The sequence below is a fragment of the Larus michahellis genome, chromosome 3 (assembly GCF_964199755.1).
Source record: "Larus michahellis chromosome 3, bLarMic1.1, whole genome shotgun sequence".
Taxonomy (NCBI): domain Eukaryota; kingdom Metazoa; phylum Chordata; class Aves; order Charadriiformes; family Laridae; genus Larus; species Larus michahellis.
In genome coordinates, this window is record NC_133898.1 from 32,165,704 (window position 1) to 32,429,632 (window position 263,929).

Here is a 263,929-nt window from a genome sequence, read left to right on the forward strand (position 1 = left end):
ATGTGCTTGCACCCAGGCTATGCTTGTGCTTGCAAGAGATTTTTGATGGAGTCTGTGGCACCAGATTTGTTACAAAGAGGTTTTCTTTACACAAAACTAATCGTATAGGACTGAATGAATGAAACATTTATCAGGCTGCTTGGGTGTGATTGATTTCTGAATTGTGCTTGATACCAGAAATAAAGCTGATTAAGAAAATGCCTTAATAGAAAAAGCTTATGCCATTGAAAAGCCTCACTAGGGCTGAAGCTTTCTAGAAATACAAACTAGAGCCAGCTTTCTGTCTTCAGTCAGTGAGCACAAGCAAAAAACCATGCAATCAAGGGTAGATTTATTGCCAAATATAGCTGTTCCTGTATCACGGAATCATGGAATTTTCAGAGTTGGAAGGGACCTCTAGAGATCATCTAGTCCAACTCACCTGCTAAAGCAGGATTCCCTATAGCACATTACTCAGGACTGCATCCAGGCGGGTCTTGAAAGTCTCCAGAGAAGGGGACTCCACAACCTCCCTGGGCAGCCTGTTCCAATGCTCTGTCACCCTCATCGTAAAGAAGTTTTTTCTCATATTTGATTGGAACTTCCTATGTTCCAGCTTGTGCTCGTTACCCCTCGTCTTGTTACTGGGAACCACTGAAAAGAGTCTGGCTCCATCCCCCTTAAACCCACCCTTTAGATACTTGTATGCCATAATAAAATCTCCCCTCAGCCCTCTCTTCCCAGGCTAAAGAGTCCCAGCTCTCTCATACTTTCCTCATAAGGGAGATGCTCCAGTCCCTCAATCATCTTTGTTGCCCTACGCTCGACTCTCACCCTGTCTCTCTTGAACTGGGGAGCCCAGAACTGGACACAGTATTCCAGTTGTGGCCTCACCAGTGCAGAGTAGAGGGGGAGAATGACCTCCCTTGACCTGCTGGCCACACTCTTCCCTATGCAGCCCGGAATTATGTTGTCCTTCTTGGCGACAAGGGCACATTGCTTGCTCATGGATAGTTTACTGTCTACCGAGACCCCCAGATCCTTTTCTGCAGAGCTGCTTTCCAGCAGGTCCACCCCTAACCTATATTGGTGTCTGACATTCTTCCTCCCCAGGTGCAGGACCCTACACTTGTCCTTGTTGAACCTCATTAGGTTCTTCTCTGCCCAGCCCTCCAGCCTGCCTAGGTCATGCTGGATGGCAGCACGGCCCGCTGGGGTGTCAGCCACCCACCCGGCTTGGTATTATCAACGAACTTGCTGAGGATACACTCTGTCCCCTCGTCCCGGTCATTGATGAATATGTTAAACAATACTGGTCCAAGCATTGACCCCTGGGGGACACCACTGGTTACAGGCCTCCAACTCGACCCTGCTCCATTAATCACAACCTTCTGAGTCCTGTCACGCAGCCAGCTCTCAATCCACCTCACTGTCCCCACTGTCCCCAGTTTCCTAAGGAGGATGTTACAAGAGACAGTGTCAAAAGCCTTGCTGAAGTCAAGGTAGATGACATCTGCTGCTCTGCCCTCATCCAGCCAACCAGTTATAACGTTGTAGAAGGCTATGAGGTTGGTCAAGCATGATTTACCCTTGGTACATCCATGTTGACCTCTTCCAATGACTGCCTGCTCCTGAACGTGCTTGGATATGACACCGAGAATGAGTTGCTCCATTACCTTCCCAGGGACGGAGGTGAGACTAACCAGGCTGTAGTTCCCTTCTTACTTCCATGTAGTACTTACATCTTTTGTTTTCATTGTATTCATTTAATCATTTCCAGTTTATTCAAAAGAAATTGCAAGAGATTAATGTTTGTTAGCACCTGCCTACGGAGCATCAACACTTCAGGAGAGCAATGTGTCCATGCAGCAGTGCAGGGTAAGACAAACAGATCTTGCTATCTGAGTCAATTACTTGTGTTTGAAATATATGATGTTATTATTGATTGTTAATTCTTGATTATATGTTTGGCTGAGAAAAAGAGCATGTGGATTATAGCACCTCAGGGAGGATACAGCCTGAGCTATCCGGAGCTCTGCAGTGTGTTATTCAGAGGTTCCGATCAGGTACATGCTGACTGGTTAGCACTCCGGCAAATCCCTCTTAGACTTCTCATCTAGAAGTGGTTATTGGAGAGTATCAAACAAATCCAGATCCTATGACCAGCAATTAAACTGTCTATACTATTCCCCAAATTTGTTAGCTTGTGCCTGAAGATACATCTCACACTGTAGTATGATAGTTCTGAAAATCTTACATTTCTTCCTGGAATTGCCCTAATGATCCCTGTAAACAACAAAAGTAAGCCATTTCTTTTAATTTAATGAAAATATCAGTGCAACTGGTGAACAGACCTTTGACCTGATATTATCCCTTTTTCAATGTCAATTTAACTGACAAAGCCGGGAGCATGCCCAGAGATAATTGACCAACTTAATTGCTGTCACTAGGCAGAATTGGCTGAAGGTGACAATCCACCTACCTGTATGGGCACAGAAAGGCAGAAAAAGCAGCTGAAACTGGGTGTCAAATCATGATGAGACCTTCTCTGCAAATTGTCTTTAAATGAGGACTTCAAAAGGTGCATTTCCATAAATATGATTTTGAAATGGCAAACAAATACAAAAGATGCTGGAATAAGAAAACCCTTGAAGAAAAAAAAGAACTATGAATATGGGGGTTTTTAATGTTATAAAAAGTGAACTTCTTGGAAAGGAGTTGGAGTTTGGGGTGTTTTTTTTTAAACCATTAACAATTTCTTCTCCTAAGAGAATTATAAGAGTGTCTGAGGAGGTCAAACATTTTCTGCGAAAATCTTCATTTGGACTAACAGCTTTTTAACTAGAAGAAAAGATTTTTCTCTACAGATCTCTAAGATCTCTAAGCAGAAAAAAAACCCAAAAACACCTTCTTCTGAGAGAAAAGGAAGAAAAATCTGTTTGAAATAAACTTAAAACTCAAACTATGGAATGTGTGTGGGTCATTTGCAGACCTGGCTGCTCATTTGTTTCTAACTTTATATGAAAAATAACCTGCTGATTTTTCTGTGGGTTTTGTTTGTTTTCTCACCTGGAAAAGGTAAAGATCTATTCATGCTCTTGATCAGACATGACAGCATGCTCTTTAACATGGTTCTTTCCTTTTTCATAAAAAAATTTAATAGTTTTCTTTTATAAGGTCACTGAGTGAGCATAAATGATTGTCTCAGCCCTCAAAAGGAACACTAGGTTTACTTAACCTGTCCTTGCAAACACAGGTGTGTTGCATCCCAGGTTGTCTTCCAGACTGCTCTTAAGAACACTGGCAATTCTCATACCCTAAACTGAACTGTGAAGTTCAGATTTTCACAGCTTGTCTGCTGGTGAAGAAAATCAGTCTCTAAAGCAGCCTATGCCTTAAGCCAGCTATTTTTGTTTCCTAATATTCAGGCTTCTGTCTAATCATTATTTTTGTAATATGAATTACAATATAGGAACAAAGCCCTTGTATGCTAAATATTTGCAAATACAGAGCAGATAGAAATTCTTATTCTTCCAGAGTGAAGACTTGAAATGGAAGGATAGAAAATCATACATAAGGTTTAGGTAAAGCAATCACTGGGACTGCAACAGTGGTGAGCTTGTTCTTCTGATGACCACTGATCTTTTCTCTTCTATTGAAAAAGGAGGATTTCACTGGGCTTTCTGAGGTTTTTTTTCCTAATTCTTATGGTAAGACTTTGAGGATTTTCTACCAGAGAGGAAGAAGAGTGGAAGGGCAGGTAGAGTAATACTGGGATGAGAGGATTACACCAGAAGGAGCCAGAGAGCAAGACAATAAATGCCCAATCAGCAGAGGATAGAGAGGATCAGCTGACTATTGTCCTCACTAGTTGCTTGGGAATTGTTTCTACTGCAGTTGCTTGTCTCCTTGCGTGTGCAGAAAATTTTCCCTGGTTTGTTTTCCTTCTGCAAGTCCTTCCTCAGCCCAGAAACAGCAGTGCTGGAGGAGTTCAACTGGTCTAAGAGGTAAGTGAAGACCTTCTGAGTTGAGTTTGGTAGTTTCCATGGGGTGATGGTGGTGACCAGCTACACCTCAGAGCCTGAAAGCACAAAAGGTGCTTTCATATGCCCTCATGTGAACACAACTGGAGTATGGGATCCCAGAACCTGGGCCTGCCAGCACTCACCCATAAAGGAAAGTTTAAATGTAATCCTTTTAAGCTGGGGCGTGATGTGTCTGTAGGATCAGACCTAAACAATTCTGAAAGCATCACGGCAGAAGATATGTTGTTTGTTAGTTGCCTGAAACTGAATTTGGAGAACCGAAAAGTTGAACTTTATCTGTAGACTGAGCATAGGGAGGGATTTTTCAAATGAGCCAAAGTAAAGTTTTTATCTCTATGAATAAAGGTATTAAAATTGCATTAGCCTTAAGATATTCATACTGTGTAATATAGCGCTGCTGGAAAAAAGTTAATTGCTGACAGTTGTTCAGAGTGTGTAAATTAATTAAAATGACAGTAAATTGGGGTGCTTCTTGAATTAGAATTTATTTTCATTAGAAGCAAAAGGCTGTTGAGCTCATTCTGAAAGAAAGTATCGTGATGTATTTTGATATTACCTGTATAAGACCAAAAAGCTTGTGAAAACTCTGGATGCTTAATTTTGATAGGGCAAGAGTCTGGTAATCATGTGTTCTTGAAGTCTGTGGTATTTTCTTTAATAAAACTCATGGTGATGTAGGGCTTCTTTTACTGCAATTAAGGTTAGAGTAACTGTCTCCAAGTAATCTTTACGAGTCTGGACAGAGAGACCACTATGGCGCAGTGGGTTTCTCCCAGCAGAAGATAATTCAGTTTCTTGACGTTATGGAAAGGAAGGGAGGGGAGGAATGAAAATACTCTTCTTTTAAAATCTCAAGGGAATTGTATCCTTCACGTATCCTTGACGTCACACAAGATTCTCTCCTTCATAGTTACTAGATTTAAATTTTCTATAACAGACTCTATATAGTTGTGGATTTATTTTGCTGTACTATTTAAAGGTCAAGAATAAAACTCAATATTCTACTAACAAAATACTTTAGGTCACCCCAAAATATATGAGGTGGATTTCCTGGCTTAGAGGATAAAGGGTGGACACTACTACATAGTTCTTGAATCCTCTTTGTGAAGCAATGGTTCCTGCAGTGTGAAGTTTTGGGGGCGGTTGCTTGCTTGCTTGTTCTTTATTGTGTTCTTGTGGTGGTGATGGGTTTTCTTATTTCTTTATATTATTATTATTATGATTCTGCTGGTTACCTAGAACATGAAGACTTTTTCTTCAGTGCTGCCAACTTACAGAAACATCCCTATCAAGTCTTCTCCTTTTAAACTGTAATTAATCTGGTCGAGGTGCCTCACTGAATAATTACTCATCTTTCCTGGCATTTCATGAAGCTATTTAATGTCTTCTTCCCTCACACAGCAAAACTGCCATAGTTGGCAGGTATCATTTTTAGCTTCTTTCATAGTGCAGAGATAACATTCACTTCGGGGCATGGTAATGCCACCCTGCTCACTCATTAACTTCCCACTTATGTTCTCGCACACTCCTTCAAAGTCTTCATCTGGTTGTTTGTACTGAAGAAATTCATCCACCAAAAAAAGAAGTGGTTAATAATTATTTCAGATATTTCTATGAGCCTTTCAGGCTGTAGCTGTGTTTTGTACCATGCCCTCAGTTGTCAGCTATTTCTCTGGCAGTAGTGTCCTAAGGCTGTAACAGAGACTGTTGTCCTGCACCCTTATATCTGCACATTGAGCAAGGAAGCCCTTCTTCTGAAGAACATGGAATGAGTGTTGGGTGGAATCTGCAGAGGTGGAGGGAAGTTGCTCTTGCCTTCTTATGAGCTCCTCCTGGACAGGTGAACGCTTTGAAATACATGATGCAGCAGAAGCCAGAAGCTTGCAGGATCTCCTTCATTGCCCCACACGTTGTTCATACTTGCAGGGCAGAAACATGTAAGTCTGTGACCTTCTGCTTCTCCTTAGAAGTGGCCCTGAGGAAACACTTGGGTACAAGCAATTGCTATTCCTATGTGGCATTTTCTCATAGGTGTGAAAATGGTGGCGCCTCTGCATTAGTCACAGCTTTTCCTGTTTGACTGGACACAGAAGTAAGTTATTATTTCTAGCTAATTTCTAAGTGACAAATAAAGTGTTATTCTTTGTGCCATTAATGAAGTTTAAAACTAGTTACCAGTGTTGTTTCACTGGCTTGGAACCATGCAAGAGAAATGATCAGTGTGTACTCTGCTGGGGCTGTGAAAACAAGTTTTGGCTTCAACTGAAACAACTAGGAGGAAGAAAAGGAAGGGAGGGAGTTGTTGTTATTGACTTTTTTTTTTTTTTCCTTTTAAACAGAGACTGTAGTGTGTGCGTGCACCATTCAAACCCAGTAATTATGGTAACTCATCATTAAAAACAAAGGAAAGGTGATAGCCCAATCTCTTCCCCTCCACTCTATTATATACCACAGTGAAGCAGTCAAGTATTCACGTAGAAGAGGATGCAGAGCAAATCAGAGGGTGAGAACATGATGCACAATTTGGTAGGGAGAGCACTCACCTGGGAGAAGGTAGATCTCAGTCTCAGCTCCTGCTGTGTGCTCTGTGTAAAGTGAAAGTGCATCAAGAAATTGAAAGCAAGCCGCCAAGTAGCCTATAGCAGATACTTGAAGCATTTCTCTGGAACATGAGAGAATAGGGTGAGTTTGTAGGTAGGGAAAATTTGAACCTCCATTGCTGTATTGTGAGTGTAGCCCTTCACCAGTATGTGGGCACGTTCTCTTATTGAGAAGGGCTTGGTATCACCTGTGGTGAAAGAAAGACTGGGTAGCAAGGCAGGAGAAGGATTCAGGGAAAAAGTTGGACAGAACTGGGCAAGGGGAAGGTTGGAATTAGAGTTCTAGGAAGTTGTCGGTTGGAAGGGACCTCTGGAGATCATGTAGTTTAGCTTTGTTCTCTGAGCAGGTCTCACTTCAATGTTAGATAAAGTTGCTTCACTTACGTGTCCTGTCTGGTATAATCAGACTCCCTCAAATCTGCTCTTGTTTACAAACCAAAAAAAAATCTTAAGAAGTGTTGGAAAATGCGTCTTCTGTATTCAAGTTACATTGATCTAGTTCAATAAAGCATCATACACCAGTTGTAAATGTGGCACTGAAAGAAGGTGTTGCAAGCTATGCCAAGGAGTAATAAAGAACTGTGAAACTAATCTAGGAATTGAAGAAACAAATGATGCATAATGAAGCAACAGAGGGAGCACAGCTAAAAGAAAACATCAAATAGAGCAGAAAAGCTTGACTGCTTAATAATTTTGCAAAGTGACTTACCAACTGCTAACACGGAACAGGAGGCACAGAACAGCTTTGCAAATCTTTCTCTCTCTTTTCTCCCCCTTTTTTTTTTTATTTATTAAAGATCAGGAGATTATGGTGTTAGAAACGGAAGGATTAGGATATCCACAGATTGCTCCTGAAGTGGTTAGTGTGAAGATAAAAGCTATAATACATTACATGGTTTGGAGTAGAAGAGCTGAAAAATCTTAGTATGAAAACCAGAAGAAGCATTTTAAGGCAGTTAAAATAATGATATTTCACTGGAAGCATAAACAAGTGTTCAATTTGAAGTCTATGAAGATTGAAGGAAACAGTATTTAAAATTGTCAGTCTGAAGAGACCTCAGTGTTACAGTGGCTGTTCTCAGTGCTATTTAGCTTTCAGAAAGGAGAATTATACCTTCATAAAGGGGTTTTGGTGCCTTTGAGAATGGCTTATGGACATAGAGTCGTTTCCTGCTTGCTCCCATCATCTTCTAGAAAGGGGAGGTTAAATTATCACAACCTCAAAGGATTTGGTTTGATTTACTCTTGCAAGTGGCTGGATGCTCTAGTGCAGGGGGTAGCTGGGTCAGGAACAGAGCAGGGACCCATGTCTCATGGGGTGACTTTCTGAGAAGACTGCAGATGATGGGGCTTTGCTGAACACTAGAACTGGATACAATATTTGTATCTTAAACTGGGTACGATGGTGAGGAAGATGCTTGGGGCGAGGTAAGGTGAAGCCACGATCTGGTGTTAACTGTAAGAATCACTGGGGTAGCTGTGCAGCTCATGCTGTGGTTCATCACTGCGTTTGGATTTTTGTACACCCTTGCTGTTTACATCGCAAAGGTAATATGGAAACACCACAAGGGAACGATGTGTCTGAAAACAATATAGTTGCTGGACATGAAAGGTCTGGCTATGCCCATGTGGGTCTGCTCGTACGGGGGTATAGGGCTCTGGTGCAGAAACGCAAGACGTGGTGGGGCCAGGAGGGAGGCACAAACTGTTCATGAAGGGGGCGTGCAAGGTGTGTCAAAGTGGTAAGAAAAGTGGGCTAAGTAAGAGGAAGCCTGGGTGCCTGCAGATCTGGATTTTGTCAGTCTCTGATATGAATGTGTTTCTTATGTTTTGGGGTGGAGCTGCTTTAATTTTCACAAATTACAACTCGTTTTCATCACATAGTGAAGAGGTTTGCTACACTGGGGGTGTCTCTCTTTTCAGATTTCAAACCATCTATCATGTTTCATATCAGAATATCTTTGAACTTTGTTTTTCTGTCGTTTCAATATTCTCCTGTTAGAAGAAGGTGTATTTTCTTCCTTTGTCTTTGAGTTCCTGTCTCAACCATCACATTTCTTAAATGCAGCCTCAGATAAAAATTTGTCGTGTTCCAGCTAGAAAAGCGAGGATGAAAAAGTTTAATTATTTTTTCATTGAAAATTGAAATTAGACTGGAAATGTTTCTACAGTCTTCTCTGCAGACGTTCTTACGTAGTGGTACACAACAGTTTTATGAACAGGAATAAGCTTTACAAAAAAATGTGAACATAAATGTGCCTATTTTACTGATATCAAAGACTAGACATACGGGCATTGAGTTGTGTAGCTGAGGTTGGTTGTGTCAATAGTCAGCAACAACCCAGCACTGTGAAGCTGGAATAACACTAAGGAAGAAAATTAATGAGCAGTAATGTAGTCAGATGAGGAAGGATTTAGATCATGCTAGTACCTGGCCTGATTACAGATGGAAAGAGGGCTGCTCAATTTGTAGATAAATTTAGAATAATGAGTCTTGGAGTATAGACTACAGTGAAAGAATAGCTGCTAATTGGAAAGTCGCTGCTGCATGCTGAATAGGAGGATGACTGGCGAGCTAATTTAGAAATATCCCCAGAAGATTTCTGCTTAAGGCTCAATGACAGAAAGGAAGGGACGTGAGGATGAGACTGGCTTTGAGGGCAAGCTAGAACCTTCTTTTTCAGGTGCCTTGCAAACGCAGGATTGGTCTGAATTGCACTGAGACCACCTCCTTGTCCTGGCCCTAGGAACTCCCCTGGTCCCTGTGGACAGCCATCCTCCATTTGCAGGGGAATTCATAATCCTGTAGTTTGTGTTGAGGGATTGACAGTGAACCACAGTCTGTGGGCTCTGTGAATTCAAGCCTCTGAAAGAATATCTGCAAAACCAAAGACATCTCTGCTCAGTGAAGACTTTTGCTACCTCAAGAGGACAAAATGCAAGTTTTAAATGTCAGGAGTGGAGAGGAAGGCTTCATAGTGAGAAATGCTATGGTTTGGGCTGATAAGATTCAGAATGCCTCTATATGCAAACAAATACCATCGGTACCGTTTGGTGAGACTGTATTGGCAAGGAGAGATCTGGCAGTACTGTGATGTGGTATTTCAGCTACTTGATCTATGCCAACAAGTGGGAGTTTGTGCGAATTTACCAGCTTGGCCATACACCAGTCTGCCAGCTATTGTCCCACCTTGTCACTGGAACAGGACTGTACCCAGGGGGCGGGATGGTGAGACTAAGACTCATCACGCGCTCACTGATCTCTCAAGGTTCCCAAATGGGGTGAGTTGAGGTTACCTCCTCTGCCTGCCTGACCTGAGATTTGGAGGCACCCTCATTTGCTTCATGATACTGTTCAGAGTTTCAGGAACAAACCATGGTGCTTCCTTTTGAAGGCTGACAGACTGGACGGGGAGTGACACAAAACCTTCACAGCCTCAGTTCCCATTCCTTCCACATTCACTGAAAAAGAGAAATATTCGGTAGGATTCACTATCCTGCTGTTGGATGGAATGAACTGAGAATTGTGTATACTGTCTACAACTGGAATTAGGAGAAGGTCACATTGCAGACTTGTCTTTCCCTTCATGGTGAGTGTCCAGGCTCTGTTTACTAGCAGTTGTCTTGCATATTAAAGAGAAGTGCTAACTGCATGGCTTCTGAACATTAGCATCCTTGCTGTTAGGAAACCTCCCTTGTCCTGACTTGTTTCATGACCTTTTTGTCTAGAAAGTGATTGAGTGCTCCCTGTTGAGATGTTAGCAGCCCTGTGGTGGGGGAAAGGACATCTAATCAGCATCACGATGGAGAGCAATGCTGCACAAGTAGAACTGTGGCGCTCAACAGCTTGGAAGGAGAAATTTTGGAGAGCCTGTGCGTCTGAATCTGCAACTTAAACGAATGGGGCCGCCTTGCTTCATTTCACGCGGCGTGCAGTAGACTTCTCCACCAAGAGCAGTGCTCTGAGAGCAAGTCTTAAAGGGCAGGAAAGACAATTTCTCAGCAAAACTAGTTCTTCCCAAATCTGAGCCCCTGTAAATTCATTCAGAAGTACTTTGCATAAGAGCAGAAATGGGCTAATAAGGAGGGTGAAGAACAAAACAAGATGAAGCAGAAGTTTCCTCTAGGAGGAGGGACCTGGCTTGTAGCTAACCCAGTAAAACATAGCACAACAATGTTGAAGGTCTTCTCTTACCCTAGTTTACTTACGGAGCAAATAGGTGCAGTCCTCAACTGTGTTTCCAGGGACTGGAGGATTTTATTCTACAGCAATGCTTTTACTTATTTAAATATAATTCATGAACTTATAAAAACTTCCTAGCGTGGGTCCCATGTAGCAAGCACCAGCCCAACAACAAGCGTTTCTGAGAATAAGGCTGAGGCACCACTGTGCTGGGGAAAACGTGGGGCGGAGGGGAAATGCTTCACTGTGTTGGGAGCTCAGAGCCTAGTGGTTAGAGCTAAAACTTAGGCAGTCTGCCTGCCTTCCATCTGCAACTGCACAAAGCCAGTTTCAGCACACAGCCCACTGTAATTGCTTAGACCTTTGTTTTCACAGGCTTTGTTTCTACCTTAGGGTAAAATCCTAGTGTGTACAGCTATTCCTGTTTTTATTCCTTTTTTTTCTTTAACGTAAACCTGAAAGCACTCTGAGAGACTATAGCAAGCTGACTTTGTTTTTTTTAGGGCAATGTGCAACAGGCTTTGTGGATTCTAATCATATACAGAATTAATGTAATGATTTTTAATGAGACAACATATTATGATTAAAACACCAGCTGGTGAATGAAAGCAATAAAAGTATTAGAGGATTTTATCTTCTGAGTATTGTGAGTTCATAGCTCACTAATAACCTTGGGACTTAAGTTGCTAATAATAATGCTTTGTGTTGCTAGGGAATGGTGCTGCATGATACATGGTGAATGCTGTGTGGAGAGGATATGCCTACGGCATGATGGCAACTTGCTAAATCTTTTTATTATTTTATTGAACACAAACACTGTTTGACCCACAAAGTTGGATGCGGTTTACAGTGTTTGTTAATGTCGCTTGTCCTGATTGATTAGTTAAACAGTATTTTACTGCAGCATGGGTATTTTTAATATTGGTTGCTGACAATGGTACTCTAGATGTAGTAGCATGCAGTGAGTAGGGTTCTCCAATGCTCTGGCTGTTGTCTGCCACTAAAATGCTACATGCCTCAGTGAATTGCACCTCCTTGTATCTTTATCTACAAAGATGAGGCAAAAATGCCAGCAAGTATTTTAGGGCAAAGCCCACTTCTTGCTCCCTTTTTGTACTGCTTAGTATCTGGGATTCCCTTATTTACCTGGGGCAAATACTAATTTTCAGGTTTCTGGTTTTTTCTTCCAGATATTTAACTGATGTTGTTATCAGAAATGCACATTTATACTGCGGTATAGAATTGCAGATTGACTACAATACCTCATTTTTAAAATTAAAAAAGTAGACTTTGTGGTACTGCGGTGCCTGGCAGAAGGTACAGCTGAATTACGGTACTCTGACAGATGCGGATAGTGATGCAGTATCTGTGACATAACACAGTCAGAGCACCCTGAAGAGGACAGTCACGCTCACAAACCAGCTTGGCCACATTGTTTGGGCCCTATGGGCCATCACAAGTTACACCAGCTAGCACTCTGGCTCCTACAGAGTATTAGTGTCTTAATGCACTGCCATCTCTCCTCTTTGCTTTGGCCAAAGGGCTCATTTGCAGCTCTGTCTTACTCTGTCAAGCAGTAAGGTTTATCACAAGGTAGCGAGTCTGTTATGCAGTATGTGATTTAATCTATTGTCCATCTGTCAGCCCCACCACCGATAATGATTTAAACCTCTTTGTTGGTCTCCTTCAAATTATAGAAAATTTAATTCCTGGAAATTTCTTAAAATTGATGCCTTGACAGAGTAGAAAGACGAGAGATTTGTGCTCCTAGGGTCAGGAAAAGCAGCACAATTCAGCTGCTGCTTGTGATTTGTTGGGGCTAATTTGCCAGCTGTAATCTTGTCTGTCAGACTGTTGTCAGCTTCAGATTGTCTGTATGTTGTCTATTACCTGATTAAAATATTAAAGGTGACCTAGGATAAGTGTTACCTTGAAGGGAAGGGAGCAAGTTTGAGAGACAGAGCATGGCTACCGTAGAAGAGCAGATGTTAATAATTCTGCTGCACACAGAGCAGCTTGCTTTTAGTCTTACCTGCATCCTTCTACACTGCCCCACGAACGTGGTGTGCACTTTCAGCTTTGGCTGGAAACATACTGTCTGAAGTGGTTAGTTAATAGCGATTTTTTCAAATATGTCACGTGGCTTTGGTTTTGGCAGAAGAAGAACCCTGAGAAAACAAAACACTGGGCACAGTGAGATCATAAAGCAGATTGGCACTACCCATACTACTGTGTTGAAACAAATCAGTTCTTACAGTTTGAAGATTAAAGCCTTGTTGTTCACGAGCCTCCGTCCCCCACAGATAGCCCCTGACTTCTGTGTTGTGCCGGTTCAAAACAAGCATTGAGCTCACTTCCTCTCCCCCCTCGTGTTTTACAAACAAGATGAATTCCCAAGGTCAGTCTCGGGCAGAGTTACCACAATGGCCACCGTGCTGTAATCCCGTCAAGGGCTGAATGCTTACCGTTTCCTTTGCGAAGTTGAACTGCAAGCGTTCAATAATCTAATAGGGGCCATAGTCCTTCACTGGGACAAATGACTCTGAGTTGGTTAGAGACATTGATTGGGCTCACAGTAAAATAAAATATTGCAAATTTTCAGCAAAGATCCTATTACAACAATGAAAATGGTTGAATGCAAGTAAGCCAAGGAGAATATTCCATCTTGACAGCCTTTCGTGTTTCCCTTTCATAGAGCCCTGTATAAAACAGACTTCCATTTGTGTTTATTTTTAGTGCTTCATGTCCCCTTTGGGTGCCCAGAAATGCTTTTCTGAAGCCATGTGTTCCTTTCAAAGTGGCGGTCAGTCTTGGCATAATCTTATGTTGTATAAATACGCGATATTAATCAAATTAAGATATTTTGAAGACATTATTATCTTAAGTTTCCCATATTTTTGGAAAGGAGAATGACAGGTCAACAACAAGGAAAAGAAAAACATATTTACATGAAACATTGCAACATCAAAATTCAATAGCTGCGTAAAACACAGAGGTCAATGAATCAGAAATTATTTTCAAATCCTTCTAGCTAGAAGAAGCAGAATAGCCCCTTTGATTAATAATTAAGTCTTAAGCACCAGACAGAAAACACTGCTTTATGTTGTGTTATTAAACTCTTGAGTGTGCTGTATCATCAAAGTTCCACTAAACAGTAGAAATGCAATCATTTTAAAGTGTTCATCCACAGACCTCTTCATCTCAAGGTCTGTGGTCTCAGCATATGTTCATCTGCGAAACACTTTTAAACAAATAACCCTCTTCACAGAGATGTCTGAATACCCTCGTTGCCTTCTGAGAGAAATAAGCTTCTGCTCATGCAGAACTCTTAATGGTCTCTAATGGAAGGTCTGCCTTCTGCCATCCTTTCCTAAACCAATGTCTCCATTGTAGATGTAATTATTTGTGTTAGCCCTAATAGAACAGTAAGAAGCAAAACTATTTGGACGATGACTTTGCAAAATAGTTTGGATGTTCTAGGGAAACATTGCAGAGAAAATCAGGTTCATAATTTATATAATTTCTGTTCTTTGGATGCCACTTTCAGTTTTGCCTTTATGAAGCCGAGTCTGAGTTTCAGCCCGTGTATACTACTCTAGTGTTATTAAACTCTATAAGAATTCACTGTAAAACCTCACTCACTTTTTCACCATACTTTCTTTCTTCCAGTCTTATGCTAAATTACCTTTAAAATTAGTCTCTGTCCCAATTACCTATTTTTTTTCTGCTTTGTGCACTCTACTCTAGCGTGTGCGCTCTAGTAATTTAGCCTTGTGAAGGGTAAATGCACTTGTTAAACACCATCAAGCCATTTACACTAGAGACAATTCCATGAATAGTTTCATCTGTACAAGGAGGAAAAAACAGTAAGAAATTGTGTACGTGTTTCTGTGTGATGGTTTTATTCCAGAAATTCTAGTGGTTGTGAGGGGGTGTGTGTGGGTGTGTGTGTGTCATGTAAAGCTTCAGAAACAGTATGTAGTTCCTTTTATTTTAAAGTTAACAACTTCTGAAGGTTAGATTACCTGAGATCAGTATGTTTTCTTTCAAATTGAATGGACTGCTTCAAGATCAACTTGAAATAGAAATGCCCCAGGATTTTTCTTACCCCTAGCTGGCTGCTGAATTAAAAAGTTCATTATCCTAAGTTTACTTTGAACAGATATAACAATTGCAACAGATAAAACGAGTGAGAACCAGACCTCTTGGGTTGTTTTTTTTCCCCCCAATTCCTCTTGTGCAAGCCAAGAAATAAATTTCAAGCCTTTTATTACTGTATTGAAATGAATATCCTGCATAGTTTATTTCTAACAAAATTATATTAATGAAGGATTAATAGAGTAATTCATGCTTGATTTGTAACCAAAATGATACAAATAGCTAGAAATAGAGGGCTGTTTTGCATCTGTCTATTCTAAAAATGGAGCTATTGCAATTAATACTAGAGCTTGTCATAAATTCTACAAAAACAAAATTTATAGTTACAAGATGATGCATCACGGCCATTCAGGCTGCCAGATCTGATGGTCTCTTCTGGCTCATAGAACCCAACTGCTCACCACAAACACAACTGTGAAGTTGCTTATAATGGTTAGTGCCATGGCTATTTAAAAATGCTACTGTATCTTGTAAAAGATAACTGACTTTGTATGAGATAAAGGTGGCTTCAGAATAAACCTAAGAAAGTTAATACACTTCGGATTTATTCCAGTGTATCCGATCATAAATTGTTCGTTGTTGTAAAAATTACAGCAAATATGCAGCTACTTCTATATCTGATTCTGCAACTCTTTCATGTATCACTCAGGTAAAACTCCAGCCAAAATTCACATGGCCTGTAGTATTTGGCTTCAGTGATGCAGTTGGGTGTATTGTAATGAGTGCTATCAGTAAATCAAAAGGATTTTGATGAAAATCAAAAAGTGTAAATGGTATTGTAAACAAAATAAAATGCAAAGCTTCAAGGAGCTTTCTATCTATAAAAATACATTACGAAATAACTGTGAGGAACTTCCAGTCTTAACTGTACACATCTAGTTCTTCCTCCTTCTGTACACTTAAGCAATGACAGATTTTTTTGTACCACTCTTGCACTCTTCATTTTTACTCCAATAAATAGGGAAAATCAAGTCTGAAAAATGAAACAAATTAGAACAAAGTGGTAGCACCGGGATCAGCCAAAGCATGTTTGTCCTTGTAGGGGGACTCAAATTAGCATCCTAGCTTTATAAATTATTTGGTACTCAGTGAAAAATCCTGTAACTTTATTTAAGTATTTAAAAAAAGATACTTTTGGTGATTCCTGTAACAGTGTTTAGTAAATGGTAGACTACGAGTCTACCATATGCAAATAGTGCTTTTATTAAATGCTCTGGTCTTATTACAGAAAACAAGGGGGAGATCTAAAACCCATCAATGTCACCCACCTTGCAGCCTCTAGGTTATACTATTTCTGCAGACGGGACAATCAGAACTGTATTTGTTTCACCAGGCAGGTATGACAACACAGATTTATGTGGGATACCTCGGATGGTAAAAGGACCATTTTTAGTATAATTGCTCTATAGTTTGAGCTATACTCAATGTCCCATTAACTTTTCAGTCCCAAAAGAGCATCAAAGTGGGTCACAAAATGCACAGTTAGTGGTTTCATTGACGTCAGCATGAGTCCTGTGTCTGGAGTTGCAGAGATGTGGCCTGTTACGAACCGCTTCATGACAAAGAAAGTGCTCTTTGCTACTTGAACTTTCTGATCGGGAGAGATGAAATTTGAAAGGAATCTTGGGAGGGGAAAAATCTGTAGGGGTTTCCTATCATAATCTGTAAAAAAAAAAATGGACAGAAACTCTGCCAAGCCTTTTGGTTTTGGTTTTTTGGGCTTTTTTTTTTTTTCCTTTGTTTGAAGGCTTTTCACCCTAACCTTGAATGTTTGTGTAATAGAGCATTGAAACAGAAAGGACTTTCTTATTTCACGTGTACTCTTTCCACTTTGGCCTGGATTTTGCCAATAGGAATTAACCTTGAGGAGGTTGCTATGCAAACCTGAACCAATGTAAGGTCTGCTGATAAAATGGTGAATAGTGTGGAAATACAACCTAAAAGGGAGTTTATACCTTGCCAGAAACAAGACTTGTTCTGATTCAGCCCAGGAGAGAGGATCCATCTGATACATGGCAACCTGGGAGGGCCCATCTACTTCTGGCTTAACACTCTGTGTACTAGCAAAGCTGACTATAAAAATGATGGCATACAGGATCCTTGCAATTTTTCACACAAAAGCACATGAATAAAAAAACCCACTTGTTTAAAACCTTTCACAAGTTGGAAACCACTGTGTCTCCAGCATTCAGAGCTCTAGCAGAGCAGTCGTGCACCTCCTCCCAGTATAAAACTGAAACAATTATTTAATGAGGAAAAAGGGGTAGTAGTGCATTTTTGCCTAATGTATGATAAAATCCAAAGGTAGACTGTGCAGTAATACTTAAACTCTAAGCTGTCTAGAGTGGATTTCAACAGGTTAGATAAAAACGTATTCTTTTTTTAAACTTCTCCTTTGCCTTGTGAAGACAGGTTTTGCTGCGTCTTGCGTAGTTTGATTTCTTCAAGCGAGTGGCACAAACCAGGCAAAATGTTTGTTACAGGTACTAGATTGTGTTTGCTTATTTATGGCTGCTCCTGGAAATGTATTTTTCCTGAATGCAACTGAAAAACAGAATTAAACCTGCAGGCCTTGTGTACGCGTATCTGCATGTTAGTCCTAGAAATACAGCACATAATTGCTCATTCAGGCACTGAGTTCAGCAACTTTCAGGCTCAGTTATGGGGAGCAGAACTGTTCATACAGGATAAGGTACTATATGGGTCTGTCCAGCAAACACTTAGTAGAAATACCTAGTAAAAGCAATGGAACTTTAAAGAGCAGTGTGGACTTCATCTAGCATTTCAAGACTCTTATGCAGCCAGTTAAAATTCACAGAGATAAAAAGATAATGATGAAATGTGTGTATCAAATGGTCATTTGAGCTTACAGTATGTAAAAAACTAAAGGGCATATACAATTGTTCACAGAACAGATTGTCATCTAGCTGGTGAAAGTTGTTGCATTTTGAAAACATGCAACCCAAAACATATAGTTGAAATACTGTTCATATATATATATATATGGAATAACCATCTGATACACGGTCACAAGTGGCATTCCTAGCTGACCTGCTGGCATTCCATGGTTCTCTCTGCAGGTGGCCTCTTCATGTAGGCCTGATGGCTTTGTTTCCAGAGACAGCGAGTATCACTTTCCCTTTTCTCTCGCTGCTTGTACCTAAGTTACTCTGGGGCCACCCGGCTCCCTTGTCCTTGAAGCAAGAAAAATCATACTGGGAACAGATGCGCGACTGCTTGTTGTTTCCTGCTCCCAGAAACAGTGGCAGGAAAAGCCCAGGCACTGACATCCATTCCTGGGAATGAGGGGCTGTAAACTGCAGAAAAGGGATGACTCCAGTTGACAGATTTTTCTATTTTTACTCCGTTCAGTTTATCCCATACAATTTAAATAAAGAACACGGGATTTGAGTCTGTAATCCAGGAAATCCGTATTACATAGGTTTTCTCGCAACCCATTGGTCAGTGAAAGTAAAAATATGCTACACAGATGAGAAATTTCTTGAAGGGCATGTGCCTCTCTGAATTACTCAAACATTTTAATATTGTCACACTTGGATATTGTATTATGATTACATTTTCTACATGCAGTAGTACAGAGGGATCAAGTACACAGCATCTCTGTAGGCAGACCTGATAGGCGTTATCCATCAGGCTCTGCGCAGCTGGGAACAGGTCTAAGCAGAAGTTCAGGCCTTTGTCTAGCAAACCATTCTTCAATGGCCATGGAAAGCTGTCACAGAGCTTTAGAAGGGCCTCCAGGTGAACTTTTGGGAAACCAGCAAGTCTCTGAGATTGCCAGAAATCACCCTTTCAGTCTGTTTTTAAAGCATGCCTTTCCGAAAACAAAGTATAAGAAGGGCACAGTGCTACAGGCTGCTTGACTGGTTTCTCCACATCTTGGTGAACCTATGCGGTACTCCAGCCTGTTTATTGCAACGTAGGGTTTTGCTGCTGTTGTTTTATGAAAGCCTGGAGTCTTGACTCCTGTTAATTCTGCAGGGTCATGCTGCTAACAATGAGTATGCTGAAGTGTGTTTTTTGTTATGCATATGAGCAGACTTGGTTAATCAGTTCCAATTAGAAGACTAATACTTAATGCAAGAATAAGCTTTAACAAGTAGCACTTGTATCTGATGCCAGAAAAGCTGCATTTCATTAGTTTTGCTCTCTTGGTACAAGTCAGGATCAAATTGGTGGAACTGACAAGTCCTCTCCACTCCTCCAAACATGCTCTCCTTCCAAAGAAGCGCTGTTACGGTTTTAGTTTAAAGGAAGACACAATTCACACTTGTGCGGTGCTGTGGATTAGACAATACTCCACCTTCTTTTGCGAGTAGGTAGGGGACTAAAGATTACACAGATGATCTTTCTTACATGTAACAAGAACAACTATGCAAAATGTTAAGGATGGCTTTGTGTGGTTGGAAGAACATCTGGGTTACAGACAGGTTGCACTGAACTCTGCTATGGATGCTGTTAGCTGTCTCTGCTTTATGCCTCAAGTGAAAGTTTTGTGATGGACACACATTATAATTAATGCTTAAATTTCCATTTGGGTGCTCAAAATTAGAGCTCAGTGATGAAATTGGAAAGGGAGCTCAGTGATGAAATCAGAAAGGGAATCTAAGATGTCTGAGGTAGCACCACACCATAAGCAATTAATAGCAAGGTTGATGCATGTGACTGAATTGCAAGAAGATATAAAAATGGGTACAATATACATTTGAGGTAACATGGCTCAAAGTGCAAGAATGTTGCAGGGAAGAACTATTTCCCACATTTCTTTGAAATACAGTCGGGTGCTTGGAAGCAGCAAGTCATTTGATGCCCCCATGTTTGCACACCTGGAAAACACCTTCTTCAAAGACCTGCCACTGTAGTAAGGGGTTCACTGGTGTACCTGGAGCAGATGTGAGCTGCTGGGTTGACAGCATCATGTACTTCACAATGGAGACTTCCAGAGCTTGTTCCAGCTTGCAGAGAAAAAATACATGTGACAAATGTATATCTTCTGATATGAATATTTCAGAAGTTCTCTTGAAGCACTTAGAAACAATTTCATTCCTTTTGTGGCATAAAACATTTAAAAAAAAATGCTGTGGAAAAAAAAAGTAGTAAACTAATTCTTAAAGGACATCAAAAGTTTTTTTAAATGTGGGAGTGAGGAAGGAAGGAAAATGATGGTGGTACAGAGCTGTACTGCAGCAGCACTTTCCCCTCCCTTCCACCCCCCTTAGTTTTGCAGCACTGGATCCACTGGGCAAAGGCACTTAGAAAAATGTTTTAGCATAGAGTATGATCTCTCTTTGGAGCCAGAGGATGATGAATGACTTCTTGTAGGCCAGATACAGGCCGCCTGCAATAAACTGGAGGGGGGAAAACAGACCCCTAAATTTAACTTCCTTGTATTTTGAGATAATTAATGTCCAAATAAAATGGTTCCTTCTGCCTAGTGGCATACCCAAAAGCAGTCTGGGATCATATAAGAAGCACCAGGAGATAAGACCTGGTGCTAGTGTGGTGCCATACTGACACTTGATAGTGAATACCCTATTTCCTGATCCCCAGACATGCTTGCACTCCCTTTCACAGCAAATACGCTTCTACTTCTTAGTAATCTCTGCATCACTTGCACTGCAGCTCACTGGAATTGATCCAAATTAATAATCTTTAATAAACTAAGATGCAATTAGTACTGAATATGCAAAATACTTAAAAGGCTGTTTTTCATGCCTATTGCTAAAATTAACGCTTAGATTACAGGAAAGTTCTTCCCACTTTCCATTTTAAACAGAAATCAAACTTCGGGTTCCTGTGAAACTTTGGACTGAGGCTGAGGGCTGGAGAGCGAAGAAAATTAGTATACTATGTCATAAAATGCAGGTAGCTTCTACCTTTTTTCCAAACAGTTTAACATGGTTTTACATGTAATATAGAAGAGCAATACATGCATTTTTTCTCTTTACGTAAAAGCATTTGGATTTTTTAAATTTTAAGATCTGCAGGAGTAATGGCTTATGACAGGAGGGGAAAAAACTGACCTCTGACTGTTCTGAAGCCTCTTGGAAGGCCTGAACTTGGAGGAAGGAGGGTAAAGAGGGAGTAAGTATTATGTATATATGTGAGGAAACAGCTCTTAAACACTCTCTTCAGCTTTTTGATGTCTGTAAGATTATATTCCCATTTTCCTAGTTTCTCTTGCCTTTATTCCTTACGGTGCCTTTTAATTTGGCAAGATTTACTTCAAGGCAAGATCAATCAATTAATGTCTTAGTATTGAAATAATCAGTCTATTGATAACTTAAAATGTTAAGGCAAAAGCCTGTTGAGACAGTATGGTCATACTGTAATATTGTGGAGGAATCCTCTCCTTAACATACTTTTATTTTTAAAGCAGCTGAAAGATATACATGCATACTATCAACGTCTTCTCAAGTGCATTTATTCTACTACTCCCACATAAAAAGTAGGGAGGGAGATCTTATTTTAAAACCATTACAAAGATATAACTATTGAATTTGGGTTGCCAGAGAGATCATTTAAGAAGGAAAACCACTGTCTCTCAACAGCAAGATAATGCCATGGGGGATGATTATCCATGAGATAATTTTATTCCCGAGTATTGTAAATCTCAGCTGCTTTTCCTTCCAAACCCAGCACCTTGAGGTATGATCTTATTATAATATATTCTCTACTGTGCATTCAAACCAAAACACTAGAGTATAAGCTATCACTTCAAACTGCATCTTGTTTTCTCAGTGTTGGTAGGTTGCATAATCTGTAAAACAAAACTGAGAGGCTCTTCCAAAAAAAAAAAAACCAGATGATAACACTCATACATTGAAGTTGTAGTACCCAAGTCAGATTCTTGTTTCTGGGGATGACAACTCAAACACTGAAGTAGCCTTCTTGACTCTGCAATTCACTCCTGCTTCTCCTTACTTAAGACCTTATTTAATGTCAGGACAGGGACAGGCTATTATTTTTAAAAGTAAGGGTATTTTCAAGGATTTAAGATTAGGTCTCTCTGTCACAAACAGTATATCAAAACACTTAAAGCCTTTTGAATCCTCATAACAGCCCAGCATCAGAAATATTTTTAAAAAGTTATTTAACAGACCTTTTTTTTTCTCTAGGAAGAAAAATGATTTGCCATGTTGTAATTTCTTTATGCTGATCTCAAAACTAATTGAGAAAAGGGGCAAGATTATGCTGCCACAGCCTAACCTTCTGGCTACAGCTTGCAAGCTTTCCTGCTGTGGGAATATAGAAATGCGGTGTTCTTTCTCTCACGACTGGAGCCCTCTCCAATGGCCGCAGACAAGCAACGCCTCTTTGCTCTTTAACTTGCAGCTGAACTCGGGATGTGAATCTGACAAGCTGAAGCAGCATTCTAATCCCGCTTTCACTGGGTCAGTTTCTTTAAGAAAGGCAAACTGAATTTTTTTTTTTTAAATCTAAACACTGCAAAAACAAAGAAAACAACGGCTTATCTAGTATCTGGTTATTTGCAAAATTTGATGGTGTTTTCTTCTCCTTTTAGCACACATTTTTAGCTGCTGACAGAGAGCTGGAAAAAGCTAGACCCAGGGCAACAGGAAGCCAATTCTGATATGCGTACCTCCAACCATGACCTCGATAGCAGTACATGAACCCAATCTCCTAGCTGAGTTACCTTTAAGAAAGCTCTACCTGAGTGATAAGTCTCTGTTCTTTCCACAAGTGCTTGGAAGAGTATTTCCACTGATTAATGAGCTATGAGACAACAGTTTGGTTACTTTATCCACACCTGCCTTAGCAACAAGTAGAAAGTTGTTATCCTCTATGTGAACTCTAAAAAAAAAAAAAAAAACAAAAAAACAAAAAAACCCTAGAAATTCTCTGAGCAAAACTCATCCTCATGAAAATCTAACTGTCAAGTTTGTGTGCAAAGTACCCTTTATTAGAAGATCCTTGTAGGCAGTGCTTAATAGATGATATGCAGGGAAGAAAGACAATAACTTACCATGCTGCTTTCTCTTTCTTTCTTTTTTCCTTTTCCCTTCCTTTTTTTTGGGGGGGGGTGTGTGTGTGTGGTGTGGTTGTTGTTTTTTTTTTTTAAATAGGATTTAACAGCCTACAGCACAAGATTTTTAGTGCCATGGAAGCATGGGCTACTAAGGATAAAATATTTTATCAATAGAAGCAATGCAGCTGTGAAGTCCTAGATAACTTACTTAATTATTCTCTGCTATTCTTTGAGTCTTGCTGTCCTTACAAATTTCTTTTTTGGTGACTTAATTGCTCCCATCCTGAATAAGAAACATTGACTGAAACCTGAGATCACAGTACAAGCAGCTATTTTCTTTCCTATGGAACAGTAATAAGGCTTTGATATAACTTGACTGGAAAAAAAATAGAATGTTTTTAGTAAAAGACTGAAAAAATAGGAATTTTAGGTTCCTTTATCAACTGTTTTCTCTATTTACATGAAAGGTGACTTCTGCAGAGTTCTAGGGGAGATGGGCCTTTACAAAGGCCAGTGAAGCCATGCTTATGCAGAGCCTGGGTGACCAAGAGTGAATACTTGATGTTCATAGAGAAGGATCTATCAAATTCGAGGATGCTTTTTGTGAAGACTTGTGTGAAACTTGCAGTTCAAGGCTATGATATTACAAGGGAAAGAGAATGACTAAAGGGGTCTATTGTCTTCTCTCTCTTCCACCCATGCAGCAAAGGAAATATGTGTGTGTATGTGTGTACACAGATAGACATGTGTGTGCACTGAAAATAACATGCAGCTGAGCTATGACAGTGACCTGTTTCACCAAAAATTATAGTTAAACACTCAATGAATTGTAAGAGAGGGTTTTAAGAGGATTACCATCTCAAAAAAAAAAAAAATTACAGTAAGGTAGCTGAATCAATTGTCTGGTTTGAGATCTAGAAGTTGAACAAAGGTGTACCAATATGTTTATTTCATTATCAGGCCAGCTGAAGTAGTCTGAAACTTTCAAGACTTGCCTGTTTTATTATTCATGGAGTTAACTTTATTACACAATAAGATAGTTTGACAAATGAAAGTCCAAAAACTGGTATAATTGATGCTACAATACTGATGCACTCTGCCGCATACAGTGACACTAACATTATGGAATAAATCCACTTTAAATGCTCCAAGGAGATAAGCCCTTTGTCCTACCACCAGAGATACAAATATTTAAAAATATACCAGCATTTGGAAAAGTTCCACTGCCACCTGCTTATGTAAAATGAGCTGTGTATGACAGAAACAGGTTCCTAGTATGTTATAATAATTAAATGATTTGCTTTTACTGTTTTGGAAACCAGCAGCATCCTTCCACTAAGGAACATGGAGCGTAGCTCACTAAGTATTTGTCTTGTCCTATCTCTAACATTGTTTAAGCTAGGGGAGGGAAGGAAGGAAGGAAGGAAAAGCTTAACTTTCTCCAACTGTTCATACGCTCCTGACAAGACAACAAATGCAAAGCTACAACCGTATGTTAAGATGATGTTTTTAAGTCTGTTTATATTGATTTCTAGAACACATAAGGCAACCAATTTAAAAACATTTTCTCCAAGAAATTTGATCTGAATAATGAACCCTACATGATCACAGAATTAAAGCAAGTGCAGAGAGATACATGCAGGCGGTCCTTCGGAGAAGTGTCACGAGTCCCATGAGTTGTGGTTCATTTACTTTTGGTTTCTTGGTTGTGAGGCCATGTACAGTGCTACTAGACAGTAGATAGTCCCGCCTATTGTTAGAGCCATAGTGGTCCGATAAAGCAGCTTATCTGGAACTCCCCGTTTCAGGTGTACTGGCAGTCCATCTGCTTTCTGTGGGAAGAGTTTAAAAAGAAAACAAACAAAAAATGAAATGAACACCCATGCTAAGGCAACAAGGGACAAGCTACCTCAGGTAAATTAAGAGACTTCCATGAGGGAAACATCCTGACAAATAGGCTATCTATAATCAAGTGTATACTGCATTTTTCATTTAGCAAGACAAATACAAAAGCAAGTTAATTTTATTAGCCAAAGCTGTTAAGTGCAGGCAGAAAGAATATATCTTGAAATATTTCTAAAGAGGACCTGGACAGGAAAAGTGTCACTAACAAAAGAACGTGAAAAGATATGCATAAAAGGTTATTCACCAAGTCAGACTGACACATTCCAAATGCATGTGGCATGTAAGAGAGAAAAGGGTACATCATATAAGGCACAACCTTGATGTTTTAAAAAAAAAAAAAAAGTTTAACTGATTTGTTGTATGAAAAGTCCTAGTACACTTAGAAATTCCATAGCTAACAAACTGGCTTTGAGAACTTTACTGTGCTGCTCTTATACTGCATTATAAACAGCTTCAGTAATATTCAATTATATACAAAACAGTAATCATCTGCTTTGCTCCTCCCAATCTGCTTTAAGGGATACGCTTGTATTCCCAGACAGAAAGTGTTTCCAGTAGCCAAATAATACAATAAGCATCTTCTGAAGCCAGCAAAAAGACAGACAATATAATAGACTTTCTACTTTCTATATTTATCTCCTATACAAGGCATATATACCTTGTAGTATAGTAAAAGTATACAGGTTATATACTGTACTCGACACTTGCTTAACTAGACTTTAGAAATTTTGGTACTGTAGAATGATGAAAGTAGTCAGCCACATTAAAATAAGGAAAGGTATGTCCCACTCTCCAGTTTTCTTCATGTTACTCTCAAAGTTGTTGTTACCTGAAAAAGTTTCTGTAGGTCTGGCACCTTGTTTTTACCCAAGAAAGAGTCAGTTGCTGGTAAATCTGAAGAAAGTTTACTTGTTGTCCCAAAAATCAGAGCTGGGGATTCAGTGGAAACTACTGGTTTGAGTCCCTGCATAAATAAAGATTAAAATATCAAGGTATATAACACTTGCAAATGTACCAACTGTCATGTCAGGCAGGCACACTGCCAGTCATTACATGGATACATTACAAAGGATATTTATCTAGTATGAAGACCTGTGACAACAAGCGAAAGACACATTGTTGGCCCACTTACTTCTCAGCTACAACTTTGGGTCAGGGCTTAGCAAGGATAATAGAAGCCTCCTTTCTGATTTCTTCACTACATAAATTGATAGCTATGGTAAGTTTTTCTGTGTTGGTACTTGTTCCAAATTCCTGCTTGTTCTTCACACATAGTGAGACTACCTAGGGCTCTATCTGAGCCGTAGGATTAGAAGCAGGGAATCCCTGACGCTTGGGTCAGAGTGAGGAGACTCCAATGAACTCTTCCTCCTGAACGCTGCAAGCAGTAGCTAACTTTCTCAGCAGCAGTCTCTGAGATCACTTCAACAGTCACTAGACGACTGCAATTCCTGCTGGTTGTGATCGTGTCTACTTTATTTCATGAGCTATCTGTAGCATATAAAAACTGTACATACTGAAAACTGGAGTAAGCTGCAAAGTTCTTCAAACAGTTCCATGATAAAGATACTTCTTCCATCATTCCTAAACTCACAGATAAGGGGCTTAAAAATGTAATTAGCAACCCATAACATTTGTTATTAGCGCTGAAACTGCTGCCTTTACAGTATACTACCTGGATGCAAGACATACTGTATGGATTACTACTAGAATAGGGAAATCAGTTGTGTTAACAACTGCAAGTTATCGCCAACTTTTTCCGGCTTTGGAAATACATTCCTGTTCAGATAGTTACAAGATCCCCTTCTGTTGGAGTAATAGGAGACTTAAACCTGACTCAGGTGACTAACCTCATCATGAAATCAAATGAAACCATTTCAGAAAACTCATGTAATCATCAGTGTACTGTTGTAAATGACTTCCAAAGCAGCATGGCACCAGTTAAGAACATCACATAGCAATTTAAATAAAAATCATTGATATGGTTCATTGGCTTCACAACAGAGTGCAACAAAACGTGCTGCAGAAGAGACAGTTCAGTTTGCCCAACATAGACACTGCACTAATCAGGGTCCCCCACCCCAACATGCAATTCCACTTGAATTCCACCCACGAATTGTGAATCTTGTGGTCAGCTCCAACCAAGCTGGGCTAAATTAGCATAACCGCGTGGCTGTTCCAACTGAGTACTTGGCTGTGTTTACTGAGAGAAAGTGGCAAGCGCTCTATCTTGCACCCAGCTGCTTGCTAAACTTAGTGTGACTGAAGAGAAATCCTCAGTATTACACATAAGAATTTCAGTACAGATCATTTTTTAAGCAAGTGATTAAGACATCTTAAATGACCCTTAATTGTCACTTGTATTTAACTAAAACTGCAGGTTTATTTAATAACATCAGTGTCTCACTATGCTCAAGATAGTAGCGGAATGAATGCCTCTACATGCTTGATGTATGCTTCCTAAGAAAATGTTTCACATTGTTAATTCCTCTTCTAATATTAAGGTGTTAATCTTTTATTTCTAATCACGTTAACAGGAATTTGCTCCAATCCTTGGACAAAGTACAGCAGATGTACTCGTGCAGAAGAGTCAGCATGCTACAGCTCTGACTGAAGTCCTCAATGAAAGGTCAGGACGTGCAGCTAATCCAAACCAAAATCTCTGCCTACCTCTCTGTAAAGTGTGTTTGTTTTCCTGTCAGAGGTCTGAAGGTCTTAGGACCCCATCTATCTGTTGGTTGGCCAACATGCTCAAAGTTAAAACCACCTCATGCCATGCTGGCATGAATTTGCAAGCTAAATTTACAAAACAGTTAAGGATCTGGAGCACAATTTAATGGAGAGAGCACAACACAAGTTTTTAAATGTTCAGGGAATTGCTCAAACAGATCAGAGAATGAGAAAGTAAAGAAAACCGAGGTAAGGACCAAAATGAAAAGGGGGAACAGGAAAGAAAGTTAAGCTGAGAATTATTATTTTAGAACATGCAATGAAGTAACTGTTATGAACTTGCTAAACCTAGACACTTCTAACATAAATACCAGGTCCTTTGTAGTAGAACATACCTCACTGTATGAGGTTAAATATATTTGTTAACACTAACACAAAGATGCTTTTAGGTAGGATCACTTGAAGCTTTATTTGTATTGGGATGATACACTTCAGTAAAAGTCACTTTTTGTACATCGTAAGTATCATCTACAGCATAGAAGGTTAACCATTATAGCTTCTTAACAAACTCCAACCAATTCATAACAGCTAAAATCAAAAGATCTGCGGTTTGTGGGGGTTTCAAATAGCTACACACAAAATAAGTTGTATCAAGTGAAGTACGTAGTATGACTGAATTTCTACTATGATCACAGTCAGCCTTGAACTGGGGAAAAGTTCACATAGTTGTCTTCACCTGATGGCATTTGAAACTGGTGTCGCTATTTGTACTTTAAGTATAAGCCAAGTCTTTGAATTAATAGTTTTTATTGTATTTGAAATGGTTATGGCAGTCATTATCCTCCTAAATATGAGCAGTAATTTTTAACCTATTTGACTCCTCACCTGCACAAGCTGAGAAAGTTCCCGTTTATTCCAACAGGCTAAACTGTTCATACTACTTTACATAACTTTGTTAAATGCAAAATTAAGTTTTCTAAGAATGCTGAGATGGAAAGAACAATACAGGTTTCAAACTATTTTTTTTTTTTTGTTAATATAAGCTGTTAGTTATGTTACCATCAGAAAAAGCATTTCTGAAATACATTTTGACTGATATTTCACAAGCCCACAATAAGTTTAAACCTGTATCAGAACAATACTCCATTGGGAAGCTTCGGAATGTAACAGTACCGAATAGAGCGAATTATTATACTGCATATTCGACCAAGCAGAATTTGAATTGCAGGATGTCTTCATTTTTCCAGAAACATCAAGATAAATAGAAGCATAAAAAGCAAACCATTTTACATGATGAGCTATGGTTTTATTAAATACAGCAATGAAATCAATAGGAAAAAACTTACTTTGTTTTGGACTTAGCATCTACTTACTTATGTGATTCCTTTCATATTTTAATTCCTATTTATTGCAAACAGTTTTATCAGACTGAGGTGTCTGAATGTGTGGCCTGGGAATACAGTCAAATTCTACCAAAAAGGTGGCCTAAGAACACTGTAAAAGGGATTGAAGGTAACTTTTAAAAATGTAGCTATTCTATTGCATAGCACATCTGCGTGCCACAGTTGAGGACTAAGCTGTGTGAATGGCAAGCCAGATATGGAAGACTGTTTCTTTCGTCAATATGAAAAAAACCACATTTATAAATTGAGACAATATTCGTAAGACCTATGTGAAATGCTCCTGCTTGGATACAATCTCATCTTCTCAACTATATTCTCTCAAAAATTAGGTTTTCATATTTCAGTGATGATACTGAAATGAAATACAATGCCTGATGATGACCAAAAAAGAAATCACTACAACGTTCTAGAAAAAAAAAAAAAAGTATTTCTACTCCTTGGACGTTCTCTTTCCTGCCTTGCAGAACACAGAAGTGAGATCTACCTCGACTTTTTTTTTTTTCTATCTGCAATGATAACTGTATGTGAAGCTAGTATTGCACAGACCCTTTACAAACCAATTTTGATATATGACACTACAGCATTTTAACCTAGATGTCAATAATTCAGAATTTATCATGTCTTTCTGTATCTAGTGCAATGATATTCATACATACCTAGTATTCACTAACAGAACAGAATGTGGGATAACAGAGAATTCTGTATTCTCCTCTTATCTTGCTTCTGCCCTTTTAATCCCTAAAGATGTACTTAAAAGGGGATGATTGATACATTGTAATGGAGCCTGCTGAGCAGAAAAATAAGCAATACTCCACAACTTGGGCTCCAGAGGCCAAGAGTGTTGTCTTAAGGACGACTTTACATCAGATGGCTGTAAGAGCTTTCCGTAGTTCTGTGGTGGGGCTTGTCTCTTAGGATACTAAAAAGGATGCATTATTTGCAACAGAATAGCCACAATATACCTAGAGACTAATACATAGTGTTCTAAGCTATACTTTTCCAGAAAGGAGGTACTTTACTGCTTGGGCTTGGAGCCCTTCCCCTCTGCCCCCAGTGGTAACCCTAGCCTTTGCCTTCCTCTACACAAATGAAGTGTCTTTGAATATAACCTTGTGTAGAACAGGTAGGATGTGACCCAAACACTGCAATAGCAACAAGAGTGTTTTCTAGCACAGGTGCCTGTTGAACTTACTCTTAATGAACAGACATACTTTCAGATTAGAACACTTTCTTTATTCCACTGTCTTCCCTGTGCACTGCGTCCCCACCCCCCAACAGCTACCAGGAAGCCTTCCAAAGAGTGATGGGGAAAGAGGAGGATAAAAATCTTCTTGGGGCAGAAGTTGCCATACCAGAAAGTCACTGGTACCTCAATGTTTACTTAAGACCATAGAGTAATTCAGGATGGAAGGGCCCTCTAGTAATTTTTAATCCAAACTGAGGAGACCAGGTCACTGTGGATTTTGTCTGGTCTGGCCTTGAAAGCCTCCAAGGACGGAGACTGCACAACCTCCCTGGGCACCTGCTCCACTGCCTGACTGTTCTCACCATGAAAGTGTCTTTCCTGATAACCAGTTTGAACCTCTCTTTTTGCAGCTTATGCTTGTTGTCTTCTGCCCTCCCGCCATGCACTCTTGTGCTGAGTCTGGCTCCATCGTCTTGATAACCTCCCTGTAGGTGCTGGCTGGCCGGTCTTAGGTCTGCACCTGACGCCTCCCCCCTACACCACCTCTTCTCCCGGCAGAACAAGCCCCATTTTCTCACCCTGTCCTCACAGGGCAAGTGCTCTGGCTCCCCTGACCATCTTGGTGACCTCTGCTGAACTTCCTCCAGTTGATCAAGAACATTACCATACTGGGGGACCCACAACTGGATGCAGTACCTAGATGTCATCCAACGAGCACTGAGTATAGGGGGACATCATCGCTTTCTTTAATCCACTGGTTATGCATGTGGTGATGCAGCCCAGGATGGCGTTGGCCTCCTTTACAGGTAGGACACACTGCTGGCTCACACCCAGCTTGCTGTCTTGGGTCTCTACCACAGAGCTGCTCCCACCAGCCTGTCAGTTCCCAGCTTGTATCCCTGCCAGGGGCTCTTCCTTCCCACATGCACAACTTTGCCTTTTTTCCTCATGGAAATTCATAGTGTTCCTGTCAGTTCATTCCTCTATTCCAGATAGGTCCTTCTGAATGGCAGATCTACCTCAAACATTTTAGATCCACTGCCTTGATGTCTTCTGTAAACTTAAGAGTGCACTCTATAGCCTACTCCAGGTAACTGATAAAGTCCTGCAGGAACCTGCAGTATTCCACTTGTTATGAGCATCCCGGCAAAGTATGACTCATTAACCACCACGCTAAGTCTGATCAGCCAGTTCTCGTCACCTTTCTAATTGCCTATGCATCTAAACTATTAACATCTTAACTTCAAAAAATTTCAAAATTGAAAGCTTTGTAGTTGGTCTGGGCCCCTTGAAACAATTTGAGATTTTAAAGAAGCTTAATACAATATTCTTGCTTGCAGAAGATGACTGGATTTTCCAAGTAAAACCTGCATAGTCAAGGATATCCAGGAATGCAGAACTGTAAAACAGGTTGCTAACAGAATTAGACTAACAAAGAATTAAATAAAAAGAGTTATTTGTGTATCACAATACACATTAGTCTATAAAAATGTAGTGTCTTTGTTACCTTTTATTAATGAGTTTATCAGGAAAAAGACAAACTATAACTTTGATTTCACTTCTGTGTGTACACATGTATCTACTTTTTTTGTTTTAACAACTTCAAGTCATATCAGATACGTTTGTTCTCTGGAGGCAGTTCTTTGGAAGGCTGACTTTTTAAAAATCATTCTTCCGATCCTTAACCTCCAGTTTTGGGGAATTTTTTTTTAATTACTAAACTGTAAGAGCTGAAGCTTTTCAAAGCTTACTCAGGAACTTGAACACGGTATAGCAATCATGCTGCATTTGCCCCATGACAGAATCACATTACAAGTCTTCCTAATATTACTTAGGAATCTGTGTTGATGTACATAAAAGGAAACAAGTTCCGTGATCCTTTTTCTTCATCAACATGCAACTCTTCAATGTCTTGAAATGGCTGATATAATTGGGATCCATTCTCCCCTCTCTCATCTCCCCTCCACTCCTGCAGAATTAACCGTGTACTTTAACTATAAAGTATGGAAAGTATAAGACTACTTAATGCAATCTTTAACCTGTATACACTTGGTAAATATGTCAGCATCATACAGAGAAAAGGCTGTTTTCATTTTGCTTTAAACAAACTTCAGTAGATGTGCTTCCTCTCCAAGAATGGTTTTAATGCTTTCAGTAATTAGTTTTTCTGCATGCACAGACAGAAGAGGGGGACTAGGTGCTGTGCTGTTCCGATTTGCTAGCTGCAATTTTAAAATAACAGCCACGGTTCAGGGGCAGTCCTAGATGATAAAAGTGTGTTAATATCTTGCTATAACACTCAATGCATCCCCAAACTGAACCAAGACGTGCACGGCCGCATGAAGGGCCTCGCCTTGCCCAAGGTCACACGACAGGCCGGGCTCGCTAGCTGCATGGGTGGGGGCGCGAAAGATCCCTCCCCAGCCAAACAAACGCCCGCCGGGCCCGAAGGCCCTGCCAGGGAGGCCTGGGCCGGCCGGCGAGGCCATCGCTACAGCAGCCGCCAAGCGCCCGCCGCCCAGCAGCATGCACTCGCCCGCCACCTCCAACTCCCCGCGACCCCGCTCTGCCGCCACCGGGCGCGGCTGGGTCCCGGCCCTGCCGCCTCCCTTGGCGGACAGAGCCCCGAGGAGTGAGCGGCGCCGCGTAAGGAGGAGGACGGCGAAGGTCACCGCCGTGAGGGCGCCCAGGAGGAGGAAGGCGGTGGCGGCCCCGTTACCTGAGGATTGTAGGCGGCGGAGGCGGCGGCCCCGACCAGCCGCTGCGTGACGCCGCTGAACTTGTAGTACATGGCGGGGGGCCACCGGCACGCGCCCTCCCAACGGCACACCGGCGGCGGCGACTCGCGCGGAAGGACCCCAGCCGGCTCCCTGCGACGCCTCAGCCTGACAGGGCCCGCCGGCTCGCGGGCCCCGGCGACGAACGCCTGCGAGGGGTGAGCCAGGGGAAGCCGCCAAAGGAGCGGGGTAAAAAAAAAAAATCGGTGAAATACACGAGTCGTTACTAAGGCAGTGGGAGCGCCTCTCTGCCTCGAAGGCCTGCCGCTCTCAAAGCGAGGCTGGCGGCAACTTGCAGTCAGGCAGCGGGAGGGGGCCCTAACTGGCCGAGCTGCAGTGCGCGTGCGCACCACTGCCCCGCCGAAGGGCAACGGTGGCGGGGTGCAGGGGGCGGGGAAGGGTGGGGCTGTCGACAGCCAATCAGCGCAAGCAGCAGGTGAGGCCCCGCCCTCACCGAGGAGGGAGGAGCGGGGGCGGTGGCCCTCGCTGGGCTCTGAGGCCGGTGTTGTGGCCTCAGGGGACCGCGGAGAGGGAAGAGGAGGAGGATGCGAGTGCGCACGGGTAAAACGGGGCTCCTGCGTGAGGTGGTCCCCCCACGGCGGCCCAGCCCGCCCTGCCCCTCCTAAGGGCCGGCGGCTCCGGCCCTCCCTCAGGTTGTCGCCTTGCCGCCGCTGAGGCGGTCACGGTTGCCTGCCTTGTGTGCGCCTTCCGCTGCAGAGCTCGGGGTGTTCAGAATTCGAGGCAGCGCCGGCGGCTTGTTCTCAAGTGTTTGTTTTCTGATAAAAATTAAGAAGGGATGGTAGCGGTTTTGTTTTCTGGAACTTAATCTCTGGGTCTCCACTTTGTCAGGTGATTCAGACATCTTCTGAAAACATCTGAAGCCCATAATTTGTTTAATGAAATAAGGCTTTCATTAAATGAAATCAGCATTGTCAACTAGGGGAATGTAATATGATGCTGCTTCTCTTGTGAATTTAATCTTCCTGAGAAGCCCAGCAGCCCCATAGACTGAAGGTACAACATGGCAGGGTGTTGCTATGCTTATGGCTCAAGGGCCTGTGGGCGCTGAGTGGTCATTTGGCTTCTGTGCACGCCTTGGGCCATAGGCGGTTGCCAACTGAGATGTTCTTGTTATTAATCCACAGCATCTTGCTATTATCAGAGTCTGACAGTGCAAAGTCATTAATTTGAGTTGACTCTGCGAATTGCCTACTGTTGGTTAAGATTAAACATACTGAGGCCTTATTAAAAAAGGATCATTTGTTGGTAATGTTTAATCATTAGTAATCTGCAACAATTAGAGTATTGCCTATTAGGAGTCTGACATACAGTTTTGCAGATAGGCTTGCTATAAAAATATCTGTGGTCAGGCACTGAGTGAAAACTATTAAAATATACTTTGCTTGTAAACTGGGGGAAGATCTGTTCAGAGGAGATGTTTTAGAAAGTAAAATACCCATATAAAAATATGTATAATATGATTTCTTTACCTACCTGTGTAACGCCTTCTACTTAGTTTTTAGAATTTGAGTTTGATGGCAGCAAAATGGAGCCTTGAGTCTTCTTGGATCTATCCCCTTCTGAACAGACATGTCCTATACAGGATAACAGCTGCTCAGTAATGAGGAAAGCCCCTGTGAGCCTTATGCATCTATTTACTTGTGAAAGTAGGGCTATGAACCAGAAGCATCGGTCCTTGCTGCACCAGTTCTTACCTGTGCCTGTTGCCCTGGAGGCAGGCTTTCTTCTTGGCGAGATTTCAGTTCCACAAACTCTGTCTCTGCTGTCCTCTCATGGAGAGAACCAGCTGGATGCTCCATACATGATACCCTGAGTTGACGTTCTGACTCTGTGTTAGGAACATTAACTGGAGAGGATATGTTATTTGCTCACTAAGTAGGAAATTTATGGAAATATTTTGTAAATGTTACAGGACGAATTGTGAAATCCCTGTGGCTTTCAAGACTAGGCAGCATTAATGAACTGGAACATGTGCTGCATAATTTATGGTAGAAAAGAATTTGCTGATCAGGATTCTATTTATTTCTGAGAAAACTAAACTAGAAGTTATGTTTGATTACAAATCTGCCTGTAGTGGAGCAGAAGACCCTGAAGATGGGGTATACATATTCTTTACAGTGGAATGCTGTGAACCATGGCTAGGTTTGTGTGGTAACAGTCCTGACCTACTGAAATCCATGGGATTTTGTTTGTATTATAACTACTCTGGAACCTTCCCTGGGCATATCTGTCTGCAGATGCACTTTTAACTCTTCCTGTCCAGCTATTTCAGCATTGGCCAGAAGAAATAGGTGTTCCTAGCAAGCTCACTTACAGAGTTTGTTTTGTATCTTGCTCTTCTACCTTTTTTTCCAATATTAATACATGCTGTACTCCCAGAGGAGCACAGGTTTTGTGGCAGGTCATGCATGGAGATAATGCCATTGTGTAACTAATTCTTGCTCCATTGATGCTCTTGAATCAAGTTCTTGAAAAGTCATTCAATATTGACTGAAAGCTGCAGAAAGGAAAGGTTCGTGCCCCGGAGCTCTGAGGAAGCTGTGAAAAATGTACAAATTTATCCCCTTTTTCAGTTAATCAATTTAAGTCACAATGCCTAAAAGCAAGCTGTGAAACTTTGCTGCTGCAAGCTGTTGAAACAAAACCTAGGTGCTGTCTCTCTCTTGTTTTAGCTCACAAAATTGAAGATGGGGAATTGTTTACCTTGCAAGAGAGATGCATGGGAGGATGACATGAATAAAATTACAGTTACAAATGAAGCTTCTGCTGTTGTTCTTGTAACACAGGAGCATGGGGACGTTCTGTGGAAGGGAAAGTAAAATCAGAATAGCATGAAGGATTTCCTTTAAAGGAAGAAACTTGTTTTTGCCTTAGGTTTTTGGTCCACCTTTTGCTTTAGTCTCTAGACTTTCGCCAAGACTGCTTTGCTTATCAGACTTTCTGACATAATGGGTAATTAGGCTGTAAAACTTACTGCCATAGGAAGAAATTGGGGCAAAATGAGGCCACTCACCTTAGCAGGGTTCAAAGAAAGAATCAGCATCTCTGTGGACCATAAAACTATGTACAGTTAACGTAAACAAAGTGTCCCGGAAGAAGGAGACTTCCTGCATTGAACTTTAAGCTGATGTCTGACTTTTAGATGCTGAGATGGAAAATTCATGGCAGTTCTACATCTGGTCTGTTAGGGATTTTATATCTTCGTCTGTAGTGTGGTATTGGCAGCAGCTAAAGACAATACTACCCTACAGGCTACACTGTAGTTTAATTCATTTTTTCCAAATTTTTTAGGGGACTGATTTCATACATGCAGGTTTGTTTATCATGGCTCAGTCCTGGAATAGTGCTAAGATTATACTTCAAGATGAGTAGCTTTCTGGGAGTGAATGAAAGATGCAGTGTATCTTGAGCTTATTCTGGTTTTTTGTTGTTGTTGTGATTTTTGTGTATTTATTTTCTTTTTGAGGATAAAATAAATAAAAAAACAAGACCTTATTCTGCTGCTTAATGAACAGAATCTTCATATGCTGATCATTATTTCGGCACAGATGTCTGTAACTCAAATTCTATGAATCTGCCCATGCAGCTCTGTTCTTGAATTGCTGAGAACAACTGTGTGGGTGGATTTAGAACATGAAATTGCCATGTGCAGTTATGTTTTGTTTATGCAGACTCTTTTAAGAGTACTAGATTGGATTTGCTTAATATTTGCTTTGTGTGTCTCTGTGTGTATACGTAATATATGCAAACCCCCAAATTAGATGATGATCACCAAGCATAAGCTCTATTAATGCAAGAGGCTGTGACATTGTAAACATGTTCCATTTGGATCATGTTATCAACTGAAAACAGAAATAAAGTCTATGCGCAGAATAAGGTAGTAATTACTTCTGAAACCTGAATCTGAATTTATTGGTTCTTTATTGCCCATATATACTGAATACAGCGCAGATGAGTCTTGGAAATAGACTAGTGTTAACTGAGACATTTCTTTTTGATAGACTCAATACTGAAAATTAATAAAAATAGATTTTAATTTTAAAACTGTTCATACAGTTAATATATTAATATAAATTAAACAAAAGCTTTTACTATCTTTCTTATAACAAAATTCTTGCTTCTTTTTCTGAGGGAGATGGGATTAGAAGCAGCCATTTATATCTACTGTATGAATTTAGAAATAATTCCATATTTCATTTCTGTTTCATGGGCACTTTTTTGTCTTGACGTAAGGCTTCTATATGTGAAATACTTGCTAGCAATAGTTACTTGATAGCAATAGCAATTTTGGCAATAAGGGTGTTGTGTTTAGTGTAGTAGGTGGGGATCAGGAATCTTTTTAAAGGTGTTGAATTTTATTTGGGGGTTTTTTACTTCTTGTTATATACGTATAATATTCTTTCCAGGTTCTCACACAGAACATGTCTGAGAAAGTAAATTAAGTAATTGAAAACTTGATGATATAATTACTGTAAAGCCTAATGATTGCATAATACTTCTGGGGCAATAAGTTATACTTTTTATAGACCATTTCTCTGCAGTTACGTGTTATCTGTATAAAAGCAGAATGGAAATTGTGAAAGCAATGGTTTATTCCAGGTTAGCAATGAAGTGTTCTTTTATCCTCTAACCTCCAGATGTGAAAAGCATTATAGGAACCTACAGTAAATATTGCTTTCACTATCTCAGCTTTGTTGACTTTGCTTTTTTCCCCCTTTATTTTCAGAATTGCAGAAGCAAAGGTAAATTTTTCATCTGATTGAGACATCAATGTTGACTGTCAATAAAATAATAATTACCTAAAAGCCCTCTTTATTCTACTTTTGAGAAAGTAATCTTGAAATACCCAGGCTCTATCTCTATGGCTTGTAACACTTCCCACTTTTGAAATGCTGTACTGGAAGTTTGGATACTTTGCCTCTTGCTGTTGACTTTGATAAGGACAACCATAGCTCGGAAGTGTCTGCGTGCTTTCTGCTGTGACGCATTTTTTGTTTTTACAACCAGAAAGGAAATCTTATGATGGCAGTACATTATTCTTCCTGAAATTTTCCTTTAAGCATTGTACAGGTAGTGAAATAGGTTCCCAAATGAAGCAAGCAGTATCTTTGGACACTGAGAGGTAAAATGCATCTGCAAGGTTTTCTGTTTTCACACTGCTGCCAAAGTCTTCCTTCACCTCTTTCTTCTCCCTCCCTAGGCTGTAAGTGTTGCTCTCTCAAACTGTCAACAGCCCACAGCAGAAGTTTATTTTTCTCAGATATATTGTAGATACTGGGAGGATGATGCATTGTCCTTGTATTTAATTTCTTCTTGTCAGCCTTTTCATATACAAATCCATAGACTGGAGTCCAGAGACAACCACATCCTTAGTGCACTATTGTAACAAACTTCCCTGAATAAGGCAAGATTTATAGACAAAAAAAAAAACCTCCACTGCACATGTGTTAGAGGAAATGTTCTGTACATTTGTATAATATGAAGTCAATAGATAGTAGGGTATTTGTGATGGGCTGAGAAAAGATCCCAGGCACTATTTCTCAGTATTAACAACTAAAATAGAATTGTTTTGTAAATGCATGGGGCAATTTAGGCTAGATGGCTTGACTTGAATACCTAAGTCTTTTGCTTTCTTGGTCCAGCACCCACTTGTTAGTCACTTATACTTAATTTTAGATATTATCAGTCATGTTTCAGAACATTCTATACAGCTATGTTTCGGCTAAATTTACTCTTTCCCAACAATGACGCTGCCCCGTATCTACTCTTTCTCCTTGGAGAAGGCAGTAATCAATGAACATGCAGGATTGCCAGCATGTTCAGCAGTTCGGAACCAGCAGTTCAAAAATCATGAGGTCAGTTTTTTCGTGTTTTAGGATGTGATAATGTTTTATCACGTAATCATGTTTTACCACTTCTCTTTCACGCCTCAGGATATAAGGAACATGAATAGATGAAAGCCTAATTTCACATGATGAGTTTTTATAATGACTATCATAGGTAATAAATTTCACAAGTTGGCAACTTCTGTGTTGTAATTTCCTGAAGAAGGTATAAATTGTTTGTTAGAGCTCCACCCTCAACCTACTGCAAAGTGCCCTGTAGGTACATGCTGAGGCAATCCTGTTTGATACAGTGTGTTAAATCTATGCTGTTCGGGACAGAGAAACAAGAATAACAGCAATTCTTCCCCCAGAGTATCACGGTTTGCTAATAATTCTTAAGGTGACGCCATCAAGTAGCAGTACGTTATATCTCTTTACATTTAAGCATCCTTGTGAGAGCACTAGACATGTCTTGTTAAATCTTTTGGTTGTGTTTTAGCTAAGGATATATCCAGGATGCAGAGCCAAAGAATCATCTCCCACTTTGTTCCTGGACACAGTTTTCCATGAGAAGGAAACTACTGCAGCCTTTAGCTGAGTCTCTAGACTGAGAGAATATGAAACTGGGACCATGCAGTGCACCGTGCCACTCAGCCAATATGTGTGGCCTAAGAAAAGCCTGGACTTGTAACTTCAGTGAAATGTGTGCAGTTCTGTGGATCCACAAAGGTTGAAATCCACAGATCTCCAGTATGTTACAGAGGAAAAACTGAAATATAAGGAGCAAAAAGAAATCTTTCTTCCAGATGTACTCATCCAGAAGGCTTTTAATCAGAAATATGATTTGAAGTGAACCTCCAAGTTATACCTGTGCTTTGGTTTGTATCACTGAGCAGGCCTGGACCCCACAGATGGGATATATTTTTGGATGAAGCTGGACTTCCTGGTCGACTGTAAGATGCACTTAAGGAACACAACCAATGTGCTTCAGTTGGTAATGAGCATTCAGACAATAGGACCAGACTAGGACCGGTCTGAAGTAACCTCCCCGGAAACGTGTATGGTGTGGGTGCCAGGTCCTCAGCAGCAGCTGTTTCATTCTGCACATCGCTCCTCTTGTCTCCACTGCTTCCCACAGTAGGTGCAACTTGGTAAATTGTGGGAAATGGGATGTGACGGATTTTCTAGATGCTAATGTCTGCCTGGAATCCCATTCACAGCTACTACCCGTAAGCCCTTCTTCCAAGTACTGCCATGGGATAAAACCATTCAGAACTGGCTGAACTATCACCATACTCAGGCAGAAGATCCAGCTTTGCCCAGATTATTTGTCAGCAGGCTGTACTCCAAGGGGTTTCTATTTGACTGATTAAAAAAATATATATACTTAAATTTAGTAATACTAATGTCAACTGTCTGGTTACTAGAAAAATCTTTCTTATAGAAAATATTCTTGTTTTATGAATCATTTAGCACGTTAGAGGTAACATAATAAAAAATAGAATGCTGCCATGAGATCAGTGTCTTCTGCATTGAAAATAATGCATAGTGTTGACTACATTTATTTTTGAGGATTGTATTCTCCCAGCAGTAGGAACCATTACCCTGTGATACCTTTACAACTAACAGTCTCCTAATTATCTTTCCTGCAGCATCCTATCATCCCACTTACATTCTATAAGCATGTAACTATTATGATTTAGTCTCTTCATATGGTAGTGTAACTTGTATCTGTTTCAGGAAGTCGTGCAGGTTTTTTGATGCATTTCCCCTTTGTCTTGCCACATTATAAATGATGGGGTTTTTTCCTTTTAAAATATTCTGTCAGCTGTTGTATACCTGTCTGTGCTTTCTTACTGCCATCAGAATAGGGACACTGTAAAACTGGGAGTACAAGCAGATGAAAGAACTATCTACCTGCTTATCACAGCATTTCCCTGCATAGGAGAAAGAAATTCAGAAGATTAGGTAACAGTGTGGGAGAACACTTATAAAGTCCGGAGTGAGGGGAAGAGGGAAGCTTAGTTGCAGCTCTGCAGAGAAGAGGACTGAAGTGTGCTGGAGTGAGTAGAGTAACAGCAGGGAAAGCTAAAAGGAACTGTTCCTGAGCCAAGTCCTTGCACACATTAAAGGGTTGGATAGTTGCAGAAACAGGGAGCCCTCCAAGAAAATGCTGCCTGCAACATCTGCCTCTGCATTGTGCAGGAACTTTTCTTTGGCAGAGCATCGCAGCCTTACGGAGCCTATAGTTACATTAGGGTTCTTCGTACTGCGCTGTGCATCTCTATTTATAGTTTTCTCCCAAGCAAGAGATGATGTGTGTGAGTGCAGGTATGTGTGTGTGGATGGAAGCAGTGTGATTCAGTTGCTGACCACATGTGCCATCTGAGTAAAAAATTTTGTTGAAGACATGTCTCTTGATAACATCCTCTCTCCTAAAGATTTTTCACAGTAAATTTTGCTGAACCATATCTGGCACCCTTGTCTTGCGTAGGTTCTGTGATGCCAATTGCTAACGAAGAGTTTCATTTGGCTCAATATATAGGAGCCTGGGCTTTTATAATGAGAAAATCTGAGTTCTGTTTTCCCAGGGAGTATTGGAGTTTGCAGTACCATTGGTGGTGCAGGCATGTTCATTTAAGAGTGCTATATCCTATTCTGCAGCCTGAGGGAACTGAAAAGGGGTGGTGAGGAGGTGTGGAAATGGAGATTTGGCACTGTGATTTTACTTGCTTTTTACTTTGCATACTCTTGATTGTTTCCCCTCCCCAATATAGTTCTCTCTTCAGATTTTGCAGTGTGGAGCTGATGTGATTATGGTTTCCTGAAGGATTCCCCATCTCCTTTAGACTAGAGTATTTGTTGCTCACTGTTCAAAGGCAGAATGGAAACTTGCTTCTATGCATCCTCAGAGAGGCACCGCTTTGATCCTGTTAAATTGTTTGTCCCAGAACCAGTTGCCACCAAACAGACGGTATCAGATTAATATAATTTGAACCTACAAACTCAACGTTCTTAGCACTGGCTAAACACTTGCTTTATACTGTAGAGATTACACTAAAATAATGGGAACCAAATTACCCCAAATTCTTTCTTCGCTTTCACTATGTTACTGAGTTATAGTGTCATGTTTGTAGTGCTTTAGGGAGAAATGAATTATGAGTGAGATCTACATGCTTGCTTTACAGGAAAGTTTTATGGGTAGAGACAAGGGAAACACTCTCCAAATGCTATTAAAAAGATTTTACTTAAGGTTCCATGTTATTTTTTATGTAATCCATGAGCTGACTTTGATTCACACATAAACCAATTTGAACTTTGGAACAATACCTATGTGTGTTCCATTTTGTTCCTTTTTGGGTGATTGCAACCTTAAACCTTAATCAACTTTTTTAAAGCTGGTTGCAAAAAAAAAAAAAAAAAAGAAATAAAATATGATTTGCACATTTGAAATAAAAGACTTAGTAGAGAGTTTAGGGATTATTTATGACTACTGATAAATAACTGCAGGTTTCTACAGTGGACTTACCCAATTTTCCCTCTGAACTGTAACATTCAAGCTGAACATCTTTTGATTCAGGAGAACTGTGTCTCTTCTTTGAGCAGTGAAAAGGCCTAATCAAGTACTGTAGCGCTTGTCTTCTTGCTCTAGTCTCCAAGACAATTTATGGTGCTTCAGCTGAGCTTTTGTTTCATACTCTTTTTAAAAGCAAAGTAGTAAGTATTGTTTGTACTATATCCTGCTTTAAAATAGTAGGAGAAGACAGATAAAGAAGTGACTTGGGAGCCCAAGTTAATAGAGCTGAACACCGCAGCATTTGCTGCGTATGTTATAGTTAAGCCTTAGAGTGCGAGGAGTTGGCTGACACGGTGCTGACCACAACTATAGCCTGTGTAAGTAGCAAAAGATTGTGTTTTCATGTACCAGCTATCATGATTAAAGATTAGGGTAGGGAACCGCCATGCTGAGATGGCACACTTCCATGGAAGTTCCAGTGGTCATCTCTGAAAGGAAAGGATGTGACTTTTGGGGAGCTTTTGTGCGTATTTTGAGTTGTAGCCTGCAGAATCCAGTTCCTGGATCCCCTTAGCGTGGATGCCTTATGCATTTTGGAAGTCATTAGCGCTCCACAGAAAGGGAAGCAACTGCTGAGTGGCATGAGACGGTGCCAGATTCTCTTTTGTTCTCCTCATCTGAGAGACTGCGTCTGCAAGCAGGCACATTCAGAAAACATTTAGAGGGAAGTAGTAAATGACAAATGTTGGCAATACAAGTTGTTGTCACATTGTGTAACCCAAAGAAACGGGTGAAAGCTTTTCTTTTTAGCAAAGTAGGCACGTATCAGTTGGGTTACACTTACCAGGGATGAGTGGACTGGGGAACTGCTCTTTAGCACAGTTCCTTGAGGGGCAGGATGCTCAGTTTGTATAAGCATGTACCTACAGAAATGACAGTAGGCCAGAAAACAATGGGCAGGGTGGGATGGCAGACGGTGGGCTGGCACTGTTATTTCAGAAATATTTGGTGCCAGCACAGAAGCCTGCCAGTGTGGCTAGTGGCAGAAAAACGGTAAAAACCAAAGAGGAAAGGAGTTGGATGGAAAAAGTCTGGCAAAGGAAGAAAGCAGAGATGCGTTTTCAGGGAGGGTATGGCAGGACAGCAGCAGTGATGGGGAAGAGGGCTGAAAAGCACAGCAAAGTCCTATTGTGTTTAGTGTCCAAGAGTTATCTGCATTGCATGGTCTTAGTTTCTGATGAGTCACTTAGAAAGGACTTCATTACTGTCTCAGAGCCTGTTGGATTGCTGGATTTAGTATTTTTAACCTCTTGCTACCCCTCTACCCCATTTCTTTTTTTTCATTAATTAGTTTTCCACCTGCTCTCTGCCATGTTCTTTCATTTTGCATGACAATCCTGGACTCTAAGTAGGGATAAACCCCCAAAGCAGAGAACATGAAAGTAGTGATTTCTTTTATGGATCTTAAACTGGGATCTTTAATGCTAGAGTAAAAGCCTACCAGTTTCCGAGGCTGTTAATTGCTTCTAGTATGACTCTGTTGTATGCTGATGGAAAGTGTACTGTCCAAGCTTGGCCAATTTGCTTTACAGTTTCTTGGTAGAAACAGCAATTTAGCGTAATTGACCAAAAAGTAAAGAAGTACAAATCTGTAACTCCGCCACCTCATTGGCAATTCAGCTGTCAGGTCCTCTCATGTTGGCGGGAGTAGGTGGCCAAAGGCAGATAGGCGATCTTTACTGCAGAGTTGTGAGTGCATTTGAATGGGCTGCAGGATGTGAGGTGCCAGGATAAGACTGTAGATTAAGGGTGGGATGTGGATGATTTAGGCTATTTTGTATTGCTTTGTAAAAGCTTTGCTTTGCATGACTGTTTCTTCCCATTATATATGACATTTATTGTGGGGGAGGAGAGAGCTTCTTATCCTACACTGAGACAGAGAAATGTAGGGATATTTATTCTCAGCTATCTAATCTCGTGTTGAACTGCATTTCAAATGCGAAAGGGACAGTCTGTATGAAGAGAAGGCAGAGGTAACAGCAGCCTCAGTCCCTGGAAGTTAATGTTTAACCTTAATGCTTCTTGAGTGAGGATCGGGTGAAAGGAGAAAGATCTAAGAAAATGAGGTGCTGAAGATGGAGTCTGCTATAAAGAGGGAAGCAGATGAGCTTCATGGTCCCTGGTCTTGTGTTGAGGGTAACCTGGCATTTACATCCAAGACTTTGTCTTCCATAACCCAGGTGACAAATAGATTTTCTAAAACAAAGCAAAATTCATCTGAGCTAGCTGTTATTCACTGCTGTTTATCTGACTCCCTTGAAGAAGATTTTTCTCTTCAGATATATCTGGGTTTTAAGCCTCTTGAGTCAATGGAGACCAAAACCAAAAGCTGCAGTGACCTATAGGCTTAGTTTGTATCAAAGGACACAACAGGTAGAGCCTGAAGACGCTGCACACAAAGGCAGGGATACTTAAGGAATCCGTATAAATTTGAGGGCTGTAAGCAAAAAATCTCTGGCAGGAATCCGCACTTTTAGATTTTTACTTATTTATTTTTTTATTGAAGTAATTTTGTTACTTTTCTTTTTGTTTCTTTTCAGTGGGCCCCTGCATGACTGTACTTAGTGAATACACTGTTTGGATTGTATTTCTCATTTACTCTTATATGGCATCTATATAACAGCATCCTTACATAGCATCAAGGATTCAAGATGCTATTCTGATAAATGGCCCAAATTTTACTCATTCATAGTATTCCATCAAGTGACATCAAGTTCAAATATTAAACCCTAATAACAAAAGTCATGGTTAGAGGCTGTGCTGTCTTGGCACAGCCAGTACAGCTGACAAGGCCTTTAGCAATGTAGACTGTCTTCTAAGTGCTGCATTCGCCGGAGCCTTTCTAAATTGAAGAGGAAAAGAAAGAAAAATTGTATTTGAACACCTAGTACTTAAAAGTGTATCAATCAGACTTAATATATAAGCTATGCTCATGCTACAGAGAAATGTCATGTTGTTTGCTTGCACTGTTGTCTGCAAACAGCTTTTGATTTGTGTTTCAGTCTTGGATTATATGGGTTTTGGGAGCAGCATTGTAATTTTGATCCATGGCTGTAGAGCACTTAGTACAACAGAAGCCTGGTCCTCGCTGTAGTTCCTGCTTGCTACTTCAATACTGGTAAAAGAGCGGTGAAAAGAAATATAAAGGCTGACGTGGAGGATTTCTGGGGTACAAGGGAAAGAATTCCAATTTTGAACTTCTAGATTTTAATAAATCTCTTTACTGTTTTCTTTTTAAAATTCTTACGGCAAACAAATGTATAAAATGTTCCCCAAGACAGCAAGACTCAATCTTATTTTGGGGGGTTCTATATATTTACAGTTTCATCTCACATTGCTAGGAGATGCAAGTGTTGAGCTTATCATCCGTAAAACAATAACAGAGTTAAAGCATTTAAAAACACTTCTGCCTCCAAAATATTTTAGAAATTCTTTTAGAAAAACACTTCTAAAATATGTGACTATGTGGACATCTGCTTAATTTCTTCACTGATTGATTTGATGTAAAACTTTTAAAACTAATAAATAGAATATGAGAAGTAAAAACGCTAAAGATTTCTACACTAAGTCTGTTCATTTTCATAATAATGCAGTGGGCTGGTGCCAGAATAGTTCATAATTCAGTGATCTCTTAAAATATTCAAACTTTTTTTAAAAGAACATTAGTTGTGATCATTTTTGGAAGTACTTTTGAAATGGCTGCATTTAAAGAATCACCAGAGCATCTCAGATCCATTCACAATAATGCGAGCATTGCACTGGTGAAACTTCAGGTTGTTTTGAAATTCCAGAATGAACACCATATTGACAGTTTGGATTTTATTTTTTTTTAATATAAATACATTTCAGTGAACTTGAAGCCAAATTCAATCCATTTTTCCAGATTTGTTCTTATAAATAATCCCTGTGTTATATATGTATAAAGTATGCGTTACATGGCTGCTTTTTCATTTTGTTTTGACAGCTCTGTTGTCCATAATTGTAATAGATATTCAGTTGCTGAAGAATAACTCTGTGTAGGTTTAAGTTTATTTTTTGGCTCAGACTAACTTCTAGATCAAATATTCAAATTTTCTATTGAGTAAAATTCCTCAGTTCTAAATGGCAGACTACTTAGTGGCCAAAAATTGTCAAAGGAAAACAGTTTTTGCCTAGGTACAATACCAGTATGAATAGCCACAGGATTCACTTATTAAAAAGAACACATTTTATAAACATTTGGTTTTTGACCACTAGTCCATAAAATATAGCAACAAGACCAGCAAATTTTATTATGTGATTTTATGCATCTAATTCTGTATTCACATCAAAAAAACACATTTATTACCTTTTCAAATTATAGTATACATTTTTCTTTACAGATAAGCAAACAATATATAAAATTAACATTCTATAAAATTATAAATCTTTGCGTTTGTAAAGAATAAAGGAGTCTAAAATGTGTAGTTGCAAACATTCACATTTTATTCATTTGAGCAAGGATTTATATTCTTCTTCTGTGGCTCTTAAAATTCCTTGTCAAGCAGATTGTCAGTCTTGGTGGCTCACTGTGCAGCCTTCTTGATGCTTAACCTATTCTGCATTTGCAAAAGATACTCCCTACTTTGTGTTGCTATACATCGTATTCACTTTTCACTATGAAACCAGCTTTGTTCTTTACTCCATATGGGCTGGGGCAGCTTTTCAGCTAGTGTAAACTGTTACAGCTCTCGCAAAGCTGGAAGACCTTTCTCACTAAGTCTATGTATTTTAAACAGGGATCAGTTTCACGTAGCAAGTTTAACTAGCATCAGGTATACAGACCTGCATGTTTGCTTTTACAAACAAGTAACAGAAAATGAGTCAATTTCCTTCTTTAAAATCATAGTGAAAAATTTTTTATATAGCGATAGAATCATTTTTTGCTATGCGTAGCTTACTTAATTTTCCAGTAAATGTCTCCTTACAAGCTCATTTGAAAGGATAATTCTAAAATTTTCAAGGTATTTCAAATGATCAAACTTTAATCAATAGTTTTATCCTGAACCTCTTAAGTGGGAGAAAATTCAGAGCACAGCAGATTTTGTTCGTTGTGCTTGTTCCCAGGAAACTGGCTGGTTTGCCTGCCGAATTTAGCTGGCTGGTGTGTGCATACGACCACTTTCTGGCAGACGTTCAGATCTGGTAAGATTTTTGTAGTTGTTACCCAGAGGGGAAGAGACAAGTGTTTTGAACCCATAAGGACTTCAGTTTTATTTTGGAAACATGAGGGTTGAACGCTACAAAAGCTGAAGACCGATTCCTTTACGGGCACAAATCGCATACACGATATGAAAACCCAGTACCTTTTCCTTTAAATACATGGGTATCAAGATACGAATCTTGCGTTAACAGGATTTTCATCGTTCTCAAACTTGCTGCTATGTACACTAAGATAAGCCATTGTACAGTAAGAAGGAGTATCACATATTTAAATGGCTGATCCCTGTGCTGATAAAACTGTTGAAAATCATCAGTCAATCAAATTAATCTTTGGTTTTTATTTGGTGGGTATTCGTCAAGACAATATCATTTCCAAGTCTTACACCAAGGGAAATGATAATCCTCCAGTCTTGGTGATTTTTGGGAAGGTGCTTCATGTAGAACCATAGCAGGAAGATGTACGCTAGACAGCTTTCCATTACAGTGATTTCATTAATGATAAAATGCTTTTAAGTGGCGTGCAGTACCTTGAAGGACTGCAGCCAATATATAGTTCCCAACGGGTCAGTCCTAAGGATTGAACCTGGTATATAATGTATGATTAACCTTTCTTGTCATCAAAACATCCAGTGGCAGTTCAAAACTCATTGGCACTGCTTTTACTTTTAGATGAACAGAAAGGCTGGCTCACAATTATATAAGCTGTCTTTATTTATCCCCTGTTTTATTATATTTGTATTTTATCTCATTTGTTCCAACTGTGAATGTTTCAGATATTGAAAGAGGTACTGCCCATGAAGTATTTTATTGTATAGAGTGCAATAGGCAATGATTAGAAATGAGCGAGCTTGTCTTCGCTTGGCTTTGAAATGCTGTATTTCATACAGAGCACTGTACCCCACGTCTGCATAAAACACGGTCTCAAGTAAACTTTTAGTAACACAGTTTCATCTCTTTAAAGGTACGCTTATTTTTGACTACACATATAATTCAGGTTTTTTTAAGTCTCACTAAAAAAACACTGGTCCATTAAAAATAAGATGACATATATTACTAGAAGTCAGGAACCCTATTTACTTACTATAAAATTCTGGTTTAAGGCTACCGTTGAGATCACGTTACTTCAACTTGGTTTCTAAGGAAACTAAGTCTACACACTGATAACCATACAACAATAAAAAAGGCAAAAAATAAAACCACCTCAGTATCTCTCCTTAGTAGGCTTATATAGAGAGCAGTCTCAAAATAATATTTTATTGTAACTCAAAAAATACATTAGGTCATTCTGTTCACAGAACATAAACTGTTCAAAACAAAAAGTATGACTTAAGTTAATCTCCACAGACTTATTCCTTTACACGATTATTTTCCTTAGGTAATCTTTTTACACTGGGAAAGGATTCTTTAGCTGAAAATCACTTTATAAGGTATGAAGTTGTATAAAAAACATTTTGTTTGTATACCACATATAGCCTGGATCTTTGAAAATTTCCTGTCCTTAATTGCTTATACGAGATGATTCATGTTGCAAATTGGTATTGGCAAGTTATTACGTGTAGTAATTTATATTTTTTCCTTTGTACGAGCATCTAAAGATTAGATTTATAGGTAGTGCTGAAGTGCATTTCAGTCTTGAAATCAAGACTGCAACATACTTTAAAGTATATTCACATTCTGTATGGATTTCAAACTATTGTCATTGTGATGATGGTTTGGGTGTTTTGTGGGAGGGTTGTATTTCAGAGTATTGGTCTGGTTAAATACAACACATAGACAAAAGACAAAGTAAGTTTTAAGGAGTTTTATAAAAACCAGTATTTTTCCCAAGCATTAAAAACAGCATATGAAAATCCATAGGGCTAAGTTCTCATGTGGGGGTTTTTAACCTATTTTTAATGGAAAAAAAAAATTGGAGCAGAATACAAAAAAAATAGCGATTTTATCCTTGAAAATGGTTTTGATACTGTCAAACTTTTCATTAGGAGATGAAAATGTCATTTTCTTCAACAGCTGTGTTTGGATTGAAGTCTGAAATTCCAATTTTGTCAAAGAGGAAATTTTGTGTGAGGAGAAAAAAAAAAAAAAAAAAAACATTTCGACTGACTATAATATATAATATATGCAGGATATATATAGGTGCACATGCAGGAATACAGAGCCAGCATCTCCGCTGGTGTAAAACATCTTATGTGTCTCTGAAGTCACAACTTGCCTAACTAACATCAGCTGTGAATCTCACCCAAGAAAGAAATTTTTGCTTATCTCATAGTCACCTCTCTGTGGAATGCTGGAGCCGGTTTCTGAACGACATGGTTCTGACATAAAAGGCATAAATATAGTAGTACAGGAACTACAGAGCTAACCTGAACACCAGGAACGCGCCAGTGGCAAGAAACAGAGGTATGGCTGTAACGTTACTTAATAATGTAGTCTTGAAAAACTACTGAAGGAAAAGTCAAGCTTGTCTGTAAAGAAGGCTACTAAAATTCTTTTCAGGTCTTCAGAAAAATTCTTCTTTGCAATGTAATTCTTTAAGACTGCTAAAGACTAAGACCACTTAAAATGATAATGAATTTTTCCGGTCTCAGAGTGGAGCCTTCAATGTACTGGTTACTGACCAATGAGGTACTTTTATTTGAGTGAGCAATTCCAGAGATGTGTTTTCTAGGTGGTAGTCATTTTACTTCTAAAGCTTTTAACAAATACGTATATAAAAGATGCTTCTACAGCACAGTAATAGTAAATGCAGTATTTTCAGGCAAGCGCACCAAATCCACCTATGCTGATGACTCTGAACTTCCATGTCAGCAACAAAGCTCCCTGTTGATGTTTATTGGTACCCAAATTCGTAAAGCTGTACTGTAATGTATTTTAGTATCTAACTGCACATTTCTACAGAGCAGCCTTTCAGAATTATACCGAACTATTCTATTAAGCAGTACTACACAAGAAATGTAGTGAACAATATTTCAGAACCTAACCTGATTCATTTTAATTTGCTAGTTACATTGGAGAATATACCATTTTGCCAAGCGCAACTCACGCTTCTATATTTTACTTCCTTTGGTACACTCTGGGCTTTTTACAGTTGTTTTTAAAACTTCCCTTAAAGTAAAGCGTATCCTTCAGTAAGGATTGCAGAATTTAAAGATGAGGAAAAGGCTCATCTGACAGGGAGCAGCTACTCTTGTTTTTCAGTGCTTTCTCCAGACTGTTTCAAGGGATGGAATCTTATCATTTGTCTTAGAGAACGTTCACTATGATATATATGTTTGATAAAATGGGGGGAAAAGAATCTATGCTTATGAGTATGTAACTTCAGGTGGATGGAACTGAACTCAATGTACATAAAATTTGGATAGCTCTTGCACCATACCAGAAAATATATTTATCAATGCCTGATTTTTTTATACTGATCTTTATGAAGTACAACACTTGCTTCTACTAACTATTTGGTTCCAGAGAAATTACTTGTGGCTAAGGAAGTCCTTGCTCCAACATTCAGAGGTGCACTTCTTGCACTTCTTTGAATTACCAAATTCAGAGTAATGCCACTGAGTTCACTAGTTTTACAGAAGATTTGTGTGCTTCATCAAAGATCAGAATCGGGCCTCAAGATTTTTTGCCCTACAGACCTATATTCTTCATCTTTCCTGAGTTACAGAACAGTTCTACTCTGTTGCGAACCTCAAAAGTAGCAGCAATTCTCCTTCAGTATCTGATTTGGTTATCTCAGTTAAAGGTGGAGATACTTCAGGCTCGAAGTTATCAATGCCTTTATGGAGCATTTAGATATTGAAATCTTTGAAAAACTTCTGCTACACGTTACTTAGAATGGCATAGGATGTAATTATGGGAATGACAGATCTCAGTGTTAAGCCCATGTTCTGGTCTGCTTTTGTGTGGAAAGGCAAAGTGAAGACCAAGCTAGTCTGGTTGAGGACTTCTGAACCCTCTTTTGTTATTTTTGTTCTCTCAAATTTGAAACTCCCTGCAAGGTGCCCAAGGCAAATGGCCATCCTTCCTGTCTGAATGGTGACGGGCTTTCTCCAGGCTGGCGAGAATGTTGTTCCACAGGACCATCCAGTCAAGGAGGACACGCGAAAGGACCTTCCACCATTCTCTTCTAAGACAAAGCTTAGCAAGTAACTACAACAGAATGCAAGTTTGGTCAATTTAAGAATTCAGCAGAGAGGCTTCTACTGTACCTAGCGGATCGGAACTTGAGCTCATGGTAGCATTGCACAAAGCTGTGATAAATGAAAGTGATCGGCAAGGCTAATAAAACGATGCCACTAACCACACAAATTCCTCCAAGAATCCTTCCTGGTACAGTGATGGGACACATGTCACCATAACCAACCGTGGTCATCGAGATGATCACCCACCAACAAGCAGCAGGAATGCTGGCATAATCCTTATTCTTTGTTCCCAAGTCCAGCCCATTTTCAAGAAGCTGGGAAAGTGCACTGAAAATTGCCATAGCAACACAGATAAAGACAAGTAGCATCACCATCTCTCTGTAACAACGCTTCAGAGTCAGACCAAGTGTTTGAAGGCCAATGAAATGACGAGCCAGTTTAATCACCCAAAAAATCCTCATCATTCTTAAGACCCTCAAGGTGACTCCAGCCCTCTGAAGCTGTGAATTCTCCCCTGTGAAAACTGTCATTAGAACAGAGATGTAGTAAGGAGTAATTGCCAGTAAATCAATGATGTTGAGAGGTCTTCTGACAAACTCACACTTGTTTTTGGAGACGATGAACCTCACAATGCACTCTGCAGTGAACCAGCCTATGCAGATAGCTTCAATTATCCTGTTGAAAGAAACAAAGTATAGTATTTATGTTCTGTGCAAAAGCTTTAGAGGATGTTTGGTTTGTTCACAGATATTACCAAACTGACACTCAGAGCTTCACAAACAACAAACAGAAAGCCACGCTATTCTTCTCCTACGCGTGTAGCACCAGATTTCAGCAATTAACCTGAGGATCTAGTGAGGATTTTAAACTGATCATTGCTAAGAACTTACCCACCGATCGTTTTCTTGGAATTATAGATTGCTACTGGTCTTATGCCACCTATGCCACTGTGTAACATTATCTAAAATACCTTTTTTTCCTCAGTTGATTGGGTTTTGGAGGATTTTGCTCTTTTTTTTTTTTTTTTTTTTTTTTTTAAGATCTATGAGGCCTGATCCACTTGGGACTGCAAAGGACTGTGGATCAGTGAACTGGCTAGTTATGAACGGCAATGTATAGAACCAGACTGCTAAACTAAAATGGAAATGTAGCTGGAGTAGGCAGAAATGAGCTTTTGCATTGGATAATTCATGCAAATTGGCTCTTCAGGAACCAATCTAAACCAGTCTGATTTGCATCCCAAACAGTGGCTTACCTAGAACTATATTCAGAACTTTATAGGTACTGCCACTAAATACAGATGGTATTTTATTTTTCATTGGGTACACAAAGTAATAAGCTTGCGTCCTCCCATTTACCACTATGCTCTGAATTACTGGATTTTTTCTTTTGTTTTAAATGTAACTCCACCTAAACTGTGTTGCAGCAAGAATGTCAAGGTAACCAAAGCAATAGTCAAGATTATCTTCTTGCCAAATACAAATAATGGTCTTAAGAAAAGAAATCCTGGAAGGTGATTTCAGTATGTTCTTGAATATTTTCAAGTCCCAGTTCAGTGAATGAGACTTGAGAATATCTCAACTTGAAACCAGTGGAAGGTAGAAATAGAAGATGAAAATGTTGCTATAAGATTATTTAATAACTGCTGTGCATGTAGTCTCAAATCTCCCATCTGAAAAGAACCCTTTTCTTAAGAATTCAGACTGTGCTCGCTTGTTTAATACAGGAGGGAATGGGGGCTAATCTTTCCCTCTTCCCTTTGTTTACCTTTTTTCACCAACAGTTTGAGCAACGAAAAAGCCAATCACCGACGCCTTCTCATACCAACAGCTCTGAAACCAAACTGACGTGAAATTGGGGATTTGAAAATACTGCATACAACCAGAGCTTTTCTTTGCTACTGCAGGAATCCTAACAAGGTAGTGTCTGTAGAAATGTAATGATTTGCAAGTAATAATCCAACTGTCATTTCAAACCTAAAATTTTGCTTTCTAATACATCTGCGTAATTTTTTACCAGTTCTGAAATCTATTGTTATAATAAGACAATGGCCTCTTAGAAAGACGATATTCTTCTGTAACTGCTGTAATTATACTACTAGACGGTATGAATTAACTTTCATAAAAGTTTCATATGCTAAAGTTTTATTTGTTTTTTATTAATTTCATTTTATTCATTCATTCACTTAAGTTTTACACTAAAAAATGGAGCAAACAGTAATGGTCAGTTGAGGTAACGCCATAATTGCAGCCATGGCAAATCTAAATGAACATAGATTAATTACTTAAAGAAACAGTTATTCACATAAAATCAGACCTTGTTTCTCTTGTTTCATGAATAACAGGGAAAGTTCTGTAAGCAAGTGGCCTTTCTTCATAAAGGGCTCATAAAACACTCACTCATGTTAGCAGCTTTTGGTGGAAAGACCTGTGAATTTCAAAAATAGCTTGCTCTTAAGAATTATGTGTTCTCTTAAAAATTAAGCTTTTGAAAATACTAGCGCTTCTTTTAATAATGATAGTGAGTGATAACTACCTCAGATGCAGATTTAATTTCTTTTTAAAAATGCTCAGATCATAATGTCTTCTAAACAAAAGTCATGTACAGAATGTGTGAAAGTTATTGTATGCATGTATCATTCCTTTATGTTGGAAAAAACCAAGAAAAAAATATTAATGAGTAAGTTCTCTTCAATCCTTTTTACACATGATGAGGAAATACCTAAGACTTTCCATAGTAAAATCAGTCAAACAGCAATATCACTGTAATGGACACACTGATAGAAGTCTGAATGTAATTATACGTTGGCTAGTTCAGATCTCATGTAACGATTAAAAGAAAAATTCTATCTGGATAGAAAGCTCCAGCCAGGAATATTCAACAATTCCAACAGACTCTATTTCACATTTTATGAGATTTCTCTGGTTTTGCTGCCTGTATCCTATGACATGAAGCATTTAAATGAAAAAGCAATTTGTAATTATACAATTTAAAGCTTTTTCACTGGGTATTTCCTCCTGATGACCTGATAATGTTGAAAATGCGATTCCTCCATTTTGTCACAAATTAGGCTCTGAGTCAAGCTTTAAGGAAGTTAGATCCTGATTGTTGTGATTCAGTAGAATTCTTTATGAATCAACATTGATTCAGTGGTCCGGTATAACTCTGAGGAGTAACTATACAAGTAAAAATCCACAAAATGTGATCAATCTATTGTTTTACTCTGGCAGTTCCTAGCACGAGAGATACTGTAAATCAGTTACATTTCAGTAGGAAGTACTGAAGAAGCCTTTTATTGTAGAACAAACTTGAAGAGAGCTAAGGAACACCACTGATAAAGCAAGATGAAGACAGTGGGAGATGCATTACTGCCACTCCATTACATATTGCACTTCCATTTCTCCATTCTACATCTCTCCGTCTTTCTCATTAATTATATGCATGTTGGCTAGGGAGAAGATAATGAAGAAGACTGTCCCTCGTTTTCAGTCCTGGAAAATCATGTAAAAGTAAGTGCTTTGGTGAGAAGAACTAGAAACCTCTGGCCTGTTGGGAAAACTGGAGTGCTACATACTACGATTCCACTTCCAGATCAAGTCTCCTTCTCCTTGTAGTGATTTATCTTTATAGCTAACCTTGTTAATGGATAAATAACACCTAATAAGGAACGCAAATTTAACAGTTAGTCCTCAAGAGAACTTAACTAAGTGTGAAGTTAAAGCCAAATAAAATGCGTGCACTTGGAAGACTAAAGTTACTGTATCTTCTGTAATCAATTCTTAAAATATTTGCTGCATATTCACAGGACAGACTGCCTTTTATTGCCTATTCCTGGAATAATGCTATATTAAAATCTATAACTATATAATTTAATCATGAGCTTTATTTGGTAAAATGTAGTACCTATTTTATAAGCTCCATCACAGTTTTTGGTTGTTTTTTTTTTTCCCCCTATCAGTTAAGTTTTAAAATAGCTGGTATTCAAAAAGGAGAGGGGAAATTAAAAACAAACTCAGGAAGTGTCTCCTTGAAGATTCCCCACAAAATTTATACATAATCAGAGAAAGTAAGTCCTAATTTTTATTCAGTTACAGGTTATTTCTGGTCAAACTCACTGTTCATTGTCCCAGACCTAAGCACATGAAAGAGGGTTCTTCTCCTAAAATTTTAAGCCTCTTGGTACGTCTTTCCAGATTGCTTTAATGAGTCTTTTGTCCATAAATGGAAAATCAAGCCTTTGTGAGCCTCATTTCTACTGTAATCCCATCACTGTTCAATTTTCTGTTCCATCTGATAACTTCCTTTCAGAATAAGCTATTTTATGTACAATAAGTTAAACCACTTCAGAAATTATTTTTTCAATCACTAACAAGGCTAGTTTGTTATTACTGAAAAAAAAAATCATACTGTGAGTGTCTTAGACTATTTCAACTTAGCATAATTCTTTTCCCCAGCATGCCAATTTGTATATTTTCAGTATACCCTGGTGAGTTGGTTGAAATCTAGCCCAAATATTCGTTAGTGGCACTATTATCTATTAAGCTTGTAAATAAAACATAGACATCAACGGGACACATGAGGAAAACAGATGATATGATTAAAGACAGTATATGACAGGATTAAAGATTAAAGTCTGTCAGCACTGATTTGTTAATTTGTTGCTAAAGCCTATTTCCATGTAAACCACATTAAACCTGAAAAACGTCCAAGCAGTAGCCAGAATGATCAAATTCCTGCTCAGGAAGACTCCTAGTTGTTTCAGCAAATGTCTTTTTTTTAATCCTTTTGAAATCAACACGGTTTCTGTCTCGCTACAAACTGTAAAGTAAGGTCCACAGAACAGCTACTTTCCCTGCTTTAAAAACCTTGTTGGCTTTTTTCCATTCTGTCGCTGCTTTGGTAGCGATAATACGTCTTGATGCATTAAACTCCGGTGCCTTATATGGGAGGCTGTAACGACCCAGCGCTCCCCAGGGACGGGGCAAATGCCTTTCACAGCTCGCAGGGGATACCTGGATCTGAACATCTTGAGCCCTGGGGTCCTCAGCATCTTTTCCATCTACTGTGAACACGAGTGGCACCTAGCCCTGGTGAGTTACGGTTCTCCCGTGGCCAGGCAGTGATACACGTCTGTTATCTTTTATTTTTCAAAAAGCTCATCAACTTATTAGAAGAAGCATGTGTTTTTAACTCTGGTCTGTAGTTCCATTCTTTACCTTCAGCCTACTGTTTTAACTTAGCAAAAATGTGGTGTTCAGGTTAGATCTTACCCAGGAAAGAAGCTGTTCTCTTTTTTTTTTTTTTTTTTTCCAACAGATGTTGGATGTGAGCATTCGGGTGTTCTGAAATTCCACCACCATAAATGAATAACGATTTTTGCGTGTCTAAAATTCAAAGCCAACTTTTTAAACTGATGTTTTGCAGAGATGAAAGAAAGCCCACTGGCATCTGTTGAGAGATGCTGTTTGGAGAAGTTACTGTGTTTATTTGCTTTTGCTTAAGAACACAGCAATCATATAGGCTTGATAACCGAGTGATCCTTTCAATACGGATTTGATCATGATTAGTAAGTGGAAAAGGGGCAACGGTCTCTCCCTTGTGCTAACACACTACTTGTATTCAGCATTAGAAAAATAGTTTAAAGGCAGGTGGACAGAGCTGTGCTGGCAGTAAGTCAAGCAACTTCAAATGACTTCCTATTACAGGCTTGAGAAGCTCTCCCCAAAAGATTGTGCTTATGATCAGTTTATGGGCAGGTCCCTGACCAGAGGCTCGCAGTATGCGTCTGCTGGCACAGCTCAGAGGAGAGCAAAGATGACTTGAAATTGCCAGAAGCAACAGAAGGGGAGACAGGTGTCCCTGCTGTCTGCTCCTAAACTGTGCAAATCTGATGCAAATCTTTAGCTCTGAGAAGTGAAACGTGCCAAGGCAGGGAAGAGAGCAAAAATCTTAAAATGCAAGAAATTTAATAACTCATCCTTCATCCTGAGAACGCACCTGGGGAAGGCAATCCCTCTGCACATCAGGGAATTACACTGTGTCTGTAAGATCTGTGAAATTCAGAGGTCGGATTCCCCATCCCTCTCTCCTTAAAAAGGCTTACTCATGGAGTTCTCTGTTGCCCTCTAAAGGGTGTTACTCCAAAGGATCTGAAATAGCCATAAGGCTGCTCAGCCTTTGAGAGTGTGGTCGCCATGAGAAGTGATAACAGCGTCATGGTTTCGGAAAAAAGTTTGGTGGGCTCAGTTCCTCTTCTGGTGAAGAGGTGTTCATACAAGAAAAATAAACACAGCTGGTATTAGCTGGCAGCCACATTAACCCTCACTGCAAACCTCATTAAAGGGGCTGATTTTGTAAATTACGGAGTTAGTGACACCCTCACTTGCAGAGATGATGTCCGGGTAAGCTGGAGACACGCTGCCCAAGGCAGGTCTGGGGACGGTTACCACAGTTCAGCCACAGAAATTATCCACGTGGCACCTTTCTGAACTCTAACCTAACATCGAGGGAAGGACAGGGGTTCTTATTAGTAAGCATGTGAGAGACTAAACATATCAAAGTTGCTGAATTTCATGAGGCAGTTCTCTCCTCTTCTAAGCAGTGGCTTATGCTGATCTGAACAGTCGGTTACATTGAAAATCTACAGTTGAAGGGCTTCGAGATAAGCCCATTCGATTTTCATTTCTATTACTTTTCAAAATATGTTTTTAGAATAACATAAAGTCTTCATACTAGTAATTACAGTGTCACGTGAGTCAAAACTCACTCGCATACAGCAGTAATGTCACCATTTCTCTTGACAAAAAAAAAATTATTGTATTATCATGTTAGATAGAATTTCTTTATTTCAATGAGGAAGCTTGGTTAATAAAGAAAAAAATTGGCTTCAAACTTTTAAATGTATCAGTGGCCAGATTTTTAAAAGCCTTGTCACCTAAGATGGACAGTGTTGCCAGAGTACACAATCCCAGACACTCCTGTGCGATTTCTGTGGTCAGACTCTCAAATAAGCCGCTTACCTACTTAGGTTTTGAAAACCTAACTCATTTTAAATGAAATAACTGCAAACGAAAGAAAATAAATAAAGGGAAATAAAGTTCAATGGCAACTGGGCGTGTTAGGTCAAATCCTATGGCATGTGGAAGTAGTTGTAACTAAACTGATCACTCACTCGAAAGCAATTGTAGCTCACACCTTTTTTTCCAGGTATAACAGGCTTTTTTAGTCATGCTGCAGCGTATGCAAGAAAAGAAAGGAGTGGCTCCTGTAAGTGAACAAGGCCACCTCAGCAGATGACCAGCTGTGGACATAAAGGAATGCATTTCTATCTGTTTTCCATGTGTTCACCGTTAAATTGCTATCAGCTCCTGCGCAGTGAGAGCACATAGGTTAAGTCGCACGTGAAATGAATGTGTTGATGTGCGACAGACTTTTGCACGAAGATGGTTAGAAACTGTTCAGCCCCAACTTTTAGGGTTCTCTCTCTGTTTTTTTGTTGTGATTCCACAAAGTACTACAACCATTACTGAAGAAACTCACCCTACCATTGATAGTGGTCCTTCCAGTTTTAAAAGCAGCCTTCGCTGCCCTGTGCAGCGCTTGGCTATGCTGTACCTTACCAATATTTAGGACCTTATCCTTCAAACACTTGGTATACAATATGCAATCCTTCTGAGAAGTAAAATTACGTGTGTATATAATACACACATGTTCTTGAAGACAAAGGCACTATGAAATAAAAATTACACGTCATATGCCTTGTTCCTCTGCAAGTTGAACTCTTTCAGTAAGAGAAAAATCGTTGTTGACTCCCACACCATGAAGATGTGAACAAAGGTATGACGGATGTCATTAATGGTAGTGTTGCATCTATTTTCCCCTGTCTATTGGAGGTATCTAAGCAATTTGCTGCCTTACAAAGAGCATCCACCCTTTGAAATACCCTTGCAAAGCTTAAGTAAGGCTTTTTAACTGGAAGAACCTGTAAGAACAACTTTTGAGATATCTGAATCTAAGCAGAAATCAACAGCTTCTCAATCTGTATCTGCTTTCTTTTTGTTCATACAATTAATACTTTGGCTCAGCTACAATGAGAAATACAGGTGCAGTTTTCCATTAAGCTAATGGAAACTATGAAAATACTTTCCAAGGAATTAATTTGGCTACTAAGATATAATATATCACATTCCAATTAACTCTATGGTAAAAGATGATGATTTCATAACAACAAGGCTGCGATTTCACTGTAGGGCCCCTTTAGCAGAGAAGAAGCTGAAAACTTTTTGTTGAATATTCTGTTTTAAAAGAAGAGAGAAATTAGCAAATACAAGAAATGTTTCCTGCTTTCTTTATACATCAGTCTTATTGATGGGAGAAATGCTACCGGAGTGGTCTTGATTCTGTTCTCTAGGGAACAGCAAAGAGAGAGCGAGCGTGCCATGATACTGAAGTCAGCAGAGTTGCATCGATGTAACCCTAAGCTGAGGTCACAAAGAAGATGAAAAAGGGTTTGTTCTTACTAGTACGGTTTGGGGTTGAGCCATGCCCTGTTTTCTGCAAATGTTTTGCAATGTTTAGTGTGCTTACACACGCTTTATGGAAAGGAAATGTAAACATGTGTTACATTCAAACACTGGGGTGTTTGTATGATGCATTTGCAAGATCTTAATGTACAGTCTGATCATCTCCTGGGTTCCCCACACAGAGGATCCGAGATGGAAAGAAGAACGGGAGGTAAAACTGTTCCCACATACAAGATTTTACAAGAGCAGAACCATAACAGGCGCTGGATCTGCTCCGGCAGAAGGACCTGTATGAACACATGCAGAGTACATACGGGATTGTGCTCTTCCCAAAGGAAAAGAGAAGGGAATTGCATTCTCTTCTTTTAGGGTTTTATTTCCCTTTCATCCCAGAATCGTAACACCTAATACGATTTTCCGAGTGTTTGAACTTCTCTGTGTGGGTAAGGAGTCCCGTGGCTCCTGCAAGTGTGTGTGGGGGGGAGAATGACAGCTCCGAGATGCTGCACCCTGATAGAGAAGAGAAGCCGTATTCCCACGGCACCTGCTCCGATGCCAGCCTGCCCGCGACCCGAGCCGCCCCCGGGCTGCTCCCTGCGCCCCCGGGAGACAGCGGGCGCCCGGCAGAGCCCGGTGGGAGCCGGGGCTGCAGAGCAGCGCCCGCTCCCCCGAGACACCCCCCACATCCACCCCCACATCCACCGCCGGCTCCCCAGTTCAGGGCCGGGGTTTGAAGGCGGGCAGGCGATCTCCGCCGGCGGCGGCTACAGCCAGGGACCGTCAGGACGAGGGTCAGGACACACTGGACGGGACACACGGGGAGCGGACAGCGGGAAAATAAAGGATCCTCCTACCCTGAGGGCTCCCTCACTGACTCTGCTGTGTACCTGCTCTGCTCCTCCACGCTGCGGTTCTCCGCCGCCCGCCACTCGGGCAGGGTGCTGGCGCACAGCACCACCATGGACACGATGACGAAGAGGATGGAGACGGTGGCCAGGACCTGGGCGGCCACGGAAGACGTGGGCTCCTCGAAAGTCCTCCTCATCCTCTCCAGCCACTTCCCGCCCTCGGCGGCCGCCGGCCGCCGGCCCTTGCCCTCGGGGCCGCCCGCCGCCTCCCCCGGCGGCTCCTCCGCCGCGTAGTAGGTGCACGTCTCGGACATGCGGTCGTCGAGGCGGCGCTGGCAGCAGTAGTCGAGGTGGGAGCCCTCCAGCCCCCAGTAGATCATCTCGTTGTAGAAGGAGAGCTCGCACATGTGCGGCACGAAGCGCAGGTGGCCGTGCCGCACGTAGAGCATGATGAAGCCGAAGGCCTCCGAGTGCCGGTCGAAGAAGTACTCGTTCCGCTCCCGGTCGTAGTCGTCGCACACCTCCAGCACGTCCTGCTCCGAGAGGCAGCCGTGCAGGCGGCTCACCCGCCGCAGCGGGAAATCCTTCAGCACCTCCCGGGAGAAGGAGTACCGGGTGCCCCCGACGTTCAACACCACCGGGGGGCCGCGGCCAAAGTTCATGGCTTGGGCGGGACGGAAGGAGGGGAAGGGCGGGCAGGGCGAGGCAGGGCGGCGACGCGGGGGGCAGCGCGGCCGGCGGAGGCTGCCCCGGCTCCGGCTCCGCTCGCACGGCTGGCGGCTCCCGCTCGGCGACGGGGCGGGCGGGGAGAAAGCGGGAGAGGCGCCGCCGCGGGCGCCCGAGCGGCCGCGCAGGAGACGGGGCGCGGCGGAGGTTGCGCGCCCCCCGCTCCCCGCCGGGGATGCCGCTGGCAGGTGCGGCCGCGGCCTCAGCGCCGGCGGGCGGGCGGCTCCGCGGGGCCCCCCCGGGGCGGGGTGGCGGCCGCGGGCATGGCGGGGCCGGGGAGCTCCGCGCCCGGCGCCGCGCCGCTCCGCCGGTGCCGGTGGCGGCTGGCAGGAGAGCGGGAGGCGGCGCGGCGGCGGCGGGGTGGGGACACGCCTCCTCCCCCGCCCGCGCACATGGCGGAGCGGAGCGGGGCGCGGATGGATGCTGCGGGGCGCCCGCCACCCCCGCCCCGTCCCTTCGGCGACCCTTTGGGGGAGAGCCCGGCCTCGCCGCCCGCCCCGCGAAACGGCACTTGGGCGAAGTTGCCCGCCAAACCCAAGCAACACACTTTGGGGGCTTTTTTTCCCCAAAAAAAACCAAGCTGAAAGTGAAGCGTTCGAGCACGGCACCACTCGCTCCTCGTTCAAGGCTGCCCGTCGCTCCCGACTCGCTGCTTCGCCACGGCTCCCGGCCCGCGGGCGGGGGGCGGCAGGGGCCGGGCCCGCCGGCAAAACGCGGGTTTCTTTTCAGAGCCTGTCCCCCACATCCCGCCCCCTCCCCGGGCACATCTGGATGAGGAGACGCTTGTCTGTCTTCTTCCTCACGCAGTCGGAGGGTGCCTTAGGCAGAGCCTTCTTCCCTGCTTCTACCCACCTCCCTCTGGCGTCTGGGCGCCCGCAGCTTCCCGCGTCCCTGTGCCCCACACCTGTCTACAACGTTAAAACACACACCAGCGGGTACGACCCTGGCTGTTTTCTAAAGCTCTGATGTCATTTGGCTGCCTTACATACAGGGAGTTCTTCTTTTCCACTACTGATTGTTTTAATTTTTTCTTAACCCGAATATGACAGTTCTCCAGGCTGAGGTCTTTTCTAGGCTTTTTAACATCTGGAGCATCCTGGGGTCAAATCACCCAAGATATGGATCTCCCTTTCAGTGAGGTGCTTCCAGTTGCAAATGTGCTTCCAGTTGTCAAGAGAGAAGGCAGGTGAGTATATCCTTTCAAAACCAGTGCTCAAGTGCTCTGTCTGTAAAAGGTTAAACCAGCGTTTTACCGTCCCCGTTCTTTGTTGCTCTAGATATACGCACTTGTCCTTATGGGTTGGTGTTGGGGTGGGGGTTTGTGTTCTTGTTGCTGCCATGTTACTTTCTCAGATGAGATTTGTAAGGTACGTTTAGGTGTACTAAAATAAATCGATAGTCATCTAGTTGTGTAGTAAAAATTGTTGTTGCAAAGGAGAATGCGATTAAAACTGTTATTTTTAACCCTGTTTGTCGTCTTCTAAAAAATACTTCCAGAGAGATTCGAATAAATGTCCACGTTACGGCGAAGAGAACTCTGCGAGCTCTGCTATGGTTGTTATACAGGATATCCACTAGAGGTCACGGTTAGTCATTTTTCTCTGTTCATTTACCGAGAAGACGAAAAACCCACCCAAACTCCAGTTACAAGATGTAGTAAAGTATACACGCCAGCCTGTTGTTCCCCAGTAACGTCATGTTTGACCTCTCTTTAGTCATTCTGGTGCCTGTTTTCACATCGCTGGAAAGGTTTTCCCTCCCAGCAGCTGTGTTCAGTTATAATTTTCTAAGCGACAAACCTTTTTTTTTTTTTTTTTATACCTCTCCACCTTTCTTTGATGCGTATGCTGCTGTAATTCATTCTTTCAGGAGCAATTACTAGAATACCTGTTAAAAAAAAACCTAAATAGCAAAACCTGACTGGAGCTGTGACAGCGATAATGAGTTATCCAGGTGCTCCTGGCTTTGCAATTTGTTCTGCTTCCTGTTCCATACGTTTTAACCCCCTTCATTCCTTATAGGGAGCTGCCAGAGAGGGGAGTACAAATAGTATGGCCTGAAGGGCTGCATTTACTAACTGTATAGGACTATGTGTTGAAGTATAAGCTCTAGAAGTCGTTTCAAGATGAGCAAAGCCTTATGTGCTGTGCTGCGCTGGGAAGCTGTATGGCAGAACAGGTAAAGTGCTGGGCTGACAAGACTTTATCTGTAAAGCGCATCGCTTGATGAAGCGTTGTATGTTAATTTTATACCTATTTCTGGTTTTCAATTTTTTTTTTTTAAATACAGAATGCAAAGATTTTTCTCCAGAATAACATTGTCAAGCATTCAACGTAAGCAAAGCTAACCTGACAAAAGCGATATTTTCTCTTCCTCTGTAGTCTGGCATGTTCAAGCTTTAGTTATTTTAGTTATAATTACTGACTTTTAATTGAGGAGATTTGTTCTAGCGAGCTGGTGTCAATTGCTATAAACAACACCTTCTCACACCGGGAGCAGTAATTTACCAGGAACAAAACCTTGGAGTTTAGACAGGATTTGTAATTTTCCAGTAAATGCTCTGATTTTTGGCATTTTGAGATTGGTCACTCTACTGCAGTTGTGAAATAGCTGGTTTATAGTAAATTTGTGGTAATACACATTGTTTCATGGGATTTACTCAGAATTTACAAGTGTCAGGTCAGTGGTTGTTGTGGTATATGTCTTGTTTTCCAGGAAACTTCAGTGAGTGTAGCTTTTTTTTTTCTTTATTTTGCTGATGTTGAATTTTGTGACTGGAAGTCTTAAGAAATTTGAAAAAATAGGGTGGAGAGCCTGAAAGAGACAAAGCGCTTAAGACTCTGTGTGATGATAAGCAAAACACTCAGTAATATATTAAGAAAAATACCTCTTTAAAGGCAATGGTGGGGAAAAAAGTGTGTTTGAAAGTTCCAGCTGTCCTGATTTGAAAGATGGTACCTAATTAGTAAAAGCAAGTGAGCCAATAAAACCATTTAAATAGGTCAACACAGAAATTAGTATTCAACCTATATGTTAAATGGTAAAGTATGAGGCGTAAAGTGAATCTTTAGAAGGACTGAGCTGGCTAATAATCTATAATAAAGACCTCTTTCAAGTAGTTGAGTTCAAGTGGTTGGGGGTGGGTTTGGGTTGGGTTTTTTTATCATCTGGAGATAGACACTGGGATGTGGAATCAAAGCAATTACTCTTTTCCTGGTGTTATAGTTGTTACCATTTGCTGCCCAGGGGAACTTCGCAATTAATAGTCATTATGTAAAAATAGCTGTCTTTGTGTCAACATTTATTTTCATGGCTTGCACTGCGCTATTGCATCCTAGGGGTACTTAATGAACTTGAAATATTTTCTACAGTTTCCAAATCTTTCTGGCCCCGCGCTGGGACCGTTGCTCTGTGTTTTGAGCGCAGCTCAGTGTTAGCTTTTAGAAAAGAGAATCTTTACTTGCATTTTGTATATGAACGAAGCAGTATATGTTGACGGCAGGCATTTTTCTTAACTCGAGTTGAGATTCTGTTCCTACTGAGGTAGCTACTGAGTGCTGTTGACTTCAGTGTAGGCAAAATAGGCTTTTGGTGGGGTGGCTTCTGTCAGGAATCTTGGTTATTTTTATGACCACAACACGTAGGAACTCTAGCTGTGGAGCAGGTTGCCATGATGATAGACTTGTACGCACAAGAACAAAAAGATCTTCCTGGCCAGGGAGTATACAGCATGTAACGTGTGAACTGGAGGGGGGAGAAAACCCAATGCTTTTTGGTATTAAACATACTGCATTTGGCCATATCTATCTTAATTGCTTGAAGAGGTAATGCATAAAGACTGGAACAAATGCTTCAAAAGGTTCTGCATGCACAGATGGACTATCACTTACGTTTTTCTTTAGTTTAGGTCTTGGGCAAAAATGATTTCCAATAGATTTTTTTTTTCTTTAATCAAACTTCTCTGCACCAAAGCCCCTCTACTTCAGTGTTATTCGTGGACTACATAGAAAACCTTTCAGGAGATGAGCCCGTTACCACATATAATTACCAAACAAACAGTCTAATGACAGATGCAGTTTGGATTGTCAGTGGCACCTGACATAAGAGTACAAGTTCCCTTGTCACTGAGGCACTTAGAAAAATCTGAATAATTTTGAATATGAATGTTTCTAAAAATGGATGAATGACATTTAGTAGGGAGCTGGGTATTCACATATCTATACATGTGCACAGAATACAATCTGTAGTTGACATTTATAATTAGACTAACTTGTTTCATGAAACATACTAACAATTTGGGAAATTTGGCTGTGAACAATTAAGCTTTGATACTGGAGACTCGATGTATTTGTAGGTCAGACTGAGAGCTGCTTTTTTTTTTTTCTTTTTAACGTGAGAGACAACTGCCCTCTCTGTTGTCCTTCATCTCCATATTGAGAAAATCCCAGCAAAACTTCTTGTACCTGATGCTGGGCTAATTATTGAAGGCTATTAAGTTTCAACGAGCATTGAATCAAATGAAGCCCTCTTGGACAGAGATGGTTACTAGCTGGGGTAAACCAGTTTGTTACATCTGAGCTGCAGGCAGGCTGGTAGAAGGCACAGAGAGAAGGACGTTGCTTGCCTGAGGAAGGTGATTAGAAGGAGACTTGCTAATGGAGAATTCAAAGGCATGAACGTATTCTCACAAGAGAGTACGACACAGGAATGCGTTTTCACACCAGTGAGATCCTTTTCTAAATGCCTACCGAGGGGAAGGCAAACTGTCTGCAGAGAAGATGGAGAGAAATACTGGGATTTGGAGAAGCCGTGGGGGGGGGGTGAATCCAAAGTATGCTCTCAGAAAAGGAAGAAATGAACGTTATTTTGTCATGATACTACATTTTTTTGCATTAGCTAACATAAAGAGTTACTGTTGTGCTTTTTTCATAGTTTTTTTTCTTTTCCTCCCCCTTGCATCCTCAGCAAAGGCTATGATCAGTTCGCTTGCCTAAACATACATGAGTTAGTGCCACTTGAGATGCCCTCCATTTTCCCTGTTTTCCACCTGCTGCTCCAGTAGTGCACAAGCCTCCTGTATCCTGTCCATCGGCTCCCGTGGATGTCCGGGATGCCATACAGGTGACGCTTCATTCCTGTGTTCAGGTAACTGAATCAAGCCATAGGAATTGTTGAAGAACAAGCCTGGAAACTTAGAAGTTGTGTTGCTTGGGATTCTGTGCAGATGCCCTGATGAGTCACCCGTGGCCTTTGGGAAGGGAATTCAGACAGCTGGGGACTTCTGCAGAGCCATTGAAGGCAGCACACGTAGTCCTGCCTGCTGGTTTAGAGGAGGTGATAAGCCTGGAGGTCTAATTAGGTGAGACTTAACCACAGTGAGTTACTTTCCCGCAAGTAGGGGTTTACTGGATTTGTGGAAAAAATATTTGAAAGGGAAATTTCTGGAAATACCAGTTAATTTCTTTTATTCCTTAGTGAGAAACAGTATGCTTTTCCATTTTATGTTCTAAGCTCTCAGGGGAAGGAGAGGAGAGTTAGAAACACTGTCTTGCTACTACACTGCTCTAAGCCTCACACTTCAGAGGAAATAAAGTTAAATATGGCACTTTTGAAAAACCTCTCACTTGTTTCCTAATGAATAGGGGAAGTACTACCTTCTCAAACAGTGCTCTTGTCAAATGCTGCATGTTAACAACTGACCACGCCATTTTGCTAAACTACAACAAATGATGTAGAATCAGGTCTTGTGTAACACCTGAGCATACAAAATTCAGTTACTTTGACCCCTCGCATGCGGATTTTTATTTATAAAAAGAACGATGAATCTTTTTAGCCTAATCCTATATGTTCTTCCAGGATTCCAAGAAACTTTTCTTGTTGACTATACTGGTTTGTAAAAATGATGAAGCTGGCTAACTTAGATAAACATTAGCATAACTATTTAAAACTCAGCGATGATGCTCAAGTTCTTAAAATACTAAATCTGAAGTCAAAGCCTCATCCAGTTAAAATTAATAAACCAGTGGTGTCTTATGTTCTGTTAGCAAATAAATCCTTTGATCCTGGGTGAAAATGTGATCAGACCTCTCTGTAAAAATCCTCTTTTCCTGAGCCTCCGGCAGCGCTGGAGAGTGTGGCGTGCTCCTAGCCTTTCTCAGGACACAGGCAATAGTGGTTCTGCAGTGCAACGAGGTGTTAAAACCTTTGCATTATCGGAGCTTCAGGAACAACTGGAGCATACCTCCATTACCAGTACAGGGAAGCCAATAAAGCTGCTCCAGCCTGAATTTACCGCGCAGGATGTTAAATGGCAGCTGGCTTTTCGTGGCTGTGCAGAAATAAGCTAAAGATCCCTCAGTACTCCCTGTAACTTATCTGCAATATATTGGAGAGGACACTGGCTTCTAGCAAAAAGGGTTATGTTAAACTGGGTTCCATGTAAGCAATTATATACAGCTCTCCCCAGGTGCCTGCTTAATTGCCGTCAACATCTAAGCAAGTTACATAGATGTTCCCCGAGTTCACTGCTGTGCCACTGCCGCAAGTTGGTATGTGCTTCCAGGAGCAGCAACTTCTCATCCCTTACATTAATTAAATCATTCCTTCCTAAATCACACAAGAGATCAGGTTGTGTCGTGGAATTAGAAGTTAAAGTGATCACACCATTGTCTCCGTTAAACAGCTAGAAATGTCTCTTATAGCCAGAATGGGTCTTTCTCCGCCTTCATTTTACAAAGGTATAACATTCCTCATGATGGTATTTTTCAGTGATGACTTGAAGCTGTAACCGCTAACGGCCTGGATCAGGTACAAATACTTGCAACAAAATCCACCAGAATGATCCAGTAGATTGATCACCTCTTAACAAAATATCTGAGAATCTGGTTCTTGAGATTAAACAACTGCATGAGAAAACATTTTTCTTTCTTTCACACTGTAAAAAAAAATATACATTTGTGTACAGTTTTTATGCTGTGTTGTGGTCTGGTATAAGTTACCACAGCTTCCTTTTGTTCAATTACTGATTTAATGATATTTTTTATAACACTTTCTTTTTTTTTTTATTTCAACACACTTTTGTTTCTCTGCTGGCAACTGCAGATCCTGCCTACCTGCCCCCATGCTCTAAGTAAGTCAAGTGTCACTAAAGTCACAGTTCCCGAGTCACTTCTTGTAAAGCTGCACTGTGTTCACTAATTGTTCTTTTCCTGCTACTTGCAGGAGGGGAAAACGGACTCCCCACATTCGCCTGGGGGAGGGAGGTGTGGGATTTAGAGGAGTCATTCGCCAGTGGTGTCTCTCTACAATGTGTGCCAAATCCATAGTGAAATTGCAGTTGGAAATTCCTTTGCCATCGTGGGGTGTGTTAGAAAGTGCTGCTGGTGGACTTGCTGAGCTCCAACAGTTGCGTCGTGCTGAAATGCAAACAGCAAGAGGGCCACCTGCGTGGCTGTAATGGCCACTACCTCTCTGACTCAGCTACTGATGTACCACAGGATGTAAAGCTAATCAACCGATGCTAGCAATTTAGACATCCCCTAATTTCCCCACTTCTCGTTGTGATAAACTGTGGAACAGCACTGCCAAGGCTGGAGTGACTTTGGCACAACTTTGCCACCAAGTTAGAACAGCCTGCTATACAGCAGAAAACCCAAATTTCCCAATATTTATGACAAACCAGATCTTTCCTGCAAATGCTGGCTAACAAACAAATTATTAATGCCGTCTGTAGAGCTATGCAAATTTATTCTGATAGAGATCTTTGGTAAATTTTCAGTACAACTGGGTCTTTGCGTGTTAAGCTGCCCAGGCAAGTTTATAGATGTGCCTTTCAACAGCGAGAGCCAGAATAAAGTAGGTTGCTCATCTCAGATTCTAAGTCATGTTTTCCTGTGATCTATGGGGGTTTGGGTTTTGTTTGTTTTTTTTTTTTTAAACTATTGCACAAACAAGGCAGGAGACGTCAGTAATCTTGAAATCATAGAAGAAATTTGTACATGTCTCTTTAGAAAAGCTTAACATCGTTTAATGAGACACGCTGTGTTGTGTTGCGCTTCAATGAATACGATAGTACCCTGCTTCTCACAGGTGGGAAAATACAGTAACAATCACAGAAACTTGTTTTGTAAAGGCTCCTACCCGTAGCAGAAAGTCTCTGCCCATAGACTGCAGCATTCAGCTGGAGAAGCTTCTTTTGGGGGCTTGGACTTTTATTATTATTTTTATTTATTTGTCTGTATTTTGTGTTGTAGTCTCATGCTGAAGACCACAAAACATAACCTTATGATCGTGTTGCTTCCTTAATTTTCTGAAGAGCATTGTTATCAGATCATCGACACGTTTTTCCTTCAGCAGGTTTAAATGTGTGTGTCTTTCTTCTCTCTTTTTTAGAAATTTCATCTGTTTAAACATTTGTGCTGCCAAACAAACTTCAACCTGGGAACAGACATCTCATGTTTGCAGTGCCTTGTTTGTTTGATTTCTTTCCTCCTATAGTTATATCTTTAATTCTGAGATCTGTCTTTAATTCATCACTGAATTAATTATATCACTGGTTTTCTGTGTCTTCTACCTAACACTTTTTGTGATTCATATATTAAAAATTATGTTTTCTTCAAAAGAGAAGAATGGGGAAAACAAGCTTTTTAAAAAAAAAAACAAACAAAAAACCCAAAACAAAACCAAAAGAGCCCCCAAAATGAACCACAAAACCCCAACCCCAAGTACTGATTAAAACATGGCACTGAAATGACAGAATCATAGAATGGTTGGGGTTAGAAGGGACCTTAAAGATCATCTAGTTCCAACCCCCTGCCATGGGCAGGGACACCTCCCACTAGACCAGGCTGCTCAAAGCCCCATCCAGCCTGGCCTTGAACACTTCCAGGGATGGGGCAGCCACAGCTTCCCTGGGCAACCTGTTCCAGTGTCTTACCACCCTCACAGTAATTTCTTCCTAATACCTAATCTAAACTTCCCCTCTTTCAGTTTAAAACTGTTACCCCTTATCCTATCATTACACTCCCTGATAAAGGGTCCCTCCTCATGTCTCCTGCAGGCCCCCTTTAGGTACTGGAAGGCTGCCAGAAGGTCTCCCCGGAGCCTTCTCTTCTCCAGGCTGAACAGCCCCAACTCTTTCGGCCTGTGCTTCTGTTTTCTAGGAGCCATACTGGGAGCCCTACTTTTGAGTGTCCTACTCAAGAAGTCATGCATTCATCCGCTCTCTCTTTTCTTTGACTAGATGACTTTTAAAGGTCCCTTCCAACCCAACATTCTATGGGGTCGGACATATTCTTGTCCGACATTCTATGATTCTTAGTCCAAAGAATTTTCTGTCTCTTTCAAGAGGATGGTGAGTGGGCTCTCTGGTTCAAGAAGGACAGGGAACTGCTGGAGAGGGTACAGCAAAGGGCTACCAAGATGATTAGGGGACTGGAACACCTCTCTCATGAAGAAAGGCTGAGGGATTTGGGTTTTTTTAGTATGGAAAAAAAGACAGCTGAGGGGGGACCTCATCAACACTTGTAAATACTTAAAGGGTGGGTGTCAGGAGGATGGGGCCAGGCTCTTTTCAGTGGTGCCCGGGGACAGGACAAGAGGTAATGGGTACAAACTTGAGCACAGGAAGTTCCACCTAAACATGAGGAGGAACTTCTTTACTTTGAGGGTGGCAGAGCCCTGGAACAGGCTGCCCAGAGAGGTGGGGGAGTCTCCATCTCTGGAGACATTCAAAACCTGCCTGGACGCGTTCCTGTGCAACCTGCTTTAAGGTGACCCTGCTCTTGCAGGGGGTTTGGACTAGATGATCTCCAGAGGTCCCTTCCAACCCTACCGTTCTGTGATTCCCCACTCAGCCTGGGCTGTGGTCACCCATTCAAATATGCGTACAGTTGCTGTGGCCTGAGTCCCAGCAAAAATTAGGGGTGTGCCAGAGCCTGATACGCTCTCTTACTATTTCCAGAGATTATTTGGAAAATATTCCTTACAGTCTCCTTGTCTCTCAAGTTCAACATTTCTGTGACTTCATGGAATGTGAAAAATACTCATCCCAATATGTAACCAGATTGCCTACTCATACAGCTGATTTTTACAGCCTCTTACATTTCTGTTGTGGCCAGAGGAGCAGTCCTGGAAAGCAGAGAGGAAGACCAGCTTGTGGAGCTGTGATTCCTGACCACATGCTTCTTGGCAGCTTTGTGGGAGGGAACCTACTGAGGTGCACCAATATTCCTCCTCCCAGCACACCAGGGAGGTCTGGAGGCAGAACAGTTACCAACCTGAGGCATGGGGTGGTCCGTCCATACTGGGAGCGGAGCAGGTAGATGCGCAGTCATCCTTTCAGTGGGGTTGGACCTTGAAGATTCAATCTAATGCTGAATTTTGTAATCACGTAACCAAGTGCTCTTGCGTTCCCCAAGACTGCAATTCCTGTGGATTAACTCAGTAGTATCAATAGAGTTATTCTGAATTTACAGTGGTGTGACTGAGAGTTAATCGTGTCCCTGTATTTCTGAGTCTCTGTAAGCAATGAAAAGGTATTATTTTATTTGCCAATAATGATGGTCTGCCTAGTATTCCCACATTTGCTGTATTTAAGGAATTTTTACCATGTAGATAATAAATTCCATTGAAAGGAATCTGCATTGCAGAAACTGTGACCATTTAGGTCAACTGGCACAAGAGGCAGATATTCTGAATAACAGAAAAATTATTTCTCATAGACAAATTGCTTGGCACAACTGTTTGTGGCCATTAGATTCTTTGCCTGTTTTGTTGACATAAAATCCTCTCTGTCTCCTACAACTGCAGAAATAATTTCATAGTTAAAAAAAAAAAAAAGAAAATAGCTCCCGGGTTCCTTAAACCTCACAGGAAAAACTTCAGCCTAGCATGAACTTTTACTGCCAAGTTATAAACCTTGGAACAGAGGCTGGTAATGGAAATAGTGATGGAGAAAACTTTAGAATTATGAATGGTGACATGATGGATTCTGTGTGCCTCAAAGTTTTGCACTTGGAGGGGACCGCAGGACTGGTGTGGCTGAAATAGCAGCGTTACCTTTTGCTGTTCAGAACAGCAGACTCCAACAGAAAGCGAGTACTTCGGTTTAATACAGAATTCCAGAAAGATTGTGAGGAACTGTAGTTACTTCTGTCCTCTCTGGTGGGGAAATAGTTTTGATGAAAGTGTAATGGGGTTTCCCAGTGTTTGTAGGGAACAGCTCACCCCTGAACAATGTATGTCTTGAACTGTGCACCGCGTTCAGAATTTATTTGAATTTGTTAAGAACTAATACAGCAGCAAATATTGTTTTCTGTCCTTGTGATACTTCCAGCATAGAAATCTGTAGGTGAATAAGAAAGCGGCTCAGCAGCAGAGTTCATCCCATAAAAAGAGAGAGAGGCTTAAAACTACAAGTTGATACTTTTGTTTTTACATTTTGATGTATGAGGAAAACTGTAAAAGGCCTTTAAAAATGAACTGGTCACCTCTCAAGTCATGATTGCTATTAAGCAGTGTACCTCTTCAAGTCTTAAAGGTAGAACTAACATAGACTTAACATATTTTATGCTTTATAAACCGTATTAAGCTTGCTAAAGAGCTAAGGTAAAATGTCAGATTAAGTAGTGTAAACTCCGTGGCATCCAGATGCCACCCTGTAGAAGGCAGCACCGTGCCCCTGCCCAAACACCACCTCCTCCTGCTTCTCCCATCACAACGGGTCACCGCACTGTATTCAATCATTTGTTATTTTCTTTTCTAAACAGAAAAGGTCGATAGCCACATACACAATGACTCATGTTCAGAAGAAAATATTAATCAAACAACCGTAAATAACCTTCCTCAGCCCGAAATGTTGGGCAACTACCAAAGAGGAAACCAATCAAAACATGAAATCTTCTTAAAATATTCATTAAAAAATTCATATTCTGAAAGGCTTGACAGTCGCTATGGCTAGAATATTTTTATCGCAATTTCCCCCCTCCCTATCACAGCGTACTGTTTTCAGCTGTTTTCATGGAGAAGTCTGTAAGGAACTGATGTTATGGATAATTATCACGAGAACTTACATAGTACTCTCCAGCACTGTGAAGCTGGAGGGTCTTTGCCTGTGTTGTACATTATGTATTTTCCAGTTGGTGTTCATGAGAGCAGATGGCATTGGGCACCTGTTAGAACTGAGACCTACATGGGTGGGTTGGGATGTTGATCGCTGCTTATTCACAGACGCAGCCAGTCCTCACAGGGATACGAGTCTTCATTTGGAAAGAAGACCAGAACTTCTGGAAGCAGATCTGAGAAACATGCATGAGCAGGCCCCTTCTGTCTCGGAGCGTATGTGATTTAGCAGCATGAGCGGTGCTTATTTGCTCTCTGATGTCTTCTGGACATTTTACCTACACAGATGTTTGTACTTTGCCCTGGCTGCTGGTTGTTATTCTGGTGAAATTCAGGAACTGGCTTCAGTGAAAATAGCCCTGAATAACTTGCTGCCTAGTTTGGGGGTTTTTTGGTTGTGTATGTGGGTTTTGGGTTTTTTGGGTTTTCTTCCCCACCCGCCCCCATTGCTGTTGATATGCATTAGTTTAAAAACTTTTACAGAACCCTAAAGGGAACATAGCTGTAACTATGAAAGGGGGTTATTCCAGTATAGCTTTTTCTTGTCTTTAGAGGAACAGGCAAACAAGCACACTGTATGCACGGAGCCCAAGACTCATTCCTTCTTTCCGTGGACCATGAAATATTTTCTGAGTTGTGTGGGAGAGCCACTGGATCAAGGAATCTTAAGTTATTTCAAAGAGCATATTTTAAAAGACACTTCTTTAGTCATATTCTTCCTGAAGAGCAAGAATTTGTTTTTTTTTCCCTAGCAGTTCTCCTCATTGCCAATTCCCTAGTTCAGAGTAGTTGGTTGGATAGCTTTGAGGAAGACAGGGGAATGGAAACATTCAGTTTTGGCTCTGTGTATGTGTTTGTTAGTCTCAGCTATATGCTGTACTCTTGTCTCCCAGTGGAGCCTCATAAGGAGAAGGCAGCTGATTCACCCTGCATTTTTTGTTTATATTGAAATATAAATGATAAAACAACTTGTTAGTAAGCACATAAAATATTCCTTGTTATTCTAGGCAATATTGTAGAATATTAAAACTCAGATACTTGCAGACTTTATCTCAGGTATCCACATTTTACAGGTTTCCATCCCTAGCTGGAACCAAGACCCAAGCTGGGAAAGCGTCTAGTTGCAGAGGTTAAAGAATAGTGAGAGGCTCACCTGATAAAGAAGCGCTGAGGGTACATTTGATCGATACGTTGCGCTTTGGTGTTGCTTGCCTGCAATCATTCAATCCCCAGAAAAACTGAACTGAACAGATGCTAAGTCCTTGACTTACATTAATTCCGCTCAGCTGAATGTACTGTACTTTGCTTAAATATGTGTCATTAAGCACCTTTGACAGCTTTTTAGCAGGTGTTTAGCACGAAAAATAGATCAGTTGGGAGAAAGGGACAGATAAAGAGTAAATCCAGTGTGGTGTGTTTAATGTCTAGCTAGCATTACTGTGTTCAAGACCAAAATGGTTTCATTTAAGAGTGCTGTAGATCTGTGCAACACGCCAGCGTGCTTCCAACTGCTCTGATTCACAACCTCCCTTACCTCAAAGATAACGAAGGTATATAATGATCTCATCTTAGTCCTACTGGAGTCAACCACGAAACTCACATTGACTTTTAACAGGAGCAAGATGTCAACCGAAGTCTTCTCTAAAACTGGCAAACAATGGGGTGCAAACCTGAATCCTAAAGCTATAGGGGGTTTTTGCCATTAGGCAAGAACTGCAAAATAATTGGTAGCTACAACAAAGGTCTAGATGGGCAGATTTTCTTTCTTTTTTTTGTTTTTTTTTAAATCTGATTAGAAAATATGATCTTTACTCTGTTACTGAGATTATGATCAAAAACTATGTGGACTGAAAGAAATGCATTTCTTGCATACGTAATCTTCAGTAGTAGATTAACAATAAACCCTGCTTTACCATCCCTCCTTCCCCCTCTCCCATCAAGCCTGTAGCATTATTTCTGTTTGCAATAGAATGGTTTTCTTTAAAGCAAATTCAGTCAGAACAAGAAGACAGGTGTATACAGATCTGACTTATTTTGCACAAAAAAAGACCTTAATTCAATTATACGATTTATGGGAAATGAAATTATGTATGGTGTCAAAGCAGTGCCACATGGTAGGCTATAGCATCTATCTATATAACAGTGTGATACTTACTGAAAAAAACATTACCAAATATCTCTTTTTCACTACCTGCTCAAATAGTAACTTGTTGCCAGCCATAAGCACCGTTTTTCTCTTCACATTGATTTAGTGGCATTCTTACAACTTTAAGACTTAGATTGAACATCTAAATCTGCAGACTACTGATAATTCAGCAATTAACTTTAAGCTATTGTTTAAATCAGATTTTATGAAAATAGTGACATATTTAGCTAAGAGTCTCTCGAGACATCTGACTCACAGAGTCAATAAAAAAGCCAATGTTATTTCTGATGCCAAGAGAAGATGATTTTCTCTTGTGAGAGGGTTGGGATTTTTTTTTCTGATTTGTAAAGAAGTTGATACGGAAGCATCTATTGCAGATTGCACCTAGCTTCCGTTTCAATAGAGGCAGCTAAAATTTTCTATTTCTTACGATAATAAACATTGAATTTCATACTCCTGTAAATGAAATTTAAAAAAAAAATCTCACACAATGTCTGTTACAAAATGGAAATTAGCTAAGGTTTTAATAAACATAATCATGAGTATTGACATGGAAAAATGTTTTTCTGTATTGACGAAGTGACATCAATAAGAGTTCTGGTTCTGCTACAAATTCATTGATGAGGTTTTTGCAAGCTACGGTGTATCTTTGCATTAGTGTGAAAAACAACAAATGCATGTACTTTTTTAACTGCCTGTAAGCCAGTCCAATTGGTGTGCAGCTGTATTAGCCGGCGTGTTTGGTCACAGTAGATGAAAGTGACTTTGTACAGACTATGTATTATTTTTTGAGCCACAGGACAAGTCCACGAACTACTGAAGTTCTCTGTGGCAGTGAATTACTCTCAGTGTAAGTAGGAGTTTAGGCTGATAAGAACTGATCACTTGTATTTTTTTAACTCTTTGCATGGGTTACGTGCATGCAGCCTGCGTATGCATTGTAGCAAAGTTTTACTAACAGGGGAGCCACGTTCCCTTGGTGCAAACTCATAAACTTGAACTGCTGAATGTTTCCCGTGCTTCCAGATTACCCGTGCCAAAAAGAAAGTCTAGGCTCAGCCCCTTTGAGTTAGGCAGGTCCTGCAAGTGTGGCCCAAGGATGGAAAAGTCTAAATGCCTTTTTCTTTCCGTTGCATCAGCAGGAGAGTGAGTCTCCATGAAAGCTCTACAAGGAGCTGAGCACCTTTTATTAAGGCTCAAGCAACTCTCTTCTCCGATGCTTTCGTTGATTTCAGTATGATGTTTCTACCTGGAAGATCCCAAAGTATTCTGTAAACACTTCTATCAATATATCTTACTTTGGACCTCTAAACTGTCAGTTTAATCCTTAAGCAAGTAATTTGGGAAGATTTGTCTTCAGTACTGGTGTCTTTGAGTCAGTTTGTGTGGCTTGTTTGATTTTTTTTTTCTGGCAGTGTTTTTTTGGGGTGGTTTTTATTTTTTGTTAGATTCAGGCTTTTACTACCTAGAGAAGATGCCAGGCTGGAACCTTTGAAACCAAGTTCGCTGGACACAAACCAGGACATTGCACAACAGCTGCATGGGAAGTTCCCTTATTCTGTCACTTTCTGGGGTGATAAGGTTGTCAGAGCTTTTTGTAACTTTCATCCTGGCTCTCCAATAGCAGGAAAAGAGCATCGATGGTGAGGAGTTTTTGTGTCTGATGCAAGAATCCTTGAGGATTTGTCATAAAACCTCTCACCTCATGTGGACAGCCAGGGTTCTGCCACTGGCTGAACAAAACATTTGGGCTCTGAAAAGCTATAGGCAATTAAAAATGAAAATTCAGAAGTAAAATTCCCTGATAGCACATTCTCATTCCCTTTGTCCAACCAATTCCACACATAAGAAAAAAGCCTTAAATTGCCTATGAAGAAAAAGTGAAACTTTTTTTATTATCCCTAATGAAAAAACTCTATTTCATCGTTGCTTTTTTTTTTTAAATACAGTAAGAAAATTGTATGGCTCCAGTCAGCTTAATGGGTATTTAACATACATAATTTAGATACATCTGATGATGCTAAAGTGAAAAAGCCAATAAAGCGGGTGCAGCCTGGACAAGTCAATAGGTGCCATATTGGTAATACCATGAAAGGTCCTCAGGCAGCCCTGCTCTCGGTGCCTCATCTCCAGCTCCTTCCGTACTGCCGATCTAGCTCACCGTGGGGGCAGTGGGTGACCCTGAACCAGGGAACTGGTCTGTTTTAAAATGATCCTTTATGCTCTCTCTATTCTTCTTCTTGGCTATTTGTTTTGGAAAAGCGTGAGGAGGAATGATGGGCTGCTCAGGATGGCACAGCAAAAAAAAAAAGTTGTGAAATGAAGTTCTCAGGTAATCTGTGAGTCTAACAGGAATAATCTACTCCGCAACTTCGAAGTTGCCACAGAAATGTGTGGTTTGGTTTTTTTTGTTGGTTTTTTTTTTTTTTTTCCCCAAACACAAGGAATCTCTGTCTGTAGCTGAATACAGTTCACTTACCAGATTAAGACAAAGCTCTTATCGGATTTTTTTTTTTCCCCTCACAACTATGTTGTGGTTGAAACAAGAGGTTTACGTTTTATTTAATCTAGAAAAATGAAGATGTTTACATAATTTTAATTTTTCCCATTCCATGCACTGAGATAGCACAGAAAACAAACCATATCCAGACGTGTGTATACATTACACCAAAGCAAAACATACTGCCAGTCCTGGAACTTGGTACGCAACTACAACTAGTTGTGCCCACTACCTCCCTCAGCTTGCAGCAGTGACTTCAAACTATGTAAATACAGCAGCGTGACACTGTACAGTATCAGGTTGTGCTGTCTGTGGCTGCACAAACTGTGTTAGTGTGAATTATAAGGCCCAGTGGTTCAGTACTAAGGTATATAACGTCATTCTTTATCTCATCTGTGGTGCATGCCTTAGTTGGGCAACTGTAAATAAAGGGTGGTGGGTTTGTTTTGTTTTTTTTTTTTTTACTGTTTTCAGGCTGTCAACCTGAAAGGGTAGGCTGGGACTGTGGGCTTCCTGGGCTGCTCACTCATGTTTTTGAGAGGTGAATTCTGTATCTTCAGGAGTTGCCTGCCTTTTCCATAGGCCATGCCTTCAGATGATGGAAGCGAGGGTCTGCTTCTGTCGAAATCCACTCCTTACTGGATGAAGGTACGCTGTAAGCTTCAAAGTGTGGGAAATTCCTCTAATATCACAGTGCAGACTTAAGCTGAGGAAAAGAGCTCAGAGGCATTTTGTTTAATTGATAATAATTGCGACAAGCCAACTATTTGACTTAACTGTTCTCTTGCCTTGAAAGTTTAAACCGTTTCATTTACCAAGCAGTAAACCACAAGAGTAGAAATAACACACCATTTAACTTCTAGCTATTTGAATGTGGGTCTCTGCTAAGGAGGTGGTATTGTGCCTCTAGAAAAAAACAGCTGGATTGAGCTGCTACTTCCCAAGGAGTTTCTGCAGACTTTCTTTTCAGGTCCTGCAGATGTTCCTGTCGGGAGACAAAATAGAGGAAGATTTCCTATTTTTTCTTTCAATGCATGAATGTGTTGATGACTAAATCACTGCATCGTATGCCAGCTTCGCGTATTTCAGGAATTTGGTACTCAGTTGCCTGTTTGACACAAAGTACTCACTCGGGAAATTAAAAGCGCCCTAAAAGTAGAAGAAATCGTAAAACCTAATAGTCCCAGATTCACTTAAAGGGGGAAAGGGAAGAGGGATATGATCATTTGAAACACCAGGGACGCTCATCCTCCTTCTAATCAACGCGTTTCCCCGCAGCTCGGGCTGAAGTGAAATGTTAGCTTGGGTAACGCTCAAGCTACACGCACGAAAAATCCAGGACATGAAGCAAATAATAAATCATCATCTTCCTTGCAAGAAAATGATAAAAAGCGTTCCTCTCCCGAGGAAGCGTCCCGCGGCAGGATCAATTGGTTTGTAAAGCGCATGGATTGCTTGTGAGGCTGTGAATTTTCTATCAAGGCGGGGAAATGGCTTTGCCTTACATCAATATTGATGGCTTTTTGAGGCATGCCTCTCGCCAGGATGATTTGTAAGCACCTCCTTCAGAACTTCCTGACTCCTAGACAAGCTGCTAGGCTTATCTTTACCCTGCCGTAGCTGCTTTCTCCTGCGTTCAGGCTGGCTCCTCCGGAGGGCTTGGAGCCACCCCCGCCCCCGGGCTGCCCCCCAATTCCTTGCCGGCGGCGGGCAGGGCTCTCCCTTCCCGCCCGCTCCCGGCAAAGGAGCCGCCAAATCCATCGCCAGCAGACGCCGTGCGCAGACACACGCACACACACACACGCGGGAGAAACTTTTTCTCGATTATTACTAGGAGTTTCCTGGGGGGAGGTGAGGGAGAGCCCTCGGGTGCAGGGGACAAAGCGGCGCCGGGGGAAGAGGTGGGGGGGGCCGGAGGGGAGGTGGAAGACGCGGCCGCCCGTTTCATCCAAGGCAGCGCCGGGCTCCCGAGTTTGGGGACAAAGCGGCGGGAACCCGCGAAACGTGGCGGACTCCGGGAGAGGGCGGGCAGCCCCCGCTGGGAGGTAAAGCACCGGCCGGGGCTGCCGGGCACCCCCCCCGCCTCCGCCGGGAACGCCCGCCCCGCCTCGGGCCGCCCCACCTGCGACCGGGCCCCCTGCCTCCGACCCGCCCCGGGGCCGGTGCGCGGAGGGAGGGAGGGAAGCGGTGGGGGGCGGTTGTTTAACCCTTTCCCCGCCGGGTGGCTCCGGAAACGGCCGCGGCGACGGCGGCGGCCCCGTGAGGCGCGGCGCTGTGTCCTGTGCCCGGGCGGGGAGGGGTGGCGCAGGGTGGGGGCGAGCGTGGGGCGGGGGGGCCGCGGGAGCCGCTCCCTCCTTGCCCAGCCTGGCCCGGCAGAGGCGGCGGCCGCAGGAGGAGGAGGAGGGCGGAGAGCGCAGACATGGCGGCCAACATGTACCGAGTGGGAGGTATGTGGGGACGGGGTAGTGCCCGGCCCGGCTCCGGGGGCCCCTGCGCCCGGCAGCAGGGACGGGGCCTGCCCGGGGGGATCCACCCCGAGCCGCGGGTGGCGCGCACCGCGCCGGGGTGAAGAGAGGCGCTCCGGACCCCTTCGCCTGCCGCGGCAACCGCCATGGTCCCCAGCGGGGCGGCCAGGCCCGGTCGGCCGGCGGGAGGCGGCAGCAGACCCCGGCGAAGGGTCCGCTGGGCCCTCCGCGGGGCGGAGGGGGAGGACGCAGGTTCCTCCCCCGCCAGCCCTGCGCGCCGGGTGGGAGGCCGGCCCCCACCGCCGAGGAGGAGAAGGGCAGCGCCGCCCTCCGTGGGGAAGGAGGGGAGCGGCGCCGCCGGTTGCCTGCCCCCCTCACCGCGGGCCGGGCACGGCCTCCCTTCGCGCCTCGCCTCCTTCCCCGGCGAGCGGCGAAGGGGCCTCCTGGCCCCGGCGCAGCAGCGCGGCAGGCTGGCCCGGTTGCGAGGCGAGCGAGGGGCGGCCTACCGGGGCCGAGCGTCCGCGGGCCGGGGGCCTGCCTCGGCACGGCACAGTGTAGCCGCCCCTGCGGCCTGTCGGGCCCGGGCAGCCGGCGCCCGCCCCGAGGGGCGCCCGGCGGCGCTTCCCTCCCTGCCATTCCCCCTCCCCCGGTTCCCTCCCGTTAACGGCGGCGTTTCTCCCTGCCTTCCTTTCTGGGGTTAAACAATAAATCCGGCTCTGTACCCGGGGGGGGGGTGGGATTTCTTTCAGCTTGCCTGCTTTACCGACGTGACCCCGGCGGAGTGCAGTGATACTGCAGTGACTGCTTTGGCACCGGAGGAAAGCGGGGGGTGGGGGGACACATCGGCGGTAAAACAAAACAAAACAAACCGCGGCCAGCGTTACTCTTCCCACCCCCTGCCTGGCGAAACAGACACCGGTAACTTTCCGCTCCCCTGCCCGTGGGAGCGAATATGGCTGTGCTCCTGGTGCCGTGGCTCAGGTGCACCGCTCAAGTTCGGTTTTTCAAGTACTTGGTGCTCAAAAATGGCCTTCCTCCTCCTCCTCCTCCTCTCTCCTCAGCAGCCTGAGGTGAGAGGGAAGACGCGAGGAAATGAGGGGTGGCGGTGGTCAGTTTGACTCTTTTTCTGCCTCTGTCTAGAGATAATGCTGATACATCCACAGATCGTCCATCTGCATCCTCCTTCATTAGGGCGTTTAGATTGTAATCCCATCAGCCTTTACTCATGAAAGTAATCCTTCTCTGGGCAGGGCTGTTGAAATCTGGGGAGGTTTTGCTTCTTAGGTCATCAGTTCTCAGTTTTTTCGTTGTAATCTTAATAAGCAATTGTGAAAAATATCCAGAGATGGTGTTCGTTCTTTCGAGCTAAATGGGCTACCTGAGGTTCTGTTTCATTGTAATCTAGTGTGAAAGCATTGCAGAGGAGTTTTATACATCATTATGGTCCCCCCACCCAATTTTTTTTTAAAGTAAAGTTTGCATGGTGCAGAAGTCAAATATCAAATGCAAAGTGTGGTTAGCATTTGATGGGTACGTTTTCATTTGATGAAAACAAATTTTGAGAAAACTATTGAAGGAAATGTGCTGCATGTCAATTCCTTGTATGTTACGTGGGAGCAGCTTTCAGGATATGAGTAAACTTCCATACACTTTATGAAAATGTTTTTGTAGTAATGATGTTATAAGACAGTTTTCCCTGGAAGAACCTCACTAACCTCATGCCTATTACTGCTTAATATAGTTTGCATGTTACTGAGCAGAGATGACAAGAAAAGCAAGTACAGTAAAATGTACATTGCTCATTTGGACACCTGTACTACCACCCCACCTGATAATAAATGTGAGGTAGCATATCTTACAGAAATATTTATCACCATAATATAGAAACTCACTAAAGCATGTGATTCTTAAATCTTCCCTCATCGATTGTGAGAAACGGCTGCTTTTATATCAAGATTTATGAAGTGTGTGGATTACTGAATTACAACGTAAGCTCCAACACAAGGCATTTAACTTTATTTCAGCATGATTGTTGAAGCACATGTAGTGCAGTTATAACCAGAATTTAGGAACAAATCGTGTTAAATCTCAGCATAGAAATACTTGACTGCTGTAACATTTGTTAAAAAATCTCAGCTTTTTACAGGTTCCAGATTTAGAAGAAAATTTTTGCGCTAATAATGACAGGCTTTTACATATTATTTTTTGGTATTTCAATATCTTTCCTTTTTTCTTTGCAGATTATGTTTATTTTGAAAATTCTTCCAGCAATCCGTATCTCATTAGGAGAATTGAAGAACTTAACAAGGTACACAAGTATCTTAAGATTTTTGCTTGACCTTTGAAACAGTCAGTGCACTTCTTAAAAAAAAAAAAAAAAAAAAAAAAAAAGTTATTTCCATCCCATAAGATTTGTATTGTGGTAGAATTTTCTGGTTTTCTTTTTTGTTTGTTGTTGTTTTGTTGAGTTTTTTTTGCTTTCTTGAGATTTGCTATGTATATTGTGTATACTTCAGTTACTGAAATCTTGCTGTGTGATGTCCTGCAATTCTGCCCTGTTACCTAAGGAAACGCACAGTTCATCATTCCTGGTGAACAGAAGTCCTCTGCTTTAAAAACTTCCTAACAAATCCTTTGAGTGCTTGAGGAAATGAATGAATTTAATTCTCTGTATGGTGATGACACTGTGAATCCATCTGGAATGATCATGTAATGTGCCTGCTTTTGGATGTATGTGTAAAGAGCTAGTAGGTATCAGTGAGACTTTGCAGTGGTCAAGTAACATAACATGTGACTTTTGTGGCTGTTTATTGCTCTGCTTATTGGCAGCTGTGAATGAAGGATGGGCTTTTGAATAGAAATAGAGACTGAATTCTCTGTCTATCCTGAGTGTATTTTTATAAAGACTGGAGGCTTTTCAGAGTGTCATTTTGGGGAAAGCGTGATTACTTTTCTTCGTTATTGTACTATGAAGAATGGTGTGGGATTTTTATTTTTAGCGTGCCATATTTTTGCTATTGCATAAAGCAGTGTTAAAACTTACTGATACATATGTCAAAAGTTAATGATCAAAATGCCTATCGTGAGGTAAATAATGATAAAGATTTTTTTTTTTCCCCCTGTGGTTAGAAAGTAAATTAAAAAAATCAGTGACCTGCGAACGTTTTTGTTCGCATCAATGACATTACCTGTTAGTGCTGTCCAACACAACATGCACTGAGCTTCTGCATGGCAAATCGTTTTGGACTTTTATCGGAGAAGAATGTTTTTTATTTACAGTAATTGAAGTGATTCCAATCATGTTCTGAATGTAATGTTTATTATCTTCAAACTGCATTGCTATAATTTAATCTTGCTCGTGGATGGTAGAGCAGTCATGTATTGATTTTTTATTTTTTTTTTTTAAAGACAGTTTTGAGGATATAGTCCAGATATCTTAATTGCGCATTAAGTGCTTTCATGTGTTAAAGGCATTGAGCAAACACGGAGATGTTATGGAAATGTGTAATGAAATGCTTTGGTTATCATTTTACCAGAGATAAGACGCTTTCTTTTCTTTTTGGTAAGAAACTTTAATTAAAGTATGATACTCTCCAGTGCCACATCTTGAATTTTAAATAAGTAACTCAAAGTAATGAACTAATGTACTTTTCATAACAAGAGAGAGGTTACAGTTCTTCAAATACTAGTAGATTCTTTACATTGTCAGGCTAAAGAGCATGATCCCTGTAACGAGTCATGAAAACAATTGTGAACTAAATAGCTTTTTTTATCTCAAGAGCTGCAGCGAATTTTCAAAGAAACTATGTTATATTAAATATAACCGAAATATTAAATATCCAGGAAAAATGCTGTAGTACTTTGAAGTACTCATTTATGTCTAAAGCTGGGTTGTGATGAAATGTTCGTAAGCTTCTAATATTTCTTAAGGATTCTTATGTTAACGTGATACTGGCATTACATCTCTAAACAGCTGCATAATATAAAAATTCTTAGCACTACATACTTATAATCAATACTGTCACCTGATCTGAAATTGATGTTGGCCCGTGTCAGGAAGTTTTGACTTATTTGAGTAGTTCTGTTGATTTCAGCCTGACTGATCATGTGAAAACTACTAATATGAGGGAAAACTGCAAGCAGAGGGCATTTAATTTGTATTACTCAGCTGAGGAAGTATACATTCTGACTTGATTTATCTTTCTTTTGTAGACTGCCAATGGAAATGTGGAAGCAAAAGTGGTGTGTTTTTACAGGCGAAGAGATATTTCCAACAGCCTTATAATGCTTGCAGATAAGCATGCTAGTAAGTAGATGGTATAGGGCATTTTTTTTCCTTTCTGTTGCAGCCTCTTTGGTTTCTGCAGCTACTTAAAACTGCATTTCTTTGGCGTGTGAATATATATTTATATTAGGCATTGATTAATATCCAGTTAGATGCGTATCGTTAGCTGATACTGGCCCTGCTTCTAGTAGTGGGACTTAAGTTAAAGTGTATTGAAGTGATTGAAGGTCTCCATTTGAAAAAAAAAATATATTTTTTCATCTGGAAGATACAGCTTTTTTTCTTTTTATGTCAAAATAAATCTTGGGTGTAAGTCGATGTAAGTTTAAGAGTGTTTGTAAGGATTTGATTTGACTTTTTTGAGTTAGACTTAAGCACATATTGCTTAATGCAAAGAATGAAATGTATTGATGGAGACTGAAAATCACTGGAGATTGTAAAATAGCTGTTATGTGCATTTATGCTAAATGTAGATATTAATCAGTAAAACAGTAGTAAGCATCATGTCATTGTTTTTTCAGAAAAGCAGCAAGTTGTAATAGGGGAAAAAAAGTCCCATTTTCATCATGATCTCAGCTTTTTTTGGTAGCTGCCATTTAGTCTACAACTGAAATACAATATTTTTCCCTAACTTTATAATTAAAAATACAATTCTAAAGACAAAACCAGAACCCAAGAAACTGAGATGTTTGAGAAAATAGTTGTTTGCAAAATACTGCACTCATGTTTGTAAATAACTGAAGTATTAAATTAGTCAACATCTGGTAAATTTCTTGCCATATACTGTTAAATAACGTTTTGATTATAAATGATACTTGAGTTTTCAAAATTAATATGGAAATAAGTGACGTAGGGTTTTTAAATCTCTGTTTTCTAATTTACTGGTATGAATCTCTTTTAAAGACATAATCCCATATTGTGTGTGCAGATATATGATGGAGTAATTAGATGCTTAAAAAATACCTAAGAATTCGTTTAATGTCAAATTCTGATAATTTTACTCATACAAGTACTATTCGTGAAGAGAAACATCCAACTTTTGGCTTTTGTTTTATTCTTTCATCGGTCCTAGAGAAGTGGAGGTGATGTGAGTACGTAGTGTGAAGTAAAGAAAGAAGATATATCTTGCTTATGTTCTAAAGGAATGATTTATTTAAAAGTTTTTCTAATACAGTTAGGTGCAGTTTATAATTATTGGTGACCTATTTTATAGCAGTCTACCCTGACAATAGTTACAGCCTTTTGAGTTCTTCCTTACAAAATGTATAGAAACAGAACTTTTAGTGAGCTTCATTAAGCTTTCCAGCACGTTTTTTTGTTTTTCTCTTCTAATGGAGGAGGCAGTGAAGGATGGAAAGGATAACGATTTTAGTGGAAATACTTTTTTTTAATTTGATTTTTAAAACATGAATGTGGTAAATTTTTTTGGTTAGCTTGTTTTTGAGAAAAGGGTGTGTTAGTTCTGTGGGCATCATTTGATCTGGAAAGGTGAATAAGATTTTTCTATTTCTTTTGTGAGTTTTATATTGCCATTTTGTCAGCACTTTGGTATAAAGGACTTGTTGACGGTCTGGTGCTCTTCCACTATAGCATACTAGGGGTTTATTGGTGTCAGTAGAAGTACCATGGAATCTTCCGTCATGTTTTCTCTATTGAGATTCTCTTATGGTTATCTAGCAAGAAAATAGAAATGTAATTTCTAGCTGATTCAACAAGGCATCTTTAGAATGGCTCTGTCTCACAGATCCTAAGTCTTCTAACCCGGTGTTCTTATAGATTAGGTTTCTCTGTGGATGCTTTGTCTGTACAAAATGTTTTCTTTCTGACTAATCTGTGGAATCTGTACAGCTAAATCATCTTATGAGATATATGTTACAGTTACAGGGGACAGCACATAGTGAAGGTTTGCACGCCTGGATCTTCGTACAGCTCATACAGCAGATGTAGTTAAATGTCAAATAAATTTAAATGTTTTGATTCTGGAATACCACAGTGTTCTGTTTAAAAATATGATGTATGTAAACAAAATATTTGTATATTTGTGAATTGAATGTTTTGGGAATGTTTTACATAGCTAAACATGTTGATGCTTCAACACGTCTACTCGTTTTGTTATAAAATAAATGCTAAAAGATACAAGTTTCTTACAGAATGGAAATTCTAGTTCAGTCACTGGTTACTCCAGTGTACGTGTCTAGAGAAGTCTTTTAAGTATAATATCTGCTTGCTACTTCCTAATGATGTTTTTATATTGCGAGCATATTTTTTTTCTTTTTGATAGAGAAAACTGTCTACTTTTGAGGATTTTTGGCAGGTGGGCATTGGGTTTTTTTGGGTGGCACTTCAGTTTCTGAAGGTTGCATTTTGTGATGTCGGTATGGTCCCATTTAATAAGAAAAGAAAATAGTTTAATAAGAAAATATTTTGGAACTTTAAGAACAAATTTTCAATAACTTGAAAAAGTTTCAAAACATTTTAAGAATATTTGGGGAAAATAGAATTAAATAGATCTTGTGACGTGATCACTGGTAAAGAGTTGATATACTGATTTTTGGGTTTGCTTGTTTGTTTTTTAAGTTGTCTATGAAAAAGTTTCAGGATATAGAAAGAATCGGGGGGGTAGGAATTGACTTTTCCTTAGGCCATTCTAAAATACTTGGGTGCAGAGGAGTTCCCTTGATTTCAAAGCATCAGATGCTAATCTGTGAGGAAGTTGCATTTCCTTCGTTTTTTCTCTGGTGTTTCTGGTGGAAGTTAATTAAAGAGCATTTTTATTGGTCTACCAGCATCATGTATGATGTCAGTCTAGATATGGGAATAGTTCTGTAAGTTGACTGGAGCCATCGAAATCCAGGAGTTTGGAATATTTTATGGGCCCTTGAAGACATTATGTTTTTCCCTCTTCGATTTCTGTTGCTATGGAATAGAGTCTATGATAAGGCCAACTTGAAAGCCAAAAGAAAATACTGGCCAAGGTCAGCTTTTCAATCCTGTGCAGCCTCCTGAGTGGAGTAGGTGGGTTCTGTCAGTGTATCACCCACCAACTCTTAGGTTGTAGCCATTACCATAGGGTCCCTGTGAGGGGGTTCATTCCTTTCTTCGTGCAGCAGAGTAAGGCTTACTTTATGGGGAAAAGAAGGAAAAGAGGTGAATAGAAGACAGCAGGCAGTACAAGAGCTGTTTTGCAGCAGCTGACTGAAGTACTAAGCAAATGAACTTGGAGAGAAAGCCTGAAACCACTTGGCTTGTTAAAATGGAAGAAGGAAATGTAAAGGGGTGCCATAGAGATATTTTCTAACCCAGTGGTGTGATTGAATGAGAAACTGCCAACTGTATCTGGATCTGTAAAATTTAGATGATCCTTTATCTAAAGTGGGGTTGATATAAATATTTTAGGGCAAGTTTTCAGGCACTGGGGAGAGGAGGAGTATACTAGCTCTGTACTGGCATTGGGTTTGGGTTACAGTGAAGGGCTCAACTTCTGTATTTCCTTCTTTTGTAATAGATTTATGAACTGTTATTTCTCGAAGCTGAGTAGGGTGGCCTGAGTGCCTTATGCCTTTTTTTTTTTTTTTTCCCCCACAGTTCTTTACATTTTGTCTCTCTGGTCATGTGCTATTGTGTAATACTGTGTCTGAAGTCACTCTCTTACTGCAACTCCTCAAACAGCTTTTGCCTAGTCAGCTACCTGGGGAGGATATAAAAAATATTGCTGTTGTCAGAGCCCTTTGTCGTCTTATATATTAAGAGAGCTTGCTTTGACTTAGGTGTGCTGAACTCCTGACTAAATGCCCGGAAAAATTCTTGATTAAAGCATATGCCCTTGATCAAGCACATGCAGTATGTATTTTTTCTCACTAACAAAATTGATGCTCTTATGAATGAGACAGGAGTCAATTTAAAAAAAAAATGAAAATCTGAGGTGTATCGGTTTCAGAGACTGAGAGATCAAAGGTAAAACAGATTTTTCTAGATTACAGAAGCTGTAGTCAAAATCTCCTTTTTTCAATCTCATTTGCTCTGTAGAGATCACCTACTGGCTTTACTTCTCATAGTTGCGCTTTTTTAAAGACAGCCTTCGGCTGTTGAACAGTCACGATTCAAGTTGCATTGCTTTGCAAAATGGTGTTTCTGCTACAGTATTTTTGTACGCAATAGATTTCTAGGAAAAAAGGAAGAGTCGTCTTAGCGACCTAGTGATTCCTGTTCAACAGTTGTAGTCTATACTCAGTTCTGACTCTGGTATGACACAGACATATTATTGTGATCAGAAACAAATCCAGTATTCTCTCTGTACTTTAGTTTCTTTATCTGTAAAGTAATGCGCTTATTAGCAGCTCTTGTTAAGGTTGGTGAAAAACATTTAATATACCAATACATTTTTATAGCTCCCATTAAAAGATCTCAAAGCTCCTTACAAATAATTAGCCTAAAAATTAAGAGTTTATTTTGTATATTAATATCATGACAGTTCCAACAGTCCTGGAAATGCGAAACAGCAGTTTTGCCGTTGTTGAACTCTCTTACTTTTATGTAAAGATGCTTTATATTTGTGGAAAAAACCCCACAAAAACCCAAACCGAGCCAACAATTATTTTGCATGTTGTCAATCTATGTTAGCATCATAATAATTGCCAAACATTCCATATGCGTCAAAGAGAATGAAGCTGTTAATATTCCATCTGATTTTTGCGAAGCATTTTATTTCAGTAGAGCAGCAGGCTAGCAGGTAGCATAGAAGATGTCAAGAAAATGGGCTTAACTTGAGAAATATTGTTTAATATATTTAGTAGTAATGTAGATTACTCATTAATATTCCCAAAGATATACAAAACTGAAACGTGAATTCCTTTCATATGTCATCAGTTTTTTTTTAATATATGGTTGCTGTTACACAGTGGTATTCTTAATAACTCAATTCCAGGAAAAACACATGGGAGTTTTTCCTGCCCTCTTTGACAATCGAAGAAATACAAGTTAGAAAGTTTCATTTTTCACTACTTTTCTCAAGTGTACACAGAACTAAAAGAGGAATAGGGCAATTCAGATATTCAGTGTATAAGAAAAAAATTATGTGTGTGTAGAGACCCTGTGGGTTCAGTAAAGAGCTCCAGAGTAAATGCCTAAAATGCTTTGTGTTGTTCAGTGTACTTTTCTCTTAGTCACATATTTGACTCAGTATAATTCAAAACATTTATAATCTAGTATTACTGGGTTATTTTTGTCCAATCAGATGAAAAACTGCCAAAAACTTGGTGTTTGGGTTTATTTTTTTTTGCTGTGGTTCTTTTTTATCGTAGTTCTTGTACATCAAACTAAATAGCTGTTATTCAGAAAAAATATTATGTTTCTTTAATCACAATCCCTTTTCTGAAAATCAGTTTAAGATGAGAGACTGTTCCTGTTAGTAATTCAAATCGTATGTTTTAGCATAGAAAGTATCTTTTGACTGGAGATTTTATTTGAAACCTTTAATTGGCTTTTTTTGTCCCATTAGTTCCCTTGAATAATACCTGTTGTCTCCACAGCCTATGTTTGGTTAGAAGGACCTTTGGTCAAATGAATAAGAGACAAATAATTCTTCCATTATATATGATCCATTTTCTCCGCCTTCATAATCGTAAATGTTTTTAAATAATTCATACTTTACTTTTTTTTTTTTTTAAATGGTGAATGCTTATATTGTTGTATTCCTCCATATAACTTCCAGGGAATGAATTAAGGCAGTTTATTAGCTTTACTGGTCGTGCTAGTGGAGACTGACATCCATCCTACAGGAAAGGATGCTCAGAGGCACAGAGAGTTCTTAGTTACTCTTTCAAGGGAATTGAAGTTTAAAGAGCTGCCTGTTTAGCAGGTGGTCCTTTGAATAAAAAGGTCATTGTATTGCAGTGGTCTTGATAAAAATAAAAGAGAAACAAAACCTTTTGGGTCTTGTTTATGGTGACATGGGTGCAAAAAAAAAAAAAGAATTTAGAACTTGGGTTCAATTGATTTGTGTTTCTTACAGTAGGGTGTAAGTGGCTCTTCTGTGGAATTTAGTGGCTTTCTGTTGTGGTTTAACCTCAGCCAGCAGCTAGAACCACTCAGCCGCTCGCCCTCTTCCCCCAGCTTGGATGGGGGAGAGAATTGGAAGAGTAAAAGAGAGAAAAAAAACCTCGTGGATTGAGCTAAAGACAGTTTAATAGGTAAAGCAAAAGCCATGCATGCAAGCAAAGCAAGGAATTCGTTCACCACTTCCCATGGGCAGGCAGGTGTTCAGCCATCTCCAAGAAAGCAGGGCTCCATCACGCATAATGGTTACTTGGGAAGACAAATGCCATCACTCTGAACGTATTCCCCCTTCCTTCTTTTTCCCCAGCTTTCTATGCTGAGCATGACGTTACATGGCATGGAATATCACTTTGGTCAGTTGGTGTCAGCTGTCCCGGCTGTGTCCCCTCCCAGATTCTTGTGCCCCCCAGCCTGCCTGCTGGCGGGGCAGTGTGAGGAGCAGAAAAGGCCTTGAGAGCTTAGCAACAACCAAAAATACCAGTGCGCTATCAAAAGTAGTTCTCATCCCAAATCCAAAATGTAGCTCTATACCAGCTGCTAAAAAAAAAAGTTATCTCGAAACCATGATGCTTTCATAAGGTTTTCTGTAAAGTTACATTTCTTTTTTTAATTGCAGTGGGTGAGAAGGTCTCTTTCCTGCTTGCTGTTAAGAAAACAGATCTGTTGATATTACTCTGTGATGAAGGATACCATTTTTCTGGATGTTAGATGGGAGGGGAAGGAGCTAAAGAGTGGAAAGGCAGAGCTGGGAATCAAAGACAGGAGAATCTCTTGGAGCATTTGTAAGGAAGAAGAAGGCTTGGCTGCTAGTTATGCCCAAGGGATGGGCGAGCATACTTGTGTAACTGGTTCAGTGAGATACTACCTTCCTAATCTCAAGGCTTCTGTAAATATAAACTAGTGTTAGTTTGCAGCTTAGTGTCTCTGGCCCTCTCATCTCTCTCCACCCACATCCCCCGTTCCCTTGGTGAATACCCAAGAATTAGGAGAAAATTATTTTTGACCTCACATATCTGCCCTCTTTTCAGGAGATCATTGATTTAGAAGATCATAGGGTTTGCTTTGAAGATGGGATGGTGAAAAGAGACAAAACCAAATATAATAAGCCAGGAAAGTTTAGAATGAGTTCCAATGTCTGTTTTGCTTGAGACTGGAATTTTGCATGTTGACTTATTTACAGTCAATAATAGATACACATAAACTAAACACTAGCAAATTCAAGTAGGTTGTGTTGCTCCTGGGGATCCTGAAGTCTATGATGTGGGTGAAACACACCCTAGGAGGAGCATTTAAGGATGATACAGATAACAAATTCTTTAATCAGTGGCAGAGTAGCTTTTATGCTGAAGTATTTTTATATTACTGTAACTATCACTTTCACTGAAAATGAGCTTGAGGAGTAGGGTTGGCTTTTTTTGTGAGGAAGAGATGGCCTTTTTGATCTCCTGAGACAGGGGAACATTTACACAAGAGAATGCCTTCAGATGTAATTTATTTGGGGGGGGGGGGGAGGAATTCAGAAGTTGCTGAAATAGAGCAAGCCTTATCCAAAATTACAGCCTTGTCACCAAGGAGAAACTTGTCTCAAGGCTCCCAATTATCCTTTTCAAGGGCACTTTGGGTAGTCTCGTAAATTATGTGTTCTGTTCATTTGATTTTTGTGCAAGAACTGCATACTTGTAAATTATTTTTTTTTCTCAACAGTAAAAGCAATAAAGAGTAATGAGGAGCTTTTTGCTTTTGGCCATATCTGAGTTTTTTTTCTGTGAATGACATTTTAGCATTAGGAGTTAATTGTATATATTGTCTCATTAACAAGTTTACTGTCATCTCTAAGTATATTGTGGGATTATTAACTGTTGTGGCCATTCAGACTATCTTTGGTGCAGAATGTCTTGTTAGATTGTGAATGTTAATGATCTTCTCTTAAAGGAATGAATGGATGTGCAACTAATTTCATAAGTTTAGGAGTTCTTAGCCCTGGTGGAAAACTTGCATAAATGCACTTTTTTCACCTGAGTATATGTGGTTTGGGTATGTAGAATTTTGCACATATAAAAACATTGTCCACGCTATGCAGTTAGTTTGTGTAACTGCCTCTGAATTTTTGCATGAACTAGCATACTAGCTAGTAACTGCTAGTTTCATCTTTTGACCTCTTAAGAGTAGATTTATAATTTTGGGCAGCCATACCTAGATTTTTTTAAATTCAAAAACCTTATTTTCTGAACATTTAATTTAAAAGGCTTGATCGCATTGCTGCCAATCTCTGTGAATGTAAAAACAAACTAAAACCAAAATCTGGATTGACTTCGTGAACTTGCTGTGGAGAGTGGAAAGCTGCGAAATATCAGTTCATTTTTATACTTGAAGCTGTTTAATAGGTATCTGAAATTCAGCTTCTTATTTTTATCGCTTAATTACTGGAATTATTTATTTAGTATGTTTCCTCAGTAGGGAGGGAGCCGGTGGGCTACAAAAGGTGGCACTTTTTTGAGCTCTACTCAAAATAAATTCTTCACATTTTGAATTGTTGGAAGGAGACAGTGTTCACAGAAAACTGCCAAAGCGTTGTGTGTTCTCTGTTTCCCTGTGTTTCTTAGCATTAATGTCCCCATGGTAAAGTTTAAATATATGCATCAGTATTGCCATACTATTTGTTCTGTGTTTCTTTTGATTTGTGGAAAACACATAACTGTCATCTCTCAGCTGCTAACTTTCTTGCCTCCTTACGTTTGTTAATTGTGCAGGCCAATGATCCTACACTGTTTTCTCGATGATCTCAAAAATACTAGTAACATTTAAATTGATGTTATTGATCATAATTTTTTGTGTCATGACAATAAATAGGATATTTCACACCTCCTAGGTTGCCATAATCTGAGATGGTTCTACTTTTCTTTTTTTCTTGGCTCATAATTTAAGTGACTGTTCCCAGTTTCTTCCCAGTGCACTGTACCAAAGCACCCGAGGCATAAATTTTAGACTACAAAAACATTGCTAGATTATCTGTATCTGTAAAGCTCCAATTAGAGATGCATTTTACATCTTCAAAGAGTTCTCTGATAGTCTAATTGAATCAGTAGTTTATATTGCCTACAAATCTGAATGATGTAAACTCACTATTAATGTAGAAAGACTTTTTTTCCCATCGTGCAGTGGCAGTTAAATGTATGAATCGGGAATCAGGCCTGATGATTTAAGGGCTTACTAGCAATAATTCTTGAATGTCTATATCATGCAGTGGAATGAAGTCTGCAGTTGTCCACTGTAATTAATACTTATGCATGCCAGTAACTTCACACACGATGACAAAGATGGAGTTTATTAGCTTGGGCAAAGCACTCTGTGAGAACGAATGTAGTGCTTCCTACCCAAGCTGATTCATGCAGTGCTGAGTGTATATGGCGTGAGGTATTATGGAAAAGGTAGAAGTATCAGATCAGATTAATAACTAAAGGACTTCCGTGGTTTGTCTGTAAACTCTTTGTTAAATGTAGGCTGCACAAATAACGGGATATGGGCTCAAAGTTACCATATGTATTGAGTTTGACATGCCCCAAACCACATGGATTATCACAGTGGGTGGCTGGAATGGCTGTGCTCTTCAGCGATGTGATTTGTCGGTTTGATCAATACTTTGTTTTTCACCTCAGCTACTGTTTATAACTCTGAGCAAGGGAAGATTTGTAGTGCGAATCTGCTTTAATTCTGATTTTGATGTGCTACACAAGTACTTCTGCAAGGATCCTTGCAGAGAGACACTTTATACTAACGTAGAATATATCACTCCCATGAGCAAAACAAGTCCGAGTGGTAAAAGTGCAATTTTTTTCTTCGGTAAAAGCCTGTTCTACATTACCAAATTCCTAAAAGACTTTGGGGAGCTAACTAGTTCATTTTGACTGTCACCCACTGTCTGAATCTAAAACTTCTTTGCAGATTTCTCATGGTATGTAAGATGCCTTCACCGTGCAGATTACGTAGTTGCTGGGCTGTGCATAGAGCGCTCTATCTGCATACATCCAGGGGTTATGTAGGTGCGTGTGCCTTTTCTACTTGTGCAACAGGTTAAGCATCTATCAAAACCCAGCACGACTAAATTAGCAGTCTTCCCATTTTTGATATGCTGACTGATAGACTTCAATTTTCATTTGTCTGTTCTTGTTTCTGTGAAAGATTGTGACAGTGATACGCAACGCTGAAGAGAGTCGTGTTTCAGTTTCCTGTATTAAAAGTGCAGCCTTGTTTTGGCTTAAACCAGTGCAGAAATCCTTAGTGTTGGCAGGGTCAGTGACCTGTAACCTAGTCCTATGGGGTACTGTGGCCCTTTGCTATGTGACGGTTCCTTTAGGGCAGATCATTTGATTGATGCTGCCGTCAGGAGTGAAATCCTGATGCTATTATTCAGTGAGGCCTCAATGGGCCAAGGACTCAGTTGCCAAGTATCATACAAGAAAAAGGGCTTTGATACATGGACAGCTTTTATATTTCTTTTTGCCTTGAAAGGGTGACTAGCTTCGTGTACTTTCATACTGCTCCTCCCTTTCTTTTCCTGTTGTTAATTTTTTTCTTAATAAGAGGAAAAAAAGCCAGGATCAGAATAATGAATATTCAATATGTATGAAGTGAGCAAATGATGATTTTCTGATATTTTACATCATACTGTAACAAACATGGTATTTGAATGTGTTGTCTATGAAAGAAAGTACTGAGAGTACTTGGTTTACTTGACCTTTATTTCCATTTATTTAAAGAAAAATGGCAAAAATGGCATATGTATTAAAGATTTGAATAGTTAATAGTGTGATGTTTATTCTTACGCTGTTCTGCTTGTTTTTTCCCCACCAGCATCAGAATTAATAAATTAAGAGACTTTAATAATTTCGAGTAATACCTGTATTCGTATGTCTTTATACTTTCTCATTTCATATGTATAGTTCTCATTAATTAGAATCTTAAGATCTCTGTATATGCATTAAGGATGTAATACACCCTGTAAGATAAATCTCTAGCATAGCTGAAGATGGAAAAAAATGAACTTTTAAGTCTTAAGTAGACCTTCAGAGTGAGTGAACCCCTCTTCCTGCTTGTTTCGTGAGGTCTATAAACAGAAAAGCTTTCTTACCTTGCTGGCATTGAGCAGACATTGTCTTGGATAACATTCTTCTCATGTTAAAATCCTTCACGTAGAGTTTTAATGTGTCTTGGTTAAGTTTATTCAAGAACAGGATATACAAATCCTTTTCTTCCTTTTTTTTTTCCTACTACTTCTTTCCTCCCTGCAAAAAATCAATCAAAGTTCAGCCTTCTGGAAGGAGAGACTGTAGAAGATAAATAATTTGTATTTTATAAGCAGAATCATATGCCATTCTGAGTAGGGGTAGGAGGGTGCTTGTACAATCTGTGCCTTTTCGTCTCTGCCAACAAATTTTTAAAAGCTGTTCTGCTATTGAGGATGTGAATTGTATGTTAGAAAGCAGTTCAGATCTCTGAAGCTCTGTGGTTATCGTTGTCGTGCGGTGAAAGAAAATGCCTGTGTAGATCTTAAAAGTGGACTCTGGGTTCTTACAGAAAACTTAAGAGATTTTTGGTGTTCTTAGTTTTCTACATGACTTTTTTTTTTAATATTTATAATGCATTTTATTAAGGAGAGGCAACTACGCAACTTGTTAACTCACTGCATCAGGCACACCTATTTTCTATTCTAAAGGAAAGACCATCGTGTTTTAACAAGATACTATGAGCAGGAGGTCTGTATGGAAATGATGAAAATCCAAGTGATGGGAAAAGTTGTTAATAGCATCAGTTTCATGAAAATGGAAGCTACTGATCTCCCTTTTACTCAAAATCAGGTCTAATAATTATTCATGCAGGTTACATGGCAATTGTTGCAGGTAGCCTTTGTATTTCTTGAGCCAGATGATAGATCTAAAAAATGATTTTTTAGGCAGTGTCAGATTCCCATGCTCTGTAGGGTGGTCTGCCAGCCAGGATTTGAGGTTAGAATAAAACTTCCCACTTTCTTTCCCACCACAGCTCTAAACTCATGTACATTTTCGAAAAGTTACTAATTGGTTTCTGATTCATCTGATGAGGTGGATACCAGTAATTGGACCTTGAAAATATTCATCATATTGGAAATAGCTGTGTCCATGGCACAATTTTGAGTCTACTGCTCGCTGCTACTAACGAGCTGCTTAAAGAAACACTGTGCAGGACTGTTGCTCCACACATGCTGCAACAGGTTGCTACAGTTCAGACAGGTGTACACATGACCAAACACATTTTGAGCCCTGTAACGGGGTATTTTCTCGTTTGGAAGAGTTTGCATTTGAATAGGTGAGACAGAAACCAGGTAAGAGGGAGAGAGGGGAAAAATCTACTTCAGATTTATGATAACAGAATTGCCAGCTCTTTCATCATTGCCTGCGTGTCATTATTTTCATGCTTCTGTGGGATCCTTCTGTTCTGTAGTGTTGTCATAAGTTAGCTTCCAGTGCTGAATGATAGGATTAAAAAACTAGTGTGCTTACTCTTGTATTTATTCATGTCACATTTAATTTATTAAGATATATTTATTAATGTAGCACATCGTGATTCATACTACTTATGAAGGTAATCCTTCCCTGCCTTCCACCCATGAGTTCCTTGCTCTCAGAAATCTCCAAAACCAGTTATCCAAAAAACCCACCCATCAAGTTTTGGAAGGCGGAGTTTCTGGTGATGAAAACTGTGGTAGTTTTCATTAAATATTTTTGCTGCAGGCCTGCGATAAACATGAGATAGTTACCCAGTTGCTTATAACTGACTGTCATCCTGGGAATTGTTACTATTGTAACATGCTACTTGGAATTACTCAAAAACACCCTTTTGCATGATTTTAGAATTAATTTCTATTATTGGAGAGTAGGTGTGGCATATTAGTTCTTAATGGTTGTGCAGTATAATTCTTTTTGGTTTGTGACCTCCTTTAGAAGAATAATTACAAGGTGGTGTGGGAGGGAGGATCACCTGGAAAATTGTGTAAGAAAATTGGATAACCCCTTGTGCTGTACAATAGGAATTAAAAGTACACCTGTTCCTTGTAAACACAACTATCGGTCTTTTTTTCCTACCTGCAGAATTGCTCAGATTCACACTTTAGATAGTAATATGCTAACTAAATGACTCATAATCCATACAAATTGTGCTTTAGATTTCTAATCCTGTCTGACAGTAACAGCAAATACCAAATTGGTGTTACATATTCGAACAGCCATCTGAACATTGTACTAACAGACATGGTGCAAGTAAAGCTGATTAATTCAGCTTTGGTAAACACTTTCTCAGTCAAATTGACAGTATAACCGTTGCATAGTCTAGCTCACAAAGTTGATTAAAGTGCTTTACTACAGCGCTAGGGTCTTAAGTATCACAACTAAGTTAGTACAACACAACGTGTGGCAGGAAGCCTCACACAGATGAGCAAATTGGCCAGCTGCTCACCTAAGCGAGTTCTTCATTCACAGGCTGAATAGAGTTGTTCAGATGGTTAGACTTAATGTTCTTTTGTACTCATTTTGGCAGTAAATGGATTTACTCCCTCTCCCTCAAAAACCTATATTTATAATTCTTACTGCTGTAGCATCTAACTGCCAAATGCACACTTGATGTTTTTGCCACAACTAGCTAAGCTTGAAAGAGACTTACGCACAGCCATCATTGCTTTGATGTGGGGTAAACTTGCTGCTGTTCAGCATTCTCGGCTTTTTATCTGTAGGTTTTTAAATATGTTGGCAATACCTGGGATGTATATAGGGCCGAGTATAGAAGAAAAAGATATACAGGAAAGGAAAAAAGTTTAGAAACCGTACTGACAGTAAGGCTTAGTGGCATTCTTTGAACTGAAATTTACACTGACCTAATAAAATTTTAAAGGTGTTTTAACAAACTTGGTGAAACTGCTGTAACTCCAGAAATTGTGGTAGTGATTTAAATCTCTCCATTTAAGCTTGCATAAGCCGGATGCAGCTAAGCTGAGATATGGTTTCAAAATTGGAAGCAATTAAGTTTAAGAGGTAGGAAGTTAACGCATCTCAGTTTTTGGTTGCACTGCTCATTTAATTCAGCGTCAGTCCGTGCTGCTGTTGAAAGGAGTGGTTCTTGGTTTCACGTCTTTCCAGTTTAAGTCACTTATTCCTGCTTTTTTCCTTTGTGCCAGCACTAACATTTTTGGTAGGCGCACCAGGCTAGGGAATCGGAATTGATCTGGGTTACGGGGCAATTAGGTGAATAAAAAAACCAATTGCATGGTCTGAGTCAGAGGGTGGTGGTTAAGGATTCATACTGTGTGTGGAGTCCCACAGGGATCTCTACGGGGACCTGTCTTTATCAGTGACCTGGAACAGCGATGTGGTATGCTCCCATCATGTTCACAGGTGACACCACACTGGGGGGAGTGACCAGGTGATATGCTTGAGGGAAGGGCTGGTAGCCAGGGATTCCTAGAAAGCAGGAGCAATGGGATATCAAGGACCTGAAAATACTCAACAGGGACAAATGCCAAATCTTGCACCTGGGAAGGAAAAGCCCTGCCAGGGATATGGGCTGAGAACAGAGGGGCTTGGGCCAGCAGCTCTGCAGGAAAGGCCCTGGGGATGCTGGCAGACAGCGAGGCCCTGGCAGCAAAGTTGGCCATCAGCATCCTGGACTGTATCACCAGGCACATAGCCAGTAGATTAAGGCAAGTAATTACCCCCCTGATTATTCAGCACTTGTTGCACCACATCTAGGTACTGCACCCAGTTTTAGACCCCTGATACAGAAAAGTTGCTGATAAATTGCAGTAAGTTCAGCAGAGGCCACAATGTGGGCACTTGCCCTGCTAGCAGAGGCTGTGGGAATTGATCCTGTTTAGCTTGGGGAAGAGGTGGATTCCCAGTGCCTGTGTGGGGGTTATAGAGAAGATGGAGTTGGTTTCTTTGCAGTGACTAAATTGAAACAGCGATTCAGATTAGATATAAGGAAAAGCTTTTTCACCATGGTTGTGTTGCTGGAGAGGTCATGTGGCCCTCAGGGGTTTTCGAGACCCAACTGAATAAAATACTGAGTAACCTGGGCTGACCTTACAGCTGAGTCTACTTTGAGGAGGAGTTTGTATTAGAGAGCTCTGGAGGCCCCCTTTCAGCCCTGAACTACTCTGCGTTTCCATGGTTTTGTGATCCAGCCAACCTCTAGCTGAAAATAACAGTCAGCGGTTTGGTGACAGTAGAGGGAGAACTTTATTCTTCCTTTTGAAACTGAAGATTTACTCCCTCTCCCTGAAGACAGCCTTCAGTGTTTAAACTAATGTCTCTTACTTTCTGTTGCAGTAGATGAGAGGAGCACATGTTGGGTTATTTTGACTTAGTTAAGAAAGAGTAATTTGTTAAAAGGGAATTTAATTGTTTGCTAGCTGTTTGCTAGTTTCACCATAGAGTGGTTTGAGTCTCATTTAAACCTCTAAGTGCCTTTCAGGATTTATTTTAGCTATTTTTAAACCACTTTATATTAAATGGGTGTATTGTGTTTCTAGACACTTTCCCTCAGTTTATTTTTATTTCCGTTGTAAAAACAAGCAGCTCTTCCTAGTGGCAAGCTTGAGTCATCTCATTACTTAACGATAAACAAAGACACTGTATATGAAGCCTAGGTGGCATGGACGGTTGTCTCGTATGCTCACTAAGAACACCACCATTTTCTACCAGTGAATCCCACAAATGAAATTGAAGAGGGGAAAAAAAAGAGTTTATCGCATTTTTAAAAGTAGTAACACATATGTAAAGTGAGTGAGAATTACAGTTTCTTCCCAGTATTCATTGCTTGCTTGTCAGTTAAGTCTTACTTATGTCAGAGGGAAACGGGAAAAGCTGTCTGCAGCGCTGCCGCTGAAAGTATCACCAAATCACTCTGGTTTGCAGGATCAAAGTAAGTATTTACAATTGCTGATTAGAAAGCCCATGTATAATAAATAGGCCTAAAGCTTTTAAAAGCTCACTGGAGATGTCTGCTTTTGCTCTCCAGGATTTTTCCTTTAAATAATGAAATATTTCTCATAAACCAGGAAAAGTACTACAAACCAGCATTATCTTAAACTTTGCTCAAGGCCTAACAGGGATTGCGTCATTTTCAAAAACTGATTGTATTCATCTTCGTAGTCATACCTAAGACTTTCAACATATTTTTAAGCTGAAAAATTTTAAATTGAATTTTGTTTTCTTTATAATCTTGCAATGATAAAGCCTGTGTATGTCATCACCATATTGCTCTATTAAAATATTTGCTCACTCTGAGCCAATGGCTTCTTTATTTCTCTTCCTGAGTGTAGAAAATATGCTTAGCTTAGTGCTACTTCATGACTTTCTGTAGGTACCCTCCATTTCCCTTCTTTTGACAGGAATAACCTCTCCTTGGATGGCAAATTAAACTTCACATATGTTGCTAATCTGAGTCAAAGAGGTGAAGAAACCTCTGCAAGTACTGGAAGTTCTTCACCATTTTTCTTCTAGTGGGTGTTAAGGCCTAATCTGTGCAAAACTCTGGTTTGAAAGCAGCTACCTAAAGGTTTGTTGAGATGCAGAATTCTTTGTATTGCCACCAAGCAAATTGGTTTTCTATTTATATTTGTCATCAAGCAAATTTAGTTTTCTCATTTTCTCACTTTATGCTTTCCAGTGCTTCCTTTCTGGGTACAGGTTTGTGTTACTGCTGGGGCAAGCTATTACTTCGATTTATAAATGCTAATACTACTGTTAGCATTGTTTTTGTATTCCAATGCTGAGGAAGAAAATTGTAAAATTATCCTGGTGGTAAATTGCGTTAAGAGTGGAACTGTTCTGTGTTTGGCCATGGTTTGTTCTACTTGCTGAGCTTGTCAGATCATCTTGAGTAAAACATGTATGTTTCATTTCTAAAAATACAACAGAAAAAGTTACATGGTTTCATGTCTAGGTTTGGAGTGTTTTAATAGATGTGTGTAAGAGACATTAAATTTCGGATTCAGGCTCTTGGATCAACACTTTCTTGGCTTACATAAGATTAGTACAATAAATATATGAGTAAAATTTCGGGGTTTTTAAAAAATTATTTTTTTAATTTATATTCTTACTCTGAGGGAGCTATTAAGATAGCTGTCTAGGTGTCTAAAGCCATTTTAAACTCTCTGGAATATTGTCTCTGTCTCCCTGCAGCCACTTCAAAATGGTACGTATTCTCCTGTGTTTTGTGCCATATCTGCAGTCAGATGTTTTGGATATGTCAATCTAAAATGGTCCCAGACACGTGTCTTTGGATGCCTAAATTGCTTTCTAAAGGACTGTGTGTTGTCAGCTGTTTTTCAGATGGTTATAACACATGATTACCTTGCTGTGATGTTTTTCAGGAAGGAGAGAGGAAATAAATAGCCAACCGAGAACTTTGGACCTGTAGAATAGTACCAGCAGTGCATTTATTAAAAAACAAAAAACCAATAAAGCAACCTCTGACATGTCGTGGTACTTCAAGAAGAAATAGTAATGCTTGAACTTTGAAATACAAACGTAGCTTGTAATGGTCACTTACTGTAATAAGCTGTTGTAGCTATTAATTGCTTGAAACACGAACTTTTTAATATTAATTTGTACTTTTTTCTTTAATTACTTTCTTAATTCAAAAAGTTCTTTGCCTTTCTGCAGATTTTTTTAAGCTTTATTTATTGTTAGTATTATTGATGCCAGAATAATTCTGAACTGAGTTGTGGTCTGACTTGAACCTGTACATGTGTCAGGTGAGGTGGGGGGCCTCAGGTGAGACTGGGGGAAGTCTTGTTTTCATTTTTGTTTTTCCTATTGTATTTTCCCACAAAATATGCCAAAACAAGGAAGGGGGGCTGGGGGGGGTCTGCAGGAGGATAGAGTTAAAGTGGATGGAATTGGGTTTGAAGAAGTTGGTTATATCGGAGTGTATGTATTGTTTTATATCTGTTGTGGAAAGAACTATTAGAAGTGGAGTGAGCTACACACAGGCTTGATTATAAAAAAAGAATAAAGTGTTGCATTTGGAGAGAACGGTGGTTACCACGAGGATGCAGGCAGGCTTCGTTTTGAGATAGTGTGTTGGTTGTTCATAAAAATGATTATTGTTGGAAGAGCGGATGGGGTGATCTGTTGTAGTTAGTTATGAGAAATACTACCTAGTGCTGAGGATTCATCATGTAATTTCTGAGACATATTTTATAAAGTACACTTGGTTTTGCAGCTGATGGATAATTTTGCAGGTAGAAAATTGACGCGTCTTAGAGAGGTTATTAAAGTGTCTGTATTTTTTACATACAATTTTCACGGAGACTTTTTATCCTTTCTGGGAAGCTAGAGGAAGTATAGATTCAAGTTCCTCATGTCCCAAGAATCCACTGGGAAGGCGGATTTCAGCCATGGAGACCCCAGGGTAGCCATTTTGGAGAGCCTGTCATCGTATGACATGTTAACAACCACTGTGAACGTTGCTCTTTAACTCTGTATGCGATGCTTTCTAGTATCTGCTTTTATTTCTTCCTTTATGTTCCCAGTTGGTTTAAATTTTTAAAAGGGAATGATTTCCTTGGTTTTATCATACACGAGGTAATACTAGAGAATTTCAGATTATACTAACTGTAAAAGATAGTTTATAGTTATATTAACTGTAAAAGAACTATGGAATTTATGATTTGCTGTTATACATGCTGTCTTCTGGATTAAAATAGTGCTGTCTTGCTTAAAATAGAAATAATTTTAAGTGTTACTATTTGTTGTCAGCATCTAATAAGGTTAGCATAACGGAAGGCAGTAGGCTTTTTCAGTTTTCTTAGACTAGGATTTGGCAGTCTTAGACTGCAATTTTGTTTAGTAAATTTCTGTTCCTAGAAAGTATGGTTTTCCCCAGGACTTCTGTAAAAGTTTTAGTAATACCAGTATCAGCAACAGAAAATCTGAACCAAAACTGTTCAGCAAGCAAGAGTCACCCCCAGAGAAAAAAATACGGAACAGATGAAAGAAGTTGAAAAAAGAATGAGTAATGTTGTCAGGATTGTTCTTACAGCTGCGTGAAAGACATCAACGTGTAGTACAGTAGGAGAGGAGCATAATTTTTTTAAGAGTTTAAGTAGAAGGTATAGAATTCAAAATACTTAATATTCTGTCAAGTTACATCAACTGTAGTCTTGTTAAACTCATCTTTTCTTTGAAATACTAAGGAACGTTGCTAAGGGGTGGGGGGGGATGTCAAGTGAAATGGCTGTAATGGTGTTATGCAACAGAGTTAATTTCGACCTACGCTCTGCTTCTCTGCAGAAGAAGTTGAAGAAGAGTCTGAAACTACAATTGAGGTTGATTTGACTGATAAACAGAAACATCAGTTGAAGCACAGAGAGCTCTTCCTTTCTCGCCAGTATGAGTCCCTTCCGGCAACGCATATCAGGTAAGAAAAAGTAAATATCATTTATCTGTGTGTTCTGTTGAGGTGGATTGCCTTCCAGTATCCCACCTGCTTGAACTCTTCAGCTGTTATCTTGCAAAAGGATGTGATTGATCACAGCTGAGCCATGCCAGGTTGTCCCATGAACTTCTTGGAACTACCTTTGGTTTTTCCTTCTGTTACTTCATGTTGGAGCCTTGGAAGGGACAAGAGTCTCAGAGCCCTGGCTTGCCAATTACAGCATCAGTTGATAACGTGGTATAAAGTCAGTCTGTTCCTACTTTGCAAGAGTTTTTTTTTTTTTTTAAATATTCTTACGCTGGGCCGGAGGATCTTTGACCATTTTGTCTGCCCAGGGAAACCACAGATGGGTTTGGAAAGGAGACAGTGACTCAGTGGTCAGATCTGCAATTCAGGGCCGCACGCATTTAAAAATAAAATTACCCCAACTTACTTCAGTAAATGTGAAGAAGTCATGGTTGAGTTTGGCTAAATGTTGCAACAGCATTTAAAGTATTGTTTTAAATTGCCCTGATGCTAATGTAGGAAGAGGCTTGCTAAAGGTCAAAAAGTGTTTGTTGGTATCCTTCTGTAAATGATATAAGTGTGCATGTTACCTCCTATTTAGCAGTCAAGCAAATTCTTTTAGTGTTGAGGGGGTTGGGGATGATGTACCTAGAAATGGAAAAGAAAGAGCCCAGTGGTAAGAGGGAGTGTAGTGAATGTAAAACAAGGGCTCTTACATTCTGAAGGAATTTTTGTTTTCTCATTACATCCAGCTCACCTCCGCAGCTATTTCAGATCATAAATGACTAGAAGCTACCAAAAGAAAAAGTGTATGTGCTCCAGTAGGAGAAACAATTTGGATGTGCTTGTAGATTTTCTCTCTTATTGGCAAATGTGTGGCTTACCTTTCTCTCTGCCAACACAAAAACTGGAAGTTGGAAATTTTTGTATTAATTTCCCCTGCTTGATTCAGCTACTTGTTTTCTGACTTTGAGAAAGTCATTTAACTGTCAAATCTCTGCTTCCCCAACTACAGCATAGAGATAATAATCCTGCGCTGTTTCTTTTACTTACTTTGACATTTAGATATCGAAATAAGGTATTCTCTTTGTAGAGAGATTACATAGAAGAAGTATTGTAAATGTCTTCTCACCTCACAACTCGGGGAGCAAATACAATAGAGGTTCTCCAGTATGTACTTCACAAAGAAGCCAGAAAAACACGTGAATTCATAGTACATGCAGCACTGCACAGCAGGCAAATGCAGAGTGATGACTTGCATCGACTTTTCAGAAGGGATGAATGCTGTAGGGCTGTGCTGTCACGTGTTACTAAGACCTTTAACACGCGAATTCTGAACCAAGCTGTATGTAGTTTAATGACATTTTAACAATCTTGACTCTATTTTAAAAAGACACAAGAAGGAAAATACACTGCAAAATATTCCTTATTTAACTTTTTAACTTCTTAATGGTTAGATTCTGTGATTCTCAGTAGTTTTCATAACTTTTATTAATTAGCTTGTCCTGTAAAAGAGGATAGAAATGTTGTGAGAGTGGTACTCCTCCAGCTTCCTCCTGTCAGTGCTCCAGAATATCCAAGGATGGAGATTCCACAGCCTCTCTGGGTGTCTGTTTCAGTGCTTGACCACCATAATGGTGAAAATTTCCCCATCGTCTAATAGGGATTTCCGGTGTTGAAACCTGCTGTCCACTGCCTTTTGTCCTATCACTGTGCTTCCCTGAAAGGAGCCCAACTCTGTCTTATTTTTATATCTTTTCATTAGATAATTGAAGACAGCAGTAGGATTTCTCCCTTTAGTTGTCACACCTTAAGAGTGAACAAATCCAGTTTAGTATCATCTGCAGACTTGCTGAAAGTGTATTCAGTTCACTTGTTCAGATTGTTAATAAAGATGTTAAACTGTTGGCTCCGGTATCAGCACTTCGGAGATGCCTGCAGTGACCAGCTGCCAGCTGGACTTTGTACTACTCACTACAACAGCCTGGTAGTCTGGCTAGTTTTTTTTTCCAGCCTTATTGTCTACTTACTGAGTTCTGGATGTTACCAATCTGGTTAAAGGACACTGTGGAACACACTGCAGGCCTTGCTAAAATCAGGGTAGACAACATTCACTGCTGTGACTGGTCTACCAAGCCAGTCATCTCCATATAGAAAGCTAGCAGATACTCATGCAATAAAACCCTGAGTAGCTCCATTTTGTGGGCCTCTGCTCTTACCACCTGTGGTTTTAGCCCCAAGATAGGAAAAATTGTATTTACAGGAGAAAATAAATGGTACCATGAAATAGTAGAGAATGAAGAATGGAGATCAGTTCTCTCAAGAATACATTTTGTAATACATCAAGAATATTTTGTAAGAATACAAAACCTCAGTCACTTTGGAAGGAAGAGGAGAAAGCTAAAAGTGATTTTAAGAGAATGGAGGAGGCTGAACTACCTGTAGTTGCTTTTGGCAGCTACAGATCTTGAACTTTTACTGACATCTTCAGCCAAGAAAAGAAACTTTCGCTTGTAATTTAAGAGAATAAAATAAATTTACCTGGTGTGGTATGTTTTTATTTACTTTTTACTAATATACTTTTACTGCTCTTGTTTTGTCTTTCTTCTTTTCTAAACTTTACTGGTTTTACTTTTTTTTTTTTTAAACTGAATGGCAGGGGAAATTACAGCCCCTTCCCCCCAACCCTGTGACTGAGACTACTTTTATTCTAATTCACAATTACGAATACCATATTGTCTCATACACCTGGTGCCACTACATTATAGTTGAGATGCCTTGCAGTTATTTTAGCAGGTTAGATTTCTTTGATGTGCAAATCTAATTCTGAAGCTCTTTGGTCTGTAATGTTGAGATTTGAATAACTCTGATGTAGTTTGTTTGCTTTTGAATTACTGAAATACAGTTTAATTCCTTATTCTCATACTTTTAATGTTATATATATTATATGTAACTCTTTTGAGATATAATTTGTTTTGTTATAAATACTGGGATTTTTTTTAGACTTCATCTGGTTTCCCGTTTGCATTAGGTGTCACTATGCCATTTTAGTAGCTTTAGGAAGCGGTATAAGTTTTGGCACCAAAAAAAAAAGCCAGATTTAGAAAAGAATTAGAAGCTGGTAGTGTAGTAGTAATTAAACATGACAGTGCTGCCTTGTGGACACAGTGTTCTTGCAGTGGAATGTATTTAAGAAGATATAATTGCCTAGCTCAGTGCAGTACCATTCTGGAGTGATGGCATGTGGTACAGTACAAGGTGATGTACTAGTTTGGCTCTCAAAACCAAGATTTGTTACCTCAGTGCCTACTTGTCAAGTTATAAATGAAACCGTTCCCTCCCCTGTCTGCTCAAATGTGTAAGGTTGGTAGCACCCCTCCAGAGAAGATTCTCCTCCTTCCCTAATTCCTGCATGTTACAGATGCAGCTTCCAGGCACCATAATCCCAGATGTTCTTGTAACAGAGTTATACTGCCAGCCAGACTCGCTGAGTGCTCTCCTTCATTAATGTCACACAGTAAATGCACCCAGAATTCACGCAGGTGGCTCCTGTAAGCAATACCAGTCCCAGAGAGGGGTTGATTTGAGCTTGAAGTGCTGTGTACTTTAACTTGGATTTTCCTAGATTTGAACATTACCAAATACAGCATTTTGGAAAGGCATGAGAAGGCACAGGGGGGGAAACATTGAAAGTTGTCATAAAGGTGAAATTCTTTGCCAGTGTTGTAAAATTCACCATAAAACTTAGCACCTGGTGAAATGAGTCCCTTGTATAAAAATCTACAAATGGTTACCTTGTTGGAGGGATGCAGTGGTTTATCTGACTTGGTTTTAAATTTATTTTTCATTGTTAAGGTCTCAAGAATTAATAGGTGATAAACACATTTAGATTGCTGTAAAAGATTGCATTAAGTTGTAAGATCACTTGTAAATGCCTTTAGATTTAGTACTTCATGTGAGTTGTGTAGAAGAATTTATCCATCAGGGTTCATCTTGCCATTTTGTTATCTTTGCTTAGTTCTTGTTTGGTAATAACCTGTGTTTCAGTCTTGGGGTTGTGGGTTTTTGTGTTTTATTGTTGTTAAGCGTTTGGAAAGCATAAATAAGTGAGGCATTCTCAGATGTTGTAATAAAATCAGGTGTGAATCTTTTGGGCTGCTCTATACTTTAATAGCACCCACCTTTCAAAAAAACAAACAAAAAAGAAATAGGAATTATTTATGCGAAGTATAAAGAGGCTTATATGCAGACTTTGACTAAAGTCAAAGTAGTTTGAGAATGAGGAAAAGTTCCAAAGAGTGGTGGCTGTTTGTGAAGGGGAAGGAAGATTTCAAACATATAATTATATCTGGTTGCTATCATGTTGGTGATTTAGTTGGTTGATACAGTTGGGTTTTTGTTAGGGTTAAGGAATAAACTACTACTTTGTCAGAATTCTTTCTTAGTTACAGCAAAATGACAAATATTTATCTTCAGTAAATAAAAATGAAATTTGTTAAATTACTTCTGTTCAGCAATCTTTCTGATAAGTTAAAGTTTGAATACAAGTTTTTAGGAGTTCTTCCCTGGGACTGAAGAGCGGTATGGGATTGTCATGGCCTCTTTATTTGCTCTTTTAGCTGATTCAGACTGCACAATTTTGTGCAGTGACTGTTGACGTGATCCCAACTATTTGTGCTTGAATTAAGTTGTATATTTCAGTGGAGCATCCATGCTTGGTTGAAAAATTTCCAAGTGATGGATAATTTACCGTATTCTTTATAGTTTTATCAGTTGCTAATTGTGCGCGTTTGTATCACTATGTTTTTTAATAAGTGCAGGGATTCTGATCACATGGTAGTTTTGGTTGTTTTTTTTTTTTCTCCTGGAGACTGTGTTTTCACTAAGTACTTTTTGCTTTTCTTGGGCACAATTTCAAGATGCTGAAACTCTTGCTGAGCTTGATGTCTGGACTCAACGTGGCTGTGTATGATACCTGAACATTATATGCATGTTTGTCATTATGGAGATTATTCAAGTAACTGTAATAAATCTACACCTAAATCTTTAATGAGGAGTATTTATTTAATCTGCCATTGGATGAACTAAGTGTTTCTTCTATTTCTCAAAGGATTAAATTTCTTGCTTGGCCTAAGCAGCAGATTCAAGCTTTCTATATAGCTATGGCCTTAATTCAGAAAAACTTTCTAAACTCGGATTCTGAAATTTTCGGTTCTTTCTAACTTGTGAGTCTTTCTCATACATACCCTTTATTTAAAAAACAAACAAACAAACAATTTTAAGATGCTCTTGGCTTGGTTTATTACTGCCACTCCCACACAGAAATGACTTCATGAGCCTTTCAAAGATTGTGGTTGCATAAGATCATTTTATTAAAAGCTGATCAATGTGAATTGGGGAGAAGGTGAATTTTTTTTGCAGAATGCCTGTGGGTAAGTGACATTAAAGAGCTTCCAGATAGTCTGATAATGAGAAGAGTTCTTTAATTTGAGAGAAGAGTTCTTTAAATTTTATCAAGAAATTTAGAGCCTCTGCATAGTTTTAAATGTAAGCATACAAAAACGTATACTCAAACTTCTGAATTGTCAAGCTGTAAGAATCTTGGTTTCCCTCAGTTCTGAGATTGTTCCCTGTAGTAGTTTAATGCATTTTTACTCTCTTTTTTTTTTTTCCCCCTGTGTCTTTTGACATCATTCGCATCAGTAGTGTGGTCCAGAACACACTGTCTTATTATTTTTATTTTTTTTTTATAGTTTGGTGGGTTTTGGTTTTGTTTTCTTGGTTTTTCATGGTTTTTCTTGTTTCTTAGGGTTGTTGTTGTTCTTAAATTATCCCTTAGCTGCTGGATAGATTAAAGGAACTTTCATTGGTACCGCTTTGTAGACATATTACAAGCAGCATAAGTACGTGCAGTTTATAAAAAAAACATGTTGCGCTTAAAAACTACCTATAAGTGTGTGATGCTTTTTAGATGCCTTTTAGATAAACGACTCGGTTCTGTCATACAGATTTCTTTGTGCTGTTTTCTTCTTCATGATCCCATCAGAACTCACTAATATTGCTACTTCAGACAACTAAGGTGTAGAGAAGTACTTCTTTCTGAAAGTGGGATTCCTTCATTTAAAACAGACCAAATAATCTGAAGCTCAAGACAGACAGGGCAAGTCATTTTATAGAAGAAATTTGGGGACTTTTTAAGGCATTGCACCGTAGGATTTGTGATATTACCTAAGCGTTTGTAGTTTTGGCATTCTTGGCAAACTAGAAGTTTCTAGCCTATGGGAAGGTTTTATGTATGGATTTATATACTTCATATATATATATGTGTGTGTGTGTATATATGAGATAAAAATTTTACCTAGTTTTTCAAAGCTTACTTTGAGCCTTATAAGCCTGATTTATTTTCTGGCATAAATCAGACTGGTTAAGGAGTGACTCTACTTTGCATAGCCATGTGCTTACCTGATAATTTAGATTGTTAAGAAAGGAATTCTTCATTTCTGGATTGAGTTTAGTTAGAACAAAGGCGCTTTAGAAGCATGCCTTATTTTATTTATTTATTTATTTATTTATTTTCTGCTAGAATTCGGAGAATTCTTACGTGAATTAAGATGAAAATTCAGTCTGGGCCAGAATCTTGTTTTCACATATGGTCAATAGCCAGTACTAATAACAGCATAAGAAAAAGTGTATTTGTTGGTGGAAGGTTGTCACTTAAATACCTGAAAATCAGTACATATTTCCCTGTAGTGACATAATTACAAAGTTAGGAGTCTTTCATATGGTGCAGAAGTTTAAGTTCAGTTGCATGGAGCGATGTGCATTGCTTCTGAGCTGGGCGACCTTGTAACGTCACGCTGAAAAATCATTCTTCAACAGCCTCCTTTGTTGGTTTTTTTTGGGTTGTTTTTTTTTTTTGGTAACTTTTTAGCATGAATTAATCCCCAGAGGAAAAATACCAGTGACAAGCTTCCTACAGTTGTTTATAGAAAGTGTATATATACGGCTATGCTTATTTTGAGATATCAAAACATGTCATTCTCCTGTGTCTAGTCCAAGAAAAGATTTGTCTCTCTCCATGGCACTCAGTACTACCTTGGTCTTTCTACTCAGTGTTTTCTTGCAGACCCTTCTCAGCTACACAGTACAAGATTCAGTCAGTAATGTAGACTGGAACAATGTTAGTGTAAATCCAGTTTTAAGTGATAGCGTGTTAAAGCTTGTTTCAAATGTGTGTCTGTTCATAGATCCATTCATTTACTTCTTAACATTTTCTACAAGTATTAAGGTAAGATCTTCCAGCAGAGTTGTTGAATGCTTTCGCTCTTCAGCTAACAACATAGTAGTTTAAACATATAATCTGCAAAAAATTGTTACTGAATGCAAAGCGTTCTTTGATTTTGTCTTTTGTAAATTTGTTTCATATTGGGAATGCTTTTTCCTGTTGAGATTAGGCAACAGTTAGAGTAGACAACAGTAGTAGAGAACTATATAGAAGTTGGAACCTTAAGAATAGGCAAAAAATTTTTACCATTATCTACAAATTACTTTTAAATCCATGTCAGTTATGCATGATTGCTCCAAGAGGCTGCCTTTAAATCTTACCAATTTGGAGTGCTCAAAATGAGCACTCCAGCTCTAATTAAGATTAAAACTCTGAATTTTTTGACTACAAGCCACATGCAGCATAAAAAGCCTGGGCCACCCATATGATCTATGCATATGTTTAGATGGCAGGCATTTACTGGTTCATTTAGATGTACATAAATCAGTTTGCTGTGCATTCTGTTTTTAATTTTCTTTGATCAAGTGTGTATTAAAAAGGTGATACTAAGTTTACTGGTCTATCTATTGGCCATAGATATACAATCTTGTAGTGTTTGGGAGATTGGTATCATTTTGTTGGAGATATATTCGCCTATGAAATGTTGGGGTTTTGTTGGGTTTTTTGTTGTGTTTTTTTTTTCTTGTGTTTGAGACAGGTCTGTAAATGAGCAGAGACAAACTGGAGCCAATTAAGCATGAATCAGTACAATGCAGATCTTTCTTCTGTCAATTCTAGATATTGATTGAATACTTTTAAAGTCAATCTTTAGTTAGGGGTCTATTGCAGGTTTAAATCACTATGATGATGCTTTTATTTTCTTGTTTTTGCTGTTGTGCAGTAGCTTGCTCTCCAGTTGTAAATATCTTTGCAATCTGGAGAACTTGAAATTTGCTATAAAGACTTTGGTATGTGTCTATCAGCATCATTCTGTGCCCCTTAACCTGTGCTTAAAAGTAAAATACACAAGTACTCTTCGTATTGCCTTTCCGTAACTGGGGAATCAAGTTCATATAATTAGCAGAAGCTCTTTGGACTCCACAGTCTGTGGTTTGGTGATCATCATTGCAATTTAGACTGCTTGTAAGGCATCAAGACTTGGCTCAAAGTAGTTGTTTGATTGGAAATCTTCAAAACACTTTCCCATTTAAGACAGCTCAGGAAAAAGCCTTTTTATTTAAGGTAGCCCTCTCCTCCTCTACTTAATATCGGTACCTTTTTTTCCCCTTTCCCTTTATGCCGAATATGGGAAAGGTTACTCCCGAGTTCTACTCCTGCACCAAACCTTTCTACCCCTCTTCATTATGCATCTTCTTCGTTTTAGTTTAATCTCTGGTTGTCATTGAAATAACAGCATATGTTAAAATCAAATCACAAGCATAATATTTCCTAATATTCTCAGACTGTCTAGTTAGTGACTCACACTTCTGTGTTCCAAATCTCTACTGAGAGACCAATGTTTCTTGATAAAGATCAGCAAGAGGCACTTGGTATATCCATACAGAATTGCCCAATGTCATTCTGTCATATTCAGGAGGGCAATTAATAATTGTTAATAGCAGAATTTCAAAGTCTGTGGAGTCATGCCTGCATATGTTATTTTCTTTTTGAACTTGTATCCGAATGACCAATGCATATCAAGTTGCATCGACTGAATAGGAACTCAGAGCAATGAGTTTTGAGAGTTCTTATACCGCATCAGGCTCACCCAAACTGCATCTATTTTACAACAGGAAGCTTAGATGGCATGATTCTGTACCCGTGAGGTTGCTTTTTCTACTCCTATGGTTTTTCCTGGTTAACAGGCACTAAGTGCTCTGTTTCTTGTGTCATTTTTTTCTGTAATTTTTATTTTCATACCTCCCTTCCCAATAAATCCTTATTAAAACAATGTTTTTATCTTGTGGGCTGTTTTACTCATCTGGTGAAAATAGGAAGAAATAGCCTGCAAGAATAGCAGAACAGGAATTGCAGAGCTTTCCACTGGTTTAAAAGTAAAGGCTGTGCCGAAACAAACAGGGACTTTAAAAGATCTAAACAGTTGCTGTTAATTTTGATTCATTCTGGTAGTTTTAAAAGATCAGTGTTTGCATCAGTTCGGTAAATATCCTTTTGATTACTTTAAGAAAAAACTTACTAAAGTACAGTTAGCTAGAGAATTCAAACAAGCAGTCTCATTATTTTTTCCCCAGATATGCATATCCATATTCTTCTGGAGAATAATAGGGTGTCTTGCTCTGGGTTGTCTGATCAGGCTATACTGAAATCTTTTCATAACGTTGTCTTGTATAATAGCTTTGGTCTGACTTTCTCTGTTCAGCTTAAATTCTTGAGCTGGTTATCATCGTCTTGTTGTCTTTATTGGAACAGGTTAGTAAGGGCAGTCTTATTGTACTTCTTTCTTCTAAATATTGATCGTTGTCATGGTCTTGTCTGAATTATGTTCCCACATGTTTTTCATTCCTCTGTTGGGTCTCACTCAAATGTGGTGGTTTTTGTCTTTACTTTTCAAGGCCTGTTAGGTCCCATCTCTGGTTACTGTCTTCGAAATCTGTCCTTCAGGACTCACTGACATCTCATATAGAGTGTTAATTTTCGTTAGCTCCTTATCAAATTGTCAAAGACAATCTTACATGTGAGTGTCTCACAAAGCTGCCATTTATTTTTTAGTTCTTTCTTTTTATTCTTTTCTTCATTCCACATTAAAAAAAATAAATAAATAACTAAAAACAAACTTCCACCCCCTGAAAAGTAGCTCCCCAAAACAGGGAGGGGAAAAAATAATCCTTATGTTTGCTGCATTGAGACTTCTAGCTACCATGATGACTACTATGTCTTGCCGTTCCCTTATAATCTTCATTTGTGTTTCTGTGCTTTACGTTTTCAGTTGTAAACGGTTAGGTTTTGGGGGCTATGGGGACTATATGGACCTGGCTTTCTGCTAGAGCTGTTGAAGCAATCCTTTTCTACAAAATCATTAAGGCATTTTTTCCAAAGTAGTATTTGAGAGTATTTTTCTGGAAAGTGTTTGAGCCTTATTTCTATATTGTAACAAAAGGACTTCACTGAAGTAAGGAAGTAGGTTCTTGGTGTGGAGAAATAGTTCGTTAGGCATCCCTTACCTCATGGCTGTAAATGGTGGAGTCACCTGAAAAATATAAAAAAATTTACAAGCGGACAAGAGCTTCTAGTGAATGGGAGTGAAGGAAGGTGTAACATATGAAAACAGCTTTCGTATGGTTAATGCTTTAAAGAAATAAAGTTATGAGTTACAGCTCTGGTTTCTAGGACAAGGGAAGCAGTTGAATCCCAAGTGGTTTATATGATAGATGCTGGTAATACTGTGAGCATATATATAGGTAAGTTTCGTTGTCTCCTTTTACTGCAAGACCTCTAAATCACTTTTTACTGCTGACTGATTTTAATACTATAAAAAGTTTTGTTGGTATTGTTAGCTCAGTGGAAGAACTTCTTATTTGTGACTACTGTAAAAACAAAGTACATCTAAGAGCAGAAAGGATTCTGAGGGGAAAACTTAGTCTCATCAGAATTAAATTGTAGGTGAAGACATTAAAGTTTGTTGTTGTTGTGGGGGTGGTGGTGGGTTTTTTGTTTGTTTTTTTTGTTTGTTTGGTTTTGTTTTATTTGCAGTTACTTGTACATTGCTGAGGTATCCAAAACTTTCCCTCAACATTTCCTTCAGCGTTCACACAAGATAAATTTTGCCTAATTCTGTAGGAAGTAAAAATAATTTTTCTCTATGTTTTTAATTTGAGGAGAAGGTCAAAACCAGATATGTAGTCTTAACATCGCTGAACCCTTCTGATGCTATTTACTAGTAATTCACCCTTTTGATACCAGTTAGGTCAAGAATGCTGCTTTGTGGAGGAATAAAGCTTGAATTACAGTGGGATAAGAGGAGGAATCTCTGGATTCATGTCTGAATAAATATTAGACATCTCTTCAATCTTTATTTTTTTTTTCTTTCACGAAAGCTGGGTAATTCCATGTAATTTTTACCTTCGTTTGGTTAGTTTTTGTGACACATCTCAGACAGGAGGCTTCACCAGTATGGCAATGAAACTCTAGCGTTGTACTCGTAGTCTAAATAATACTCAAAACTTCCCTAGTGTCTTTGCAAAGAGAATATAATTTTATTTTGGTGTGTAACTGATCTTAGAACCTGGTAAATGCAGTTTATGTTCTCTTTCACTTATCTCTGTAGGTAGCTAGCTGCCCCCTCTGTTTTTAAAATCTGCCCCCCTCAGATTTTATCCTGTTACATTGATTCTTTATTTGATGTAGATTCATCTGTCCCAGTTACCTGAAATTGCTTAAAAGCATTAATGGAGTTCCAGAATGCTGTGAGGAGGGTAATGTTATATTTAAATCTGGAGAAAGCTCTGGTTTTTTAGGTACATATCTTAGAGAAATAACTCTAGGTCTTGTTGTAATGTAGTTTAAACCACATTAGCTTTCTCTCCAAGGTTTTTTGATTATTAATATTGGAAGAAAGGGTGCAGAGTGCAGTCGTGATTGGAGAATATTTAGGGACATATCACTGCAAATTTGTATTCACTTAAGTTATTTCCTAGGCATCCATGATTGAGAGATGCCAGAGACAAATACAGTGAGCTAGATGCTTGATTCAACCCAGTAGACGATTTGCAATAGGCTGAGAAGATTCTCCTCTGTTGGAATAAAAGAGAAAGAGGAGATACATAAATGGTAGGCTTTTGTGTGTTTGGTAAAGATTCTATATCATTTTTAATAAGGAATTTCAGGTTTCTAGATTATAGAATCTGGTAACTGTAACAGATAATTTTTTCTAATTTTGTTCTTATGTAATGTACCTGTTTTAAAATGCTCTTTTTCATTTTAGCGCGGTGTCTGCTACTGTGTGTCTAGTATTGTCTTTTTTTGAGCCTCTAGTCATGCACGTGAAATATCATATACGCATGTAAAATGTTACCTGTGTGTTTGACTCCAGCCATTAGATGGTTAAAATGCTGTACAATGAAGTGTACATCAGATAGAAACTGAATCACTTAGAAGATGCGCTGGGGAGATTAATCTTGTCTCTTAATGGAATAAAATGAAATTTTTGAATTTATCAGCAGTAAGGTATAAGGTCAGTCAATAAAATACTCTTGCAGTCACAATGACAGTGAAGGAATGCCTCTGCAGTAATTGGAGTTAAATAGCAGTAGGCTGTAGTGGAGAGAGAGAGCATACTAGAGGTATGTGGAATAGAAGCAAACTGGAAAGGTGAACTCCTGTTTAGCCTTTAACACTAAAAAAAAAAAAAAATCCGTTAAAATAAAGTTGACAAACTAACTTCATGGTACAACATATAATTATTTTTTAGAAGTGAGTGTTCTGGAAGTATCAAGGCCAGAAGCTTCAAAACCCATTCAAAGACATGGTCAAGTATAGAGGTGGTTTCTTTCTTCTCTACTGCAGGTGTCTTTTCCTCTGCTGTTGTGCATTGTGCTCGGGTTTTTCTTGCTCATCTTCCCACCATTTCTCTTTGGTGTGGTTCTTCTGACAAATACGGAGATGAAGAGAAGCTCAGAGTTCAGGTGGTTATATACTGTAGATTTAATGAGTGGTTTAACCCCGTTTCCTATGATGTGCAATGGTAGGGAATAGGACATTAGCTGGGTATGTTTGCTTAATGATGAGCTGTTAACAGTTGGTATCTAATGCTTATGGCTGAGTTTAACAGTCAACATTCACTGAAATGAACGATGCTTTTTACAATAACTTCTTTGGTGTTATCTTAAAGTCAAGGAGGTCTCTGCAAACAATTATCTTTTCTATATTTGTAAGCTGGTCTGTTCCATGGCAGAAGGGTGTTCTGGGCAGGGGTCCTATAGCCATATATGTAAGGCCACTGGAACCTCCTGGTAAATGCTGACTGAACTGGTAGAAATAGAATGAAACTTAGGTGCATGAAGTACAAGGTGATGTATTTAAGGGGTAATAAATACGTATTATTATAAAATGGTAGTTCAGTTGAAAGTGATAGCATAAAAATGCCAGTTGCTAGCAAGATGATTCAGCACGCTTAACATTTTTTCATCCATATCTATGTGTGTTTCTTTAAAATACCATTTGTTAAAAATAATTCTGTGGAATATTTGCAGAGAAGTTGGAGGCAGAGGAATTTCAGGCCAAAGGAATGTTGTGGGAGAAGGGGATGAGAGAGAGGGGAGAGATAAGGGGTGCAGATAGTGGGGTCGAACTCCATCGCGTTGTATACATGTGTTGTACATGGGCAGATCTGTACCACCGCTGAACAACAGGAAGCTTTCTACTGGCAACCTGCACAAAAATGTGGTAGTCGGCATTTTAATGTGGCCATAGGAGAAATGAATAGAATTCCATGATTAATTACTAGAAATCATCCCATACTTCATTTTTACAGGCCATTGGTAAAACCTTATATTGGTTCTAGTTTGTGTTGTTTCAGATTAGGCACTGAACCTACTGGAGGTGAGTCACTCGGAGGTGATGTTTCGTTCATCCAGGCCTTTTTACTAATTGGATGTGTATTTATTCTTTGCCGTAGTACCTCTTGCTCTTCACTACTTCTGTTTCTGAAACTGTTTCCCAGTTCTGCAGAACTCTTACGTATTTGAGCACTTGGGTCGGTACAGCCACTTATTTTGTTGCTTTGATGTTAACTTTAATGTCTTAAGAGTATGGCAAAGTGCGTTTTACTGTATTTTTAGTGTAAAAGTTTATAAAGTATGTCTAGGTTATTTTCTTGTGAATAACTTTTTGACTTAAAAATTTGAACTTTTTACAAAGTAACAATTCTCCCTTATGTTTGTGTAGGGGAAAATGCAGTGTTGCACTTCTGAATGAGACAGAATCTGTGCTGTCATATCTGGAGAAAGAGGTAATATGTGACTTGTATTTGTTTAAATATTGGGATGGGTTTATGGGGGTTTTATGGCTGTATTATATAGTCTGTATTTGCCCATATAATAAATGGGCAAACAATACTTTGAAAATCTTTTCTTGAATGGTAAGTTAAAAAAATTATGTTGTTGAAAACACTGATTTTAAAAGTGTTATTGGAGAAATACTTAATCGACACTCTTAAACTATGGTTTTATTATGAATATGGTTGTATTTAGAAAATAATAATTTGAAGTCATTCATATGGTGTCTTACAGAAGCGAAATATACAGATTCTTTCCTGTAGTGGATACTTAAGGGCGAATTCACATGGCACTTTTTTTCCTTTTTTCTTTTATTTCCCTTTTTTTTTAATCTTTTTTTTTTTCTTTTCCTAGAGGTGTTGTAGAAAGAAGAGTCTTCTGTAGTCAATGGAGAGAGCAAGAAAGGCTCCTGTAGAGGGCAACTTAGCATAGGAGTTTAATTTTAAGGTCCCTGAATTATTGTTTGGGAAGCGTCTCCCCACCTTTCATTTTCTGTGGAAGGAACTTAAGGTGCTTAGCCTTAAGCAGAGGGGAAGAAAATTCCCCAAGAAAGGCATTGCAAAATACCTTTCAAAATAACCATATTTTTCTTTGGAGCATCTTAATATAACGTTAGGCAGACTATGTTTTTAAGCTGAAATTAGCGTGTCTTTATTTTTAAATTTCTCCATCAAACCCACTGATAATCGGTAAAAATGTTTCTGAAAACAGGACTTCCCCGTACTTCAGGTGACTGTTGCAGTTATGCCAATATGATTTTTGTGTAAGCCCTTTTCAGACACTAGAGAGTGTTTTATGCTTTTTGAGATGTAATTTGTAATGCAAAGTCAATATGGTAGAGAGATTTAGAAGAGGAAACATGTTAAATTCCGAAAGCAGTTAAAATTATTTCTTTTCAGATCCATCGATCTGTTTTTGTGTATGAATCTTTTCATTATTTCTCTGTTCTGAAATAACTCCTAGCAATGAGAGAAGCTTCAATTAGCCGTTTAAAAGTACTCATGAAACATCTGCATTATTTAAAATAAGGATTAATGTCCCAAGCCTGTGCTCTGTAAAACTGTGCGAGGGGGGTTACTTTAATAATTTCCAAATGGAAGGTGATAAAATTTTAAAAATTACTATGCTGTTGCAAATATGTGTTCTTTTTTAGGATACTTTTTTTTATTCATTGGTATATGATCCATCACTGAAAACGCTTTTAGCAGACAAGGGAGAGATCAGAGTGGGGCCTAGATATCAAGCAGATGTGCCAGACATGCTTGCAGAAGGTAAATACATGATCTTTGATTAATCAAAAAAAAAAAAAAATCATCTTGCATTATTACTTATCCTGACTTTCTGAACTAAACTAATCAACATAGAGGCAGAGAAAGTAGAAGAGTTAAGTCTAAAAATTGGTGAATACCAGTAGATATTATGCAGAAAGAAAGCAAGCTGTTGGAAAGACATTGTCCATTTCCAGTTTGCGCATAATACAATTTAGGCATTCTGTGTTTATTTATTTAATTGTATGGTCCAGTTAGACCTCGTGGAAAGGTGGTGTTGAGGACTAACCCATTTTGTAGAATAATAACATGGTAACAAAGCAAGTGAAAAATGTATTTTTTCTCTCCCTTTTAAAATAGGCTCTATGTAGAGAATATATGTCTTTGTGTCTTCTTATTTTAAAATATTGTCTTCCCTCAAAGCTTCTTGTCTATTTGGTAGCGGGACTGAAACAAATGTTTCAAGCCTTGGCGTATCTTTAAAATCACTGTTATTTTTTAAATTTTATTTTGTTTATTTATAGTCTAGCACTGCTGCCTGTGCCTTAATCTTTTGCTTTATCGGAACTTTATTCATTTAAACAAAATTTCAAGTACAATATTTATTTAGTGTTTGGGTGTTATTTAAGAAGCATAAGCAGCTGTGTCTTGTTATGTCTGTAATTATTTTTACTTAGTAAATTTTAAAATTAGCTGGTTTTGTTGGTGAAATGTGCACTCTACATTGAGTGCTAACAAAAGGAAAAGTTTACTGAGAAGTATCTAGACATAGATACTATTTTCAAGAATCTTTGTCTTTATTCCTTATTAAGAAAAGATTATGTGACAGGAATATCACTTGCAGTAAGTCAAAGGAGTTCTAAATGCCCCAAATATGTTTATTTGTAACTTTAAATATTGTGTCTTCCATTCATCATGGGCTGCTTTTTTTTTCTGCTATACTTTTTCTTTTGTATAAAACAAGCATTATTTCTACAAAGATTATTTAGTAAACTGTATAAAACAAGAATTACTTGTTTTCTTTCAAGTGACAGATTATTTTACAATGGATGTTGTTTAGTAGCTCGCCTGCATTATTATTCTGACTTTTCTTTTAATAACCAGAAATAAACTATAGGAGGTCTTTTCCGGATTTGTTCATAGCACTCACAGATTTGTTTCAGAACAAGTTTATGACTAGGATATGATACACTGATGTTCTTGCTGTAAAATGTGCCTCTCATAGGGAAACAAATAATTATGTAGACATTCCTATGCTCAAGAGGAAAGCTTCCCAGGGGACTAAGAGAAAATGACTGTCTCAACGTGTGTGTCAAGTGGCCAGGAAGTATTAATGTGCTTCTGAAGTAGCTGGTTGAATTGTGTTGGGTTTTCAGGAGAAGCTGGAGTTGTCTGCCAGGCAGGAAGTCTTTTTGTACTGCATTCTGCTACTTACATTACTAAAGACAGAGCCTAAATATGGAGTAGTGAATACTACATATAAAGTAATTGTTTTTCCCATGGAAATTTTACTTATTTAATTTTTTTCTAAAATTAAATTCTGTATTTATTAGAAGTTGAATTACTAAGCTCTTCTGGAGCTTAACCTTGTGAGGTAAATCCTTTAGTCATTAAATGAGTAGATGATCTTTCTCGTATGTCATGAGGACGGGATTTCACTGTGTATTACTGGCTGGTTTTTCTCACGCCCCACTAATCACCAAAGTGTAATAAGTGATGAAGTCTTCTTGCTGTCTTTAGTAGGCAATAATAGTCCATCGATTATGAAGGTTCGGAAACACCAAGTTGCCCACAAACCAGAGATCTGGTTGCATACAGAGCACTTCTTTGGCAGTTTGGTTGGATTAATCTGCACTTATTTCCAGTGGCTGGTGGAAAAAAGGGTTTGGTTTTAGAAAGATAAAGGTATCTGAGTTATTGTAGTTTTGACTGATTGTTGTCTCAATGTTTCTGTAGCCTTCTGACCTCTAAGGAAAAGAAAAAGATGATTCAGCTGTTACTGTGTCTTTATGTAAGCTGACAGCCTGAAAGTTAATTCATTCACTGTCAAGCCTTTTCATTCATGGAAAAAAAAATAAAAAATGTTTAAAATTAATAGAAAAAAATAGAAACGTTTGGAAAACATGGGATTCTGTGAAGATTTCTGAATCTTGAAATAAAATTTGCAGTCTGTATTTTTAAAATGATCTGTATGTCCAAATTATTATGCCACAATGTATCATTCTGTAAAACTAAAAGCGTAGAGCAATCACCTTAAACTAAAAGAAATAATTTAGACAACATCGAGTTGGGGATCACTTGAGAAAAATAGGTTTTATGTCATCTAATTAGATGTTAGTAGTAGTTAGAAAGCACTGCTAACTTTATTCACGTGTAAAATTTGTCAGGCCAATTTTAATGTAAAGGCAGTATACCTTTTTGAAGGTTGTTGGTAGGCATATTTTATGTCTACAGAAAATCCCCAAAGCCATTTAAAAAAAAAAAAAAAAGATTTAGAAAAATCGAAGATTCACACACCATCACTTATTTTATTTTAAAAGTTACTGGCGTATAAATCCAATTCAAATTACTGAAGTCATGCCAGTTCAGATTAGCTTTCAGAAGACCAGTCGCAAAGTGACTGAAAAATGAAAAAAGTTCTTTGAACCTTGAAAGCCCTTCCACATCTTCTGCAAATATGAAATTATTTAGATGTAAACACACTGATGTATTCTAGTAGATTAAAAATTCAAATTGATTGCGTTTTCTCTATACTGTGATAATTTGTGTTCTGTCTGGACTACTGCCTGGGTTTTTTTTAATGGTTGTTGGAGAACTAGATACATTTTTTTTTTGTGGGAATAGTTTTATTTTTTTTCTTCCTTGCATTGGTGTTACCGTTTTTCCATCCTTCCATAAAACATACTCCAAAACCTAGTGTTTAGGCCAAACTTTGGATAATGCAGCATACCTTCTTCCCCCCGTCCCTCCCCCATGGGTGCGTTGGATAACTTTATATTTCTCTTTAATTTTTGGAATGTAAAGAATGTTTACTTTTTAAAAGACTAAAAGGTTTATTAAAATCAAGATACTTAACAAAGTATTACAGATCCAACTGTATTTCTACTTTGAGATGCATTGAATCATAAATCCTTTACACAGTTACAGTAAATAAATATAAAAGTTTAAATCTGGTTGAAAATGCCTACGCCTTGTTTATCTACACTGCTTTTGTTTGTAGTGGTTTAGCTAAATTGCTTACATTACACATTTAGTGAAGACTAGATCAGATTTCTTTCAGCAGTCTTACGATTTCTGTTATGAGCATCACTGGAAGTAAAACTTTGATCAAAGTTGGCAGATTCAAATGATATGAAAGCCTTTGTTCCCCCCCCAGTACTCCAGTCCTTCAAGGCTCTTGAAGATTTTGAGAATCATTATAGTTGCTTTTACTGCACTGGAGAACAGGAGGCTATATTCTGCAGTATTGACTTAACTTCTGGCTAATACGATACTAAGGAAGGTCCTCTGCTTTTAACAACATATTCTTCAGTGTTTTATTCTGTGAATAAGCAGGTGTTTATTTTCAAATCTGTTTCCAGTGTGGGGTAACATTCTGCTCCTCTGTACAAAGCAAGAATAAAAAGGTTTATCTTGGAGAACCAAAGCACATATTTGGACAAAGAGTATCTTGTTTCAGGCATCTCTACTCTACAGTCCAGGAGCCAGGTACTTGGTTCTCTGCATGGGATGGCCAGAAGCTGCTGTCTGGTGCATCCACCTACTGTATTTGATCAGCAACTTATAAAATATGTGACTAGCAAGTTCAAAAAAAACAAAACAAAAATCCCCGAACAACCAACAAAAACCCCTATATAGTATTGCTTTGGGCAAGTCATTATTATCATTCTTATTTGATTAAAAGGCATACTTTTATAAATTGTTCTGAATATGATGAAATTGCTGTCACCTTTAACTAACGGATTTTATTTAGTCCTGTTTTGTCTACAGGGAAATACGAGGAAGGTCAGGGAAATTACTCCAAGGCAAATCAGTTTAGATACTTGGTAGACTTTTATGGAACACTCATCCTTCCTGGTCTCACGACTTGATCTGTTTAAAACCAAATGTTTTTAAATTCTATATTTTCAACCAGTGTTTCTCAGCAATGGAACAACTGATGCAGTGGCAAGTTGTGTTATGTGGTTGACTAGAAAGCAGAGAATAAGAGAGAGAAAAGTACCAGCATAGCATTAGGGATATAGTTCATAAAGTAGGATAATGCTCAAGTAACTGGGAAAAATTATTTTCTGCTCTACAGGATTTCTTTTAATGCATTAAAAAAATTGGTTTTCTCATATGCCTGCACTAGTCTTTCTGCCTCATGCATACTATCGTACATGTAATTGTAGCTGTCACACAGTAAAATACATGACAGCTTAACTAAATAAATACAGTCAAAGTGTTGTTATAGATGATAGGGAAGCCAAGCATTTAAAATAACCTTATTGGCCAAATCAGTAATTTTTAAAGTTATGGCTTACTTTTATTTATTCATAGTGTTGTGAATCAGGTGGAAAGACTGGGACAAAGCCAACAAAGGTCACTAATTGTTCCCCTGTCTGTCAAACCTCGATTAAAACTTCTGAAGCAAAGGGTATTTTCTAAATAAACCTAGTAAAGAACTATATCCTGACTGTGTTTAGTCGTGGTATGTAAGTCTAGGGAAACTGTTTGGAATAATTTTCTGACTAAAAAAAACCCAACCAAACCAAAAAATACTAAATTGTATTTTCAAGAAAACGAATAATTTTGAAATAACTATCTTCTATGATTTTGAAAACAATTAGAGAATAAGTCTAATTTGTTGAAATAAATTTTCTGATGTTACATTTGCTTTGTCAAGCAATAAAGAATGAACCTTTTGTATACCAGGACTTGGTAGAAGAGTGCTTTGTTAAGCAATGTAAAATGTTTAAATGTTGAAATTGGCATTTTCAAGAAAACATAGCCCACCAATGTAAGAACAACTGTGCTGAATCAGTTGCTTATCGACGTAGACGATCACATCTCTTATGGCTTCCTAGTTTTCTTAAAACTTGTTTAAAACCTATTAGAAATCCAGTAGACTGTCACCTTGAGCTTCCTTATGTATCTCTATGATCTCTTTGCAGAACTTCAATAAGTATGTGAGGTGTGATTTTTCTTTATAAAAGGCGTGCTGATCTATCTCCAGTATATCTTTGTTGCAGTTTCTACTAATTGGGCTAGTGTAAATGGGAGTCTTGATGATGCTTAGTTGCCTGCATTCTCCCTTTAGCCCATGCACCCCCCGTCACACCCTAGGTAACACAAATGGATTTGAGTTCGCCTGTCACTATTAATAGCTATTGTATCCTTGAGTTCGTGTAGAAATCTTGAAGGTGCTTGTTCAAACTCAAATAACTTGTTAATGTTCGTATTGTGTAATTGTTCTATGAACTCTCCTATAGATGCTTCATTTTGAGGTAGATCTTCTTTTAGGTCTCATGAAGCATGTGAAACTCTCCAGTTTTGGCCAGTCATCAAAAATGCAGAGAATTAATTTGATTTCTCTGCTAACAGTTACCTTGAATTTCTCTTGTTTGCTTCCTTTTAAAACATCACATTGCCAATGTCTCAGATCCTGCCCACAGTCTTTTGCCTTTTATCCTGGGGAAGTGCTGCTTTATCTGTCGGGACTGGAAGTTTAACTCTGATTAAACAAGCACAGAAGTGAGCGGTTGTTTAATCGATGCATCTTTGCTTCAAAGATGATCTTAGGCCAAATTTTTTGTGCTTACTTACAGTCATTTTTCATTAAGAGAAGCTGAAAGGAAAACCTCAAACTGCTGCTTAGCCGCCTTCCCTCCAGCAGTGATGCTGGGTAACTGGGTAACCTTTTTGTGAGTTTTCAGTCATTGCCATTAGCATGCTCAGTTTCAGCTGACTTTCACATAAAGGCTTGAGACAATATGTTGAGCTTGTAGCAAATCTCAGTCTAAAAATAAAGGGAACACCCAAAGATTAGGAAGTGCAAATGCTAATGTTAAGCTAACAGCATTAATACCTACCAAAAAGTCTTTGCTGTAACTGGATTATAATACTGCAATATCAGAAATAGTGTAACATATGCATCGTATGATTCAGTTAACAGAGCAACTACTAACCTTTAAAAATTTTGTTTCTCTCTTGTAAAAACATGGGGTAATTTCTGAGATTTAGCACAAAACCACCAGATAGAAAGTAGATTGTAGAGGGAGTTAAACTCTGAACTGTCTGAAGTTGTTCAGCTGGTTGAAGGGTGTCTTTGGGCATGCGGAGATTCCCAACCGATGTTATCCTGGGCAGCATCACAGTGGTAGCTGTTCACAACTATCAGTGTGCACGTGCTTATCTGAACAGTGGGAAGTGTCTGGTAAGAATGATTTACTGCTAATTAATTGCCTGTGTATGGCAGCAGCTTCTGTCAGCTCATTTAGCTCTGCTCATAGTGCCTCTTGTATGGGTGCTGAGTGCAGAGCAAGTCACGCGGAGCTAGCCATCACCAGCCAAAACGTGGACGTGTCAGAGTGGGAAACATGGTGATGGATGCGTGAAGGGTTAGGGTTGATTTGCGGTTGGTGGGAAATGAGATTTTATCTCCATGCAAAGATACATGGAAGGAGACAAGTGTCAAGCGGTTGACAGGCGTGGTGGGGAATGATTAGGTTTGAAGGCTTATCTAGAGAACTGGCTGCTAGTGTTAAGTATTGCTAGTCCTCATTGGGTGCTGCCACCAGGAATGGCAAACTGTTTGCAAATCCCTGTTTTAATTAGCCTGGAGGGTTGATCTTAGAGTCCCTGCTACAGGGGTGTCTGCGTACTGCTGCATGGAATTTTTCTTGTGCTAATGTCTCTTCCCAGCTGCAATCCCATTCCTAGCCCAGTACTACTTGTCTGTTGTATGTAGGTTTAAAAGGAGGCCACTGTGTCCTGGGGAGTTCTTTATGGAGCAGGAATCTCACACAGTTAGGTACCCTCTGGCTATTTAAAGCAGTATAAAGAGTTTGGAGTTGTCAGGGAAGAGGACTACCCACTTACTAAGACACAGAGAGGAAGAGGAATTAGAGTCTCTGAAATGGAAGAAGCAGCAGCCTGTAGGAAAGACATTCTGTTCAAAGCTTTTTTTTTTTCTTCTTTTTAATAAATAAAATTATAAACTATATTCAAGGTACCTGTAAAAAAAACCAAAAAAACCAACCAACCAAACAAAAAAACCCAGAGTCCCTCTTGCATATCTGAGAAACATCCAGAGAGTGCCTAGAAACAGCACTTGCTGTGCAGTCAGTTCCATTTCTTGAAGGCAAGACATTTTAGAATTAATGGAGTTCAAATAGTTGGGCACTCAATAGGAAGAAGGGGAGCAGTTCAGGAAATTTAAGCTGTAAATTTTGGGTGATGTTCAGAGAACTTGTATCCAAGACTTCTAAAACTTTTCTCTGTGTTGAAAAAGAACAAAGTAATTCCTTCAGAGGTATTTCCTAATGTCTTCTCTGCTTTTTTACTTCTTACTGCAACTCAGTTGTAAGAGCATGTTGTTTTTAATAGACCAGACATTTCAGATAGAAACCATTATACTCGGAGTCCAAGCCTGTTAATGCTTGGGAATATTGGAATTCCAGGATTTTAAGTTTGAAAATTGTTGCGACTAAAGAGAAAAAGAAGAAACTCATCTACATACTGTTTGGATTTTTAACATTATTAAAGTACAGGATGCTTAGACTCAAATGTATTGTATTTTTGTGTTCTTTAAATGTTTCCCATATACACTAAAACTCTGTTTTCATTTAATAAATGAAAAAGATGTTTTAGAATAGTGGAACCCAGCTGTAATTTTATGAGGAGGGATCGGTTTTGTTACTTCATGGTACATAATTCTCCCATTTATTGGAAGAACCACTGCTGAATTTGAAAATGACTTAACGCTAGACAGAGACCTGTAGGAGTTGTTTGAATGGGACAACTGATTCTTTTGTCGAATCTTCTCGATTCTGTGTGCTGGATTATCTCTATGAGTCTTGATGCGGGTGCAGTGATTTCATTCTGTTGTGAGAAGATAAAAATCAGGCAACATGAAATACTTCTAGAATATTCCGTGTTCTAATATTTAAGTATTAAAATTGTAGAGTCGTGCAGTCGTTAGATACTGAAGACAGATAACGTGTGTCTATGAGAAATGTCTGACCGGATAAACAAATATTGTGTCTGTGTCCTATCAATTTTCAGAAAATATGGTCTGTAATTTGTGCTAAGTGATCAGTCTTAAGGCAATTGCTGTATATGAGAACTGGACACGTTAATACAATAGGCAGTTCTTAGAAAATAAAGTTCAGAGAATATTGCCTCTTTTTTCCTGAGTTTCCATATACATGGTATATGCCTAACCTTTCGTTTTTAACTGGCTTGAAGAAATCATGAGGGCTGATTATTTTGAGACCATGCGGTCCTGAAGTAGTTAATGTTTCCTTTGTGATTGGAGCAAAATGCAATTACAAGAATAAATCAGTGGATTTAGTTTAAACCCAGTTGCTTAGGTACAGTCATCAAAGAAAGAATTGCTTTTCCTGTGCACACAGAAGGTGACAACAACAGCAGCTTTAGGCTCTTCAGTGAGCAGTATGTTGGCTTTTGAGAAAAAGATTTTTGTGGAAAAAAACCTGTCAACTATAAAGTACTTTTTTGGGTAGGGTGGAGGAACTCGTTTGTGTAGTAGCTTGTGCATCTTTTTTGTTCTACATACAGCAATTTGCTTATCCATAGTCTGTTGTTTAAAACCAGATTTCGTGTCAGTTGAAGATGACCTTACTGAGATCTAGACAGCAGAAAGCAAAGCTCAAATTCTGGTACCAGAACTGCCTTCAGGAGCAAGTATAAAAGGAAACTTTTATGCCTAACTCGCATTTGCTTCAAGAAGACGCATCTAGAAACCTTGTTAGAAATCTGTTTTCCACCAAGTTCAGTGTGAAATGCATTGAAGCTTAAAAGTTGTCGGAAAATGTAGTAAATTGGCAGCAAAATAACTGATAATTTCAAAAAATCAGTCAGAATATGCCAGAAGCAGAGAGATCTTTGAGGATGATTGGTTCAACAAAAATATGATGGCTTTCTATTTAATGAAGCTTTCAGAAGGAAAGGTGTGATTGTGCTAACCCAGTAAGACTTACCTTTATGGTCAGAGTAGAAGAATGTTGCCTAGACTTGATTCATGTCACCTGAAGATGGATATCTGAAATAGATCAGAGGATGTTTAAGGTTAGATGAGATGAATCTCGACAAAGGTAACACACCAGAAAGAAACTCCTGTTTATGTGTACTCAAATGTATTTTGTTCTCAAATGGAGTTTCTGTTGGTTGGGCTTTTGACTTTGAGTTCACGTGAAAAATTTTACTATATTAGTTCTTAAAGAAAGAGCTGTTTCTTGAGGGTTAGCAAATTTAAGTACGGTAGTCACGTGTCTGATTCGCAGATTATTTTCCTTGTGACTAAGCTCAGTGAAGTAAATTTTTTATAATTAACAGTCAAATGCATGATCATCACAAATAGTAAAATACTTTTTGCAATGTTGTTCATGTCAAACTGTAATAGCCTTTAGTAGGATTATAATAGCCTTTATATCAGTCTTGCCAATCTCTCTGCTAGGGAGCTGAGTTAGTGATTTGTGTCCTGGGCAATTAAATGCATGTTTATACACTTTTATCAGTTTTACTATAAATTAAACAAAGCACATGTAAATGGCCTCTGTGCCTGTTTTTGGTGAAGATTTCATTTGCTTCTGTCTAACCTTGCAGATGCAAGGGAAATCTGTAGCTTAGGGTTGCAGCTGTAGATAGTACAAACGCTCAGTTAGGTATTTGGAAGCTTTGCATTATAAAACAGTGGTTTATGAAGTCTTCTCAGTAATGTTATTTAAAAATATTTGTTGCCTTTCAGTACTATTCATTGAGGTTTTAAGCGCATGTATCATTTTGATTGCAAAAGCAGTTACATGAATTAAGTTGGTTCTTTTCTTATATGCGTATGATACAGTATTCTTACATAATGTGGTAATGGAAATTTCTGAGCTTCAATTCTCAGATCGTTCACAACTATATTAACAGTCAAATGATAAATTAGAACAGTTGGAAATTGTGCTGTTTAGCAATTACATCTTTTAAAAACCGTTCAATGGTTGAGGTGAGTTATTCGGGTTGTTCTGCTTGGAGATTGTTGCAGTATTTTCGTTTGGTTGGGTATTTTTTCCCCTCTCCGTCCCTGCCCTGCATTGTAAAAGCTGTTGTGCTTTTCTCTAGTTTGCTTTATACTTGAAGAGAAGTCAGTTGGAGTTTTAGTCTTCATAACAAGAGAGCCATGATTTCCTGCTGTCTTTAGCTTCTTGAGAAGACTGAGGCATGGTCTCTGCTGCGTTGTTGCTGTAGAACGTTGGGCATGATTGCTGTCGGAAAGATTTCTGTATTAATAATAGCTGTAGAGGCTTGGCTGAGATTGTTCAAATACTAAGAGAGTTCTGTAGCGTAGACAGTCTTATGAAGGGTACAGTTATTTATTGTATGCTGTGTATGTGCTTATTATCCCAAATAATGCATCGCAGTGAGCGCTCAAATCGCCTTTCAGGCAGCAACATCTTAGGGTTTAATTGACTTTCCTCATTTTTTCTACCTCAGTAACTTTGCCTAAATGGACTTATTTTAAGTTCACGTTTTTATTTCCTTTCCTGTTTTACCGAAAGTCTGATATTCTTTTCAAGTTTATTCTGTAGAAGATGAAAAACAAATACCAGATGCAGATGAAATGTTTTTTACACTTGAATAAGTCAAAATACATTTCATCCTAAAGGAAAGGTTCTTCTCTAAATTATGTTGTGTTTAAATTTATGCAAACAAATAGCTGTATTTATCTTCAGAAGACTATAGTCAAAGTGAATTTGCGTGTTCATAACATTAAGTTTATGTAAAAAATATATTGCAGGACTAGAGATTTCATTTTAATTTAGTGTGGTTTTTTTGACGAATACAATATCTGTGCATTGCGGTATCCCTCGTTCCAAAACAAGAATTTTTGATATTGTTAATATTCATATGCGGTATGGTACTGTTATTATTTATACATAGAATAATTTTCACTGTGTTTTCCTGAAAACTGTATTACCTCATGTGTTGTTATTTCAGGAATTCAGAAAAACTGTTGCAATCTTTCTGTATTCATATTGGAATAGATGCCAGACCATTGCACAGTGTCTACCGACCAAAATAATGATGTAAAATGGGGGTGAGGGGCTGAGAATCTTGGTGCAAGTCTCATTGTCTAGGTTTATTCACAGGTATGAAAGGCATACAAGAAGCCAATTCCATAATAAAGGTGAATTTCAGGTATTTTTTCATTGGTTGAATACTTGTCCTCGCCTTTAAACTGAAGATGACCTTGTAGTTTTATGCAATGTATTAATTTAGGTCATTGCCTTTAGAATTGCCATAAAAGCTAAAATGGACGGACTTTCTATTATTTCAGTTCTATAATAGTGGGGATTCTATCTAAATGTGATTTAATATAAAGACTATAAAGTGAGGAGTGGTTTGAATCTAGGACATTATGTCTCCGTGTTCTCCGTTCTGTGGAGGTTCCTTTCTGCATATTGTTCTGCAGGGTTTTAGGAAAGAGGAAGCCTTATTTTTTCCTTTCTCAGTCATTCTTGATGCAGCATTATGGAAAAGTTTGTCATTACTGTGTGGTTACAGTTTAGTTTATTCTAGGCCCAATTGTAATTCTTTCTGTTTATTTCTAGGAATTTAGAACACAATGAATTAAAGCTCTTTTGAGTGCTTTGTGAGGTCTTGTCTTTTGATCATCAGTGGTTGATTTATACGCACTGCAAGGCTGAGCACTGAGAGCGCTCTAAGGTCATTGGAGTTGGTGGCAGTTTTTATTGAAAAGGGATATTTTGAGTGAAGAATGACTGAATTTTTTTTATAGACTAGCGCCTTAGAGGATGGGAGACGATTGGACTATCCGTGTTTTATTGGCATGGAAAATGCTCAGTAGCAGTTTAAATTGCTGTCAACAAATAATGGGCTTGTATCACCCAGTGTCTTTCATTTGTAGTCTCTATACATGTAGTCATTATATAGCCTGTTTTTAATTTCTAGTCTTTATTACATGCATTATGTTCATAAATTGAGTTTTACCATGAGATTTGGGTAAATATACAACTCGTTAGCTGAATGACTAATTGAAATCTTGAATATACATCTATCAGGCAAGCTAAGGGCATTGGGATTGTTCTGCAATTGAAAGGTAAACAGATAATTTTCCTTTTGCCTGCACTTTTAAAATAATATAAGCTTTCTTATATTACTTTTTCAGACAAGTTACTTGCACACAATTTAGTTTTATTTTTTGCAGAGCTGAGTGTAAGTTTTTGAACTTTTTTTCCTGGGTGATTTTTGATAATCAGTACCAGTGAGAATGATAAATCATTAAAAAAAAAAAAAAAAGGATTATAAGAATTCTATGTCTGCAGAGCTTTTATAGTGGGAAGGGTTGTGATGTGATATCTGTTAGTTAAGACCAACAGTGTGGTGCTGTTTTTTCTCATTGCAAATGAGAGAAACCGTTTGCAGACAGGCAGTCTAAATAGCAGCATGAGAAGGTGGTTCATGAATTGAAGCCTCATTTTCAGTGATTAGTTGCCTATTTTTACAATGTTATATGGCACGTGAAGCTGTGTTCAAAAAGACATTTAGGATTACCTGCAGTGAGTATGCTGCCCGGCAGTTCTGACAAAAATCTGCTAAATGCTGTATCTACTAAATCTGATCCCAGATTTCAATAACATTGAATTGCAATTGCTGAACTGGACTAAGGGAGGCTAAGAACTGGTATCTCTTCTGCATTCTTGCAGTGTAGCTAAGAGATATTCCTGTTTCACAGGTATAAAAGTGAATCACAAAGATGACTATAATAAATTTGCTTCTTACATAAGTGCCAGGCTTTAAGAATATAAGCATCCACAAATGCCTTTAGGTTTATGTGATTAGATATCTAGTGAGTCTGGGTAATTAATGCGTGAGTCAAAACTCCTGGCTGATTTCAAGGGATTGTATCAAGCCCTGAATTAATTTCCATAGCAGAAGGAACTCTGTGGCACAAACTACTGGTCTGGTGTCCAACTACTGTCCGTGGAGATATGTCTGCCTTCTTTCTATGACCAAAATATTGCAACTACAGATTTTCTGTCCCATGTGATTAAGGATCCAGCAGCTGGTATCTCTGTTTTGCGTATCATGAAAGATGGATTCACTCAAAGCTGAGCACTGCAGGTGTTTAGTTTGCATGTTTGGATTGAAGTGACTGCTGAATTACTTTTTGAGAAGGAGAATTAAAAGGTATTTTGAAAAATAATGCAAATTATGCAAAATACAAAAATAAGACATTGTGCCTGACAAGTGGCATCTCCAAAAATGGTCCTCCTGGCTATTTTTCAGTCAGGTACTTCATCAGCTGTTTGTCATTGAAAGTGGAACTGGCATTGTGTCCCTGAAAGCCATGTTAAAAAAAACCCAACTTTTATATATTTCGTATTTCAGTTTCTTAAAAGGATACAGTATTGCAGCATTGTTATGTATCGGTAACATTAAGAGAATTGCACTCTAAGAAAAAGTTCATATTGCAAGTTATTTTCTTTTAATTGGGTTATGTTAGAAGAAGAACATAGTGAATCTAATGTACTAATTACCTTGGGGGTATTTATCTGCAGGAAGTGAAGTCTAAAAGACTAAATAAATGTTTAATTTCTTCTAGTTCATTTTAATTGCATTCAGTTAAAAGTTGCATTTGGTTTACTTTTGTTTTGTAAAATTTTTCTTACAGTTATTTTCTGAAGTGCAGATCATGCTTTCCTTTGTTTAAAACGACTAACTGAAATGCAGAACTTTTTTTTTTTTTTTTTAAGAAAAAAAACCAAACCATTTTGCTTCTTATTAAAAGAGAACCATGAGAAGCAAGGCACTGAATGATTGGTGGGGAGAAAACTGGCCATATTTACGTCCATCTACTAATGTTTTCCAGTAAAATTAATGTTCAGGGTTAGATTGGCTATAATAAAATAATAAGCAGCGCTCAAAATAAATTGGATGCACTGGTATGTCTTACCAGCCATTCAAAAAAATAACCTTCTCAGAAGCTGTAATTGGTATGTTGGTGGTGGTGAGGGAAAGCAACACTTGTAAAACAGAACCTGAGAACCTTCTCAGATGCAACACTGAAAATGTTAAAAGTTGAACTCTTCCATTCTGTTTGTATATTGGAGTTTGCGGTGTAAGGAATGAATATTGTGGCAACTTTGATACCTGTTCAGTTTGAGTGTCTTATAGTTCTGTGTCAAATTCAACAATATAAAAGATGAATGTAGAGGTGTTAACAGAAATTGCATCGTCGCTTTAAAGGGGTCTGCTAGGTTAAAAATCCTATAGTGTAACGTGCAGGCATGATTAACTAAGAGCAGACAGCTCAAGGAAGACAGCTCAATTTTTTTTATAATTAGTATTTTGAAAGAAGACCTCTGGAAAGAAGACCTGTTTATCTTATGTGATCCTCCTATACTGATTCTTCCAGCACATTCAAAGGAAGTAAACAAAACTTTTATTCCTGAAATCAACTTTTCAAAGATTTCTACAGCACCACTTGACTGCCTTCATGATTTCATCTGTTTAGATTACTTTACTTCCTGTTTCAGTGATAGTATCCTGCCATTTAAGTGGAAAATGAGGAATGGAGCGGGTTTTTTGTAAGTGCAATTCGGCAGATACAACAGATCTCCTGGAAACCTCTCTGTCTGCTATTGTTGCAGCAATATTTAATATTGTAAATATTACATTATATGTGCTTGGAATCTTTTGGTATAGATATTTCATTGATCATATCCTGTTTATATCTACTGCCATTACAAAATACTGTTTGGCAATATTTCAGATTTACCTTTATCAACAACTACCACAACATTTTGTAGTAGCAATTGTTTATTTACTTCTACTTGAAGTAAGAAGTGTAGTATTGTAATTTTTTTCGTCTTTTTGCAAACTTGATTCAAGACAGTGACATGTTTTGGTTGAATACTTGTGCTGTGCTTGTATGATGCTTTCCCTTTGTGAGAAGTATGCCCTGCCTGAATATTGGGTTTTGTCATACTTCTACAATTCTGATCTCCAGGATATGATGTCCTGAAACAGTTAACTAACATTAAAGATATTTAAAAATTATGTATTAACAGATTGAAGTGCTCAGAGATTATTTATAAAATGTAGAACCTCACCCACAATGTGTCTGTCACAGATGGAAAAAATGAATGTATTGACAAGTGTGTAGTCCATTGAATAAGTTTATAGACCTAAAATCTTACCCAAGATTGCCAGAAATGAAGTTTGTTTCTAGTACTGGATGTGAACTATCTTAAACAGAAGCATAAGTCCCGTTATGCAGGCAATTCTTTATTGCCTGGGTACCAAAATAAAGTAATTTACTTTGTGTTTATGAGAATGCAACTGTGAAATTCGTTCCTGAAACATTAGCCAGACAACATGGTGAAGTTTTAACTTGTGTATTTGGTAGGGATAAATATATATCACGTTCTCATTTCCTTCTAGAACGAATGTGCTAGAAAAACTTGCCATATATGATCAGATTTCAGAAAAGCCAGTGCTTAGCTTGCAGTCCGCTTACAGACTCTTAGGTGTACGGGTTAGTTCATGTCTTGATGATACTATGCATGTTTAGACTGGCTGTTTTCATTGTCATAAGAAGCAACACAGACTAAAGTGATCTGTGTGCTCAGAGAGGAGCCTACGCAGCCTAGATTTTCAAAGGAAATGGAACAGCTGTATTTGAGAACAGGTTTTTATTCTTGTCGTAACTCATAAAAGTACTGGCATCCGACTGAACATTGGAGTTTTTCACATGTTCTGTGAAGGAAGAACATGCTCTTATTCTGAAAAGGAAAGACAGTGATTATAATTTTGCTCTTGTCATCTGTTGTGGCCCCAAATGTGTTGGCCACATCCCATAGGTAAATCTTCTCATACTAGTAGAATTTGTTGCCTGCCTAACCAGCCTCTGCAGTGTTTCTCATTCTGCAGTAGAAGTTATCAGTGTAGTAGTCAAGCCAAGATTTAGGCTTCCCTATGAACGTGAATCATTGTTGCCTCATCACACTTCACTGTTCTTCCAAGCCCTACAAATGCCATGCTCTTTTGATAATGAATACAGGGCAAATTATACAGGGAATTATCAAAATACAGGGTATTAGCAAAAAAACCCACCACCATTGTTTCAACTGCGTGCATGTACACAAATTGCTCTGTTCAGACAAATGGAGTTGGGAAGTCATGATGTAGTATATACTAACTTTCTTGTGCTGTAGCCTTATACGTTATTTTATAAGAGGATATAACTAGTCAACATACACAGCAATTTTAATACTGTGATTTGTGTTAACAATACAGATAATTTAGTGGCTGAGAGCAAGAGGTGAAAAAAATAATTAAATGAAGGTGACTTCACTTTTTCATAATGATTTTTGGTTTGGGGGCATAGAGTGCAAGTTGGATAGAATTTAATTGTTAAATCTGGTTAAGTGTAAAATTAATTTTAATATGGCTTGAGTGAAACAGTAGCTTTGATATCGTTTAAGTAATTTAAAGAAACCACTGGTTACTTAGGTTCTGGTTTCAAGTTTATAATCATATTTTCTTTCATATTACCTCCTAAGAATGCCTCCTTAAATTGAAATGCTGATGCTAAGGGAAGATACTTATTTTACTGCATTATGGAATTTAAGAGGATAACTGCTGATTTTTAAATACTGTGTGTGTGTTTAAAAATGTACAATGTCTCTTTTAAACATAGTACAAGAAATACATAGAGAAAAACATTGTGAGTAATAAGTGTTTTGTCCCATCTACCTTTTGACAGGAGAATTAGATGACAGAGAACAGGCAAAGCTGGAAGTAAAAGTATGGGATCCAGATAGCCCCCTTACTGACCGTCAGATTGACCAGTTTTTAGTTGTAGCACGGTAAGATTAAAATCCTCTAATAAAAAAAATTCCTTTTCCTTTTCCTACTGACTATTTATTCCCCTATATCGTGTTACTCAACTTGTTTGCCATTTTGTGAGCCCTTCTCTTTCCCACAGTTAGCTAAAAGAGAAAATCAAACCATAATCTTCCGCATATTTATTGAAGCTACCAATACAGAAGAGAGAAAAAGAAAGTGAGTTTTGGAAGAATGCTACACTTCCTGTATTTCAGGTTATAGTAGAATTTGGTACTTTAAATGTAGACATCAATCTGTTTTCCCCTCAGAGTAAATGAAACAGGATTTCAGTGTTAATATTTCAGTCTTGTATTATAGTACTTGGAATTTCGTAGTGTAACATAAAGTTAAGAGTAGAAATAAAGAAAATGTTAACAAATGAAATGGATGCAGAACTTGCACTATTTGCATGTAAGCTGAATAATACGCAGTGCAATTATTTTGTATGAATGTTGAAATAAAGGTTTTGAAGTGATGCATTTCATTAGCAAAAAAACCGTGGTCCGTTCAATTTTATAAATTAACATATGATTATGCAGATTTCTGAGAGGAACATCAAAGCCCTTGAATTCAGAAATACCTATAAAAATAATCTCTCTAAAAAAAGAACTTTCAAAACTGTAGATTTCTTACTGAAGGCCAACTCGACACTCATAAGATACAGCATGTTTTGCCTGTCTTGTAATTCATACTCACAAATATAGAACAAAGGTACTTTCTAATGATGACAGAGAACTTTTAATCACAGATAATGTAGTGATTTTGTCCCGAATCACTCCATCTCCTGTATTTTCTGTAACCTGGTTGCAGAGCGTAGTCTCAAATCTTCTTAAGCAAATACTCTTTTTACGTTGTTTCCAATTTCTGTTCTTTATTCTTTCTCCATTTTGAACAAAGTGTTTCAGGAAGGAAATAGAGAAGTTGCTTTGTATTTTCAAGCTTCTGTGTATGGTGAAATGGGTAGTCGATTTATTGTTTTACAGTTCAGTGCTTATCCACCAGGGTTTCTTCTTTCTCCTCCACTTTGTAGCACTGTATCCTCTCTATACAGTAGTAAAAATTGCCTGCCCCGTTGAGTTTCCAAGCAAGCCAGAGGGGTATAGGTGTGAACATGCATCGGTTCAGAAGATCACAATGCCTGGTAGATGCTCCATAGAACAGAACCCAGAAAACAGAACTACTTCTGTCAGCAGCAATATAATACTTGGATATGTATGACCATTATGGGGAACATTAAGAATACAATCTGTGAGAAGATTACGTGTGTTTTTGAAGAGTTCATTCATTCCCTTCACAACCCTCCACTCTCCATTTTGCAGTCACTCTGGGGAGCTGAAGTAGTATACTGTGAAGCCGAAAATGTTCCCAGAGGAGTGCGAAACGGTCTGCTGGGAAGTGACAGAAATAAATGACAGAATAAATGAAACTTTTGGGGAAAAACATTCTTCTCTCTTTACCCCCTTATTTAAGACATCCTGTGCAATGCTGTGGCCTGACCAAGGTTGCATTTGCTTAGAAATTGATAAATCTCTGTAAAAAAAGCTTTCTGTTACGGAGGGAATGGGTCTTGGTCAATAGCTGACTAATTGTAGCTATCCAAGATCTTGTGGTAGGCAATCATTAATGACCATTGTGTAACACCAGTCAGGTGTAACTCAGATACCAGTTTATTGATGTTCTTCCACAAAACTCCATTCATCTTTGTAAGCTGCTTTTGAACTGACAGAAACTATTTCCAAGGTCCTGTATACCTGTATTCACAGTCTGCAAGATCACATTTCTGTTGCATTAGCTGCTTCCGAGACAGATTTTCATCAGTTTCTGGAGAAACAATTCTCCTCCTATGATAATTGTGGCAGCTTTAAATTAGTTATGTTGTGTGCTTGCATTTAAAGGCTTTCATTGTAGTGGACTATTAAAAGCTGCTTGAGTAACAGTGGAGTTGGTATTATTATCATCTGTTAAACTCTGCTTACAGACTCAGGAGATATTTCTGCTGTGGCCTAGCTGCAGTTCACTGGGCATTGGCTGTGCCTGCTGGGTTTCCAGTGAGAATGGTATTTCTCTGGTCCCTGGAAGTTATGTTTAGTTTTGCAAATTCGAAATTCTGACAGTAAGAACTTTTTTTCGAAATGCTTTCCTATATGTGATTTTCGTTAAGTGTGTGTATGCTGTCTGTATTTGAAATTTGAAAAGCATTTCCACAGGATCCTTTTTAACATGGTGCATCAAAGGCATCAAGTATTTCATCTCAGTTTTTTCAGTCAGCTCTGGCGGAAGGAAGAGTTGCTTTTGTCTTGTAGGCTTTAGCTTTTTCAAGCAAACAAGCACGCTTTGTTGGTTCTCTAGAAGGTGTTTAAACACTCTTTTTTTTTTTTCTATTTGTATTACCCATTTGCAAGAACATTTATATTTGGCCTAGGACATGTGGCTTTCCCAGTCTTACAAGGTTTGTTTACTGTCTCAGGAACAAGAGGCCTTTTTTCTAGGTTAATATGCTTGGTCGGTCTGCGCCTGCCACTAAGCTCTAGTATGCAATAATCTGCGGGATGTAAAGGTAAAAGAATATGCCTATTCCATCCAGAAATAGGAGGTAGCAGTGCCAGAAAAATCTATGGGGTTTTTGAACAAAGTGTAAGGGTACTTCAGCGGAAAGTTCGTTAACCTTGAGCTCCCTAAGTAGTCTTGCTTGACTGTGGATTTACAAATCTTGAAAGTACCTTGTTGCTACTACTGAAGCATAATTTGGGCAAGGGCCTCTTGCTTGAACTAGCACAAGCATCTGTTAGGAGAACCTCAGGCATCAGACTAATGTATTCTGGTTTTGAGTTGTTTCTTAGGTAACACGCTGTCATTTGTACTCTGGCAATGAGAATTCCAACACCATTTTCTACTCCATTCAAATAAGATACAGCTTCGTCAACCAATTTGTATTCTGTCATATGTGTTATTGGCAACTGTTCTTTTGTGTCTCCTAGCTTCAAAGAACTCTGAGAAGCTGTGACAGCAGTTTGTATCTGTTCATGTTGGCAAATAGTACAATACCGTAGAAGTGGATCAGTAGAATTGAAATGTTTGGTGCTGAGGACCTAGCATCCACACTATGCACATTTTGAGCAGTTTTATTTTTAGTCTAACTCTGATCTGGTCCTGTGGACTAAATATCTATGAGTATGTGGAACTACTGTTTAACTTAACAGAAATCCAGTTTGTATGCTACAAGATACCTTTTGGTGTTGGTTGAAGCGCAGTAGATAAAGATGCTGGGGACAGTTGCTTTGAAACTTGATTCCTGGTTTGAACTAAAACACTGATATGGTTACACCCTGTTTTCTCGAGTCATCAGCCTCTACCATTCCTAATACAAAGGAATATTTATTTTCCTTTTGAGATCTCATGCTCTCTTTCCAACTCTATTCCAAGTTGCATAGTATTAGGAAATAGAAACTTTCCTAGTGTGTGTATAATAGTCCTGGGTTGTTTTTTTTTTTAATTTGTCATGGAGTCAAAAATGGTCCTGACCAGATTCAAGTGTGGTAGGAGTTGGGGGCTCCATTCGGGACAGATGCTGAGAGCTGTAGACCTGACCCGGTTTTTTTTCATTTTCATTCTGTCTGCTAATTTGATCTATAATTGATTACATGATAAGTTTTTGGTACATTCTGGTTCCGTTTATGTACTTCATGATGCAGTGAAACAGTTAGCAGCTTAGTCCTTTTATTCTGCTTCATCCAACTAGATTATCAACATAGTCTTCTGGAAGGAATATATCTCTAAATCAGGCTACTTTCCAGACGTTTGTGGTCCCAGCTTATTTCCAACTGCAAGAGAGTTTTGAAGACTAATTAAAATAACCTTAAAGCATTGCATCTCTACCTTAAAATTTTGTTCTTTAATTACTTTGAAATTAAAATGGCAGTGCATACCTCTGGCTAACGTAACATATTTCTCTTCATTTGAATGCCTGCTTATTTTTTGATGTAAAATCACAGAAGAATGGAAAATTACGTGTTAGTCATTTTGAATTAGAGCTTGATCCTTCCTGTGTTGTTTCCACTTTTCTGTTTTCTCTAAGACAGTGATTATATTCATTTTCTTTTGGTTACCATTGATTTAGTTCTAAGTGCTCATGGTATATGGTGCTTTATTTGTTACAGGAATTTATCTTACAGTGGGGAAGGGAACACAAGGCAACTTCAAACAGCAATATGTCTTTCATCATATTAGGAAAAGAATACACTCATCAACTGAGAACAATAAGTAAAAACATTTTAAAGTGTACTCAAATAGTAGTACTCTCTTCTTGCAAGGTAATTCAGTGTAGTCAGTGGGAGTAGATAAGACTCCCAAAGCTCATCAATGAAAATAAATACATAAAGACACTGGTTTGAAAATTTCAATATTAGTGTGCTTCTGGATTCTCTTTAGGTGGTGGGAAGTAAGAGGAATTGGAGTTCATTAAAGAGGTAATGAAATTTAATGGCAGAATTGCAACATAAAATTACGTGGTAAAGGTGGTGAAAATCTTGATGCCAATCTGTACTCTCAGAACTAGATGTTTGCTAGCAAGGTGAATTACAGCATCTAATGGTAGGCAGATGGTTTGGCAATGAAAAGGAAAAATATGTTCACGTCAGATTTACCAGGAGTATCAAAACCACTATGTTTCTGCCTGTTTGTCATGCTAGGCCAATATATGTTTATTCCTTTCTATGTTTTGTGTTACTATATTTCTTCTTGATCAAATTCATTTGAAAACAACTAATTCGGACTTGGAGCTGAATTTCTTTTTGCATCTTTTTTTATGGATTTTGATCTATAAAAAAAATTTCTGCAGCAGCATTTTCCTCAACCTGCTTTTTGGGGGCTGTAAATCTCCTCCTCTAGGACTGTGAAATCGCAGGATGAAGTACAGATGATCACTTAAATCGTATCCTTTGAATTAAACTACTTGTATATGTCAGATTCTATTTCTGTTGAGTAATAAAGATTTCAGATGTGTTCCTTTTCTATTCATTTAATAATGAAACTGAAGGTTAGTTGTGGCGTGTAGGGGACGTTATATGTAATGCCACCCCCTACCCTACCTTTGAGAGTCTTTCAGGGAAAGAATAGCGGCAGGTGACTTTCATGTTTATTATGTCATCTCCCTGTGCGCTCTAAATATCTGAAATTATAATAATGAAGCATAGCACTGTACAGACAGTTTCTTAGAAATGCAAGGAAAGTGCGTCTTCTGGAGCAGCATCATTTTACTGTGAATATGTTCTTCATGTCAGATTTTGCATTATCTCGTAGTAAAAATCTCAGGGGTATTTTTCAACTTTAATTAATACTGTGCTGATGACATACATCTCCACTGAAGAAATATGGTTTTTCTTCTTTCCAATATTTTAGGTATCGCAAGACTCTTTAAAGGAGCAATCAGATATTAATTGGCTGTTTGTAAAATGCTCTTACTGATAGCAGTCTAAGAGGACCGTTTCCAACTCGTAGTGAAGGGGAACATGGATGTAATAATAAGGAAAACAAAAAGCTTTCCTAATACATAGGAAGCCACCAAAGAGCTACCTAATTATTTTCCTCAAAGATGTTAACTCTTGAGGTGGGGCATAGGTCTCATTCATTAGTTTGTAAATATGTGAGGAAAATTGTGAATTTGCAGTTTCGTGTATGCACAGAGGTGGTTTGCTTTTGAACGGATTTGTTCAGAGTATACCCACTACTCATCTCATATCACGGAAACAGAAACAATGTATAAAAGTGAACAATTTTAAAATAAATGTCCTCAGATTAAAAAGGATCTCTGTCTCAGCTGGATTGTCAAGAATACAAGGTAGATGAAAACAAAGGGTCGCTGGCCTGGATCCAGGACTTTCTGGATCTGATTTAATGCTGGACTGCTGTTGCTACCAGGGAGACTAGTGACTATTTTTATCCTGATGTGCAATCACAGTGGTTCCAGATTTTCTTTCGTAAATAACATCCCTTTTCAGAACTAGTTACTGATGAGCAATTGAATCTTTAGAAACATGTTATGACAGTCTCTTGCATTTGCTGCTTCATAATTTCATTGGCTACCACTAATACTAATCTTATGCAAAAATTTGAATGATGACTTCCTTTAATGTCTTAAACTTGAGTTACAAAAATTTTGGAGCAATGTGTTTTCTGTGTTCAATGCCTAATCTGAAGTTTTGCCTGAATACAGGGCACACAGGTACAACAAAATGATGATAAGCTACTTCATCCCTGGAGAGTTCACTGTTAGGTTTTTTTGGACATAGATATTGTTGAGTTTTGCTGAATTTGTGGATTTATTCCATAGTCTGAGATCCTGGCACTGGATTGTCTGGATTTGTTTTATGTTTGTATGGTTGTCCGCTGCGATCTCTGTCATAAGTCATTCTTGGTTCTGGTCTTTAAGATAATCAAGACAAGGAAAACCTAATTAAGGAGACACTGGATCATTTGGTCTAGCCCTTAAAGCTCTTACACCTGCTTGCTGATACAGCCTGTGCAAGGAGTGGTCTCTCTGCTGGTAGCACCAGTTGCTTATCGTTCTTGTCCGTCTCTGCCACCTGTGTAATTCGCTGTCTGTATGCCTTTTGGCCGTAGCGTATTTTGGGAGGCGTGGGGAGTGTTGGTTTCTGTTTGAAGTCTCAGTACTTTAATTACTCCTTGAATAACTAATTTGTGGCTAGCTTGCTGAGCACGTTTTTTGGTTACATGAGTTTATTATTGTTAATATTGAGTTAAATATACTTTCAATTAAGTATTTACAGTTACTCCTTGGATTCTACCAACTTAATGGAACATTTACGTTAAAGAGTCTGTTTAAAGGAAAAAATGAGTAGTTACGGTCTGACCAGCCTGCGTTGGCTTAATACTGAGTTTTATTTTGGTAGCAGGTAGGTGAAGACATTAGTGTGTCGTCTGGAAATGGGCATTGATTACTTGTTTGGGTTTGGTTTTTTTCCTTTTAACATGTTAAAATAATTCTCTGATGGTATTATTAGGAAAAAAAAATCATGTAAGGAAAAATGACAAAGGAAATGTTTGACCTTTGTTCCTCATATCTGTATTTTAAATGGAAAAAAATTTTTTTTAAAAGAAGGTATTTTAATGATTTCTAAAATTAATATTTGGTTTGGATTGCATGGCGACATTATATAGAGCATTGTATATCACTGTTAATTTTTGAGACTGGTTACTATTTAACAGCCAAATGCTCTAGAATTCCTATGCTTATTTGGATTCTCTGAATAATTTACTGTTTTTCAAAAGTTTCCAGGAAAGGGTGAACTGGAAGTTATGTTGATTTCAACATATAGCCATAGACACACACACCCCCCTCCTGTCCCTCCCCCTCAGTACAGCTCGCTGCCTACGTTTTATGGTGGTTCTTGTTTCTCACTCACGTACCCCACGCTCCCACACAGCATTCCTCTGATGGTTGCGATCCTCTCCTACTCAGTACAGCACGGGAAGGGATGTCAACTAGCACATCAATTCTTACCTCTTTATCGCTTATTCAAGATAAACCTAGCTTTATACAGTGTCTTAATTTTGACTTTACGTACTGGGCAACATAACTCACATATACTTGGGCTCTGAAGTCAGCCTAAAAAGTTTGATGTGCTAGAGGGTGACTTGTGATGGCATACTCTTTGTAATTTTCATAGCATGCTCTGATTTTATTTTGGAAATATGGTCAAAAGAAAATAGTGTTAATTATGCAAAAGGAAGATAAGAAGCTACTAGGTAGCAGCAGAAGGGAAATACAGTCATGCCGCATGCTGCTTTACTGGTTTGAACAGTAGCGACAGAAGGATCACAGGAAAGACTGTTTAGCTACAACCCTTATCAATGCCAACATGTTTAAAGGGGTTGACTGACTATCAGGAAATGTGTTCACAATAGAGCCTTATTCTCGGGACCGATTTGTGGACAAATACTGTTTTATGTACTGCCAAACTTTTTGAAAAAGAAAATAGAATGCGTGTGTGTGCTTGTCACATATTTGCTATTTCTGCAAGGAGGGAGCAAAGGTTGTGGAACAGCATTTGACTATAACTTATTTATTCCACAGCCTTTAGAAATCCAAGCAGTTAATATCTGGAGTGTGTGAATCACTGCTGTTGAATCTTAACTGTGTCTTAAAGTTTTTGGCAGCAAGTACTGAAACATGTATTTAGTGTTAAATGTTTTGAGATTCAAGATAAAATTGCAGTAACACGTTATTACCAGTTTCTCCACAATCAATAATACACCTTAGTGAGTTAAAATCTTGGTGCACGTTGCATTATTTTATTGTTAAATATTGGGTTTATAGTACACAGTAACAGGACGTTTTCTGTGTGTTCTGTCAATGACATTTCTCGTTAGTGTAATTCTACGTTTACAACTTGTTTGAAATGTAGCTGCTGAATAAAGCTCCAGTCCTTTAGTCCAGAGGCTTAACACTGTATTAAAAATGTTAGGTGAGTAATTGGATCTTTGAATTTAGAAGGGCTTACTTCATAACTGCAACAAATCATTTCCTCTATGATATGCTGAGCCCAGTCAGATTTTCTTGCGCGTCTTTCCCTTCACCATCTATGCTGTATCGTAGAGGTGCTTCCAAGAAAAGTTTGCAGTTTAGAATGGTCACTGTCATGCTAATTCTCCATCTCTATTCCTTATCTTTTGTTGCTCTGATTAAGTCTAATAAATGCCGTGTACAGTACTGGAGAAAAATGTCTCCAGATCAATAATGTTGGAATGCTTTTAGTAAGTAAGCTAAGAGATCCATGTGTTTCATTATTACATAAAACCTGTCACAAAAAAAAGGTTTTGGAGGTACCTAATACTAAGCTAATATGTTTTCTTTGCCTTGCTAATGGAAGTAGTGAACACGCATTACCAAAGTGAATAAAACGTTATTAATTCCTTATGTGAACATGGTGAACCCCTTTTTTTAATTATACTGTAATTTGTTAAACAGTGTTTTGGCTTTTTAATTTTAAAAATAGTAGTCACAGTTGTAAAGCCCGAACTGAGTAAGGTCTCTGACTTCATAATTAGTAAAAAATTGGTACATTAGAATTCTCTTGAGTATCTTTTGTTTCCATGCTGTTCCTTATATGTAGGTTGTTACTTTTGGGGGAGAGGGTCAGGATTTTTACTTCAGTGCTCGTTGAGTTGTTTTTATCAAGCTGTCCTTTGTTAGCAAAGATCTGAAATCTTAAGAGTAACAGTATGTGACTTTTAGTTTTAAAAGAATGCTTTTATAGATACATGACATAGTCTGATCTAAAAAAAAAAAAAAGGAGGTTAAATCTTTCTATGCATTTACTGTCTGCTGTTTCTCTGTTGTAGTGCGGTTGGCACATTTGCTCGAGCGTTGGACTGCAGTAGTTCTGTCAGGCAACCTAGTTTACACATGAGTGCAGCTGCTGCTTCCCGAGACATCACGCTGGTAGGTGGCTTGTTAAAAACCCTACAACTTTTTTTACATCTGTGAATTCAACAGTATCTACTACTCCAGAGCCCATGTCGTCTGGATATCTGTTTTCCGTTAAATACCTGCATGCAAGGTGCCTGTATCTATTGTAGATAATCCTCTGTGTTTTCTGTAAGCATGTTGGTGCTGCCCTTGCAATCATACTGTAAGTCACTTGACTTTAGCTGAAATCTATTTTAATATAATATGTGTGATAATTTTCACAGCAGGGTGGATAATACACATTGTATAGGGGTTCACTCAGTATAATTGATCAATAGTGTGATTTAAAGCATGCGGTAATAAAGCTGATTAAAAATTGTTTAGACGATATTTTGTACTTACCTTTGTGTTAGTAAATTTCCTAAAGTATAAGCAATCAGACTGTAAGCAACTTTTTGAAGGGTATTTTACTTAGAATATTCTTAGAATGTTTCCTTTGTTAAAGTATTCACTGTAAAATAAGCACCTGTATCTTTTAGAGAAAATTAAAAATATATCAGTTACAGACCAAAGTTTTGTCTCTGTATATTCATATTAGCTGAGATCACAAGATGTGTTATGGTAATAAAAGTAAACCAGGAAAACTATGTGAAAGAAAAAAAAACTTACTGTTTCATAGAATCAAGTTTGACTTAGATTTCCAAAGACATCAGCAAGAGTAGTTTATTATTTTAAGTACTTGTGTACAGAGTCATGAAGATGATGGTTAAGGCTAAAGTAGATTTGCTATTCATCAGGTACGCGAGTATTTGAACTAGAAGACACTGAATGAAACTAACAGATCAGCTTATAATAGTTAAGGTACTGCCTTGTATAGTGGCTGGAGAGCCCTTGGAATTTAGTGCCACAAAATTTTGTAGGAACACACAGTATCAGCAGATTAAATAAAGCGGTTAGAAAAATTACAGACCATGGATCCATAAATGGGTACTGAGGAGGATAGGGGGAGGTGTACCGTCTAGCATTCTGAATTCCCAAGGTTTGTAGATGCTGGTGAATTAAATGGGAATTGACCTCAGACTGTGATTAGACTTACTTATTTTTTCTAAGTAACATCCCTTGGTGCTGCTGTCAGAGTCAGGTACATCATCCAGGCTAGATGGATGACTGCTCTGGTTCAGTAGGGCAGTTCTTAGAGTCCAGATAAAACGTATTCTTTAGTATGATGAGAAAAATATTTAATTTCTTACATTTTGCAGCGTACTCAAAGGCTATTAAACAGGAAACTGATTTAGTCTGGACTACACTAGTGCAGTAAAGGCAGTGGCAAAATGTAATGTTTTCAGTAATGCTCAAAATTAGTTTTCTGTTTCACGATTGCTGATGTGACCTTACCAGCATAATTCTGTTCACATTAAATGCTTTATTTTTTCCATCAAAACAGTTTTTCAGTTAAACATTTTTCATTTTATTAAGATTGCATTGGATGAAGAAGTTCTAATAAATCCCACACATTGAGTATCCTTCTTACTGTATTCAGTGATTAATAGAATAGATTCATCCTTATAGCAATTTCTTCTTGTTTGAAAGTACATGTGGAGTGCTGCTAATAAAGGGATACATTTAGTGTTTGAGTGCCATATAAATGTTTCTGCATTGCAAATGATCCATTACGTTCCATTACACTTAATGAAAGGCATATCTTATAATGAGACATCAGAGGAGCCACCCCAGGTTTAATTATTGTGTCTGTCTGTTCTCATTTTCCTACCCCCTCAGCTTTTTAAAACCCTTCTCTTTTGCTCTTTGGCAATGTTCTTCCTCCTAAGTTAAGAAAAGATAGATTTGCCATTATAGTAGTTATTCTTTCAGACATTCCCATGTTAATTGGGTGCATATTTTGAGCAGGAGTTAAAGTTAGTACAGACGTTTGCAGAACTTGCAGTGTATCTTATTTATGCTTTGAAAGGGATGTAGGTGTGTAACACTAAGAAAATTACACTGTACGTATTCTTCATGCAAGGCAGATAACTCTTGCACCTGAAGATATATTAATGGGGTTTCTGTACACCATACCTCTGGCTTTCCGGTGTTCCTAATTAGTTGTTTCAATGAGAGATGACTGTAAACAGACTGATAAAAATAATGCAATAAATGTACAGGTTATAAACATGAGTAAATTCAGGGTGGATGTACACATTAGGGGGGTCTTGCAGCTTAATAGCAAGTGAGAGGCTACTTTAACGCTTCCTTGTTTTGAAAACATGGGGAAGGCAATTGAGACAAGGCAGGAAACTACCAATGCTTTTAGAAAACCCTACTGAAAGACATGAAACAATGTGTGTTTACCTTCTTAGATGATAGTGAATGTTCTTAGAGTGATAAAGACTTGTGAGACAACTTGCATTTCTAGCCTTCTCAGAGGCAGTGTTTTATTTTATAATGAAAGTTGATCTCTGAGAAGAGAGGGAAAGTGGGAAGACTTCCTGTTTCAGATTCCTAAACGCTGTATAATGTGTACACTGATGATGAGAGCCATTAAAGCAGAGCAGGTTGATGGAATCACTTGCTCCTTGTGGTGGGCTTGCTCGGAAGAGCCTGTGCTCCTTTACTGTGAGGAAGTCGATCTAGTTTTGGATGCCTCGTCAAAGTGAGAAGTATGAACAGGTTTTTCCTTTCCATTTTGAACAACTACTTTTTAATTCATTTTATCAGACTGCCATATATGTGGCTTCTAAGATGAACATAGTTGAAAATTTATTGAATTATAGAATGTTTCCGGTTTTAGTGCTGCGTTGGAGGCAGTTCAGTCTAGTTGATTTATCTGACTACTGAAATTGCATCTGTTTGGGAGCTGTGTGTTACAGCTTGTCATTTGCTTTCTTCCCAGCTCCATGCTGCCCTTCCTTGGCTTTTGGTGGATAGTTTCTTCTTTCACCTGCTTAAATTTGGGCTTGAAGTTCCTTCTATCTGTGTAGCTAATTCCTTTCCTCTGGTGGGACCTGTTGTCTGTGGTTGATGATATGCTCTGGCAAGAATTCTTAGAAAAGGGTGGTTCTTCCTCTGTTCTTCAAGCTCCTGTTTGGCAGAGGCAAGGCCAGGTCTTCCCAGCCTCCTGCTCCTTAGGTGTCAGATACCACTATTTGTTTCTTGCAGTCCTCTTATCCTTGGGTAAAGCAGGTAAAAAGGAGATAGTCCAGGACTTTCTGTCTTGAGCTGTAGTAATGTCTTCAGGCTGCTCTTGCTTTTGCTAGCACAGTTTGCTTGTTGTGGTGTGGGACTTTGATTGCAGGTGAGGGCTGACAAACCTGTAGGAAGCAGAGTGTCTTATCATGGGAACTTGTCAGTGGTCTGCTGTCACAGAACAGCTCAGATAAGACAGTACTTATCTACAGAGTTCATTACGAATCCTTTCTTGAGTAATACCAAAAAAGCTTTATGGAATCAGATGTTTGTTACAGATGGAAAAATGAACATAAGGCAAGAGCAAGATCCTGATTTATTCACCTTGGTTTGTCATTTTTGAGAAAGTTGGTATCAGTGAATAGATCCCAGATTTAGCAGCTGCTTGGAAAGTGCCCGGTGTGTACTGCTTTTCCACAAGGGCTGCAATTGAAGCAAAGATTTAAATGTTAGTAACACATATGCTACATATGCTGTAAGTGTTCAGTCTTAAAGCCTGGTTTGCTCATTGCCTGAAAGATAAGCAATAAACCAGTAGTTTCATTTTATTCTCTAATCTGAAGATGATGGATTTTGGACATTATGTTACATATTTCCATCCTAGAATACTTCATTTTAACAATAGCTTTTTGTCAAGGCTGGTGAATTTGACTTGAACCATAAGTAAAATGGCTTGTTGTAAGATAAGACTGACATTCGTTCTTGCAGACAAACAGTTCAAGAATCTTGTTCTTGATGGCTTTCAAAGAGGTAAATTGAAAGCTAGATGCTTTCGTACGGGCACTCATAGGAGATGGCAAAAGATAAGGATAATTTATTATTTGCAATACATTTGTATGCGGAAGCTCAACTGGAGAATTGCTCTGTAAGTGCTGTACTGACACGTAACAGAAGTGTTCCTTCCTTTGAAAGGTTTCGGGTGCCCCCTCTCGTGAGACGAGTCTAGGGCTGTATGAGATTGCATGCTGAGTTACAGCTCATCGCTGTGGTGGGACAGATAGTGGGAGACTGATGTTACGCAGTCACACACATTATTGCGCTTTATACCTCTACTACCTCCTTCAGCACAACAATTTAAGATTGTGGTGATGGGATCTTTTGGGACGCTGAGTCAGAAAGGCTTCTTGTATGTTGCTCGTTTTCCCTACGGGTGGATTTGTGGTGTAGTTGCTTACTTTTCATATTCCCCATCGTTGCTTAGTGATGTGAGCATTCACTGTTAACCTCTAAATTGAAATGCTATAACTTGTTCATTTTCTATTTTCCTCTTTTATAAAGGAAAGTGAAGCAAAGAAACCTCATTTACCCATTTCTGACAGCAGAGTTTAGGAAGGGACAAAAATTTTGCTTGTTTTTTAGTATGATGATAACGAGAACAATAAATGACTTCCTTCCCCAGCAATGAGAATATTGAGTACATCGATGTCTCGACAGCTATTTAGCTACTATTTAGAACTTCTGTTAATTGAAAATGTCCCCTCAGTCAATATATGCTACTGCCTCTATTGGGTTACTTGTGACCAATTTCTGGCAACTAAAGATTCTCTAGAAATGTTTGCTAGTAATTTGCAGGAACTAATAAACTAATGTCATTTTTAGTAAACGTTTTATTAAGGCATTTCCTTTCCCAAATTAAGTCATAAACAATTCATTTTCCTTATGTTCCACAGCAGAAAACCTATGATATAAAGATAGATTCTAAATTTAGCATTAGTTGAGGCTTCTTGCGTGGCTTATAGAAAATAACACATTGGATTTGCATGAGCTGAAATGGACTGCTGTCTGTTAAAACAAGTTTTTTATTCTCTCCTCCTTGCTAGTTTCATGCAATGGATACACTGCATAAACACAACTATGATTTGACCAGTGCCATCAGTGTTCTAGTGCCAGTTGGAGGGCCTGTCTTGTGTAGAGATGAAATGGAAGAGTGGTCAGCATCAGAAGCTAGTTTATTTGAAGAGGCATTGGAAAAGTATGGCAAGGACTTCAATGACATTCGACAAGACTTTGTAAGTACGAAAGTAATCCACTTTTCTGTTACTGTGTTTTCACATGGCTGACCATAACTGCTTTCTGTAGGTCTGGAAGATTAGCTGGAGGAGAGGTCTGTGTAGCTGATACGTAATTAACATACATACGCATTTTATCTGGATGCAAGTCAGTATGCTTTCTTATTTGGTGCCATTCTTTGGAAAGATGTTGACAGAAGATAGTCTGTTTAATGGTTTAATACCAGGTAGGATGTCTCATGCTGATGTGTTTTGATAAGGATTTTTACAAGGATTTTACAAGCATCTGAAAAAGTTCCAGCAGCTTTTCAGAACTTTTCCACAATTTCCAGTGAAATTCATTAGGAGCTACATGACTGACTGCCCTGAGTGTTTTTGGAAAGCTGGGGTTTCCCTCTATGGTTAGCAGAGAGAAATTCGTATTCAGGTAGATTTTAAAGCACATTACAGGGAGTTATTTTGACATATTAGGTATTTTGGCACTTCTGAAAACTAAAGGAAATGTTTTCCAATATGTTCTAACTTCACTGGTTTTGGTACTGTAGTATCAGACAGTAGGAGAGCAAAGCATTAATTTGCTGAATGCTAATGCAGAGTAATTAAAAGAAATTTATTCTAACACTGGTTGCTGGAATTGCTAGTAATTTGTCTGCAAGTTTTTTTTGCGTGTTTCTTGGAGAGTCTGTTTCTTTCAAGGAAAAAGATTTCCTCTGTCATACTAAGTTCAGGTTGGGCTTTGTGGAAAAAGTTAGGATTTCAGCCAAAGGAATTACTTAAGACTGAAGTCGATTGAAACATTTTCTCAGCTCATTCTGATTGACTCTGGGAGCTCAGAGCTTTTTTCCTTTGCAGATATTATTAATAATCTTCGTGAGGGGAAAACAGTACTCCATGGTAAATGTAGAAGTCCTTCCAAGATAGAGCATGGGACAGCGGGAGGAGGCTGGGCACTGAGCGAAGCTGTCTTTTCTTCACTTTCACAGTTCTGAAATGAAACAGATAATTGAATGAAGGTGGGAAGGGAAGGCTATTGTTTTTCTGAAGAACTGACATTTTAACAGCTGTATTATGCTTAATTTTGAGATTCCTGAGGGAGAAAATGTTCACTGCGTTCATCACATAGGTTGAAAATTGCATCATGGATGAAATAGCTCTGTCAAGTTCAAGAAAATACGAGTGGAAAAGAATATTTTATACCATTTTAGAACTGAAATCTTAATGTAAACTACAATTCCTTATTATTTCTCATACAGACAAATGGTCCTCAGCCATAACTGTACGTTAGTTCAGTAGCTATGTCTTCTAACTAAATGTTTCCTAATACATAGTATTCAGCTTTCAAAAATGCCTAAAGCATATATTACAGGTTTTATCAGCTGTTTACAAGTGGAGTCCCAACACAACTTGTGACCAAGTATATCTAAGCCTTGTCTCTGGTATTTATGTAATATTTTTATTTTCTATGTTATGTTATATGTAATTTTGTTGATACGCAGACATTAAAGTGATACAGTAATGTGCTGCAGGAATCACTTATGCATTTGTAATGTTCAAATGCTAGATATTTGAGTGAGTCTACTAGAAGCTCTTTGAAGTGTTTAATTTTTATCTCGGGTAGACTCCTAATACCCTTCTCCTTTCATTGAACCTTCCTTCCCAAAACGCAGATGTTTTCCCTTACTCTCTTCCCAAAGTGAGAGACAGGCACAGATCTACAGATGAGAGTTGCGTAGCCTACTGGGGGCACATTAATGATAAATCAAAGTGCAGCAGAAATAGATATGGGGCACTAATTAATTATAGTTTCTTTTAGTTAGAACAGGCATGTTGTCTATCTTTAAATCTTATTTCTTTTTTTTTTTACCTTTGGAAAAGTGGCATGCCATTTTTAAAACATCATTAGAAGAAAATCTATATTGGTAACTTGGTTCACACAATCTTGATCTAATTCTATGTAATTGTAAGCTTTTAGGTACATTAATCATTGTGTAATCTTGGGATATCCTAATTTCTCTAGAGTAAAATGTACATGTTCTCACTTGCTATGTATCATTCTAAAGGTATAGGGATTTAAAAACAAACATTTGGTTTTAAGTAATCATCTAAAGTAGTCCTTCAAGAATTAGGTCGTGGATACATGAAGTTTCCGCAAGGTGAGGTAGGTGTAAATTTGTAGCACTTAAGTAGTGGTTATGCATGAGAATACATTTATCTATTACCATCTCTCTCTTCAGTGGCTAGTGATTGAAAAGTATCCACTCTCACATGTGGTGTAAAGGCATGGACAAAGAAGCTAATGCACTGGTGCGTGCTGACTTGTTTGAGTGTCCGTGTAAGATCTAATGATAAAATTATATCCTGTGGTGCTGAGATTGAACTTGAACCCGAGAGTCACGCAGTGGTGCCACAGCGCAGGCAAGACTGTCGTGTGGCAGAAAGTGGTTGGTAGCAGTATCCCGAAGCAGAAAGGTGATACAGTACCTGCTTGAGTCGTCATATGCCAGACGAGCTGCCTTTCCCAAATTGTCCTGAATTTGCAAAGCATCGCAGCTGCAATTGCAGCCCTTATGTGCTAGTTCTCTAAAGGGCAGGCTCATTTACTTTTCCAGCAATTAATAGGAACTGGCAGTATTTGACATTCAATGTGCAGCTCAAGCATTAAGCTATAAACATTAAATATTAGTAAGCAAGACAATTATTTTAAATGAAATGGTGTGAAGGCGTTTACCTTTTTTTTAATAGACAGAAGCTCATTTGTTATCAAATTACCAGTCTAGCCTTTGAATAATCATTTTCATCAGCTCTTGACTCATCAACTGTTACAGGAGCTCATTTGTTAATGCTCTGCTCTCTTTAAGAACCTATGTGAATCCTAATGAATCTAAACTTTTTAAGTTAATTGAGTTTACTTGAATTACTTCACATCCCAGAGTAGTAGAATGGGAGAAGACTGAGTATTTTATGTTCTCCAAAAATAACTATTTCCCTAATGGTATGAGACAGCTATTATGCTTCTTAATTCTTAGTTTTTCATTATCACCAGTTTTCACGAACTTATAACTGTTATGTCTCAAATATAGCAGGAACAGCCTTGGGAATCAGACTTTGAACCATTTGTAGAAAACAGGAGCAACTGTTTTCCAACTTCAGAAAATTGTGGAAACATGCCTTAAAGTTAACATCTTCATTTTAAGACACTTTATAATTCTACGTTTTTCAGGCTGGTCTGATTCGAGTGGTCCATTTTTACTCTGCAGAAGCTAAAGAAACTGAAAATTCCCTCTCGCTGTTTTTGTACCACTGGCACCTCTTTGCTAACCAAAAATGTCACGCGGGTGGCCATTTTGCTCCTTTCAATTAGCGTTTAATAAATTTGGTCATGAGAGTACATTATTCTGTGGCTGTTCACAGCTCCTCTGGAAAATTCACGTGCCTTTGCAGTGTCTTGTCCTCCGGGTGCGTAGGTAAACAGAACACAGGATGGTCATACTCAGTCTGTCAAACAGGTTTGCTGAGTTGTGAATCAAAGTATAGAAGGATTATGAAGGATTATGGTTATCCAGTCCAAGCACCTAATTATCTGTCTTTTAATTGTAGATACCTACTGAGTAAATGATCATATGGAAGTCACAATCATCGTTAAAACAGATTAAAATATTTTCTAGAGCAAGTCAAACATAATCTGTAGCATGAATGTGTTAATAAGTGTTCAGGAAGAAAAATAAATGTGGAGATGCTAAAAGGTACTCGTTGACAGTGGCAGGTAGTTGGGGTGACAGTGTTTCATCTGGATGCCAGGAAGAATATGGACCTAGAGACTGCTCACACCACACACATGTTCCCGTCACTGGCCTTCTGTTGCGCAGATTTCTCTTAAGGCATAATTTGCCTGAGAAAGTAAAAGGATTTTACTAAAGTGAATTATGTTGCTATTTATTGGAACATCAGCTTACGCGTTTGTTACACTGATCCTTTTTAATTAAAATGCAAATGGACAGGGATTTACACACTGTGGTACACTGCCTGAGAAAAAAATCACAGCCGAGTCTGGACCTGAATCCCAGCTCCTGAAAGGCAGAGGTGGGAGCCAGACTCAGTTCCTCTGAATGTCTGGAAGCAACCAGTGGGAAAAAGCTGGCTGTGAGCTCCTGCGTGCAGGGAGAGGCAGCTTGATAAGGGTGTTCCTGTGTTGTTTTAGGAACTTAATTAAAGGTTCAGGAAGCAATTCCTGTGGCTTAAGACATGCAGAAAGCCCCAAAGTGGAGTGAGTGAGGTTGGAAAGATAAGTTTCCACACCTGTATTTTCTGGGACTTCCTGAAAATCATCCTCATTTCTAAAAAGCAGAGAATATTAGTCTTAATGCATGCCTCTAGAAAATACCATGCACAAAACAGTAGCGTGTTTCCAGGTTATGAAGAAAAAGTGCATGAATTTCATAAGAGAATTATTAAATTATAGAAGGATTTATGGAGCTAAATAGATTAATTGACAGTAATTAAAAATGGCTGCCCTATGTTTTGTTTCTCCGCTAGATTTAGGCTGATACATTTTCGACCAATGAACGTGTGCACCCAAAATAATCATTATCAATTGCCCTGAGTTTCCACGGAGATTTTTGTGAAATATTTTCAGTTTCGCTCTTGTTGTTCAAGGTAGCATTTGTCCCAAGCATCCTTTTGTTTCTTGTTTAATGGTTGAGAGTATGTGGAGGTTTATACAAAACTAGTGGTATTGTATGAGCGTCTGAGTTGTTACGGGACTTGAAAAACCTCTGAACTAAGTAACCATTGTATTTTTTTTAAGAGTAAAATTATCATGAGACTCAAACACAGTCTTGTCAAGATGATTTATTTTAGTCCTGATACACTTTATAATAGAGATACTACCTTCTGTGTTTCCTAATGGAAATCTGTATTCTGTTTTTGATCATTTTGTTTAACGGTGTGGCTTAAACAGAAGAAATTACATTTGGATTTGGATGTATAATATTATTGTAATTCTGCATCCTTGTTAAATATAAGGAAAGGTTGTGCATTATTAAAATAGTAGTAAGTATTCACTTGCATATGGATTTTAATGTAGGAATCTAATACATTCACATTTTAGTATTTTTGTGTCAACTATACTTGACTTTAACATGTGTTTTAATAAGATGTGAACCTTGTAGTTTCTTGTAACTGCTTTAATTTGTAACAACTGTTTTTCAGCTCCCTTGGAAGTCGCTGACTAGCATCATTGAGTATTATTACATGTGGAAAACCACTGACAGATATGTGCAGCAGGTAATTTAATAACTATTTCAGCATGAACCAGTCTGCCACGTGCTTTAAAAATCTGAACTTGTTAAAGCATAAAAATCTGTTTGTGTTCTTAAAAAGAAATACAGTGGGAGGCCTATGGTAATATTTTAGGCTATAGATCACTGGTTTTGTGCTGTTCACAGGGTGCATTGGCAAGTCCTCTGATGCCTACTGTAGATCACATAACTGTAAAGAGCTTTTTAAACCATTTGTATTGTATGCTGGTTTCTGGCAATGTGATTCATGCTTCGTTCTTACTGCAGTAAGGGATAAGAAGGAAACGGATTGCAGAGCAAATGCTTTGGGCTGTGAAGCTGTGCATGGAACTGAAGGAGAAGGAAATATACAGTATGTTAAAGCAGCTGCTAATATCATGAACTTTTATTGGTACTCCACGATAAAACATTACTTTGGCATTACCAGGATTATAAAGAAAACGGAGAAGGTTCTGCACGTAGTGGGTGTGTTCGTCCTTCTCATTGAATATTCAATTGTTTGGGTTGCTCTTGAGCACAAACATGATAAGATTATATCGGGTACCAACACTGGGATATTTTAAGCAGGTTTAGGCAAGATTTCAGTGTTGGTGCTTTTTATATATTGCACTCTTTATATATTTACTCGTTGTTTTAGATATATAAGATATTTTAAAACACTCCATTTTAATTTATGATTTAACGTTTAAGTTTGTACTTTCTTTACTTGCTGCATAATTATTGGCAATGTTATGTACAGAACATTGATAATAAGTTTTATGCTGTAATGATTATAGTTGTATTGTTGGATGGGTCTTTGGAATTGTTTCAGGTTTTGTTACAGCGTTGTCAGAAGGATGATTGCTCCAGGTTGTTCTGGTTTATTTGAAAGGGTTTCTACATCATGTTGTTAGGGTATGGAAAGTAAAGGAAAAGTCTTTTACTACGTAGTAAAGACTTGGACTATCACTAGGTCCTTTTAGTTCTATGGATCATACAAATAGAGTATGCTGTGTATAAAAGCATGTTTTTCTGAGTTTGTCACCATTCATTTCACTTTTAACACTTTTTTTTTTTTCCACTGTTAATCTTTATCCATAAGGGTATTGTCAACAGAGATCTGTGCTGTTTGGTAGCTCCTCAGGACTGGGCAACGGATGATCCTGAAAAATCAGATAAAAAGATTTTATTGATACTGAAAGCCATGGAGTAGGGATAAATTGAAGTGGAAATTGACTTTTGTCAACACTCTTAGGTTGCTCAGAGACTGAGCTTGTTTCCTGTGAAATTTTTCTGAAATACTTCCTCTGGAGTAGTTGGCGAAAGACTGAGACTCCTTTTTCTAAAGTTCTCTAGGGCTTCAATCGAGATGTGTGATGGTGTGCTGAGTTTGTGTATCCTTTTGCAGGATTAGACTTTAACCTCATGTACAAGAAAAACACATAGGCTTTATGGTTATCTACAACTTGACTACTCTTATAAGTGCCTGTGTTTTACTTGTAACTAAGTAAACTTAGAACATCCTAACTCAGAACATGGCAATACGCGACAGGATTTAATGCTTTAGACATGTTCTTTCAGGGTCATGCATGATCATCAATAACAAAACCAGCATAGGCCAAATACTTCATTTCTATCCTGGTTAATATTTCTGTAATCCTTCCTAACAAAAGGCCAGAACTTCATCCTGCCCTTGTTTAGTTTGTTCTGGAATGGCACAAATAATACAGTTCAGTAAAAACGATACCTGTAGGGGTTTTTTCCCCACCAGAGCAAGCTGTGATAATTGAATGCATTTCAGGGAGGAAAAATGTTCGGTAAGAAAGTGGTAATTTCAGAGTCATTCTTCTCTAAATATCATGCTTGAGGGGAAGGGCAGCTTGGGGGAATGGGAAGACAAAAAGGTCGATATACATGCTTGAATCTTATGCATAAAATACAGTCTCTGAATTCTAGACTGGTATGATTTTAATATGAAAATTTGCTCTTTAATTATCTTTATTTCTTTGTGTGAGCTGGCTGCATTGTGTCGGGTATCAGAAAGGTTTCCTTGTCATAATTGTTACTAAATGTTATTCTTGCTTGGTAGCTAAAGGTGGTGATTTAATGGCAATGGAGATACTGCTGCCACTTTGCCTTCAGAGCGTGTTCCCTTCAAGTCAAGGTGACGGGAAATAGATATGTTAAAGTTCTCAGTCTGTGCTGAGCCTGTCAAGCAAAACTAATTCAGGCCTTAGGTAATCATTCTTGGTGATATGGCACTTTTCATGACCACTACGTTATATAGTGTTTCAGGAAGGCCAGGTGGCTCATTCCACTGTATGAAATGTTCTCATTAAAAACTCGATTCAATGCAAAAAGACTTTTACTGAGACTTTGCAACAGAAAAAAGGGAGAACATATGTAAGGATAACGAAGTTACTGTACTACAGTGATATATTACATTTCCTTCTCATTTATTTATTTCCTCTTTTGAAAACGGTACTAACATAGGGAGGTGGTCATTTCTTGGGATATTTGTCAATTGATATTCATAACAAAAGTTCTTAAAAAGAAATAACATTCAGTTTCAAGGGTAGTTGCTTAAAAGTAATAGAGCCCAGGAAAAAAGCTGGTTTAGTGTAGCTTGACCTCCCCTATAATGCAGTCTGTAAGACTTGTTTGAAATGGTTAACTGTTTAAGATCAGAATTAAATTTTCTTTTCAGGAGAAGCATCATCTCTCTTTGTTACATTGCTCCAGCGGTTTACTACCCTTTCTGTTACAAAGTGGTGCTTTGTTACTTGTCTGCACGTTTTCAGTTTCAACTTCTAGCCTTTATAGTTTACCTGTTTTCATCCTCTCAATTTCAAGAGGCAGAGGTTTCATCTCGGAAGTTGTAACTATTTATTGATAGTTTTGTTTCTGCATCCTTTCTTCTGTTTCAGTGCTTAAAAGTTGATAGGTCAGTGTGAATTCAAGCTGTGACATTTTCTGTTGCTTTTAGAGAGCAATGGTAACCATAGTTTTAGTGCATAAAAATATAGCTTATACTGAAATAGCATTGTGTCATTATTTTGTAGAAGGCAGTATATCATTCACTTCAGTAAATAAAGGAGAAAAGCAATTGCTAAAATTGCCTTCCTTACAACCCCCATGCCAGTATTAAAAGTATGCTAAAATTTAATTAATGTGTACAGTCACTTCTCACTGACACTGCCATCAAGGCTTAATACAGCTTCCTACAAATGCCTTTACATTTTGATGGTCCTTCAAGGCTGCTTTCCTCATTTTTTCCCCCTTTATTGCATTTCTCTCTTTTGCTCCGATGATCTTGCTAGGCGTGCAGTGAGATTTATTCATTCTTTTTGTAGAATGGGACCTGTTTGTTATGAACCTGTGTGGAATACATGTTACCTACTGACCTGCAGTCTCCCGTGCTTTTTTAGTTTGAAAACAAACTCTATATTGTTGGCTATAATATGAAAAGGAAAAACAGACAGTTAAGGAAAGCCTGTAGCCTGAAGCTGTTAAGCGGAAAGAGTTCACCGTAGTGAACTCTTCTGCTGGGGCTGTGAAATGTTCTCAGATTAAAAACTATCAGTTTACAACACTTGGAGCGTGCTGCTGCTGTTCTTTCTCCTTGCTTATGTAAAAACTGACTTAAGCAGGCAGGGCATACCGTGTTTGCATTTCTGCTGTGGGCCTGTTGAAGGTCGTGCAGCGTTGCCAAGCCTGGTGCTGGGAAAAGACTGCAACTGCACCAGATGCGCCAATGGAAGTCACTGCTGTAGCTCCGAACACAGCTAGCCACCTGTGAACAGCAAAAAACTGTTATTTCCAAGATGGGGTTTGTTCCTTTTTTTAAATGGAAAAGAGCTCTCATATTGCATAGGAATTAATTCGTGGTAGCATGGACTGCTTAGGACTCTCTTTGTCATAGATTGCTCCTCAAAAATGCAATTTTTATAGGTTAGAGTTATGGTGATGGATGGCGCAGAGGGAACTTTCTGAAGTGGAAAAGAGCAGTGGCTTACGTGAGGAGGCTTACTCAGGCTCATCCACCAGTAAAGCTGATTAACCCTGTATCTCGCCTTGTGGCTTAGGCAAGAGAGTCTCAGGGCAGAGTCTTTTGATGATACTTTTCTCAAGGTGGGAAATATCTTCCTGGATTGTGAACCTTGCAAAGATTGGATATCAGAAAATAGGAGTATAGCAGAGAAGAGAATTGGCTGTTGTAGGAGAAATGGATGACTGAGTTTTAAACACCTGATAAAGAAAGGGAGGTAGTGTTAGTCTGGTATTGCTAGATATCAATATCCCCCCTTTTTTTTTCCTCCTCTGTGATTTTTTTTTTTTTTTACTCCAAGTGAACAGAAGTAATGTCTTGTGTACAGGAAGAGCAGGGAAATACTCTTTTTACCTTCATCTTTTACATACAGACGAACATTCCAGTAGACATCTGAACTCTATTTCTTGTGCCATTGCTGAAAAAAATTGCCTTAGTTACTTGTATAATATATGACAATAACTAAAACTTCTCAACATTTTGGAAGTTAGTATTACTACCTTGAGTGCAACACATTTTGAGTTTGTTGCGAGTATGGAGAAAGAATTTAGTAAATTCCCAGACTATCTTGATAGTAGTGTAGCTGTCTGCTACTGCTGTGTTCCTGAGCTACAGTTTGAGTGGCACTTAATGGCAGTAGGTGTTTAGTTATTTCTAACAGCCAGTGGACTTCACTGTTCCCCTTCCATGTACCACTTATAAAATACTAGCCTCAGGCTTGACAGAGCACACAAGACGCACTGAGTTGCATGACTGATGAGGAACTCATCGTGTGCAATTTCATTCATTTATTTTCTACCTACTGTGCAATGAGGGTTAGCCACAATGTCGTACGTGTTTATGTAGCTGTAATTTATGTAAATTGTAATTGTTGTTTTTACAGTTTCGTTGCCTTATGCGAGGCCTATGAGTTTTACTGGGGAGGACAGTATACTATAATTGCAAACTAATAATACAAATAGAGAACTTGTTTTTCGTGGTTTTCATCTTGTAGATTTCTATGCTTGTTTTGGAGGCTCTTGTGGAATCACAAAATAGAAATAATTTAAAGATGGATTGTGTGCAGTTTTATGAAATCTCGTATTTGAATATAATAATATATTTTAATGTGTTAATTTTTCAACTAGAAACGTCTGAAAGCGGCTGAAGCAGAAAGTAAATTGAAACAAGTATACATCCCCACCTAGTGAGTATAACGAAGTCATTGTTTTGAATACCGTACAGGTAAAATTGAAACAGTAACATGCAGTGACATGCATGATATTTTCGTAGTCATCTCTTTAATAGTTGCTTTCTAAATATTTGTTATATACAAATGGAATATACAGAGTTATAATCAGAAAATGCCACAAACTCTTGTCATAAGTGAAACCTTTGTACTTAACTGAGCGCGTTGTCTTTGGCCTGCAAAATCCCTGTTCTGCAACAGTGAGAAGTTTTACAAAAAGTAATCAAGTGCTGCCTGGACTGTTCACGTGCAAGAAGGGTCTTATCATTTAAAAAGCAGGTTTTCCAGAACAATCGATTCTGAATCTCTGTAAAACAACACTTTCTATTTGTGTAAATGCAATATTTCAAAATAGAAGCAGTTGTTAACGTAGTTACATAAAATATAATCAGATACATTCCCATTACAGTTTTAATCTTGCTGATACAGTCTGTTCTTCAGCTAGGGACAAGAGATGTTCTGGCTGTAAATTGAAGGTAGCACACAGCCCAGAATCTTTTATCTTTGAACAAGTCTTTTGCCCCCATATCAAGACAGAATCCATAGTCAATGGTAAGAGTGTGGTGGGACTTGTCAAGTCTTTGATAACTGTGCAATCTGGGTCACTCGTGGGCAAATGGATTGCTAACGCTCTGTTTCAAGACTGATTTATTGTATTTGAAATCTGAGTAGAATTGATTCTCAGAGCCAGATACCTTTTTGAATTTGATCATAAGGTATTTCCTTTAAAAGCAAGTCCTATCCTCAATACCAGGAAGTCCCTTTCAATTCGTGGCTTCTCTGGAAGGTAACTAAGCAACAGATTGTAACATGGGAGACTTAGTTGTCTCTTGATCCCTTCACTTGTACCTTGAGCCCAAGGTATTTGATAAAGAGTATCTGGAAAGTGTAAAAGTGTCTCTCACTGGGTATAGTGAAAAAGGAGAAGGCAGGAGACAGACTCGCTGGCATTTGGAGTAGAAATTTGATACAGCAAAGGTTTCTTCAGTTAGTCATTTTAACTGATCTTGGATATATTTTGCGCTACTTAAAGAATCATCATCTCCGGAATCAGCGTATCCAGCCTTGCATTGTATTGAGAGTATAGCTCGTCAAAGGGGTGATTAACACCCACAGAGTTGGAGCTTTGGAGATGCTGTACTTAACCTAGTGAGAAGTACATTAATTCTTTCTGAATTAACTGACCTTAAAGTCCCACTTAACTGAAGTATTAGTAGATAAAATAATCATCATAGTAATATAAAAAAAATAATAATCCAAGAATAATTCTTCAGCCTTCTCAGAGTAAAAGGAGTTCAGGACTCAACCCAGGCAGAACAGCCTGATGTACGGGTGAGCTTTGCCAGGGTTATGGGACATCACATTTACTGAAGTTGCTGGAAAGGTGTGTACTTCTGCTTGAGATAGGAGGCAGCAGGCCCTCTTCTAGGGTGGACAGCCTTGTGGTATTATAGTCAGCGGTACTACTGTTACTTGTTATACTTCACCCAGAGCCCAGCCTCACCTTGTAAAGTTTCATCCATTGACTGGAGTCCCCTTAAATTCTGCGCTATGTCAGGCTTATGTTAATGCTTGACCCTGAGACTCGTTCTTTTACTAGCTTGCCAAGTAGCTCAGACCATGTGAAAGCATTTTACAAAGATCTGTAAATTTGAGAATCAAAGCAGTTCTTCACATGGCAGGTCTCTTGCAGTGTTGAAAATACTAGAGGAGTATAAAAATGAGTCTTGTTTACAGCAGTTTTTACAGATGTTGTCACCACACACCAGAATTCCAGAAATATGTTGTTTGTTTTCATGTTGATTAACTGGTTAGTAATTTTTTTTAATTTTTTTTTTTTTTTTTATTCAAAGCAATAAACCAAATCCCAATCAAATATCCAGCAACAATGGGAAACCTGCTGCAGTCAATGGAGCGATGGGAGCCTCATATCAGGCACAGGCTTCAATAATAGGTCGGGCTTGTGAAAGTTGCTATAGTAAGTACATTTTTTTAAAATAAATAGTAATATTATTATTTGATCTTAATATGCGCTTTTTTAAAAAAGAAATGTATGTACTTTTGTTTGCATGCTATAAGTAGAGGATAAATGAATTGTGTGGCAGAAGTAAGAGCAGGCTTCAACACGTTGACTGAATGTCAATATTCAAATCCACTTGATGATTTCTTTTTAATAATTCAGAAAGTACAGAAAGATAAAGTAGTATAATATAATGGCACTGATATGTTTCTCCTTTACCTTCAGAATACTAGATTCAAATTTATTTTTGATTCTCCTGTAAGGTCGCAGGGTTTTTTGAGTTATTGTCCCCCACCCTCCCTTCTGTTGTTGTTGGGGGATGGTGGTGGGGTTTTCTCCTAGTGTTTTATGTGTTTCTGGTGGTCCCTGGTAGACTTCTTGAAATAGCAGCTTTCAACATAAGTTATATGAGAGAAGACGTAATAAAATCCAGAACTGGAAAGAATTGAGAAGGCCTACCAAATGAGAGTTCTTTACTTATCATTGCTATGGCTCCCTGTGCCTTAAACACCAGTTAAAATAAAATCATGTTCTGTATATAGAAAATTCCAGTTATACAGTTTGTTGGGTTTTAAATCACATTTTTTAAAGAACAGTTTTCTTGTGAAAGATTACATAAAGAAAAGAAAAAAAAACGGTTAAATTAGTGTTTCCCGCTGAGTCTCCACATGCACAAGATAAAGGTACTGCGCATCTCCAAGGTCAGTAGGAGAAGTGCTTGTCCTTTTCTTGTATGGCTCTTGACTTTTAAGTACTCACTTTACATGACTTGGGCAAAAAACCCAGATCTTTAGCAATTCTAATAAGTAACGAGCAACTTAAGCCCGTCTTCTGGGGTAAGATCAGAAATAGTGGAGGGTGTATAGGGTTTGGGGGGGGTTTTGTTGGTTGGTTGGTTTGGGGTTTGTTGTTTTTTATTGCCCTGGAAGAAAATCTCATCTTTGCAATACAAAGTCCCTTTGAAATTAAGTAGGGAAGTACTTTGAAATTTCTATTTGGAGTTGACTTTTAGGGTGCTTTTTCAAAAAAGACACTAAAAATCCAAGTTCTTCTTTTCTCCATGTGAAATGTATTAAATACTTATCTATATCATGCTCTGAAGGAGTGCCATCTATTGAGCATTTGTCTTTGTTATATTGAATGTAGCATACACCACTTTAGCTGTGCTGGTTTTTCCTCCTTAGCTCCACAGTCTCACCAGTGGTATTCTTGGGGTCCTCCTAATATGCAGTGTAGATTGTGCGCATCGTGCTGGATTTATTGGAAAAAATATGGTGGCCTGAAAATGCCCACACAGACAGATGAAGATAAACTGTCTTCCAGCCAGCCTACAGAGGTAGGATTGCGTAGATAAAATTCCCTAAAATGAAGTGTGGTGCTTTCACAAGACTGCTGTGATTTGAATATTTCATGGAATGGGTTTTTATGTACGTGTTCAACTTCAGTGTTACAAAACATAATTTATTAGTCCTTTTCCTGGCTTAAGTAGAACTGAATAGTGTGCAAGTCCTGCCCTGTCTTTGTATGACCAAGTCTTAGATAAACAAACATCCACTTCATGCAGTTTTGGTGTACAAATGTCATCTTGTCAATCAAATGGTGTGTTAATCTATAAAATGTTGATATGACTATATGATATTTCATATAGAATGGCATTTATATACCCACTCACAATAGAGCTCTCTACTGTGTTACACAGCTTCTTGCATAAGCCCCATTTTTTTTTGTCCGTAGTGTTTATCCATATTATTTGATTAACCTTGTGGATTTATCCAAATTGTGGGGTTTTTGAGTGCTGTAATTCACATATATGCATTATGATCTTTGTTTTGTTTTATTTTTGTAGGAGTCCCATGTTAGAACTCATATGTCCCGGCAGGCCACACAGGGAACTCCAGTTCGTAACACTGGAAGTCCAAAGTCGGCGGTGAAAACACGTCAAGCTTTCTTTCTTCACACAACGTGTTGGACAAAACTGGCCCGTCAGGTCTGCAAAAATACCCTCCGGCTGCGGCAGGCAGCAAGACGTCCCTTTGTCCCTATTAACTGTGCTGCCATTAAGGCAGAATGTAAGATGTTTTTTTAATTCTTAGTTCTGTGTGCTGTGCTTCCCACCCATTTTTGTCTTTTAATTTTATTTTCTTTTTCAATAAACATTTCTTGTCTATACGCTTTTGCTTTTCATTTTTTCATTTGTCCAGCATATCACCAACACATTGGATAAATCTGGCTGCCTTGACAGATTTCAGGCTGGGGGAACGTTTCAGTGAATTAAAAGGGGAGAACTATTACCTCATTCACTTAAAAAAATTGTAATTAAAAAAAAAAAATTGGGGGCAGGGAGGGGAAATCAGTGCTGTGACATAAAAAACACGCTTCCTGCTAGGCAGCATGAAAGAAGTTAGCTTTTATATTGTTCTTTTATTCTTTCGCTGAGCAGAAAATATAGATCTGTACATGTTTTGCTTTTTCTCAGTGGGATTGGTTGAGCAATAAGGAGCTGAGGATGCATAAGAATTTAAAACCGGCCTGTAACACAGCCTTTTGTTACTGTTTGTTATTATCATATGGTGGTGATAGCCATGTTTATTATTTCGTCATAGTTGCATCATTTATTTTTTTGGCTGTTCCAGTTCGAAATTTTAGTTTTAAATAAAATTCTGTACTACGCTTGTTCTTTTTAAAGCCAGAATATAAAGAACCGGTAAATTCACTAGTAGTACGACAAAAGGTTTATGTGTTGTTGTAGATAGCAACAGTAAGACTCTTTGTATGCATACGTGCGTAAGCTCTGCTGCAAAGTCACTGAGTAGTCCAGCGGGTTTTGAATCTGCGCTGAGCACATTGTTTTACCGCTCAAGCTGTTTGGTTGCATTTCCCAGTCTTCCATAGAGGAGGTTCTCAGAGCAGGCACTTGGTGTTCCAAGATGTGCCGTGGGTGTCAATTGTATTAGAATTGAAGACACCTTTTTAGAGTATTAGATGTTGGTTTTATAACCGTGTTTACTGCATTAAGGCTAAATATCATTCCAGCATATTTAACTGGGATGCTGATGATGTCAGTGTTATTTGTAAGAAATTTACTCCACAGAGGCTTAAAATCTGGTTTAGAGTAATTCTATTAATACCAGCCATTCTTCACATGCAAACTCTTCACCTACTTCTGCAGTCATCCAGAACTTGGTAACTATTTCTGTTCATTGCCCTTGTCTTATTTATTTAGTTGTTCTGTTGGACATTTTCTTTCTTCTTTCAAAGCTATGCAAGTCAGGAGCAGCTTTCAGATTTAAGGAAACCACATGTCCACTGTGTGAATAAAATGGATTGTACTTTCATGGAAGAAGTGTGTCCAAAACTGGACTAGGATTATATTTTTAATCCTTAATACAAAATCACAGCGCTCTTCTGAGGGGAAAGCATTGTACCTTTTAATTTATGTAATTGGCACTGATTTCTGCTGAATCGTGGAGGGAAGTTAATTTTAGAAATTCAGTTGACTCTTTTTTATCCTTACCCCTATTTCTTCTCACTCACCGCAGTAACTCAATTTGAAAGAAGATGAAGCTTTTGTTTAGGGAAGAAAAAAAAATAGAAGAAAAAAAATGTTTCATCCAACTGTTAAATCATCATACCAGAAAAGTGTTACATACACAGTTCAACTTTAAAACAAAGGAGTGAAAAGCTGAGCTTTTCAGCAGGAAATAGTCATTCTTGTATCAGACTGGCAGTGCTGTGAGTGCTTCCTCTTTGTTCCTTTGAACAAAGAAGTGCCATGTCAGATTAACATCAAGAGCAGAAAGATTTTTTTTTTTTTCCCCTGTAGTCTCTGTCTTTCATTATTCTTTTTACTTAAAGCGAAATTTGGACCTTGCAATTCCATCCTTTTGGATGATCATGCTTCCTAATTAGATCTAACATAGATTTTTTTATTTTTTTTTTAGAAAAAAAAGTCACATTTGTCAATGCTTTTTGAACACAACATTCAAATTATTTTATAATAGTGGAAAACGTATTATACCTCATTTAATTAATTTATCTCATGTTTCTCTGTGTACATACATACACATATACACACACACGCACATATCCTGTTTCTGACAGTATCTTCATGGAATTGTACAATGCTCTTACCTGCATTGTCATTGTCATAGTCTTACCGTAGTAAAGTCTAGCAAGTAAGTAAATAAAAAAATTGTTTTCTAGTTTTGTTCTTATACTTACATCTGGTGACATGTGTTCAGCGCACTCTGTAGTTTCTAATGTTATAACTAAATAGGCTCTTTCTTCCTGAATGCCTTGAATCCTTTTCTACAGATAGCTTGATGCAAGTAATTTTTAAATTCCGTAATTTTTAAGTGAGATATTTAATTAACGGTAAAGTTTTGATATGTTGAATATCACTGAATAATTACAATATTGAATGAATATCTGTGTTGGTGTTAGAGAAGTTACCAATCACGCTTAGATAACAAGCTGGCCAGAGTGGCAGGTTGTCTACGATGTGATACAGCATGAGGTGGAATTTGGTTTGGAATTTGTTTTCCATGTTGGTGTGCTGAAAAGTGAGCATAATGACTGCTTAGCTGCTTTCTCGGACCCACCTGACTCTTTGTGTGTGCCAGTCCACTGCTTGAAGCTTGAAAACACAGCTATGTTGCAGTAGGCACCATACCAACGCTCAGAAACCATAAAATCTAAAGACAGAAGGATGGTGGGGCACTTACCCCAGCAGCATACCGGGTTTTATGTCTTCCTAGTTTTATTTGTTGAAGTGCCAGGTTGCAAATGAAAATAATTCCCAGTGCTGAGAAAGAAGGTCTGAACAAGCCTGTCAGAGCATGCTCATGAAGTAAATTGATTTTTTGCATTCCACCTGAACTCACCTGCAGATCGTTCTTCGGTCTTGGAGGGGCATGGAAGCCTCTGAGAATGCTAATCTCAGGACCAACGATCTTCTAGGTGTAAGCAGATCTCAGACAGAGCATTTTTTTAATTATTGTAATTGCACCCACGTAATTTCCCTTGGCCCATTACATCCACTGGCAGAAAACAGTGTCCTATTCTATGTTCTTTATTCCTTCAATTAGCGCAGAGAATTAGATTTTTTCTCATTAGTGAGCCATATAGCATGACCCCTGCTCAGATGGCAGCAGGAGGTAGTGGAGATGATGCGTTTACATCCCAGTTTAATCTAGGGATGGTCAGAAGGAGTTTGAGAAGGCATGGCATCTCCTGCTAGGAGCACAACCCATCATGGAAGTCTCAAACTTTGTTCTGCCTGAAGATAATAGACTGGCTGTAGTTGTCAACAATGAACTTGTCTGATGGATTTTTCAGGAATAATTAGAATTGGTGAACTGTTTCAGTAAGAGGAAGTTCCCATGCCCTAAATTAGGCAAAATACTTTCTTTTTAGTTTTGAATGTATTGCATGTTTTTTAGAAAGTTAAGCAAGACCATCCTGTCTATGGAAAGTCTCTTAATTAGAGGAAACCAAAGTGGGCGTTCTTCTCCAGTCACTTACAAGGTTGGATGTGTTTCCAGCTTACAAGCATGTTGACGTATGCATGGCAGTGAGCCATGCATCTGTGAGCATTATTACTTCAGCACAGGAAGATTTTTGAGATTGGTTGGTTGTTTTTTTTCTTATTCAGATGTAGCTTTATCAATATAACTATATGTATTAATTATAGTAATTTAAATTTGGGTAGCTACACTCCGTCTATGTAGACATGATTGTCAAAATGTTTTCAGTGGATGGTAGTATAGTATCTGTGTAATATATATATAGTTATCTGGAAATGGGTATACTGTTCATGATCAAAACTTAACATACCTTTAAATCTGCAGATGTAATAACAAGTTTGGTACACAGCACTTGCTTGTTACAATCTGTTTTGATAAAGACAAGTGAAAATTAAGGGGAATATGCAAAATGTTACTGATTTCTCTTTGTAAGCATACAGCCTGTATTTAACTGACATAAAACTACCAATTCATCTGAAGTGAGTAGCGTTCATGGGTATTGGTTCACAATGTTTTACATCCCTGATTTTGATAGCTACGGAAGATCTTTTGGCTGCATCTAGGATGAAAATATTTTCTCTACTGTTATCTTTGAATACCATTTGTGCCAATTTTTTGTAGCCAGTAAAATAATTAAAAGAACACACTGTTTTTTCCCAAAGTTTCTAAGAAGAATACAATTCAGGGAATACATAGAGCACAGTACATTTATTAGATAATCTGAGTTTTGATAGAGACATGATGGAATGTCAAAGAGAAATAACTCCCCAATGAGAGTTTCTCTAAGCTTGAGACCTACAAATCTAGTTTTAAAAAAAAAAATGAAATCATTAAAAAACCCTTTCAAATCTAAAAGAACTCGCTATCATCTTCTCCAGAGTATTCCTGATTTCATTGACCTCTGTGTAATACAAGAGTCATCACTTTTCTAGGTTAAGAACTTAGTCTGCTTAAAACCTCATAAGGAATCCATTTCACACTGTGGTTCATAATGTTGTTCCCTAGAGTTTTTCTAATTGTACTGTATCCTCTTTAGGGTTATGGTGCCCCAAATTACACGCACTTCAAGATACAGGTTTCCCATCATTTTAGGGTATCACATGTTTTCTATTTTCATATCGTCATAATTTCTAATATTCTGGTTTTAATTTCTTTTTAAGTGACCACTCTTAGTATCATCCAGATATTTTTAGAAAGCTGTTGACACTGACTCCATGAATTCCCTTCTGCATGGTGGTGGTGTAGAACCTATCATTATATTTGTATGTTACAGTCATTTTACCCGTTAAGAATTAATTTTACATTTATTGCTTGATGCTGTTTGATATACTTTGCAATCAGTTTTAGCTTTGATTATACAGGAAGCTTTAACTCTCTGATCACCTCTTTTCCTGATCTTCTATATGTTGAATAGCACAGATCCTTTGGGCTTTACAGAGACAATTAATTTTAATCAGGTGCTGATCCGTGAAAAACACTTCTCTCTTACCCTGTAACAGCTGGACAGCATGGTCTTTGGTGATACAGTTTGTTAAAAGCTAATTGAAATGCCATGTTGGATGCCAGATCAGCTGCACCTGTACGTGTCACGGTTCCTTCAGAGGATCCTGGCAGACCTGTGACACTTGCAGTCCCTGGTTTACAGCACGTGTAGGTAGGTAGGGACCTCTGGAGGTCTCTAATCCCACCCCTGCAGAAAGCTCAAGTGCTCAAGGCCTTTTGTCCAGATGAGATTTGTGTACCTCCAAGGGTGGAGACTCCATGGCTTCTCTCGACACCTCTTCCAGTGTTTGATCAACCTCACAGTAAATAATCTTTTCCTTACATCCAATGAGAATTTCCAGTCTCCCAGTTTGTGTCCGTTGCCACAGGAAGCAGTAGTATGTTGTCCTATTCCTACGTACCTCCAAGAAGGGTCTGGCTTGGTCTTCTCTTATGTTCTGTCGCTAGGTAGTTACAGGTGGCAATCAGGTCTCCCCGTGGCCTTCTCATTTCAAGGCTGACCGGACCCAGTTCCCTCAGCCACTCCGTGTACATCCTGTACCCCAATCCAGTCTCTCCAATAGCTAGACTTTCTCCAATATGTCTGTATCTCATTTATAGTGGGGATCCCAGAACTTGGCACGGGGTCTGGACGTGGTTTCACAAGGGCTGAGTGGAAGGGAAGGGTTACCTCCCTCGCCCTACTGACTGGTCGTCCTTCTTGTTGCAAGGACACACCGCTGAATAATGTGAACACATTAAGCATGTTTTCCATTTACAAGGTCTTTGTTAGCTCCCTTGATGTTTCCGTATTTAACCGTATGCCTCTATTAATAGTTCGACCCTTTTGCCAGTCTGCAGACCTACTTACTGAAGAATGTTCTCACATTTGCCCTGTTTTTGTTCTCTTTCACCAAAACCAGTCTAAGCATTAGTTAAACACCAGTAGTGTACGTGCTCAGCAGTTTTCTGTTTGGATGAATTCCACCTGGTCCTGGTAACTTTTTTATTCATTAACCAGTTTGTTTTGAAGTATTTCCTATGGACTCTTTGATGTGACACAGTTCTCACACTTTCCTCATAAAAGCATTTTAGAAGTGAGCTTGTTTGAGTTCTGCATTGAACACGGTTGCAAATAATTCATTCAGCTTTCCTGTCATGCCTTTATGTTTCTTCTATATTTTCATCACACCTTGACTATCTCCTATTGCTACAGGCACTAGCATGCTTTCTGCTTTTGATATGTTTGAAAAAATACACTGTCAAATGTAGTATTCCAATTCTTTTTTTTTTTTTAAATACATTTTTATTTCTCATAGTTTCCATTGTTTCGCTGATCTTTCTAAGATTTTTAGTGCTCACGTGGAAGCCCATATTTGATTTTAGGACTTTTTTTTAAATTTTGTTTTTGACAAGTTCCTACCTAAATTTTATTCCATGGTTTTACACTTGAAAGTGATGCGCAATCTAACTTTGTGTTTTTCTGTATGTAGTACATAAAGATCATAAACTTCATTATATTTTTCATGGGAGTACCATATTGTGCATTAAAGTTTGCTGCTGTTGAACACATTTAACTGTTTTAACAGACTGGTGTGCTTTGGAATACCACCCCGCTACCTTTGGTGAACGTGCTTTGCCTCAGGCATGGAAATTGTGCTCTCTTTGTAGTCTGTATTCCCAGTCAGCATATTAATATCTCGCCATGATTCAGTGTCTTTTTTTACGGCGAAGACATGTAGATGGAAAATTTTCTTGCTAATTACTTCTTAGGCGATGCTTTGCTATTCCCAAAGTAACTATAAAATACTCGCTGTGTAGTCTGTGCTTATTTTACTAAGGGAGACAGTGGAGCCACATCGTTCTACCCTGTCACTTAAATTATTTCAAGTGTTGTGGAATATTAAAAATATTCCAGGCACCAGGTTCAGTGCATTTTTTTTCACTGAGAACTGGATATTTTGTTATTAAGGTAAAATAATGAAGTACTGCATGTTCTCGGCATTAGAGCTCTGGAACCTTTGGGCTTCGCAGATAGCAGCTACCATTTATGCTTAGCACACATAAGAATTTCAAGTAGTTTCCTTAATATACGGAACTAAGTTGTGCATTGTCTGCTCCATTGAAAACATCTGTGAACGTACTGAAATACTTACTTCAGTCATGGCTGCGGTTTCATGACCTACAAGTTTTTTTGCACATAGCTAGATAGAATACATAAAGGGATTGTAAATTCTGGTTTTTTTCTCAAATGTAAATTGTTCTATATAGTGCCTTATCCTCATCATGTGCCTGTGTACTCCATATCTTGTGTGGGAATGAAACAAATGGGAACATTTTGGTAAAACAAGGTGAGGACAAAGTGGAATTACAGTTACAATCATTTATTTATAATGTCTGTCTCTTGTAAAGCTTGTTAGAAAATGCAGATCTCACGTGCATATGTGAAACCTCTACAAAAAAAGGTGTACGTGTATATATGTGGAAAGTAATTCCATGTGAGGGAGGGAATTCTAGATCTACGCAATCAACATATGAACACAGTTTTGTACAAACCAGAACACCTGTGTTCTAGGGATACTGGAAGCCCTGTATGGGGATTACTTACGTGCTTTTGGAAGAGAGATAGCCCAGTCATTGGGAGTAGTTTAAAAAAAAATATATAGCCTGGTTCTAGTCATCTTTGAGACTACTGTAATCTTGAAACTACTGAAACCTTGGCTCTTGTGAATGTTTGCCTTAGGTTGATTGACTCCGCTGTCCAAGCGTGAACCTCTTCATAGCAACACTTGTACCTTCGAGGCATTTAGACAGATTCTCTGCACGTGTATTCGCAGTGCCTTTTAAGTTGTGAGTTCATAGTTTTAGCATAAAAGTAAGGTAGTGACTGAACTGCTTATTTTCATTTAATTCGCAGGAAGTTCCTATCTTTGAGACCTTTGATCTCTGTCATACTTGGTTATGATTGACCACGTTGTTCAAAAGTTTACAGTAAAGCCAAATCAGTAGTCCCAACCTCAAATCTTTTTTACCTCTGTATTACTTCATTTAGGGACAGACAAGCTTGTAGAAAGCAATGAAGAATTCCATGTAAATTCTTTTTAATAGCCAGCGCTGCCTTTATTTTTGTGCTTATGTTTTCATCTGTGTTTCATTTGCCTAGCTGACTGTCTCCAAAAAAACTTTGTAGGCAAAAAATGCAATCAGATTTGTGTTAGAACTGACATTAACTTTAAAAAAAAAAAATAAATCATAACACTGCCTGCATGGATGATGACATGGCCTGCCTTTATGTATCTATCATTATTAGCATTGATGGAAAAAAAGAAGAATATGTGCTAAAATGAAATTTGTGGTAAAAATGTAGGTCAGAAACTGGTTGGTGCATCCTAATTATACTTGTAACGGTAGAATATTTAAACTGAGTTTCATTCTTTAAAATTCTCAGATGCAGATCGACATTGTGAAGTTGCTGGAAATCCTCTGAAGATCAAAAGCACCAGAAAACCACTGTCATGTATCATTGGGTATTTAGGTGGGTATCTGCCTCCGGAGGAAAAAGTTAATCAAATGAACATTCAGTATTTACTGATACTTAAAAATCCCATGTGCATAAAATGAGAGATTTATGCTTGTAGTAAAAGGAAAACTATGAAGTTATTAAAATAATAAAAATTCTGGTTTGCTGTCAGTTGCAAAACTGGATGATTGAACTTGCAGGATGTAGGCAGAAAGCCTTCTGATACTGGTTTAGAATGGCAGAGGGAAATTTGATGTAATTTAGAGTGTGAAAAATATTCTCCTAGTCTAAATTAAATAAGCACTCAAAGGGGAGATGAGATACTCAGTATGCCCAATGCTACTCTACTGTGTCCCTGGAATCCACTTGTAATATTCCCGTGTGCTTGAAAGGAGCAGACTTCAGCCACAATGAGACACCAGTCTCTTCATTTGATGACATAACTTTAAAAAAGATGCAATGAAATCTGTACTGAGATCATCGCCAGGAGGTCAAGGTACTCACGTAAGATAACAGGGAGAGGAGAAATTCTAGTAATTGTGATTCCTTATTTAAAAAATGAAAGTAGACCTCTTTGCAAGGAACCACCATTGGCTATTAAATATTTACATAATCATATGAGAGATGAGATACCCCAGAGGCTTTATATTAATCATCAAATGAATACAGAAATCAATCCGTTGATGAGAGCAGCAGTGAATAATTCTGCAGTGTGTTAATCCTGTTCGACAGATGTAAAGCTGAGGGTAGAACTCACCGTAAATGCTTTTCTCAGAATTTCAATCAACAGGAGGTTTTTTTGTACTTGGACAAAGTAAACAATAACATCTCTTGGCTTACTGAAATAGAAATCAGCCATTAATGCAGTTATAATTGTTCTGCCAGAATATTGAATTTAGCAAAATCTGAACTTCATAAGGCTGGGTAATGAGGAATGTAATGCCCACTCTCACTGAATTTTGATTCTTCCTGCCCTGGATTTTAAGAAAAAAGCCAGTGATATTTCCCTACAGGCATCCCAGCTGTGTGCGTTACGTATATTGTCACTGGAGTGAAGGAGGAGAGGACTGCTTGGGTGGACCTTGTGGAGCTGTGGTTGTGAGGGGGGAGTCTGGCAGGAGATGGCTGACCCCGTTTGGGTCATCAAAAGAAGACTGGGCAGCGCGTGTCATCTCAGAAGGTGCTGCATGTTTTCAGTGCCACGTTAACTTAGTTGGTGAGGGGTTGTCTTGATACCTCTGGGAGCATAAATCTGTAGGTTTAATGGGAGTGAATGAATGAACGGTGTCAGACAGTATTATGTGTACTTTGGTGAAGGTTTTGCAGAAGATTAACAGTGCTAAAATATACCTGGTATCTGTAGAGTCTGCTTAGCATTTGACTGTATGGGAAGTGAAGGTATCTCACAACAGCTGAAGGTAAATAGGATGTGTTGGAGGGGTATGAAGTGTACGCAGTGTAGTTATGGACGTGCATCTGAATTAGCTGTGTAAGGATGGCAGAAAATGGCTTTTTGTTTGCCATTTATCTTCATCTGTTTTTTTTCAGTTTAGCTTGTGGTGGTTTTTTGTTTGGGATGTTTGTTTGCGTGTTCCGGTGAATAAGTAATGCTTGCGTTACTCTTCTCATGAAATTTAGCATTAACTATCATGTCATAGCTTATTTTCTTTTTAAAATTCCTTCTGTGCCATTCCCACAGACATGTATTGGAATACAGTTAACTGTGTCTCTCAGGGCGTGACTGTTTTCATCCCTCCCGGTAAGACAGAGAGGATTTCTGTGTCCTGCTCGGCCTGGGTCATCGCTTCCCTTTATCCCTGTTCTGCTCCTTGGCTGGCAGTTCCTCAGGTGAGGTAGGTTAAGCATCAAAAGTAGGCCCTGTCCTCTAGAGAGCTGGGGCTAATCCCCTGTAATCTCTTCAGTAATCACTGTGCTTACTAAACAACCCCCCTAAGGGGAACCCCTGGCTAATTAAATGTCCTATATTACCTCCAAGTTGTGAGGAAACCAGGCTAATGTTTCCAGCTGGGATACATGTTGAGGAGATGAGATGAGAGAGGCACAGCTACTTAAGCACCTCTGGAATCCAGCATCCTTATTTAAGCGACTCAGTCTTTGCTTTGGAATTTTTATTTTTTTATTTTTTCACCCTAATGACATTAGTGGAAATAGAAGTTTTTAGAGTTGTTATGGCTAATTACTTGTTTGAGGCTGCAACCTGGTCTTACAATAAAGGTTCCTAATAGATTGTTCAAGTATTGTTTCTTATTCCTGTTCTATTTTTATTTCAGAAATGGTCATATAATCTGAATCTGGCCAACTGTTTTTTTTGTTGTGTGGCTAATGGGATCATTTGGATTATTTGGGTGTTATAGTTAGTTCTCTGAATTAGCAGAAGGTGTGGGTGGCTAGGAGATTCTCACTAGGCAATAGAACAAGGATAATAGCAGCAGGAATTAAAAGATCCCTAATTACTATTATTCCATAATGCAATAATATGATAGGATAATGTAATTCAGGCAAAACCCCTGAAAAGCCTCATTACCCCTCTCAGGGGGGATGAAGCAGCTAGTTAGAAATTGCTGATCTAAAGCATGCAAATACTTGAAGGAAGTCTGTATGCAGAGGATGAGCGAGTGTATGGTGTAAAGACCCACAGGAAGGACTCAAGCCACTGGGAAGTGGTCCTGGCTGCTTAATTAAGTTCCTTTCTAGAACTTAAAAGGAGAGCTCGGTCTTGCTGCCTTCCTCTACTGCAGAAAGAAAGGACAGCCTTTAGGAGGGTTAGTGACCTGCAGACTGAAAAGAAGTGGAAGGAAGGAAATGCTTCCTTCTTCAATTCTTCGCTCATCCTGGAAATGTAAAATTACATCCCTATGCGCTGTAGACAGAAGGTGTTTACAAGTTCTCCTGTGTTGATCCAGCTGCTGGGATTATTGTGGATGCTGCTGGAACTCATTGCCAAATAAGATAATATTTTAGTGGTGTTAGCCCTGAAAATTAATAATTCCCTTCAGAATATCGGTACCGATTGCCAAATGAGTATTTTAGAATCTAAATTCCAGTCATCTTCAGCAACCAGTGCAAACCTTTCTGTTTCAGTTGAAAGTTTTGCTTTAGCAAAACAGTACACAGTACTGTTCATAACAGCACACAGGAGTGTTCGTAACATTAAGCACGCCTCTGTTCCCAGTTTAGTGAAAACACAAAATCGGTGCTTGTTCTCCACAGCATGAAAAACAGGCCGTGCCATGAAAACTGCTGGGAGCTTGGTGTTCCTAAACTCTGTTCCTAAACTGGCGTTCCTAAACTGAAGGCTGTGAAGGCTTGTCATGGGAGCGAGGGCGTGAGGCCGGGCAGGCCAGCACTTGGATATCGGATTTCCTCAGCATTTGTGAAAGAGGAAAAAATCTGCTATCGCGTTGGACTTTGGCCTAGTGCGGTGGTTTCTGTTTCTCCTGCACGATGGCTGTGAACAGCAGAGGCCGGAGGGACGCCGCCTTAAGTACCTGGCCTCACTTTCAGATTTTGCATATTCCCAGCTTCTGCGCTTTATTCTAATAAAATAAAAAAAATTAAAAAAAAAAAAGGCAGAAAGGAGCATTTTCACTTCAGATGCAAGATGTTTTGGGGTTTTTTTCCCTCTTTTCTTACTCCCCTTGGACAGCTGACTCTCCTGATCCGTCTCCCAGCCCCTCTGCCCTCACGTTGTCAGCCCAGAGGTCTCTCCTGCTCCGTGGGGCGATGGGGTGGCTGAAATGGGGGCTGCCAGTGCCTCACGGCCTGCGCCGTGCCGGCAGCTGGTGCTCCGTGGCCGTGCCGGAGGGACACCCAGGGACCTGCCCTCGGCCCGCCTGGCCTCCCTCGCAAATTGGGCCTGCCCGAGGACGTACGCGGTGGTGGCTTTGTAAACCCAGGTGTGTGCTGGGAGTAAGTTAATTGGTTCAGCAAATTTCTGGTGAAGGACGAGCAGGCTCTTACGGAGGCTTCCTGTCGCCACTTTTATCTGGCAGATAACCGAGAAATTTCCATATGACTGTATCAGCCTTTGGCAAACGCAGCAGCTACCACCCTGAAGTCTGCCGGCCAGACACCGCTGCGTCTTACCCACCTTTCTTCCTCCTCCTCCTAAATAATCCCACTCCCTGAACTGCTTTACATACTCTGGGATGTTTGGAGATCCCCCGTGATGGCTCTGTACGGTAGGCCAGCAGAACCCGGCGAACCCCCTGTGGTCTTAACGATTTTTGTTTTCCTTCTGCAGTTATAGGGTAGTTTTAGCTTTGGAGCCCTGCTGCAGCTGGCGGCCTGACTTCTTGCACCTGGTGACTTGTGTTTGGAAAAATCCCTCGAAACTTGTTATTGTGACAGAAAATATTGAGTAGCTTGAGGTAGTGAGGTGATTTAACTTTAGTAAAATGTTTTTGTTTGCTTACTTAAAAAGCTGTAGGTGTGTAGCTCCAATACAAACCTCAAAACGGTAGAGAACTGTAAACACAGACCTGTTTCAGATTGATGTGTATTATCTCTTCAATCTCTGAAATCCTTATGCACCTACACCATAGTATTGAACTCAGGCAATCTAAAGTGAAGTAGATTTTTCATATTTGGAAGAACTGTAGGTATGAAGAATTATGTTTGAATTGTTATTCAAGGTCTTGCGAACACACTCATGCTGAAGAAGCTTCCTTTCCTTTGACTAGGAATTTAAATATAAATTTATGTTGAATAGACTGTTTTTATTTAGTTGTTTTTGAAACCAAGTATGTACGATCTCTCTCTCTCTCTTTTGTCTCAAACAGAGATTCATCCTGCAGTGAAACGCAATGTAATCAGGTCAACACCAAGCCTTCAGAGTCCAAGTGCAAAACGACTGCTTGCACCCTCCAATCACTCTTCACTAAGTATTTTGGGAAAAAGAAACTACAGCCATCATAATGGTCTTGATGGTATGTGAAGGAACAGAAAAGAAATATTCTTTAAGTCTCTGAATTGCCAAACTTTCTGTGGACCTGAGATGGCATTAAATAAAGGGGGTACAGACTGACAGGAACGTAAGATACGGATAGCATATTTATAGCATTGATTCTTAATGCAATGAATGGTGGTGCTTATTCATTGAACATGGATATATTAATGCCGTCTCTTCCGAAAACTACCTTTACCATTTTTCTTACTGATCTTGATATAAAAGGACAAGAAAAGCATAAAGCTAATTTGGTAAAGGCAGAGATGCAGCGAATGCTTTATTTCCGTTTATTGCATTGCATTTTTATTTGAAGAAATATTTTGCAGTGATATGCAAGACCTGTTGAATTACTCTCTGTGAAATTACTTGACGTGTAGCTAAATTGCTAAATACTGGACCTGCTAGTTTACAGCCAATGTCTTTGCTAGTATGTGAATTCTAAACATGGCTTAGCATGGATTCTCAACACTGTGGTTGGTAATAGAGGGAAAATAGCTTTTGCCTCTTGCATCCCAAGACCGGGGTCACAGAGTCGGTTAAAACAAGAGGTAGTCCTTGGCAGCAAGGACTGGTGGAAGGTAGGAGCTCCTGAGAAAGAGATGTCCCTGCATTTATACCGCTTGCAGAGGAGGAAGGAAAAGGGATGTCACAGAGGTACAGGAAGGGCTTTTCCTGTAGACTGTCCAGCGCCAGAGGTGATCTTTAAGCCTGGTGTATCCCGCCACTTTCTTACAGTATGGTGCAAATGGAGAGCAGATATGAAGCTGTACAAAAAAAAAAAAGATGGAAATTTGTGGGTGAAGGGAACTTCTCTCAAATAATCTTTACTTTTTATTCTGAAAAGTGATTGTTTATTACTGTGGGCTTTTTTTTTTGTTTGGGATTATTTTTTTTTACTTATTATTATTACCAAAAAGAAAGATTTTCAATTGGAACTGTGAACTATTTCATCTCATGTCCAAATAAGAGGAGAATCCAGCAGGGCATCATTTGTTTGCACTGAAAAGAAATGCATGCGTTTCCTGAACTCTCTTTTTGTGAGATGTCACTTCTGTAAGCCATTAGCTTATTTGTTCTGTAATTGAATATGGCTGTTGAGATTAGAAATCTGAACGAAGTTAGGCTTTGAAATAGACTGTTCAGGACATGATCTGCACAAAAGAGGTGACTGTCTGTTTTTATGCTTCACAGAATATGTCGAGGTAGAAATGAGAGGGACTTCTTTTAGACAAGCTAATAGATGTAATATTCCAAATACAAAAAGGAAAACTTGATCTATTATCCATCATCTTCCCATAATGATCATGCATTTCTGTCATTGCCAATGCTCTTCTTATCTTGCAGTGAAAATACATACTGGATGTTTAATAATACCTAGATAGAAATCACTACATACTTTGACAAAAAGTGGTTATTTAGTATATTCAGTAGAGAGGATCGCTGGGACCTCTCCTGAGTGTGCAGACAGCCATTGCACAGTAGGCAGATGACACGCATGGCAACACAAGCTATTCGGTGGACCGAGATGGCAACCTTGTGACTTGTACTTGGATAAAAAGATGATGCCATTAACGGGCATAGCCATAAATGCTTATTTTTCACTGCGAACTTTGAGCGTGAAGTTCTGCAGTGATGGTCTGGCAGTTCGTGCATGGAAATGTGAGGGCTGCTTTCCCCATCCCCTGATGCTGGACCCTCCGTATAAGCTTTTAAGTGAGGAATGCCTTTCACCTGGAAATAAAGATGATGTTACATTCCTACTGCAGAGAAGGCTGTAGTAATAAATTAAAAGTAAGCTTTATTTTGATGATGTCCCTATAAGGAGGTGTGCTTGCAAGTCTTTAAAATTTTTCTTCTGCTTAGTACAGGTGTTCTCTTCAAAGTACAGAGTTTCTAAAACCAGTCATTAGCCACACTGATTAGTTTGTATCAAACAGTCAGCTATACTGTGTTAAGGCAATTTGCACAAAATATCATCTAATTTGAAAAATAGGTATTGAGAACTGTAAGTCATTGCTTTAGGGAGATAATTATTTCTGCTTATCTATTTTCTGTGAAAACATAACTTACTGGAAAGCATATATCCTAAATAACTGAAATCTGCATTTTGTTATGTATATTCTAGTATTCAGAATTGGCTATTTTGGTTCTTATCCTAGCCCTTGCCTTTAATTAAAAGCCTGCAAAGTGTAAATAAAATGCAAAGGAAAACTAAACTCTCTAAAACAATCAAACCAGTAGTAATGATTCTCAACAGCACGTGTCCTCTGTTCCGTTTGACTTAAAACCACTTACCTTTCGTATTTGCCATTTAACCCCTTCTCTGGTTATTGGTAAATATCAAACACATTTTTGGGGCTGTAATGTATCCAGCTTCTCTTCAGTACACAGCAAAAACTCAGTGACGAGATCAACTTGGGAAACGGTGGTTTCTGTGTAATTGCACTGACAACGGTGTACTACTATCTGTGCAATGAAAGGTTTTGCCAACCTCCAGAGTTCTTCTGTTACTATAAATAGAGTAAAAAGCTTTTTTGGTTAGAAAATGCTATGAATTGTTGTTGGGTTTATTGCATTGTATCAATTAACAGAATCCAGAAAGCCAACTATGGAGGTGATGATATATTCTGTCTTTCAGTGCATGCTCTGATGAAACGAGCAAACAAAAATGAGCGCAGTGGGCTTCTATTAAGTCTTATCTCTTCCTGTTTTCGTAATCTTAATGTTATTTATATAGAAATATCTGCATGTTCAGGTTTGGTTTTTTTCAACAGTATTAGAAATTTGTTGTAAAGAAGCCATATAAATATGTTTACTTAAGATATGTTTACTTAAGATATACAATAATTTACAGCATTTGAGTAAGTGTCACTTAGACTTGTATAAATATATATTTAGATTGGCATATTTAAAGTCAGTCTTCCTGCCTAGGTGAGTTGAGTGCCGTATTTTGACAGAATTTGTTATTAACAAAATAATAATTATTGGCTCAGAAATAAAGTGATGTAATATGGAAATGGCACTTCTTTATGCCTGTATGGGGGAACTGTGGGAGATGATGAGAAACAACATTAGTATTTGGTTTAATGTTTTTAAGAGTAATAAATAAGAACATGATTAGCATTTCTTAGGGAAGTCTTATGTTGATTTTTGGCCAATGCAGCACAAGTTTCCCTTTCATTTTTCGCCAGATGCAGCAGATTTCCCCTTACTCCAGCGGAGTCTGGTGCAACTGGTAGGAAAGAGGGAATCTGTCCTTTCTGGCTGCTATTGCTCCATCATTATCGAGGATGACGAGGGAACACATTTATCTCTTCATAAGTGGTGGGGTCTGTGCCTTGATATCTTCCTATTAAGTGATCTGAGTGCCAGTCAGTGTAGTTGTATAAGGCATAGACCTAAATAAAATTGCACTGCTTAAGCATTGTATGTTGTAACTAGATGGAGAGGTGATCTTGTAGTTGTTTGTGTCCTTTCAGTAGGAGAGAGGATGGTCTTAGAAAAGTGTTTTTCCTTTTATGTTCAAACAACGGCAAACCTCGCAAATGAAAAAATGCCAGAAAGCTTTTTTTCCATTCTGGAAAAAATCAAAGTACTTTGGGGAGTTCTCACATAATATGCACGCTGGTGCTTTTAACTATGCTGAGATGCAGAATTTCCATTGCTGCTGGGGGGAAAAAAAAAAGTCAACACAAGGTATTTAAACAGTTCTCAGCAGTGAAGACAGTCTCTTTCAAATGGGAAAACTCTGTCTTCAGAAGATCACGACGTTGCAGAATGTTATGTGTATCCAGTTTTATGACTGGAGTTGACGATGGGAAGATTTAGGTGTGACTGTAAAGTGCTTTGTAGATATTTTGAACCTGATCTTTAAATTGCGGTGTTGGAAGTTATTCCCAGCAATTACTTTCACCCACAAGCTGCTTAACTGTGAGCAACAGCACATCCAAGTAGTCAAGTTTCACGTCAGGCTATTGTTTTGGCAGGGTGAGTAATGATAATTTTCCACATAATATTTGGAAAGATCAGGTAAAGGTATTTTACATAAGTATAATCTTTGTCAACTGGCAGGCATTTCCTTACTTTTACATGCATCAGAACCAGAATATCCACAGGGTGCCCAAGATACTAACGTCACTAATGAGGTACAGAAATCTGTCTGTGTCTGTTGATACCGTTTTCCTGACTTGTGGGCAGAAAATTGGAGAACAGGTTGTTCACAGCTTAAGGGACTTTAATCAACCCCGATCCTCCTTCTCTCTGCCCTCCCCAGATCTTTAATGCTGTATTTCAGGCTGAGATCTCCTGATGCCTTCCAGAGGATTCTTTCAACGGTCAAATTTCTGTTCCTGAATATACTGAAGTATGCAGCTGTATCTAAGAATGAGACAGCAATTTTCGGGTCCGTTTTCCTAGGAACCCGCACATCTCTGTCACAGCAAGATGAGAAAAGTGACATGAGCAATTGGCAAAGGGAGAAAGACCTCAAAAAAATGAACCTTCTCTCTTAGATGCTATTTTGGTCAATCCTTCTCTCCCTGCTTATGACTAATAGCATTGGCTATTGAGGAGATAAGCAAGGAAGAAAGGCTCATATTTCACTCCTATTTTTCCATGGAGAATTTGAGACTCTCCTTTGACAAACACATGAAAATATAAGCAGCCTAACTGACAAGCAGGGAGACTGGAGCCTTTCCTGCCCCAACCTTTCCTGAAACAGAGAAAACAATTCTAATATGTGTTTCATCATAATTCACTTACCGAACCCTATGTGAAAGTATATTGAAAGGAAGGAGTTTTCTCTGTAGGATGGCATTTCTCAGCAGAGGGAGTTGTTTTTTCTCAAAGGTGTCTGATAGTTCTTATTTTTTTTTTTTTTTGTTATGTTTCAATGTATGTATGTTATATATATGTATATGTTATATATATTTTTTTTGGTTGGGATGGAGATGTTCTACTGCAGTGGCAGCCCAGCAGCATGCAAAAACACATCTGGCGGTCCATTACTTTACAAAGTAAAACCTTAAATTTCCTCCTACATATTAATAAATTATATACATATCTGTACTGTTATAAACGTCATTTTACATACCAGTGATTTCCAACTGCAAGAGAAGAAATGAGATGTGATGAAAAAGCTATTATGTGAATCCGCTTTTGCCGTTTCTTCCATGCTGAAACACAAAGTGGGACTAACGTTGAATTGTGTATATCCACTTTTCCCAAAAGTGAGAATCAAAAGTTAAATATTGTTCCACAGCCATTTTTTTTCCTCAGAAATTTGCTTTGGGCCTTGGTATAGCCAGGAAATGTTTTGAAATATTTGGCTACAGATCTCCTACTTAAATGTATGCACTGATATTGATGGAAAAGTGGAGCACGGAAAGTGGATCTCCGGAAAAATTGATGTTGTGTTACTGTCACTTACTGGAGAAGCAGGGGATTATGAAAAGGGTGTTTATGACTCTTGGTTATTTCCCAACATATATTACTGAAAGTATTTATGTCATGATATGAAATGCTTTATGGTAAGCGCCTTGTCGTGCCTTTCTATACAAAGTCATTAAAGTCATCTGTGACTCTCAAGAGATTAACCTAACAACCTTTTTACCTTTGGTTTTTATGCTTGCAAAAGAGTAGCCAATTTCTATCTATTTTAAGTGTCTGATTGGAAGTAATAATTTTAAATATTTAGTAGAAAAATAAGACGCTCTAAGGCTTGCATTTATGTGGTCAGTATATTGTCTCATTTTTGGAGAGGTGGGAACGATGATACTGGAAACAACGAACGAATGACTACATCCAGAAAATTACTATCCAGCATGGAAAATTACACAGCCCTTAATTACACCAGGGCGTTACTGCTGATACTGTCAATCATTTGTAGAACTAAGCTACTACATCTCATGCTTGCGCATTGGAAGCTGTTGGTTTTTTCGATTTAAATTTTTGCATTTTAAAACAATGTTTTTCCTTCCGTTTTCAACTTCATGGTGAGTTGGTGATTTCCCTCCTCCCCACTTTGGTCTTCATTTCTCCAACCCCAGCAATGCAAAGGACATTGACTTAATGTGAAATATAATCAAGAACTAGGAACATATTTAAATGTGTGTCTTTTTGTCCAAAAATGGAAGAGAAATCTCTTTTTTCCCCGCAGAATTTCTTAAAGTTGAGAAAATGATTTATTATATTGCGGTGATAAATGTGCAGTCATCATTTGCTTACATTGAATTCATGTTACAGTTATCTCTGGAGTATTAGAGGTTCATTGATTACAAATAAAAGAAGAGTCCTCTATGTCTGAAGACCGCTAAAACTGCAGAGTATTTTTTCAGTGGGTAAAGGTAAGCAGTGTGACTTCTTTACGATGAATTTGGTCACAAGAGGACTTGGGAAGAGCCAAAAAAGCATTTCTGCAAACCCATATTTCCTCGAATTTCCTCTGAGAAGGAACTGTTCCTAAGCATTAGCATAGCATAGCACTGTTTGGTGGGGTTTTTTCAAATATAGAGTGATTGCTTTTGTTTTGCCAAAGTCAAAACACAATTTCCATTCAACTGTAGTTCTCACGCTTATTGTATCTTCTGAAATACAATTTATTTCCAAGGGTGGAAGTACACTAGAAATTGAATAGGGGATTTTTACTCTTTTTTTTTTTTTTGCTTCTATTTCCTGCCTTTCAAAAATGTATCTTAGAAGACTTAGAAGGCTGCTTTGCCTATGTTTGGTTCAGAAAACCACAAAACTAGAGTTGCATTCATGCTTTGATGCACCACTTTGTGTGCCACACACTGCATACATTTTGCTGTACTAAGGAAATGAATGCTTATGAAAAGAATATAGCATTGTATCTCTGTATTCACTAGTGTAACAAGTGCGTCTGATAACAGCAGGGGTTAGAAAGAGCAAGCTGTGTTGGGATCGCAGATGGAGGAAAGGGCACTTCATGGCGAATGGCCCCATTTCTGCTGCTGAGTCGGTGTTTCTGGTTTTGTATGCAGGTAATGTGTAGGCATGAAGTTGCAGCAACACTGGCTTTTCTGATTGGCAGTATAAATCAGCTCTTAAACCAGCAAACAATAAGAGCAACTTTATAATTAAGATAGCATTCAAAACACAATGCAGATAACCAGAACCTAATTCCTGGAATCACTGCTTTCCACTAGCATTACTTTAAAGAATTAAAGTTGCAGAAAGAGAATCCTGGCTGTTGGATAACAGGATTAGCAGCGTATTACCTCACGAATTACGTGTTCTGGATGCGAGATCTGGAGTTCATACTTAAAGTGCTTCTGTATATGATTACTGTCAAGTAGGTGGATTATTTTTTGTAAGCTGTGATTGCAGAACAATAGTTCTGAACAATTTTATTATATAATGCAGTAGGGAAGGCACCTTCACAAAGTGCTTTGGCAGTGTAAGTGGAAAGATCCTGCATCTGGGGAAAATGTTTTGTGATGATTTTGTATGGTTTTTTGCTTTTGCTTTTCTCATCTGTATATTGTTTCTCCCGTATTTCAAATTTCTGGCTTGCGAGAATAAGGGTCTTCCTCAAATTAAGTCAAACTCAGTATGATTATAAGATGTATGTATATTGCTATCTTTTTTTAATAATACTTTTGAAGTAACACTTAATGTCACTTGTTCCGTTGCTACAAACTGTGAGGGGAAAAAAACAATTACGTTTGGTTACTTATAAAATACAGAACCCAAGTGGAGAAGAAATAATGAAACAGTCTTCCTTTCCCAGCTTATTTCACAAGGTGGTCCATCCGCGGTGAAAACGTTCTTTTTAGTCTTATGCACCATGATAAGCTGCGAGTGTTGCTAGGATTAAACTAAACACCTTTGCTATTGCCTGTCTGCCTTCATTTTCCACATGCTTAAATGACATTATCTTGAAGCGTATTTATTCTGGAAGGTTTAGAAAAAGGGCACCTTTCTTAATATAGGTGAGAAAGATGAATATCAGATAGCTAAGTTCCCTATCAGCCCGCTGTCTAAAGAATAGCACATATAGATATAACACATGAACAGCTGGAAAAGGACTGGAGCATTATTAAGGATGTGGTTTCTGTCCTGGCTTGAAGAATCCTTAAGGGAAAAAAAAAATGTTGCTGAGGCATAATATGTAAACTTGAAATAATTCTGTAGCTGGCCCCATCCCTTAGCAGTGGACTTTTTCCGATTTAGCCTTAAATAGTTTTACAGTGGGAAATTTTATAGTCTCCTAGTGCCCATAAACAGGGAGAAACACTTGATTGGTCAGTGTAGTTCATAAAGCAACTTCTAATGTGAGGAAATTTCTTTTTACAACTTATTCATTTCTAGTTGAGTTCAAATGTTGTAGGAAGAGCATACGAGCATCTTAGGTAGTTTCTGCTGTTGGTGCATCAGTTTCTCCACAAAAAATAAACTTCTAAACATCTTGTCAATACTGAAGTTGCATTTACTGTAATTTACTCACATCACATCACCAAAGCCCCTTGTTAGTGGTGATGTCTGACCGTTTCTGTTTAAAGTGGAGCAATCCCCTTCACTGGCACGTCATCAGCCATACGGAGAGAATCATTCTGTATCTTGGAGTTTTCTGGTACTGAAGAAGTGCAAGTACAGATTATTGCCTTGCACAGAATCATTTGCTAGAACTCATTTATAAGCCAAGTGTCGACTGAGATTCAGAGCCTGGTTATTTAAATTCCCTAAGGCATTCTAAAACTTGGCAGCTAAAACTGAAAATTCAAAGTTTTGTCTTCCGTTCTGTTGAACACCAAGACGTTTGTGGTTTTTAAACAAGCTCTGTTGCTCTCAAGCTGCACTTGAGGTTGCCTGGGTGTGCAGATCTTTTGTAAAACACACCTTTTTGAATGCTGCACGACTGCCTTTTAAATTGGAAGCAAGGGCTTTCTTCCTTACTTAAAAACAAAGTTTTGTTCATGCATAAACATCGGTCAGAATGCTGCCAAATCAGGGTGTAATTATTTTCTGGAAGAAATCAGTGTCTCCTCAGTTCTAAAATCTGAATATTTGGGTATCAGAGTATGTAAGAGTTTAAATTGTGTAACAACAGCACCTTGATTAGTAATCTTTGCTAGATCCTAGAATCTTTTGACTATGTCTGCTTATTAAATAGTTCTTTCCATAGCTTTTTATTTATGAATATACTCAGGTCTTTCTAAAAAACGTTTGGCAAATTAGACGATATTTCACTATCTACAGCAATTAAGCTAAGAAAATGTTTATATTGTATAATATAACACAGAGAGGTTACTTTACAAATATAACAGATCTTTCTTCGCTTCTTTGCTTGGTTTTATTAATTGGTTATCAATATGGTAATATCCTGGAGTTAACAGCTGTTGGCATTGCATTAAGAGTGTAAACTATTCTTCAAAAATACACTGTTAACAGCCTCCAGGTACATTCAGCTGTTCATCAGTTCCCTTTAGGGGAGATACTGTCTCTTTCACTCAGTTGTCTGTGGAACTGAGATGGTGACGGAGTATTCTGGGACATCATGGCTAAGCGCAGTTTATAAATTTGGCATATAAAGCCTATGCCAAAAGCATAACACCTCTGAGTAAGAGGGAAGATTTTATTACTGTAGTATCTGAGTATAAAAAGGGTGGATTTTTGTTTGTCCACTTTGATCGTTTTGGGGGTGACTGGAAGTGCCGTGGAATGTATCTTCTCTATATGTCAAGAGTGAAGAAGCCCTGTCCTTTTTGTTTAACCTGATAATTGGAACGAGTCCTTGTCTCAAGAGCTGTTCAGGTGGTTATACCCTCATGAATGCAGCCTCTGGGTTTTCTCAGGAACATTCAGGTCCTGAAATGTTATTTCACTGGGATGTCAAAAAAATAGATAAACTTGTAATAACAAAAATAATTTTACTGTGAAGATAAAAAATGAACAGATTATATAGTTCTTCACCCTACTGTGATATTCTCTCACTTTATAACAGTGCCAAATAGATTCAGGTATCAGGAAACGGTAGCCTGTCACAGTATTTAATTTTTATACTACCAGTTTAAAACTTACAGGGACGGACTGGTAACCTCAATGTATTTTTATATATGATAATTTTTGTGAGGGGAAAAAAGAGAGGAAAAGAAGACTGGGAGGGGAGCTCACAACTATGAAATATTGGTGGCTTTAGGTAGGTTATCACTTTACAGAACCTTTATCAATGGGAAGTTATTGATACCTGTATTTATTTAATTTTTTATTTATTTAAACTAGATTTGATTAAGGATGAAGACTCGTGAAAACGTAAATGTAAACTATATACAGGAATTACTGCTGAATATCAGATTGAAGTTTCTAAATAGTTGGAGATGTTTAAAATGGCTTGTCTCTTGTTTCTATCTGTGATTGAACTATACCTTCAGACTGGTTAAGATGACTGCTCAAAATGAAAGAGAAACACCAGTTTGAGAGTGTAATTACCATTTTTTCAGAAACAGGTGTGCAGCTGTTCTTTCTCTTGTCCTTTTAATCTCTTTAATACTATTTTTAACGATAACAAAGTCCCTGGAGAATTCTTTGTGTAAGTGATGCCAGTTGGGACCCTGTAAGAATTGCAATTTGGAACTGGGGCAAGAATAACTAACCCATTGTAATTGTTGTATCTTTATTTCACTTGCAGAATTGGGACCTTGCTGATTGAATTTGTGCAGAATTGTATACATTTTACCCAGAATTGCATGTAGTGTTGCTACGTGTCTCTGCCTTAAGAGCTCTGTGTACTATAGCGGATATGATCTCACCCAAATTTTTGAGCAAGTCTATGAGATTGCTAGTAGCATCACCTTGCATCTGATACAGCAACAAATTTTCTTGCAGTTTTTTAACTGATTAGGAGGATGTTTAGTTGCTGAAGTTATACCGCTTCAAAAAAGAACATGGCTGTAATATGACAACTGTAGTGTTTTAAAGCCAAAGATGATGAGATTTCTGTCCTTGAGGGGAAAAAAAGCAACCGTAACTTAATTTAAACAGCAGGATGAAGTCTATATTAGCTATTGGCCTGGTCATGATTCCTCAAGTTTTGTATAAATATAACCATGAGTTCAGTTGACTGATTCCCGATTTATCATATAGGAGAGAATAATTAAGATTCCTGGATGTTACACTTTTCAATATAGTTTGTAAATTTCAAACTGAGAATCCATCTCAAAATTCTCAGAAAATTGATTATCTAGTTTTACAAAGCTTTTTTTCAAACGGGAATAGTAATGGAATTATGCTGGTACTATTTGTATTTTTTTCTGCAGAGTTAATCATCCATGTTAAATGATGCCATATGTTAAAAGCAAAATGAAAAAAAAAAGGCACTTCTTGAAACATGAATTATGAATTAGTTCCATTTTTATATTTTCTTGCAGAACAAGATAATTAAGCAAAGCGAATGAGTGCAGTTAACAGCATACTATAGTTGGTCCTATATTTTCAGGACCAGTGATGATTCGCATGCTCGTTTCTTGAGAAATCTCTCCAGTCTCTGCATTTCTGATATGTTCGTTGTTGTAGCTGAACAGTAGCATCTCAGCCTTCAGGGTGAGCGTCAGAAAATAGGGCTTTTATGGATAAAGACAATACTCTAATATGCTGTGGTTCTTTTGTTTTCCAGAATCATCCAGCCATACAACAAGAACAATAATGGTAAGTATAGAGGAGATTATAGGTATGGATCTGTCTATAGATATGATTTTTCCTTTGAAAACAAAGTGGATACGGTGGTATCCTAAGCCTTTGGCATGCTTTCTTCTAAAGTCACGTATCACTGTAGAGATAAAATGCGTCGGTCTGTCACCACATTTCATGGGAAACCTTGGAAAAAAAGTGAGGTTGAATAGCTTAAGAAGTACCAGTGCTGTCAGTTTGAATCGGTGAAAAATACAGTTACAGTTTTGTCTAATATGTATTTAAGTGATTTTTTTATTATGTCAAATTAATGTTGATAAAAATCTCTTGCATTTTGTGCGTATCACGTGTCAGAGCACATTTAAAGCTCAAAACAATAGCTAAGTAATTGCTTGCATCACATTCCTGTGAGGCCAGTTTCTGACTTTACCTTGAGTCTGGTAGTTTGGGTTGCAGAAACAGAGAAATGTTTAAATGGACAGATAACATCTTCAAAAATGAGATTAAAAACTCTTATGCATTAAAATGTCATGGATTTAGTTTCTATCTTGGTTTTTTATAGGGTGAGAAGTTTTATCAGTCTCTTTCTGTTTCAAACTCCTAATAAAAGTTTGATAAGGACTGAACAAAAATTCACATAAAGAAAACCTGTCTCTGACTGGGAATGATTCATTCCTATCCTGTAGATATTTGGAGGGAGGGCTATCTGCTTTTGGAAAAAGTTTTTTGAGGCAAGTTTTGAAATTTTAGAATAAACCCCAACAAAACATGATGTGAGCTTGTTTGTTTTCATTCCTACAGTTTTCAGGGCGTCCCTTCAAGTTTATTACCTCTTCTATAGGTACAGCACTTGTGGGACATAAAAATTCACATACAGAAACATGATTTAATAGGGGACAAAGGGTAAATTTAATTCCTTGCCTTTATCATCAATAGTCATTAATAATCCAGTGCAAATAGATGAAAAACAGGGAAGGACTACAGATTACAAAATTTCGAAATAGTAGAGAGATAATCTGGAAAAAGTGATGTTTACTACTGGATGTGAGAAAATCCTAGTCTGTTTAAACAGATGCATTTCAAAAATAAGATGCTTAAAGTTATTTAACCGTATTCCTCTGCTATAAGATTTTGGAAGGGACTGAAAATTTTTTCAGTATTTCTTTCCAATTCTGCATTGGTGTCAGGAAAAGAGCTAGAGGTTAATGCTGAAGCTGGTGAAAAATTCACTCTTCGTTTCCTTTTTTTTCCTAGTAATTTTACTCTGAAGATAACACATTTTGTTAGTCTCTCTTTTCCATTAATGTATCAAAGCAGCTCTAAAAACTGACCCAAAGAAATGTGGGTTTTGCCTATATAAATGTGACCACACCAAAACATGGCCAAGCTTTAAAGAGCTAAAGGAAAGGTTTTTAAATAACTTCTGTTGCTGAGATTCCTGTGTTGTGAACCTCTCCAGACCTCTCTGCTAACAACTCGGGTCGCTCAGACTAATGTTCTGCAGTCAGTGCGCAGTAACTGTCCATTGCGCTTACATAAATAAAAGTACAATTGAAAATAAGTATTCTGTTTAGTGTGAAAAGGTTATAACAATATGTCCACTCTTCTCTGCAATCAAAGCGTAACCGTAACCAAAGGTGTAATGGAAAATGTCTTACTCTCCAATGAGTGGGTAGAATACATCAGTAAAGCCAGAAAATACACTATTCCTTGCGTTAGAAACAGTATGGCATTATCTATTCAATACAGACATAGCAAAGCAATACTAGTGAGATCCATTTTCTTAATGACTACTGCAATAAATAACTACCCTGAAATAAAGTGCCCTTTTTCTGACTGATTATGGTTAATACTGTAACAGATAAAAAGTTATTAAAGCATGATTTTTAGTCAATCAAAATGTGAGAGGTATAGCAGCAAATCTGTATATTGCCTCGCATGCTTTGATGTAAAAAAGCTTTCGTCTTACCAAGGCGAAGTGAACTCCTTTTAAGTTGCATTTATAGGTGGTGGAATAACATAAGGCAGGCATTAAATCTCATCTTTTCTCTGAAGAGTCAGATTTATGTTAAAATCAAAGCAAATGAGGAATAGAGTGTACTTTGCTATGGAAAAAGAAGTGCAGTTTTTCTGAGAACATTACAATAACTCTTCTTTTATATTTAAATACAATGATGGCTCCCTGTTTTTTTGTTTCAGATTCTTGTTTGTAAAAATAAAAAATGAGCACATTTTTTAAGGGTCTGGGGAGGGGATCTTCTATGTTTTAACTATAAAACAAATTTCCTCTTATTCTGTGGATAGACACCGAGATTAGTCTTTCACTGCTGATTGACTGATTTTTATAAATAAATATTTAATTTAAAATGCTGCTATTAAAGACATGGTTTATTCAGCTTTTGTGTAACTTCCATGAAATACAGAGGCTATAAACATCGCAGTATTTTAGCAGATGCTTTGGAAAGTCAACTGTGGGGTGTGGGGGTTTTTTGGTTTTTTTCCTCCCTTGCCCAGAAAAGTCATTGACTTGCATTTTCAGCATTACATCTATTCTAGCTGTTTTGTGAAAGGTTTGATAGAAAATCAGGAGGTTCAAAAGTAACACTTGTGTTGACTATTTGCTAATTTCTTGTATATGATCTGTTGTTTGAAAAAAAAATAAATTAATAGCCTTCAGGTTTCTTAAATGAAATTCTATACCCAGTATGAATGTGTGCCTGCATGCTGGTATGAATGTGTGTGACTCCATGCTGTGTGGAGACTGTGTTTTGTAATTTTTGCATTCACCTCAAATCTCTGTGAATAAGTAAGCTAAACTGGCGCCAGACCTTGATGCTTATTAGAAATATAAAGCCAATGCCTTTGCAAGTAAGAACACTCCAGGTGTGGAAAAACAGAATCAATACCCGATTCAAATTTATTTAACTTATTAAATGTAATTCTACACTTGTTTTACACTGTATCCTGTCATAATTAGGTCAATGCAAAATATATTGAACCAATTAATATGGATTATTACCAATCATCTGAACATGCCTGATTTCTTCTAGTGATATTTTTTCTCCATGTAGTGAGCTGTTTTTACTCTGTTTCATTTGATTTGATTTTTTGTTTAAAGATACAACAAAATATTTAAAAATGCACTGGGCTTTTTTTCCTTTTTGAAAGGATGGGGAAGAACATAAGAGATCATAAATTCAAGCCCACTTAGGAATTTATGACAATCCACTTAAACATTCTTTCAGCCACAGCATAAACATTCACCATTAGTTTTTACATTTATAATGCCTGTTGGTGTTCTGTATTCAGTTCAAAGCTGGATGTCTTTTCAGGCTATTCAGTGGCTTGGCTATTTATATCCCAGTAGAAGGGGAGAAACTTATAGACAGGAACCTCGACTGCAATTTGAGATCTGAGTCCCGTTTCTAAATTTGTACAGGATTCCTCCCTTGACTTTCCAACATGCATCTTAATATCCTTGTGCTTGAAATTCCTCTGGGAGATAGTGAGGACAGGAGATTTACCCTCCATAATAAAGATGCTGTCTTAAGTGGCCCCTTTAATATAAGTTGTTTGTGGAGTATCTTTGTGGGTGTCATTGGAATAGTATCCAAACTGTGTTGGACTGGTGGCTGCCCCTACAGCACATATCACGTATATAGTGATGATATACAGCTAATTCCTCTCTTTCTCAGGCACAGCAAAGCCTTACGCCTGGTGCCCCTGTGCTGAAAGACCTGTATTTGTAGTTAAGCAACTGATTGAGTCAGTAACTGATTGAACGAGTGCTGCTGCTTCCAGAAGATTTAGCAGAGAGAAACACATTCTCATGTAGCTTCTTCATGGAAGGGACTATTACATTCATTGAATGTTGGAGGTGTCTCAGTTGCTTACTGGGAAATTAACATTTGTGTGTGCAAATGGGAAATTCGTGCCCCTGCAGCTCTCGGAAATCAAAACTGTGAGTGAAATACCTGAGAATGGTACCCACAGAGAAATATTTTAGCAGGGGACAGGTGAAGCTGTGAAGACATTATGACAAACGGTCTTCCCATAAGCTCCTCCTTGTTGAAGACTGAAAAGTTTGCCTTTAGGCTCAGAGGTCTCTGAGGATGTGTTCACCCTGCAGCATGTAGACCTCCTGTTTGGCAGGTGAAACTCTTCCCAGTAAGCTCTGTGATACAAGAGATCTCCATGAACATATCCAGATGGAGATGAGGAAAAACTTGGGAGGAAGGGGTCACTCGTGAGGAAGGAGGATTTCTCCAACACGCAGTTAGCAAACATTGGGTAAAGCTCCTGCTGCTCAGGTGCTGCTGTGTGATCTGCCACTGGGACGCGGACTCTTATTAATACCAGTGGTTTTGTCGCAAAATATCATCACAGCTTATTAGCGATGTGCACAGTCAAAATCAAAATGCCAGCTGCTAATTGCACACAGCAGTGTTACGATGAAATGATTGGAGCTTTTTGCATGCAGGGGGTTTGAATGAATAGGGCTTCTGTGGTAGTACAGGTAGTGTTCCTGAGGCTTTCATAACCTTTCTAGTGTAACTGTGTGCTAGAGGGGGAAAATTTAAAATCATCATAATTTTTAAAAAAGCATTTTACAAGTACTTTGTATGAAAGTTCATTTTACTCTTTGTGTTGGTATTAGTATGAGAGTGACGTTGAATGCTCATTTTTGTACATGGTGATAAATACATTTCTGGAGAGGAACTAATGAACTGGTTTTTCTACTCAAGAACTTCAATTATTTTGTTTAACTAGAAATTAAAGATAACGTGGTCCCTAGCACATCCTGAAGAACAATGATCTTATTTTCTCTTATCCTTAAGTGAAATGTAATTAATTTTTTCAAATAGCTTGAATGGACCGGGGGAGAAGGGAAATAAAAAGGAAAATTATAACCAATAGGATGCAGCAGAAATGAGATTATATTGTAACCCTTGCACCATTTTCTCTAATGTTATCTCTTGCCTGAAATAAGAGTTAGGGTATAATAAAAGTAGACAAAGCAGAAGTTCAGAACCAGTAATGACATCTATCTCTGCCAGGGAAAAAGTATTATGCAAAGCACGTACTTTTCCCATCAGGCTTAACTGTTCTTCAGAGTTTATGCCATAGGAAATACACTTTTTGTACCTTGTACATTTCCTGAACGTTTTTTGCCTGTGCATGTTGTCTCGAGTAAAGGAAACATTCAGTGGTGTATTAGAAAGGAGCCTGGGAAAAGACATAAACTATTATATTTGATAACTTAAACCCATTTCTGACTGGGGAAACAGTGCAAAAAAATTGCTGTTTGAGCCCTTGAATACTCCTCTGTAACGTGTGGCACTGACCATTGCCAGGTGAAAATAATTAGTCTGAAATCTGATGTTTGGCAGTGTTTTCCGTGCATGAATTCTTATTCACTTTTTGAGCACTATCCACTTTGTACACTAAGAGATCATCAGTTAAATACCTTTGTGGATTTCTAATTTCTTCCAAACTATGTATTTTATCCTGAATTTATTGTAAATAAGCTGAATTGCTGAATTACTTCTAGTAGCATGTCTTTTTGTTCTTCCTCCCCCCCTCAGCCAATACAAAAAAATGTGAAAACCAAAATGCAGTCTAGACACTGAATAAAAAAAATGGAAAAAATTAGGCGAATATTTAGAGGGACTACAAAGATTGATTTACAGCCCTATGTGCGACAACAACTAAATTCATCATAAACCTTGTTTGTCTCTAATACAAAGGAAGATAGTTTAGCTCTAAGAGAGAGTTACATGTGACTCACTCAAATTTGATGTCTTGTTGCTCTTTTATTGTTGTTTGGGGTTTTTTTACATCAGATGTAAGGAGTCATAGAGGGGAGTGTTCAGTTATTTGCACTAAAATAATGAGCACTGGAATTTTTTGTTAAATGCATAAAATTTGTCCAACTGAAGGGAGCAAATGGCGTGGATCAGGGTGTGTTGAAAGTTGTGGCATAATGTGAATATAATGCATTGAATACGAGTGTAAGAATTGTGCAGAAGAAATGAGGTCCTTATTATTTTTGGCTGTTAATGTTTTTACGACATGATTTAAGTGATCAGTTTTGCATTCTGTTGTGCTAGTCTTTGTGGATGCCACCAGCCCCTTCCTTACTCAGTGGCTGTGGAATTAGTCCCCTAATTAGAGGGTACTCCCATGAATGTGCAGCACTGTGGGCATTTTAGAAATACTACAAAAATACAGAATGTGTAATACCGGTATTATTTCACAAAGACAATAGTAATTCTTCCTAAGAAAACATGGTGTTAAATCCATGTGAGAGAAAGTAAGCAAACTTCCATCTCTGTATAATGTCTTCTATCATATCTTTTTTAATCTAAGTGTTATTAGTTAGCCCTGCTGATAATTAATTATGTGGGAAACAAGATTCAACTTTCCAAAATTAATATGTTTGTCATGGGATATTCCTCAAAAATGTTAGCTACAGACAGTATAGAAAACATTATTTTCGGTCTCTCCTTTTCATATATCAGAAGGCAGCTTCTCTCATTAGATCTGAGTACTTGCTCTCTTGTTGGACAATTATTTCAGGTAAAGGTTTAGTGGAAAATTAATGCATCGTTTTATGTTCAATGCTATCTGTATTAAAATGAACGTAGACATATTGCAATCATCTCCAATATGTAATGACTGTTTAGTAAACCTAAGAGCCATGGCACCAGCAAGGTGATATAAACCTTTGTAACCCTGATTAGGGTTGGCAGCAGGACCAAACCACTTGTCTTATTCAGTGACTTTTATTCAAAAGGAAAGACAGAGAGAGTAAGGAACTATGAGGTGCGAAGCGTGGGTTTTTAAAAATTAGGTTAATGCCATAATTGGATAAAAAAAACAAGTCTTATATCTCATTGGTTGGGATGCTGGGTTTTTGCTTAGAAAATGTGAATTCTCTCATAAAATCTATGCGTTTCTGTCGTGGAACTGCTTAGTTTATGTCATTGATTCATACCTCAGTTTCTCGTTGTATAAAATGGCATTAGCAGTAGTTAATTTAGTTTTTACAGAGCTTTAAGACCTGTGGATAAAACACGTGAATGCTCACAGGGTGTTATCCAACCCCCATGTAACGGTTGAGTTTTTGAGAAGGGTGCTGGGTGTAGACTGCCCTTTACAGCAGAATTCGTTAACAGAATTATGTTTATTCTCAGGCAAATACCTTTCCCTTTTATTATGATTTCAGCATGCTGCTCCTCATGTTCATATGACTAATGGTAAGGCCTTGCAAGCCAGTGCAAGTGCCATTAAGACAAGCACCATTCCAGTGATCAAGAGACAGAGGCAAAATTGGCTTGATGCTTCAGATGATGGTTTCTTTATAGCTACAGAAGAGACCAGGTAAGAGAAATAAAATCTAAGCAGGGAACGAGGCTTCACTGCATACATGTTATTTATCCACTATTTAAATAACAGTTTTTGACATTATTATTTGAGGTTGCATTACAATGAAGAGCAATGTTACATCAAAGCTTGTACCCAACGTAGCATCCCTTGCATACTAATATTATCAGTATTTCACTAATAAAGCTTATTCAGTCAGGACTACTTCTCTGTGGCAAAAATTAGAACTTTTTAATTGTTACTAATTTTAGTTCATATGCAATGAAGTTTGAGGCACTTTTGATCATTCAGCAACATGTAAATGCATCTGCAATGTAGGTTATACTCTAAAATTTTCAGAAGTTGAAAAATATATAGCACACAATAGAGAAATATACAACAGACAGCATCTTTTCCAGGCTAGAAATTGATTTCCTTTAAAAGCAACTATGATGATAATCTTTTTCAGTCTTTCATTTACAGATTAATTGGTAAAATTTAACGAGCTTTTGCTTTTCCCAGTGAAGCTTGATATCACGGAAGAGTCACTAGTTTTCTGGAGGTTCCTCTGTTCTTTTCTTCCCCTGTTAAGATCTGGCCATTGCCTGATTTAATTTAATTAAGCTGTGGTAGCTGGGCGTGTTATTTAAAAACCTTTCAAATCTTGCTTAAGCAAGGGGATTATTACATCAAGTAACATCAGCCTGCGCCTCACTTCTGTGATGATTTCACAAGCCTAGAAAAGCTGGTAGTTGAACAAAAATGTAAATAATAAAATGAGGGAAGAGGAAGAACATATGTAACTATAGAGCTAACCTAGGAAAATGCACATATTTAGTCCCATTTATGGTAGATTCAGCTCAGGAAGTCAAAATACTAGTACGTGACAATTTTGGGGTTGTTTCAAGATCAATTAAATATGGCACTTCATTTTTCTTTTCTATGAGGAATGCAACAATTCAGAGAGAGTGGTAGGAGGATGATGAGCTTTTAGGCTTGCGACATCTATTCAAGACTGATAGCATTTCCTATTTTGAGAGTTGTTTGATGCAAAGAGCTTAGTAGTATCAGACTAATCCCTAGTGATGATACCCTCAAAGTGAGACTGGTAACCTTTTGAAGGTTTAGACTTTTCAATATTTTTTTTTCAATTATTATAGAGAATTGCCTGTCAAAGGATGAGATGAGTCCTACACTGACAGTGTTTGTCTCTCCCCACTGATCTCCAAGGTAGCCCAGGCAACTGGCCTAGACTAGTTGTTTAAATTCTAGGTGATCAAAGTATGGTGAGATGAGTCCTGCCTCTGCAAATCACTCATCCATGATAGCCCTGCCTGTTCCAGTCCTAGGAAATTCCTTTCCCCATTCCCATGGCTGCAGAGACCATACCCAGGCCAGGCAGCAAGGCAGAAATTGCGTTGTCTCCCCTTCCACATCAACGGTGGTGGGTGAACCAGGGGCTTAGTCCTCATGACTCTGCGTCTGCTACCCGTCTCCAAATTATTAAAGGTCTAAAGAGTAACATTTGAAATCTCCTGGTATGGGGAGCACAGGGCAGTTAGACCTCATTAATACTCCCTCAAACAAGGAGGTGCCTGAAAATGTCGTGCTGCGTCACACTGGCCGGTGCTGGAGAAGCAGAGCAGGGAATGCGCGAGGGCTGGTGTGGGTTGAATCTCCCCAGTACAGCCATTCCCAGTCTGACCAGAGCTAATGCTGTAGATTCAGTGCCAGTACATCAGGACATATGCACGTACCTTCCTTTTGTGCTAGCAACATATAAGTAACTAATGGAAGACAATAGCTTTTTATCCTCTGAAGCTCTGTTTCACATTTTCCTTCTCTCTCACAGGGCTTTTTCTTCCCTCTCCCCTCCCCGCCCCATCCCCCATCCCCATTGATCCCTTCCTACCTCAGGCGTGCTTTCTCCTTTCTAACTTTTTCCTGTGATCCTTCGATTCCCTCCACCTTTACTCCAAGAGTATTTAGAAGAGACGGTGTAGCTTGTTCTGCTTTCAGCTCTCACTTGCCTCCGGCCTTTGCAGCTTGAAGTGTAAAGCACTGCCTGGTTCTGCTGCTAGGAATGCACTGATGCCCAAGATGACAATTAAATGTTCTGCTCTTTGGGGGAAGAAGTGGGAAGAGGGAAGGGACACTAGTCCCTGACAGCCAGCCTGTCCTGTGAGAGGAGTTCAGGTAGCTGTCCTATGATAGAAGTTCAGGTATCTGAGCATGGCCTTGGCTCAGTTGGATGCAATATAATTTCAATGGGAAGAAATATCTAGGGAGGAGACACTTATAAAAAAGCAGCAAAGAATTTATCCACTCCTGCCAGTGAATGAAAAAAAAAAAAAAAAATTCAGTTGCCAGTTTGCAGCCACTGGTTGTTTATATATGTTCTGAACACTCAGCTCAGAAATAACCATCCCATTTGAGTCAAGGTAACAACTCATTCTTTAGGGCACTTGTTTCGTGCTGTGTCAGGTTCTAGTCTGTTTTATCATGTGTGTTTTTTCTTTAAAAAAACATGTAAGACAGACATGTAGAACCATAGAATTGTAGAATCATAGAATAGTTTGGGTTGGAAGAGACCTTTAAAGGTCATCTAGTCCAACCCCCCCTGCGATGAGCAGGGACCTCTTCAACTAGATTCGGTTGCTCAGAGCCACGTCCAACCTGACCTTGAATGTCTCCAGGGATGGGGCATCTACCACCTCTCTGGGCAACCTGTGCCAGTGCTTCACTGTGCACATTGTAAAAAATGTTGTCTATATATCTAGTCTAAATCTACCCTCTTTTAGTTAAAAGCCATTACCCCTTGTCCTATCACAACAGGCACTACTAAAAAGTTTGTCCCCTTCTTTCTTATAAGTCCCCTTTAAGTACTGAAAGGCTGCTATAAGGTCTCCCTGGAGCCTTCTCTTCTCCAGGCTGAACAACTCCAACTCTCTCAGCCTGTCTTCATAGGAGAGGTGCTCCAGCCCTTGGATCATCTTCATGGCCCTCCTCTGGACCCACTCCAACAGGTCCATGTCCTTCTTATATTGGAGGCTCCAGAGCTGGACACAGTACTCCAGGTGGGGTCTCACCAGAGTGGAGGGGCAGAATCTCCTCCCTCGACCTGCTGGCCACGCTTCTTTTGGCGCAGCCCAGGATACAGTTGTCCTTCTGGGCTGCAAGCCACATTGCCGGCTCATGTCCGGCTTTTCACCCACCGGTACCCCCAAGCCCTTCTCCTCAGGGCCGCTCTCAATCTCTTCATCCCCCAGCCTGTATTGATACCGGGGGTTGCCCCAACACATGCTAATTACGGCAAAAGGAAAAATATTTTCCAGTATAATTACAGCCTGCAAAAGGGAAACTATTTTTCAGAATAATGTTTTGTTTGCAGCAGTCCACAACAATTTTCATTTCTCTGTCCTAAAACATTTTTGTTTGTGGAGTGAGGTTCAAGATGCATGTTTCTATAAAACGTAAAGAGTCTAGAAGGTAAATTTTCTCAGACATTTAGCTAAAAAAATTATACTACGATAGTTGGTTGAGGAAAAAACATGTTATATTGCTGCTAAACTAAATAAGATGACAGTGTATTTCATGCTAGCCAAGCCAAAGATGCAAAACATGAGCATTCTAAATTTTATTATATATCAATAGACAAGATGAATATATGTATTTATGCCTATAGCTCCAATTTGGAAGGTATTTTAAAAGAAATTATTATCATCTGAATAAGCACCAATCATATTTCTGTAAAGTTAAATATCATATAGCTAATTGCTGACTGATTCCAGATATTTGCAGTGATGAATGAGTAGGGAGCTAAATATTCAGAGCAGTGAAAATAATTGTAGAAATTCTACATCATCTAAGCTTTCCAAGGTAACCCTTGGAGTTACCCTAGAATTTTAGGGCAGTGTCCTTCACTCTGCACTCAGACCACAGTTCAGCAGTGCCAGCAGGTACACTTAAAATTTAGTGTGAGCATATGTATCATTGAAACAAAAAGACTGGAGTTTGCATCTGAAGTTCAACATATTTTAGGTGCTGCTCTGCTCTTCAGAGTAGAATGGGGATGTACGTTGTATCAGTTGTAATGTGCATCCTCATACATCTCAGCTTTTTTTTTTTAAAGTTGTAGCTATTTGAATGCAGTTTTCTCCCCTGTTGTATATCAGTATCTGCACATCTGGGGCACATTCCCAGCATAATTCCCATTTGTATTCGCCTCTCTCCAAGCCCTGAGGCCTCTGCAAAGCTGGGCTGCGTATTGGCACGGTGCTGAGCCCCAGTCATTACAGCCCCTGGCCAGTCTGGGGAAGGGACAGAGTGAGTTTGCATCTGCCTACGTATTAGTGCCATGAATGAATCACCTGTATGAATTTTTTGATTGATCTATATCTATATGTTCAGTGAATTTCGCCAATAAATATAGAGGCTCCCAGTTTTGCTATTTCGTCTGTAGTGAGAAGCTGCATTTCTCCATTCAGAAACCTTCCTTGTGCCTGTGTGAGTCCAGCTCAGTTGGGGTTTCCACACCTCTGTCCAGTCACAGGCTCACAGCAGGGATTAATCTAGGTAGAAAACCAGGTGACAGTTCAAGAACACTTTCTTTTACATTACATCGTAATTTTATGTTGATCTTGCTGGATTTAACATTTTTGTATTTTTTCTTTATTCTTACCCATTTTGAATGAAAAAGGAATTCTTATTCCTTACTGCGAAATAACTTGCTCAAGATTTTACTCTAAAGTGCAAATCTGTTTACACAATTCATTGAAAAATGACTCTTTAAAGGGCCTTACATTTATCACTGCTCACCAGGGGAGTCTCCTTATTTCTTTTTAATACACTTAGGTATTAGCTGCTAGGATTCTCCTAGCACTAAGTGCATGCTTTAGGATCAAGCAGAAGTCTCATAACTATAAAAGGATTTTATTCAGGACATCGTACTAGATCACCTTTGCTATAAGGAAGCTTCCTGGGTTTTATTCCCCTTTTGTTGACAGCTGTGATGTGGATTCTATTGTAGGCCCTGCTAGAGGTTAATGCAGAAAGTGACTATATTGTGTGAAATTCAGTTCTTTATACTGAATCACCATTCTGGGAGTTTAATTATAATTGAAAAAATGGGACAGTTCGTATTACAGGCTCCAGAAGTTTAATAAAAATGTAATATATCAGCTCAATATCTGTTGAGATATATAAGACATAATCATAATCTGCGAGTAAAATTAGCAATATAGCTGTTGGATGTCAAGGGAAATGTATCTGTTGATTAAAACTTTTCTTACCAATTCTAGGTATGCAGTGTGCATACAGTTCCTATACATAGTCTCTGTCCCCAACAGAATGCACGTGCATGCTAATGATCGTACTTGTATAGGGACAGATAAAACACTGTGTGGAAAGTGAAATATTTTTTTTTCAGCATTTGCATTATAAGAAATGTGTGGAAATGTTTGGCTGAATGGGTTATAGCAGCAGATTCCATATGCTTTCCCTTCACGGGCCAAAAAGCATATTTGCATATAGAACTGCAGTTGAATGACTCGATGCTTGTTTCCTTTCAGTGCTGAAGCAGTTAGAAACCTTCTCACGGTAAGTGCAACTCCATTGGGAATGAGTTAACTGCAAGTGCTAAAATTAGAACGTGATCTTTAGCTGTTCCCAGTAGACATTGCTTCCTTTTTGCTGATAAAATGATTTGAGAGGCATCCCTGTGGCAGCATTATATAGGCAATTTTCATATTCTTCACTTTATGTTTTTCCTCCAAAAGGAAAAGCTTCCCTTGATTTGTTCAGGTACTACATAAGGATGTCACAATTGCTGTGATAATTACCTGATACCACTCATTTTTATTTATGCATGTCTCATAGCACACACAAAAAGCTGAAAATCAAAGTTGCATGTTGAGAAAGATGAGAATGTGAGGCTGACTACCAGCTTCAGCAAAATATTGGGTCTTGCCTTGCCATCAGTGGTCTGGTTCTCTGGCAGAAGTCGGAGGGAGTAACGCTGGTGCTCACAGCCCTTCCAGCTCCTCCATATGCCGCTAGCATCCTCTGCACTGTAGCTTTATCAGTGTAAACTCTAACCTGTGCTTTTAAAAGCGAACTGAAAACTCAGATGAACCAAACTCTTCTAAGTATCACCAATATTAAGAGCTGGGAATGACCTGCCCTTGGCCCTTCTCCCTCCCACATGCATTTTAATCGATGCTTAGACAAGGTCAGGCACGGTGTTTGAGTTACCACTTGTACGACGTCGCTGGGAGAAAAGGGAAAAGTGGAGGAGTAAGTCTCCAGTGCCCGGGATTTGATTTACAGTGTTCAGGTGAGGGTCTAGATCAAAGTCAAGAGTTCCAGTGCTAACTGCTGTGCTCCTTCTTCCTCTTCACATGTGCAATTCATATCACAGAAATGGTCATAGGTACGTTTATTCTTTTTTTTTTTTTTTTCAGTTGTCCCCAACTATGCAGAAAAATTTGTGCACCAAAAAAAGTATTTTTAATATACACTCAGGGGTGACCTCTGCTTTTCATAAAGATGAGGCAGTTTGATTTGAAGTGGGATCCTGGTTTTGAACTTCACCACACTTGGATCCGGAGCGTAGTGTATTTTCATTTCTTACCTGCGTGGCACTGTGGCCATTAGACCCTGACCCCGACCCTGTAAGTGACTGCATGAAGATGCCTGGCTGAACCCTTGGAACATCAGCTGCAAGCCTGAGTATGTGCTACATCAGCTACTACCCTCTAACCAAAAAATCAGCCTCTAAGGATGTAATTTTCTGGTTCCTTTACTTCTGCTGTATTATATAGTTGTCATACATCTTGAAAAGCAGGGATTACAGAATATATCCCTCAGATTTATGTCTAATCCTCGTTGATAGGATTGCAAATATCTTATTGATTGGCCGCAGCGGAGTATAGGCGAGCTGAAAACCATTTCCCATCACTGTGACAATACCGCATGCGGGGAATTTGGGAACTGTCCTTGCTGCAATTCAGGAGCCATCCTACTTGGCTGGCTACTGCTCAAAGTTCTTATCTACTCATGAGAGTGAAAACCATAGTCTAATATGTGAGCTATCATTTTGACCTTATTTAACGTTGACTGTTGATGAATGCTACGCATTGTTCACACCTTATAAATCATACTTCTTCCCTGAGCTATAGCTAAGGTACTGTGGTACAGAATCGCAACCAGCCATATAGAAACTAGATCATAATCTCTTGCTATTTGTTTCTCATTGAGCAGCTTTCATGGACCTACGGATATTTTCTTTCACTATTTATCTACATGAGTTTTTCCTCTGGCTCCTTTTACAGCACCTAAGTCAAAGTAACACTACTGTGATAATGCCAAAGTTTGTTTTTAAAAGCAGAATCATTCCATGAAGCCAAAATCAACTAATTTGAAGAATGTGAATTATTTATTTTTTTAACTTCTAAAAGGCAAAATAGATATATACATGGAAAACATGTACGTAACAAAACCCAAAGTTCAGTGTAAGTTGTGCCATTAGTTAGAGCTGGTAGGTTTGAAGAGTGTATGATATTAAGAGTTTTGCTTTATCAGTCTTCAGAACAAATGAAATACAACCATTCTGGTTTGGAGCTATGTATTCATCTTCTCACAGTTTAAGATGAAGTTTCAGTGACATTGTAGTAAGCTACTTACTCTGTTTAAAGCTACATGGCAAGGGAAGGATGTTGCAGTGGTTGGAGTGCTTACCTAGGACTTGGGAAAACGTGATTCAGTTCCCTTCTCCCTCACAGACTTCCCATGAGACCTCAAGCAGGTGTTTTAAGTCCGTATCTCCAAGCATTTCGATGCCTAACTCCCCATACCAAAATAAACAAGGTGCCTAAATACTTTCTTTGTTGAAGATTTGGAGGCAATTGTCTAGGTACCCTCTGTTCATTCCCTGAAGAATCAGATGAAGAGTACTTTATTCTTTCACAGGGCTGTTGTACACGGAGCAGGTCAGAAGCCTTACAGGGGATCTTCTTTCAGAGAAAACTTTTTACCTTTATTGGTAATAAAATCTCATGGAAATGCCATCTAGAGGAGTCCAGAAGCTGCTGACTGAAACTGGGTGATGTGTTAGCTTCAGAGGTGTCTCCACTGATTAGCAGGTGAAAATTAATTAGTGCACAGCTTTGGTCATGACGGCAGGGAGACAAAAGCTAAGAACAGATGGTTGTAAACGACCTAGTTACTGCTGCCTGAAAAGTCACACCGTTGGATCTTGTAAAATGATCTTTTCTGATCCCACCCTGTTGTGAGCAGAAACTCAAATATGCCTCCTCTCTATGGCGGCTTAGACACCAAAGTATATTTTGCAATTGCGTCTTAGGTAGGAGCTTGAATGTGGTTAATTGACATGACTCAGCTAAAGAGCAGTGACACATTTAGAGGTGTTATTCAGCCACTTGCAATCTTCTCCGCTCCCTTTGACGAAAGTGATTTCACATTCAGGCAGTAGCTGCAGAAGTAGCCAGAGCATTTTATATTTGGGAAGAGAAATATAATTTCTGAAATGAGACTTTTTGCACAATTTTATCATCTTAGGAAACTTGGGGGAAGAAAAAAGAAGAACTTAAATGAAACACAGGGAAGATAATGAGCGCGTTAAGGATTGTCTTAAAACACAGATGTTAGTGGAGAAGCTCCTGTATAAGTACTTAACTTTTCCATAAACCTCCCTCACTTTCTTAGACCTTCCAGACCCAATTCAGCAAAGCTCTTAAATGCATGCGAGTCCCACTGGGGGCGGTCCGTCAGCTAGTCATCACGTAGTCAGTAATACACCTTCTGTGTCAGATGTTAAATTGGGACGTCATGCAATTCTCTTAACCTGTTTTCTTACAGTTCTGGACAAATTTTGAATTTCCTGCAGTATGGTTGGCTATTTCAAAAAGTTTGCCTTAGGAAGCTGTCTTTTGTGTTTGCGCAGAGGATTTGATGTAGCTGAACCCAATCCTCTTTACAGGATGTTTTAACTGAAGGTCTTCGGGCTTAACTTTTTGTTAGCTTGCTGCTCAGCTTTTTCCTAAATCCACATCCCCCGTGGGGATGTTTCATCTTGTAATATTTGGTCGTCTTCTATTGTGAGAGTTAAAACCAATTTGGTTTTGAACAAGAAGAAATTTTTCTGTGAAGAAGCATCTTTGTATGGGAAGCCAATTTCTCTTTTGAAGTCTTGGGAAACATACAAAATAACAATAGGAATGCTAACTTGTCAGACCAGCACAGTCTTCTGCATATTTAAGTATCAAAGAGAAGATAAAGACAAGATTAATTATACAATTGCTACCTATAGCAAGGCTAGAGTAACGTCTACTCTCACCGTTCCTGTGTCTAAACCACAGATGTTTATCACATTAAATCTTAGCTATTAGTGATTGCAATCCTCAAACACTGCACAATATCAGTCTTAAGAGATCTTTTCCCCTTTTTACAATTTCTGTGCCATGTGAGCAATACTAATTAGTAGAAGCTGGACACTGGGTTAAGAATTATTACATCTGAAGGCAGAGAAATACACAACAATAATGTGCATGTAGATATGGAAACTAGGTAAGTCCTGTGGTGAACACACTGATGCTAAAGTTAAATAGCAAAGAAGATAAAACTGCACTGTGGTGAATATGTTCAAAAATACAGTCAGTGATCCTCACAGTCTTAAAATTCACACAGAACTGCCCGCCAACTTTCATTTATAAGTTGTCCTGTATTGGATTCTTCATTTCATATCACAGATAGAGGACTTAATTCTGAGCTAGTCTATATTTCAGTGTACAGTGTATGTATTTAATCATTTCCTTATTATTTTCCTCTGATAGTTTTTTTTTTTTTGGGGGGGGGGGTTGGGTGGGGTTTTTGGGGGGTTTTTTTGGTTTGTTTTTTTTTTTTTTTTAGTTTATTAAGATCTTTTACATGCATCACCCTCTGGCATTAATGTAAATAAGGCTGTGGAAAAGGAAATATTAGTTGGTCTCTTTTTGTGAAAAAGCTTGCATAAGTAACTACATAGGCATTTTAAATGTAAAATACTGAGGAGAACATAATGACTGTGGCTGTGAAAGCCAATCACAGAGATAACTATCAGTTCTTGTCAAACACCTAAGGAGAAATGGCTGGCTGTTTTCCTTACTTGTGCTATGGATAGAGGCTAAAATATTTACCTCACAAAATACAATAAGTATTGATCTCATGGAAAAAGCACGGATCTGCACTTTAAAATTCCTAAATTGCCTCTGTTGCTTGATGTGAGACACCAGACAACTAATTTAACCTCCGAGTATCTCCACCTTTTTGTCTGTGAACTGAAATAATATTGATGTATACCTACTCTTAAGGATGCCGTGCAGTTTTTCAAGCAGTCCAGCAAGCACTATGAGATACTGACATGAAAAGTGCTGGCCATTAGAGTGGAGAGAAGGATGAGTGGCCAAAAATTAGTTTGAATAGACCTTTGGTAACACGAATATTTAAAAAAAAAAAATATCCAATCTTTGAAATGAAGCTGACCTTAGAAATTAGCATCAAATCATTCTGTGTCAAAGCTTTCCTCTGTTGATGCCACAGTACAGATTTCTAATCCCTATTCCGCATTGGAGCTTCTGTGTGTAGACTAAGGGGTGATTATGGAGGAGATTGATGGTGTGGAGCCAAGCCCCAGGGAATGGTTTTGTGAGGGAACTTTTGCTTTCCAACTGTTTCTGGTAAGGCTGATGAATTTTGATTTTTCAATCCTTGCTTAATAGCAAGTGGCCAGAATGCCAAGAAGCTCCTCCAAATATACTCTATTGGTACATATATCATTCCAGGAAAAGTCTACACATAATTGATAAAGAGGAAAAATATTGTCAACTTTTTTGAGCAGGTAATGTTATAAGCTGTAATACTGTAAACACAGTGTCCAGGGCAAAAACCTCAGATTAAACCTACCCTGAAGTAATCGAACAAGGTAAGAAAAGACAGACACAAAAATACTAATAAAAAACCATACAAAAAGTTTTGTATTGAAGCAGTTCTCCTAATAAATAAAATACTAAAGTAGTTAAGATGGGCTATTTAAAAGTGCGTCAAAGTTGGAATCAGCCACAAAAGTAAATGATCTTTTTCCCCTATGGAGCATTTGTATGTACCCCATAGGTATGTACCCCAAGGCCAGAAACATAAGTTGTACATTCTCAAAATTTTTGTCATCTTAAATTCTGGGAAAATGGTGGAATTGAGAATTAATATGCAAGATGTTCAGGGAGTAGTTGAAAGCAACATTGCGTTCCACTCTTAGCCAGCTCTAAAGCATCTTCTCTCCATTTTTTTGCCTGTCTCAGGAAAAAAATATATGCTGCCATGTGGGTAATAGTTTCATCTAATAACATGTGATGTTTAATCAATACACAGAGTGGCCATCCTTCTGCAGAATAATTAGATGGTAATGAAAATTCCTTTTGGCAGAGTATAAAGTTTACGTAGTTTAGGAATTCCCCCGCACCCTGCTGATATAGTTAGGAAGAATAAAGGAGTTGTTTTGAGATCTTCTGGCATTTGTGCCTATGAGCTGTAGAAGGTTTTCCAGCTCCTTGGATTCCCAGGGTGCCTACGTATTGACAAATCTGCAGTGACCTTGTGTGTGTTCATGGGTAGGAGAGCTTAAGCAACTCTTTCTTTATCAGAGCAGGCTTCATGCCTTACAGCCTCTGAAGTCGATGGTAACTGTGGAGAGGTTAATGAATTTCAGATAAGGTGCAGAGCAGCTGTCCCATAGCTCAGGTTACAGGTCTCTTGAAGCCTGAGCCGTTGTTTTGTTTTAAGGAGTATGAATAATTTACTTTTTACCCATTCCATTGAGCTGCCTTTTCTAAGACTTATCAGTTCTAATCCATTCTACGAAGCTGGATGCTGTGGTGAAATGCCATGAATCCAAAGACAGGCCTTTCTCCCCTCTTCAAGGGGGAAACTGCCTGAGGAACACGGCTCTGTGCATGCCTCTGCCGTAGCCGCTGCTGTGTGGTGTGTAACAGGAGATACTGTCCCTGCTGCGTTAACAAAGCTCCACCCAAGAAGCAGGGCAAGTCACAGAATCACAGAATAGATGGGTTGGAAGGGAACTTAAAGTTCATCTAGTCCAACCCCCCTGCAATGAGCAGGGACATCTTCAACTAGATCAGGTTGCTCAGTCCTGAGCTATGTGATCCATGTTGATCTCTGTGGTGTCCATCATTCCTACCAACCAGATCAAAGATTTTTTTTTATTTTTTTTTAAACTGTGCCTACCTCAACTCGCTCTGGTAGGGCCTCTGTGCTGCTGGCTTCCGTAAGAAGTCAGCATTGGACCGAAATTGATATGTAATTGTTCTTGTCCTAGCCATCTGCCGTAGGTAACCTTAGTCTCCTGGTGGTAAGTACCAAGCTCACAGATGAACTGGGAGGGTAATTTCATTGCTGATTATTAACATTTAGACATCATGATGACTGCTGTGTGACAGCACCTATTTATAATGGTTCTTAAGAGTTAAAAGTTTTTCTCAGTTCCAGCATTCAACTGAAAAAAAAGAATAGTAACGCTGAGAATAAGACTTTGGGCTTCTTTAATTCCTTCTCTCCTAGCATCTTAAATCACTTTAAAAATATTAATGAAATATTCCATTTTCAGGGGAAATGAAAGCATGGAAAAGTATGTTAAATGAGGTGATTTGCCAAAAGCTATGCCAGTTGTTTGCAGTAAAACAGGATATAAATCATTTCAATAGTGGGTAAGATTCCTGTTGTTCCAGACACTCTAAAAATGCTCACGAAGAGATGGTTTCTGCTCCAAGGAGATATTGATCCAAGCAGGTTTTATATCAGCAGCAGGTAGAAAGAGACAGAGAGTTGGCTTGTGCCATGCAACAGATCAGGCATGACACAGTTGTAGAAGACTGTGCTTTAAGCACGCGACCTGGTTTTTTCCTGCCAGTAAAGAAAATGCTCAAAATCCATTATTTATTGTGTTATATATATACATAGTAGCTATAAGCTGTTTCTCTGAAACACAAAACATCAGAGAAGCCCTCAAGGTGGTGCAATCCTTGAAAATGCTATATTAAGCTGCTTAGGAAGATCTGACACCATATCATAGAATCATAGGGCTGGAAGGGACCTCTGGAGATCATCTAGTCCAACCCCCCTGCCAGAGCAGGGTCACCTAGAGCAGGTTGCACAGGAACGCGTCCAGGCAGGTTTTGAAATTACCGTAATTTGTAACTGGTGTGTCTATATATCATTGTTCATAGAGAACAGTTTTGCTCCATAAATATTGATGCCAAATTGGAAGATGAACACCAGCAAAAGAAAACATTTCCTTGCTAGGAGGAGAAAAATAAGACAAGCTCTTAAAACATTTAAATGATGTTGGCATGTCTACAGCAGCACCTCTTTAATCTTACAAAGGTTGTACCACTCTATCTGCCATCTGTATGAGTTTTATAATGCAACTAAGTGGCTCATGGCAACTGCTTTCTGGTTGCCCAATGCTTATTAGAGCACTTGCAATTTGTTTTATAAATGAACGTTTCACAAAGGAGCTTATTTTTTAAAGGCATATCAGTGTCAACTCACTTCTGCCTTCCAAATATATTTCTCCTACTTTCTGTCATTTTGAGGTTAGATTGAAACTTTAATGGAATATGGGTAAGCTTTAGCCTCAAAGTGCTGAGGGAAAAAAAAAAAAATGTCAAAACCAGCAAGCCAAATAGACAGTTAAATAAAATACTTCTCATTTCCACAAAGGTAGAAATGTAGAAGTGCTGTGAGTGATTCAGTCTCCCTGTAACCTGTCAGGTTTCTAAGGATCTGTGCCTACAGCTTCATCCCAGTTAAATTCTCTTTGAGCAGACTCAGCATTGCACACGTTTTGGCCTTTCACTTTGTTGAAAAGCCTGTTGAAATTAATAGAAAGCCTATCAGCCTCCTAATACAGTGCCCCCTCTTGTAATTTAATCCACTGAATAGGTACAGTGTACCTCTGGATACAAGGAGCCCTCAGAGAAATGAGTGATAATGAGGTCTAATAATCCCCAGGGAATGATGGTTATTTTTTAAATTGTTGTTTTTGCTCACTGGCCTTGAGCTTGCACTGAAAATTTACATTGCCCTGGAGCAGCAGCAGCTTTGTGAATCTTTGTCTAGAAGACTTTTTTTTTTTTAGTTTATTTTTTCCTCTCTGAATGTGTTGATGGTTAGACTGATTGCAAGTTTCCCATAAAACTTGTGGCAGAATGCAAAATCCTGCCTTGCTGCAGTTAATGTCTAAAATTCCACCTTCTTCCAGGGTTGGCAGTAGTTTGTGCACCTGGCACCTTTAAGTTGCTGTTTATAATTGGCAAGTCATACCAGAATACTTCACCCCAATCTAGAGATTAGGTGGAATTTCAGCTGTGATTGTGCAGGGAATCGGCTCTCTTACACCTGCTGCTGACCTGCGCATATTCCTTGTGCTACCAGCAACGATTGGGTAATAATAAACAGCACTAGGACTTTGTATATAAGGAGGTTGCTCAAATGGCATCAGTCTAAGAAAGACTCAGGCAAAAATATCAAACCAATTTAGCTAGAGCATGAAACAAAATATTATGCCCTTCAGCTTAAAACTCTGTAGCCAGGTTTGTATTAGGTCCTTAATATATTTTTAGTGGAAACAGAGCATCAAAAGCACTTCTGGACCTTGGTATTTAAGAATTATGGACATATCAAACGTGTGTGTGTTGGGGGTGATTCCGCTTCATAGGAAAGTTTTTCTTTCTCTTCACTTTCAAAACAAGTTTTGTCATCAGCTAAAATTTCAGCGGGCCTTTCCATGCAATTAATTTCCCTCCCAGTAAAAACTTCTGCCATAACTGGAATTTATTTAGTATTACTTCTTCAGTACTGTTGGTGTAGCTGAATAGACCAAAGACACTCTAGTCATCACAACTCTGAGCCTAATGCAGAGGAGGCAAGACTGATGCTCGACAGTTTATAGATAGAAGCAGTAACAGACAGATGCACCCGATATCAACAGAGCTAAAGCAAGTAATGCCTTTAACTCCTAGTAGAAAAGGCTTGAAAAACACATTCTTGACTAACATCAACTGAAGGTCAACTTTCTTTATTTTATTCAAGTTTAAAAATTGCTGCTGTCTTAATGCGTGGCATAATTAGAGCAGGGAACTTTGAGTCAGCTTTTACAAATAACAAATTTTGTTACCAGCTATCCTATTTCTGAGAAATCTGGACATAACAGATTATATAGGATTGTGCTTAAACTTCACCAGATGGTTAGTTACAAGGAATTCACTTGGATCCTGAGAAAGGGTTGGTTCATTGAAATGCTTTGCCTGATTAAATTTAAGCGTGGCATAAATGCCCTATACAGCCTATTATTTCTACCCAGTAGGTTCCAGTCCGTGTATAAAACTAATAAAGAGAAGATAGGTCTTAATAGTATGTGGCACTTATGTACCTGTCCCTATTTCCCTGCGTAGGTGCCAGGGATCTTACGTACCTTTGTCTGCAGTTACTAATTGAAGTATCATGCAGACATAAAGAATTTGTCTTATTCCTGCATTAGCAGCAGTGCATCACATTTGACATAAAAATGAGCACAGCGGGCTTTATATACCCATCACCTATTAAAAGTTTGATTCATTCTCATACCTTTGGTCTCAGGAGGACTAGAAATACACTGCAAAGGCTTTAAAATACTTTTTAATTCGCGTTTCAAATGAAGCCTGTAATGCGTATTTCAAGCACTAGTACAAATGTCCAAGGAAAAAGCAGGGGAAAATGGCAATTACTCTTTTCATAGCAACTGCAAAGGACGTTATCAATGCTACCAATATTAAAGCCATTTACTTGCCATCACCAAATAAAAGCTTTATGTAATTAAAACATATGGCTGGTATTAACTGAAAAAGGGACAGGAAATTGAACGTTAAAGGTGATTCTGCCCTTAATTCCCTGTGTCGTTGAGGGAGGGAGGAGAGTGTGTTGAGGTGCTTGGAGTGAAAGGGCGAGCCACAACCTTATCTTTGAATTTCCTGCCTTTCATCAGCTACTATTACAACCTGCATGTCTAAGTGTTAATAAAAAAAACAACTCTGAAGCATTATAAAACCTGATCAGTGCCTCTCAAAAAGCTTGACTGTGTTTACATGCTAAATTCCTCAGTTCCCTCCATCCTCTATACTTTTTGCAGTAAAAAGAACAGTTTTGGCGTTTAGCAAAATGATTGTTTAAATAATACGTTTAATGAAGTCAGTGGAAATTTCCATCCTTCCAATTTTATTTTTGTAAGGCTATATCCCAGAAAGCTAATTTCTGGAAGCATTTTTCACCATCCTGTTTAAATAGAAGTGCTGGTTTGTCTTTTTAGAGTGCATAACAGATTAGTTCTTCTGACAGTCTATATAGAGCTACTTCCATTTATACTAAGTGAAGAGTTGACTTTTTGTGGTTTGCTTGATGTCATGCTGACGACTCCTCCTTTTTTGTTCTGCCTTTTTTCATGCTAGCTTCGAAACCATATTTAATGAGAATAACTACATCTTTTGACTTTACTGTCCTTATATGATCACAAATTATGATCACAAATTGTAATCACAGATACTTTACTGTCCTTACACTTAGTGTCAGCTGCAAATTGCTTTCATTAGTAGGAATTTCTTGGCAGTTTATGAAGTTACCATATTAAAAATTCAAAAGGGCAAACTATCATCTAACATTTTTGGAAACCACGGGCTTCTCAAATGCTTAATGACCACATTCATTCCCTAAATAAATACAAAGTTTTGCAAACAAATATATCTAAAGGGATTTGTTTCTGTAAGCTTTTGCTGGAATGAACCCCGTTAATAATCAGTGTGGGTAACACCTATTGTCTATTCATATCAATTTACAAAACCTAGCCGTCTTACTATTTTAGAAATAGTGTTTCTACCAGTCTCAGGTTACATTTTTATGATTTTACCATTCTGAAAGGTATGCAATATTTTTTCAATCAGTTGGATATCTTTTTAGGACTAATTTAAGATGACCGTGTAAAGTAAGTACTCAAACAGTAAGTCTGTGTCTCTGTGGGATTATGTGAAAAGCCTAAACTTAACTTTCTGGCGATTAATTTCCTTTTCATTTGCCGTGCTTATTACTGAATGATGCTAAATCTTAATTTGGCATTCCAGGTCATGAGATGCTGATGATATCCTGCTTTCAGGCAGCCAAAATGAATAGTTCCCTCCACCTTTTAAATACATTAACCAAAACAGATGTGGTTTTCGGGCTCCCTGTAACCTCTAGGAACACAGTGTATTCTCATGATTTTTAGCTTTTGGTTTTATCTTCGATTATATTCTCTTCTGTTGTCCAGTTATTCGTCTGGAAACTTACATTCCCGGGGAATACTCAACCAGTAACTAAATACGTGTTTGAAAAATAATATGCAAATTATCATATGAGTATTCAATATAATTTATTTTAAGCTGATCCTGTATTTTCAATGTCATGTGTCACCATTTTTCAGTTTCAGAATTAGCAGCCCATTAAGATGAAAGGGACAAATCCCTTCTTGAGTTACCATCTCAAAGCCTTGATGCAGGTAGGCACATTGTCGCCCTGTAGTTTGTAGTCAGGCCACATTTTCAGCTTGGAAAGTTTGTATTAAAAAGCCTGGTCTCATTTAGTGTTGGAGGCCCCAGTTTGCTTTAATTCATTTCCATAAGCTCAAAATCTCTGTAATTTATAAAACTACCTAAATCAAAGCTGGGACTCTGGACTTGAGTGAATTCAGAAAATAGGTAATTTTCCACTAACATCTAATGTTCAGGACTCTGGCAGTGAAGGTGGTTCTTGACATACTCTGTGTGTATCATTTCTGTGTTTTCTGATACCCTGCCCTGGATACACTCGGCATTGTGGTTACTGATTTGTAATAGTAGAGAGACAGAGCAGTTGGAACATAAGAAAGCTTTTTGTTTCAGAATTAACTATCCTTGAATGTATAAGACTACAACACAAACAACGTGGCTACCTGTAGTTAATACGTTTGATTTATCATACAAAAGTCTAAAATTAAAGTGAATTTACTGCACCTGAAAGGCAGTAGTACAAAGAGCCCAGAGATTCAGCTCATCCTTAATCTGCAGAATTGATACAGTGCAAATAATAATTGCTCCCAGTCCTTCACTTTTACAGAGGTAACACATTCACTCGGCTGCTAATCAGGTTTATTCTTCTATGGTCCTTCATTCGTGTATTGATATCACGTATGAGGATTCACCATTCGAGCATTCTGGCACAAGATTTCCTATAATTAAATGTTATTATCCAGATATTGTCTAACACCAACTCACTTTTCACTGAAAAATTATTAGTTACTAGTTGGAGACAACTGTGAATCATCAGTTGATGGACAGGGCTCACTCTTGTTGACTGCAAGTCTCTTTTCCATGAACTAGCCGTCCTGCTCTGGTAAGAGTATTTGTTATGTTTGTTACTGGCTCTTGAGCAGTCTTCTGTTAAAGACTGAGATTTATCTCTTCTGTTGTCTCTCTCTTCTTTCCCTCCTTTCCTCCTTCCCTCCTTACAGAAAAATCCGTAAGAAGTTCACCAGATCACAGCTGAAAAGAGCTTCCAGAACACCTTGTTCTCCAATCATTGCAAAGATAAAGTCTCTCATGAACAATAGGCAGGCACGAACAGAGCCAGGAACTATCATGCACTGAAGATATAACAGCATCAGCACCATAATCATGTCAGAATCATGTTTACTTGTGAATGCAGATACAACAGGAGACCACATCTTCGAGACAGAAGCACTGTATGGACAGATTGTGGCTGGGTTCTGTGTTCTGGGTAGGATCCAACAGCAGCCCTTGTTTTCCCTCGTCTCTGCAAGGGATACTTCTGGTTCACTGTGCAGGCCTATCGCAGATTGTCCTGCCATTCCCTCCATTCCCAGTCATCAGTGTTGGCTGGTCAGGGAGGGACTGTTTGCACTGGCCACACCGAAGGAGTATGGATGCAGAGTCCACCCACCACATATGTCTATGCTTCTAGTGGCTTGATATAAAAATATGCAGCTTTCAAAACTGTTGCAGTGTCATTAAAGTGGGATTTAGCCTTGAGGGGCTTGCATTTTCAAAAACAGCTGCGAACTTTGGGTGTTCGTACTTTTCAGTATTGGCTTGAGTCACTTTGGATTTGATTTTCTAAACTGCTGAGCATCCAGACCCTGAAATGAGGACAAGGAGTTGTTTAGCAGTTCTGAATCTTAGACTAATTAGGAAGTGCCCATAATTAGTGGCCAATTTTCAAAATGCCGGCCACATTAGCTTTGATTAAAATCCTGGAAAGTATTATGTGTGACAGTGAACATCCAGCTGGACTAGTTGCATGTGTAGGAACTGGTCCCATTGTCTATATATTTGCAAGCATTCACCTATTTCTTTGGGTATTTTTTGCATTTCTTGAAGCCTATTCTGAATAGTGAAAACCAGCAAAACGCCATTCCCAGGAAAAATAATGAAGAAATACAGTATTTCCTATTAGAAATGTCTCTCCACAAAATAATTTCTACATTTTGGTATGTCTGGATAAAAAGATGTCTTGCAGAATGCTTTGAAGTTCATAATTGTAAGGCTGCAGGTGGATACTTACCATGGAGAGATGATGTGCCTTTTGAAACTACTTGTAGGAAACTGTCCGTCCCTCTGAAAGTGGGAATGGCAACAGAGGCAGGTCTTTTTTCTACTCAGGTACTTACAGGTGAACAATCTCTGCCCTACTTTGAAATCAAGAGGCAACCAGTGTGTAGCACTGCTGTGTAAACCTAGTTGGGATATGTTAATTATCTGAGGCAAGTTGTGTCCTTCAATACGTTTGTTTTCCATCTGGCTTTTTAAGAGGTAGTCAGACAGTCATAGTAAGCTGAGATGAACTTGAAGACTTTTTTTCCTGTCTCTTTACTAAGTGGCTCTAACAATATAGTATAGATGTGAGGTTTTCATCCAGTTGTGGATGTGCACTCAGCTCTGTGGTTAGAAAGACAAAGATGTAAGTGGTGTCTCACACTTCTGGGTGATTCCCCAAAAATTATTTCCCCCTCATGCGATTTATGGTTTCAGCCTGAAAGAGAATCTGTGGTCTCAGCCTATAACTAGCCATACTCTCTGTGTAGGATTTTGGGCTCTTGAGACTTGATCTCAGATGCTGCTTCAAAAAAGAAAGCACCTTGACCTCCTGAAGGGACTTCCTGATGATTTTCTGGAGTGATGGATCCAGGTCTTGTCCACTGTCCTTCACCAGCAAGAAAAGGGTGAATATGAAGGAGAGATTTTGACATGAAGTGCTCCTAGTACCCTGAGCACCCTAGTGAATGTCACTGATTTGGACTCAATTGGAGAAGACCTGGGATTCATCTGCTTACGGATCTTTCCAGTAGCCGCTGAAGTGTGCAGCCCTAGGAGTTTTCTTCTAGCCACATGATATGCTTTTCCTCACAACAGGAGGGCTTTTCATCAGTTAACTGAACGGAGACAACCTATGCTTATTAGTAAGAATTGCCTTTATTAACTAGGACATACGGAAACACCTTCTGTGTAATAGCTTCCTCACCCATTAAAATAAAGAAAACATGATTATTCAGCAATCTGTTTGACTGAAAGTATGAAAAACATGAACAGAAAGAGCTTTGTCTCCCTCAGGCATCAGTGAAATCATACACAGCAGACTCATTTTCAAAGTGTCATTAGCTGTAAGGTGGTGGATTTTTTACTCTGCCTTATTAAGCTTGTACTCAAATTATTTCTTTTAGTCAGTGTGCTATGGTGTCTAGCCAGTATTTTGTAAAATCTCTGTGTGTTTCTGCTTTTGACAAAAGTGGTATCTGTAACAGTCTGATGTGAAGTCATTTTTTCTTCTTTCCCTCTGAGGAGAGAGAGATTGGTAACACGACTCCCTGTTACACAGCCAGCTGCCTGATACCCTTATCTTTTGCATCACGTGGCCAAGGTAAGGAAGAATCCTTTGCAGCTTCAAGCTGAGGTGCTTCATCTGGATAGACTGGAAACAGCGCTGTGCCCCCCCCCGCCTGGCAGAGTCATTTCACAGGTTGCAATAGCCGACCCTCGGGGTGGGTAAGGCACGGAGGAGACTGTTTGCTGGAATAACTTCTGCTCCGTCTTTAAGCTGTTTCGCATGCAGCTGCACAGAGACTTTCCCTCCCCGAAAATGCTCACAGTGCGCAGAGAAACTGCACGCCATGTATTGCACCTTTCTCTTTACCTGCTCTCTCTCTGTCTTACCTTTCCTACAAGATGTTCTCCAGAGATGGATACAGGATTTGCCTGTGAATTTCAACCAAAAGCGTTGATGGAAGATTAGCTGAAGACATGTTCCTGCTAGGTTTTGGCATAAAGATTTAATTTTTTGTAGAAACTGTGACACTCCTCACCACAATGTCACACAGTTCCGTGCTTTTTGTTGAGTTAAAGATTTTTCCACTGACTGTGAGCAAAGATGACACATTCCTGTGTAAACTGTTACAGCGTATCCACGGCAAATCAGAGCTCAGTACTGTTTTTATCAAGCTTCCCAAGATAGTTATTTAAAAACTAGCTAACATTTATCAGTCGTCAACAATGACATTGAGTATAAACATAAGCCTCAGAAGCAAGGACAAGAAGTTTGGTACTTACCATGGTTGTGAGCTAGAGAATCTTGGCAGCATCAGAACTGCATTTGCAATATGATTTATTTTCCTGTTGGCTAAATAAGAAATCTATCTGAAAATCTGCCTCTCCTCTTACAAATATGGGGCTAGAAATCCATGCAAAATGCACAATCTTTTTTTTTGTCCAGAGCTCTCACATAAAAAGTAGGAAGATTGTTTTAATGTTTAAAATGTCTATGTTGCTGATTTCAACTATATAGCTGTTCTGCTCTCTTGAAATATTTGTGTGTTGTTTTCAGATTATTTTTAAAGGCCACTACTTAGTGATGGAAGCTTTGGTTTTGTAGGATGGGAAAATGAGGTTTTGAAATATTGAGACTGCTTGAAATGTGTTGGTGATATGAGAAAAAACAACATCTTTTAAACCAGTGTTTTGATTAAGGGCAAATACAGCCTTCATTTCTGCAGTCCAAACCTTGCAGCATGTTATGAAAAACTGGGTATTGAAACTGAAATGAAGAACAAACAAGCAGTAGAAGCGGTGAAATGGAATCTGCACTTACAGAACGTACACTTTTTATTACTCTAAAGTAAGATATATTTTTTTTTAATAAATATAATTTCAACACAGGTACTTTCCTAATTATGAAGGCTTAAATAAAATGGAATGGCTGCACAGTAGTTTCTGATATAGTCACAGCATAACATGCCACAGCCTTGTGCAGAGAACAATTATAGTCTTTCAGAAATATTATATTGCAAAGTGCGATATAGTAGACACAATGTCTTTATGTATGTGTACTGCTATGGTAATGGAAGTGTTAGAATCCTCTGGAAATTTCAGCAAAATAATATTCATTTTTCATTTTCTCTTGAAGGTCCTTTATATAAACCTGTGTCTTCATAAGCCAGAGTGGGTGTCAAGAGATCTGAGTTTATATAACTGCACAGTGGAATTTTTTGGAGTAAGTCAGGACTTTTTTATTCAAATGTTGCATGTTGAGGGAGGAAGCCTAATTTTGGAATACATGGGTTTTGGGTAAGAGTTTTGAGGTTGTACTATATAGTGATCAACAAATTTGCAGAATATGCTCCTGTTGCTCATAAAGATTTAACAGTTGGTATTGAAATACAGTATTGATTAAATAAAAAAGAGAATCATTAAAGAGCTGTCTGTTTAAAATTCTCTTATTTAGACTAAAAGTAAATTTCTCAAGGGAAATTTGGTAAAACTGGGAAGTTCAATGTTGAGTGTTTGAGGATGTGAAGCACCTTAGAATGAAACATAGTACTATTTGATTTGCATTAAAGTGTCTTTGTGTACAAACCTTGTGACTCGTGGCCCTTTTTGCAGGAAACTGAATTTCTGCATCGACACCGTCATCCTATTTTACAGTAGCCTATTGAATAATCAAGAGACTGAAAATTAAGCTGAGCTGTTTGCAGTGCACTAAAGGCACAAGTAGTTGAAATGGGAATGAGGAAAAGAGACTCCAAAGTCAGGGACAGAGAGACATGAGGTATTGGTCATTGCAGTGGAACATTAGAAAACTTCCTAGGATTGAACTGAAATCCAGGCAGAAGGACTCAGTCTACAAAAAATACTAGAAGTTTCAGGGTATTGCAGTCTCCAGGGCATTGGCCCATCTAAACTTTGCAGGTCGGTATTACTGTCAAACACTTCTTGTGTCGTTGATTTGGTAGCACCTAGAACTGGTGGCTTCTGTATGAATATGGAACATAATCTGAAGTGTTTTCCCCAAATAAATTGGATGTTTTTTCCAGAGAAGGAGAATCATACAAAAGCCTTCTGAACAGAAGTAATGGCTTCTACTTCACAGGTTTGTTCAAGGCAACTCTTTCCATCTCCTAATTCCCCCATCTGTCTTGGATAAAGCAGGATTTATGTGGATCCATGCTACGTGGTCCACACAGTAACTTTTGTTTCAAGGGTGTGCATTAGAATGAATTATCTTTTCTTCCCTGCCCCTAGAGAGACCTGTGCAGACTGCAGGTAGCAAAACTCAAGTTCTTCTGTGGTGTTTGGATTTATTTGGCAAGATGAGTTACCTTTACTAGTCCTTCTGGGTGAGTTGCATTGGTATCAAGGAGGGGATAATCTCTGGTAGCAGTCCTTTGCTGGGAGAACTGAGGAAAGGGGGATCTCTTTAACCAGGCTTCCAAGGAATCTCATTGAAAAAGGAGGAGGTCCAAGACGCTCATCCCTTCCAAAGTACGACTGTAAAGCCTTTCCCTTGTCTAGTTGAAACATGTACTTGAGGGACCATTTTAGCCTCTTAATTCTTTACGTCACTGTAAAGGTACATATGTAAAGATCATACATACAAAGGTTTAGCAATGAAAGGACACATACTTAATTTTTTTTTCTTTCACTTGCACTAGCAGTCAGAAAAAAAAGACAAATATTAAGAAAAAAAAAGGCTGTGTTGTCTACTTGAAAGCAGAAATGATTGGAGAGGGCATTTTACTAGGAGCTGAGTTCTTTTTTCGTACTTGGTATATGCAGAACTTTCATAAAACACTGTAAATACAGAATACATTTTCTGTGGGACTGGTTTGACACCATGATGCTTTTCCATGAAGTCAGATGCACTATGGCTGTTTTATACAATAGGGAACTAGCAGGTGAGTGACTGTTACCATTTCAACTTAATGTAAAAGCCCTACGTGGGCTTTAGGACCCTTTTAGCCACTTGTTACCACTGTGGCAAGACCAAATGTTCTTCAAATATATATTATTTGTATATATATTAAATGTATGTTCCTTACAGGCAAAGCAGAGGGATCTTTATGGAAATTAAAAATCTTTATTGCTCATTTAAATGATGATAAAACTCAGATGCCAGGCCAAAGCACTGTCTGTGGCCAATGATTTTTGAGATACACACTCAAATCAAAGTCCGCTTTGTGTAGCTGGGATGTTCCTTAAGCACAACAGTTGGCACTGATATTATATGATGAAGACATTTGTTTTTAAGTGGCTTAATAGCATCTTGTAAGGAACAAAATATCCTGCAGGAAATAAATCTTTGTACTGCTTTGGGCAATAGAATGGTAGGAAAAGGATTAGAGCCAAATTTCGACGCTGATTCTCTTCCTACCAAGTTAGCAATTCATGTCTGTAGAATTTCCTCCCCAAAGGTAAGCCCCAGTGAGCCTGTACAAACTTTTGTTTGTAGGGGTTTTTCCCCTGCTTGCTAGCTATGTTATTACTTTGGAGATTTGCTCCTTGGTAATCTGAATCAATAGTTTCATTAATGTGGAGGACGCAGTTCATATCACCTTTGAGGTAAAAGTGGCTCTTTCTCTAGTTTCTTCTGCTTAGGCACATAAAAAACCATTCTGAATAATAATAGCAAAAAAGGAACTTCACGAGGATTTCTGTGAAGCTAAGAAGTAAGGAAAGAGTCTACAACTTTAAACTAGAATGACAGCAGAACAGGACACTGAACATGATTTTCTGTTGTCACATGGGACAACTGTCCATGACTGAAGGATCACTCTTTCAAGCAGTCCTTTCCATACCAGTTCTCTGGACGCTGCACTTGCTTTTGCTGTATTCATGAAACTCCTCCATTTGTGCTGTTTTCTCTGCCCATGGGTCACATATTGGAAAAAGTAACTACTCATACTTCAAGTTTTCAGTAAGATAAGTTATTGGGGCAGATGCAATGGAAATTTAGAGACTATAATATTGATGAATGTCTCCAGGTTTATTTTCCTTCCTTCATTTAGATGGGTACTTAAAACCTGTGTCATTTATTTCTCAGAGTCTAAATTTTTCTGCATTCAATAAAAAAGCAGAAACAAAGTAGACTCTTTCCCAAAAAAAGTATCCAGAGTTTGGGAGCACTGCTCCGTGCAGGGAAATGAATTGATTTGGCAGGAGAGCAGTCCAGATTTCCATTAGGATTTTAATCTCTTTTCAGACAGTGAATCTAAGAAGAGTTACACTGAATGCCTTTGATCCTTAGGATATGCATTTAATCCATAATCCACAAGGTACTTGTGTTGCACGTTCTGCTTGCAGGAGCCTGACTGTATCCTTGCTGTTTGTTAATCCTGCCTCATTGTTTATTTTCCCTATTAGTTACAGTAAGCGCAGTATCGATTGGCCTTTCCAAGCAGACTAGCCTCCATCCTGCAATTTGTACAAGCAGAGTCAAGGCACGGTTAAATATTTTTTATGGTCTCTGCTTGCTTTCCTGCTTCTTGTACATGTTCAGAAGAAAGGAGAGCTTCCCTTCCCGGTGTGTGGGGGTTTGGCTCAGTTGCTGCTGAATGCCTGGGAGAGGGAAAGGTGGGATCACTGCTGACTGTCCCTTCGCACAGACTCCGTACTGGGCACTACAGACCCCTGCGATGCTTCTTATTCTTAAATTGTAAGTATGGGGACAGCCTGTCTGACTGGTGCTGCTGTCACCCCTAGCACAATAGTGTCTGGTTCGGTGGCTAAAGCAGCCTTCGTGGCACTGCTGCAGTTTGGAGTGTAATAAATGGTTCAGAGTGGCTGAGCCCTCTGGAGATGCTCCCATTCCACTGCTGCACAACTGGAATATGCTGCCAGCCCTCTCATTTAATGGCATATTTGGATCCTAATGGCATATTTGGATCTAGTCGCCTTCTAAATTGCTTCACGAATGCTCAGGCACCCTAATCCTGCCATGTTATGTTTACTTTGCTTCCTTGAACCCTGATCTCTATGAATTTTAACTCACTTTTCAGAATGATGTCAAGGAAGATTATAATTAAGATGCCATAAGCATCTAGAAGTTTTTGTTCCCTCACCCCTTCTTCATTTTCTAGTTTAAGGCCATTTTTACTCCATTACTCTTTTGTTTTCACCTTCCTTTCCATTGGTCTTTACTGATAAAGATTCATTTAATATGCTCAGATCTTACTTGAAATATGTCTTCATAGTCTTCTTGACTATGTCTAACATATAGTCTTCAAAATCACAAATTTGTACCTATTGGGGTGAGGGCAACAAAGAGGTGATGTGGGCTTATAGCTCAATAAGCCTAGATAGCGTATTGGCCAAATCATCAGAATTCAAGTCCAGATTAATATTTTAAACCTGCCCAGTTTTTGAGGTATTTGGAGCTGGTGGCTTTGTACTGTCGCTTCCAAAGACTGGGGCTTGCTGCAGACTTGAAATATCAACATGTTGGGCTTTTTTACCCTTCCTTCAGGCTTAGAGGAGTTCTGCTGTAAGGTTTGGCTCGACTGTACCTATTACACATGCCTTGCCAGCCTGTAATTAGACCTGCTCCTTGAATGCTGAGTAGCTTTCTTCTGTTTACTGCTTGTGTGGATTAAATCTGAAAGATTTCAGTAGAAGAATATAAATGAAGTGACTGCCTAGCTCTGGATTTTCTCCATCTTCCCTTGATGCACTAATGAGAATCAATTGCAGTTGCTTATTATTTTTAAATCGCAGTTAATTTGAGAAAATCTGATTCACTGCCTCTTTTATTTTGCTGATTTGATTTCAGCCTTCTGCCCATCTGGGCCAACCTACGTATACTGTTCTAAAACCAGTGCGTAAACTCATTGGTGCACATCACCAAAGTCAAAGAGACTCAGCCTGACAACCCAGCCAAGAGCTGTCTGCAACAGTGTACTCTGACCCTCTGTTTTCTTATGGGTAAAATCCTCAGTGAAAGAGGGGGCTTTACTCTGCAATTAATTCTCTCTTGTGCCTGGGAAAGAATCAAGCAGACTATCCAAAAACATCCCTGAGACTGTGGGGTTGCATAGATAGAGAAATTATTTCCTGAGCAGATCAGTTTATCCTGTCTGGGGATGTTCTGAAAGAATCCCACGCTCGCTGTAGGAACTGTAGAATTAATCTCTGTAAAGTCGTATGACGCTTCTAGAAATGGCCTTCTGGTCAAACTCCTGCATCTGTGCAAATCCTCTTGAAGGCAACAAAGAATCCTGAAGTAGGATTGTAGGCTAAGCTGTAAGCTCTTTAGGTTAGGGCTAATATCCTCCTGTAATTATTAAAAAATGCTTTTTAGATTTATAGCTTTGTGGCAATGTCTATGATGATACAAAAAAAAAAATGGGAGATTCAAGAGGTGGTAGTAGGTATAGGGTCTTTAGTGATGGATGTGGGAGCTGATGTCACTAGTTTCTACAGAAGAGGTGTGCTGTTATCTGATGTGAGGAAGAAAAAGATGTATTCTTCTCTGAATCAAGGGGTGGGTGAGGGTTACTATCTCCTAATGGTCTCCCCACATTTAAATCCATGGTTATTTCTGTTCACGGGTTTTTAAATACTTTTCACTTCATGGCAAAAAAAGACAATACACTGAAAGGTACAGGATGGTTGTATGGGATGAAACATTGCTTTTTTCATTATACGCACGCAGGGAAGTTAAAATGTTATTTGTAGAGGATAAAGGTGAACTTTACTCATGATTTTATGAACTTCTTTATTGCACAGTTCTCTTTGTGCAAACAGCACTTGACACTCTCTTGCCTTTTGTTATTACCAGCAGATTGGAGTCATTTGTTTTTTAATGCTGAACTGTGACAGAGCAGCAGGTGTTGGATAAAAAGAATAAAGAACACTTCCAGGTTTTGTGCAAATATTTAGGGGGATTTGTGAAGTACTGTAAAATTCAATTAGATTTGCTTCCTACCTCCTTTTCCCTAGACCATTGATTTGCAATTCTGGAATAATTTGTCATCATTTCTCCAAAACTGGAGCTGGTAGCTGGACTGGGCTAAGGTTGGTGTTCACTTTGCAAACAGCCAAACTGACTGAAGATGTCATCCTGGAACAGCTACTTGCTACTAATCCTGTCCTGTGGGGTTCTGCCCTCTGTTAGCAGAGACAATAGCATGGACTCTGCTGTTTTCTGCTTCAAAGTTAGCCTGAAAACTAGGCTTAACTGTGAGGTATTTTCTGAAATGAAAGAAAAAGGGTTCGTGTGAACCCTCTAACAAGGAGGGAGTAGAGAAGAACCTCTGATGGCTACGGAAGACAAATAGCTCAGGTCAGCAGCATCTTCAGCTGCACAGCTAGATCTGGAAGAGGACATCTGTCCGCAGCCCAAGTTAGCCTCTGTGTTTACCTAAGGAATTACTAACCTTGTAGAGATAAATAACTTTCCATGAGGAGCTATTAAGGTATTGAAAAAGTAGAAAAGATCTCAAATTAATCAATGCAATGTCATCAACCTGATTCAAGCACCTATATATTTCTGACTATTTCGATATTTGCATGTATCTCTGCCTGTGACCAATCCAGCATTGCTGTCAGTGTCTGCTCCTCACCAATTTTGTGTTCTCATCTGTGGCTGATTGTGACCACTCGTGTTCAATCACTGCATATTCAGGAGGGTCCATCAGTCTTCAGCCAGGACAGGACACCTATTGAACAGTGTCAGATGCTGAATTGCTTAGTCCTTTCTCTCTGTGCTGCTTGAAACGATTCTGATTTGCTCAAAACTCAGACTGTAGCTAGGATAAAGGTCAGTGACATACTTGGTACAGTTTATCTGTTTGAAATGTCAAGTAATATGATAACTTCTCCATAAACTAATAGGTTAATCCAATAGGATCACTGAGAAAGAAATAATTCTATTTTCAAACGTTTCCACGAGCCAGTGTTGTCATGAACATGGATATTGAATTTCTGATGGCTGGTGAAATGTATTTCCATGTTGTTTGTAGCTGTGTACTTATAGTCACGTAATTCATTCAGCTCTCAATAATGCAGGATGCTATAAGTGACTGCAAAAATTTCATAAATATGCAACTGAAAATCAGTAGTGACTATGAACAAAGCCAGTGAAATTCAATTTTAATAAAATGTGTGATGATCAGCAGGCAGGAAGAGACTCAGGTAAACAGGCAGTTTTTCCTGATTTCTTGTTAAAAGTACTGCAAAGGAAGAACATGTATTTTGCTAATACGAAAAGTTTATCATCTAAGTTGCCATTGATTTTTTAACTTGAGCACCATCTAGTGTGCATGATAAAAATAATTTAAAAAATAAATAGAAGGCCAGTTCATTATGGCACTTAGCAGTGAAAGTGATGGCATGTTTTCAATATCAAAAGGAAACGAGCACATCAGAGCTTAAGTCCTGCTAACTTTCAGTAAAACAAGCTTCAAGTGGCATACATCCATAGAATCATAGAATCGTTTTGGTTGGGAGATACCTTTAAGATCATCAAGTCCAACTGTTAACGTAGCACTGCTAAGTTACCACTAAACCATGTCCCCTCAGCACTACATCTACCTGTCTTTTAAATACCTCCAGGGATGGTGACTCAACCGCTTTCCTGGGCAGCCTGTTCCAATGCTTGATAACCCTTTCCGTGAAGAAATTTTTCCTAATATCCGGTCTAAACCTCCCCTGGCACAACTTGAGGCCATTTCCTCTTGTCCTATTGCCTGTTACTTAGGAGAACAGACTGATCCCCACCTCACTACAACCTCCTCTCAGGTAGCTGTAGAGCTGTAGATTCTTGTGAGCCCCCTTCCCCTTTTAATTTGTGCTACACTTACGCACTTGCTTGTGCTTAAAATAAATAAATGCAAGAAATGAAAGGCACAAAAACTAAATGCATCTATTTACAAGCAGGTTAAAAATACAAAAATCAAAAATCAGCAGCTGGTTTTTTTTTTTTTTCCAAATGCAAATGCATATTTGTATATTCATGCAAATATAAATGCGGCGTCCTGCACACTGCTGGAAGTTGATACTGTCTGCTCCACCAAAGCCCTACCTTTCAGCTAAATGTATCTTGGCATATGTTCTCTAGATCTTGCCCAGACTTGGCATACAGTCAGAGATGAATTTCTTTCCTGTGTGCCTAGATCAGAGTGGAGTGCATTTATAAGTTCAGTGTGCTGTTACTTTTCCTGTTAGCATTGTTTCATGCAGCACGTGCTCCGTGGCATACTAGGAGAGAAGCCCATCCATTATTACCATTGCTAATGAACTTCATACTGCTCTTTGCGATACATTTTGTTAGCACCTGTGTTGCAAAGTCCCTCTGGCAGTAACTTCTGCCCTCTTTCTAGTCACCTCACATTCCTCAGTGTAACAAGATTTAGAGCTGCTGCTGGGGACCAGTACTCATTCTCACACATCCATCACCAGTCGTGCTTCGGCCTTTTGCTACAAGAGTTCCTGTGATGAGGGAAAAATCTCCTGCTCCCATGTGTACTTCTGGCTTCTGAGTAATTTAAAATCAGAGGAGATCAAAACCTACCATTAGATTTTTTTTAAAAAGCTTATAATTTGTTCATCAAGCGAATTATTCTTTTGGGGAAGTGGAAGGCAAAGGAAGGGGACATCATTACCAAGGTTTTTTTAAACTTTGGGCTTGAGAGCCTATTGATTTTTTGCTGCCATTATTTTATGACACAGGGCCTGCTTAGGCAGACAAGAAAATATTATTTTATGCCCTGAAATGAAAGCCAAAGTTGGTAAAACTACACCCAGCGTATCAAGAAAAAAGCTTATTTGGGGCATTTCTCTTTCTCAGTTCAAACAAGGTAGGGAGGGTTCTGGGAATCGACATCACTGGTCTCAACAGGCCCATGTGCTCTGGCAAACTGAGGAGCTCCTTGCTCTGATATTGTGTTTCTATGTGACCTAGCTCTAATCTGAAATAATTCGGATCGATAACTGCAATTTTTAATGCTTAATAGCTGCATTTGGATAAAGCTTTTAAACCTGTCATTCGCTGACTCGCTACCCAGACATCTGGTCTCTAGTGCAGCACAAACTGCAAACTATTCACCAAAGCCACACATCAAATGAATTTTCAGACTATATTGTCCAGATAATAAGTGATAAAAACTACATTGTGATAAGCGACCCCATTGCCCACTGGGGTTTGAAAACTGTTCATCACCTTGCATGTGTGGGAGTTGTACGCCATAAGATCTAGGGAACAGGTTTAGTGAATGGTTGTTTCAGGAGGATCCACTGGTGGAAATTACCTTCTCCATCCAAAACACTTTTCTCTTTCTTTGGACTATGCTAAGTAAAGACTGTGAGGTAACCTGTTCAGGCAGAGGAAGTTATCTCTTTCTAGCCATTTGATACACTCTAGGAGTGAGATACCAAACAGAAAATATACTGGGCTAGAAAGAAGGGGATGGCTCCGTGTAAATTCAGGTGAGATGGCAGAAAAGTGAGAAGGCCAAACATTCATGAAAATAATTTTTAAAAATTGTTAAAGAAGTTAGTTCCCTTACGTTTATTAGTGTGCTTACTGTCTGGTAGTTTTATGATGTTTATTTTGGCTCAGATTGTAATATCAATACTGTTGAATGATTCATAATAGACTAATTCAGTTTTTCTTTTGGAAAGGAAAATCTTGCTGCAAACCAGATGTTGTGTCTGATCTGAACTTTCATGGGTAAATTGATTACAAAAGCACACACAAATGTCTACTTTGTCAGACGCTTCAAAGGGGACAGGAGCTGCTTATTTTCCCGTAACTGGAAATATTTTGAAGAGAGCAACAATGAAGTGATTTATAAGGACTGTAAAATTATCAGTCTTCAACCTTAGTCCCCACCACCACACACACATATCAAAAGACTTTCAGCCTCCTACATCACTAAGGTATGATTTTGTTTCCGATCTTACCGAAGTTCAGGCAGAGTTGTTGCTCTCTGGTATGCAGCATAGAAAATACCACCAACCTAAGGGTTAAGCATGTTGCTTCTGGCACTACTGGAATTGTTTTGCTTACCTGAAGCACACAGCGCTAAGAGAATTTGGTGGAGCAGTCTTTTGGAAAGCTCTGCTTCAGTGGTTCTCCATTTCTCTGTGTAATTTCTAAGTTCAGCATTTATTTCCTAGGTGTTTTAATAGTCCTTGCACAGTCAGCTATTAAAGTTATCTGCATGGAAAAGAACCATTTCCCATTAGTGCTTTACTGGCAATACAGGATTTCAGTATCTCACAGGGGATTTGGCTTTATCATTTGGAACATAGTTTGAGAGCTTCGCAGTTCTGCCTTTTCTTCCTGGAATAAGCAAAGTTATAATTTTTGATGGGATTGTTAAATGGAGTTTCTATTTTGCAAGCAGAGTATTCTTTTCTTTCAAGAGTGTGGTTTTAAAAGCACTTATACTTGGCTTAACTCCTTTCTCTTTCAACAGTAGCTTCGTAATACTTGAAGACTGTTGAGTCTACTGCAAACATTCAGTGGTCCTCACCCCTTCCAAGAGTTTCTTTAAAGGACAAAATCTAACGGACAGGTGAAACAGCTTGGGCCATCGTATCACATGGGATGAGGAGGGGACATCAGACATCCCAGCATGAACTGAGGTCTGAAGCCAGGCAGAGTTAACACCACAGATCTCACAGTCTATGTAACTACTTTCAGGCTGGGGCAAGGGTCTGTGCTTGAGTGCTTGTGACAGTCCCATAAGAAATGTTAAAGTGGGAACAATTAAATTTGTAAAGGCAGTGAAAGAAGAGGAGCGCTGCTGCTCTGGCGCCAGTGAATGGGGAAGTCTGAACACCAGCACTCCAAGCTTCCTACCAGAACAACTGAAACGGCTTTGAGAGGGGTATCCTGAGAGGCACAGTATAATTCTGTCAAAATGTCGTTTTTCTGTGATTTAGTTCTGTGGAAAAAGTAGCAACTAGTCTTATTCCCTGACCGAGTCTATGTGCTACTGGTAGACCACCTCTGAAGTTAAGTAATAGGTTGAGCTCACTGAATTCCGTCTTATCAGATGTTAGTTGTTGATATCTCATGAAAGAAGACAGAAGACAGACTGCCTGACTGAACAAATGGGTTATCTGCATTTCTGGTTTTCATGTATACATATATATATATATATATAAAGTCCAGGGACCTCAAATCTTCAAGTTTGTTTTTTTTTTTAATCATAAGTGAACACTTCTTTGTGACAGAGTCTGAAGGCCATAAGCCTGCATGCTCCCATTTCCTCACCCTATAATTAACTCCTGAGAAAAGCTCCCAAGAATACTTAAAATCTTATAAAAAAGAAACAGTCAGCCTTAGGAGAATTGCTTAGTTTAACAAACAGGTTTTATATAATCTGAACAGGGAAGTAAAGACCAAATGAGAAGCAGACTAACATTTGGCTGTGGTTATATTGAAGAGCATTCTGTATGTAAAATTCTAATTGCTGTTTTTTCCATAGAGGTCTATTGCATATTGTGCTTTCTAGAGTAATTAGATTAGATTGTGTTAATGACCCTGTTTGTGTATGGTCATTAATGTGACCGATAATTTTTTTAGTCTGTCTGTGTTATTCCTGAAGGTAATCACCTTAGCTATCGGTGAAATAACAGAAAATAGAAATAGACAACAAAAACTGTTCAAATATATGTGTTGCTCATTGTTCTGTTTAGAGTCTTCACCATCAGCAATTCTGTAGCCCAATAGTGAAATTGTGCCTTATAGCATCTCCCCTGCCTGCAAGCCTAGCAGGGGATTTCAGACTGATACAGTCTCATCTACAGATCTTCAGTGCACGCTTCTTCATTAGCAGGCACAAGTATAGCTTGAGATGGCCTAAATAGTTTGGTTTAGAGAGTGTATTTACTATTCTGAGTACTTACTGCTGAACCATCCCAATTTAAAACCCAGCATATGAAAGTAATCTGACCTTAGTGCTTTTTCTTCTAAATATTTTGGACTAATAGCTATGATTCAGTATCTGCTGCATCAACAGTTGAGTTGTTCCTGCAGCAGGAGCCACCCTGCAGCAGAGTGGATACAGCAGTGACTTTTGCTTGGACTTTACATTACTGCAGTTGGCAGCAGGGCAACTAGAAATTGTCCTTCTGCAAGGTCTCATTTTCCTCATGTCGTCATTTTTTCTATTAATTCAATGAAACCCTTAAAATACCGTGCCACAGGCATTAAGGATCGTTTCTGGTCTGGACGTGAAAAACAGGAGAAAGACGCTAGAAAGAATCACCTGCCAGAGAAAGATGCGTAAGGACAGCCCAAACAGTCATCTGCTTTGGTCTGCTTGCATTTGGAGTTTGAATGGTCATTTAATGCATGTGTAAGAGTCCCTGCCAAACTGACCCCGACCAACACGACTCATATGAAGGGTGTAGGCCTTGATCAAGGCAAAACTCCCAGTGATTACGATGGGGATCAGGAACGTGTGCTTCCTCATATCCATAAGGAACTTGTCGATGACAAAGTAAACTAAAAGGACTCACTCTGGGTGTCACCTGGGAATGGGACTTCTTTAGAACCCACAGTAATGTATCCATACTCAAGGTATTCTACTAAGAATGCTTCCCTTAAAAGACTACTGTTTATAAACCAAAAAACTAGCTGAAGGAAGAGGCCAGAATAAGTGGCTACCAGGTTTCAATAGATAATGCCCCAGTCCAAATTTAAATGTTCCAAGCCCTATACCCTTTGTAAGACACTAGGTACAATCAATCTGGATTTTGCTGCTTAAAACAACTCCTGTCTCTGTAGATTTATCAGAACAGAGCTCTAGCTCCATTTTATACCATCAGACTTGTCTGTCATGTCAGATCCATAGCTCTCAGCAGCTGTAAATCAATGCAGCTTTTTTGATTTCAATGTTAATATGTTTCCTATTCATCAGTTGAAGATCAGACTAAGAATTTGCTGACTTTCTTTCTCACCTGTGTTGTATTCTATATTTCTAGTTAGATACTTAGAGCGACTGTAGCTTTTCTTCTGGCTTTAACTTTTGCTCTGGGTTGATTTGCTAGATTAAAGCTGTATTTTAATGCATTCCTCCTATTCTAGCAAGTTACCTTGAATTAGCTTACTGAATCAGAAAGCAGACTAGTATTTTTTGATGATAAAAAGAAAATATGGGCTCTCCATCTTAAAATGCCCTGTCTTCAGAGTCATTGGCCGTAAGTAATTGGCACCTTTCTGGGCTGTCCTTTACTCCAACCTTTATTTTGATTTTTTTCATCCAGCATTTCCAGACTGTAGCAGACAGTGATTAAAGACTGGTGCATGAGGCCGTGTAACTTTGTGTTCCTTTTGACAAGTGTAGCTAAAAATCTGGAACGTGTCCTAATATTTCCATAAAAGCAAACAATTGCAATGTATTAAATTCAAGTTCTCTGGTTTATCGTTTCCTGATGAAAAAAATTTGGAGCCAGGTGTCTTTTCTCTGGGATCTCATGTTCCTTGTATTTGAATCACATTCACATTTGTATTTTCTGGTGTTTTGTATTACAAAAGCAGTATCTCAGTAAGTGTTTGCATATGCAGCTTCCACTGTAAGTGTGTTACTAAGGGTCAATGTTCTCTTTGTGCTCTTACCTTTTAGCAGTTGTGCATGTAGTCCTCCTTGTGAAGAGAGAGCTCTTCTGAAGAGGCTCACCTCATTTTTCACCTCATCCAGAAATCAGAGTGTCTCAAACTGCTTTCTTCTGTTCACAGCTTTCAGAGGTGGGGATGCCAGCTGGAAAGGGCTTTGTCTTCTCTTACCCAGTGCTTACTCAAGATATGCTCTCGCCACTAAAAAATGGCAAGTACTACTTAAAATAAGTAGGGTAGTTGTGGGTAGTGATCTCTGCTCCCTTCAAAAGTGGATTATAGGTACTTATACAGCCACTTAGGAATGTTCTGGTAGAGGGTAAGAGAGGTTTTTGAGAAAGATGGGTAAAACATCTTCCTGAGGTCTTTTTTATCATGAATTGTTGCGATGCTATGCAAACATGGTAAAGAAGGGAATGTTAGGATCTCTCTGTATCCCTTTTATTGTTTTGTCTTTAAGAGAAACTCCTTCCCAAAAGCATAACAGGGAAGTCCCGCTCGCTAACAGTAAACTCTAAAGTTATGAAGGAGGCAGGTGGCCACTGGCAGTATCTGAGTCACGATGCAATGCTCACTGTGCAATGCAACGTGCAGTGTCGTGGATTGACTGTCATGCTCATGGAAGAGGAAACAAGGGAAATCTGTTTTCAGTGAACAGGAAGGGGACTGTGAAAGTCCAGCTCCTTGAAAGTAATTCTTTTTAGCAATCCATTTCAATTTAAAATGAAGTAAGTTGATTTACTGTTGTGAAAATCATGCTTCCTGAAATGGTATATCTCCCTGGATGAGCAGAAAGAAACCTGGCGTTTGCAATGCTAGTCATCCTGAAGAATGCACAAGCATGCTGTTAAAAATGTCATCATCACACCATAGACTGCATGGCAGAAACATACTCAAGGACTAAAAAATAGCTGGATACGAGAGCCCATTGTAATGTGATCTCATGACAGTTTGCAGATAATTTGCAATGGATGGAATAGAACCTCATCCTCAATAGGGTCTTGCTAAGTTTCAAAATTAGAATTTTGATGAGGTTCAAATATAAATGATATTTTTGTCTCTGTGAAACTAGTGACTTCCCTGGATAAGGTGGGGAATAAATGACAATGATTGGTTACATCTTGCACGAAAATATAGCTTTGCACATTATGTCTGCATTCATAGGAAAGGGGTGCCGGCTGCTTGTAAAAGCTTCTCTTTATATCTAAGTGTGCTTATTAATTACTTAAGTTTTATCTTTTTCTGACAGCATGAGCTGTCAGAAATACAATTTGTAGGAACGCCTGTTGCAGTTAATTCTATTTTATCTCTCTTTGATGCTTGGATATGGCACAGGAGAGTGGTAAGGGAATTAATGAACTCTTAGAGCTGGGAAGTGCTTTCAGGTCCATTGTTAACAAATATTGGCTGTGGTTGGAGTTTTGAACTGGAGAGTAGATGGGGTGCTCTGGTGTAATACCAAGGAACAGCTTGGATGAACTGCTCCTTTCCCTCGAGGGGACAGTTCCTCAGGTTTCCTCATTATTAGGGAAGAGAGGGCAATATCTCTACTGTACTGAAGACATCAAGTGTCATATCTGCCCAGACTGCATAAGTAATCTAATATCTGAGCAAGACAGAAATGTCAATTAGGACAAACAAACAGAAGTTCAACAGACATAAAGTTGTAGTATTCCAATCGGTATAATAGCCATGGTTTGTATTAGCACTTTATATTAGCATTTTATATTAGCCTTTATCACAGCATCACAGGAGGGCTGAGGTTGGAAGGGACCTCTGGAGTTCATCTTGACCAACCCTCTGCTCAAGCAGAGCCACCTAGAGCCCATGACCATGGCCAGACAGCTTTTGAATATTTCCAAGGAGGGAGACTCCACAACCTCTCTGGGCAACCTGTGCCGGTGCTCGTTCACCCTCACAGTAAAAAAGTGTTTTCTAATGTTCATAGAGAACCTCCTGTGTTTCAGTTTTTGCCCATTGTCTGTTGTGCTGTAACTGGCCACCATTGAAAAGAACCTGGCTCCATCTTCTCTATACCCTCTCTTCAGGTATTTATATATACATTGAAAAGATTGCCCTGAGCCTTCTCTTCTCTGGGCTAAACAGTCCCACTGCAGCTGTTTATTCTGCTTCACCCTTTAGGAACCTTATTAGCTTTTAGACAGGTTCTAGATGCGCAGTCAGTAGCTGTGATCAAGAAGAATGAAAAATCTTTTCCCAGGTTTTGGCTTTGCTGTAATTGCATCATTTGCTCTAACGCTGTAATGTCATCATGATAACGATGGCATTCCATCTTCGGGTTGTGATTTCTGCAACACACTTCTCTGTACTTTGCAGGCCAATATGTAAAAAACCCATATCACGATTAGATCAAATACTAAATTTTGGCTATCGGCTTCCTTGCTGTGGGATGTTCCACAGTACTTTGCTCTGCTGTAACTTGCACTGGCTGCCTGTGCTAGCTGACTGATGTTTGTATCTGTGGACAAAGTACCCACAGTCCCTTGATGAGTTCTAGAAGGGGTCCATAGCTGAGCATTGTTGATACGGCAAATTGGAATTGACAGGGCAGGTAGGGTATAGGGTATTGTGATGTTCCTCTTAGCAAAAGCAAAGCAGTCACCTGAAATGACTTTTCCGTGTAACGACAAAAATGATTAGGGATTTTACCAAGGCAAAGAGAGACTGAGAACAGATCATGCTGTTTCCCCTGCTCTATTAAAAAGTGCATAATGAAGATGTGCTACGGAGAGACAAGCCTAATGTGATAATCACTAAAGATTCGTTATAGAATATCGTATTTTAGTACTCGAGGATGTGGGAAATTAAAATATATTTCTCATTTTTTACAGAGGTCGTCTTATTTTTCAGGAACGGTAGGGTTGGAGTAGTGATGCATTCTGTGTGTTTAATCTGTGTTGCTTGTTAGGTCAGAACAGTCAGTTCCTAGCCTCCAGGGTCCCTATGCTTCCTTGGACTTTCACAGGACTAGAAAAGAGAGGAGCTGCACTCCCACCAATGCTGGTATATGTTCTAGAGAGTAATTCTTCTGCCTGTCAGAGGGAAGTCCAGTCAGGAAATTTCATGCTGCCCATTCACGGTTGATGGAGCAGCTGCTCACCCCATAGCCCATCTGCTGGTGACACATCTGTGCAGTCCTAGAGAGCTGCCCCTGGGAAGGAGCTGCTGTGCCTTCCAGCTAAATCTGATTTTGGCAGCCGCTCAAGAGTTCTGCATGAATTTTGACTGTGCCTTTACACCAGAATATTCTGAAATCCAGTAGAATTGTGCACTGGAGAAAAGCATCTGTTTCCTGCTTGCTTTCAAATGGGATTTTAAATGAAGATGTTGGGTTGTTTATATTGCAGGCTATTCCATGCAGGTATAACAATCTTGATGTTGAGGTACATTGCATACAATGAGTGAGAGTGAAAGACTTTCATGAACTTCTTTCAGTATTTTCCAGGAACTAACTTTTAGGTCACGTGGATCCCAAACTAATTAAGAAATTGTGTAGTAAAAGCCATTGGACAAATTGATATCTATTTTTTTCCGTGCATTCTTACTCTACTGTTGTTTAAAACTTGAGGATATAAATGAAGTAAAATTACAGAACAGTAATTAATCCATTGTACGATATCTTAAATGGAATGTCTAAAGAGACATTTTTCAATGACATCTCAGCAGCAGAAAAGCCATTAGGGTAAATACACAAAGTTGGATAACTTTACTCAAGACTGCATGCTACATTTGTCACTGCCATTGGATTTCCTGCAATTCATTTGGGTTGCTATTTTTTAATTAAATTTGGAGTTTATTTCATTTTTTAGAAAATACTACATCAAAGGTCCAAGAGGAAAGCAACAAAGATGCACGTAGGCTGTGTACAACCCACATGAGGAAAAAAAATTAAAATCTTTCCTTGTCAACATCTGAGATAGTACAGAAAGGAATTAATTAATAGGTGCTCTGGAAATCACCTTCAGCAAGAGACTACCCTTTGTTCATAGATGTGTAAGGGCAAACTGTAACTTCAAGGGTGCGACACACAGTGATTGCCAAGCTGCTTGGCATCTCCTCCACTTCTTACGCTTTGCATCGGAGGGAAGTGGTAGGGACCAGGCTAAGTTCCACTAGAGGTGTTCAGTCATTTTCCTAGCTATGTGAAACCAATCCCATTTATTTACTGATTTCAGAAGACTTCTTTATCACGAGTATGAAAGAATGGGCTTCCAAAACAAAACCAAACCAAACTGTAGGGCGGAGGGTGTGGGGTGGGAGGGGGGGGAAGGAGGAAGGTGGCGGGGGAAGGAATTTAATTTATGGGTTGTCTGAAAATGGCAAAAATCTTGTTTTGAAATTCAAATGCAAAAATGTCTTTAATATGAGTAACTTGCACCTAGCACTAAGATTCTGTTGGTAAAAGTATATCTTTAGATATTGTTATGTTACATAAAATTCTTTTTCCGCGACATGGTATATGCCAGAAGCTTACAGGGTTTAAGATTAAGCACATCCTTAGAAATATAGTTGTCACAATATGCAAGATCTCATCGTCTCTTACTGCTAATCCTCCTCAAAAGATAAAAGCAGGCAAAAAGCTGAGATAAAAAGATTAAATGAAAGAATCCCATCAAATTTTTTATTTTTCTAAGGTTTTAATCCAAAGATCTTATGTGGTTCTAAACTTAGTCCATGGAAATACTATAGGCCTGCAAACGGATGGAAGCACTTAATTTCATATGGTTTGATTCTGATATTTGAATATCTTATTCCCATCTTTAGATATACAAGGAATATCATCAAGTTGGTTGATCAAGACTATAAGATCCTTGGGGCAAAGGCTTTTGCAAAAATTCCTTTTTTAGCATTCTGTAAAGACTCACAGTAGCATTAAATGCATAAGAAGAACAAATCTACGCATTAGATTGCAGAATTTTTATTAAGTAAAGATTACTCTGCGTGACTATCTTTGTATTCGGGTAATGAACTCCTCATTACCTTTATTATCGGCTACATTAAAATGGTAAAGCATTTTTAAGGAACAGTTTAAATCTCTGAAAATCAATACTCCAGAAATGCTTCAGAGGTGAAGTATTTGAAGCCAAACTGATAACGTTTATTATTGGTAAGTACCAAGAAATGTTTCTATTTCAACCACCGGGAACAGTGTTCTACCAGAAAGGTAGAAGCATGAATTTTGTTACTCTAAGGCAAAGACTATTTCTTTTTTGTGCTGGAGATCTTCTCTCCCCACACCACATGTTAGTATTGTGTCCAAATCAATTATTTCACATAATGACAGTAAAGGCGTGGTAATGGTTCTGTCACAGTAGGATTATTTCCCCCTTTGAAAATGAATGCCATGTCTTTGCTGTGTTTGTTGACAATGTGAAGGAGACCATTTATTATTGAATAACACGGCATTATCTCTTCACTAAATTACAGGAGCCTTATTTAAAGACATCTTTTGTTCAGCAGAGTTTGTTTGGCAAGCAAGGAATGGCTTGTCCTAGCAAAGTGCTGAATTGTACGTGCAGGCTACGCTCCCAATATTTTGCCTTTCTTTTTTTTTTTTTTTTTTGGTAACCTTCCATATATCTGTCTCCTATCTTATTGCAAGAAAACGAGAAATTTAAAGACAGGAACTAGGAAAAATAAAGTTTTTCTTTTACTGTTCATTGCAGCTGCAAACCAAAATTAAAATCCTCGAGCAGTTAATGATATTTTTGTCTGAGGTGCCTTCCAACCTGATTTATCTCGTGATACCTTTTATTTTTATTTTTGAAGTATTTAAAGTCCATTTTAATTACAAGTAGAATAAAGTATCGAGTGCCCCCTTCCACTCAAAGCTTACTTTATTTTGTGAAATAGTTATAGCTGCCTTCTTATTGAAATGCTGATGATTTTCTAAAGTCTATGCTGTATTTGCAGGCTTCTAGGCAAACAGGCTCCTATATCCTCAAATAAGCAGAAGATAGTTACAGGTACGTAACAGGTACAGGGTATTGATCATGGAAAAACTGATAGCATTCTGTTGCTGTAAGAAATGGAGGCTCGGTTAGAGCTGCCCGTAGCTGGGCTCTTCATTTGATGAGGCATCTAGGAGCACTCAAAGCTGATTACCCGGATGCAGGCCTCCATGTGTTGTGGGTCACGTCAGTACATCAAAATGGAAAGGCAAGGCAGCAGGAAACCTGACCTCTCTCCACCCTGTCTGCCCACGACTTCCAGCTGGGAACAGCTCTGGTGGCCGGGAGCCCTGAAATGGCTGCCTGGGCACGGCCACCCTGAAATGGCCACCCTCCAGGTGAGCTGCTGTGGAGGCCAGTGGCTGAGCGTGCCTCAGGTGGGTCACTCAGTATGGCCGGCCTGGGCCTTGTCGGCCGCTGTTTATAACACTGCGCTCAGGGAGCAGCAAGCGAATCATCACTGTGGTAAAATCTCCAGAGCTGGTGACAGACATTTTCTGGGAGTGCTAGAGGTATACATGATTTATAATGGGTCTTTCAGTAACACTGGTAGCCCTTCCTGCCCTGGCCCCCTGCTTTAGGAGAAAGCTTTTAAAAATCTGATGCACTTTCAGTCGCTTTAAGAGTTTTGGCCTGGCTGTTCCTGCACAAGGTATTCCTCATAGACCCCGTGGGCTGCTAATGGAAGTGGGCAGCACTTTATGCGTGCCTTATGCCCTGGCCCGTAACGAATCACTCTCCAAAGTCCATTACAAACCAGTCAAGAAGGGGCTGTTGCTTCAGCAAAATGTTCTGGAATGCAGACAATTTCATTCCTCCGTCTGGAATGGAAAAAGAGGCCTTTCCACTGCGAGAGCTACACTCTTCACCACGTTAGAGACCCACCCTGTAGCATATGAAATAGCTGACTGCTTTTGCATGAACGACAGCTAATCAAACTCCCGTAAGAAAAAAAAATATGTCAGAATGGACTTAAACTTCTAAAAAAACCTCCAGGCTCAGTTAAAACCATTACTTTTTTTTTCAAAAAATATTCAGTGCTCTGAAACACGGAGGAAATACGTGAGGCCTATTCTCAAGCCTCTCCACTCTCTCCATTCACTTCAAAAAGTTTGTTAAATTTTTCATATAATCCCTGAACTCTGGGAACTTGAGCATCAAAAATGTACTCACTGTAGTAATCAAGATATGAGAATTGACAGTCTGATGATCATTTTTTTCCTGCATAGTAGTTCTGGATCAACTATGGAAAATATAGTTAAGAGAAAAGAGGGGGATAAATAAGGTAAAAGAAGCAATGAAAAGCCTTCTTTCTACTTACGCCCCCCTCCCTTTTTTTTTTTTTACTCAGCCTCTGAAAAATGCATAATTATGGAATGTGCTATTTTTCTGTGGCTGACAAAGCTTTGAATTAATAATTTGGTAATCCATTACAAGAACCATTTTAGAACTAGTAAGAACAATGCTGTTCAAACATATTTCAAATGCAGTAAACATTTAGAAGAAACAATAATAATCATGGTAGATGGCAAGCAGGGAGGCATAACTGGCTTTGAATGCAGAACTGCAGTTTAGGCAGCCATTTTATTTTTTTTTACTCAAGGATTGTCAGAGGTTCCTGCAACCCAGGTGCATGCAATTAATCTCACAGAAGTCAATGAAATTGTATGTGAGAGCGTGACAGAAAAAAGATCCTTTTCAAGTAGGTAACTATTCCATTTAATAAAGTTCCCTGCTTATGTTTATCTTGCTTCTACATGTCAAAGGCTTGTAAATAATAATGATAATACTATTTCCTTAAACGTTTGGTCTGCGTGTCACTCACTGTACATGCACAGTGCCAGAGGAAGCTGTGCTGTAGCTTCTTTCTCTGCCACTGTGCTTCTGGGGCAATATACTGCCATGAAATCCAGCCTTGCCAACAGAAATAGAAATACTGTAGCACCCTGAATACAAAATTAAATAGATAAATAATTTCCCTAATGTAACTGTTTATATTTATATCCATTTGCTCTAAATAGTTGGGCTGATTGTATTTTTTTTTAATAGTCAATATTGCTATTTTGTAGAAAATGTGTTTTCTGACAAAACAAATATTTTCACAAGTATTTCATTTGGGTCTATTACTTTCCTTCAAAAATATAAGTGGTTGAATGTGCCAATATTTGGCTGATAATGAGCCATTTAATTCAGAAATTCTGCTACAGTGCATCATGGGAATCATGGTTGTCTTTTCTTAGATTATAAGACTGGGCTCTTAAGCTCCATTAAATTGTTCTTGATGTGCTCTGACCAAAGACTTACTTGCATGATATACCTGGCTTCTCTCATGATGCGGAAGATTATGTTGCAACATTGAAAATATAGTGCAACCTAGAAGATAAATCTATGAGGGAGACTAGTAATATGAAATATTAGAACTACAGTTCTTCTGGATCTCCCAGCTGGCAATGTTTCTGAAGTGAAATATTTTGTTTACTTCTGAAATAATTTTTGCTTTAAGGTTTCCTTTTGGGGGGAGAGGGGTATGGTGGTAAGGAACAGAAATAGTTCCTTATAAAAATGTTGATAGCTTTTTTTCATTGTTTTTCATTTTTGTTAGCATTTTTCTGGGAAAAGTCCTTTTTTTCTAACAGCTTGTTTTGTCAGGTACTTAGTATTCATGATTAATAATGAAGTTGTGTGACATGTTGCATTATGAATGTACATTACTCTTTTAGTTCTTTGACTGAACAAATGAACCTTTAAAAGTGCCTTACACTTGAAACAAAAAAAATTTAATCTCCTTATGTGTCTCAGCCATGGACCCAGAATTCATTTCTGTGCATATTCCTACGAACAAAATGTCAAACATATGGATGTTTTAAAAAGGAAACAAAAAAGGGTGGTAAAAACATTAAATCACATTTCTAATTAGAAGCCAATTGAATGTCTTTGGTGATGTTAATGCTACTCACACAGTTGCACTGGCAACTCTTGGCAAATATTTATTTTTTAAATGGTGACTAGTCTGTGGTTGTTGCAGGGAACTGACTTGGAAGTTGTATTTAATGCTGGTAAAAAGGATACGACTGTCTAAATTGGAGCTCTGAACATGAACTCCAGGTTCAGATGCATATGCTAGACTTTTGCCTTGCTGCTTTCTTCCACGTGGGAAGGAAATTTACTAATGAGAGATGGAAAGGAGCTGTGGTTCAGGCCACCAAGCTGAATGTCCCATGAAAAAGATTTGGGTTTTGCTGAGTAAGATGTGTAAATTAGATAACATGTCAGCTGCATAGCTGTAATAAGCATAAATGGTGAATATCTAGTAAAATGATATGGCAAGTATTTCTCAGGGAACCTATGGTCTGATTTATATTCCTAGAAGTAATTTTTTTAATATCTCAAAAAAACAATGAATTACCAATTAACAGAAAATTTGCACATAGATCATTTGCAAAAAGGGAAAATTGTTAAGAAGTACGTCAATCAATGTAACATCTCGCTGCTATTCGATGAGGAAGGCCAGCAGAGTCAGCTGAAAGGTAATCTACTGAACTGAAATCTGTAAGTACTGGTTTCTTATCGCAGCAGGATTAACAGCTCTGAATTGGTATTCTCTTTAGGTCATGCTGTTTTTTATCCTGGCTAGTCTTTGGGGAAAGGACTTTCTCTTACTCTCTGGTATCATCTGAGCTGTAGATAATAACAAATGTGTGAACTGTTCACTGTAAGTAACTCATCTGGCTCTACCCACATTCCCCTGTAAAGGAAATGTCACAATGGCACCTGGAAGGAGAAAGCTGGAAATACGCCTCAGTGGGAAAGAAAAAAAACCCCAAAGCTAAAGCCAAGCAATAAAGATGGCCTGTAGAATAGCAATAAAATGATTTAGTAACACATGCAACAGCCATCATTTCCAGATTAAAGAGGAAAATTTATTTGTTTGGTGTCAGGATGATCAATGGTTTGTTTTTACATTACATCAACACGGCTTTTTTTTCAATATGTTGGCGCATTGAATCAACATGTGTTACAGTTCCTGAATGCCACCCTAAAGAGAAAAAGGATTGTTAGGCCAGTGGCAAGAACCAATATTTTTGTTATCTACGATACCTTCAATTATTACAATGAATAGGTGCCCTGAAAACATATTCTCCACAACCTGGCTTCTAGCCTGTACTTTGAGAGAGATGTTGAAAAGTTCTCCTGATGCCTGTTTCAGCTGAGGATTTGTCTGTCGTCTTGGTACATGTGAATTGCCTCAGGGTTGCCTCAGGGTTTTCTTATTGAAAGGATGTAAGCAGTAAAGTCAACAGCAAACAGCTTGTGTTGAAGGGGGATCATGTCAGAGGATCATAGAAAAACAGCTGGGAAAGGACTTTATAGATTGGAAAGGACCTCTGGAGAGCATCTGATCCAATCTCCACTCAAAGCAGCGCCAAATTAGAAAAGCTTTCTCAGGGCATTGTCTGCTTGGGTCCATGTAGGAGCTTGCTTTTGGAATAGGTGGATCATCTGCCATATGATTTTTTCCATAGGCACTCTGAGTAGAGTCTGGATGTTTACGGTGTATCTGGACAAGAGGAACTGAGCTCTGTCCAGAGCATGTTGCGGGAACATCTTTGTTCAGATTTTCTGGTTTGCTTCTATGAATGATTCCTCCATGAAGAGGAGGGACTGGCAGAGGGAAGACCAAGAGCAACAAGGGGACAGGTTGGTTGTCGCTTGTACCTTCATGACCATGCTTTGATCCACAGTTGAGTATAATGAGTAATAGCTGACAAGAAAATGCAAACAAGAACTGAGTATATTGAGCCTTGGCATGGGCCATGGATCAACATATCATACAAGCACATTATTTGAAACTGCTGCAAAGATAGACAGTGATATCGCTGGGTACTGATTTGATTGGCAGCCTGTGTCAAATCCTGGTTATAAAACCCTCCAGTAACTGAGATCAAGAGGAACATTGCTGTGCAGACATCCAATACTGCAGAAGAAGGAGGACGCAAGGTGGAACTGTTACTTGGTGCTTAGCCATTGAACAGAGCCTGACGCTGGATCTGGGCGCAGTGGGTGTCACGTTCTCCAAGGAAGACTTAGCTAACCCACTCAAGTGGTAACTGGGGTGGGTCTTGAGGGGCGATGTATGAGTGCAAAGCTTTGCCAACCAAAGCTTATCCATCGCTTGGTCCAGTTAATAAGCTGGGGAATGTCACACTGCCTGATGTTCCTTTTTCCTGTGACACTGTCATACATCTGAGTCTCCGGATGACAGGGAGTCCAGATGTTGCTGGCTCACATGCAGCCAGGCTCAGGAGCTGGAAAGTGCTATCTGGCCCTACAGCTAGCGTCTCAGATGCTGAGACTGCTTCTCTATGGAGGCTTGCCTTCACTGCAACTAGTGGTCCTCCTCTCCATCCTTACTCTGTGGATCAGTAACTCCCAGTGCAGCTTTTTGGCTGCTGTAAACCATGGCTAGGCTGGTGGAAGGTGTTCACAGCTGAGCAGATGTGCATTAGCTGAAGACTACTTTTGCATGCAACACAACTACACACCTGCACCCCCTGGTCATAGCAGCAGACCACTTGCAAAGATATAATTTTAACACTACTTGAACTTGCATCCCAGCAATCTTTCTTCCTTTCTCCGTTAAGTTAAAAGCTTATAATTAATTCAAAACTCTAAGGATTGTGTTGCAGATAAAAGTCTTTATTCTTTCTGGCTTTTCAGTCTTATATTCATAGCATTAGGTCAGAAGAAGGCAATGCAAGTGTAAAGCACTTTGAAAACAGAATCCTAGCTAGACAGAAATATTTTCCATTAATGTTTTAGATTAAAAAAAAAAAATTACTGTTGAAAAAAAACAGGTATGCAAATTTCCTCATTTCTTGACCAGGACCAATGAATGTAGCTGGTTTGTCCCTTTGCAGGCAAAAACATGTAGAAAGTGTAGGCATATCATGAAGTATAACCGAAGCACCTGTCATTGACTGTTGTGACAGTCTGATTCAGAATGGATGGTAGTAATCTGTAGGCACAGGAAAATACTTCATGCCAAATAGTTTGGGTGAGTTTAAATTTTGCGCAGTTACGCCCAGCTACAACTTCTCTGTAGTTGGGAAGAAATATTCTTAGCACACTAAGAATAATAATCTATTCAGTGAGGAAAACCTATTTGGACAGGTTTTTGGCAGAGAACTCTCATAGTGTACAATAATTGCGATAAATGCTATCGGTGGTTACCAAATGTTTTAGAACAATGCCCACTGTATCTTACTCTGTACCAGCCCACAGCCAAAAATACGGGGATGGCATAAGGGGGGAGTTCTTAACAGTTTAAAATACTTCTTAAAATTTATATCAGAAGATTCCATACCATCAGTTGTACTTTGGTTAACTTCATGCCATTGTGCAGTGTACAAGATAACAGCAAATGAAAACAGTGCTTGATTCTGTCTGCTCAGTGTCTGGCTACCAAAAATATCATGAGATGAAATTAAATATTACAGTGCTATTGCTTTAGCCCAAAAGGAAGAGGCTAGTTCCACACACAAATGAAGGGCTTAAGGAACTCAGCTGTGACTCTGAACATGTGCAGGGTATGAAATTAACCATAAAACCCCAATGTACTTTAATCAGGATTTTTAAACAGCTTCTCCCTTTAAAGCATTGGACCTGGCTCTAATCTCATGATATCAGCATAAGGTAGATTTCATTCAATTGGAAGAAGATCAGATCAGCCTTTTGTAGCAATATGGCATAGCCTTTCCTTCTGGAATTTTTAAATGAAAATTGAAGCTAGATGGTAATTCTGAATATATCCACAATAAGCCTCTCTGATAAGAATTACTGGTGATCTGCCACCACTGTCCATCTATCAGCCCATCAAGGAACTAATTTTATAACAACCCCTTAAGGCAGCAAGATCATTTGCGAAAAAAAAAAAAGGAAAAAAAAAAAGAAAAAAGCAGAGTGAAATTATTTTTCCATGACAGTTTGAGGAAGAACACCTAGAAGTTTGAAGTTGTTCTTACCATCCCTAGCCATTAAGTTCACTTATTTAGATCTGGAATAAGCAGGTGAAGTTAAAGATATTTCTCCTACTGATGGTGTTTTTTTGTGGTAATGCTTTCAGCTGCACGACTATTGCCTGCTCAATGATAGCTTAGAAATTTTAAATTAACTTTGAACCTTGGCCAGCTTCATAACTGATATAACTGGACATTGCTCCACTGACTTTGCAATGTCAACTATTACTAAAGGAGGAGATGACACATGATTTCTAATGTTTATGAAGGCAAGAAGAGTTCAGCCATATAAAAAATTTAAACACTGTGATCTTTAAATGAAGCGTATGAGACTTCTGATTTAATATCAGGTTAATAATGAGTTAATACCAGGTTAATCAATGCTAACAGAACTGAACTGCTGCTTTAGGAAAATACTGTGAAACCATAGCTGGATCAACCGGTGATACCAATAAAAATACACTCCTGGGTTATTTTCTGCACAATTCAATGAAGGTAACTAATATCATGATATATGCTTCCTAAGAGAAACTGGTCTTGCTATTTAGCCGTTTTCTAGAGATTAGGTAATAATGTAAATAACAAACTTGGACCTGACTTCCTCACAATCTGCTATTCATTACGTTGTTTGTGCATTGTTCATTCTGCACTGGATACAAAGAGAGGCAAATTTGGATTAAGAAATTTGGCTTGATTCTAGATTGTGATAATCAAGCCATGGAAAATTGATTTTATTTTCTTTTCTGGTAGCCAAGGCAGAATTTACACTATGAGAAGCCTCTTTCTGAACTTAGTGTTTGAGTGTCAGTCTGGAGTGGTCCCATGACTTCAAAGCCCTGCTCCTCTTTTTTCTGCCAGTGCTCCATCTGTTCACTCCTGTTCTCACTTTATTATTCTGTCGTCTTCTTCATACCTCAGTGCCTCTTTTGATATATGTCCTGTGCTTGGACCGGCCTTTCATTTTGTATGCCAAGCATGTAAACTACGTTATTGAAAGTGCTTCTCAAAACCTGTTTCTTATACCTTGGTTTTCATCTCATACTTCTGTTTCATAAATGAAATTCTGACTTCATTGAAGATAATTGCAAAACTCCCATTGGCTTCCTAGGAGACACGTTTAATTTTCTGTGTCTGGATTTGTCAAAGAAAGATTGAAAAGTATTTGGGGCAGAGACAATTCGATAGATTTCCAGTACCTATGGTGGTACACCAGCCAGATTTTTAATTTTTTAGAGTGCTTAGCTCTTCAAAAAAGATTTTTCCACTCACGTTAAATGAAAGCTGAGTCCCTCTGAGATTGGGACTTTAGAGGTAATGACATCTACGCTCTTATTCATCCTATCTACTGTCAGCAATTTAGCTGAGGTCTCTGCATCAACAATTCAGTCATGCTAGACTTCCTCTGTAATCAGTAGGTGGAGAGAAGCAGTCTAAGGAGACAGGTCTACTTCTCTACGATATGTATCACCCTCTGGAAGCGCTGTTGTCTCTCTCTAGTGAGTACAGTGGTGTTTGTGTCCCCTACACTCCAAATCTGGGCAACTCGGATTTCATCTGAAACCTTAGTGTCCCAGAAAATCAAGCAAAGCATTAGCTGAATACATACAAAATTAAGTGAAGCCAATTTAAAACTCTGAGGCCACTTGACTTGCCCAAAGTTTTACCTGCTGGAAAAATACTATAGATGTTAACCAAGAATTCCCTCCGGCTCTTCTGTCTTGAAATGCTGGGCCATGATACCTTATTGTATCCAGTTCACACATATATCCATGATGCCATCTTGTATTCAAAACCCCAGAGCACCCTTTTAATTTAGTAAACAAAAATCATGAGTAACGGAGACGCAAACACAATTCTGAAGTGGTTCTACTCTCATAGCATTAATGCTTTGCGAGACTGCAGTCTTCTACATTTGTTGCTGAACTCTCATTTTCATCTGTTACAGGAATCTCTCTAAATAGGTATAGCTTTTTTTTCTTTTTTGTGTCTATTCCTGAACCCTAGGCTTTAAAAGCAGTACATACTTGTTTGGGCACACGGTTTAAGTATGTAAAGGCAATTGAATTATGAAGTAAAAGGTGACTACAATACCAACAGTTTTTGTAATGCTTTCCACAGTGCCAATCAGAGCAAACAGAAGAGCAGGAAAGAAGCAGGTGATACATATAACAATGAACAGAGAACAATGCCTATTAGCACTTTATAGCTCTTTGGACTGCGTTCCTTTCAGCCAACTGCTTCAGTTTGAAGATACTGCAGAAAATACTGAAAAAGATGCCTAAAAAGCAGAAAAGAAATCATGAACAAATTGAAGTTTTATGCCATACAACTGCTGCTTGTATCTTACTGGTCAGGTATGTAATTTTGACAATGTTTGTCATAATGAAAAGCTTTCATGGCAATGACATGGAGGTTCAGCAGCACAGCAGTAATCCAGACCGTAATTGCTATTTTTATAGCACAAAGTATTGATATTTTATTCAGTTGGTGTGCAGATGAACCACTTTAACTAACCAATCTAACGTGATGACAGTGAGAAATACAATACTCCCTGCCCTGTTCAGTGGCAACATGAATAGATTCAAACTGCAGAGAGGTTCTTTGGAAATCCAGTATTCTCTTTTCAGGTTGTACTGCATATGAAATGACAGGCTAATCATCAGTAAGTAATCAACAACAATTATACTAAATAGATATATTTTGCTTGGTCTCCAGTTATTCCTATAAAAGCTGAAAATATGCTCAAAGCAATTCCACTGCCAAGCACAGGGTCAAAACTGTATAATGTCCACTTGTCATTTTAATCATCGCTGCAGTTCTGTAACTGTTCCTGGCCTGATCATCGTCATCATCGTTGTTGTTGTTGTTGTTGCTCAAAGCCTACTGCTCACAGTCAGTTGGTAAATTGAGCTGTTTCTAGCCAAGAGTCTGTGAAGTGAGCTGCAGAGGAAGTACAGGGAAGTTTCAAGATGTGGTATATTTTTATGCAAATTATGAGTCATAGTGAGTATGATGGACTCTTTCAAACTGGAGAGAGTGGTGACTAGTGAAATATTTGCGCTGATAAAACATTGCCATAGTACGCAAAACCTGGCTGTACTGGTTTTAGGTCTCCATCAAAACCACATGTACGCCAAACCCATTAATTTTGTTCTTTCTTTCGTTCAGTCTCATTCAGTGAGAACTGTTCCAATGCAAGTGATTTCCTGTATTTGGGATACAAAATCTGTAGATCAGTGTTCATTAGTCAACAAGCACAGTGTAATCATTGGAGTAACGTTTGTCAAAGTGTTTAGGCATCCGACTTCCTTTTGAAGTACATTACATCCATTAGTCTTTGTGTGTCTGTTCACTACTTTCTACAAGCACTGTCAACAGCTGTCTCGCAAGGAAGGAACTCTTGTAGCTAAGAGGCCAGGTAAGAGAGAAAGATACCTTTCGCCCCCTCATCTTTCTAAGCCATTCAATTTATTCTTTTTGTTCTATTGTGTAGCAGACACCATTTGCCTGGATATGGTCTTATCTCCAAATGGTTCCATTTAAGTGTGAACTGGAGCATGGAGTTAAGGTTTATAGGACATCTAGACATAGCTGAAGCTATCTAGTAGAAGTAACTTTTACAGGCATATCTATACCTTGTAAAATAATGTGTTCTTATGCATTAATTTCAGGTATGTTGTCCTCTGAAATATCCCCTTTTTCTTGAGTTGTCAAAGGAAATAAACAAGAAAAGGATTCTTTATTTTCAAAGCATTTATCACAGTACTTCTTATTCATTTCATCTGTGATGTAAAGAATTATGTTTTTTATGATTATATCACAGCTGTCAAAAAACAGAAGAAATTCTTAAATAGAAACAAATCATTTTGAAATAGAAACAAAATTTGACATGTTGATTTTTGTCATATAATGTGAATTATGACCTCTGTTTTGAAGAAGAGAATAAGAAAATTATGTTTTGATCTTTACAAAACCTTTCTACCCTTCTCTAGGATGTTCAGAACCTGCAAAGCCTGTTAGTCTGGTAGCTTAACAGCTGTGAAAAGCCAGGGATAGATGTTCTTAGGCTTTACCCTCACCGCTGCCCATTCTGGGAGTCCAGAGGGCCTGTATTGGCAAAGACCCATAAAGCTGCACATGAGATAAGCAAGCAATATATAGGCTATCGACCAGGTGTAAACAGTGCTACACCCATCTCACTTGGCTCTTGACCTCCAGACCACCCTTCATGTGGGAAAGCAGCATTTAGAAGACAACAATTTGCCTGCCCTTTCTTCCCTGAGCTACATTTTTATTTGTGCTCTGGTCCGTTTCATTTTGCATCTTTCACTAGTCAACTAATTAAGGATCGTGACACGGGTTTGTGAGGATCCTTCATTGGAACCTTTCTAAATTACAGCCTTTTTCCACTGTCTCGCCTGTTATGCTTTGAAGGTGGGAATTTGCTCTCTGTTATCTTTGCTGTACGATGTTATGCATGGAGGGTCCATGCTGTGCCCCTAAGGTAGTTGGAGCTCAGTGCTTCTGTATAGATGCAATTCCTGAGACCTTTTTGAGTTTCAGCAAAAGGCAATTGCTCAGTACATTTGAGCTAACAGTACTATATTTCAAATAACAGCAACAGAAAGATTAGACTGAATGATTTCATGGTGTAACCCATGTCTAAAATGTACAGCAGCAATTGTGTTTCATGGCACATCTCAGAACTGTTACAGAAGTTGTTTGCTGATAGGAAAGTTTGCATCATCCTGCAAAGGTTTATCAAGTTTAGCAGGATGGTTTCACCTGCAGCAGTTCTGACTTTCTTTGAACTATTGTTGTCTCATATTTTAGATATAAATTGCTAGGGTAATTCTTGACGCAACTTCTACATGTGCAAGAAAGTTGCAGTTTACACAAGGTTTCTCAAATGTGAAAAAAAACTTTTCCCATTTACTCACAGCTGTCTTTGGATAACATAAGGCCAAATGAAGCACGTTTACAATTTAACTGAAATACGTGATTGGCAAACCAAGATCCTGGACCTAAAAATGCAACAAGCACTTCAGAACTAGGTTCAGCATATATTTATATTTACTGCTCAACTTTTTAAAATTAATCTTGGGAAAAGTTAGATGCAAAATGCCATCCTTATTTGTTTTGGTCACTCTTTGGTCAGTCATTGCAGAAGCGTGCACGTGTGTGTTTATAGAACATATAATAAAATCTATGTGATAGCACCCAGAACATTTTGTAACATTGGTGCCTTTGGAATATAGTGAGAACTATATTCCTAGTACTCTTCTTTCTTCTTCCAATATTGCTGACTTAGAAGTAGTTGTGAAGAAATATACTACCCTGGAGTGTTAGGAAGAGCAAGTGTTAAGACATGTAGAAACCAGCTAATTTTGTCATATTTCTATTCCCCTTCTTCCAGTATTGACAATAAAAGGGTGACCCTAATTAACACAGGAAGTTATAGAAGGCCCTGCATGGCACAAATCAATAAGATTAATATTGTGCAAATGAATCCCAGTGAAAGTTTTTGAATGTCAAATTGTCGTCTTAATTGAAATGTGTTTGGTTCTGAGAGAGAGATGGGATGACAGTGAACCAAGTGCCTTCTGTTGGTTTAAGTTTCATCAGATGCATTGCACAGTTGCAATGCACAATGAAATTAAATTATAAAAATATAAATATAATAGAAAGCACATGATAATCCGCTGGGTTTGGGCTCGCTCTTAGGCATTTTTTTTTCTTATTCTTCATAGTATGTGCCTGGATGTGGGGGAGGACAGAGAGACAATATTTTCTTTCCTGCCTGGGAACCCTCTGAAGCAGTAAGCACCGGTTTTGGGCTGCAGTAAGGCTGCCTCCCACAGGCCCTAAATAACCTGTCATGTCTTCATGGGCTCTGGAAAGGGCGCCAGTGCCGAGCAGTATGAAATTCACCCCGATATTCTGGAGATTCTGCCTGCAGAACTGCCAGTGGAGGTGCTGGGGAGACTTTGTCTCACGAGCCTCTTTGTCCTCTAAATTAGCAAGATGAGTTTAAGCTCCAGTTTGATTTATGTAGTTATTAATCTTATGAGAGATACTGTAACTCTGGTTTTTGAGTTAAAGGAGTTAGTGAGCAGGGGCAGAAGCCATAGTGAGAAGTAAAATTAATACTTTTGTCTCGTGCTTTTATGGCATGGCTGATTTCTTTCCGAGTTTTCTATTGAATACTTTATTTAGGGCAACACAGAAACTGAGCAATGCTGTTCCCAGTCTTGTGAGCTTTATGATTTGATACACTCTTAATGACAAGATTGCTTTTTCTCCTTCAACCATACTAGCATATCCCCATGTAAATTCAGCTCCAAACCATGTTAAGGGCTGTGAACACAAAGAACATCGTCGCTGTTTTGGTTTATTTTTGCATTTTAATTGCTTCTCCACCTTGAACTAGTTTGTTTAGATGATGAATTGGAAAGAGAAAGGCATCTTTTTTTTTAGACAACTATGCTTTGCAACCAACAGCTAATATTTATATTTTTGAAAAATATGGGTAGCTTGAAATCTTCACAGATTTTCTTTCTAGAAACATCTTGGGCTGTTCTGATCACCTTCTACTGCTGGACCATGCAATATGACAGATGTCTGACATGTCTAGTTGGTTAGCTGGATTGTGTCTGATACGTTCCTCCTCCTGTGCTAATGCCCAGAGTACAGTTGGGTTAGGTTTCAATTGATTTGTTTGCATGTATTTTGTGAAGAGAGGGCAAAGAGGAGCTTATGTTTTCCTTGGAGCTTTAGTGAGCGAGGGAGTTTTTTATTCCGAGTTCTTTAGTCTTGTGACATAGTTTCCTCTGTGACATTTATGCCTGCCCTGACGTCTTATTTCAGAGCTGTATCTGAAAGAGGGCACAAAAGAAGAGGTCATTGTGGAAAGATCTGTCTCAGCTGAATATCTCTAAAGAAGGGGAGAAATTCTGGAATGTAGAACGCATGTAGAATGTAAACGTCCTGTTTAGCACCTGCCAGAAAAGGTTGGGCCCTTGCTGCAGTCTAAGACATCTGTACCTACCTGCTTCCAAAATGCACTGAATACTTGCGGCAGCTAGGTATTGTGAGAGTATAGGACACACAACTGTGTTCAACTGCATTTCAACCGCCTTTGCCTCAGAGTGAAAGGTGGCTTTTTTGTTCATATGTGTGTTTTGTTTTTGGACTGCGGGTTTGGAACCTATGCCCTCCAAATGCAGTGACTGAGCACTTGCACATCCCATCTCGCCTTGCTACACCCTGAGCCCTTCCTGACCAAGCAGATGCTCTGAGTACTTTGTTGTTTTTATTAGGCTTTTGCTTGAGGAAGGAAACAGGATTATTGGACTGTGGCTTGGCTTGTACATAACCACTGTTTAGTTTTTGTTCCGTTATTGCAACTGTTTACATTAATTGAATTTTTAATAAAAGCCCACGTAACTCACACAGCAGGTGTTCTCTGAGGCTAGTCACAGTCTGAGGTCATCATGTCTTTCACAGGCAATTTTGCATCTTTTTTATTTGTTCCCTGCTGTTTTGTTTTGCTGTGCTTTCTATAGGTGCCCAAGAGAGAAATAATTGTGTGTTTTCTTCCTCATTTGTTTTGTTTGTGGAGGGATTGTACACCCCTTCTGATCATTCCAGTACTTCCTTGGTGAGTCCCTCCTGAGATCATTGCAGTGAAAGTAGCATAATGTGCTTTTCTAACCGCTGGCTTGCTGATTGCTTGTTGTAGTCTGTTTTCTGTTTTTTGCTATTCATTCCACCCATAATTCCATTGATTTTTCTAGCTCCCCTTTCTAAATTAGGCTTTGGCTAATGCAGACTTCTCAAGCCTCTTTTCTTCTGCCCTGTGAGACTCTGAGCACTAATCATTGTAAGAGACTTGACGGGTTCTTATTTCTTTTAAGTGCTGCTTCCTACTAGAGCATCACACAAAAGCCATTAGACAAAATTCCATATTCCACTTTTCCCCCCATTTTTGGGAAGGTAGAAACAAGACTGAGGCATGGGCAAGTATCTGGAATTCCCAGAATGCAAAGTGGTCCCTAGGGCACAAGACTCTTGCCGGCATTTGTCTCTGTGGGTTTGCGCTCTACTGAGCCCTGTGTATGTCTCAAGGCTGTGTCTCGTGCACTCCCACCTTTGTTTCTCTGCACAGAACCTCACAGAGGATCTCTGGAAGTTCACCTGGATTTTTCCAAGGCCTTCAGTTGATCTGGATCTGTCTGTGAGCTTTCTGGCCCATAGCAAACTACGGGTCCCCGAGGGTTACATTCCCATTATTTGTTAGATGGTTAGTTTTTAGTTACCCCTACCTCAGTTTCAGAAAGCTGAGTGTTACTACTTCATTTTCCCTAAATATTTATATATTTAGCTGTGCTATGGTGTGTCTCTAGATACCAGCAGGCTCCAAATCACATGCTTCAGCATTTAAGCTGCCAAATACTGATAGATGGTAGCCAGGAAGATATTAAAGCACTATCTTGTAACCGTCCTTCTGATACTGCAGTATATAACCACTTGCTGAAAATCATTATCTTCCTGTAATAGTATCTTCACATATCAGTGAGACCTTAAGATGGCTCTCTCAAAGCTGAGGGTGACTTTTAGGACCAAGATCGTCAGGCAGATGCATTTACTTCAATTTATTTTTCTAAAAAAAAAGTTAAATAACCATGGATGAGACTTCATAAGTACCATATAATGAAGGTTTGGTCTGCCAGATTTTTTCCTGGCACAGAAGTTTTTCCTGGGTATGACTTTTTTTTATCTTCTTTTCAAACTCAGTTATTCCTGGTGAAGCATTATTTGAATGAAATTGCACTGGTATAATTTAATTTGCTTATCATATTGTAATTATTCTACAGTAGTGCTATGATTGCAGCAATACTAATGGATGTGAATAAAGCAATTTTTCTATGCACAGGAAAGCCCTAAAATATTTATTCCCGCTAACATTTAATATCATTGAAGATCCTGCTAGTGTTTGGAGAACATTAAAGGAAGCTAGATTTACTATTTTATCTTAAAAATAGTCCTACTGTCTTTCCTTGTATGCCATGAAAAAGGCCAGCTGATGTTAAAAAAATCCTGCTATCTCTCTCAGCTTTTGAAATGACTTCTTTTTTTCAGTTCAAGTCCTGAATACGCAAAAAACTTTTAGCCCTCCAAAACCAAATTCCAGTTAATTCCACTCTAAAGGAGATGAGCTTCTCAGTACTACAAAATAAAAAAGAGAAGTGAGTGAAATAATCTGAATTTTACAAATATACTGCAAACTCACTATTTCTGATAAAAAAATATTTTTTTAGTCATGTCTTTAGCGGGCTGTATGCAGACAGAAGGGCTCATTAGAAATACATTTTCTGCACATCGAGGTTATGCCTGAACTACCTTTTCTGCACTCAGGCAGAATTTAAAAGCTGAGATTGCCTGAATTGTGTAATACTTTGACAACAGCAGTTTTTTAACAGAAATGACCATGGACTTCATTTATTCTTTTTTAAAGAATAATTGAGAACTTTGGCTCTTGACTCTTTTTGAACAACCTTATTTGCATTCCTATCTCTTCTCTCTGGATTTATGCCTCACAGGGCTCTTGCTTAATAGATGATACCCAATGTCGTCTTCACAGCATAAGCGTGAGAGCGGTACTCTTCAGCAGCTGACAAGACTGGGTAATGTTTAGCTGGTCACAAGATGTCTGTACTGAAGACAGGAGAGGAAGTGGGCTCTTCTGATCTCTCTGAATATCACATTCTTGCTCATAAGAACCTTGTGCCCAAGGGACACTGTCATCTGTGATATGGTTTAGCGTGTTTGGATATTCAATACAATACTAGACATTTGAATATTAGTATTGCATATAACTATCCTGATAGCAAATCTGCGCAGGGTATTGAAATAAAAGACATATATTCTAATATACCACACAGTAAGCAACTAGATAAGTCTGGTGGAAGGTCCTCACAGTTTCATGTAGATTATTCCAAATATTTCGTTATGATGATTTAAACTGTTATGGGGCCTGTATTTCCTTTGCTTCTAATGTTTGATTGATAGCAGTATGGTTTCAGCTGCTGTTTGTGGCATCATATTGCTCTGTAGGTCTTAGAACCCTAGCTGCAGCTTTGCTTTCTATTTCTGTTGAATCAAGCACTGTAAGGGGCCTATGGTTCAGAAGAACAGCGCACAGCCAAAAAAGAACTATGTTGTAGGCTAGGGGGTTTTTTGTTTAATTACTTTGTTTTTATTTTTTCAAATTCAGCTTTCAGTCGTGTGCCTAATTTGTGTCCTCATGTTGCACCTTGAAAGCTGCACCCTTTCCCCTCCCACACACCTTTGCACTCCAGTTCCTCTGTTGCTCCATCTGGCAATATTCCCTGTAATAAAAATTTATAACTATCTAACACAAATGAGAGGGGAAAAATGTATTTCAGTGGAGATGGGCTATTGAATGCATAATGGTGTCATGAACTTTCAGCCTCTGATGTTGGATTTTTGTACCATATGGGAAAAACAGCATAGCAACATAACTGCTACTCCTAATTATATAATATAAATGTCAAGCTCGTTCAAAATTCAAGGATTACACACTGCCAGAAGAAACTCTCTCTTTTGTAGACTGAAGCATTTTGGCAGCAGGGTCTGAAGGAAGAAGCACTGTCTGTGCTCTCATCAGCCTATTTCTTAAACAGCAGGGACATGGACAGAAAAAGGCATTTTTACGTCTCTGCCAAGGGACAAGACAATCTCTTGATTTCAGCTCTGAAAAGCTTCCAAGACACAAAAAATTTCAAGTATACACAAATCTTCATATTAAGATTAGAAAAGTTAACAAATATTGACTGGATGTTTAAGCATTAACGACATTATAAAGTACATTCATGGAAAAGTCACAGATGGGTATAACCAGCTGACATTCTGGTTGCAGCAGTGTAAAAATATACTTAGAAACTATTAGCTGAGCATTTAGCAAATTATAATAAATGATTGCTGAGAAGATCTAATTGGTATTATTTTTATAATTTTACTAGCTGGAAGATCTACAGGAAGAAATAAGAAAGAAGAAACTGTAAAAGGCTATCAGTATTCAAGGGTCTTATGAGCTTAAAAGTACACAAAACAGTGTGTTAGAAAGGAAATAGTTTTATCTCTGTTGCACCGCAGGGAACTGAACGTGAAGTTTACGCCAATGTTATAAAGAAAATGTGTGGCAAAGCTGATCACCTGTTAAGTGAGGTCTTCGCAAACTTCAGAACTGCTTCTTGTAGAATAGATCATACCCGAAAAGACAGGCAGGTGTTTGCCTTGATTCATATTGATTCTGAACAGCTTTTAAGTTATTCATAATCAACTCAATAGCTTCCAAAGTGACTGTTTCATAAATAGTGACAAATCATCTGAATGTGTTAAGAAACCTGTGTTTTTTAATGAAACTGCAGGTCAAAGCAGTATAAGATATTTTAAAAGGCTATTTCATACAGTTATGCATAATAAAATTATCTGTGACAACACCTTAAAAAAAAAAAGTGACTTACATGACATTTTTTTCTTTATATATAAATGGTTAAGGAAATTCCGACTGCACCTTTGTATTTATTACCTAATGTGGCTTGATTTAAAGTCAGAAAAGCATATAAAAGTCAAATTTCTGATTTGACCAAGTGGCAGAGAACACACATATGATGTATTTAGAATTGGCAAAGTCTCATCTTGGTGAAGAGTGCTGTAAATTACTTTTGATTAAAAAAATCAGCAGAGGAAGTGAAAAATCATTACTACCAGAGCAGGAACAATAAAACATTAATGCTCTGTGTAAAGATTGATGGGTAGTTGAGAAGTTGATTTGTAGAAGTTACCAGTACCACAGGGCATGAGTTTATTAAGAGTATGAAAGAGACAGAGTAAAAAATGAGCTCATACTTCAATCAACAGAAATGGAAAATAAACAGCTCAATATTTGTAGGCTTCTTTCAATGGAATTTTAGTTTGAGGATAATTGTCTCTGCAAAAACCCCTAAAGACTTCGACCACTTGAAAACCAATCTTCCCCAACTCTGATTTGTCCAAGGAGCTGAAGAGAGATAATGCTGGTTGAAGAGGCAGATGGGGAAGGCTGACAATTCATCTTCTTACTGATAATTAAAATATGTAAGGAAATGCATGAAAAATCCATGCTTTTTCTTCTTCCCCTTCTTTTCCTATGTGAGTTGTCATTTTCATATCCGTATGTGTATTATAGGTAGTACCTTACACAAATAAATAAATTGCTGACTCTGGACTGGGATGAGCTATGAGTCATGCAAACATAGACAGGAGAATTAGGGCTCTAGATTTGGAAGCTGTTGGTGGCTGGGATTATGCCTTCACATCTATTTCTACACAGGCACCCTATAAATTGTGCTACCTTACTGGGGGTCCTGACCACTCCTGTGTTATGCAAACTGCTACTAGCTTTCTCTACTCAGGAAAGAAGTAAAATGCCTGATAATTTCAGTGAAAATGACTGGCTAAAAGTTAGCGATCAGTTGACCAGAACCTTCATGGTCTCAGAGACAGACATCATATGTTTGACACTAATTGTATTTGGCACCCTAGCTTAAAATTCAGAGCAGAAAGTCCGAGGATCTCACAGGCATAAAATATCTTCTATTTTGAGAGATGAGTCACACAGATGAGAAAATACAGAGATGCTGGTGACTACATGTATTTCTGTGTACTGTTTCCACTGTTGATCTAGAATAGGAAACTTTATGGATAAAAGTCCATGTACAAAATTATACTCTTGGAAGCTGCCAAACTGACAGTCTTCATACCACTGGCAGAGGTAACGTGTTTCTCATTCTATCTAGCCAGTATGCCTATATTTAACTCTGATCTAAAAGCACTGAAATACAGTGTAAGGAAGATATTTTATCCTCTTGCTCATTTACGGTTTACTGCAAGATGCTGAGCTTTTCTGGGAGCTGGTGGGAGTCTTTAACTCCCACTAGTTTTGCTGAAAATTTGGCGTAAATATTTCACAAGAATGCCTGCCATTTTGTGGAGACAAACTGAGTCCTTCACCTCTCCTCTGATGTTTTATGAAACACTTCAAGATGATCAAATACCTTGATATAACTATCAAACAGAGGCTTCCCAGTGTCTAATTGTTTAGTTAACTTCCCTTACAGTAAGCTTATTTCTCTGCCTTCGTGTTTGTGTGATTGGATTTTATCTAGAAGTAGGGATAAATCTGAAAAAAAGACTTTCAGTGCCTTATAGGGAAAAAAAATCACTTGTCTTTGGAAAAGCTGCAGATTCAGAAGTCAGTTCCCTCTTTGGCCTGAGAACAAGTAGAAATGATCACTCTTTTCTAAGAATGCATGACATGACTGTCTCTGCCTGTCATATATATGATAATTTTATATGACTACTTCAGTTCATAGTTCAATACCATTTACAGTTATTAGTGGGGGTTTATGTGTTTATATTGAGGGGTATTCATTGTTGTAATTTAAGTCCCAAGAATCTTTCTATTTATATTCTTTATATTCTTTTACAGGTCATGGATGATATGCTTCTCTTTCTGAAAAGCTAAGTATTTTAAAGTTTAAATGTGTGGTAAATGTCTCAACTTGAAGAATAATGTAATAATCACGTTTATTAGACAGTAAACCAAATAAAATGAGACTGCAGGAGAAGAGATACAGTGTTTTCCTAGATTAGGGGTGCTCTTATGGGCTCTAGATAGTAGAAATATTAGGAACAAATTAGTGGTATCAAGGAACAAATTAGTGGTGTTAGCTCTCCAGAAATTAGCTTTCTCTGTGTGTAATAAATGAAACTTTGGTACCATGGAGAAAACAACTACCACATGAGAATAAAGTTTTCAAACCTTTAAACAGTAGGGAAAATGGAGTTAATCTGGATCAATACAGCGTTCTTGTGTAATAAAAATACTAATACACAACACTTTTGTTGCTTATATTAGAAGTTGTAAGATAGAGATAGTTGCATTGCTGTTGTAAACTTGATTGTCTGAAGATCCAGGAGATACAAAGCTTGTCGGGGAGGTGGTATCTCTTCTTGGACCTGTACACCAGGTGGACAGGCAACAAAAACACATAAGGGCCCAGACTGTTCTGGTTATACACCGGTATATTGCCAGTTTAAATAAAACAACGTGAATTGCATATGGGATTAATAATTTCTTCTTCACAGCCTTGCTCACCAGACTTCCAGTTGCAACACAATGGGGACTTGGGTAACTTGCGTGATGGTTCCTCATTCCTCAGCTCCCACCATGCTTGGGTCCAGCCACAATTTTTACTGGGATTTTGCTTCCAATTTACAATGTTAATAACATTGAACAGACAGATTTTAAATGTCTTCTCATGGAAGGAGCTAAGTCAAACTGGTTTTTATCTTCTTTTAACTTTTTTTACCTAAGAAACCCCACATCTGTAACGCCTCACTCCTCCTTTGTTGCAGTATCACTTGTGCCTTTGTATCCCATCCACAGCAATCAGAGATCTGACTAAATTTTTATGTCTCTTTTATTGATGTAGGAGGGGTAGGTGAGAAAGAAAAAGAGAGAATGTAGTACATCATTTGTTCTTTTAAACAAATGGTGTTACCAACAGCTGTAAGTTGCTATTTCCTTACAGGACCAGTGGATATCATTGTATATCTGTGCTGTCATATAACAGAGCTTCGTGACCTCGTTCCTGGTTTCCTGATTATACATGCTTGTGGATACGTTAGTTCATTCCCCAGCTTTCTCCTGGAGGCAACTAATTAGTTCCCTTGGGTTCTGTCTACATTTATAATTCAGGACACAGGAGTGGAACATTAGATCAAATTGGATTGTGCTGAGGATCCTCATCTCTCTCACGTTTGTGTGCCACCAGCATTGTGAAGGATGTCATGAGCTGCTGCCCTCCTGTGATGAGCTAGCTGGGATTCCTGCTGACATGAAAGTTTGCCTATCTCTCATCTTGCACGAGGTTATGTTATGGTGTGCTCTGCCTCTGATGTGCCATTAGAAGCAATGGCATGCCAGCATGAGCTCCATCATTTTATTGCCCCAATAAAATGATGTTCAAGGGTCACGAGCATATGACATGGGCTCCAGGCAAGAGGTGTGCCTGTCACACCTGGTAGTTTATGAACATCAGATATAGAGGGAGAGGAATGTGGATGAAGGAACTGAGAGAAGGACCCTACATTTAGTCTGAGGAAAGGAAATCACTACCTTGAGTGCGGGACTTTGAAGAATAAGCAGAGTTTATCTGTGTTGCTCTAATAAAAGATATATTCTCTTCCTATAAACTTCACTTCTCATTGAAAGGAAGGACATCCTTTATGGGATACTGTAAAACTGTCATGTATTGTAGGTAAGTCTGAAGATTTATTTTTAAAGTCCTATTCTCAAGGTCCCTGGGCTTTTCTGAAATGTGGCTGTTTAAGCAGTCTTTTGCAACTTTGGCAATCTTATCTTTGGTGTGCTCTTATCTCCTCTCAGCTGGTTTTTCTCACTTCGGAGGGAACTCTGTGCCCATTCAGGAAGCACAGAGTGTCTTTACAGGACAGTAAAGGAAGTCCACTGCAGCATGTCGTATGGCAAGATGAAGTCCATTGGTAGTAATTCTTGCTGAAGGGACTGTGTGCTTGAAATCCAGAACAGTAACTTCCAGCACCTACAAAATACGCCCCACATGTTGAGACACTTCATATGATGCTGGGGGGGAAGGAGTGTGG

The 263,929-nt window shown here is 38.9% G+C and overlaps 3 protein-coding genes and 1 long non-coding RNA gene across 13 annotated transcripts; 2 read left to right on the forward strand and 2 right to left on the reverse strand.

Moving 5' to 3' along the window:
- Positions 1 to 23,898: 23,898 nt before the first annotated feature.
- On the reverse strand, positions 23,899 to 32,995 carry COX7A2L (cytochrome c oxidase subunit 7A2 like). 2 transcript variants are annotated; one of them, XM_074579557.1, is made up of 3 exons: positions 32,861 to 32,995; positions 25,712 to 25,846; positions 23,899 to 24,809 (listed from the first exon to the last, which is right to left on the reverse strand). In XM_074579557.1, the coding sequence occupies exons 1-3, from the start codon at positions 32,930 to 32,932 to the stop codon at positions 24,666 to 24,668; spliced, it is 351 nt and encodes a 116-aa protein (XP_074435658.1). In that variant the 5' UTR covers positions 32,933 to 32,995; the 3' UTR covers positions 23,899 to 24,665. The 2 variants fall into 2 exon arrangements, with proteins under 2 accessions (XP_074435658.1, XP_074435659.1); XM_074579558.1 differs by lacking the exon at positions 25,712 to 25,846 and having other exon boundaries at positions 32,861 to 32,994.
- A 13,150-nt stretch (positions 32,996 to 46,145) lies between these two features.
- On the reverse strand, positions 46,146 to 62,024 carry KCNG3 (potassium voltage-gated channel modifier subfamily G member 3). Of its 2 annotated transcripts, none has more exons than XM_074579556.1 (2): positions 61,074 to 62,024; positions 46,146 to 52,339 (listed from the first exon to the last, which is right to left on the reverse strand). In XM_074579556.1, exons 1-2 carry the CDS (start codon positions 61,694 to 61,696, stop codon positions 51,694 to 51,696), a joined length of 1,269 nt encoding a protein of 422 aa, XP_074435657.1. In that variant the 5' UTR covers positions 61,697 to 62,024; the 3' UTR covers positions 46,146 to 51,693. The 2 variants fall into 2 exon arrangements, with proteins under 2 accessions (XP_074435657.1, XP_074435656.1); XM_074579555.1 differs by having other exon boundaries at positions 61,041 to 62,024.
- LOC141740616 (uncharacterized) lies at positions 49,799 to 55,536 on the forward strand. The gene is made up of 3 exons (XR_012586097.1): positions 49,799 to 49,922; positions 53,448 to 53,583; positions 55,117 to 55,536. It is a non-coding gene; the product is annotated as an uncharacterized LOC141740616 (long non-coding RNA).
- A 733-nt stretch (positions 62,025 to 62,757) lies between the features above and the next one.
- On the forward strand, positions 62,758 to 219,848 carry MTA3 (metastasis associated 1 family member 3). 8 transcript variants are annotated; one of them, XM_074579560.1, is made up of 21 exons: positions 62,758 to 62,946; positions 63,258 to 63,346; positions 83,232 to 83,299; positions 85,204 to 85,297; positions 104,656 to 104,782; positions 118,974 to 119,037; positions 120,237 to 120,354; positions 137,351 to 137,453; positions 146,833 to 146,932; positions 151,903 to 152,091; positions 157,300 to 157,374; positions 162,543 to 162,601; positions 164,497 to 164,621; positions 165,848 to 165,999; positions 166,510 to 166,732; positions 175,119 to 175,205; positions 179,993 to 180,139; positions 191,792 to 191,823; positions 199,034 to 199,188; positions 204,741 to 204,768; positions 217,790 to 217,933. In XM_074579560.1, exons 1-21 carry the CDS (start codon positions 62,879 to 62,881, stop codon positions 217,799 to 217,801), a joined length of 2,115 nt encoding a protein of 704 aa, XP_074435661.1. In that variant the 5' UTR covers positions 62,758 to 62,878; the 3' UTR covers positions 217,802 to 217,933. The 8 variants fall into 8 exon arrangements, with proteins under 8 accessions (XP_074435661.1, XP_074435660.1, XP_074435665.1 ...); XM_074579559.1 differs by lacking the exon at positions 204,741 to 204,768 and having other exon boundaries at positions 217,790 to 219,848; XM_074579563.1 differs by lacking the exons at positions 62,758 to 62,946; positions 63,258 to 63,346 and adding an exon at positions 80,831 to 80,973 and having other exon boundaries at positions 217,790 to 218,717.
- Positions 219,849 to 263,929: the final 44,081 nt, after the last annotated feature.

Excerpts from the sequence above, each read along its gene's own strand:
- KCNG3 (XM_074579555.1), bottom strand. The coding sequence starts at position 61,696 with ATGAACTTTGGCCGCGGCCCCCCGGTGGTGTTGAACGTCGGGGGCACC. Across the intron at positions 52,340-61,040 it reads TCAGTGAGGGAGCCCTCAGG|GATAATTGAAGCTATCTGCA; the intron begins GTAGGAGGATCC and ends TTCTTTCAACAG.
- MTA3 (XM_074579559.1), top strand. The coding sequence starts at position 62,879 with ATGGATCTCCCTTTCAGTGAGGTGCTTCCAGTTGCAAATGTGCTTCCA. Across the intron at positions 137,454-146,832 it reads CAGTTTTTAGTTGTAGCACG|TGCGGTTGGCACATTTGCTC; the intron begins GTAAGATTAAAA and ends TCTCTGTTGTAG. Across the intron at positions 146,933-151,902 it reads CTTCCCGAGACATCACGCTG|TTTCATGCAATGGATACACT; the intron begins GTAGGTGGCTTG and ends CCTCCTTGCTAG.
- COX7A2L (XM_074579557.1), bottom strand. The coding sequence starts at position 32,932 with ATGTACTACAAGTTCAGCGGCGTCACGCAGCGGCTGGTCGGGGCCGCC. Across the intron at positions 25,847-32,860 it reads CCGCCGCCTACAATCCTCAG|GGACTCAAACCAGTAGTTTC; the intron begins GTAACGGGGCCG and ends TTATTTATGCAG. Across the intron at positions 24,810-25,711 it reads ACCTACAGAAACTTTTTCAG|AAAGCAGATGGACTGCCAGT; the intron begins GTAACAACAACT and ends CTCTTCCCACAG.